At 38.0% G+C, this 288,358-nt stretch overlaps 1 protein-coding gene and 1 non-coding gene across 6 annotated transcripts; both read left to right on the top strand.

Moving 5' to 3' along the window:
* The first annotated feature begins 75,221 nt into the window (after window positions 1–75,221).
* Pak1 (p21 (RAC1) activated kinase 1) lies at window positions 75,222–224,089 on the top strand. 5 transcript variants are annotated; one of them, XM_058578564.1, is made up of 15 exons: window positions 75,222–75,682; window positions 158,276–158,486; window positions 172,255–172,355; window positions 172,822–172,969; window positions 177,839–177,876; window positions 195,762–195,878; window positions 198,611–198,785; window positions 200,941–201,004; window positions 205,107–205,155; window positions 210,453–210,565; window positions 212,908–213,025; window positions 215,958–216,057; window positions 217,293–217,489; window positions 219,142–219,279; window positions 222,758–224,089. In XM_058578564.1, exons 2-15 carry the CDS (start codon window positions 158,297–158,299, stop codon window positions 222,842–222,844), a joined length of 1,635 nt encoding a protein of 544 aa, XP_058434547.1. In that variant the 5' UTR covers window positions 75,222–75,682; window positions 158,276–158,296; the 3' UTR covers window positions 222,845–224,089. The 5 variants fall into 5 exon arrangements, with proteins under 5 accessions (XP_058434547.1, XP_046298003.1, XP_046298005.1 ...); XM_046442047.2 differs by having other exon boundaries at window positions 158,273–158,486; XM_046442049.2 differs by lacking the exon at window positions 75,222–75,682 and adding an exon at window positions 125,511–125,527 and having other exon boundaries at window positions 158,273–158,486.
* Trnaa-agc (transfer RNA alanine (anticodon AGC)) lies at window positions 91,229–91,301 on the top strand. Its single transcript has one exon. It is a non-coding gene; the product is annotated as a tRNA-Ala (tRNA).
* Window positions 224,090–288,358: the final 64,269 nt, after the last annotated feature.

The raw sequence follows: 288,358 nt of genomic DNA, 5'->3' as shown, positions 1-288,358 counted from the left end.
TTTGCAGTCCCACCAGCAATGTACAAGTGTACCCTTTTCCCCACGTCCTCGCCAGCACTTGTTGTTGTTTGACTTCATAATGGCTGCCAATCTTACTGGAGTGAGATGGTATCTTAGGGTGGTTTTGATTTGCATTTCTCTGACTGCTAGAGATGGTGAGCATTTTTTCATGTACTTGTTGATTGATTGTATGTCCTCCTCTGAGAAGTGTCTGTTCAGGTCTTTGGCCCATTTGTTGATTGGGTTATTTGTTTTCTTATTGTTTAATTTTTTGAGTTCTTTGTATACTCTGGATATTAGGGCTCTATCTGAAGTGTGACTCAAATTGGATCAAGGAGCTAGATATCAAATCAGAGACTCTGCGTCTGATAGAAGAAAAAGTTGGCTCCGATCTACATATTGTAGGGTCGGGCTCCAAATTCCTTAATAGGACACCCATAGCACAAAAGTTGATAACAAAAATCAACAAATGGGACTTACTTAAACTGAAAAGTTTTCTCTCAGCAAGAGAAACAATAAAAGAGGTAAATAGGGAGCCTACACCCTGGGAACAAATTTTTACTCCTCACACTTCAGATAGAGCCCTAAGTAACTTTGGAAATGGTTAGAGTCTATAAAACTGTGTCTACTGTGGTATAAATTAACCATTCTGAAATCACTGTTTGTATATAGGGAACAGAGCAATTAAGAAAACTAGTGGTTGATAATGGAAGCCAAGTTTCTTACTATGGCAGTAAGAAAGGAAAGAGGCTCGAATGAATCATGGTAATGGGTTAGAGTTGGGGATATCAGAATGAATGCATGTTTCACTAAACATAGTTACAGATGGTCACATACAGAAATTATAGCTGTGTGCATACACAGGGCTTGGTACACACGTATATTTTCTTTTATCTTTTTTTTTTTTTAAAGAGAGAGTGAGAGAGAGAGAGAGAGAGAGAGAGAATTTTAATATTTATTTTTTAGTATTTGGCGGACACAACATCTTTGTTTGTATGTGGTGCTAAGGATCGAACCCGGGCCGCAAGCATGCCAGGCGAGCGCGCTACCGCTTGAACCACATCCCCAGCCCTATATATTTTCCTTCTTATATTCATAAAGACAGACCAGAAGAAAGGACATATTGTTAGTAGCAAAGAGCACACTTAGTGTCACTTCACTTTTCCTTCCTTCCTGGCTTCCTTTCTTTCCTTTGTGTTGGTCAGCATTTTCATCTGCAGTGGCCAAAATACCTGACAAGAACAACTTCTGGGAAAAAACGTTTATTTTGGGCTCATGGTTTTAGAGGTTCAGTCTGTGGTCAACCAGCTCCCTTGCTCTGAACTTGAGGGATACAGTTCAAGGGCACACCCCCAGTGACCTACTTCCTCCAGCCATGCCTCAGTACCTACAGTTACCACCCAATAATACATTCAGATCATTAACCCATCAAATGGATGAATCCACTGATGAGTTCACAATGCTCATAATCTAATTATTTCACTTCTGAACATTCCTACATTGCCTAACACATGAGCTTCTGTGGGGGACACCTCATATTCAAACATTAATAGGATTGAACCCGGGGCTTACACATGCTAGGCAAGTGCTCCAGCCCTGAGGTACACCCTCCACCCTCAGATCTTAGTTTCTAATACCATGCTCCAATACAGAAAGTAGAAATGGCTGATTCAAGGACAGAATTCAGGAATTCTACAAGATGATCCTGGAGCACCTTGCAGTGTCAGGATGTAAGAAATTGTTAGGAAAAGATGGAGGTATATGAAGATGACATAATTTCTAACTGAAAGAGCTGCCCAAAGCTGGGCAATCTGAGCATCAAAATAAAGTACTGGATTATAAATCAGAGTACAAATTAAATATCTATAAGACCATACTGATACACATAAGTGATAGAGTAAGTAATTAAATGGAAAAGGAAAGAATAGAAAAGTCTGTGTCATACAAAGGAAACAACAGCATGAAGAGAGTGCCTACAGAATGATAGAAAAATTTTTGCCAGCTACTCCTCCGACAGGGTACTAAAATTCATAGTATATAAAGAACTGGAAAAAACACTAAAAAATCAATAGATGGGTAAAAGAACAAAACAGACATTTTTCAAAAGAAGAAATGAAAATGTCCAATAAATAGATGAAAAAATGTTCAACATCCCCAGCAATCAGGGAAATGCAAATCAAAACTACAATGAGACTTCATCTCACTCCAGTCAGAATGGTAGCCATCAAGAATACAAATAATAATAAATGCAGGAGAGGATGTGGTGGAAAACGTATACTCATACATTGTAGATGTGACTGAAAATTAGTACAACCACTCTGGAAAGCCATGTGGAGATTCTTCAAAAGACTAGGAATAGAACCACCATGTGACCCAGGTATCCCACTCCTTGGTATTTATCCTAAAGAACTAAAGTCAGTATACTATAGTGATATAGGCATATCAGTGTTTATAACAGCACAGTTCACAATAGCCAATTATGGAACCAGCCCAGGTACCTGTAAACAGACGAATAAACAAAAAAAAATATAGTATGTATACACAATGGAGGTTTACTCATCCATGAAGAAGAATGAAATTATGTCATTTGTAAATGGTTGTTACTGAAGATAATACTAAGTGAAATAAACCGAACTCAGAAAGTCAAGAGTTAAATGTTTTCTGTCATATGCAGAAGCTAGAACAAAATAAGGAGAAAAAAAAGATCCCACAAAAATAGAGGGGAGATGAGTGGAGTAGAGGAAGAAGATGGGTGAGGGAGGATGGTAGGCAAAGGGAGGTACTGTGAAATGAAATTGGCAAAGCTGCCGCAGTCTGACTGGGCACAATTCACGAGCCACTTGTTAAGCAGAAACGAACTTTATTTTTAGAAAACACACACACACACACACACACACACACACACACACACGGCACCACACAGCTCTTCAGGAATTCCCTCAGAGCCCAACTGCCACCACCGGCTTCCCACAAGTCTCTCAACCCCCACTCCTCCTGCTCTTGAGGCCAATCAAATTGGCTGGGTCGTGTGGGTGCAGCCAAAAGAGTCCTCCAATGAGCAGCTCCGTGGTCTGAAAGGGTGGGGAAACAGCCCAATGAGCATCACCACAGAGGAGCCAATCAGCTGGCAGATGGAAGTTTGCTGGGGCCCCTTCGGCTGTGGCTCTCAACACAAAGCATGCAATATATATATATATATATATATATATATATATATATATATATATATATATATGAATATACAACAGTGAATCCCATCCTTATGCATATCTATAAAGCACCAATTTAAAAAGATCAGTCAATAAATAGAAGAAAGACCAGTGGAGCAGAGGAAAGGGAACAGGGGGACAAGGACAGGAGGGAAAGAGGAAGCCCTGGGACTGAAATGCAGCCAATTGTATTCCATGCATGTATAATTATGTCAACATGAAGCCCACTATTATATATAACTAGAGTGCACCAAAAACATTAAAAAATAAAAATCTATACAGAAAAATTCCAAATAATTCATGTCTGCCTTCAAGGAAGCTGAGCATAACTCATTACTTATTAAGTATATGTTGACTTCCTTCCAAAGAGTTGAATATGAAAAGGTACAGAAATCTAACCAACATTTCCTCAGCCAGAATAGCAAAGTTAGCATCAACTGTTTTAAGTCAGCCAGTTGGAGATCCCATTCTCCTAATCTCCTGTTCACTGCTCCCTTTCTGAAACACCTGTAACCCCAGCTACTCGGGAGGCTGAGACAGGAGGATTACAAGTTGGAGGCCAGCCTGGGCAACTTAGGGAAGCCCTGTCTGAAAATAAAATTGAAAAAGGATTGGGGATGTACCAGTATAGAACAGCCCCGGGTTCAACTCCCAGTCCCCAAAACAAAACCAAAAAATAGTGATAAAATAGTGATCATGTGGACAGCATGCAGCCCTGATAGGATATGATGAACTGCAGTACCTCCGTGGGTCTTCCTGCCCTCTAGAGTGCATAGCCCCAATGTAACCACAGGGAAATCATCAGAAAACCCCCAAAGGACATTCTATAAAACACCTGACCAGTACTCCTCAAAACTGTCAAGATCATAAAAAGTAAAGAAAGAAACTGTCACAGCCAAGAGGAGCCTAAGGAGATGTGACTAAATGTAATATAGCATCTTTGATGCAATCTTGAATAAGTAAAGGGTATTAGGTGAAAATTAAGGAAACTTCCCAACAAAATATGGGCTTTAGTTAATAATAACATATTGACATTGGTTTATTAAAACTGACAAATATTCCATACTAATATGTTAATAATAGGGGAAATTGCGTGTGAGGTATATAGAAACATTCTGTACTGTATTTTATTTTTTTTCTGTAAATTTACAACTATTCTAAAAGTAAAGTATGTTTAAAATTATAACAAAATATCACACATACAAAATAGATGTTTCTCTTATTTTATTTTTCATCTTTTTTTTTTTAAGTAGAATTGGAACACCAGGATATTTCAGCAGAAACTGGAATTGGCAATGGTAATTTTGGCAATGACGAGATGGGCAAGACTTCAGCAATCCTTAGAAAAGGAAAGGACATCAGCATATGCCCTCAATGGCCTCAAGAGCAGGTGCCTGGGGGTACCAGCAAGTGCTTGGGCAGGTACTGGAGGCCATATGCCCCTTTAATCCTCAACAGAAACAAAGGGGTCTCTACAGAGAGCCAGAGCTAGGGCAGACTGGAGGAAAATGGTGGTGGAGCCATCTCATCTGTTTGGCAGGTGTACTCAGGGGGTTCACAAAACTATTGGAAGAAAATAAGGAAGTCTAGCATCCTTACAGAATGTACAAAAGCAGAGCCAAAAAGTGACTATTCTGTGATTGTGATTGCAAACCATTATATTAACGTGAAGGACGCTGTGGCCTGAGTAACAGGTGATCTACAAATGATGGGATTTACCTCTAAGGCATCTCTGCAAATCTCCTTATGGTCTGTTAAATGTAAAATATGAGATCTGTAGAATATGTACATACTTATAAATGTACTTGTGTCCATGTGCACACTTCAAATGCAACTAAATGGCCCCAGTGGTTTTTTGTTTTCATTTTTGTTTTGCTTTAAGTAGTCAACACATAAATATCAGAATTACTTTTCATTTTCTGAGATCAGTTAGAAATACAAATCTCAACCAATTTTTTTCTTTTTTTTAAATTAGTTTTTAGATGTTGATGGACCTTTATTATTTATTTATTTATATGCAGTGCTAAGAATCGAACCCAGTGCCTCACATATGCTAGGCAAGTGCTTTGCCACTGAGCCACAACCCCAGCCCTCAACCAATTCATTTTTAACTTCTTTTTGTGTCTAAAGATAAGACTGATGGTTTGAACAGATATCTATGTTCCTGGTTTTGTGTATAACTGGACAAGCTTGGATTCTTGCCCAATTATCAAGTCTTTGAAATTCTAGTTCTAGGAGGACTTCCCTCTCCTAACCTCCTGTTCACTGCTCCGTTCTGATGCTCAGCCAGCAACTTCTCTTCACTCAACTTTTCTGGAGGATGGAGGATGCCTGGCTCCTCTATGTTAAGAATGAGATCTGTGGGGTTTAGTAGGATTAATTCTTCTCCGATCTCCTGTTGGTTAACTGAATCATTTTTTTGGGGGGAGGAGTACCAGGGATTGAACTCAGGGGCACTCAACCATTAAGCCTCATCCCCAGCCCTATTTTGTATTTTATTTACAGACAGGGTCTCACTGAGTTGCTTAGTGCCTCACTTTTGCTGAGGCTGGCTTTGAACTCTGATCCTCCTGCCTCAGCCTCCCGAACTGTTGGGATTACAGGCATGTTCTACTGAGCCCCGCTAGTTAACTACCAGATATATTGAGACACACCCTAACCTCAGCAAAAGGCTTGTTCAATGAGGATTATGGACCACATAACTAATTAATAGGCCCTATCTGCACAGAATCTTCATTCATTCATTCAAGTATTTGTGAGCATCACAGGTGCCAGCCAGGAGGCACTACAATAGCCATGAATAAAAACTGTCCCTTTTTTCTTGATGTTTAGTCCAATGAGAAAGACTTGCTAATATTAAATAAGGGTTAAGTATCATACATGTTAGGATAGGGGAATATTGTGCCACTATCACTAAAACAATGTTTTCAAGGGTTTTGTTTTGTTTTTTTAATGGGGGTAGAAGTTATAGACTCCTTGAATTTGATCATACCATGAACTCTTGCCCCAGAAAACAAATATACCCCCCAAAGTAATAATTTTGAGTTTTTTATGGTTTCTTTGGAGCCCTTTCATGGATTCGAGTTTAGAATTTGGACCCTCTATGGTGAACACGAAAATTAGATGAAACCAGAAGCAGCAGAAATTCTAAGATACATGGGAGCGCTAAGGCAGAGCAGCAGCAGGAATGGAAAATAAGTTTCTACAGCTTTATCTCATATGTTTTATCACCAGCTAACGCAGTGGTAATTGGTTTCTAGGGATAATCCACCCCTGAGGACCAGTGCCCTGTGGAGTGAACCCAGCCTCCCAGGAGAGAATACTTTATCAGGTAGTCACCTTTGCTCTAGTGCAGTACTACCCTTGGACCTGTGCGGATAGGGCCCTGCACCCCTCCTTCTCGCAGTGGAGTATGTACCTTGAAATTTTCTGTGTCCCCCTTTGGACTAGAACAGTCTAGGACTGGCAGTGTTTTCCAGGTGGGGTACTCCAAACCCAGTTTCTTTCTTTTCTTTTTTTTAGTATTTGTTTTAGTTGTTGATGGATATAGTATCTTTATTTATTTGTCTGTGGTGCTGAGGATCGAACCCAGTGCCTCATACATGCGAGGCAGGCGCTCTACCACTGAGCTACAGCCCCAGCCCAAACCCAGTTTCTTTAATCTTCCTTCCTGTACACGGGGTCAGCCAGGTGCCCTGAGGAGCCCCAGAACTGGTATCTGTGGGGTTGTCCCAGTGGCCAGGCTGCAGTTCCAGAAATTCAGCCTGTGGGGAGGATCACTCCTGCTGACCAGCACAATATTTCTTTTATAGGATCATGTGAGATTGGGCTGTCAGGATGGGGCTGACACAGATTTTGGGTAACTTGCTGTCAATCAGACACAGCTCCTTAGCACTTAGAAGTCCCCTTCACATATCTTGGAATTCCTGCTACTTCTCTATCACTGACCCTGAGGCGGTTCGCATGTGTGGGCCTGTGCATTAACCCTTGACCATCTGCACTCTGACCACAAGAGCACCACCATCCACACAAGGCCGACAAGGCAGAGGCAGGCATCTTTTACCCTGGATGTTCCCTACTGCCACTCTAAAGGCAGTCACTTCACCTGCTCCGTGAGGTCCATAGTACATGTCAGGGGCAACCTCAGGGCATTGGGGGGCCTTTCTTAAAGATTGGTTTTTTTGTTTGTTTGTTTGTTTACTTAAGTACTAGGGATTTAACCCAGGATGCTTTATCACTGAACTACATCCTCAGCCCTTTTTTAAAAAGTTTATTTTTAATTTATTTTTAATTCTTTTTAGTTATGTATGGATTCAATGCCTTTGTTTTTATGTGGTGCTACGATCGAACCCAGTGCCTCACACTTTCGAGGCAAGTGCTCTGCCACTGAGCCACAACTCCAGCCCCTTTATTTTTAATTTTGAGACAGGGTTTCACTAGGTTGCTTAGAGCCTTGCTAAGTGGCTAAGGCTGGCTTTGAACTTGCAATTCTCCTTTCTCAGCCTCTGGAGCTGCTAGGATTATAGGCCCAGGCCACCACATCTGGCTCTTCTTAGAACTTTAAACTACTGCCCTGCAACACCAGTAGACCCTTCAGATTGATTGCCTCTTGCCTCTTCTAGGTAGGCTTAAACCATACCAGACAATAAACAGACTTCCTTCTACAGATGGGCCATCTGTTTATTCTACATAGCCCTGATGGAAAGCAGGGGTGCCAACACTAGCAAAGGTTGCATTCAAGGAATGCAATGATGGCAGCCTAGAGAGTAAAAAGAAAGCATGGTTGGGAAGTGTGTTTGTTATATGGTTATGCTATAAAATCTGAAATGGCAATTTCCCAGAAAAATGTTATCATTAACATTGTTATGCTCGAATTCGGGACCCCCAAAAGACCACCATAGACCAAGATTGATGTAAGTAGCAAAGAGGTGTTTATTGCAAGCTAGCTGGGTCCTCTGCATGCACAGAGGTGACGCTGAGAGGCGTCAGGGTTTGCAGCAGTTTTATACACTCTTTGGGGAAGGCAGGGACCCCACATACATCATAGCATCTCTTAGCAAATCATCACAAGGAAAATCAAACAACAACTCTAAATCATGATTAGCACATTCACAGGAGGGAACAAGTTGGGTAAGTATGATTGGTTAGTACGAGAGGGGGATTCCTTTAAACTGATTGGTTTAAGCCAAGAAGGGTGTTTCCCAACATGTTATCAACCACCATAAACTACTGGGAGGGTCATCTGGCATCCCAGGTATTTTTCCTGTCTCATGCTGATTGGTGGCTACTAGGGGGTTGCTAGCCTGACTGAGTCAGGGACACCTGGCACAGCAGATCTCTCCTGTTATTTGTAGATAAACAACTCAGCAGGGTGGGTATGTGCCTAGGAATGCTCTGTGGGTCTTTCCAAGGACAAAGGTCACGTCCTCTTCCTTGGACAGGCTTTGCTCTGAGGTCAGGGCTGGTTTTTCAACATTTCCACGCTGGCTAAGAACTGCATTTGTACTTATCATCATAGTGAAGCATAGTGAAGATCTTTATGATAGAATTACTGGAAGCCGTGTGTGCTACGATGCATGGTGCAGTGTCGTGAATTAATCGTTGTGAGGATCAGCAGTGACCAGGCCTATATTATTTCAATGCAAACAGGTTCCCAAGAGGCATAGCACTGTGATAGCTTTGCTGCCTTTTTCAGGAGTAGGAGATATGAACTTAACCAGGAATAGAGCATTTAAAAATAAAGAACATAGATAGTTCCTGGGCCTGAACTGGAGGAGATGGCACCTGAACACTACCAAAAAAAATCTCACCTCATGTGCATTATTTGTACAATAAACAAATACTGTGCCTAAGAATTTCTTATCTAACCATGATATTACATCTCTACCAATAAATTACCAGAACTTACATGAGCTCATTAATTTTTTCTTTTTGCAGTGCTGAGAATTGAATCAGGGCCTCCCACACACCTGGCAAGTGATCTGCTCTTGACCTGCAGCCCAGGCTCGTGAATTAAACCATACTGTTAGGATAGACAGCCCCACGTACCACACAGATTGGCCCGAGCCTTGAGCCTTAAGTATCCCAGGAAAATCTTTTCTTCTTCCCTCCCTTCCTCTTTTTTTTTTTTTTTTTTTTAATGTGGGGATTGAACCCAGGGCCTGCTCATACTAAGGCACTAAGGAAATGCTCTACCACTGACCCATACCCTCAACCTTCAGGGAAATAATTTCCTATGTGGAATGCTGGCAGTAACTTTGTCTCCATGGAACATTTAGCACTGTTTAGAGAGATTTTGGGTTGTCACAGCTGGAGTGGGGTAGGAAGTACTACTGGCATCATGCAGGCAGAGGTCAGGGATCCTGTTAAGCACCCCACAATCCACAGGACATCCCCATATCAAACAATTATCTGGCCCCAAATGCTATTGGTACTGAGGCTGAGAACCCCACCCTGGGACATCCAAGCTCTATTCAGTTCATTTCTAGGCTAATCTGTTGATCAGAGCCAGGTGGTGTAATGTTTTTTGAAAGGAGCCACAGACTCCCCGGGGGCGTCATTTAAAATGCTGTCTTATGGACACTACCTCAAGTCCTCTATGGATGGGGTCCTGGAATTTGTGTTTTCCAGAAACTCTCTGGTAACCCTTGAAACTGAAGACCAGTGTCCCACTTTGCCTTGGTCACCAATCTAAATAGATTCCCTTCCCCAGAGGGTTTGTTCATTCCCTCAACAAATATTGAATGCCAGGCATTATGCGAAGCACTAAGGACAAAAAACATCTCTATCTTCAGGGTACCTAAGCTGGGGAGGGAATCAGTCAGTAATAAGTAGATAATACGAGTGGTAGGATGTGATATAAATTAAAACTAAGCAGGGTAAAAAGGTGCTGTAATTTGGCTCTTGATTATCTTCCAAAGTCCCCTGTGTTAAGGGCTTGGTGGCCAGGCTGTGGTGCTACTGAGAGGGGGCAGAACCTGTAGGATTGCGGGGGGGGGGGGTGCTAGTGGGAGGATGTTGAGTTACTGGGAGTTTGCCCTCAAAGGGGATATTGTGATGCTATCCCCTTCCTCTCTCTCCTTCCCAGCCACCATAAGCTCCCCACCTTGTTGTTCTGCCTCACTACAGACCCAAAAGCAATGGAATCAACCAACCATGAACTGAAACCCTCCAAAACTGTGAGCTGAAATAAACCTTTCTTCCTTTTAAGTTGTTTATCTCAGCTACTTTGTTATAGTAACAAAAAGCTGACTAACACAAGGGGTTAGAAAGTGACTGGGGTTTTATATATTTTGTGCTATTTTATAGTTAATGAAGTAAAAAAAAACAGCCTCTACCTCAGAGCAAAGCCTGTCCAAGGAAGGGGGCATGACCCTTGTCCTTGGAAAGACCCACAGAGCACTCCAAGGCACATACCCACCCTGCTGAGTTGTTTATCTACAAATAACAAGAGAGATCTTCCAAGTGTCCCTGACTCAGTCAGGCTAGGTGGGGACCCATAGCAACCCCCTAGCAGCCACCAATCAGCATGAGATAGGAAAAATATCTGGGATGCCAGATGACCCTCCCAGTAGTTTATGGTGGTTGATAACATGTTGGGAAATCATGTAGTTTAGCACGTACACACCTCGTACCTAAACCAATCAGTTCAAAGGAATCCCCCTCTTGCACTAACCAATCACCCCTACCCAACTTGTTCCTGCCAGTGAATGTACTAATCATGTTTTAGAGTTGTTGTTTGATTTTCCCGTGGTGTGTGATGATTTGCTAAGAGATGCTATGATGTATGTGGGGTCCCTGCCTTCCCCAAAGAGTGTATAAAGCTGCTGCAAACCCTGGTCTCGGGCCTCTCAGCGTCACCTGTTGCTGTGTGCACATGGAGGACCGAGCTAACTCGCAATAAATACCTCTTTGCTGCTTACATCGATCTTGGTCTCTGGTGGTTTTTTGGGGGTCCTGAATTCAAGCATAACAGAAGAAGCAAAAGGAAGATTTTCTGTTAAGTGGTGTTTAAGCAGACATTGGTAGACATGATGGAGCCTTTCAGGCAGAGGGAACGGCAAAAGGGTAGAGCAGAGGGAGCGGGAGGGTGTAGGGATTGAAACCAGAGTGCAAGTCAAAGTGTGCATGTTGGTGACCCAGAGTGGGGCGAAAGGGTGAGGGGTAAGCAGGACCTGAGGAGAGTAGACATGGACAGGATCAGAGAGTGTTGTTATTCCTGGGAAAGCTGCTCAGTGAAACCCAGTGGGAGGGGTTTTGCGTTGCAGTACCCACAGCAGCACAGATGATGAGGGAAGGAAGGTTGGTCATATTTGCAAAATGCCAGGAATTGACATATGTTTTAATTTGATCCTAGAACAGTACTACAAGGGCTGGGGCTATAACTCAGTGGTAGAGTACTTGCCTAACATGCATAGGCCCTGGGTTGGATCCCCAGCACCACAGGAAAGGCAAACAAACAAACAATGCTCTGAGATAAGAGAGTATTCTTGTTCCCATTTTATAGATAATAAAATTTCAGACTCAGAAAAGTTAAGTAACTGGTTCTACACAACTAGCAAACAGAAGCAGAGGACAGCTTTATCACTTTGTCTTCAGTTCTTACCTGTTTCCTTTTCTTATTTTATTTGGAGACACCGTCTCACTAGGTTACCCAGGCGGGCCTTGAACTTGCCATCCTCCTGCCTCCACCTCCCAAGTAGCTGGGATTACAGGTGTGCCTAGGGATTCCTTCTTACTATTATATTTGGAGAAACAAAATGTTACCAGCAGGAAGGTCACAGAAACAAGTGTCAGGAGTGGCTAGGAGTGTGGATTACATACCTGATCTTACAAAACATGCCAAAAGATGGCAGCATCTCACATTCATTAGTTTGGTGGGCCATTCATGCTCTGTGGCCAACTCTTTCAGTATAGAAACACCTAACTATTAAAAAAAAAAAAAGTATCAGTTACAGCCCATACTTAGAAACTGACCCTTTTAACAAGAAAAACTTAACTGTAAATAGAGTAAAAGTCTCCAAGTTCACATAAATATTTTACTTGTTCAAAGGTATTAGGATCTTGACATTGAACTCCAAGCAAGTAGAATAAAAAAATTTTTTTAAAAAAATTCTATGTGAGAGTTAAGAAAAATAGTAGAATGCAGTGATAAAGTTTTCATTAGTGCATCAGAGAGACCTGTGTACAGGTAACTCTGATACTTAGCTACACAGTCCCTGGCAAAGGAAAATATTTATTTATTTTTTTTTTAAGAGAGAGAGAGAGAATTTTTATTATTTATTTTTTAGTTTTCGGCGGATACAACATCTTTATTTGTATGTGGTGCTGAGGATCGAACCCAGGTCGCACGCATGCCAGGCAAGCATGCTACCGCTTGAGCCACATCTCCAGCCCAAAGGAAAATATTTTAAAGCTGATTTCTTCTGTGAAATTCCTACTCTATAGGTTTACTTTGAATATTAAACATCACATGCAGAGATCTTGGTAAGTGCCTGACATTTATCACTCAAGAAATCATAGCTATTGTGTAATAATTTTTAATATAATCATTATTTATTGTTGTTTTTCTCTATCCTCCTAATGTTAGTGAACTGTAAGTGACATTACAGATCGTCCAGTCTACTGGTTCTCTTTTTTACCCATAGTTTTATTGAGGTAAAATTGAAGTACAATAAAATGCACATATTTGAAGTATGCAATTTGATCAGTTTTGACATGTACGTAACCAATACAATCAATATAAAAAGGATTCCTATTACTTTAATTTGAAATCCATGCAGACTGTGTTTCCTGCATGATTTGTTACATTAGAAATCTATCACCCCACAGATAGTTGACCAACTATTTCAAAATTAAATGGCACACTTATAAATCTCAGAGGTCAAGGAAGAAAGCACAGAAGAGTAAATAGAGGGCTGGGGTTGTAGCTCAGTGATAGAGCAATTGCCTCTCACATGTGAGACCCTGGGTTCAATCCCCAGCACCACATAAAAATAAATAAATAAAATTATTGTGTCCATTTTTAACTAAAAAAAATTTATATTTTTTAAAAAAGTGCATTGAATGAAGTGATAATAAAAGCTTAATCTACTGGTTCTCAACCTCTAGTACACTTTTGAGTCCCCTAGGATTCTTTAAAATGTCTGCTGTCTGTGGTCCCAGCCCCAGAGTTTCTGAATGAGTTTGTCTGGGGTACTGGATGGTCATTAGAATTGCAGGGGAAGGTGCTGGGGATTGAACTCAGGGACATTAGACCACTGAGCCACATCCCCAGCCCTATGTTGCATTTTATTTAGAGACAGGGCCTCACTGAGTTGCTCAGTGCCTCATCATTGCTGAGCCTGGCTTTGAACTCACAATCCTCCTGTTACAACCTTAGAATTTTTAAAAGCTCTTTGGATGATTCTATAAAACAGCCAGTGTAGGAAACTCTCTAGACCAATATTCTCACTGTAGAGATGAGGAGAGACCCAGAAAGAGAGGAAGTGAGTTATTTGGTGACAAATCAAGAACTCAAACTGAATGCTGCTGACTCCTGTCCTAGGCTCAACACACAGTGTGGCCCAGGGCCTGCCTCCTGTGCCTGAACACAGATCCCTGCCCCTACCAGGTCCAGTTCTCAGCAGCACAAGGTACAACTTGAGCGCTTATTAGGTGCCAAACACTGAGCAAGGCACAGGACATATGTGATCTCTGGTCCAAATGACAAGCTTTCAAGGAAGATGTGAGTGTCCCTATTGTAAGAGGAGGAAGTAGCTGTGAGACTGGAATAGACTAGCTGAAGTCCTGGGCCAGGGAGGAGAGTGCAGAATTGGATGCAGTCTGTTAGATTCCAAAGCCCAGGGTTTGCTGCACCTGCTGCCATCCCTTCCTACCCCATTTTTTGGCTTATCTGTCCATCAAGAACTAGCTCTAGCGGCTGGGGTGTAGCCAGTGATAGAGAATGTGCAGGCCCTCAGCTCAATCCCTAAGCACCAAAAACTAACAGAAAAGTTAGCTCAGACTTCACTCCCTCCCTCCCAGGCCTTCCACCTCAGACCTCAAGGATCTCCTCATTGACCTAACTTTGAAGACATTCATCACCCACATTACTATGGAGCAGGTCTACCTTCCATGGAAATTCATTTTGTCATGTACATGACCTGCTCCCCTCTCCATGAGGCTGGAAAGAAGGAGCATTCTCTGATTGTATTTCTGTCCTTGTCCTGGAACTGTGACAAGGAGTGGTGGTATTGAAAGATCCTAAAACTTAGTTCTTTTTGTTTGTTTCTTTCTTTTGTGAGACTTGACCCTTGAAACTACTCAGAGAGAAGGGGAACACCTCTAGGTACAGGTTGTGTTGAAAATGTGCTCTGAGAAGGAATGAAGTTATCCTTGGGCTCAGATTTGTGGTAATAGCCTCTTCTACTAGTAGGCCGCTAGGTGTCAGTCAAAACAGTCGTGAGGACGTGAGGCTCTCACATGCCTTCAGAAAATCTCAGGCTGAAGTTTTCCTTCTTTACCGACTCAGAGCTGGAGCTTCTTTTAGACAACTTTAGAAACATCCCCTCCAGCCCAAGAGCCAGTGATGAGGAGCCGAGGGTGTTTGAGACACCTCTCCCAGGTTCAAACAGCTTTATTAGGATGTCGTTCTTGATTTTAGGTGAAACTGTCTCTTTGTGCCTTCTGCCTACTCCGCAAGGAAATCAAGGGCACCTGGGCCTGAGGATGTGCCAGGCCTGTCCAGGCTTGGTGTTGCTGGCACAGGGGGAACCCCACTGCCCTGGGCTGCCCTCCCCACCAGCGCCTCCCTCCTGGTCCAAGCACCGTCCCTCCTCAGAGGATGGAGGAAGGAAGGAAATGAGAACACTCCGTACCTCTGTGAGAGTGCTATCTTCTCAAGCCCAGGTGACTTCTTCCAGCAGGGTCTAAAGACCCAAGTGGTATATATGAATGTGTATTGTCAGAGAAGTCTCCTTTTCACTTCTCCTTCCCAAGAACCTAGATTTTGTTTAGGAAAATCTGCTTTTTCTAACAAACAAACAACAATAACAACAAACGATGAGATTATTACCAATATCCTTCCTGGTCACAGTAGTATTCTTTAGAAATATATAGAACAAACCCAATGTCTCTTCCACTAGGGATCTGAAGATGGAGATTAGGCCATGCATTCACACATCCATCTCTTCAACAGACCTTTCCTGGGAGGCCACCTCGTGCCAGGCTCTGGTTCTTCTCATAGGGATCATAAATAACCTGACAATTAATTCAGTCACAGATAGGTCCACTAGCATTTACTGAATATGAACTACATATTAGGCGAGGTGCTCACTTTACACATCTGTTGTTTTTTGTCTTATGATCATCTTATGAGGTAGGGTACCTATATCTCCCATTCACGAATGAGGAACTTGAGGATCAGAGACTTTAAATAACTTGACCAATGGCCCACAGCTAGTGAGTGGTGAGGCAGAGTGTGGGTACACAGTTCTCCAACTGTAAAACCACCATAACTGTGGGCCTGGCATGGGGCTCCCTAAGGCAGCTGAGGGGCTGTGAACCTCTCATGTAATGTGTTGCAAAAATATTGCCCCCTTTCAAGTTTTCAAACTCAAATCCCTCACTTTCTGTTTTTTTTTTTTTTGGTTGTTTGTTTTTTGAAACCAGGAGTGCACTACCACTGAGCTACATCCCTGCCCTTTTAGTTTATTTTGAGACACGGTCTTGCTAAGTTGCCCAAGCTGGCCTCAAACTTGTAATCCTTTTGCCTCAGCCTCCCAAGTAGCTGGGATTATAGGCCTGCACCATCTCATCTGGCTTCTGTTTTGTTTTTTTATTTACATGTACAGAGTGATTTCCTTATTGTTGTTTTCCATAGAAGTACAATTTTCTCTCAGTACCTTAAGTTGGACACAGAATAGAGCACATGGAAACCAATAACAGTAACTTGGATATTTTTTCCCCTCTAGAATTAGTTTTCCATTTATATTTATTTTAATTGGTGTGATAAGAATATCAAAGAAAATTTTCAAGAAAACAAAAATGATTACTCTGAGTCTTATATCCTGATACAACTATTTCCATTATAATCCATCTAATTGTGCAGTATTTGTATTTTTCTGAATAGTTTATTTCACATGGCCTAATGTCCTATGGTTCCTTTGTGTTGTTACATGTGGCAGAATTTCCTCCTTTCTGAAGGCTTTGGAGTATTCCATTATGTGTATATAACATATTTTCTTTATCCATTGATCTGTCAATGGACATTTAGGCTGTTTCCATATCTTAGCTATTGTGAATAGAGCTGCAATGAACAGAGGAGTGCTAATGTTTCTTCAAGATGTTCATTTTTTTGGATAAATATGCAGATGTGGAATTACTGAATAATATGGTAGCTCTATTTTTAATTTTTTTGAGGAACCTCCACACTGGTTCCCATAGCAGCTGCACCATTTTGCATTTCCACCCGTTATGTGCAAGAGCTGCCTTTCTTCACATCCTCACCAACACTTGATGTCTTATTTTTGATATTAGCCATCCTAAAAGGTGTGAGATGACTTATCATGTTTTTTTTTAAATATATTTTTTAGTTGTAGTTGGACACAATACCTTTATTTTATTTTATTTATTTATTTTTATGTGGTGCTAAAGATCGAACCTAGTGCCTAGGTGAGCGCTCTACTACTAAGCCACAATCCCAGCCCCCCATCGTGGTTTTGATTTGTATTTCCATGTGCTTAGTGATGCTGAAATTTTTTTTTCTTATGCCTGTGGGCCATTTTTATGTCTTCTTTGGAGAAATGTCTGTTCAAGTTTTTTGCCCATTTTCAAATCAAGTCACTAGATTTTTTAAATTATTGAGTTGTGGGAGTTCTTTATATATTTTGGAGATTAACACCTTATCAGATACGTGGTTTGCACGTTTTCTCCCATTCCCTAGATTGCCTTTCCCTCTGTTGATGGTTTTCATTGCTACGTAGAAGCTTTATAGTGTGATGTTGTTCCACTTGCTTGTTTTTGGTACCTGTGTCATATCCATGAAATCTTTGTCAAGCCTAATGTCCTGATGTTTTCTCCTTTCCTCTGTTTTCCTCTAGGAGTTTTCTAGTTTCAGATCATATGTTTAAATCTATAGATCCATTTTTTTCTTTTTTCTTTCTTTTTTTTTTTTTTTTTTTTGGTGCTGGGGTTCAAACCAGGGCCCCACGTATGCCAGCTCTTCTGTACCGTTGAGCTTTAGCTTTGAGAGTCTTGTAGTTCCATATAAATGTTAGAATTGTCCTCTGTAAGAGATGGCATTGGATTTGATATGGACTGTGTTGAATCTGAAGACCACTTTATGTCGTATGGACATTTTAACAACATTGAGTCTTCCAATACATGAACACAGGGTGTCTTTCCATTTGTTTGTGTCTTGCTTAATTTGTTTCATCAATGCCTGGAGTTTTTAGTGTACAGCTCTCTCACCTCATTAGGTTATTTCCTAGGTATTTTGTTCTTTTTGGTGCTGTTGAAGTGAAATTGTTTTGTTTTTTTACTTTCTTTTTTGGAATACATATATAGGATTGCAACCGGTTTTTGTATTTCACATTCTGTGATTTTACTGAATTTGTTAGTTTATGTTGTGCGTGTGTATATGTGTGCGTGTTGTGTGTGTGCGTTGCTGGAGATTGAACCCAGGGCCTTGTGCATGTGAGGCAAGCCCTTTACCAACTCAGCTATATCCCCAGACTCTAAATTTGTTAGCTTAAATAGGTATTTTTTATGGTAATTTAGGGTTTTCTATATATAAGATCATGTCATCTACAAACAGAGACAAGTTTACTTCTGAGTTGAACACCTTTCATTTCCTGTTCTTGCCTAATTGTTCTGGCTAGGACTTCTAGTACTAAGCTACACAGAGGTGGTAAGGTAGGCATCCTCACCTTGTTCTTGATCTTAGAGGAAAAGCTTTCGGTTTTTCACCATTTGTTTGATGTTAGCTGTGGGATGTATAGAGAGGGGAGCGGGGAGAGAATTTCCTTCTATTCTTGGTTCGTTTTGGTTTTACTTTGAGTATTAAATTTTGTCAAATACTTTTTCTGCATCTATTGAGGTAATATTGTATTTTTTTAAAAAAATTTTTTTAGATGTTTATGAGTCTTTATTTTATTCATTTATTTATATGCAATGCTGAGAATTGAACCCAATGCCTCACACATGCTAGGCAAGTGCTCTACCACTGAGCCACAACACAGCCCCAATATTGTATTTTTTATCATGATTCTGTTGATGTTGTGTATCACATTATTTGATTTTTGTTTTGTTTTGTGGTGCTGGGGATTAAACCCATGGCCCTGTGCATGTGACAACTCTACCAACTGAGTTATATCCCAGCCCACATTAGTTGATTTTTGTATATTGAAATATCTTTACATCCCGGGGAAATAAAACCTACTTGATCATGGTGTACAATCCTTTTTTTTTTCTTTTTTTCTTTTTTTTTTTTTTTGAGAGAGAGAGAGAGAGAGAGAGAATTTTAATATTTATTTATTTTTTTTTTAGTTTTCGGCAGACATAACATCTTTGTTTGTATGTGGTGCTGAGGATGGAACCCGGGCCGCACGCATGCCAGGTGAGTGAGCTACCGCTTGAGCCACATCCCTAGCCCCTGTACAATCCTTTTAATGTGCTGTTGGATTTGGTTTGCTAGTGTTTTGGTGAGGATTTTTTTTTTTAACCTATATTCATCAGGGCTATTGGCCTATAGTTTTCTTTTTTGCCTTTGTCTGGCTTTGGTATCAGAATTATGCTGATCTGTGATGTAAATCTGGAAGTGTTTCTTCCTCTTTAAGTTTTGGAAGGTTTGTGAAGGACTGACAATCTTTAAATGCTTGGTAGATTTCAGAAATGAAGCTGTCTTATCCTAGGTTTTTCTTGGTTGGGAGGCCTTTGATTGCTGATTCAATCTCCAAATAGTTATAAATTTGTTTAGACTTTCATTTGTCTTGGTAGGTTGTATGCATCTAGGAATTTATACATTTCTTCTATTATCCAATTTGTTGGTATGTATTAGTTCATTGTAATCTCTTATGATCCTTTTTATTTATTTCTGGGACATCTGTTGCACAGTCTCTTTCTGATTTTGAGTCTTCTCCTTTTCTCTTAGTCTAGCTAAGAGATAATCGATTTTGTTTATCATTTCTCAAAAAGAACTCTTACTTTTGTTTATTTTTAAAATTGTCTTTCTGCCTTCTATTTCATTTATTTATACTGCGATTTTTATTATTTCCTTCCTTCCACTAACTTTGGCCTCAGTTTGTTCTTTTCTTACTTCCTTGGCATGTAAATTTTGGTTGTTTGAGATCTTTCTTTTTTTCAAGGTAGGCATGTAACATTTTCATTTTGGCTGCATCCCATACCTTTTGGTATTTTGTGTTTTCATTTTCATTTGTCACAAGGTATTTTCTCATTTCCTTTGATTTCTTCTTTGACACAGTGGTCTTTCAAAATTGTGTTGTTTAAGTGTGTTGATGTTGTTTATTACATTAGTTGATTTTTGCTTTTGTTTTGTTTTGTGGTGCTGGGATTAAACATTTTTAATTTTAATTAAACATTTTAATTAGAAGAATTAAAAATTTCAATGTAAGTAGAAGAAAATATAGGTGAATATTTACAAAATCTTGGTATAAGGAAGACTTTCTACAGATGAAACTAAAGCTGAAAACATACATGGTGTAGATCTGGTTTTTTAAAAAATGTAAAAAACTTTTATGTTGCGAAATTCACTATAAACTAAGAAGACAAAGGCTATTAGAAGAACATATCTTTTTTTTTTTTTTAATTCAGTGTTGAGAATTGAACACAGTCTTGCACAAAGTAGGCAAACCTGGAGAAAAGAATTCTTAACCAAAATTTATGTCTTTAACTTTCAAAGGCCTTCATCAGATCAGTAAATGAAAATATAAGCTAAGGGTGATGACACATGCCTGTGATCCCAGTGACTCTGGAGGTTGGGGCAGAAGGATCATGATTTTGAGGCCAGTCTCAGCAACTTAATAAGACCCTGTTTAAAAACAGGGGGGTCAGGGATGTAGATCAGCAGCAAAGCACCACTGGGTTCTATCCCCAGTACAAAAAGAAAATATATATTTTGGGCTGGGGATGTGGCTCAAGCGGTAGCGCGCTCACCTGGCATGCGTGCGGCCCGGGTTCGATCCTCAGCACCACATACAAACAAAGATGTTGTGTCCGCCGAGAACTGAAAAATAAATATTAAAAACTTCTCTCTCTCTCTTTAAAAAAAATTTAAAAAAAAGAAAATATATATTTGAGTGAGAATGGCATTTTATATAAGAAAACTTCTTAAATGTCCAATAAACGTGATAAAAGTTCAACTTTACTTTTCATCAAAGATAAGCAAATTATAACCACAAGGGGAGTAAAGAATAATACATGTATGTGATCTTGACACAAACTTCACAGATCAGCAAAAGCCTTTATTCAGGAACAGAGTCACGCCTCTGATGGACCCACTTTCCTGGTGGAAAATGAGCCACCAGCCAAAGGGGAAGTTTATGCTTATATAGGTTACACTGAGGGGTGACTTAATTAATGAGTTTGGGCACTCGGGAATTTGGGATCTGTTTTACTGGGCAAGATGGGTGTCTGGGATCAGCGGTCAGTATCTGGGCTTTGTCTTCACTGTGCCAGGGTCTAGGGAAGGATTTGATTTGGGAAGGATCAGTGCTTTGGCCTCTCCCCAAAGACTGTCATTCCAGACCTGATGGGTATGTCCTCCCTGGGGCCTGTCTTGTCACTGGGAAAGAATGTACTGGAAAAGGATCAATGTATTGCCTTCTCCCTCTTCCCCTTTCCCCAGGCACACTATTTTGGGGTTTGTCATTTTCCATATCCAATATTCCAGACTCTGAAAGGAAGAAATGAATTGGGAGTCAAGATCAATCTCTGGCTACTTACTGCTGAGAGGGGTGACATTGTGGGGACCTCCTTTCAGAGTCCTGGAAGTGAATTTGGGGAGATATGCAGAGGGGACTATGTGGAAGAAGTTTAGAGGCCATCATGAGGATGTCAGTTCTCTTTATGCGGCCCCAGAAGTTCAGGCAGTGAGTGATAGGAGAAGAGATGCTTTGAGATGTTTCCCAGTAGTTGTGGCTGAGCTGGTCACTTTATTAAGAAACTGTAAAACTAAAAATAGGTAGAAGAAAAGATATTATAACAATATATGCAGATTATGGTTTTTCAGGTTAGGGAAACAATTGTAGCATTTAAAATGAAGACTATTTAGCTTACTAGGGTGAGGAGAATAATTTTAGTGTAAAAGATAAAGATTAAGTAATTTATAAGTGTAAAGAAAATAAATTTGGCATGTAATATAGTTGAGGACCCTATCATTCTTAATTAAAACTAAATCAGATTTAGGGTGCTCTTCCCATGATTTCAGGGGTCTGGTTCCTTTGGAGCATAGCAAGCATGATTAACCTTGGAACCATACTTTCCTGATGGTTTCATTGTCTCCATCCTGCTTGACAGATTAAGCAAAACTAGAACAGAGATGCAATTAACAGCATAGTTACAACTAGGAACCCAGCTATATGTGTAGAAAAGTACTTAAAAGGGTTAACGGAAGAAATTCCTTTAGCTAAACTGCCCTAAATCTCTTCATTATCAAAAAGTAAGTGTTTTGGCATTAATCATGGCCAGGACCTGAGATTGAAATTTTAACACATCCAAAGAAGCAAAAAGGATCAATTCCCATTAGATTATTGTGACACTAAAGTGGCACCCCCTTTCTCCACAGAAAAGCCCTCTTCACCATGGCTGATTTTAGGACTGTCAGAAAAAGAGTCCATTGTAGATAAACTTCCTAGTTTCATGTCGCCCTGTTTACTTGGCCACTGGCCGAGAAGATACCAGCACTCCAGGTGCTGGACACCCCCTTACTAGTTTTTCACAAACATATCCAATATAGTATTTTGAAGAAATGTGCAAACAAGGCCTCTGCCTTGAGCTGGGCTTCACAGAGATGTCTACATTTTTAAGATAAGTTACAAATGGGCCCTTGGTAACAGCTGGCAGGGGGAGGGAAGGAAGGGGAAAAGAAACTCTCCCCTTCTCAGGTGTTGTCTTTGAAGAGTTAACTTGCCCAGAACAGTGAAAGAAAAAGCTGCTTTTATGTGAACTTTTGCAGACTGTGAACTTCTGAGCCCCTCCCCTTACATGCTGGGTATAAAACTCTGAAACTCCCTGAACTTGGGGTTCAGGGGATTGATTGACTACAGCAAAGGCTGTACCCTCTGAACCTGGCTGCAGCCAAATAAAACTGTTTCCTGCTATCTTCGGTGCCTTGCCTCGTTTGTCCCTACAACAACACTTTGCCATTGAATCTCAGTGTAATTGTATGGAAGCTAGTAACACAAAAGTGAGTAATATTATAATGGCACTGGAGTCTCTGAGCCCTATAAATCTTTTTTCCCTGCAACATAAATCTTATACTCATTCTCCTAACCATATAACAGAATCTTTTAGTTGCTGTACCTCGCTCAGAATTTCCTGATCAATAAGTACTTGAGTTTGCCAGGTTTCAGTGTAATTCTTATGAAATTGCTGAAGGTCATGTATTGTTTGGACCTCTTGGTGTGAGGCCAGGGCTGCTGTGGAGGCAGAAGCAATGATGCCAGCCAAAACAACTCCACCAGCTATTAACCATCAGATCAATCATTTAGCCCCAGTGTTTTAACTCTTGCATGAATGCTACTGAAGGTGTTTCCTGCCATGGTTCTTTTAATTTTACAGGGAGCCAGGTAGCTACTGGGCTTTTGAGAATCATAACAGTTTGTTCTGGGCTCTGCCATATGGTTTGATCAAAACAGTGATGCGACATACAGTTTTCACATTTAACATGATCCATATTTTGTGAGACATGATACTGTATTTGAATGGGCACAGATGATAAAACATAGGGATTTAATACATATGCTGGGAGGTGGAATTCTTTGTGAAGGGAAAAGTTAAGATGGATAACATTTTTTGATTTATTATATCGAGACTCACCATTCCAGACCTGAAAGTCTCCTGAGTTAAACTTGTTTTCCATATCCTGAATTGGCCCAAAATCCATTCTCATGGTGGGAGATAATACTTCCCCTTGTATCAGTACATAATGGAGCTGGAACCTGTTATTTCTTATAAACATGAGTTAAATTGTCCCCATGAGAGAATGTCCATCCCATATCTCTAGATTGAGTGTCTATCAGTTCCCCATGAGACCCCCCAATCTATAACCTGTTTTCCTGCAACAGAAATATTTTGGGGATAAGGTGTGACACATTTAGACCATCATAACAATTTATGTGGTGGATCCCTGTGACTATGGAAAGAACATAGGAGTCTGTTTAATGAATTGTTAACATTAACTTCCTGCCAGGCTGAAGAGCCTCTGCCAGTGAGAAAAGTAAGCCTGGTCTCTTGATCCTGCTCTTTAAGGAGGTGATGAAGCCAGGTTTGAGCGTTGGTGTGGTAACAGTATGAGTTATCGAGAGAAATGCAAAGTGGGGGTCAGGAGGAAAATCCTGAGTAATTAAACAAAAATTGCTGGGTGCACTCAGTAGTCAACAAAGGAGCAGACAAGAAAGAGTGGAATTAACATAGATAGAAGGGGGAATATCAAACCATATTACTGGGAGAGCACTAGCAGGCTGTGAAATATGGGACCAATAAATCTCTGTGCCATTAGCCATGCTCGTAATTGTGTATATTATGAGAATCAGCATGATAAACCTGTTACCAGGAATAGTAAATTGATCTATTTTCCCTGTTCCAGGTGGTCCTGGAGCCAGTTAACCTTGTCATTCCTGATTGGTTGACATAGAAACAGCATTCTTTCCCAACTGGTTTTGCAGGATGACAGATACCAGGAGTCTATTGGATTTCATAAACTCAAATTAGTGACCTGTTGGATATCTACAATAACCTGTGCTGATATTTTATAGTAAATAGAGGTTCCTAATCCCACTACTCCTGTGTTAATCCGGGTGGATGTTTCTAGCCCTATGAGTCAGGGAATAAATCAGGGAGTTCTCCTACATCTGTATGTGCTGTTACTGGAATGGGTAGGCTTCGGTTGTGGGGTTAAATGTAGTTTGAGAAATAAGTAAAATTAAGTTACAGAGGCCAGTTTAATTTTGGTAGGCAGGGATAAATGTAGGCCTCACAAATAAAAAACCTCAGAAGTTTGTGGGGGCATCAGGCCTGGGACAGACACAATTGTACATCTTAAATTCTATTTAAAAGAACTATTATTTTTCTTCTAAAATTCCCAGGTATGGCTGTATTTTGGTTATAACTGTTTTGCTAGGTGTTCAAGATCAAGTTGGTCAAATTGACCTTGTTCCTATTTGCTGTTAAGCGTGAGCTAAGTTCCCACAGGGGTTACCCTTGGGAACTCCAGAACAGCTTCTTAGCCCTTCAGGCTGATTCAGAGGGCAGGAGCCAAATATTGGTTTTCTTGGCCCTTTTATTTTAACCTTAATCTTTAAGACTTGGTCTTTTTTTAATATTTATTTTTTAGGTGTAGATGGACACAACACAATATCTTTATTTTTATGTGGTGCTGAGGATCGAACCCGGGTCCTAACTGTGCTAGGCGAGAACTCTACTGCTGAGCCACAATCCCAGCAAGACTTGGTCTTAAACATGCAGCAAGCCAGTCTCACCAGTCTCAAAATAAGAATACTGGGCTTTAATTTCAATGTCTATACCTTTGCAGTCATTTACCCTTTTTTATTTAATGGGGGTCTGTATTATCTGGAAGTTAGCCTTACATCCTATCTGTCCTAGAGGTGATGGCTTATTATCTCAATTTAACCCAGGTTGTGTGTTCTTGAAGAAGCACCTCTGCAAAACAGTAACAGGCAACAGTTATAGAGTTTCCAAGGAAAATACAAAAAGAAATTAATAAAAGTAAAAACATATTAGTTGTATAATAGCTACCTTGAATTTTGGCTGAGTTATATATTATATCCCTGTTTTGAGATCACAATAATCTTTACAACAAACATCAATCTTTTGAACATAACTTTAAATGAGCTGAAGTTCAGCCTATGTGCATTCAGGTGGGAGGCAGAGCTTTATCTCAGGTAAGGCGGGGCTCTTGATAAATCCTAGGTGAAGTGTTCTAGTCCTGAAGCTGATCTTTGCCTCTTTCTTAAATGTCATTTTGCGAAGTTTGCCTATATTGTTCTATATGAACGTTAGTATTTAATTTAAAACATAAGCCAAAGAAAGGCTGAAAGAGCTTTTAACTTTCCTTTTGTGTGAATTACTTCAATGTAAAAAGTAACATAAGATTTAGGTTCAGTTACAGAACACTTAATGATATGATTAAATCCCCAATTAAATTTGCTATTCTTATAAGTCAAAATTACCGTTATAGATAACTTTTGTTTGGAGAACAGCAGCTTGATAAAAATGTTCTTTTAAATCTCCTGCTTTGAAGACTTGTATACCCGGAAGATATGAACACATTTAGTATGCTATACTGATGTTTTTACATTAACTTTTAAGGGAAAATTTAGACTCTGTAATGTAGTGTAATACTTGAAAATAATGGTTGTTGCTGTGTAACCAGTGTTGTATAGATCCTAATTCCTTTAAGACTACTTGCTCTAAAGAATAAAACTTAACAGACACCATGTTAAGAGTAAATTAATGTTTTAAGAAATCTTGTCAGTTTAACATATAGATTAAACCTTGGTTTTATATCAGTACCTTAGTATTTGACCTTAGGGAAAAACCTTAAATAGCTTTAACTGATTGTTCCACATATATATAACCAACACATAAACTTGTTGAAATTTCCCTTTTCTTACACAGACCTTCTTATCACTTACTTAGACCCTCATGTTGTTTATTTCATCACACAAAGACTTTCTTACCCAGAAACATTTTCTTGTCCTTTCTACTAAATGTAGTTCTATACCTAGAACCTTCTAGTTTCTCTTTCCTATCTGTTGATCCCTCTTTTTGTTTACATTCTGAAAAAACCCTTATGAAATTTCTGAATTTAGACAAATGACTCCATTTTTTTTTTTTTTTTTTAGTTGTAGATGGACACAATATCCTTATCATTTATTTTTATGTGGTACTGAAGATCAAACCCAGGGCCTCACACCTGTGAAGCAAGTGCTCTATCACCAAGATATAGCCCCAGCCCCAAATTACTCCATTTTAATAAACAGAAATACTTTGTTATTTATAGTACTCTAATTGAAAACACAGTTGAAACTTTTTGGACCCCTTGCCCATAGAATCACATCTGTTTGTTTACTAATTCTGAAAACACAAACAATGGAATTTAAAAAGTTAAAGAGTACTTGATATTATATTTAACAGTTAGCATTTTAACTTTGCAAATTAATCAGATGCTTCTTACAAACACTTTTATGAAGACTAATCCTATATATGTCAAATCTAATTCACTTATTGACTATAAGAATCAAGGTATCAGCTGGGTGCAGTGGTGCATGCCTGTAATCCCAGCAGCTCAGGAGGCTGAGGCAGGAGGATAATGAGTTCAAAGCCAGCCTCAGCAAAATCTGAGGTGCTAAGCAACTCAGTGAGACCCTGTCTCTAAATAAAATTCAAAATAGGGCTGGGATGCGGCTTAGTGGCTGAGTGTCCCTGAGTTCAATCCCTGGTATCCTCCCGCCCCCCCCCCCCAAAAAAAAAAGAATCAAGGTATCAGAAAAGTGTATTGAACAGCGTTCACTTCTTCCTTGTTAAAGAAAAATCCTAGAAGCAATGGATTTATACATTAACATTTTACTAGTTGTTCAAATTTCTAGTAAAACCTGAGTTAGTAACTTTAAAGATACCTTTTATTCTCATTTGTTTACCAACTTTAAATTGAACCTTCTAAGTCACGTGAATTAAAGGTACTTGGATCCATATTTTTGAAATTTTAATTTATGAGCTCATTCATCTACATGACAATTTTGATACACAAACACATGCAGACAGGACAATACACGGAACAAACAAAGGCCTTACAGCTTTTTAAAACCTATTAGATTGAGAACTAACCCTTGCAAATTGGCCTCTGAACAAAGCAGAGTTTAAAAAAAAAACTTCTATAGTTGGATAAAATAGGTCTGATCAGAAATTTTAACTTAGGTACACAGAATTAAAATCATGAGCTCAAATATATATATATATATATATATATATATATATACATGTATGTATATATGATATATATATATACACATACAACTTTAAAAAAACAAACAAAAGTCCTAGAAAAAATGATGACACGGCCATTAATTATTTCAGTTAAGTGCCATATAGTTTACAATTGCCTCAAATTAGCATGAGTTCAGGTAGAGAGAGAGAGAGAGAGAGAGAGAGAGAGAGAGAGAGAGAGGGTGGGGACGTGCATGTGCAGGAGAGCCCTGAAATGATTTTTTCTGCGTTGTAGCCAGGGAGAAGTTAAAGGGATACCTTTTTTTCCCCTTCAGTTCCCCAAAAAGTCTCCTGCTGACTTCTCCATTTCCATTCCAATGCAAGCTTCAACTTGGTCTGGCCAGGGAAATTGCTGCCTAGGGCTTTTTAACCCTTTTTCTCAGGTTGGTAATCAGGCCAGGTTTGGATGCAGAAAATTATGAAACATTATCATGCTCCTTACTGAGACAAGCCTTTGGCTGTTGGGTGGGTCAAGGTTGTTTTTCCTCTAAGTGACAAACAGGTTAAATTCTTGCTCCATAGGTAAGTTGATGGTAAGAGCTTGAAATAAGCCTTCTTTTTACATGATTTTGGGCTGGGACTCCACTCAGAGTGGAGAATACTAATTAACCTTTTGATAATTATTTTTAAGTTAAGGGAGGACATTTACCAGCTAGTTGTGCCCTTAAAATTTCTTCAGAAGGAGAATATTTGCCTGCTGCGTGGCCATTCACCATCTCTGTAACCTGGGACTTGGGAAGCTGGCTGCACGGAGGGGAGGGGCACCTTCTCCAGGTACCTAGCTCATGGGTGGAGGGTGTGAGGTTTAAAGACCCTCAGGGGTGTCGCCCATCCACTATGGCATGTCAGGGGAGTGGGCCTGTGGGAGTCAGGGAAGGGACCAGCCAGATTTGACTGCCCCAGACTCCGCCTCCCTCCCACTTTGGGACACACGCTGAGTCTAGCCTGCTGGCAGCTGTCAAGAAGGTTTTAATTCCTGGGAATAGTTCACCTTCCGGGGTCCCGGTTGTCCATACCTGGGACAGGGCTTGGTGGGTGGCCTTGGGTTATGACATGCTTTTATCCAGTGTCCAGTCTGCCCACTTCAGAAACAGGGTCCAGGAGGTGTATTAGAAGGTCTGGTGGGGCGGCAGTGGGCTTTTTTATAGCTATGGATGGCTGAGGCTAGGAACTGATGTTTAGTTTTAAGATGCTTTTCCTTCTCCTGTTTGGCCTCATCTTCCCTACTGTTAAAGGTCTTGAAAGCAGTATCTAGAAATTGCTCCCAGGAAGCTTTGGTGCTCTTCTCTGTTTAAGTTTTCTTTTTTCTTTTTTTTTAATGGGTATCAGGTGCAGACCTGCTGATAAATTGAATAGGGAGAAAGAGTGTCAGCAGGAGTATAAAGGTCTAGGGTGATATATTTGACGATTGAGTGAAGGAAAAAGAAAAGTTGGAAGTAGGGAATCTCAGACAACTTTGCCAGTCTGTAATTTCAGACAATTTTGCCAATCTATAATGGGTAATTTTTAAATTTTGGAGAATTTCTTGATCAAAGGTCTCATACTTGGGCCATTGGTGCAGATTATCTAATTTGTATTGTGGCCAAATTTCAGTGCTGAGCTTAATGAAGCATTTGATTTTGAGGTCAGATTGGGAGAAGAGGGTCTTAAAATTGGTAAAGAGACAGCCCAAGGGGGTGTCTCTGGGAACTGAGACAATTCCCACATTTGGAGAGGCTTGATGGAAGTGACAGCTGAGAGCAAAGCATCCTTTGCCCTCTTAGGTCACCAGACTGGACTTTTCCCACTGGGGATTTGGGACACGTCTTTAACCCTATCTCAGAGATTGGGGACCCCCGGGTCCTGACTGGCTAAAGAGTGGGTTCCTATCTGTTGGAGACCAGACAGATAGAGAGATGAATCTTATCTCTCTGGAGAATTTAAAGGCAGGAACAAAATGACAAAGAGGTCTCTGATCTGTGAGGTTTGCCGAGTGTGTAAAAGAAAGAAGAGGGGGAGGGGGAAGAGAAACAGGACACCTTCGACACCAATAAAGGATTTGATACAAATCCTTGCACTGTCCACATGGCATAAGGCAAGAATTTAGCAGGTGGTCTATACTTGGTACCCCTGAGGGCTGTTAGGGCCATATTTGGGACATGAGACCTTTGTGCAACACCAGGGAGTGGCCCTGGCCAGTTGCCTTTAGTTGCCATAAGCCATTCTCTGTCCCACGCACCAAATTTCTTCCACTCAAAAGCTGTCAGTTGTTCAGCTAAAGTGGACTGCAGAGGGCGTGAAGGGCCTGCATTCTACAGGATGGGTTGGGCAGTGTCAGTTTGAGGATTCAGCTGTAATTCGCAGACTGTGGGCACCCCCAACTTTCAGAAAGCCATGGAAGTGCCAGATGTTCAACAGTCACTTTCCAAGCCTCATCAGTCATTAAACTGACTGTGGGGAGAGGAAATGGGTTTATAGGGAAGGACAAAATATTACCTTTCTCCTGTTTCCCAGTCAGGGAACCAAAATGTTAGCACAAAAGGACCAGGCCTGATGCAAACTAGGGATCAGCAAAAGCCTTTATTCAGGAACAGAGTCATGCCTCTGATGGACCCACTTTCCTGATGGAAAATGAGCCACCAGCCAAAGGGGAAGTTTATGCTTAAATAGGTTACACTGAGGGGTGACTTAATTAATGAGTTTGGGCACTCAGGAATTTGGGATCTGTTTTACTGGGCAAGATGGGTGTCTGGGATCAGCGGTCAGTATCTGGGCTTTGTCTTCACTGTGCCAGGGTCTAAGGAAGGATATGATTTGGGAAGGATCAATGCTTTGGCCTCTTCCCAGAGACTGTCATTCCAGACCTGATGGATATCTCCTCCCTGGGGCCTGTCTTGTCACTGGGAAAGAATGTACTGGAAAAGGATCAATGTATTGCCTTCTCCCTCATCACCTCTCCCTAGGCCACACTATTTTGGGGTTTGTCATTTTCCACATCCAATGGTATGTTCTTCTATTCTTCTTCTTCTTCCTCCTCCTCCTCCTTTCTTTCTTCTTCCTTCTTCTTCTTCCTCTTCCTTCTTCTTCTTCCTCTTCCTCCCTCCTCCTCCTCCCCCTCCCCCTCCTCCCCCTCCTCTTCTTCCTCCTCCTCCTCCTTCTCCTTCTCCTTCTTCTTTCCCGTTCAGTGCTGGGAATTGAACCCAGGGACCACTGAGCTACATCCAGACCAAAGATACATACTATCAACAAGGGTTTGGAGATTCAGGTTCAAATAATGTTGGATATGTAAACTTATAATGTCATTATAAAGAGTATTCTACTACTAGGAATATATGGCAAATAAATAATTAGGGATCTATATATTCCACTAATCCTCTAATCTCCTAATACTAATATTCTTAGTATATATCAAAGCACTGCCTGTAATAATTAGAAATAAACTAAATGTCCCCAAACTGCGGATATATGTTTAGGAACAAAAATAAATATTTAAAGAGAAATATTTAAAATAACAAGGCAATAATGATATTGAGGCTGAGAAAACAATCCCCCAAATTGAAGCCTTCAGAAGCAAACTTTCTCTCAGACCCTGCTTTTTCTTACCCCTTAACCTGCTCCAAGCAAGCAATAGAAACTAGGATTCTTCTTCCCTCAGAGAAACCAGAACCACTTTTCCCTAAAGCCCGCTGTAACACCTAAGAATCCATTTTAACTCCCCATCACCTTTCTAGGTAAGGTTTGGCCATGAAGCAATTCTCTGCCCCACCCTCTTTGATTCCAGGAAGGTTCTTGCCTCAAAACAGAAGGAAGAAATGCCACATAGAGAGATCAAGAAGAATCTGAACAGATAGGCCTTGCTGCCCACCCCATGGACACTGTTAAATCAGATCCTTTCGTCCAGTCATTTTGTACTTAGCTGTCCATGCTTCATCAGACTTAATGGAGGGCTGGGGCTGTAGCTCAGTGGCAGAGCGCCTGCCTTCCATGTGAAACACTGGGTTTGATCCACAGCACCACATAAAAATAAATAAAAGAGGGGCAGGGGTTGTGGCTCAGCGGTAGAGCGCTCACCTAGCATGTGCGAGGCCCTGGGTTCTATCCTTAGCATAAAATAAACAAATAAAGGTATTTTGTCCAACTACAACTAAAAAGTAAACATTAAAAATAATTAAGTAAATGAAGATATTGTGTCCATCTATAACTAAAAAAATATTTAAACAAAACAAAAACCTAATGGATAGTCTACCCAGGGTCCTTGGGCCTTCATTCTAAAGCTCCCCATGTAACACAGAATAAGAATCAAATAAATGTGTATGCTTTTCTCTTGTTATGTATGCTTTTCTCTTGTTAACCTGCCTTTTGTTGTTAAGGTGTTGGCCATGACCCTTTATGATGATCAGGAAATGGATCACCCCCTTTTCTGGCCCTATAATGGAAATGTAGCCAGTAGAGGGGAAAGGTTGCTAGCTTGATAAACTCACACTAGAGGTCTAGGGAGAGATTGTTTTGATTTCAGCAGAATAATTGAGAATCTCTGTCTCAAAACGAATGCAAAAGGAGTGCAGAAATGCCTTGTGCGAAAGGAAATGGAGATTGGAAATGAGTGCTTTGGTTTATAGCCAGAGGAGATTGGAAATTGAAAAATGGAGGGAGGGAGGGAAGAAGGGAGAGAGGCTGGGCAACAGGTGCAGGGATGGCCAGGAGATTCTTCCAGTGATAGGGAAGGCTGCTGGACTTAGAAGAACAGCTCTGGAATACTCAGTTTCCAGTGTTCTCTGAATTGTGCTTGGATATGAGCTTCCTCTGTGGACCAAAATCTCTGCTAAGAGTATGCTAACCATACAACCGTGTTAGGCCATATTTTGGGGAGAGAAGGAGTTGAGGAAGTGTCCAACAAGGTGATACAGTGTAGAAGGGACATGTGTCCAGGGGGTGAAATAAGGAGTGGGGATTAAGGCAGAAAACCAGAGCTAGAGGTGATCAAAAGAAACATGGCCCCACCTTCCAAAATATAAGACCCTTCAGAGACATTGGTAGGGGCTTAGGTTTTATAACGTTCCTAGCACAGGGGTTTGAGCTGAATTCTTTCATATCTCAAATGTTAGGGAGACTCCAGAGGGCTGGTGGACCTTCTGAAATATTTGTGGGTATAACGGGAGGGAATCACAGAATTGCTTAGGAGGTTTCAAAGGATAAAATCTACTCATGCTAAGGTAATAGCAATATTTATTTTCCTCTTTTTGTTTATCTGTATTTTGATTTTTCTATAATGGATCCCTTTTACTTGTATAATTTTTTAAAAGAAGGAAAATGGACCTAGAGAATAGGTAAATTCACACAGAGAGAAAGCTGGAAGAGAGGTGAATGGGGAGTAAGTGCTTAATGGGCATGGACTTTCCTTTTGGGGTGAAGTACGTATTTTAGGGCTCGATGGATGTGGAGGTTATCTAACACTATGAATGCAGTGAAAGCCACTGGTTAATTTTATGTATGTGAATTTCGCTTTAATAGGAAAAATATAGAAAAAAGTGTACTGAGAAAAAACACAAGATAAATGTCACTTTTCTGCTTAGATTCCCCTTAACTCTTCCTCTGCTTGGCAGGCAGGAGGCCTTCCTCCTGACCCGGCCCTGTCCCCCTCCAGCACATCTACCACCCCCTCCCATGAACCTTACAGCCACACAGAGCCTGAAAGGGCCTATTCTTTCCTGTCTCCGAGCCTTTGTATGGGTTTTCTCTTCTTCTGGAAGGCCCTCCCCTTTCCATTCACCCTTCAAAACTCAGCTAAACATCTCCTTTGAGAAGCTCTCCCCTGATTCCATAGTCTGAAATGCCTTTTTCTTGATCCCCAAGAGCCCTCGGGTCATTTTCCTTCCTTTCTCTCTCTCCCTCCCCCCTCTTTTTCTCTACACCTCTCTACTAGGGTTTGCACCAAAGGGCACTTTACCACAGGGCTACATTCCTAGACCTTTTTACTTAATTTAGAGACTGAATTGCCCAAACTGGCCTCAAACTCACAATACTCCTGCTTCAGCCTTCTGAGAGGCTGGGATCACAGGAGTACAGCACCTTTCTTTCTTTCTTTCTTTTTTGAGACGGGGGGTGGGGGGGGGTGGGGGGGGGTGGGGGGGTGGTCTTCAGATGTTGCCCAGGCTGGTCTTGAACTCCTGAACTCGGTGATCTTCTGGCTTCAGCCTCCTGAGTAGCTGGAACTACAAATGCATACTTCTACTCCTGGCCCTTCTGGCATCTCTGTTATTTTAGGGAAGGTGATTGTGAACCATTGGAGAAGAAGGCCTCAGATTTCCCTCTGTGTAGCTTGTGAGCCTGCCCAGGACAGAAGCCACAAGAATGTGGAATAATAAGAACACACTGATAATCATCAAAAGTAACACACTTGGGGTTGGAGTTGTGGCTCAATGGTAGAATGCTTGCCTAACATGTGTGAGGCCCTGGGTTCAGTCCTCAGCACCACATTAAAAACTAAATAAATAAGTAAAATAAAGTTATAAAAAATTGATAAAAAATATTTTAAAAAAAGTAACACACTTTCCTAATGTAAAAGTTAGTTGCCTGAGCATGAAACTAAAAGGGATTCAAAGATGTTTAAATGGCTTACTGTGTGGCATTTACTTTTTTTTTTTCCATTTTATGGATTATTTAAAAATTGTAGCATGAATAAAAATTCCAAGTAACAGATTAATAAAAACATCAATCTAAGTAGAAAATGATCCAATATGGGGCTTATAGGGCTGCAGAATTTTTTAAAAAACATTTTTTAGTTGTTGATGGACCTTTATTTAATTTATTTATTTATATATGGTGCTGAGCAAGCACTCTTCCACTGAGCTACAACCCCAGCCAGTGTTGCAGAATATTGATGGTTTAGGAAAATATGGCTAAAAACTTACTCTTATAAAAAGCCATGGTGGGGGGCTGGGGATGTGGCTCAAGCGGTAGCGCGCTCGCCTGGCATGCGTGCAGCCTGGGTTCGATCCTCAGCACCAACATCTTTGGATACAAACAAAGATGTTGTGTCCACCGAAAACTAAAAAATAAATATTAAAAAATTCTCTCTCTTTAAAAAAAAAAAAAGCCATGGTGGGTAATAGAATATTTTTGATACTTTACCTCCAAACTAAGATATAGTATTACTCTCTTAGGATGGTGCTGAAAAATAGCTAAATCTTGCAGGATTGAAGATGAACCTAGATACTGAGTGTGGTGGCATGCAACTATAATCCCAACTACTCAGGAGCTGAGGCAGGAGGATCACAAGCTTGAGCCAGTCTGGGCAATTTAGCAAAATCCTATCTCAAAAAGAAAAACAAAAAAAGCTGGGAATGTGCTCAGTGGTAGAGCTCTTGCCTAACAGGTAGGAGGCCCTGGTTTAAATCCCCACAACCACAAAAAGAAGAAGAGGAGGAAGAGGAGGAACATAGAACCTAATCCCTACTCATATAATGGATCTAGGCAAAAACCGTTAATGGCTGCTAAAATTATTAGGTGAATGGCTGATGAAAAAGGCTTTAATGGATGATCAGGCTGCCGACCCCTGAACCTTAGCGTTACTCAGAGTGGGACAGCCAGGCCTTACTTGCCTCTGATATGAGGTAGTAGGAAGTACACAACCCCAATTAGAAAATGGACCTGAGTTTAATAACTCCCTCATCACCAGTTTACAAGAATACTAAGGATAGAGAAGCCTGCTAAATGACAGTGTAACCCTATAAGAAAATTAAATAAAGAGAATGGGAAATATAAAAAGACAAATGACTTAAGTACCTCAATAAATAAAGAATGTAAAGGGGCTGGGGTTGTGGCTCAGCAGTAGAGTGCTCACCTAGCACCTGCTAGGCCCTGGGTTTGATCCTCAGCACTACATAAAAACAAATAAAGGCATTGTGTCCAACTACAACTAAAAATAAATAAATAAATAAATTTTAAAAAAGAATGTAAGGAAAGAGGGGACGGGAAAATGATAGATTCAAGGAGACCTTTTAAGGACTTAAGAGACATAATATGAACAAACAATGAAGGTTTTTTTTAAGACAATGGGGGAAAACATACATAGATTGTGTGTGCTAATTTACCTTAAGGAATTATTGCTAATTTTATTATGTGTGATTATGGAATTGTGATTGTTTCTTTTAAAGTTCTTACCTTTTAGAGATTGAAATATTTATGATGAAGTGATAGGATATCTTGAATTTGCTTTAAAATGCTTTCCTTAAATTATGTGGGAGGATAAAGTAAGGGCACGAAATATTAAAATAATTATTGATTCTAGGTAATTGCCGCAGTCTGGATGGGCACAAAATCACGAGCCACTCAAGCAGGAACAAACTTTATTTCTGAAACTCCCGCCAATGCCACGCACGCTCCCGGGAAATATGCCGAACCACACACGCGGCGTTCTCCCGGGTCACACTACACCAACAGGAAAATCCCTCCTCCAGAAATCCCTCCTACCGCATTTCCCCAACCAATGGGAACTCTCCGGGAGTCCCGCTAGAGCTCCAAAGTAGCAGGCAGAGGAGGACAACAGGGGTCTAATATCCAATTGAATGCAGATCTTAACATAATCATATCATCTCAATGGCTTGCTGGCATCACCTTTCAACCCAAAATGCCATGCGTCATTCCTACTTGGCTATGGCTCTCAGCAGGTAATAATGGGCACATGGGGTTCATTATTCCATTCCTTTTGTGTATGTTTGAAAACTTCCATAATACAAAGTTTTAAACAAACCTAAGGCTGAGGTTGTGGCTCAGTGGTAGAGTGCTCGCCTAGCACTAATGAGGTACTGGGTTCGATCCTTGGCACCACATTAAAAAAAAATGTTATTGCGTCCACCTACAACTAAAATAAATATTAAAACAAACAAAAACCCCTAAATTTCATCAGCAAAGTGTCAGAGTTAATAAGCTCGTCCGTGGAACCAGGACCATATTGGAGGAGGTGGCGCTGTCAGACCAAAGGAAAGGTCTGTGTTTGAGTTCCACCTCTGGTGCTTGCTCTCCCTGTTACACCTTGGACAAGTCGCAGACTTCGCTGAATCTGTTTTCCCATCTAAAAATGGGGATCATATTACCTACTTCAGTAGGCTGGAGGAACAAGTGAGATGATATACATAAAGTGCTTGCCACAAATCTGGCACAGAAGAGCTGCTACATGAATTCTTAATTACCTTATACCAATCTAGTTATTCTTTATTTCCTTTGGTTTTAAAAATAAACCTAAATAATATCAAAATATATGAAGTAAGCAGTGAAATTTCCCCTTACCACACTCCCCAGTCTACCTCTGCAGACAGGGGGCGGGGTGTGGCTCAGTGGCAGTGCGCTTGCCTAGCATGCATTAGGCCCTGGGTTTCACCCCCAGAACTGAGAGAGGTGGGGGGGGGAGAGAGAGCGAGAGAGAGAGAGAGAGAGAGAGAGAGAGAGAGAGGCAGACATGTTAGTATGTACTTTTTAGCTTTTTTTTTTTTTTAATATCTACTAATGTGTAGAAGCATATACATTCACATATGTGTGTTTTTTTTAAAAAAAAAGAAGAAAGAAATCTCATATATGGCTCTGAAATTTACTTTTCCACATCACAATATATGGTGTGTCTCTCTGTCAGGTCATGTGGTTCTATAGATGTGATCTAATAAATAATGTCATTCATCTGTCCTTGCTCCCTGCTGCAATTGTTTCTGTCAGCTAGAATCCTACAGCAGAATTGCTGGGGTCTGGGTAGCCCAGTGGTAGAGCGCTTGCCTTCCATGTGTGAAGCCTTGGATTTTCAATCCCTAGTACTAACCCCCTTCCCCACCAAAAAAAAAGAAAGAAAGAAAGAAAAAAAGGAAAGGAAGAATTGTTGGGGCAAAGTGTATGTGTAGTACATTTTCTAATAATACTGCAGAGTTATTTTTGCATTAAGACCTCGATATTCTGTATTTTCTGTATATGTCACATGAGAATCTACTCAAGGGCTAAGTTGCATAGAGAGATAGTGTCCTTTCTAGTACCATTTATTTCTCAACAGGCGCTGAAAGGGTGTCAGAGGATAAATGTGTTTGATTAGCAAAAATCAGCCTCATGGAAAATAGTCAGGCTCCATCCTGCTATTTGTCCCTGTTAGAGGACAATGCGCCGCATGCTGTGTTCAAGGCCCAATGTAGAAGTGCATTGGATAGAATAAATGGGAGTCCTAGTTCTCTTTGTGAAAAGCCAGTGAAGATTATGTGAGGCAAGATTCTGAAAGAGAGCAGGGGAATAAAACCTCTTCTCAAAAGAGGTCCCAGTGGTTGGTGAGAAGGTGAATAAGTAAAGAAAGGGAAACGAAATTTGGCCTCGGTTCCCTGGGGAGTTCAAGATCTCACTTTGCTTTCCTGTTGTTCCTGTGATTTTTAGAGAGAATGAGTCTAGAAAAAGATGGTTTCAAAAAGAAAAAAGAAAAAAATCAAAATCAAGTCCTGTCCTGCCTTACTTATTTATGTAAGAGCACCTGTCACGTGCTGTACAATCAGTCCCAGGCAGACTCCCGAGAAAGATCACTTTGTAAACCACCCTTGCACCAACCGGAGGCCAACAATTGCCCTTTGTCCCTGGAGCCCTCCCATCATCCCACTATGAAGTCGCTGGTTTGGGCAAGAAGAAATTATTCCATTGTTTGTTAGAAATTAGATCAGTAAGGTGATGTCATTCATGATGTAAGGAAGGCCTTCCTTGGGTCCGGGCTGTTCCAGATGTAGGAAATCATGTGCTGCTTTTTGCTGCATTTTTTTTTTCTTTAGGTCCCTAGGCAATATGGGCTCCTAGAAAATAACCTGCTCTACATAAGAATTTACTTGGGTGCTAAAACTCTTCTTTTCCTCTCCTTCCTCCTCTTGATGAAATACAATTAATATTTATTTAGTGATATATACAACCATGCATGAAAAAAGAAAAACGTTAATAAATGTCTTGATCATTCTTGGATTTCAAGGTCCACACTCTCTCCCCACCCCAATACTAGGGATTGAACCAGGGGTGCTCATACCAACTGAGTTATACCCCAAGCCTTTTTATCTTATTTTGAAACAGGGTCTCACTAAGTTGCTGAGGCTGGCCTCCTGCCTCAACCTGCTGAGTTGCTGGGATTATAGGCATGTGCCACCCTGCCTGCCTCTGGATTATGTTTTATTGTTATCTTAATAAAGCTATATTTTAAAGTTATACAAATAACATGTTTGTTTTAAAATATTTGTTAGGGCCTTTTTATGGAAGCAATTATTTCATTATACTATATTTATAACTGGGTCAATAAAGACTTGTTGATAATGTTTGCAGATGTTGGTGAGGTGCATCCAGATTAAGCCAGGCCCACAATATGGCTCAAATGTGGCCCTCTGAGAAAATGGACCTTAATCTGACTGGAATCATTCTTGGATTTAGATACATATTTTTTCTCTTGTTCTGGGGATTGAAACAGGATTGCTCTACCACTGAGCTACACCCCAAGCCCTTTTATTTTATTTTATTTTGAAACAGGATCTCCACTAAATTGCCGAGGCTGACCTCTTGCCTCATCCTCCCAAGTCACTGGATTACAGGCATGTACTACCTTTATCAGGGAATATCTAACAATTCCCACTGCCACTTCTCTATATATAATATATATTTATATAATACATATTCATTTCTTATAAAAAAATATATATATATGTGTATGTATGTGTGTACACACACACACACATATTCCTCTTCTTTTTTTCTTGATATACTTTCTTTCATATTGTCCAGGCTAACCTCAAACTTAGGAATTCAAGTAAATTTTCTTCTTCAGTCTCTCTTTTTTTTTTTTTAAAGAAAGAGAGATTTTTTTAATGTTTATTTTTTTTAGTTATTGGCGGACATAACATCCTTGTATGTGGTGCTGAGGATCGAACCGGGCCGCACGCATGCCAGGCCAGCGCGCTACTGCTGGAGCCACATCCCCAGCCCCTTCTTCAGTCTCTTTTAAGACCCTCCCTTGAGCTGCTGGGATTACACGCATACACTACAGCAGCCAACTCCATTATATATTTTAATTAATTAATTAATTTTTTGGTACCAGGGATTTAACCCAGGCATTTAACCACTGAGCCATACCCCCAGCCCTTTTTTTTTTTTTTTTTTAAATTTTGAAATAGGGCTTCATTAAGTTGCTTAGGGCCTCACTAAATTGCTGAGGCAGGCTTTGAACTTGCGATTCTCTTGCCTAAACGCACCTGGCTCCACTGTATATTTTAAATTCACATTTAAAAAAAAAAACTATTTAAATGTCTAGTAATAGGGGACTGATTGTATAAAAATCATAGAAGACCATTATACCCATGGAAGACAACACACTTGAAAATTCAAAATGGATGAAAAAAGAAAACTTCTCTGAATAAATCTGTTATATATTTTTTACATTGAATCATGTAAATGTGCCTTGTACATTTAAAAGGTTTGATTTAGTTAGATAAGGTTACACACACTGTAATCGCAACGCTCGACAGGCTGAAGCTGAAGGATTTCAAGTTTGAAGCCATCTTCAGCAGTGAGACGCTGTCTGAAAATAAACTCTTTAAAATAGAGCCCGGGAGGTACCTCAGGAGTTGAGTGATTGCACAATGTGTACAAAGCCCTGGATTCAAATCCCAGTACTGAAAAAAATAATCAAAGAAATTTCTAAGACTTTAACAGACTGAAAATGATGAACCTAATTACATGAAGTTAATAATGCAGCTACACAGAGGAGACCATTATATCAAGTGATTTACAATATATTTCTGTATACACCAAGTAGAATATAAGGGCAGAGTGCTGCAAAGAAATTTCATTTAATAGTTATATCACTAACAGAAATCTTTATACTTGTGAAACTACTTTCTATGTAGTGTAGGATAAAATAATATGTAATTATGTTAATATTAAGAACCAAGATTTTCAGTTCAAGAGGAGAGAAATATAAAATCAAAGTAATTAATATAAATAAATCTTAATATTCAATTTGAATTAGAAATATCAGTGTAAACTTGTGATTTTTTTCTTCCTTTTTTCCCTCCTATTTCTGTATTTTTTCAGAAAAGCCTGGAAAAACCCATGGGTAGTGAGCAGCCTCTAGTGCCCAGGTTGTGATCCCTAAATGACATTCTCCATGAAGAGGAATTGGGACTTCTTGAACAGCCAATTCAAAGGGCAATGCATGGACCAGATGAGGTTGGAACATCTTATTGAGGCCAAAGTCATAAAGTTATCAAAGATTTGTGACTTGTGTCAAGAACCAACAATAAGGGGTTCCAGTTGAACAAAGATAGGATAATTTAAGTATCAAAAAAAGTTGTGAATGAATTTGATTGAAATATTTAGAATATAAAAGAACTTAATAGGTTCATGAGGGTATCTATCACTCGTCATTTCTAATTTTCACCCTAAAAATTGGCAACTAAAGAGAAATAATTGGTGTGCTACTGTTTGACTTTCCGAGATTTGTGTGCTGGAGGCCTGGCCCTCATTCTAATGGTATTAAAAGGTGAGGAGAACTTTAAAAGGGGGCCACATGGGAAGTGATTGGGCCATGAATACCCTAATGAAGAGATTAATACTGGTCTCTTGGTGTGAGTTAGGTCTCACGGGGATGGATTAGGTTCTGAAAGAGCTGCCTGTTATAAAAGAGCAATTCTGGCCTCTCCCCATTCTCCTGCCTCCTCTCTAACCATGTGACACCCCCCTACTTCTTCCCTGCCCCCCTTTTTCCTTATATGTAGCACTCCTACCATGTGATGCCATCCATCAGCCATAAGGCTGTCACCAAAAGCTGATGCCAACACCATACTCTTGGTCCTCCAAAATCCTGAGTCAAATATACCTTTCTGCTTTATAAAATGTCCAGTCTCAGGTATTTTGTTATAACAATACAAAGAGATTAAGATGTGTTGCACCTCCAATATAATCTGAATTTCAGGGTGACTACATAGCCTTAGTTGATAAGGAGTAGTTTTTTTTTCCCCCCTTAGGGTACCAGGAATTGAACCCAGGAGCACTTGGCCACTGAGTCACATCCCCAGCCCAATTTTGTATTATTTTTTTTTTAATTTAGAGACAAGGTCTCACTGAGTTGTTTAGCGCCTCCCCGTTGCTGTGGCTGGCTCTGAACTCATGATCTTCCTGTCACCTCCACCCAACCCTATTCCCTAAGCTGCTGGCGTTACAAGTGTGCCCCCACCACTCCCAGCTGGAAAAGTTCTTCTTTACAGATAAATTCCAGCTAATAAGTGTGAAAGGAATGATGGAATTAGAAAATCACCATTTTACAAAGATCAGTAAAGGATGAAAACATTAGATAAAAGGCTTAGGTAGAACTTGTACAATGGAGAGCTCTGGTTGAAACTGCTGATCAATGTCAACTATACTCAATGTGGAACAGACAAATAGGATGTACTACTTGAGGTGCCCCCTTTATGGAAAAAGAAACTGAATCTAATAAGTCTTTACAACTAATTCCCAGTTTACATAAAATATGGGGGGGGGTGCAGAGAAAACGTTTAAGTGACATCACAAAGACATAATGGATAAATCCAGAATATGAGGTGTTCTATAGAACAACTGAACGAGTTGAATTAATAAGTCAATGGCTTGAGGGGGAAAAAGATATGGTGGAACAGGGAGAAACTGTTCTAGATTTTAAAAGACTAAGAAGGCATAACCATCAAATATAGTGTAAGGGCCTTTGTTTGGATCCTGATTCAAACAAACCGACCGTTTAAAAAAAACAAAACATTTCTTTAGTATCAGATAAGTAAAGAAAATTGCTTTAAGAATTAGATTACTAGGAAATTGTTATTTTCATGAGGTGCATTACTGCAGTGTAGTTATGTAAGGAAATATTTGTGTACGAAGTATCTAGGGAGAAAATAACACGAGGTCTAGGATTTGCTTTAAAATACTTGCATAGACAAAGAAGAAGACTAGATGGAGCAAGTGTGGAAAAATCCTGATAATTGTTGAAAATGGGTGACTGGTTTTGTTTATACTGTTCTTTCTAATTTTGCTGATTACATTTTTTTCATAATAAAATGATAGTTTGGAGACAGGCTAAACAGACAATTCAGCCTGATCTCTGTGTGTTGATGGAGCAAACAAATGGAACAAGTCACTGCAGATCAGACTAACCTTCCATTCTGGGCCTGTCAACTCCCACTATGCAGTAAAAGCACATCTGAGGGTGCTGATCACACCTTGGACGATGAGATCATGCTGACGGTGGAAGGGTTGTTGCTGGTGTTAAGATTCTCTCTCTCTCACTGTTGGTTTTGCTAACACCTGAGGTGGCACCTCAGCAAATCCAAGCAGAAAGCTGAGCAGTTTGCAATGTTCTTTTGCCTCAAAAAAAGGTTAATCACACTCCATATCTTTGCTGATTCACTGAGGAATAATTTTTGTCCTATAAGTAGATGAAACAACTTCTTTTTTAGATGGAAGATTACAAAAGTCGGAGATGGCGAACATTGCCAACTGTGGGACCAATCTCCTCTCCAGAACCTGAAGCAGGCAAACATCACTAATTAATCTTAGTTTTTCTCTCCCACTGAACTTGGCTCCTTGCCACGCTGCTCCGCCTAGCACCATGTTGATGAAATTTTCTTGTCTTTCCTACCCAAAATATCTTCAGGTTGATTTATAGAGTGAAGAACTCACTTAGCTGTGTTTTCATTTCTACAGTGGAACCAGGAAGAAGAAAATACCTTGAACAGAAATTCAAGGGGTCTGGGGAATGTGGCTCAGAGGCAAAACATATATGTTTTGCATATGTAAAGCTCTGGGTTCAATCCCCAGCACTTAAAGAAAGAAAAGGAAGGAAGATGGGAAGGAAATAGCTAAAGGAATTTAGTTAGACTAGATTTTTTTTTAGATTTAAAGAAGAACCTCATGTAAGGATTATTGAAATGTGGAATAATCACTTAGAAAGATGAAGATTTTTTTCTTTTTGTTTTAAATTTCTATTAGTTATTGATGGAATTTTATTCATTTATTTGTTTATATGCGGTGCTGAGACTCTTGAACCCACACATGCTCGGCAAGCATGGTACCACTGGGCTACAACCCCAGCCCCAAAGATTTTTTTTTCTTTTTTGTTACTGGGGATTGAACCCAGGGATGCTTTACCACTAAGTTACATCCCCAGCCCTCTTTACTTTTTATATGAGACAGGGCCTTGCTAAATTGCTGACTTGCAATCCTCCTGCCTCAGTTTCCCAAGTCTCTGGGATTATTGGTATGGAACTGTACCCAGTCAAGATATTTTTCTGAACAGACCTACTAAAACTGTTCAGAATCTTATTGTCTGGAATAATTTAGGACTAACAGGGTTGACAACCACTTTTTGGCCTGTGTCAGGACATCTGGTGCTTTTGCCTGCTCAGCATCGCTTTCCCTTATGACAGAATATTCCTTATAATAGAATATTATTTCCTTTGGGGGAATATGTGTTTACATAGGGCTGCTTCTTTCTTTCTGGACAGGCAGGCAAACCTAGCCAATCCGATTACCCTGTTTCCTTAACAACAGAAGTTAATAAAGGGACGGACACTTGACTCAAGTGGGTATGGGTAGCAACCCCTAGCCAGATCTTTTGGAGGAAAAGCTCTTTTTTTCCACTGAATCCCAGGAGACCTGGGTGACTACACTGCTCTCCATGTGGGGAGAGCCAAGGAAACACTGGAGATGCTGGGGGAAATGAGTCTTCCTTAAATTATTCGAACCCTTGGTTATAAACTGCCTGAAGCTCAAGATTCACAACTGAATTTTAAAAATGAGCACCAATAAATTGCCATATTTTTCTCTAGTTAGTTTACATTGGGTTAGCATCATTTCTGTGGGAAATCTTAACTAGCATGGCATGTAAGATGCTTCATTCAGTTAATTAAGGTTTATAAATCAGCTCTGGTCACTTTACCATCCTGGGGATTCAGAAGGGAAGGACAACTCTTGTCTCACAGTTCACAGTTAAAGAGACAGTTTCAATTCACCAATTTTACAACAAATGATGCTTACATGGTGGTTAATGTGTTGAGGGCACTAGTCTAAACATTTTACCTATTCAGAACATTTAGTTCTTTTTTTTAATATTTTAGTTTTTAGTTGTAGGGACATGATATCTTTTTTTTTTAATTTTTTATTGTTGGTTGTTCAAAACATTACATAGTTCGTGATATATCATATTTCACACTTTGATTCAAGTGGGTTATGAACTCCCATTTTTACCCCGTATACAAATTGCAGAATCACATCAGTTACACATCCATTGATTTACATATTGCCGTACTAGTGTCTGTTGTATTCTGCTGCCTTTCCTATCCTCTACTATCCCCCCTCCCCTCCCCTCCCCTCTTCTCTCTCTACCCCCTCTACTGTCATTCATTTCTCCCCCTTGTATTATTTTCCCCTTTCCCCTCACTTCCTCTTGTATGAAATTTTGTATAACCCTGAGGGTCTCCTTCCATTTCCATGCAATTTCCCTTCTCTCTCCCTTTCCCTCCCACCTCTCATCCCAGTTTAATGTTAATCTTGTTCTCATGCTCTTCGTCCCTACTCTGTTCTTAGTTACACTCCTTATATCAAAGAAGACATTTGGCATTTGTTTTTTAGGGATTGGCTAGCTTCACTTAGCATAATCTGCTCTAATGCCATCCATTTCCCTGCAAATTCTATGATTTTGTCATTTTTTAATGCAGAGTAATACTCCATTGTGTATAAATGCCACATTTTTTTTATCCATTCATCTATTGAAGGGCATCTAGGTTGGTTCCACAGTCTTGCTATTGTGAATTGTGCTGCTATGAACATCAATGTAGCAGTGTCCCTGTAGCATGCTCTTTTTAGGTCTTTAGGGAATAGACCTAGAAGGGGAATAGCTGGGTCAAATGGTGGTTCCATTCCCAGCTTTCCAAGAAATCTCCATACTGCTTTCCAAATTGGCTGCACCAATTTGCAGTCCCACCAGCAATGTACAAGTGTATCCTTTTCCCCACATCCTCGCCAGCACTTGTTGTTTGACTTCATAATGGCTGCCAATCTTACTGGAGTGAGATGGTATCTTAGGGTGGTTTTGATTTGCATTTCTCTGACTGCTAGAGATGGTGAGCATTTTTTCATGTACTTGTTGATTGATTGTATGTCCCCCTCTGAGAAGTGTCTGTTCAGGTCCTTGGCCCATTTGTTGATTGGGTTATTTGTTATCTTATTGTCTAATTTTTTGAGTTCTTTGTATACTCTAGATATTAGGGCTCTATCTGAAGTGTGAGGAGTAAATATTTGTTGCCAGGATGTAGGCTCCCTATTTACCTCTCTTATTGTTTCTTTTGCTGAGAAAAAACTTTTTAGTTTGAGTAAGTCCCATTTGTTGATTCTAGTTATTAACTTTTGTGCTATGGGTGTCCTATTGAGGAATTTGGAGCCCGACCCCACAGTATGTAGATCGTAGCCAACTTTTTCTTCTATCAGACGGTGTGTCTCTGATTTGATATCAAGCTCCTTGATCCATTTTGAATTAACTTTTGTGCATGGCGAGAGAAAGGGATTCAGTTTCATTTTGTTGCATATGGATTTCCAGTTTTCCCAGCACCATTTGTTGAAGATGCTATCCTTCCTCCATTGCATGCTTTTAGCCCCTTTATCAAATATAAGATAGTTGTAGTTTTGTGGATTGGTTTCTGTGTCCTCTATTCTGTACCATTGGTCCACCCGTCTGTTTTGGTACCAGTACCATGCTGTTTTTGTTACTATTGCTCTGTAGTATAGTTTGAAGTCTGGTATCGCTATACCGCCTGATTCACACTTCCTGCTTAGCGTTGTTTTTGCTATTCTGGGTCTTTTATTTTTCCATATGAAATTCATGATTGCTTTCTCTATTTCTACAAGAAATGCCATTGGGATTTTGATTGGGATTGCATTAAACCTATAGAGAACTTTTGGTAATATCACCATTTTGATGATGTTAGTTTTGCCTATCCATGAACAGGGTATATTTTTCCATCTTCTAAGATCTTCTTCTATTTCTCTCTTTAGGGTTCTGTAGTTTTCATTGTATAAGTCTTTCACCTCTTTTGTTAGGTTGATTCCCAAGTATTTTATTTTTTTTGAGGATATTGTGAATGGAGTGGTTGTCCTCATTTCCATTTCAGAGGATTTGTCACTGATATACAGGAATGCCTTTGATTTATGCGTGTTGATTTTATATCCTGCTACTTTGCTGAATTCATTTATTAGCTCTAATAGTTTCTTTGTAGACCCTTTTGGGTCGACATGATATCTTTATTTTTATTTTTATGTGGTGCTGAGGATTGAACCCAAGGCCTCTAACGTGCTAGGCCACCGATCTACCGCTGAGCCACAACCCCAGCCCGGAACATTTAGTTCTTACAACACTTTGAGATAGGTTCTGTTGATTTTTCCATTTTTGAGAGGGGAAACTAGGCAGAGAGAGGTTAAAGAACTTGTCCAAGCCTACCCAGTTTAGAGTAGAAGATTTGGGATTCAAACCCAGGTAGGCTGGTTTTTAATCATCATATTCCAGAGCTTCATTAAACCCAAGAACCATCATTGGAGTTATACTGAAGAAAATCAAGGACAACGGCTACATTCATCGGATTCGAGATCCTTGCCTATAGGGGCAGGTGCATTTCTGCCTTAATACAATTAATCTTCTCAAGGACTTAATGCAGCAAAGGTTATTCATTGTCCAGCTGAGGAAACTGAGCCTCACAGAGATTAAGTGACTTGCTTAGATCACACAGCTAACAACTGCCAAAGCCTGACCAGGTCCAGTTATATCTGCCTCTCAGCCTTTGCTCTTTCCATTGGATACCCTGGAGGGCCTTGCCTTCCAGCTTTTCCAGTAGGGCTGCAGCATGTCGGGGATGCCTACAACTGGCTGCCAGAGACTGGAAAATGGAGTCAACACTGGGAGTTCTCCTATGCCAGAGAATACGGTATATTCCAAGAGCAGTCTTTGCACTGCTCTTGGAATTCGTGCATATCTTGCAACTGATATTGGCTGACAATATATTGGCTGCCAGGGGGGAAGAGGTTCAGAAACTCCTAGTAAGCATTCTTTGGAGAGTATAAAAGGTTGCCATTATTTATTTTTATGGCAGCTGTTCCAAGGTTGACGGAGGAGACATTGCTTTTGTGCTGCTTCCTCCTTTCAGGCACCTATGAATGAGAGGGCTGTGGATAAGATATGAGTCAGGTATCCTGAGGACAAAGCACATATTCCATTAGAAAACAGGGGAATGAGAGGGGAACCTTCTCTGATCACACCAGGCATTCTTATCTAAGAAAACCTTCCCTGGGGGTTGGGGTTGTGGCTTAGTGGTAGAGTGTTGGCCTGGCACATGTGAGGCCCTGGGTTCAATCCTCAGAGCCACATAAAAATAAATACATAAAATAAATGTATTGTATCCATCTACAACTAAAAGAGAGAGAGAGAGACAGACAGACAGAAGAGAGAGAGAGACAACCACTCCTTGGTATTGAAGAAGCTCTTGAGGTAGCTTCATATAACCAGTTAGGGGACTTACGGGGCTCCCTATGCCTCAGGAAAACATTTCAACCAAGATACACTTTTGTGCTTCTGTGCCCAAACATGCACCGAGAGTTTACTGAGCCCTTTATATGAATTAATTCATTCATCCTTATAATAATGCCATTTTACAAATGAGGAAAACTAGGCATAAGGAAGTTAACTCAGCACTAACTGGGTTACATGCTCACCAGGAGTCCATGATGTTTGCTAACAAAGCAATTTTTTTTTCCAGGAACACGTGGTGTCATTCTATTAAAGACAATGTAAACCTGTAAAGTAGGAGTATAAAAAGAAGTTAAATTATTATTTCCATGAAAACTGAGTTGAATGTTTTGGAAAGATTTATTAATTTCTTTTTTTTTTTTTTAAATTGTTGACTTAGATAGAAGATCATGCTTTTCTACCTCCATGTCAGTTGCTACTAATTAGAAAGCCTTTCCTCTTGTTTTCCTCCTTCAAATGCATCTTCCAGAATCCAGTTCAACTGTGACCTTCTCTGAGAAACCCTTGATTACTCAAGTTTTATCAGTTCTGCCCCTCCTTTATCACATGCTACTTAATCTCTCTGAGCCTTGGAGACTATAAGTGTGAAACAGAAAATAATACCTACCAGGCAGGATTATTATGCAGATTGAGTGAGGTGAAGTTTGTAGGGCTACATGAGTCATAGCAGGTATTCAACAAATGGCAGTAGTTACAGTGAACCTGTCCCATGGTAGGTGAATGAGATGGCCTGTGCCCCAGAAGCCACAGACTATCACATGACTATGTACCTACTTTTGGCTGCACTTGCCCTGTAGTGAGCTGACACAGATTTTACAAATGTAAATGGAAACTTTTCTAGATCATTTTAGACATTGACACCATTATGTCATCCGGGTTCTCAGCATTTGATGAAGTCATCCAGGAGGCCTGAAGTGCAATAGCACACAGCCTTTTCAGAGACAGCTTTCTTACATTTAAGTCACCAGATTTGCCCTGAAGCCCAAAGGGGCCATAGGAGGAGCTTCAAGAGAAACAGATTTCAATTCATGGAGGCCACATGGACCTGGCTCTGGAATCTCTCCAAGTTGGGTTCAAACCATAGATGTGCCATTCACTGGCTATTTGACCTTGGGAAAGTTGTACAATGACAGATAATCACCTCATCAGAAAAATAGGGATCATAATTCTCATTTCATAAGATGTAATAAGGTGTAGATGAGATGAAGTTTCAAGTGTCCTGTACAGTACTTGGCACATAGTAAATACCTGCTAAACCCCGGCCTCCTGTTAGGGGAATACAGGAGGTAGGGATGAGGCAGGCACACTCCTAACCTCTGAGTAGGGTATTGCAAAGCTTCTTTTGTGCCATTGTCATGAAGGCTGGTCTGGATAGCTCTTTGATCTGACCTTGCATGTATTCTCTTCTCAGTCTTTTAGTAGAAATTATATAATAAAATTCATATTTCATTATTTACAGGCAGGGTTTTCTTGGGTGAGGTACCAGCCTCCGAGAACCTCATTTTCTTTACAATATACAGATACAAGTGCATCCATCTTGCAAGAATATGAAAGGAACAGAAATAGTGAAAAGCACCTAAGATGGTGCTGGCACTTAATAAGTACTCAGGTATCCAAGGAATCATGGCTAGTAAGAGAAAAGTAATAAAAAAAAATGAAGAGTATAGTAAATATTTTATATGACCTAGATGTTGGTCAATTAATTGAAAAAGTTGGTTAGAGCAAGGAATCTAAAAATAAATAAATAAATAAAAAGCTACCATTCCTGCCCCCCACCCATACCCTAACAGTTCTACTGAGCTCATCAAACCTGTTAATTCCACCCCTCCTGGCAGCTCCCACCCCCGCTGCTGGCCTGTACTGATAGACATGAGTCACCCACCTACAAAGGCTAGAAATACCGCTCCAAATAGAAAGTTTGGTCTGCAGAGTTGTAGGCTTTCTTGCTCACAGAGACCAGATAAATGACCATAGACTGACCATGGGCCACAGGAGAGGAAGGAATGGAGAAACCCCGAGTGGGGGAGGGCAGGGGAGTGTGGGTTGGAAGGAGGAGGAACCACAAAGTGGGAACTGCTTCAGTGACCAGCTATCCCTCAGGCTGCTGTCTGGAGTAGACCATCAACAGCCTGGAAAATTCCATTGCTTCTGAGCCTCTGGTTTGGAATCAGCTCTTAGGCTTTGGTCAACTTTCTTTCCCCATCTGAACCTTTATATGTTAGCACCACCTACTCTTATAAACCCCAGGACATAAGGTGGGGGATACTCCCTCACCAGAGACCGTGAAGAACACGTTGGCCCTTTCCCTCATATTGGGATGGTTGTGGAACACCCACCTTATCATGCACATTGCAAGTTGCAAACTCTAAAGGCTTGGGATTCTGTTTCTAAGTCAAGTTGGTGACTACTGTCTCCCTGCTCCCGACCTGGGATGGTACAGTCAATGCAAAACCCACCTGCCAAAGACAACATTCATATTTCAATCAAATGCACACTTCCGATTTAGTTGTTCTTGCAGCTTATAATTAGACCTTGTTGTCAGGAAGAAAAAAAAATTGCAAGCAGCTGTGTTTCAGTGCTATTCAGGTCTGTGACTGACCCAGTTTTAAAAAATTAAAAATGTGACACTGCTGTTTGTCACGTCTTTGCACCTTGCTCACACTCTTATGAGATGAGTGATGTGTTTTCGGGGCTGGAAGCATGATAGAGGAAGGGCTCTGAAGCTGAGGGTACTGGCCAGCCCTCAGGACTCCAGAGACAGCTTTCTCTGAGACTTACCTTTACGCACTGCAAGGATGATGTCAAAACAGAACCCCTAGAAAGGTAACCTTAAGCAGTGAGGGATCTTAGAGGCAGATAATTACAGAGGTTGTTTACCCTGGTGTTCTTGATGTTTTTGCCACCACCATCCTTGGGGCAGAGGTGAGCTACAGAGCGCTGACCTTCATAATCGCCTTCCTACCCTTCCATGTGTGCAGAGGGATCTGGCCTCCAGAATCCTCCCCTTGACTCTCGCAATACAAGAAGATGTTTATTCTAAAGAAATTGAAATGATTTAGGACTGTCTTCTCTATCTGGTTTTCAGGATTTCCAAACATAATCGTTGGCTCTCTGTTCATTAGGAGAAATGCTTTTAGTAACACAGGTCTCCTCCACTCTCCCATTCAGAGGTCACAGTGAGCTGTCCTTTCCCTTCATTCTCAAATGTGCACAAACAACTGAGGATGACCAGACACTTAAGTAAAACATAAAGGAAAAGATAAACTAGCAGAAAAAAATAATACTGGAGGAAGCAGAGATGACATGGGATTAAGTTAAAAAAAACAACAACCTAAATACAAATTTTCAAGAATCATCTCATGAATGTCCTCATGGAAGATGGTGCATTTAGTAAATGACAACAATTTGCCATGAAAAGGAAAAACAGTGTCAGAAAATTTCCCAAAGTTAACAACAATGCTAACAATTTATATGACATAACTAATAATGATGGAAAATTTTCTAGATTATGAACTACAAAGAATGAATTTTGATCAACCACTGACAAGACTGATTTCTTTCCTCACACTGTATAAAAATTTTCTGCCAGACATAACTTTATATTCACAATTTAATATTCTTTTTCTTAAAGAAATCCCCCAAATTGGATAAGTTCCTGGAACAAAGCTCCTAACATCTTGGAATCTCCTGAGTGATAAGAGGAGGGACTTTTGTTGTTTGTTAGGTGTCCCTTTTGACCACACCTCAGTTTGGGTTAGTGAGCTGACTCCATGTGGGGCCCCTAAATAGTAGAGACCGGTTACCAAAAAGGTCAAATACATGTTTAGAGGGTGGGAACTTTCAGCCTCACACCCAGCTTCCAAGGAAATGAGGGGGAATTGGAGATTAAGTTATAAAAACTCTGGACGAACAAGATTCAAGATTTGGAGCACTTCCAAGTTGGTGGGCAGATCCACATGCTAAAAGGTGGTGCCCCCTCAACTTTCTGGGGACAGAAGCTCCTGCACTTGGAACCCCTCCAGACCTCCCCCCGTGTACCTCTCGGATTGACTGTTCATCTGTATCCTTTATAATAAAACTGCAGTAGTGTGTACAGCACTTTTCTGAGTCTGTGGGTTGTTCCAGGGATTTATTGAACCTGGGGAGAGTGTCATGGGAACCCCTGAATTTGTAGTTGGCTGGGCAAAAGTGTGGGTTTTTTTTTTTGTTTGTTTGTTTGTTTGTTTTTATTTCTGGGAATTGAATCCAGGGCTTCATGCCTGCTAGACAAGTGCTCTACCACTGAGCTACATCCCCAGCCCTAAAAGTGTGTTTTTCAAAATTTTTGGTAGTTGTAGATGGACAGGATGCCTTTATTTTATTCATTTTTATGAAGTGCTAAGGATTGAACCCACTGCCTTACCCATGCTAGGCAAGCACTCTGCCCCTTAGCGACAGCCCCAGCCCTAAAAGTGTGGTTTTTATGGGCACCCCATTTGTAGTTGGCATCACTATGGAGGTCATTACTAACTCTGGGACTTAGTGTCAATATTGAATTGTTGTAACATCCAGTTGGTGTCAGAGAATTGTAGGATGACCATGGAAAAAGACACTTACTTAGTGTCATATACTTATTTGTGGGATGTGCTCTACAGAAATGTTGACAAATTCTATTTTATACAATTTCCATTAAAAAATGGGGTGGGGAGGAACAGGTGTGATGGTACATACCTGTGTTTCCAGAGACTCCAGAGGCTGAAGCAGGAATGTTACAAGTTCAAGGTTAGCCTGGGAAACTTAGTGAGAACCTATCTCAAAATAAAATAAAAAACACTGGGGATGTGGATCACTGGAAGAGCACTTATCTAGCAGGCATGAAGCCCTGGGTTCAATCCCCAGCACTGGGGGGTAGGGGGAAACTGCATTACCGAGTATACTCTTGACATACATATGAGAACCTATTTCCACTGACTGTCAATGACTACCAAAATCCTCTTACAACTTTACACATCTGACGACTGGAAGAATCTCCCACAGACTCACTTCAGTCTCCATTATTATCAACCTTTTTTTCTTCTCCTCCACCACCCACATCCTTATGGTGCTGGGCACCATAGGATGCATTCACATTGATCTAGATGAATATAGATAGATGGCTTTGAACCTTCATGTCACAATGCTGGTTCTGTTGGTAGAAAGGGCAAAAGGAATACTTCTGGAAGCCATTTTCATACTGGAATAGTTAGTAATAACTGTATGTGAAAGTGATTGTGAACCATGTGAATACGTCCAACTCAACCCATCTCAACTCAATTTCCCCTTAACAGGGCTCCCCAAATGTTCCCCATGTGGTGTGGGAAGTAAAGGCAATGGAAATAAAAAGTGGACTTCATTGATTGTGATGAAATGATTTCTACCTTTGTAAAAATTTGCAACCACGGCCATGCAACAACATGGCAACATTCCTCCTAGTCTGGGAAGGGGCCTGTGCCAGGGCTGAGAGCCTTTTGCCCCACAGGCTTCAGACAGCCAGAAGACAGGTGTAAGCTTCGGATTGCTCTGGTTCCAAGCCCAGCTCCAGCACTTAACAACCTCAGGACCTCAGGTAAAGTGCTGTAAAATGAAGGTTAAGAATTACTTCATTGGGTTTTTGTAAAGCTTACATAAAATAATATAGATGATCCCTGACTTCATGATGTTTTGACTTATGATTTTCAATTTTACGATGGTATGAAAGGAAAACTCATTTGTAGAAACTGTACTTTGAATTTTGATCTTCTCCCAGGCTAGCAACATGTGGTGTGACTGCAGCCAGGAAGGCTCAGCTCCCAGTCTGCCGTGCGATTAGGAGGGTAAACAATCAATCCTCCATGGTGTTCTGTGATGCCAGCGTTTTTTGGATACAGGTACTCAATACGTTACGGGAAATGTTCACTACTTTATTATAAAATAAGCTTTGAGTTGGATGATTTTGCCCAGTTGAAGACTTATGCAAGTGTTCTGAGCATTTTGAAGGTAGGCCAGATTGAGCTAGGGTGTTTGGGAGGTTAGATGTATTAAATTTGTTTCCAGATCTTTTCAACCTGTAATGGGTTTATTGGGATGCAACCTGGCCATAAGTCCAGGAGCATCTGCTCTTGCAGGCCCTTAGGAAGGAGAATACCTCACAGGATCCCTTCATTAACATTTTCTTCCTAGCAAGGTTTTTCCAGTCTCTTGGTTTTGAATATGTCTATATAGACTAATGCCTCCCAAACTAAATATACATCTAGGCCATCTACCTCTGAAGGATATTCAAGAAACTGATAATAATGTCTGACTATTTATCCTTTCTTACCTTTTGAAGTTGGTACTGCTTACTGTAACAGTTTTAAAAATCCATTAAAAATGAATAGTATTAGATCATTTATGTACTGCTGGTAGGAAAGTAAAGTGATGTGGCCACTGTGAAAAAAAGCATGGCAGTTCCTCAAAAAAATTGAAAATAGACTCACCATATGATCCAGCAGTTCCACTTCTGGGTATATACCCCAAAGAACTGAAAGACGAACCTGAAAACTTTAAGTTCTAGATTTGGGATAAAGCAACAACTTATCAGCCAACAAGGTTTTACAGTTGTTAAAATAAATTCTACTCAGGTTTTCTAGAAAAGGCAGATTTTGGATGCTTGGCAGATTGTACTATCAAATAACATTTGTGTGTCTGGTGAAGTCTTGGAGAAGGCATAGGGAAGACAAGTCTATGATTTTGCCTGATAGGTGACTACATTGGGAGAAACAGTAATAGACACTATTTGCTGTCTTCCAGGCATATCATTATGTTGTTGATTTTTTAAATATCTGTATGTGTCCTGGGCACAGAGGCACATGCCTGTAATCCCAGCAACTTGGGAGGCTGAGACAGGAGGCTCACAAGTTAGAGGCCTGCCAGGATAACTTAGTGAGACTCTCAGCAACTTGGTGAGACCTTGTCTCAAAAAATAAAAAGCAGGCTGGACATGTAGCTCAGTGAAAAAGCAGCCTGGGTTCAATGACAACCCCCTCGCCCCACAAATATCTGTATGTGGTAGTTGATATTTGTTATATTAAAACAAGAAACTGAAACAGAGAGAATTCCTAGGATGTAAATGAATCATTTTGATTCCACATCATGTGTCTTCATATCTGTCACTTTATCTCCTGGTGTAGTGTGCGGAGATTTGCTTGACCCCATTTGTTACCCCATATACTGATATGGTACATGTAATGTATATGTGATTGGATTTATTTATTTAGGTATGTATTTATTTATTTGGTACTGGGGATTGAACCCAGTGGTGTTTTACCACGAGTGCATCCCCAGCCCTTTTTATTTTTTATTTTGAGACAGGGTCTTGCTAAGTTACTGAGGGCCTCACTAAATTGCTGCAAAGCTGGTCTCAAACTTTTGATCCTCCTGCCTCAGCCTCTCAGGTCGCTGGGATTACAGGTATATGCCACCTCAGCCCACTGTGATTGGATTTAGGTACTTTCACACAAGTTTGAATTACAAACAATGTTTTAAGTTGTTTAACTAGAACTTCTTCACAAGCACATTCCCATCATCACAGAGTGTGCCTGAAAAACTAATTTAGAGAGATAATATTTACATTGGCTTCAGCAATGGGAGTATGACTGAGTCACAATGGAACCACAGTGTAGGCATGTCTTCAAGTCCAGCTATTAGAAAATCGCAGGACAAAAATGCTGCTGGTGAAAATCCGTGTCACGTCATGTTCTATGACACTTAACAACCTGGACCAAAAAGGGGAAGCCCGACTAACAGTAATTTAAAAATAAAGAGAAAGAATATCAGCAGTTGGAAAATCATAACAAACAAGGATTTGATGCTCTGATTCCCCAAATTCAGCCCATTTCATCTTTCTGCAGGAGGACAGGAGCAGTAAGGGGCAGATCAGGGTGACAGAGATTGGCCTGGCAGCCAGACTTCTTGGTGGAATCCTGAAAATTAACTTTTTTTTTTTAAAAAAAAAAGTCTGGTAACAGCCCAATTTTTGTTTATGAATATCACACCTTAATAATGGATAGTTCACTTAGTAGATTACAGGTGAAAACAAAAGTTTTATTGAATTATGAATTTTGGGGTCTGAGATAAGATATCTGCTAGTTCATTTAACCCTTTATATCAAAGGGAAACAGAAAGTTAGGATCAAGGGAGGCTGGTCTGAAATCCTCTCTTCCCTGTATGAAACATTGTGTAAGCTTCTCAGCTGCTCTGAGCTTTAGAGTCTGAGTCAATCATTCAGTGGTGCTGGAACTGGCTCATTTCAACACTGGAGTGCCCATTGCTAATTTTTCAGGCATTTTGCATACAGTTGTTAAATTACTGATAATTTGATCTCAATTATAGTGGGAGTATTCACTTCACAAAACCATAAGTTTTGACCAACACTACAAGTCAGGAACTATTTCCCCTAGAGAACACATTTATTAGCACATGATTGGTTCATTAGTCATTCTCCTCTAATGCATCAGCGAATCCTGTGAAAAGGCTATAATGATTCCCACATAAGGATTAAATTGTTTTGGTGTTGAGCCAAAGCTAGGTAATCAATACACATTCATTTTGTAGTCTGGTGAGTGGGCAGGATCACATTTAATCCCCATGGCAGCCTTTGGATATAGGTACTGTTCTCCCCAAGGATAATCACGGTTTTGCACATGTGCAGTGGTAGAATGATCACAAACGGCTTTCTGCCTAAGCCTGTGCAGTGGTCCTGCAACATAAAAGTCAAAATTCCTCAGCTTGTCCTCAGTTTTCATAGATAGTGGGAATAAGCTTAGCTTATTATCATAGCTCATGCTCATTCATAGCTTAGTGGGAATGAGCTATAAGCATGACCACAGGCAGGTTTTTATCCTCTCCATGTCTTACCTTCTTACCTATAAAGTGGTAATACCAGCCTCATGCTGTTGCTGAGATTAAATCCATTACTTCATGAAAAGCACTAATAGTGTCTTGTCATTGTTCCACACTTAAGAAGTGCTGGTTTCCTCTCCATAGGGTCGTTGTAATGTTTAAGTGAGTTTAAACGTGCAGGGGACCTAGCATAGTGCCAGGCCCATCATGAGTGTCCTGCAGTGTAGATCATCATCTCCTCTCTACCTTCCCTTGGTGCCCTTTCCCTACCTACAACTGACCTGGAGCACTCTAGGCTGGCTACACCTTTCCTTTACACCTTGGTACTAGGCTTCCTCCCTTGCTGCTTTTTCCTGGACAGCCCCAAAGTCCTTCAGTCTCAGCTTGGGCACTACTCCCTGACAGTCCTGCCCTGGATTCCTCCCCTTCTGCTCTTTCTTAGAACCTGCACTTATTTCTATCACTTCTCGCACTTCTTGTCTTTTTTTTTATTTAAAGTGTACTCAGAAGCCCCCATCAGCTGAATGGATAAATAAGATGCGGTATATTCATGTAACAGAAAGTTATTCCAACCTTGAAAGAAAATTCCAACACACGCTGCAACATGGATGAAATTTGAGGACATTACTTGGAATAAGCCAGTCACTAAAGGACAAATACTAGGATTCCATTATAAGGTAACTAGGACAGGCAAAGTCACAGAGACAAAAACTAGAATCATGGTTCCTGGGGACTGGGGAGGGCAAGGGAATGGACACTACTATTCCATGGTTACTGAGTTTCAATTTAGGGAAATGGAAAGAGTCCTAGATATGGATGGTAGCAATGATTGCACACATGGTGAATGTATTTAATACCACTGAATGGTACACTTGAAAGTGGCTAAGATGGTAAATTTTACATTATGTATGTTTTGCCACAATAAAAAACTGAATAGGGCACTATGGCACATACCTGTCATCCCAGTGACTGGGGAAGCTGAGGCAGGAGAATCACAAGTTCCAAGCTAACCTCAACAATTTAGTGAGACTCTGTTTCAAAACAAACAAACAAACAAACAACAAATTTTTTTTAGCTCAGTGATTAAGCACCACTGAGTTCAATCTTCAGTGCCATAAATGAATAAATAAACAGATAAATAAATTGATAAATTAAATAAATAATTAATAAGAAAAAACAATTTGCCTTGCAGTTAAGCCTACTGGTTCTAATCCTGGCTCCAGCAAGTTGTCAAGACAACTTGATCTGTGTAAAGCATGTGTCTTCTCTAAGTTTCCATTTCTTCATCTGTAAAATTTCCTCATATGATGGTGAAAACCGAATGAAGTAATGCATACAAAATACTTGATATGGAGCCTAGATAATGGAGTTGGGTGCAGTGGCGCACATCTCTAATCCCAGCTACTTGGGAGATGGAGGCAGGAGGGTCAAAAATGTGAGGCCAGGGCTGGGGATGTGGCTCAAGCGGTAGCAAGCTTGCCTGGCATGCGCGGGGCACTGGGTTTGATCCTCAGCACCACTTAAAATAAAATAAAGATGTTGTGTCCACCGAAAACTAAAAAATAAATATTAAAAAATTTTCTCTCTCTCTTTAAAAAAAAATGTGAGGCCAATCCCTGCAACTAAATGAGACCTTGTCTCAAAATAAAATAAGAAGGGATGGAGATGTAGCTCATTGGTAGAGCATCCCTGGGTTTGATCTCCAGTATTGAAGAGAGAGAGAGAGAGAGAGAGAGAGAGAGAGAGAGAGAGAGAGAGAGAGAGAGAGAGAAGGGAGGGGAAGCGAGCATGAGCATGCCTGGATAATGGTAAGCATTCATCTGTGTTTTCTCTCATTGTTAAGTTGTGATCTTTGGGGAGTAGGGAGTAGGGTCTTTATCTATCATAATTGTCTGCCAGGTGCTTAACCCATCAGGTGCTCTGTGCATGGGTATGGAATAAACGACAACTGAACAGTCTTCTATTTCAAGCCTTTACCTTGGCAACTCTTAAGTGAGGTCTGAGAATCCTTAGAGATTCCCAAACTTCTTTAGGGTGTCTGTAGAGTTAAACCTACTTTCATAATTATACTAAGATGTTATTTGCTTTGTTCTCTCATACACAGTGTAGAGTATGGAATATTCATTGATACAGTTTCAGGTTCCACATTGCAACCAACACTGAGGAAACTCCCACTCATCAAGTTTTAGTGATGTGTCAAGGAAGAATGTCCACACTTGGCTAAAAAAGCATCGCAATACTCCTCCCTTTTCCAGCTACACATATGAGGGTGAAGTTCTTCATTATACTTTAGTCCAAAGAATCTTGTGCAACAGACTGAATGTAGAAGCACATGGAAATATTACCTGGTCTCTATTAATCTAGATAGGGGAGAGATTACAAAATGTAAGCAATGCAACTCTTTTCACTAATTTTTTAAAGAAAATATAGCTACATTTTTTTAAAAAAAGTGATATTTTTATTTACTAACAAAGATCTTGTTAAGGTTATTTTAAAATATCAAATACTTAAAATTTTTCAGTTTTAAATTTTAATATGGTTAATATTGATAGGTACAATCCACATAAAAATTGACAGAAGTAATTACACAAAACAATGTTCTTTGGGGTTTGTAATAAATTTCCGTAGTGTAAAAGGAGTCCCAGGATCAAATAGCTTGAGAACTGCTCTCCTGTCTTGCATTTAAATTTCCGCCATCCTGTCCAGGGCAGCTGGGCTCCAGTGTGCACTTTCACACTTCATGGGATGGGGAGGTCACCACCTCCTGGAGCAGCTGATTTTATCTTTGGACCACTCTGCCTGCTGAGATGTTCTGGCAATGAGTCAAAAATCTCTCTCTTGGACAGTGGGCTCCCACTGATTGGTCTTAGATTCAGCCTTTGGTTTCACATGTTGCAGTTTGGAACCCTCCTCTAGGACAGGAAGGCAGACATCAGTTGTCCTCCATGGTGTCCTCAGCGAGAATCAGCATTTCCTTGGGTGACTGAAGTGTATACACATTTTTCTGAGTCAGCCAGTGATTTGTGGGAAGCATTGCTAAGCCAGATAACTCACAGTTGCTTTTCCAGGAACCAGAAAATTATCTCCAGCCTCACCAAATTAAAAAACTCATGTTATTGTTGTTTTTCCCAGTAAGTTAACTTTCTCCATCATAAATACAAGTTCATATAAGTTCATCAAGGAAAAGAAAACAAGTAAAAAGGAATGTGCTTTGAAAAGAAAATTTGGTCATGATCAGTCCTGACTTTTTTGTCTTGGCATCTGTCCTTTTCAAGCTTGTGCTGAATGCATTCTTTTCAAACAATCCCTACAAGTAGCTCTGCGCACGATGCCAGCCTCTCCTGGTCTCTTGAGGTTCACCAGCCACTGAGGGGTGGAGAGAGGCAGCTGTTGGTCAGTCTGCAGCCTGTTAAGAAGCATGATTCTTTTGCTGTCTGAAACCTTCCAACTAACTACGTGAGGTCAGTGGAACATTCTGCTACAGCAGTGTAGGGTAAATTTCTTTCTACATTCTTTGTGGTTAAATATGAAGTTCCTCTGGGAATTCTACTTCTGTGAATCTGTATTAAGGAAATGATGAAAGAATTAGACAGCTTTATGTGTCTATCATTATTCATAAAACTTGGAAACAAATTAAATGTTCAACAGTGAAGGGTTTTAAAACTGGTTAAAACAGACATTTATTTATTTATTTTTAAATTTCTTAAATTTATTTTTTAGTTTTAGGTGGACACAATATCTTTATTTTATTTTTATGTGGTGCTGAGGTTCGAACCCAGTGCTCCATGCATGCTAGGTGAGTACTCTACCACTGGGCCACAACCCAGCCCCCAAATAGACATTTATGAAATAGTTTTAATGACATGTGAAAATCCTCAACATAGAGTGTTAGTAGTCTCTTATTGCCTGGCATGTGGTTTCTAAATAAATATTTGTTGATTGGAAACTGAGCTGAGTGTGGTGGCACATGCCTGTAATCCCAGTGGCTCAGGAGGCTGAGGCAGGAAGATGGTGAGTTTGAAGCCAGCCTCAGCAAAAGCGAGGCACTGAGCAACTCAGTGAGACCCTGTCTCAAAATAAAATACAAAATAGGGCTGGGGATGTGGCTCAGTGGTCAACTGCGCCTGAGTGTAATCCCTGGTACCCACCTCTCCTGCAAAAAAAAAAAAAAAAAAAAAAAAAGCCAAAAACCTGAAGAAAGCAGAATGAGAAACTATATATAATATAATTTTAGCTATATATTTTTGTGACAAAATGTAAAAACATTTATCTTAATGGTTGGTGACAATATGTCATCAGAAGAAAACTGTCTTTGTGAAAACACTTTGAAATGACCAGAGGGCACAGCTGTCAGCAGATGCCCAGCTCAAAGGAGGAGAAGATGCTTTGCATGAAGCAAAGAGAGAAATTGGGTTTACTGCTTCTGAAAAGGAGGGAAAAGAAAGAAGGTATTTCTCAGGGGTCTCACAATTGTAAATAAGAGAAACTTAACCCAATCTGGCTGAAGGAAGAGAAAAACAAAACAGTTATCTAGTTAAACATGTTTGGATTCAGAGACTCAAACTTTGTCATCCTTATTTGAGTTCTTTCTTCATCTCTGTGTTGTTATTTATTTATTTATTTATTTATTTTGACATGGGGTCTCTCCATGTTGCCCAGGCTGGTCTTGAACTTCTGAACTTCAATGATCCTCCTGCCTTGGGCTCCTGAGTGCTGTGCCACTTTGCTAGCTTTCTCTGGATCTGTTTTCTTTTGTTGAGTGTGCAGGCTCAAGCAGGTTCAGTGCATCTGGGGGCAAAGATGGCTATTAGCTACAAGATCTTCCTACCAGCTCAGTGACCCCAGGGGCAAGAGCCCTTTACTCGCCAAGAGTTCCCACAAGCCTCCTATTTAACAGCAGAGTGGCCAGGATGTTGGAATTCTCTGATGGTCTGGGCTTGGTCACCCCTTTGGAACTCTGGAACAGGGCAGGGTCAGCCCTCTCAGGTCATTTAGAGAAGTGGGTAAGGGAAGTCCCCTGAAAGAAGACTGTTGCTAATTATGGGAGAATAGGGGCCCAAGTTCAATGAATGTTGGTCAGGCCTAGAGAAGAGATGCCAGCACAGGAAACAGAAAGTTGAAAGAAGGGAGTCAGCATGCTAGAGAGGGGTCCAGGTGGAGCAAAGGGCCAAAGGGGCTCCCCTGTGGTGATAGGTGGTCTTTCCTTTTGGAATTATTTGCTTTGCTGTGATGTGACTCATTTCTAAATTTCCCATTTGTCCTTACATTGTCAGCAAATTGTAACCTCTGTGGGGGTGGATATTTGCTGGAAATGGAAGAAGCAAATTTTGAATCTGCATAGTGGAAGTGGTAGGAGCCAGCAGCCGGAGGCCAGGTGGTTGTGGTATTAGAAAGCCATTGGGAAAGAAAAGATGTGGAACTGGAGAGGGGAAGAGTTTGAGTCAATTACAACTCATCTTTTTAAGGGTTAGGGGGGCTCCTAGCTGATTTTGACTCAGTTGGCTATATGAGCTCTATGTTCATGGCTTTTCACATTTGTAAACTGATGATAACTAACTTTTCCAAGTGAGCAAACTTCTTTCACTCACCAATGGTTTGAGTTTGCTTATCTCACACACGTGTGTTCAGAGGACTTCCAGCTATTTTCAGAGACAGGTGTAGAATCTGAGAATGGAAGTGTTGGCTGATGTGGGATGATAGATTTGCCAAGTGAGTGTGAGAGAAAGTCAAGGGGGTGAGACATTAAACCAAGGATACCCCTTCTGTTATGTAGAAGCCCCAAATACCAGAAAGTCCACTGCTGTGTGTATGTGAGAGAAAACACACATCAACTCAATTATTACTTTTTTGTTGGTGGTAGGGATTAAATCTGGGGCCTCACACATCCTGGGCAAGTATTCTACCACTGAGCTATATTTCCAGCCCTCCAACTTAATGTTTTAAGGAATAGTTTGGACCCAGGGCCCACATTGACTCATTGAAACTTGTTTCTAGGTTATATTTCTTATTGAAGTAGCAGTTTAAAAAGAAAGAGAAAGGAACAAATACAATCCTAGAAGGCACCTAATAAATAGGTAGTCTTGCCATTATGTAGATGACTACTCTGGTAAAAACCAAACAAATGCTTGCATACAACAATGTAAACACTAACGCAAAGTCAGAAAAACGTAACATAGGACAGTGGGACTAAGTAAAAATCAGAGGACAGAGCAAGGGAGAGTCCCTTTTGTTCTGCCTGTAGTGATATACTGAATAGTTTTGCCTTTTGCAATAGAACAGAACTAACTCCCTACACTTTGCTGACTTGGGTGGAATTCTTGGCTCAAGCAACTGAATGGAACACATCATAGGATAGAAATGCACCACACGCAGCCTCAGATCCCGGCATCACTTTCTCTGGGTCCTGTTCCTAGGCCCAGCTGTGCCCCTTGTAAATGAATTAATGACTGTGAAAGTCGTGGGTAAAATGCAGCTGGTCTGAGCACTCTGAGTGGGTCACTTTCTTTCTGGGTCTCAAGGTCCTCATCTGCAAAATGAGGACACAATTCTTGCCTGGCCACCTTATAGATCTTTTGAGAGAGCCAATAAGAAAGTGTTTTAATCAGCTATTAAGAGTTACATAGATGGGCTGGGGTTATGGCTCAGCGGTAGAGTGCCCGCCTTGCACGTGCAAGGCCCTGAGTTCGATCCTCAGCACCACATACAAGTAAATAAAATAAAGTTATAAAAAAAATTTAAAAAAAAGAGTTACATAGAGCTATGTAAAAATGATTCTTATCTGAATTGTTGTTGGTACTGTTCTCTGGACAGTAAACCTCTGAGACAAGGATTCTGTCTTACTCATCTCCATAATTCCAGCACCAGCCCATAGACTCACCTTCATAGAGAGTTAGGGACCTGGGCACACCTTCTTCTTGATGGACTTGCAGGTACTCACCCAGTTCCCAAGTCATCCCAAACCTCACCTTGCTCCTCCACACATGATGGAGGCAGGTTAAGTCTGCTCTGTTGACCCTGCAGATTTGGGTTTGAGCAAGGACCTTTCCACCATGCCTGGTGAAAAGTCTCCTCAGTGGCTACTGGACCTGTTTCTGGATTCAAACCACCAATTTCATTCTTATTTTTATTAAGAGTTTAAAAATAGATTAAGATTCAAATTAGATTTAAAACCACACACACACACACACACACACACACACAGTTGAAAATCAAAATCAGGAAAGCAAGTCTTAAAATTCCTGGCTTTAAAGTATTTTTTTTAAGTTGGGATGGGGATGTAGCTGAGTGGGAGAGTGCTTGCCTGGCATGTGCAAGGCCCTGAGTTTAATGCCCAGCACCATACACATGTATACATGTCTGTACATATGTAATACATATATGTGTGTGTATATAATATATAATATATATCGTATATATTAGTATATATTAAAATATTATATTTTAAATGTCTAAACGTTCCCTTAACTTATACTTAGAATCTCCAAGCACTATCAATAATTTTTCCTTTACTTATACTGACATATCTTTTTATTTTATTTATTTTTTATTTTAATTAATTTTGTTTGTGTATGTGCATGTGCGTGTGTGTGTTGCTGGAGTTTGACCCCAGAGCCTTGTAGACATCTTAAAAGAAAACAACAACTGTGTTAGGCTGAGGGTGTGGTTCCCTGGTGGAGCACTTACTTAGCATGCTTGAGGCCCTGTGTTTGAGCCCCAGCAACACACACAAAATCATAGTAGTGGCCTGGACCTACCCACCCTAGTCCCTGGGGCCTGCTCACAGCCTGTGGAGGCCCACGCAGGCTGGACTTGAAGGTGTTGCCATTCTTTGTCCACATGGCGTGTCTCCCCGCTTTCTTCTCCCCACCCTCCTTGGGTGGCTGTGTTGATCAGGAGCTCAGTGCCCTTCTGTGTGAGCACTTACCCTACTCTCTCGGAAAAAACCTGTTTTCGAGAAAAGATTTTATAAAATCATTCACTTTTAAAATAAAATTGTGGTAAAATACAAGTAAACATAAGATTTACCACCTTGACCATTTTTTTAAGTGCTCAGGTGAGTGGTATTAAGTACATTCACATTGTACATAATGTGATCACCATTACCACCCATCTACACAACTCTCTTTACCTTAAACAACTAAAACTCTATGCCCATTAAACAATGGCTCCCCATCTGTCCTCCCCATAGCCCGTGGCAACCACCATCCTAATTTCTGTCTCTATGCATTTGACTACTCTAGGTACCTCATTTATGTGGAATCATATAGTACTTATCTTTTTTGACTGGCTTATTACACTTAGAACAATATCATCAAAGTTCACTCATATTGCAGAATGTGTCAGAGTTTTCTCCCTCTTAAAGTGGAGTGATGTTCTGTTGGGTATCTGTGCTACATCATGCTTATCCATTCACCCTTCAGTGGGTTCTTGGGGTGCTTCTACTTTTTCATTATTGTGAGTAGTGCTGTGGTGAACAATACAGATGTGTCTTTGAGACTCTACTTTGAAGTCGCAGAAGCAGAATGGCTAGATCATATGGAGATTCTATTTTTTAAATTTTGAAGAATAATTTCCCACAGTTTTCCACAGTGGCTACACCATTTTACACTTCCACCAACAGTGCTTATGGGTTACAATAGCCATCCTAATGGGATGTGTGCTGACATATCTTCATACATATTAAAAAAACAAAAAAATGTTATCATGTTATAAAAATTACTTGAATTTGCTTTTCATTTCTTTCTTTCCCTCCTCCTCCTCCTCTTCCTTTTTCATCTTCTTTTTTGTGGTGCTGGGGATTGTACATGCTAGGCAAGTGCTCCGCCACTGAGCCACAACCACAGCCACCAGCTGTTTTTTTTTTTTACACTCAGCAAAATATCAAGGACACCTTTCAAGCTAATACAAAAAGATCTGGGTGACTCCTTTTATGTATTTATGCATGTATTTCAGTGCTAGGGATTAAACCTAGAGCCTTGCACATATTAGGCAAACACTATACCACTGAGCTACACCTCATTATTGCTATTCCTTTTTAGTGACTTACTCTGACTTTTATTTCTTTTAATGGATCAAAAAGATACTATTACGTTATGTTTTAATCAGCTGACTGGCTTTTCGAACCATGGGTTATGTTCTTTCCCACTTTCCCTCCTCTTTTGAACCACAGAGAATATTCTTGGCTATTTTACTAGGACAAGAGGCTTAAAATATAGAGCTATATTTTCGAGGAACAAAATGTATATTCTTCAAAGCTAAAATTTATATGATAAATGTATATAATATAAACTTAGATTTGCTAAAATCAAAGAGAGAAATAATAGTTGGAAGAAACTACTCAGACATTAATCTAGAATGTGCCATAGGAAAACAAAGATATCTGGTGTTTGAAAAAGCGGTGACTGGGCTTGGTGGGTGGGTTGAATAGTGGTGCTTAAAGGCAGAGACCAAGATTCTCTGAAATTGAAGAAAGACATGGTTTTCAAATTGAGAGTTCTGAGATTAAGAATTCATTCTTGGGGCTGGGATGTGGCTCAAGCAGTAGCGCGCTTGCCTGGCATGCGTGCGGCCTGGGTTTGATCCTCAGCACCACATACAAACAAAGATGTTGTGTCCGCCGAAAACTGAAAAATAAATATTAAAAAAAAATAATTCATTCTTGCTTAGACACATCATAGTAAACATGAAGAATAAAGAAAAACTCTACATTATACCTAATAGAAAACAGATTAACTATAAAGGAATAATAATTAGAGTTCCAGAATATTCTTCTTCAACAAAAATAGGGTCCAGGGGTAGGGAGTGTGGCTCAGTGGCAGAGCACTTGCCTAGTATGTGCAAGACCCTGGGTTCAATCCCCAGCAAGAAAAAAAAAAAAAGTCAAGTCCAGAAATGAATGAAGTAATAGAATCAAAGTGCAGAGGAAAAAAAAAAATCAGTATTTTTCTGTTCAGCCAAATATCATTCAAGAGTGATGGAAACATAAAGTCATTTCCAGACATGTACAAAGACTAATTAGAAGGAATTGAGGAGGGATAATAAGTGAGCGAGTACATTGAGGCCTTTGTCTCACTTTGGAGGAGGATAGAGTCACTGACAACTTAAGAAAATTTATAGCTCAATATTGAATATATATATGTATATTTTAAGGATAATCACTAAGAGAATAAAAAATAATTTATATCTATTCTAAAGCATCATGAAGCAAGAGGGTAGTAAAGAAAATGTTATCAATCCAACAGAAGACAGGAAAAACAATAAAGAAGCAAATTGGTAAAATGAAGACATATAAGATAGTAGAAATGAGTATGAACACAGCTGAAATCATCACTAAATAAGGAACAACTATTTATTTAATCCCCACTAAGTACAGTACTGTTTTAAGCTATAGAAACATAGTAGTGAAGCAAAGAAAGCCCCACACTCATGAAGGGAGAATGTTCTATGGCAAGAAGAAACGATATCTCTAAATTGATTAAATTTAACTATAAAATTTAGAAAAACATCATTAGAAAGAAATAGAATCTAGCATTGCACAAAAGATGCAATGTCCGAAGACATAATTCACCTAAATCATGGACCTAACAACACATATCAAGCAAAAAGGGAGAAATGGGCAGGTGTAGAATTTCATTTGGAGATTTTATAACACTTTTATATTAAGTTGATGGGTCAGATAAAAATCAAACAGAATAGAGACTGGATAATGTAGCTAATTTACTTGATTTAACAGAAATAGAATATGCATTAAAATAGAGAATATGCACTAAAAAATATAATAGAACATATATTAGGGCCAAAGGAAATCTCAAAAAAGTTTTTAAAAAGCTGTTATCATACAAAGCATGTCTTCTGACCACAATGAAGTTAAGTTAGAGACGAAATATGTACTAAGCACCTACTGTGTGCCAGGTAATCTTCTAGATGCTGGGGACATAGCAGTGAACAAAAGAGATGAAGTTCCATTGTCGCGAAGCTTAAATTCTGAGGGCTGGGGAAAGACAATAGATACAATTTTAAAACTATCTAACTATGTTTGGTAGTAATACATGTCATAACAAACAACTCTCACCCACATCCTGTGCAGGCCACAGAATTGGGGTCCCATTTCGTGAAGTGGGCTGGCTGTGGAATAAAAGCTAATGAAGAGGAGCTAGGGTTGTGGCTCAGTGGTAGAGAGATTGCCTAGCATGCATGAAGCACTGGGTTCCATCCCCAGCACCCCATAAAAATAAACAAATAAAATAAAGGTATTGTGTTCATCTACAACAACAACAAAAAGCTAATGAAGAGAAAACAGTGAAAAAGCCACAGTACTCAGAAGTAACTTTTTAAAGCAGGGGTAGGATGGCTCTCCCATCTTAGGGATCGAGTTTCCACGCTGGAAAGAGGGAGATGGAGCCTGCACTTGCATTATTTATATGGGGGAAACATCAAAGGTTTCCATGGAATGTTCTTTGCCAAATAAGGTAGGGGGTGGGCCATCCATTTCCAAATGGGTTACGCCCAACTGCAGAGCCCCGGGAGAGCTGTCTCACCAGTTGAGCAAAGACAGAGATCTCACGCCTCAGGCAGTCTGATAGTTCCCAAGGAAAAACCTAAGTCTTCATGGCTCAGCACCGAGTAAAGACCCCTCAGGAAGCTCATGGGTGGCTTCCCCAAACAACAACAAAAAACAATTCCAAAGATAAAGCAGGTTATAACTTATGATCCAAAAAGAGCTTCTCTGATGAGGTGACATTTGGGTGGAGAACAGAAAGGGGCAAGGGAGCAAGACTTGCAGCTACCTCGGGGAAGAAAATTCCAAGCAGAGTGAGTAGTGAGAGCAAAGAGTGGAAGGATGCTTGCCATGGACAAAGAACAACAGTGAAGATATCTGTTAAACAAGATGCAGCATACATTTGGAAACTTACAAAAACAAGCTGTGACGGGCGCCGTGGCACATGCCTGTAATCCCAGAAACTCGGGAGGCTAAGGCTGGAGGATCGTAGCTTCAAAGCCAGCCTCAGCAAAGGTGAGGCGTTAAGTAACCCAGTGAGACCCTGTCTCTAAATAAAATACAAAATAGGGCTGGGGATGTGGCTCAGTGGTCGGGTGCCTCTGAGTTCAAGCCCCAGTAACCCCCTCCCCACCCAAAAAGCAAAACAAAACAAACAAACAAACAACAACAACAAAAAAAAAAAAAACACTGTACCATTGATGAATAGACTAGCTTTGGCTACAAGTAAAAGTCCTGAGAAATAATAGCTTAAAAAAAAATTTACTTTTCTATCCCTTAACGAGAGTTCTGAAGGCAAGTGTGTCTTAGCATTGGGCTAATGACTCAAAGTAGTTGGTCAAGATTTAAAAACATTTTTTTTTGGTGGTGGTACTGGGGAATTAAGCCCAGGGTCTCATGCACGTCTGGCAAGTGTTCTACTACTGAGCTAGAATTCAAGACCTTGGTGATTTTCTTGGCCTTTTCCTCATGGTTTCAGGATGGCTGTTCCAGCTTTGGACACATGTCTACATGTGAGGCAGGAGGAAGGAGGAGGAAATAGAAGACAGAATTAGGAAGGAAAAAAATGTTTCCAGAGAGCTTCCTTTTTTCTTCCTCTTCCCCTTTTCTCCCACCCCTTCTGTAAAAATTTTCTGTTGCTTGGTTTCAGATGACCACAAACTTAGTAGCTTAGAACACATACATTTATTACCTTAGTTTCTGTGGGTCAAGAATCAGAAGGGGATTAGGTTTATGTCTTTTGCTCAGGGCGTCACGAGACTGCAGTCATGGTGTGGGTGAGCCACGGTCTCTTCAGAGGTTCCATGTTCCTCAGGTTGTTGGCAGAGTTCACTCCTTACAGCTTTATAACTGGCAGCATACTTCTTCCAGCCCAGAGAGTGAGAATACATCTTCTTGGAGTTCTGTACACTGAGAGGGCCTGGGAACACTGGTATGCATGATAATGAGATCACCTAGTGCTTAAAGTTCAATATTTAAATACCAATCCTTCCTTGAAAGAAATCAGAGCCTTGGAGAAAGAGCATATTTGAAGGCTGGCTCAAAAAAAAAAAAAAAAAGAGAGCCTTGAATATCTTGGATCAAAAGCAAAGAACTGTGCAAGGAATGATGGGAACATATCAAAAGAGCAGCAAATAACACAACTATTTAAAGAACACTCTGATAGTTTCTTATTAAGTTAAACATGAACCCATCCTACAACCCATTTATAACACTTCTGGGTATTTATCAGGAAAAATGAAAACATATGTCCACACAAGCACACATGCACATTATATAACAATCATTGTAGTCTTTTCTTTCCTTCCATTTTTTTTTGTTATGGTATTGGGAATTGAACCTAAGTGCAGTCTATGACTGAGCCATTCCCCAGTCCTTTTTTTTTATTTTTATTTTGAGTCAGGGCCTAATTAAGTTGCCCAGGCTGCCCTTGAACTTGTGAGCCTTCTGCCTCAGCCTCCCAAGTCACTGGGATTACCCATGTGCACCAGTGCAACTGGTTCATTGTAGCTTTTTCTTAGTGGGCTAAACACTTGAAACAGCTAAACAGATAAACAAATTGTGGAAAATATATACAGTGGAATATTATTCAGCAATAAAGGGAATACTGTCTAAAATATAAAACAATGTAGATGATCTGAAAAACATTATGAGACCTGGGAATGCAGCTCAGTGGTCCTATGCTCACCTAGAATGCAGGAGGCCTTGGATCCAGCGTGGGGAAAAAATTATGAAAAGAAACCAGACACAAAGAAGTACCTATAGTATGATTTTATTTATACAAAATTCTCGGACAAAGTTAATTTATAGTGACAGAGTAAGCAGATTGACTGAGGGGACTAACTGTAAAGAGGCTTAAGGGAACTTCCTAAACAGATGGGGTTTGCATTTACATGGTTACATACTTTTGTCATAACTCATGAAGCTGAATACTTAAAATGGATGTGTTTTATTAACTGCTGTTATATTTTAATAAGGTTGATATTTAAAACTTGAGCAAAAGACCTGATTAAATACTTCACAAAAGACCATATCCAAATGACCAATAAACTTATTCACAGGTTTTCAAGCTCATCAGTAATCAAAGGAATGCTAAGTAAAGAAAGAACACAATGTCACTGCATACTGCCCAGAATGAGTAAATTAATATTGATAATACCAAGTGAAAGTATAGAATAACCAAAACTTTCATACATTGCTGGTAGGAGTGTAAATGAGTTCAATGATTTTGAAAAAATAGGTTTGGCAGTATTACTAAAGTTGGTTTATAATGTGAACCTACAAATGAAACCTATCTAGTTTGTGGCAGATACTTCTGGCACTTCCACATTCCCTTAGCCCATCTTTGATTTCAGTTGCAGCTGTAGTAGATAGTTCCAGCTCTCATATCTCTCTTTACTCTGCTTGGGACCTTCTTTGGCATATGTGGTAACTTGCTAGATAGACCTGTAAGCAAAGCCACAAAGTCCAGGGGAATCAACTGCCCTGAGGACAACACTCACCCAATCAGGAATGGAAGCCAGCAGATAAAAGAGCTCTCATCTTTCAGGGAGTCTATTCTGGGAGGCATTCTGCGTACTTCTCTTGAGATTCTGGCAGAAGTGAGACCCTAAATACCATAATCTCCACTGACTTTGCCCTTTCCCCTCTCTAACTCCTATTTCTTGGGATCACCTCCTAAGTGAACATCATGCTCTTGAGTATTTATCTCAGGTTCTGCTTTCTGGGAAACCCAAAGTTAGGTAACTGCTACCAGGAGAGAAGTTGGACCTCAGGATGGGATTCTGGGACTGAATCAGTTGTGATCAAATGGCAACAAAGCCTCCCTTATTGATAGCAACTTGAGTACTTATTGTACAATCATAATAGCTAAAGCTCTTTACCTACTGGTAGACTGAAGTATAAGTGGGAGGAATACATTATATTATGTAATACCCTAGGCACAGGGGTTTCAACCTTATTCGTTATTACCCTCCTAAAAATATTAAAGTCTTCCTACTTAGAGATGAAATACTAAATGTAATTTTTGTCAAATAGTACTGAGAGTTGGAGGCCACAAACCACTATACTATCTAAGGTTTTCTGCCTGTAAACTACCAGTTTCTTTTCCCTTGGGCAAGATACCAGACCCATTGAGTAATCCTGCTCTAGCACTTGAATGGTATGGGGATAATGTTAATTAAAATTTCACAGACTTGACTGGATTTTCTTAACTATTTTAAAATTTTTGAAGAAAGAGAATTCTAGGCTCAGGTCATTCACCTATCAATTCACACAATAGTGTGCAATCTAGAAGACACCCTATGAAAGACTTTTGAAAAGTTCTCCTGTGGCCAAAGAGCAGACTACACTGAAAGTGAGGCCCAGAATGTAAAGGGGTGCCAGAGATATCATGACTGCTTTTTTTTTTTTTTTTTTTAATACTCAGGATTGAACCCAGGGGTGCTTATCCACTGAGCCACATCCCCAGCCCTTTTTATTTTTTATTGTGAGACAGTGTCTCACTAAGTTGCTTAGGGTCTTGCTAAATTGCTGAGGCTGGCTTTAAACTTGGATCCTCCTGTCTCAGCCTCTTGAGCTGCTGGGATTACAGATGAGCACCATCACACTGGCCATGACTGCTTTCTTATGCCAAAATTATGATCCCTGTTGGTAGGAGTGGGACTGTTAAGACATGGGATGGAGACATTTGGATGGATGCAGCCTCTAGCAAGTATGCTTTTTCCACTTATTAATATAGAGCAGCCCTACCCTTGACTAGAGATTGTATTAGTTTCCTACAGCCGTTGTAACAAATTATGACACATGTAGTGGTTTACAACAACATACATTTATTATTTATCTGAGTTTTGTAGCTTGGAAGTCTGAAATGGATGTCAGTTGGCTACAATTAATGTTTTGGCAGGGATGTTCCATTCTGGTCCCAAAGGTGGACTTATTTGCTTGCCTTTTCCATCTTCTGAAGTCTATTCCCAAGAGCTAGGGAATTCCTATCTCTAAATCCTTAATTTAATTACATCTACAGCCCTGTCATGGAAGACACCATACTCATAATTCCCAGGGATGAGGATGTTAACATTCTGGAGGAGCCATTATTCTGCCTACCATAGAGATGATACAAAGAGAAAATAGATTAGAATCAATTTACTGGGTTGAGATCTTGGGTTGTTACATTATCCCTTTTATGTCTCAGTTTCCTCCTCAATAAGATAGAAGGAAGAAGAGTGGTATTTATCTAGAAGTGTTGTTAGAAGTTAAGCAGTTGCAAAGTTCTCAGAACAGTATCCAGCACATGGAAAGCACCATATAAGCATTTATTAAATACATTTTAATAATGGTTTGGTTGCCATGTGTCAAGCACTGTTCTAGGTGCTGGAGACAGATCTAGAAATATGACTTGTTCTTAAGGCACTGATGGAGTCACATACATAAATGCAGTTATTATACCGTAAAGGCATAAGTACTATAGGATTACAGCATTGTTAAGGCTCAGGAAAAGTCCAGAAATATTAGTTGAATGAATACATCTGATATCTAATTGAGTTGAGCTTTGTAATGAATTGTGTTGGCAATGAGACATGAAGAAGTATGTTTGGGCTGGGGATGTGGCTCAAGCCGTAAGGCGCTCGCCTGGCATGCATGGGGCGCTGGGTTCGATCCTCAGCACCACATAAAAGTAAAGATGTTGCGTCCACCAAAAACTGAAAAATACTAAAAAAATTCTCTCTCTCTCTCTTTTTTAAAAAAGAAGTATCTGTTCAAAGAAATAAGTAGTATTTGGTATAGTTGGAGCAAAAGATATACAGTGTGAGAGGAAGCTAGTAAAGTTGGGCTGGGGATGTGGCTCAAGCGGTAGCGTGCTCGCCTGGCATGCCAGGCTTGAGGCCAGGGTTCCATCCTCAGCACCATGTACAAACAAAGATGTTGTGTCTGCTGAAAACTAAAAAATAAACATTAAAATTTTCTCTTTTTAAAAAAAAAAAGCTTGGACTTTATCCTGAAAGAAATATAAGGTTTTCAGATCGTTTAACAGGGGAGAACATCATCAGCTTTGTAGTTTTTAAAAGGCTACTATGGTGACAAGTGTGAAAAATAGATTGGATTTGGGGAGACTGAAGGTTGTTACAGTTGTCCAAGTGGTGGATGAACAGAAGGGCAAGGACTTGAAAAGTATTTCGGAGAATCCATAAACCTTGGCGACCAATTTCATTTGGACATTGAGAGAGGAAGAATGGGGATCTATGCCTAGATTTTTGGCGTAGGAGTTAGCTGGGTTCTTGGTCCATTTGCGGAGGCCAAAGAAAATAAGAGAGAGTAACAAGTTTGTGGGGGGAAATGGCAATAGAAATTGCCAACATTCTAAAGGACTTAATGCAGCTAATTTTAAGTTATCCTTATTATGGTAAAACTGAGGCTTAGGAGATAAGGATACACAGGTATTACTTATTACGATGTTAAAATTATGGCTTATAAATTTTAAGGTTTATCACTACCATCGGATTCCAGACTTTTAGTGGATAATGCTACCTCAGTTTTGGACTTGATGAAATGGTAGTACAGCAGGGTACGAAGTAACGCTGTTTGGGAGTTTTAGGAAATGCAGAGTATGAACTCAGGAGAAAGGTTTAGGTAGAAAACAGCTTCCTTGGCAAAAGAACAGGAAAGGGATCCCAGTTTTTTCCTCTGTCAGTTTAGGAAAGTTCAAACTTCTCCATTATCATTCCTTTTCCCCAACTTCCCGTACCCTTGCTCCTAAATCCTACCCGCCCCCCCCCTCCCCCCAAAAAAACCCAGAATAATATATTTCTGGCTCTGAGATCACAGGAGATCCGCCAGTTTTCAAATTCAGCTCTTGGCAATGAGCTAATGGATGTTGTGGTGCTTTGTAAGCTGAAGACTAGCGGGTTAGCGTCTTTTCCCATCGGGACTGTACCCATCTCGAAATCATCCAAAAAACCTCTCAGAAGAAACGCCGCTTCAAAAAAGACTGCAGCGGGACACAGCGCAGGCGAAGGACAGAGAGGTGGCGCAATGACGTCACGGACAGCCCGGTGATTCCCCGGCCTCTGGCGTCATGCGCCGATGACGTCATCCAGGGCGCCGGCATCCCTAGCGGAGTTGGCCTAGCTCACGTGGGTCGTCCAGCGCTCCCCGCCCCCCCCCACCTGCTGGAGGCGGGGCGGACAGGGCTCGGCCGGCGCTGCGGCTTCGCGGGGAGGGGGCGGGGGCTGGTGGGCGAGGCGGTCGGGCCCAGCGCGCAGCATACAATAGTGCGGCTGCGGCTGGAGCCGAAGGTGCAGACCACACAGTAGCCGCCCCTCGCGGTTTCCCCCACACGTCCCCGCCCCTCTACTCGCCCTCACGCCTCCTGGCGCCTGGGTCCCAGGCTCCACCATCCTGCTCCTCGGACGCTTTCCCCTCACGCTTTCTCCTCTTTTCACGGAGCCCCGCGCTCTCGAGATTCTCCCGAAAGAACCGAGTCTCCCTCGACTTCCCACCTCCTCCCTCGGAGTCCACTGCAGCCCCTCACGTCCCCGCCCTCGCAGATCCCAGGTCCTTCCCCAGCAACACTCCTCAGCGCGCCGCCCCGTCCCCTCCCGCGCCTCAGCGTCTCTTCCCTCGTCGATCCGTGGTCCTGAGGGGATCCCCGGCGCGAGCGGCCTGAGGGAGGCTCGGAGCGCGCAGCGGCGGCGGCGGCGGGAGGGAGAAAGTGAAGCGGCCGCTCGCGCACACTCGCGCGCTCCGGGCTCGGCCGCCGCCACCGTGGTGGAGGAGGAGGAGGAGCTGAGCGGAGCCGAGCGAGCGCGGAAGGTGAGCCGGCCTCCTGCCCGGTACCCCTGGTGTCGCTGCTGCCCGGGCCGGGGCCCCGGGGCTGGGACGGTGCAGTGGGCAAGCGGGGTGGGCTGGAGGCCTGGGCCCATTCATTCTCCCCCAGGGGCCTTCCGCTTCGGCGGGCGGGCGGGGACTCCAGGTAAGGTGAGGCAGGCGCCGCCCCGCAAGGCCGGCCGTTCGAGTCGGGCCAACAAAGGCCCCTTGTGCACGCACCGGTGCGACCGCAGGTCTCTGATGCTTGGGCACTCCTGGGACCGAGAGTGGGGCAGGGCGGAGGAGGGGTCGGGCTGGGCCGGGTGCACGACAGGACCCGGTCCCGGACCGACTCCCTTCCGAACTTCGCGGTCCTGCGACGTTCACCCTAGCCGGCTCCGGCAAAGCTTAGCAAAGCAGCGACCGATTCATTCTGCATAGAGATTGCCCTGTTCAGGCTGGGGGAATCACTTTTAGGGTTCGACGCCTTGAAAAAAATAAGCTCGGTAGTTTTTGACTTTGGTAGCCCCTCCCCCACCCCGGGAATACTCCGTAACTTGGAAAGTTAAAACCAGATGGGGAAAGGAGTATCAGAGTGTTTCACGTTCATTATTCCATTTCAAAGAGACATGATTATTACAACCTTCACTCTCTTGAATCTGGGAGTGTTTTGGAAGAATATTTGAGAAGTATTGGGTGTTTCTTTGGTGTTGTGAGCAAAGTCCTTGTTTGTTAAACCTCTTGGATAATTCATTGTCTTACCCTTTATTATATATCCAGCATTGTGAGATGTGAAGGGAAGAGTTATCATTGTGGTTACCAGTAAAAAGTTCATTAGTCTTGCCTTTATTATGAGTTGTTCCAGAGAGAGATCTTTCACTTTCACCTGGTAAAACTCTGGGCTCTCTCTCAATTGTCAGGAGAAAACAAGTCAACAATACAGAGATACCTCCTTTGTCTTACCGTGTGGCCTCACCTACTAACTTTGTGACCTTAAGTAGGTCACTTCCAGCCTCAAAGCTTAAAGAGTTTGCTTTTATGCTGCAGACACTGAGGCAGGTAGCAATCATCCACTCACCTTTCAAGATTCCTCTCCACTGTGAAGTCTATGCTGGCATCCCCTCCCTCTGGGAGAGAGCTGACTTCTTCCCATTGGGGCCTTCAGGCGTCTATTGGGATTTGTACCACTGCACTTGTAACATTTTTGTTTCAATTTGGAAATTATAAATCAGTTGCAACGAAACCCATGCCACCTCACCTAGAAGTGCGGCTTCTAAGGGCTGTGGAACGTGTACCTTGCAATATTCCCTGAAGGGAATGAACTGCATGAGCCTACGTGAACTCATGGGTCTACCCGGTCAATTTGCTTTTTCAGTCATTTTATCCAACATTACTGGAGTCTGGAGAGCTATTATGTTTCAAGCCTTCTGCTAAAGGCTGTGGGAATTCAGTCTCTGTCTTCTGAGAGCTCAAAGTCTAGTGGGTGAGGTAGACATATAAATAAACAATGAAGGCCCTCTGGGGGACTCCAGTTGTCCCGGGAGTAGTGTGCAATAATTGAGGTTGCTGGACCTGTTTTACAAGTCTTGTCCTGGCCAAAGTGAGCCCTGCAGAGAAGGTAACTGGCCCCTCATCCATAAGAGGGCACTTGATAAGTAAACTTGTTCAGCTCAACTTAATATGCATTTACTGAGCACATGTTTTGAGGTCCAGTGCTAGGCTTGGAGGACACAAAGGAAGGATCTTTGTACAACAAAACTTAATCACATCAGTGCCTCCTGCCGGACCCTTCATTGTTGAAAGATTAATTTCAGACTCCTTAACATGTAATAGGAAACTCTTAAGAGATTAGATTACTGCCTGCCTTTGCAGCCTCACTCTTTATTCTCCTCTCACATCCTCTTTTTCATCTTTGCTTTTGCATGCGCATGTGGAATGCCTGCCTTCTCTTACTTGACTGTGGATAAGACCTTGTTGGATCTCTGGAAAGGGGTCCCTTAGTCTCTCCTCCTTTCCCCCCATGACATGAGTTGCTTTTGTATATAGCATTTTTATAACCCTTTGTAGCACTTCTCAGCCTTAAAGTTTTAGGAGTTTGCTTTTATGCTCCAGAAACAGGCAGGTAGCAGTCACCCATGCGTAGGAGTTTGTACCTTTTTCCATTAGCCTGTGAATTTTTTGAGAGCAGAATCTGTTTCAGTTTAGTGCCTAGCTAAATTCCTGGAACTTTGCATAAGTGTTTGAATGAATGTGTATGAATGAAGAAGCAAATCAAGACCCATGAGATAGGTTACCTAATCCTTTGGGTTGAAACAATTAGTTTTCAAAGTATGGTCCTTGGACCAGGATTGTCGGCATAATCTGGGCATTTGTTGGCAAATTAATGGGTCTTATCCCACACCTACAAATGAAAAAACTGGGATTGGGCCTTAAAACCTCTGCTTCATCAAGTCCTCCAAGTGATTCTGATGCTTGTTAAAGTTTAGGAATCACTAGGTAAGGAGATTTGATCCTGAGAAAATCTGTATCCTACCAGTTAGCTTCCTCCTTTTTTTTCTTCCATAATGTTTACTGCCTAGTATGACATCTCATCCCACACTATATCAATCCATCTATCCATCCCCCATCATCTTTTACCATTAGAATGAAAGCTTTCTTTTATGTTCTTGGGGATTGTATTCAGGGGTGCTTAACCACTCAGCTACATCCCCAGCCCTTTTTAATTTGAGACAGGATCTCACTAAGTTGCTTAGGGCCTCTTCAGGTTTTTAAGGCTGACCTCAAACTTGCAATACTCCTGACTCAGCCTCCCAAGTTGCTAGGATTTCTGATGTAGGCCACCACATCTGGCTTGAATGAAACCTTCTTGAGAGCAATAAGTTTTAACTGATCAAGTTCATTGTTTTAAGCCCAGTGCCTAGGATAGTGACTACAAATAGCAAACATTCAAATATTTGTTGAATGAATAATATGATTGTCCTATTTACTGTCAGATGCTGCAGGGAGTTTTTAGTCAAGAATGATTCTCAGGAGGAACCACATTCCAGTGTATAGATCTAGGGGGATTCTAACATTTTTGGATTAATTAATTAGCTAACATTTAGCTTGAACTTTTCTTCCCTTTTAGTGTCTTTCTACAACTGAAGCCCGAAGGGTTTTTCTGTGTGTGCGTGTGTGCCTGCGTGTGTGTGCCTGTGCGTGTGTGCCTGCGCGTGTGTGCCACCTGCGCGTGCGCACAAAGGTCCTGGAAACTGTTGAAATATCCTAAGATAGGTTTGTTTTTTGCACCTTAACTTTTGAGTCTTTTAACTTGAAACTGTCTCTTCCTGGTCTCCTGTGGTTTTTGTCTTCCTTCAGTGATACTTAAAACCATACAAGGGCCTATTTGACTCCACACAAAGGTTTCTCTTCCTTATGAAGCTCTCAAAATGATTTGTTTCTTTCACTTTCTTATTAGCCCTAACATACCATGCCCAGTTTTTCCTTTCCTAACTTCCCCTTGAGAGAGTGTCTTCATTTGCTCATCCATTTCCTTATGAACAGTTATTGAGTCCTTTTCCAGTTATTTGAGTCCTGGTATATGACAGGTACCAGGTCCTATGCTGGAGTAGGACGGTCAGCTGTATATAGGGTGTAGCCCAAGTCCTAAAGGAGCTGAAGATAATGCAGCATGATTTGATAAGGGCTTAAATTATGAGATAAAAGAGAAGAATATGAGGGGCTGGGATTGTGGCTCAGTGGTAGAGCGCTCCCCTAGCATGGGTGGGACCTGGGTTCGATCCTCAGCACCACATAAAAATAAAGGCATTGTGTTGTGTATCTACTAAAAAAAAAAAAAAAAAAAGGTTCTCTCTCTCTCTTAAAAAAAAAAAGAATATGATTGTATAGGAGGGAGAAAGCTGTCTTTATTATTTTTTTCTTAATTTAGGGATAAGTTTTTCAAACAATTATTTTGGTAAGCAAATTAAAAAAAATAATTTTAAGCATTCACTGGCTTTGTTGGGGAAAACGAAAAAACCAAGGTAGAATCAGTAGTTGCCAATTTGGGACAATTCTGAATTCTACTATTTTGTTTTTAATGAATTTTCTCTTCTTTTTTAAATCTTTCTAAGTCATAATCAGAAAGTTTGATGTTTAAGGTGATCCAAAGAATATACCTCTTCATAGATATTTTAATTATTAAGGAGTAATGTTATAATTCATAGTGGGGTAAAGTTAGGGGACCTTAATTTAGTATCTGTCTTACTGCATGACCTTGTAGTTTTATGTCTTTTGTCCTAACTCTAAGATGGGAATAGTAACAGTTGCTGTGGCTAGCTTACAGGGTTATGAAGCAACTAAATAAAATATTGAGTATAAAGAAACCTTTGAAAACCATAATTTACTAGCTAGTTTTTAAGTGGTAATAACTATTTACAGTTGCTTACATTATTGAACACCTGTTCTGTTACAGACACTCTGTTAGCTGTTTAACAATTTTTTTTTCTAATTCTCTGAAATAACCACATAAGATGATTGCTGGTATCTTTTATAGATAAAGAAGCTAAGGCTCATACTGGAAAAGGAAACTTGTTCAGGCTTTTCTGCAAATAAGTGGCAGACCTCAACCCCAGCCTATGTCCATCTGACTTTGGCAGCTATGTGCTATTTTCAGTCCTCAGGTTGCTTTCATATTTCTATATGAGGATATAGGAATGTTTTACAAATAAATATGTTGCTGTGAGAGTTAAAATAAAATTTCTTTCCATTTAGTCTGGTCTCTTTTGTGCATTGCAAAGATTGGTGAAGACGGATTTGTATTTTTTACATTTATCATTCACACAGGAAAAATAATATCTTTCCTGGGTGTTACTTTGTTCAGTTTTCTTAGTAGCCCTGTGAGGTAGGTATTCCCATTTTATGTGTTAGGAGACTGAGGATCACATAAATGGTGGCTTATTCAAAAGCACATAATTAGCAAGTGCCTGAATATTGATTTACAAACACATTTTAAAATTCTAAATGTAGTACTTTACTTTTGCCACTATAGACTGACTTTTGAACTCTATCAAGCTAAACTTTGGGGCACTCAAAGCATCCTTTTATATTCCTTCTTTACTTTTTCTAAGAAAACCTTAACTAAAGTCCACAGTTTAAACCAGAAAAAAAATTTGCTGATTAAACTTTTTATCAGATGGTCATGACTGCATACTTTGAAGATAACATTTCTTTAAGGAAGCTGTAAGATTAGGTTTTATACAACATTCTGAGTCACCTGTGACTGAATGTTCATTTCCTTTTGCCATCATGAATTTATTAGCATAATGTATTGCATTTTTCTGCCTTTAAGCTCTTCCTCTCATGAATAATTTCTTTTCTTTTACTCTTCTATCTTTGAGATGGGGGATATCATTTATTCTTCAGGATTCTCCAGATTATCCCCTCTTGAAGAATCGTGTAGTAATAAGTCTAGAAAGAACCAGAGGTTTATTGATCTCTCTTTAATTAATTTTGTATGGTATTGATTAATTATCTAGAATTGATCTAAGTCTTAGTTATGTAAGTTCATTATGTCTTGGCTCTTATTCATGGAGTCAGGGTTAAGTAATTTGCATGTAGCATTCAGAAATCCATTCTTACTTATGGGGCTTTCTTCCTTGACCTTTCCACTTCCAGCCCTTTCCAGTGTCCTTTTTCCTTTCATACTGGGTAGGTACCAACTGAGGCTGACAAGAGCATTTTTCTCCTTTATAGAATCTGCCTTTTGAATCTCTGGGGATGATGAATGGCAATGCCAACATATACATGGTTTCTCCCTCATCTGTCTGCCTATACTAGATCTTCAGGCCCAGCCTCCTATTCCCTCCCTGATTCCCACAAAGCTGGGATTGATATATTTCTCATTTGAACCCTTGTCCTTATAGAACTTTGTGTATTACTGCAATATTACCTGCCATTTTCTAGAGAAGGAGATAGATGTAAACACAAAAGCACTAAATTTGAAGTGAGGCAAAGAGCAACTTTTATACTTATTTAACTCTCTATTTCTTCATTTGGAAAAAAGATAATAATACATAGAGTTGTGAAGATTAATAAAATATGTGAATCAATGTTGAACTATATAGATGTGTGATGGAATGGTTGTAATTTTATGACTTAAAATTATGTATAGCAGTTTTTTTTTTTTTTGGAGAATTTTAATATTTATTTTTTAGTTTTCGGCAGACACAACATCTTTGTTTGTATGTGATGTTGAGGATCAGACCCGGGCGGCGGGCATGCCAAGCGAGCGCGCTACTGCTTGAGCCACATCCCCAGCCGTTAGCAGTGTTTTTTTTTTTTTTAATATTTTTTTTTTAGTTGTAGGTGGACACAATACCTTTATTTTATTCATTCACATGTGGTGCTGAGGATCAAACCTACAGCCTCACATGTGCTAGGTGGGTGTTCTACCACTGAGCCACAACCCCAGTCCCTATAGCAATGGTTTTTATGTTGGCTGTACATTTGAACTACTTACAAAGGTTTTTTTGTTTTTGTTTTTTTTTTAGAGAGAGAAAGAGAAAACATTTTTTAATATTTATTTTTTAGTTTTCGTTGGACACAACATCTTTATTTTTGTATGTAGTGCTGAGGATAGAACCTGGGCCGCATGCATGCCAGGCGAGCGCGCTACCGCTTGAGCCACATCCCCAACCCTTACAAAGTTTTTTTTTAAAGTTCAGTAGCCTGGTCTCTATCTCAGATTTACTTTAAAAAAAGTTTACAGGGGATTCTAATATGCAAATAAAGTTGAAAAGCACTGTTTATAATATTCATGTCTATTGTATGAAAACAAGTGATTTCATTGCCATTTAAAGTTCATTTATTTGCTAAACGTATATTAAACATCCGGCATATTAGACATCCTGCATTGTCTCTCGCTCTGAAGAAATAGACAAATCATACCCATTTCCTACTCTTGAGTTTATCCTTTCCTGGAGAAGCAGACATGTATATAGACAATTATACTCTATTGAGTCAAAAATGACACAAGGTGATATGTGTGGGTGCAGTGTGAACACAAAGGAAGAGCGTCTACCCTACTTAAAATGGGGGTGGCCTAGAAAGCCTTGTTAAAGGAAGTGACACCTCAGAAGTGTTCTGAAACACGAACAGGGGTTAACCAGGAACACTGGAGGAGTGGTAGCAACAGGGGAGAGGAAGGGCCTCTAGAAGAGCAGTTAGGAGGGCCAGAAGATTCAAGAGCCTGTGTGGGGAACCCTGAGTAGTTTAGAATGCTTAGATGGTGGGACTCAAGGTGGGGAGTGGTGAAAGCAGAGACAGGATCCAGATGATGAAAGGCCTTTTGTATAGTGTCTAAGGTACTTTCACTAATAAGATCTCACATTGTTCTTCAAACAATCCCCTAGGTTATCTAGGACAGGTGTTCTTTTGCCTTCATTTTATAGAAGAGAAAACTGAGAGGTTAATTTAATTGCCTGAGGCTATACATCATATTTATGATTTGAAGCCAGATCTTTCTGACTTGAACTGATGTTTCTCATTATGCCATAGCTGTCTCACTCCTTTACAGGATTGTGAGGATCAAGCTAGCTCTGTGAATTTATGTATAGCAGTTGGTAAGCTGGAAAGTGTTTGGCTGATATTGGCTCTTAGCTGGGAGTTTGCAGTAAATGATCTCCAAAGGTGTTTTTAAGTTTGAGGTTCTTAGAATTCTTAATTGCTGGGATTTTTTCCCCCCAGGAGTTAGTAAGCAGGGTCCAGCAACCTAAAATATTTTCAGATACTTTCTCTTCCAAGTTGAGTGTCTACCTAAACCATCTTGTTTGTCTTAAAGATATGTTTATATTTCTTTTATTATGGAAGAGTAAATTTTTCTTACACAAATTTGGAGATTAGAGATTAAAATACCTCTAACAAATTCATCAGAATTTTATCATACCAATATTATAATTTCATCTATTTCCTTCTTATCTTTTTGAAAAATGAGTTTGGCATAGTGATCTCCCTGTTTCCCAGTAACCTTTGCTCCTTAACCTCATTGTATTTTGGGAATAAATGAGCTCAGGAACAAATCAACATCATCAGCTTCATTGCCATGGAACTTGGAACACTTGCCTAGCATGCTTGGTCCTACCACTGAGCTACACCCACATCCCTTCAAAAAATCTTTTATTTATTTATTTATTTTTCCTACCAGGGATTGAACCCAAGGGCGCTTAACCACTGGACCACATCCCCAGTCTTTTTTTTGCATTTTATTTAGAGACAGGGTCTCAATGAGTTGCTAAATGTCTTGCCAAGTTGCTGAGGATAACTTTGAATTCACAAATCCTCCTTCCACAGCTTCCAGAGTTGCTGGGATTGGGTGTGAACCACCACTCCCTGCTTCAAACAGTCTTTTACTGAATGAAGACTTACATAGTACCAAGCACTTTATATTTGATTTTTTATTGAATTCTAAAATGTGTGTGTGTGTGTGTATTTTTTTCATTCCTGTAAGAGATTCCTCTATGTTCTTGTACAAGTGAGGCAATTTGGAGATATCAAGTTGGAATTTGCAGATATTTTAATGATTATTTATTGTGTGATTATAGCAAGTCAAATAAGTCACCCTAAGCCTGTTTTCCTTAGGTGTCATATAGATCTGTTGAATTTGATATCAATTTCTCCAGCTCAAATATTTGTAACAGTGATTCTTAACCTTCTGCCATGACCCTTTCCCTATAATACAGTAGGACATAGTCCATCAGTAACAGCATTTCACTATGGAAAGAATTCCCAGTGGACTAGAGGAGCACAATTTATAAATTTCCAGGTTGGGTTATGGGTGGAATGGGACTTTATATAGTTGGATAGACTCTTAATCCTCTATCACCTGTTGGATAATTACTATTTCATACCATTCTCTTTTATTTAAAATTATTTCTCATCTGGAGTTGTCTAGCCCAGAGTATGAGGTTTTCAGGGTAGATTTTTTTTTTTTTTTTAAATTTGGCACTGGATGTTGAACCCAGCTCATCAATGTGTTCTACCACTAATCTACCCCCAGCCCCTCAGAATGGATTTTATTTGATAGTTAATTTCAAGAAGATATCTTTATAAATTTATAAAGCAACTTAAGAAGAATAAACAAAAACCAGATGATCAAACTGGAAAAATCCATGATATAATTTTGAAAATTTAAATTTCTTGAGTAGCCTAGAGATATTTGATGTGTGTGTGTGTGTGTATACAGTGACATATATACACACACTTTCACATACAGTCTCATAATTGAATTCTGCTCTAAGATATTATATTTTTACAGATGAAGAGATGTTAGGTGGCTTGTGCATGATAATATAGCTGAGAGGTTGGAAACTGGAATCTTTAATTCAAATCTTCTGTCTCCAAATCTGGTGTTTGCTCTTCTCCTAATCGTTCATTTGTGTACTCCCTTGACCAGTGGCGTTTCCTTTATTTTCCCTTGACTTCTGAATAATTCCAGGTTTAAAAAAAAAATCCAGGTTCCTGAGGCAATTAGTAATTGCCAAAACCTCCCTGCAGTCCCCCACCATAGAGAATCAAAATAAGAACATGAACCAGCAATTTTAAACATAGTGTCTTGAGAGCAGAATATTCTATTGTCAGTTAAAACAAACACACAGATAAATATTGAGGAACAAATTGATTATTTCAAGTTTGTAAGTGGTCTTGATCCTGCCTCTGGATATCCTTAATACAATAGATCTAAGGTTGAATTCCACAATTAAAAAAAATTCTCCTTTGAGTTAACTCATCTTGAAACTTCTGTTGTAAACTTCTTTCAACTTTTATGTATGTTTCAAAGTTCTTTTTTTTAATTTTTTATTTATATGTGACAGCGGAATGCATTACAATTCTTATTACACATATAGAGCACAATTTTTCATATCTCTGGTTGTATACACAGTATATTCACACCAATTCGTGTCTTCATACCTGTATTTTGGATAATAATGATCATCACATTCCACCATCATTAATAACCCCATGCCCCCTCCTTCCCCTCCAACCCCTCTTCCCTATCTGGAGTTTGTCTATTCCTCCCGTGCTCCCGCTCTGTATTCCACTATGAATCAGCCTCCCTATATCAGAGAAAACATTCGGCATTTGGTTTTTTGGGATTGGCTAACTTCACTTAGCATTATCTTCTCAAACTCCATCCATGTACCTGGAAATGCCATGATTTTATTCTCTTTTATTGCTGAGTAGTATTCCATTGTGTATATATGCCACATTTTTTAATCCATTCATCTATTGAAAGGCATCTAGGTTGGTTCCACAGTTTAGCTATTTTGAATTGTGCTGCTTTAAACATTAATGTGGTTGTGTCCCTGTAGTATGCTGTTTTTAAGTCTTCAGGTATAGAGCAAGGAGAGGGATAGCTGGGTCAAATGGTGGTTCCATTCTCAGTTTTCCAAGAAATCTCCATACTGCTTTCCATATTGACTGCACCAATTTGCAGTCCCACCAGCAGTGTATAAGTGTACGTTTTCCCCCACATCCTCACCAACACTTGTTGTTTTTCTTCATAATAGCTCCCATTCTGACTGGAGTGAGATGAAATCTTAGACTGGTTTTGATTTGCATTTCTCTAATTGCTAGTGATGATGATCATTTTTTCATGTATTTGTTGATTGATTGTACATCATCTTCTTAGAAGTGTCTGTTCAGGTCCTTGGCCCACTTGTTATTGGATTATTTGTTTTTTTCGTGCTTAGCTTTTTGAGTTCTTTATATGCCCTAGAGATTAGTGCTCTATCTGATGTGTGAGGGGTAAAGATTGCTCCCAAGATGTAGGCTCTCTATTCACCTCACAGATTGTTTCTTTTGCTGAGAAGAAACTTTTTAGTTTGAGTTCATCCCATTTATTGATTTTTGATTTTAATTCTTGGGCCACAGGAATCTTATTAAGGAAGTTGGGGCCTAATCCCACATGAGGGAGGTTAAAGCCTACTTTTTCTTTTATTAGATGCAGGTTCTCTGGTTTTATTCCTAAGTCCTTGATCCATTTTGAGTTGAGTTTTGTGCATGGTGAGAGATAGGGGTTTAATTTCATTTTGTTGCATATGGATTTCCAATTTTCCCAGCACCATTTGTTGAAGAGGCTATCTTTTCTCCAATGCATGTTCTTGGCACCTTTGTCTAATATAAGATAATTGTAGTTTTGTGAGTTAGTCTCTGTGTTCTCTGTTCTGTACCATTGGTCTACCAGTCTGTTTTGGTGCCAATACCATGCTGTTTTTGTTACTATTGCTCTGTAGTATTTTGAGGTCTGATATAGTGATGCCACCTGCTTCACTTTTCCTGCTAAGGACTGCTTTAGCTATTCTGGGTCTCTTATTTTCTAGATGAATTTCATGATTGCTTTTTCTATTTCTGTGAGGAATGTCATTGGAATTTTGGTCAGAATTGCATTAAATCTGTATAGTGCTTTCGGAAGTATGGTCCTTTTGATAATATTAATTCTGCCTATCCAAGAGCAAGGTAGACCTTTCCATCTTCTAAGATCTTCTTTAATTTCTTTCTTTAGGGTTCTGTAATTATCATTATATAGATCTTTCACCTCTTTCCTTAAGTTGATTCCCAAGTATTTTTTTTTTGTTTTGTTTTTTGAGCGTATTGAAAATGGGGTGGTTTTCTTTGTTTCCCTTTCTGTGGATTTGTCACTGATATAGAAATGCCTTTGATTTTTGGGTATTGATTAAAAAGTTCTTTTTAAATTATAAAATGCGAGGGTTGTGGGTATAGCTCAGTTGGTAGAGTGCTATCCTTGTGTGCACAAGGCCATGGGTTCAATACCCACCACCACAAATAAATAAATAAATAATAAAATACAGGGATGGGGAATATGTACACGAACATCTTTTATTTAGATTCTATCATATTTTGCTGTATTTGCTTTATTGCATGTCTGTTCATCCCTCAATGTGTTCATTAATCCGTATTATTTTGAATCATTTCAAAATAAGTTTCAGGTATCAGAATACTCTACTATTAAACATGTTAGCATATACATAGAGCCATACCTGCTTCTCTATGGCTTTATTTGATTAATGTTTATTTGCCCTACTAGATCCTAAACTTCAGAGAATCATTTATCTTTAAGACATGGCCCTTAAAGAGAAAAAGTTTTAATATAGTACCCTTTTCCTTAAAATAAAAGTATCTTTTTTTGCTTCACTGTTGTATTTCCAGTGCTTAGCATATAGTACGCACTCATTTTTTTTAATGAATGAATGAAAGCATACACACAAACTCTGATCCACGCCTTTTCTTTCTTTCTTTTTTTTTTTTTTTTTGGTCTCAGTGATTGAACGTAGGGCCTTGTGCATGCTAGGCCATGCTGCATATGACTTCTTTACTAAGAAAATTTGTTTTTTTCCAAGTGTAACAAATATAAAGGAATCCTTTTAGTATCTCTCTGAGAGGGTAGCAAAGAAGAAACCTCAATGTGCTAAATATATAGCTGCCTAGTGCAAGTATCTCTAACCTGAATAAAAGTTGAAGGCATGCCCTGATGCTTTCTAGGAGTGTGGATTTTTTTTCTTTTCTTTTTTCTTTTTTTGTCTCTCTAAGTTGCTTAGGGCCTAGCTAAATTGCTGAAGTTGGTTTTGAACTTGCAATCTTCCTGCCTCAGCCTCCCATGCACTGGGATTACAGGTGTGTGCCACTATGCCTGGCCGGAAAATTCTTAAGATCACCAACCATTCTGGGTATTTTTTTTTTTTTATTTGAATTGAGGAATTTCACATTACTAACAAATGACATTAGATTGAGGTCCTTTGCCTTCTACAGGGTCAGTTCTTTATACTACAATTCAAGTCAGTTGAAAAACAGTGGCAGTTTTCTTTTATATTAGTATTATTTTCTTTAAAGTGCCTCACATTTCTAAGGGTTAACAGACATAATATTCTTCCATTAAAATAACAGAACTCTATCTACACACTTGCTTTGTAGCACTTTTAATTCATTTAAAATTCAGTTATGATACTATCATTCTAACAAGCTCTGTTTCTCTTTTTTGGTTTATATAAACATACATCTTTGCATAGCTATAATATAGAGCAGAGTTTGCCATTTTTTCTTGTTCTATAATTATTCTTGTCACGTTACTCCTTCATTTTTACTATAAAATTTAGTATTACATTTCATAATTATCCTCAAACTATTTTGTCTGTTGGGGTTCTCCCAGAAAAGTGAAACCAATAGGGGAATTCTTTTTCAGGGAAACCTTAGTTTTGTTCTTAAGGTCAACAGGGTTAAATCCACACAATTACAGAGGTCAATTGATTCTACACATTAATTGTATCTATATTACTTTATAGCAACACCAGGATTAGTGTTGTTTTTAGTTAATGGTTAGTTTATTTATTTATTTTTGGATTGAACCTAGGGATGCTCAACCACTGATATACATTCCTGGCCCTTTTTATTTTTTATTTTGAGGCAGGGCCTTGCTAAATTGCTGAGGCTGGCTTTGAACTTGCGACCCTCCTGTCTCAGCCTCCTTTGGATTAGCATTTAATTGAATAAGTGGAAACTATAGTCTAACCAAGGTGACACATAAAACTATCACAACCACTTATGCCTTTTTTTTAATTATAAATTACATTGATATACACATATCAATGTGTACAGTGTTTTTCCTATAATCTTGCTTATAGCTTTCTCCTTTCAGAAATTCCTTTAGAATACATTTCCATAGGTAGGATTACTGGATCAAGGGGTACGAAACCTAATGGGCTCTTTGAGAGGATTTAATATTTGCAAACTGAAAATAACTCTGCAGCCTTTTTTTTTAAAAATGATTTCCTCAGAAGTTGTTCTATTTAATTGATTCATTTCCCTTTTCCACAAGCTATGTATCTCCTTGTTTTCTAGCCCTGAAAATTGCACACTTTTCTTCAGTTTTTCCCTGATTCTTCACCTTCTCTCTCTTCTTCTCACTTTCCGACCCCATGCCCTGCCTTGTCCTCACATATTATAGATGAGATAGTGCCCTGCATTCCCACTGTTTAAAATCTAAAGATCTACTTGTATTTGTATCCATTCTTGCCTCTGCCCCTTTGCTATGGTTTGAATATTGTCTGTCCTCTACAAAACTCATATTGAAATTTGATGGCTGTTGTGATGTTGGGAATTGGGCCTTTAAGGGATGATTAGGTCATTGAGAGGGACTAATGGGACTGGATTAGTTATCAGAAGAATAAGTTGTTTTAAAGGGAGAGTCCCTTGTGTTTTGCCTCTTCTACACTTCCCTCCTTGCCCTTCTGCCTTCTGCCATGAGTTGAAGCAGCATGGAGCACTCACCAGGACCCTGCTTTTGAACTTACTAGTCTCTAAAACTGTGAGCCAGTTAATCTCTGTTTTTTAAAAATTACCGAGTCTTAGCTGTTTTGTTATCAGCAACAGAAAACAGACTAAGACACCCTTCTTTGATGACAAAAGAAGTGATCCCTTTTCTAGGAAAGGGCTGTTCCTCCACATGCTTTTGGATTCCTTCCCATGGTCCCTTCTTGGGAATCTCTTTGTCTTCTTTAAATTTTGTTTTCTACAGAAAACAAAAAAAGCAATATTCAGACATTCTATTTAAAGGAAAACAACTTTTTTCTTCTCCACGAAACACAAGTGTTCCTGAGATCCCATGTCAGACACTAGCTAAACCCTCTCTGCTCTCCTTCAAAGCTAGTCGTCTTAAGTAGCTGTTTACAACTGCTGCTTCTAGTTCCTTACCCCTATTTACTACGCAGCCTGTTTCACTCTACTTCTACCCCCACTACCTCATTACAAGTGCTCTTGCTAAGGCCACTGATGACCCCATTGTCTACTTAAAAAAAAAAAAAAAGCAAACAACAACAACAAAAAACATAGCTCCTCTCCTCCATACTCAGTCATTCCATAATATCATCAAAATATTCAGGTGTGCTGGGCATGATGGTGCACACCTATAATCCCAGTGATTTGGGAGGCTGAGGCAGAAGGATCATAAGCTCAAAGCCAGCCTTTGCAATTTAGTGAGGCCCTAAGCAACTCAGTAAGACCTTGTCTCAAAAAAATAAAAAAAACCCAAAAAACCAACCAAAGAACAACAACAACAAAAAAAAAAAACAAAGGGCTGGGGATATCGGTGGTAAAGCACCTTGGGTTTACATACTTGGTACAAAAAAGAAATTAAGTTGTGATTCAGATGTCTTGCTGATTTTTATTTATTTTCTTAATCAGTTTGGAACAAAACCAAGTAAGGCCTGCACCTTACACATCTTTTGTGTCTTTAGGTATCTCTAAATTCCCTCTCAATCTCTTTTTCCCCCTCCTTTCAATTTATTTGTTGAGGAAACCACACTGTTCTGTAGGTTACTCCCTGTGGATTTTGTATCCCACAATTTAACAAGTTCCTTGGTCCTACATATTTCTTGTAAATTAATAGCTATATTTATAAGTTTGATTGCTGGGTTGCACGTGACTAAAACACTCAGGGATCACTTGAGGGGAACTGGGCTAACTGGGCTGTGTGAAATAACCATACAAGAGACAGAAATAGCTGGGGGCATAGCTCAGTTGGTAGAGTGTTTGCCTAGCATGCACAAGGCCCTGGGTTCAATCCCCAGTACCACCAGCATGCACAAGGCCCTGGGTTCAATCTCCAGTACCACCAAAAAGAAAAAAAAATAATAAAGATATTGGGCTGGGGATGTGGCTCAAGTGGTAGCGCGCTTGCCTGGCATGCGTGCGGCCCGGGTTGGATCCTCAGCACCACATACAAACAAAGATGTTGTGTCCGCCGAAAACTAAAAAATAAATATTAAAATTCGCTCTCTCTCTAAAAAAAAAAAAAGAGACAGAAATACCTTTTTCTTTGAGGGTGCTGTGACGGCTCTTCTGACCTTAAGGGCAGACCCCTTTTATTGAGGAGAAGTTATTCAAATGAGGCAGGGGGTCAGGTTTCAGGGGGTTGAGTCTAGCTTCATAATGTCTGCTGTCAGCAAGTTGACTGCCATCTAGGTAGGCCACACCCAAGGGCAGAGTAAGAGAAGGGGACACACAAAAGGCATTTCCATGGAACATTCTATCCCAAACAGGGCAGGGGTAATATTACAAAGGAATAGGTGAGCATAGCTCCACCCATGGGGATGTAGGAAGGCATGCCCATGCAGGAGACACAGTCACTCGCTGGAACCCTAGAAGACCGTGGCTATCCAGCAGCATGACTTCACGATGCCACACCCCTCAGTATGGGAGACTGATACGGTCACGTGCTAGTTGGCCTCCCACACTTGATCAGATTTAGGTTTTTTGTTTTATTTCATTTTGGTTTGCATGGCCACTTCATAGGCACTGATGTATTTTTTTCGTCTAGAGGCTCATGGTTCTGGGAGTGTTGGCACACACTGTAATCCCAGTGGCTCAGGACTGTGAGGCAGGAGGATCACAGGTTTAAGGGCAGCCTCAGCCACTTATCAAGGCCTTAAGCAACTCAATGAGACCTTATCTCAAAATGTAAAGTAAAAAGGGCTGGGGATGTGGCTCAGTGGTTGAATGACCCTGAGTTTAATCCCCAGTTCCAAAAGGAAAAAAAAAAAAAAAAAGGTTCATGGTGCCTGGGTGTCCCATAGAATTCCCTTTTCATTATCATCTCACTGGACCTCTCATCAGTTTTTTGTTTTGGCAGTTAGTGGGGTGTGTTTTGACCACTGAGCCACACCCCCAGCCCTATTTTTTATTTTATTTAGAGACAGGGTCTTACTGAGTTGCTTAGCACCTTGCTTTTGCTGAGGCTGGCTTTGAACTCTTGATCCTCCTGCCTCAATGTCCTGAGCTGCTGGAATTATAGTCACATGCCACCTCGCTGGACCTCTCATCAGTTGCCATTCTTAATTACTTCCTCTTTATAGTGGTGTTCTCTGCTGGGCGTGGTGGTGACTACTTTGAAGGATGAGGCAGAAGAGCCCAGGAGTTCAAGGCCAGCTTAGGCAACACAGCAAGATATCACTTACCTTGTTGTTTCCTACCTCTGTCATTCCTCTTTATTGTATTGCCTTTTTCTACCTTGAATTTAAATGTTAGAATGCCCCAAGAGAGAATTCTCTTCTAGTCTTCCAGGGTGTTCTTCCTTCTTGATTTTCCTTGTTCTCCTACCTTTGGATGTTTGTAGATAATGACTCCTTTATTTTCTTGGATGTTTCTAGCCTGAATCTTTCTTCTTACCTCTAGACCCCTATGTTCAGTTGCCTGCTCTATAGTTTCACCCAGAGATCAATGTCTTTTACTTACTGTACTTTAAAATCACATTCTTCATCTTGTCCTATTAACCTGTTCTGGCCTCGTTATCCTGGTTTAGTAAGTGGCATCTTTATTTCCTTAGCTGCTCAAACCAGAAGTTTATCATCACTGACACCTCCATCTTCCTTTTCTTCTACATGTACTACATTTCTAGTCTTGTTAGTTGTATTTATTATGCATTTTCTTATTCCATCTGCCTCTCCTGTCATCACCTCTCTGATTCAGATTATCTCAATGTTTACCCCTGGACTAGTGCACTAACCTTTTAACTGAGTTTTTCTCCTTAAAACTTATTTAAGGTTTTTTCCCCCTTTCATTTAGAAGAAAATAGAACATCCTATACATGATTATAAGATTCTGAATGACCTGGCCCTTTCTTTTGTTTTTCTAACTTCTTTTTGTGCTACTCTCCACCTCAGTGGCTGTGCTTCAGAGTGACTAACATTTTTTTTTTTTCTCTCTGTTCTACAAAGTTTGAGAAGGTCTTTCTTCCGGACCCTCATACTGCTGCTCCCTGGTAATGCTCTTCATAGAGTCTGACTTCTGCCTCCTTCCGTTTCTTCCTTTCGTGAATAAATATTCAGTATCTACTTTGAGCTAGGACCTTACTCATCTAAAGAAGATCCCCTTTGTTTTCCTCTTGTAGCATTTTGTTATTCTCTGTAATGGCATTTGTAATGATTTGTATATTGTAATTGTAATTTATAATTGTATATTTACTTGACTGTTATACATCAGGACTTTCAGCTTAATGGAGTTAAGAGTCATGTCTCTTTTGTTTACCCTTGTACCCCATCACTTAGTGTAATGCCTGGAACATACCAGTATTGGAAACATTTGCTGAATTAAACCCATAATATCAGTAAAATTGATTATTAAGCCTTGTCAGTTTTATCCCTGAAGTGTTGTTTTTTGGAACTTGTTTCTCTTTCTTTGCTTCTTCTGCTCAGGTATAGGCTATAATCATCTGTTCAGTAGCTTTTAGTAACTTTTTTTTTTTTTTTGGTATCAGGGATTGAACTCAGGGGCACTTAACCACTGAGATATCCCCAGACCTTTTTTTATTTTTTAATATTTATTTTTTAGTGTTTTAGGTGGACACATTATCTTTATTTCACATTTATGTGGTGCTGAGGATCGAACCCAGTGCCTCGTGCATACTAGGTGAGCACTCTACCACTGAGCCACAACCCCAGGCTCCATTCCCAGACCTTTTTTGTATTTTATTTAGAGATAGGGTCTCACTGCATTGCTGGCCTTGCTAAGTTGCTGAGGCTGGCTTTGAACTTGTGATCCTCCTGTCTCAACCTCTGGAGCTGCTGGGATTACAGGCATGTGCCACCATGCCCAGCTTTTTAGTAATTTTTGAACTAGTAGTTAGAAGGCCAGTCTTTCTGCCCTCTTATTCAACGTCATTCTGCCTGGAATAATTTTTCTAATCCTGTAGCTGTTGGCTCCAAAGCCATCATTGTTGGTAGGAGAATATGCAAGTTAATTTGTTATTTAGTGAACTTAACAATTGGAACTTGTTACCCAGCTACTTCTTCAGCCTCATCTTTGCTGATCGTACTCCATCATCTAAAAGGATTTTCTGTTTTTTTCAATTTCACATAATATCATCCTATTCCCTTAGCTTGGAATTCCTTTTCTTCTTTGTTAAAACTCTTAATTCTTCAAGATCCAACTTGTATATCATTTTTTCCATGTGCGCATTCCCAGTCTTCATCACCATTCGTGATTATAAGTTCATAGAAGAGAGTATTTTGTTTCTTTATTTCTCAGTATCTTGAACCGTGCCTGACATGTAGTAGGCTCTCAATAAATATTTGTTGAGTTATTGAATAGAATAATTGTTAAACAAATATTTTAAAAGTTTTCTTGAATTTCCATAGCACTTTCCTCATCTTTTGCACTATAATTAGATGTATAGACATTTGCTCGATATCCATTGGGACTGACCATTTATATAATTAGGTACCACTCTAACATTCCTCTGTGCTCACTGTTAGGTTCTGTCCTCCTCACTCCTTTCATTAGTAAGTGCCTTTCTAATGGCAGGATGATGAACATCTAACAATATGGTACTAATAGATTCTTTTTTTAAAAATATTTATTTTATTTATTTTTTTTTTAGTTCTCGGCAGACACAACATCTTTGTTTGTATGTGGTGCTGAGGATAGAACCCGGGCCGCACGCATGCCAGGCGAGTGTGCTACCGTTTGAGCCACATCCCCAACCCCTACTAATAGATTCTAAAATGAAAATTGAAGAGTTTTATGAAGTTGAAATAGAGTGATATTGGAGAATGGCTTGAACTACATACAAACTATTTTAAAATTAGACCACTTTAAAACTGAAGGAAATCCCATAAATGTGTGCAATTTTTATATTTTATTCATCAGTTAAAAACTAAATTTAAAAAACCGAAAGGGAAATTAATGTGGGTAATGACATAATAGGAGGGTCAGAAGATAATGATTTAAGTAACAGAGGATTTAAGAAAGACCCTTGGGAAAACTAGTAAAGCTCTTAAATGTTTTTACATAATTGATCTTATCAACATGTTTTGAAAGCCAATGTGAAGTGACAGATGTTCTTTAAGAATTACCTTAGTGGCAATTATAACTTAAATTTTGTTAAATAATTATCAAAATTGCTTTAGATTTACCTTATAAATCACCCTCCCCCCCATTAAAGATGCACTCAATTTTGGGGGATGGTTTATTAGAAATTTTGGTACCTTGAATTTGTAGGTGCAGTCCTTAGTGGCAAGTGACACCTTACTTACTGCCTTTATGAAGGTTGTCCTTTACACTTAAAATAACTCTCTTCTTCTTGCCTGTCCCTCCTCTGCCAGATGACACATTGTTCATTTTCTCTTAATAACATCTAGGCTTATATATTTCAACAACTTAAATCCTTTTTCTTTACAGTTGTTTATATGAATTTGCACTCTTTAAAAAATGTTTTTAGTTATAGATGGACACCTTTATTTATTTTTAATGTGGTGCTGAGGATCGAACCCAGTGCCTCATATGTGAGAGGCAAGCGCTCTACCACTGAGCTACAATCCAACCCAGAATTTGCACTTTTTTTTAAAACAATTTTAATATTTAATATTTTAATATTTTAATTTTAATATTTATTTTTTAGTTTTCGGCGGACACAACATCTTTGTTTGTATGTGGTGCTGAGGATAGAACCCGAGCCTCATGCATGCCAGGCGAGCGCGCTACGGCTTGAGCCACATCCCCAGCCCAAGAATTTGCACTTTTGAAGAATAGTTGAAGTAGTGTTTTGGGGTACTAGTTATCCTTGGATTACAAGATCCCCTGTGTTTGCTGGTTCCCCCATTAGATTTAGCTCACTGAGGTTGGGATGGTGCCTTATTCATTATATTCCTGTGATTCCTGTAATGTACTTACATAGAGATAAGGGAAGAAGTGAAGAACAATTGAGGGGATTTGGAAAAGCTCCTCAAAAGAGACTGTATGAGGGGCTATCCTCAGTGCCACATAATGATAAATAAAGGCATTGTGTCCATCTACAACTAAAAAATATTTAAAAGAGAGAGAGAGAGAGAGAGAGAGAGAGAGAGAGAGAGAGAGAGAGAGAGAGATTGTATGATCCAGAGCTTGTATGGCAGGTGTATGGTAACTGTTACACTTTGTTAGGTTGAAAAGGAAAATGTGTCTTGTTCTTTGTTTTGCCAGTTTCTGCCTAGTGTGCACTTTAATATTCAGAATCTGTTCTCTGCCTCAGTAGCTCTTGTTCTTATTGTAATTCTTCCTGGAGATTGAGATGGAAATGAGAGAAGCTTTGGGCTGCTGCCTGGGTATCCACATTCATGAGAATTTAGAAATGCAGAGGGACCAAATGCCAGGCCTGACCTAGCCAGCACCAGGTCAGCCAATCATTGCTTTCCTGGTCTCCCTTTGTTCTCTGTGCCTCGAGCCTTCTATCTGCTGGAGGTTTGTGCTACAGCTGTTTCTACCAATTAATGTGATGCTAATGTGCCCCTTAATGAAGCCAGAGAAGCACAGCTAGTGGCTAAGAACTCCACAGTGGCAGCCTTCAGAGTACCTTTCCATGAATAATTGGTCTAGGTACCTGAATATTTTTTTGTATTCTTGAAATCATAGAAACAGAAACTGAACATGACATTAGCCTAGGGTGTCTAACCCCTTCTTATATATGGAAGAGGTAAGAAAAGCCAAAAACAAAAAAGGCTTTTACCAAATTAATTCCATACCTCATATTTCACCAAAACTCTGTGTCATTTGATTTTATCCTTTCTATATTGTGTAATAGTTAAACCTCTGCCTCTGACCTAACTTTGAATCCTGTGACCCTCCCATTTACTAACTGTGTGAATTAACCTCTGTAGTTTTAGTCTCTTTATTCTTAACTGGTACTACTAACACCTACTTCATAGGTTTACTGTAAGGGTACATGAGGTAATAATTGTATAATACTTAGCAGATTTTGACATATAACAAGAGCTCAACAAATTTTGGCTATCATTATTCCATGGGTAAAGAAGCTAAAATGATCCTCAGCAACATGTGTTTTTAATTTACAGTCCTATCCTTGAAACTTCTGTTCTAATTCTCCTTCAATTAGAATACAAGCCTTGTGAAAGCCAGGACCTTTCTGTATCCTCAGCACCTAGAATTTTAGTGCGTATTAGATGCATAATATTTTGTGAATCAATGAATTTTTAGGGGGAAATTTTCTCTTACTAACATCTAGGTTTAGATATTTCAACAACTTAAATCCTTTTTCTTTACAGTTATTTATATGAATTTGCACTCTTTAAAAATATTTTTAGTTATAGATGGACACCTTTATTTATTTTTAATGTGGTCCTGAGGATCGAACCCAGTGCCTCATATGTGAGACGCAAGTGCTCTACCACTGAGCTACAATCCAACCCAGAATTTGCACTTTTGAAGAATAGTTTTTGTGTTGTGCCTTTGATCTTTTCAGATATCTTTCTTTCAGATATTTCCTTCTGCATTGTAAGCATTGAGGTGTTTTGATCTCTGCTCTAGGAATCTTCCACGTAGCTCTTAGTGGAGATTTTTTGTACACAATTATTATTTTTTAGTAAATTCTGACTACTGGTTGTAAAAATAACTTGGATTCACCATTATTGAGCAAAAACTAATGTATGCTGTGGTTCCAATTCTAAGAAATTGTGAATTTGTAGGTACAGTCCTTAGTGGCAAGTGACACCTTACTTACTGCTTTTATGAAGGTTGTCCTTTACACTTAAAATAACTCTCTTCTTCTTGCCTGTCCCTCCTCTACCAGATGACACATTGTTCATTTCTTCAGGGCTGTCACCTCTGTCAAGTCTCTTTTCTTTCTTTCATCTGTGATCAACTCCTCTTTATCATAGAGGAAGTTCATAACTTTTGCAAATTGGATGATTTTGAGATAGGTACTCCACACTGAAGGAAGAGTTGATGCAAAGACACGGAAAGAAAGGGCCATGTGTTATGGGACAATGATAGTAAATATTGTGTTATCTTTAATGTTGGACTGTTTATTGGTTAGAGCCCAACCCCTGCCTTTGGTACTGGGAATTGAACCTAGGGGCACTCTATCACTGAGCTGTATTCCCAGCCCTTTTTTATTTTTTATTTTGATAAAGGGTCTCACTAGGTTTCCCAGGCTGGTCTCAGACTTGAGATCCTCCTGCTTCAGCCTCCTGAGTTGGTGGGATCACAGGTGTGTACCATGATGCCTGACTTAGTTGGGGTTCTTACTATTGGGGCAAACTGAATTCATTCTATCAGAGAGATTAAGAATCTTGTTAAGGGGCGGTGGTATAACTCGGTGGTAGCGTTTCTATCTGGCATGCATAAGGCTGGGTCTAGTTTCCAACAAGGGGAAAAAAAGAATCTTTGTGGGAGTTGAAGAAATGGACCCAGACTGACCTTCTAGGAACAGATTCTCCAAACTATATTAAAAAAAACAGCTCCTAAGGATGCTGCTGTTTTTGCTAGAATCAGGAAACTATTGCTTCAACTGCTAGAACTAGGACTGTGCTGCCTCTGCTACAGTTTGTGTAAAAATCACTTGCCACTGAGGACTGTACCTACAAATTCACACTTCTTAGAGTTGGGAATAACACCACAACATATACTAGCTTTTGCTCAATAAATTAATGTGATATCCAAATGATTTTTATATTCAGCAAAAGGGTTGTCCTGTGTTCAGTCTTACCCTATTTTGGCACTTTAGCCCCCAAGCTAGCTTTCATCATGGTAGTAAATTGGCTGATAAGAACAGTTAAGAAGATAAGCTTTGATGGACAAGAGGGGGTCAGTGAAGAGAATGTCAGCCAGCCACTGTCTTCATCCCCCAAAATGGACAAAAAATTCTTCTCTTCAAATTGAATTTGCCCATTCCTGAGCTAGAAGAGTTTCCAGGGACATGCCAGGTGCTGATTGGTAAATAATAATTACTATTTAAGAACTCAGCATTGGCAAAAAGAATGAGATTGTCATGTTTGGTTTGGATGTAGAATCAGGATTTATCCCTGGAGCTAGGGATGGGGTTATCTTTTCCACAGACAGTGCTTTTCAAAATGTGGTCACTTAGGAACTTTATAAAAATGCAAATTCTCACCAGGTGCCATGGTACAAATCTGTAATCCCAGCTACTTGGGAGGCTGAGGCAGGAGGTTGAGGCTAGTGTGGGCAAGTTAGTGAGACCCTTACCTCAAAATAAAAATAAATGAAGGACTATAACTTGGTGGTAGAGCACTTATCTAGCATGCTTAAGGCTCTAGATTTGATCTCTAGTACCTGGGATGGTGGAGGAGAACATCTTAACTCACATCCTAGACCTGTGGGTCAAAAACTGTGTTTGTGCATCCTAGGAATCTGGGTATTTATAAACCATCTAGGTGATTTGGATTGCTCGGCAAAATTTGAAAACCACCTTAATTACATAGGCTGATGAGGGATGAATACCTGATGAAAATCAGGGCTGTGTTAGGAAGGAGGAAGAGAGGAATGGATGTGGGGTAGGCAGCCAACAGCATCTATTTCAAAACTGTAATTGTAGATAAGGACCAGTTCATGAGGAATCTTGAATGTCTATTTCATGTTCTTGTGAGGTATAAAACTGGTTAATGTATGTCTGAGGGTCTTGTACAGTGAAGGAGATAGATTATAATAGGAATAAGAGAGAAAAGCCTATTGAATTTGGAGTTAAGAGTTTGGATTTTCATCCTGGTCTTTTTATCTCATTGAATTTCACGCTCCATTCTATTAAATAGGGAATATAACCAATAGGATGTTGGGAGAATTAAATGAACAAATGTAGGTGGAAATTCCTAGCTCATTAAGCATATTTATAAGTACATATTTGCAGAATCTGAATGATGATGCTTGGCTAAAGTGCATGAACTTTATTCTGGGGACTTCATTAGGAGTATCTTTTCTTTTAAGACAATTTCCTGGTTCTCAGTGATTATTTCGGGTCTTGAGATCTTGATCATATTCCACTTAGCTCTGGTTTAGCTGCCTGAATACAGGTTTTGCCTCTGGGGTCTTATCCTGCAGCTTTACATGAATTATTTACTTCAGCTGTCAAAGGGATATAGAGGTTTCTTTTTGCTTATGTCTAATATGTATTCAGGGTGTTGTGGCCATACATATTTTATATTTTGTCTTGGCAGCATAACTCATTTCTTTATATTTTATTCTGTGATATTGTTTTAAATTTGTACCACAATACCCTTTCCCCCAAATTTTGTTTTTTTATACATTTCATATTTTCTAAATATAGAATACTTATTAGGGTCTAGTGAGAAAGATGTTTAGAATCAGTTTGGGCTCTCTCTTACTTATATTTAAAGAAACTAGGACACACAGGGAATTTGCCCAAAGTTGTGTGTATTCCAATTTTACCCTTTTCCAATTTCTTGGAAGGGAAAAACTTATGTCTTGGGTTAAATGTCATTGTTTTTGGTTCTGTAACATTATTTAGTCAAAAAAAATCATTTCTACATTGTTTAGATCTGATGGTATTTATACTCTGCTATAAGTGAAGCAGAGCTGATGTCCCAACCTAGGAAGAGAGATTACTGAATAAAAATATAAATCTAGCAGAGGGAGAAAGGGCCTCACCATGAACACATCTTTCACTCCTTAGTGTGCTTGGAATGTTATTAGATTTGCCAACATTATGTTATTAGGTGACTGTGGCCTTTTCTTTGTTTACATCTTGGGCATTTGAGGAAGGGAGGCATGAAATTCAGTGGATAATTTCTACTCTGCAGTGCTGAGCACTTCCTACCTTATCTATACCATAAATACAGTCATATTATTTTCTTTTAGAAAGTTACTATTGGGTGTCAAGGAAATTAAAGAAATAGCTTCTCATAAACTTGGTACAAGTTAGATTTCCAGCTGAAAGGAACATTAGGAATGATCTAATCCAACATCCTAATTTTATGGATGAGAAAATGGAGGTCAAGATAGGAAAAATAATTCATTTAAATTATATAATAAGTTAAAAGAGTCAGGGCCACAGCTCAGACTTTTGACTTAACTCTGTTAAGTGTATTTCTGCCACACCACCCCCTGCAAGGCACAGTATAAGATGAAATGTGGATTAGGATATAGAGTACAGATTTGAGGGCAAGAGATTTATGTACAAACCATTGTTCTGCCACTTAGTGACTTGTTCTTGAGAAAGTAATATTACTTCTTTAAGCATTGTTTTTCTCCTTTGTAAGATGGGATTATTATGATATCTCTTACCTGCCTCATAGGGTTATTATGAAAATAAAATGTGAGATGCAATGCAAAAAACAAAATGATGACTTTAAAGTGGAGATGCCCAGTTTGCTTACAAATCAGCTTCATGTCTATTAGGTATGTGATTTGGGGGAAGTCATTTCATTTCTGTGCACATACTTTGTAAAATTGGGATAATAATAGCTCCCTTGTTGTTTTGAGGATATTTAAGTATTAAGGAAAAGAAATATCTTCTCTTCCCATTGTTTGTCTAATAGCAGAGGTCACTATAACAAAAGACAGATTAACCAGCAAAAACTACACAGGTTTATTTAAGATGTTTAAAATTTTTTTTTTAGTTGTACATAACACAATACCTTTATTTTATTTATTTATGTGGTGCTGAGGATCAAACCCAGTGCCTCACACATGCAAGGCAAGCGCTCTACTGCTGAGCCATAACCCCACTCCCTATTTAATGTAGTTTTTATGTGGCATGGGAACCTTAAGAAGGAAATGAAGACTCAAAGAAACAGGTTAACGTGTATATTTATGCTTAGGTTTGATGTATTATTTTTATATGGTGCTGAGGATCGAACCCAGTGCCTCACATGTTCTAGGCAAGCGTCTACCACTAAGTCACAGCCTCAACCCTCCTATAAAGTCTTAAAGATAGCCGAACTTGTTCTTCTGTGGTTTTATTTATTTATTCATTTATTTATTTTTGCAGCAGTGGGGATTGAACCAAGGGCCTTGTCCTTGCTAGTCAAATACTCCACTACGGAGTTACATCCCCAGCCCTTTACTATTGATTTGTTTTTTCCACCCCTGGTACTGGGAATTGACTCCACGGATACTTTACCACTGAACTGCATCCTTAGCCCTTTTTATATTTATATTTATATGTATCTTTATTTTGAGAGAGGATCTTGCTAACTTGCTGTGGCTGACCTTGAACTTGTGTTCCTCCTGCCTCAGTCTTCCAAGCGTCTGGGATTACAGATGTGTGCCACTACAACCTGACTCTTCTTTAATTTTAAAAATGAATTTGGGGAGTTTAGTTCTGGAGCTGTAGATGAGGTAAGGACGGGCTTTGCTGTTAGTCAGGTTTCTAGTCTAAACTCCAGTGGCCCTTAGTCAGGCAAACTCTTCCACCCAGGGAATGCCCACTAGAGACAATAAGTTTTATTGTAAGTGGATTGAAAAGAGGAGGAGGAAATTTGGTAACTGGGGAACTTTGGAGGGAGAATGGAAATAGGAAAAATGGTTCTACTTTTGGTCACCCCTGTGTGTAGACCCCAAATACCAATATATCAGGATCTTAGTGGTAATATTTTTTTTATTATGATCTCAGTGTCTGAGAATATAAATGCCTTCCAAGTTGGAACCATGCCTGTCTATGTTCTTTACTGCTCCATACACTATGACATATGTACACGTGTGTGTGTGTGTGTGTGTGTAGACATTACGTGTGTATATATATACATACACACACTTTTTTTTTTCTTTTTCTTTTTTTTTGGTGATACTGGGTATGAAATCTAGGGCCTTACACGTACTGGACGAGCACTATACCACTGAGTTACACCTAGCTGTTTATTTTAATTATTTTATTTTGAGAGAGGATCTTACTAAGTTGCCCAGGCTGGCCTGGAACTTGTCATTCTCCTGCTTGAGTCTGAGTAGCTGGATTCTAGGTGTGTGCCACTACACCTAGCCATTGTTATATATTTTTATTGAAAGAATGTCTATCTGAAGTAGAGAACTTTGTGGCTCATAGAATTCCATTAATCCCTAGGGGTTTCTGATCTCTCACTTTGCCTCTGCCTTGCAGAGATAGTTGTATTTAATCATGCTTTTCTAGTTTTTAACATTATTGAACCAGGCTTTTCTACTTTTTCATGTTATAGATTTGGAGGGTTTTAGGTCTTGGATTTTTAAGTTTTATTCCACTGCTGGTTTTCCTTTGCAAACTTGGTTGGGCCAGACAGTTATTTCCTATAGCCATAGTCATTGTGTGGGACCTGCCAGTTTCCTCTTTCTGGTTTTTAACACTAGGGTGGGGTTTGTGGTGCTAATGCACAAGAGCCTGAGAACATGAACATTGTTTCCTTAAGGGGTCCAAGATTATGGGAAAACATAATGCTGAGATATTCTTTGCTTCCCATTACCCATTAATGTGGTAAATAAACAGAGTATAAATTATGAATTACACATTCTGCTGGGTGCTTTAAATATATCATCTTAACAACTACTCATAAGTAACACTTTAACTTAGACTGATGATATTGCCCTCAGTTTTACAGATAAGGAGTCTAGAGTTTAATTAAAGGAAATGACTTACCTTAGCTACTAATGGGTAGATCCAGAATTTAAACCCAGGCCTTTATGACTAACAGACAATCACTGATTGCAATGCCTGAGCAGAATGGAGCTCCTGGAAGGCAGGGATTTTGACTGGTTCAAATCTGTGTTCCCTCTCAGCATAGAGGGTGAAATAGTATATCTTTTCTTTTATTTTAAAAAAATTATACTCATTCAATTATATTAAAATCATATAATGGGTCTCATTGTGGCATTTCCATACAAGCACATATCATTCTTTGAATATATCCACCTGCCCCACTGTTCTTTTTTCCCCCTCCCTTCTCTCCTCCTGTCCCCTTCCCTAATAGTCTTGCCTTCTATTTCCTAGTCATCTTTTTTTTTTTTCTTTTCTTTTTAAGTTTCCACATATGAGAAAAAACATGCAATGCTTATCTTTCTGTGTCTGGCTAATTTTGCTTAGCACGATCGTCTGTTGCATCCATTTTTCAGTAAATGATGTGATTTCATTCTTTATGAATAAAACTCCCTTGTGTATATATACCATATTTTAAAATTCATTTATGTGTTGATAGGTGCTTAGGCTGATTCCATATCTTGGCTATTGTGAATAATGTTGCAATAAACATGGACATGCACGTATCTCTTTTGTATTCTTCATTTCCTTCTGGTAAATATGCAGGAGTGGTATAGTGATGTTATGTGATAGATCTATTTTCAGTTTTCTGAGGACCCTTCATTCTGTTTTCCATAGTGGCTTTACTAATTTAATTTACATTCCCCAAAATAGTATATAAAGGTGCCTTTCCCTCCACATCCTCTCTAGCATTTGAAATATATATATATATATATATATATATATATATATATATATATATACACACACACACACATGTATATATATGAATATATGGAGATATATATATATATATAAATATATGGAGATACATATATATATATATATATATGGATATATATATATATATAAAAATATCTGGATATATATATATATATATATATATATATATATATATATATCTGAAACAGAATACTTATTATTGGATGTTTACTACATTGGAGAGTCATAGACAGACTCAAAGAGTAAAATGCATTTGGAATGTAGGTATTGAGAAACTTTCTTAGTCCACATTATTTGCCTAGGGAAGCCCTAATCATCTAGTGAATTTTTTGGGGGGAGGGTACCAGGGATTGAACTCAGAGGCACTCAACCACTGAGTCACATCCTCAGCCCTGTTTTGAATTTTTTTAGAGACAGGGTCTCACTGAGTTGTTTAGTGCCTCAGGTTTGCTAAGGCTGGCTTTGAACTCACCATCCTTCCTTAGCCTCCTGAGCTGCTGGGATTATGGGCATTGCGCCACTGTTCCTGGTGTCTAGTGAATTTTTAAATTAATTCCAGAAACCAATAAGGGTAACTAACAAAACCATTATAAGCTTTAAGATCTAAGCTGAATGCAGTGGCACATACCTGTGCACATACTTTACAGTTACTGTGGAAGCTGAGGCAGGAGGATTGCTGGACCTGGGGAGTTCTAGGCTAGCCTGAGCAACATATTGAGGTCTTGATTCTCAAAACAAAACAAAACTAAACAAATAAGCAAAAACTTGGGGTGGTGGTGGTGGGGAGTTAGCCCAGTTATAAAGTGCTTTCCGGAGACCCTGTGTTCCATCTCCACTATCACTAAAAAACACAAAACAACAAAAAGATCTTGGTGTTGCATTGGGAAAACTAACACTTTCACTGTGTTTTCTTGAGAAAATGCAACACGATACAACACTGAACTATACAGTGTTGTTTTAGGTCTAGTTCTACCTGCTGGGTTCCCTCTTTGAGCTTCAGTTTCTCTTTATGGATGAAGACTTGTTGAATTGAATGACCTCTTTGGTCCCTGATAACTCAAGACATTTAGATGATGGTCTTGTAACTGTTCCATTTCTTCCTCCATTAATATGGTAACAGAGTTGATGCCTCTGATGTTCTGTAGCCCCTCTGTTCCCTTTAAGCCCACTGCCTAGTTGCCTTTAAAGTCCATTGCCTGCTTTATTTATTTATTTATTTATTTTTAAAGCTGTTTCTGTGAGGGCTAGTGTTCCCTTTTGAGGTTGAATTGAGTTGTGCAAGGCCTCAGGAAGTGGCGGAAGCACCTTCCTCAAACCTGGTTACACCAAAAGCCCATCAGGTCAAGTCTTGTCCTCAAAGAGGAAGAGAAAGCCTAGGTTCCTTAGCCAGTAGATAAGAGTTTCTCTCTTGTGTTCTTCTGGGTTAATTTTACCACCTACAGAGAGGACATTTCCTTTTAAATTAATTTAATGACAGCATTTATTGTAATGTATATTTTGTATTATACTGCATTATAATTGCTTATTCATATATCCTGTCTCCTTAAACATTTCCTCAAAATAATCAGCCTTTCTAATGTTAGAAGTACCCAGAATGTATCAGGTGATTGATAAAAGAGGAAACTAACATATATTGAGCAGTTGCCTCACTGCTGAGCAACTTGCCTAGGAGAGATTTTCACTTAATCTTCACAACAGGTCTCTGACATAGGCATTATGTCCCTTTTACATATGAGGTCATTGAAGCCCAGAGAGATAAAGAAATTTAACCTGACATTCCAACCCAGGTTTGCTGACTCTAAAGTGCCGCAGTCTGGCTGGGCACAAAATCACGAGCCACTCAAGCAGGAACAAAGTTTATTTTTTGAAACTGCCGCCAATGTCCGGTACCGCCTGGGAAGATTTTTTCCAAGGTACTAAGAAAACAATATTTAGAACAATTTACATTATCCTGAACAGAATTATTAAATATAATGAAAAGAAAAGGTGAAAGTAAACAAACAGATCTGTTAACCTTCTATTTGTTCATATATTAAAACAATCCTCAACAGCTGTTTAACCAAATTAAATTAAACTATTAAAATCACGTGAATAAAAAAAAAATTTTTTTTTGGATCCATGTGCATGAGTGCTCCTCATATGTGATATATGGACATACGCACATACAGACATACAACACAAAACAGAAGTGTGCACACGTAACATATAACACATAAGACAATAGTAAAGGCCTTGTAGCTTTACCTAGGTGAAATCTCCATTGCAATGTTCAAAAACTCCACAGTCAAAAAATAAAACTGATCAGAAAAAACATTAACCTAGGTCTGTATGAGCTCAAAAATAAAATAGAACTTTATGATGTGGGAAAAAGCAATAATAAAATAGATATTGAAAAAAACATCCTGGTTAATCACTGTCGCAGATGTAAGAATAGCCAAGCTGGAGATCTGGATATCAGCTGTTATGGATTTGAGTCGAATCATCTTCCTTTTGGTCTGTAGAAATTGTTTTGGTTAATCTCTCTGGAATCCAAATCGGCTGCTGTTCTTCCTGTGGAAAAACACAAACAGAGCCCCGACTCCAGACTATCACTGGGTCAGGACCTTTCCATTGTCCTGTTAGAATATCTTTCCAAAGTACCTTAGGCTTATGAACATTTTTTGGATACAAATGTCTTTCCGCAGCACTAAGCCCTGATGAATCCAAATTTAAAAAGTTTAGAGTAAAAAGGGTTATTTTAAGTTTATCTTTGGGGGATATATACCCCTTTCCAATTCCCTCCTTTTGTTTTAATAAGTACATTTTAATAGTTTGATGAGCTCTTTCAACTATGCCTTGTCCTTGTGGATTGTATGGAATTCCTGTTATGTGAGTAATGCCAAATGATGAGCAAAATTGTTTAAAAGAGGTGGACATATGACCAGGACCATTATCGGTTTTTAACTGTTTTGGAACGCCCACAGTGGCAAAATTTTGTAAGCAATGAGCTATAACATCTTTAGTTTTTTCTCTGGCATGAAGGGAGCCCATCAGAAATCCGGAAGAAGTATCAACTGTAACATGTAAATATTTTAATTTTCCAAATTCTGGCAAGTGTGTGACGTCCATCTGCCAAATATGGTTAGGTATCAGTCCTCTAGGATTGACTCCAAGATTAACTTGTGGTAAAAATGTCACACAATTTTGACATTGTTTTATTATATGTCGGGCTTGTTCTTTAGTTATTTTAAAACGCTTTTGTAAAGTATTAGCATTGACATGGAACCTTTTATGAAAATTTATAGCTTCTTCTATTGTGGAGAAAATATGTATGTCATGTGTAGATTTATCTGCTAACTCATTGCCCAAACTAAGGGCTCCAGGCAATCCTGTATGTGCCCTGATATGTCCTATAAAGAATGGATCTTTTCTGTCCCAGATTAGACTTTGTATAGTGGAAAACAAAGAGAAAACAGTAGAAGAAGGGGAAATCCTACCAGCATCTTCAAGGGATACTATAGCATTAACTACATACTGACTATCAGAAAATAAATTAAATACAGAATCTTTAAACATCATAAAAGCTTGTAATACTGCATTAAGCTCTACCTTTTGAGCTGATTGTTTGGGTACTAAAAATGTAAAAGTTTGATCAGGGGTAACTACTGCTGCTGTACCATTATTTGACCCATCAGTGAATATATTTGGAGCATTCATGATAGGGTTTTTTTTTGTCATCTTTGGAAAAACTACAGGATGTTTAGACCAAAAAGACAACAAAGGATTAGACGATAAGTGATTATCAAATGAAACATTAGATTTACACATGATTATTGCCCAAGTATTTAACTCATTAGCTAACTCATCAATTTGATCTGTAGTATATGGAGTAATAATTTTATTGGGAGAAATCCCAAACACTCCCTTGGCTGCTTTTATTCCTTTGAGTATTAATTGTCCTACAGCCTCAGGATACCTAGTAAGAGTGTTAGGAGAATAAGATAAATGTATCCACAATAATGGACCTTCTTGCCAGAATACTCCTGTAGGAATATTTTTTGTTGGCAGTACAATAAATAATAAAGGCAAACTTATATCAATTCTATCCAAATGCATATTTTCCATATATGTTTCAATGATTTTTAATGCCTTTCTTGCTTCAGGCGTCAACGTGCGGGGTGAATTTGGATCTGATGGACCTTTTAGAATATCAAATAAAGGTCCCAACTCTCCTGTTGGTATGCCTAGATAAGGCCTTATCCAATTTATGTCTCCTAATAACTTTTGAAAGTCGTTAAGTGATTTGAGTTGATCTACTCGTATTTGAATTTTGGGTGGACGGACCATGGTTGAGGATAATAAAACCCCTAAATAATTAATTGGAAGATTTAATTGTACTTTATCTATTGCTATCTCTAGATTATAATTTTTTAATAAATTTGTAAGTGTGGCATAACATTCTAGCAATGTGTTTTTATCTTTATGTGCCAATAACACATCATCCATATAGTGAAATATTTGTAGTTCAGGATTTTGATTTCTAAGTGGCTGGATTGCTTTGTTAACATAAATTTGACACATAGTTGGACTATTAGCCATCCCTTGAGGGAGTGCTTTCCATTCATATCTCTGATCAGGACCTTCATGATTTAGTGCAGGGATAGTAAATGCAAAATGTGGACTATCCTCAGGATGAATTGGAATTGAAAAAAAACAATCTTTACTATCTATAGCTAAAACATACCAGGTTTTTGGTAAAGCAGACAATTGGGGAATCCCTGATTGAGCAGGTCCCATAATAACCATCTCATTATTAATGGCTCTTAAATCTTGCAATAATCTCCATTTACCAGATTTCTTTTTAATGACAAAAATGGGAGTATTATGGGGAGATACGGAAGGTTGTATATGTCCCTCCGCTAATTGTTGTTTGACCAGGTCATGGGCTATTTGTATCTTTTCTTTAGTCAGGGGCCACTGAGGAACCCACACTGGTCTTTCTGATTTCCAAGTAATTTTGATTGTCTCAGTGGCCCTTTCTGAAAACCCAATCCATGTCTATTTGTTTTTTGATCTATTTGAATTGGTGCTGTCATACCTTGTTCTTGTTCTCTTAATCTTTCTTCTTTCCTAAAGCCTTGTCTAGCCCTAGTAGTGGGCGCATTAGGATTGATGTTATTTGTTAATGTCAAACCTAATTGATCTAGGACATCTCGTCCCCATAAATTTATAGGAAGATGATCCAATACATAGGGCTGTATAGTTCCTTCACATCCTTCAGGATCCTTCCAATCTAATACCATTGCACTTCTATGGGGATTAGTTGCCACTCCTAGGCCTCGAAGCGTTTGAGTGGCTTGTTGTAATGGCCAATGTTTCTGCCATTCTTGATGAGATATGATGCTAAGGTCTGCACCTGTATCCAGTAGCCCATTAAAGTCATGTCCTTGAATATTTAGTTTTAGCATTGGGCGAGAATCTAGATTTAAAGACAGCATAGCCCAATCTACACCTGTGGAGCCTTATCCCCTGGAACCTCTTTCTACAGTACGACTGGAAAATTTATCATGTAGGCTGGGTATTATTAATAACTGTGCTATTCTATCTCCTGGTGAAATTACTGATATACCTCTTGGAGAACTAGCTATAATTTTTATTTCACCTTCATAATCGGGATCAATTACCCCAGGACTTATCATAAGTCCTTTTAGTGTTGAAGAACTGCATCCCAATAATAAGCCTACTGTTCCTTGGGGAAGAGGTCCTTTTACTCCTGTGGGAATGATTTGAACTCCCATCTCTGGAGTTAGTACTGCTCTGGCAGAGGCGCAGATGTCCAACCCTGCGCTCCCTCTAGTTTGTCTGATGAGGGATTTAATGGATAATGCGTCCTGGGCACTACCTTGATGGTGTTGCTGGGTTCCTCCACTGCCCCGTGTATTTGTGGTTTTGGGCCCCGGAGCATTGGGCCCTCCAGTCCGTTTTTTGGCAATGGAGCCTGATGTCTTTCTCCACGATATCGTGGGTAAACACTTGGTCCTTGTCTGTTTTTTGATAACGGAATACCTTCTATGGTGGTTTGAGAACGGCATTCATTAGCCCAATGTTTCCCTCTACAGCATCGTGGGCAAATACCCGGTATTCTATTCCTTTGATACCTAGCCTTGTTAAACCCTCCTCCTATGGGGCAACTCCTTTTAAAATGTCCTGTTTGATCACAATTATAGCATGTTTTTGGCCTGGCATCTAAAGCCTGTTGTACTGCTGCTAAGACTTGCCCTTGTTCATTAATGTCTCTACATAATTTAATATATGTGTTTAAATCTTCATGTTTCCATGGTCTGATGACCTCTCTGCAGCAACGATTTGCTTGGTCATAAGCCAGTTGTTTTATAAATGGCATTGCCTGTTCTGTATCTCCAAATACTCTAGATGCTGTCTGAATAAGCCTATCTACAAATTCAGCGTAAGGTTCATTAGCTCCTTGTATTACCTTAGATAATTGTCCTTGTAAATCTCCATGCCCCTGTAAAGTTTTCCATGCCCTAACTGCGTCTGTAGCAATTTGTGCGTATACGCCAGGATCATATTCAATTTGTTGCCGTTGACCCTCATAAGGTCCTTTTCCTAATAACATCTCTAGATTTCTTTGAGGGTAACCGGCTGTTGCATTTCGCCTAGCTGTCTCCATGCAAAATTCCTCATTGGCAACCTTCCATAACAAATATTGTCCTCCATTTAGCACAGATCGACACATGTTAGCCCAATCTGCTGGCGTCATGTCTAAGTTGGTAATGGATTCGACCATGCTCACAGTGAAGGGTGCTTGTGGCCCGTAGGTTGTTACAGCCTCCTTTAATTGCTTCACTGTTTTGAAATCTAAAGCACGGTGAATTCGTTGCCCTCCTGCCTGCTCAAGTACAGGGCATGCTAATCTTTGGGGTCCTGCCTCAGGATTCCGTCCATCAACTAAGGGACTTGAGGGCCGCTCAGCTGTAGATGGAGGTGTTGGTTGAATTACGCCCTCTGGTGATAGAACGGGGTTAGTAGCAGCCTCCTGTTGTAATTCCCCGCCTGATGGTTGTTTTTCCTCTAAGCTTTCTTTCTTCAAATCTTCCTCTGTCTGACTAGCTTGAGAGACCTTCTCTTTCGCTTGACCTAACATGTTTTCTACCATAGTCTGGACCTCTAACAATTTACTTAACAGTCTTTCGGTTTGTTTTTTACTAGTTTCTAATCTACTATAAAGGTAACGCAACCCAATAAGATAGCATAAAACAAAACCGAAACAGAATGAAACAAAAACCGAACAAAGAATAGTTGTATCAATTTTCTCTTTCTCAGGGCCGAACAACTTCAAACCTTGAGCCAACCAATTTTCCCAGTTTGCCTGAGAAAATTCTAGGGATAGGCAGCTTGAAACAAAAACAAGATAAATCAAAACGAGAACACATTGTTTTTTGAAATGGTCACCCATTTTGTTGCCTTCCCTCAGGGGCGAGCAATTTTACTCACCTCCAAACTTCAGGCGTTCCCCGTGCGGGCCGCCAGTTGCCGCAGTCTGGCTGGGCACAAAATCACGAGCCACTCAAGCAGGAACAAAGTTTATTTTTTGAAACTGCCGCCAATGTCCGGTACCGCCCGGGAAGATTTTTTCCACCCACGCGGCCTCCTCCCGGACCTGCAGAGAGAGCCCCTCCCCCGGAACTCCCTCCTACTGTACTTCCCCAACCAATGGGAACTCTCCAGGAATCCCGTAGCCGGCCTAGGTGAACAGCAGGAGTCCAATATCCATATGAATGCAAATCTTAACATAATAATATCATCTCAATGGCTAGCTGGCATCACCTTTAGACCAAAAATGCCATGCATCACATACTTGGCTCTTAGCACTAAAGCTTGAGCTGTATTTCGGAATATTCTTCTGACTCCTAGTTCAATATTCTTTCTGTACACATATCACAGACACACAAATTGAGTATATAGTTGTGTTTAATTCCGTGATGGACAAGAATTCAGTTGGGCGCAAGGTGGAATGATTAGCAAATAGCTGTGGCACTTGTATAATTGCTGTGTATTAAGAAATTGCTCTAGAATCTTTAATGCCTTAATTGGAATTGTAGGCAATCCTATAATTTTGGCATTTTAAAAATGAATTCATTTCATCTGGTTAGCAGATGTAACAACACCTACCTCTTGGCATGTTCTGTTCTAAAAAGGGATGAAAAGCTGCTTCTTTCACGCTATCCTGGGCAAGGTATATGAGCTAAGCTTTGACCTGAAACAGTGTTAATGCTTCTGAAGAGTTTTGCCTCCTAGCTTTGTCAATTAGAATCAGACACTTGGATTATGGTGTTCTTATCCCAACTGCTTGAGCTCTTACCAGGGAAAGTCCAACACAAAGGACTTTTTATTTTCTTCTTTCTTTTTAGGGTACCTAGGATTGGACTCAAGGGCATTCAACCACTGAGCCACATCCCCAGCACTATTTGTATTGTATTTAGAGATAGGGTCTCACTGAGTTGTATAGGGCCTTGGTAAATTGCTGAGGCTGGCTTTGAACTCAGGATCTTCCTGCCTTAGCCTCCAGAGCTGCTGGGATTACAGGTGTGCACCACTGCACCTGGTACTTTTTCTTTTCTTTTTGTACTTGGGATTAAACTCGGGCATTTTGCCACTGAGCTACATCCCCAGTTCTGTTTTATTTTTGAGACAGGATCTTGCTAAGTTGCTGAGGGTCTTGCTAAATTGTTGAGGCTGGCCTTGAGTTTGGGATCCCCCTGCCTCAGCCTCTCTAGTCACTAACATTACTGGAATGTACTACCATACCAGCACAAAGGACTTTTAAGAAATTGGTAAAAGGAGGCCCAAAATTAGGCCTTTGGAGTCATCTCTGCATCCTTGTTTTGTGGCATGAGCTGTTGTTTTGTCATATATTAAGTGGACCCAGTAGCAGACATGGTATAAAAAGGTAACAAAAATAAGACCCGAGTTCAAACTCTTATTAATTGTGTGATTTTTAGCAAGTTATTTATACATGTTGGGCCCATTTCTTTATGTGTTTTAATCTGGTAATTTTTTTTTTACTTTTGATAAGTCATTTTTTTTGGTTTGTCTTAATTTTTTATTTATATATGACAGCAGAATGTATTACAATTCATATTACACATGCAGAGCACAATTTTTCATATCTCTGGTTGCATACAAAGTATATTCATACCAATTTGTGTCTTCACACATACATTTTGGATAATGATGTCCATCACATTCCACCATCATTTCTAACCCCGTGCCCCCTCCCTTACCCTCCCACCCCTCTGCCCTATCTAGAGTTCATTTATTCCTCCCATGCTCCCCCTCTATACCCCACTATGAATCAGCCTCCTTATATCAGAGAAAGCATTTGGCATTTGGGTTTTTGGGATTGACTAACTTTACTTAGCATTATCTTCTCCAACTCCATCCATTTTAATCTGGTGATTCTTTCCAGATGAAATAATCCTGTCATCCAGGAAGCACATATCTCTGCTCCTAAATTGTTGACCTTGAATTTGTGATCCTCTTGCCTTGGCCTCCCCAGTAGCTGGGATCCAGGTGTATACTACTGTGCTGGCCTGGAAAATTTTTTGTTTGTTTGTTTGTTTTAATCTGCCAAATTACATTGGAACAAACTGTAAATGAAGTTAAAGGAATAGAAAAGTTGCATTTATGCCTGAAGTGCAAAAACTTCACCTTGAGAGTAAATGAGATGATAATAAATGTAGCTGGTTTCCCCAAAGAAGTATCTGAGAGAGGAGAGAACAACCCAAACAGAAGCTACAGTGTCTGTTATAATCCTGTTTCAGAGGTGAAATACCATCCTTCCACTGTATTCTTTTAGTTACATAGACCCACCCTTTTACCAAATGGGATAGGGCCACACAGAGATGCAGTTTCCAGGAGGTAGGAATCATTGGATGCCATCTGGAATCTGGCTATCAAAATGGTAGAGAAACTTTGAGACCTCAGCTACCCACATCATTTATTAAGAAGGTAACCTAACTAAGCAAATTCTGATTTTGTTCTATGTTCCAGGCTTAGTAGATATGGGGAGAATTCTTCTATGTCTTTAAGTGATGGTTTCTGGGGATGCAGGGAACAGGAAATACTTCAGAAGCCTCTTGGGTCTCATTTATCTATTAGCAATATTTCTAAGTTAGTAACATCATCGTTCCTGTTTCTACAAACAACCAGATGCTTTAATGAAGGATGGAAGCACCAGGGGGTTTCTTTGCCATTGGTACTACCTGGTGAAATTGTCCTAGCAAGTCTGAGTATTTTGACTTTTACATATAGAGAAAATTAGAGAACTGCCTCCAGCATTTAATATTTTAAAAATCTCTTTAACATTCATTTCCAAGTAATTCATCTCAAAGGAGTAGTGTGATGAGGTGGGAAATTGACTAGCTTTGAAATCAGTACATCTGGATTTGGGTTCCAGTTTTGCATTGACTGGGTGATTCTGGATCATAGTCTCTCTTTGGACTCTAGTTTCCTTAAGCAAAACATGGGAGTGTTACACTAGAGTCTCAGGGTTTTGAAGTAGAACATCACAGGCTACTGGAGTAAGTTTGGGAAGTGGGAAGAGGCTGAGGAAGTGAACTTACCCACCTCAATTTTAACCAGAGCAACTCTACTTTTTATCTGTTTAAATATTAGTGTTATTTTAAGATTTTTTTGGAAATAGATTTTGAGGCTCTACAAAAATCTTGGAAATGGCTTGATTGATCTAGTGATTTAAAGTCTTAAAGGATTTCTCAGTAGAAATAAAGGGGTCATTTTTTTTCTGATGCCACTGGACCAGGTTAATGGGGGTAACCTACGTAGTGTGGGAATACTTCTTTTTTACATTTCTACAGCTGGAGTAGCAGAGTGGTGGACCTAGATGTCTCCTAAGAAATCTAGGCTTTTCCCACTCATCCCCTAAAAAAATTATAAAAAATTATACATTTATATAGGTGTATATATATTATATGTCTCTATGTGTATATATATATAATTTAAACAGTGTTGGCTGAGGTGGGCTTTAGTCACTAATGGCTGTATCTCCTGTCCCTAAAGTAGTATAACATCTTCAGGAACCAAGATCTAGGTCCAATAGGTCCAGAAAGACCTTCCTTGGAAAGACTAAAATCATAGAACAAGCCTGCTGGAGAAGAGTGGGCTGAATGGGTCCTCAGTGGGTAAGAAGGGCTGGTCTTCTAAGTTGGCATCTGCTTCCTTGGATTATTTAGATGTGAACATACTTTTTTTTTTTTTTTTTTGACCTTTATGTACCCAGGTCTGTCTGTCTTTTGGAGAATAAACTAGTAAAGCTGGTAGAGGTGGGAGAAATTTAGATGAATTTTTCTTTTAGGAGATTAGAAGATCTCGTTTTTCAGTGAATCCAGTGCTTACTGTATTTTGAAATGAGGCATAGAAGGAACTTACTTCAACACCGTAAAGACTATTTACAACAAATCCAAAGCTAACATCATAGTGAATGAAGAAATCTGAAAGCATTTCCTTTAAAATCTGGAATGTCAGAGAAGCCAAGAATGTTTACTCTTATCATTTCTATTCAGTGTAATACCAAAAATTCTAGCCAGAAAATTAGGCAAGAGAAGGAAATAAAAGGGATAAACATAGGAAAGCAAGAAGTCAAATTATTACTGTTTGTGGATGATATGATTCTATACTTAGAAAATCAAAAAAGTTCCACCAAATGACTGCTAGAACTAATAAATTCAGCAAAGTAGCAAGTTACAAAATCAATACACAAAAAAGTCAACAGTTTCCCCTTATACCAATAATGAATGTGCTAAGAAAGAAATTAGGAAAACAATTCCATTCATAATAACTTCAAATAAAATGAAATACTTAGAAATAAATTGAACCAAGGAGGGAAAAAACCTGTATAGTGAACACTGAAAAAGACACAAGAAGATGGAAAGAAAAACCTCCCATGTTCATGGATAGGCAGAATTAATATTCTTAAAATGGCCATATTACCAAAAGTGATATACAGTTTCAGTACAATCCCCATCAAAATACAAATGATATTTTTCACAGAACTAGAAAAAACAGTTCTAAAAGTTATCTGAAAGACTAAAAGACCCAGAATAACAAAAGAAATTATTATAAGTCGTCCTTGCTTAGCATCTGGGTGGCCATCCTAATTAACAGCCTTAACAGCGCCATTTTTCTTCCCAAGGGTGTATTACCACTTCTTCAAAACAGCCCCACTGTTAACCGCATTCTTTCCACTCAAGGGAGTACCAACCTCACCCTTAATCACCCATATTTGGACCAACCTGGCTCTACCCTGAGCCTCCCCCATAAAAGCCCCAGAATTCCAGCCTGAGTTGCCTCTCTCCACTATGGAGGGATGTGCCTTTATTTGTCAGCTCTGACAAATAAACTGTCTTGTGTATCTCTGCCTAGTCTCTTTCATTTCTCGCTCGCCTGTTTCCGTTTTCTCACTTTCCTTTCAATTATAAGTCAAAAAAGCAATGCTGGAGGCATCTCAATACCTGACTTCAAATTATACTATAGAACTCTAGTAACAAACACTGCATGTATTGGAGTAAAAACATACACATAGACCAAAGGTACATAATAGAAAACAAAGAGACAAACCCACACAGATACAGTTATCTGATCATTGACAAAGATGCTAAAAACATAAATTGGAGAAAAAAAATTTTAAACAAATGATGCTGAGAAAACTGATTACCCATGTGCAGAACAATGAGTCTAGACCCTTATCTCTCACCTTTCACAAAAGTCAACTCAAAATGGATTAAAAACCTAGGAAATAGACCAGAAACTATACAACTTCTAGAAGAAAATGTAGGCTCAGTTCTCTAATATAGATACAGGCAGCATCTTCCTCAATAGGACTCCTAAATCTCAGGAAATAGTACCAAAAATTAATAAATGCGATGACATGAAATTTAAAAACTTCTGCATGGTAAAAGAAAGAAGAATGTGAATAAAGAGCCTACAGAATGAGAGAGAAATCTTTGCTACTCTTCTGACATAGGATTAATATTCCCAATACATAAAGAACTAAAAACATGCATTACCAAAAAAAATAAAAAAACAACTAACCCAATCAATAAATGAGCATATGAATTAAACAGACACTTTTCAAAAGAAGAAATATAAATAGCCAACAAATATATGAAAAAATGTTCAAATCTTTTGTTGTTAGGGAAATGCATATCAAAACTACACTGAGATTTTATCTCCCCCCAGTTAGAATGACATTCATCAAAAATACAAATAATAATAAATGCTCGTGAGATATGGGGAAAATGGAATATTCATGCACTGTAAAGGAACATGCATGCACATTGTAAATTAATACAACCACTATGGAAATCAGTCTGGAGTTTCTTCAAAAATCTAGGAATGGAATGTACCACTTCTCAGTATTTATCCAAAAGACTTAAAGTCAGCATACTACATATAACAATATATTCATACTCATGTTTATTAGCACAATTCACAATAGCCAAATTATGAAACCAACCTAGGTGTCTGTCAGTGGTTGAATAAATAGAGAAAATGTGGTACATATACACCATGAAGTTTTATTTTGCCATAATGAAGGATGAAATTATGTTGTTTACAGGAAAGTGGATGGATTTTGACAATATTATGTTTGTGAAATATGCTAGACTCAGAAAGTTGAGCCTCATATGTTTTCTCTCCTTTATGTAAGCTAGAGAGAAAAAAGGAAAAGAAAGATGGGGGGTGGATCTTATAAAAATTGAAGGGAGATCAATAGAGTAGAGGAAAGGGACCAGAGGGAGGTAGAATGAGAGGAAAAGGGGAAATATTGGGGAGTGATATTGGCCAAATTATATTATTATATATTGTACATATTATGAATGGATAACAGTTAACCCCTCACCATTATGTACAATTATAATGCACCAATAAAAATATGGAAAAAAGCAAACAGGTATTTGCCAGTTGATTGAAGTTCATCTTTATTTTCTGTTTTCTTACTTTCCAGGCAAATATTCTATTTTTAATTAAAAGCCTAGAAATTTATGGTTTTCTCAAAAGAGGATTGGATTTAGAATCAGTTGATCTAAGTCAGGTTCCAGGTCCTCAACTGCCTGACCTTGGGCAAGCTTCTTAACCTTTCTGAGTTTGTTTTCTCATATGTAAAATAGGATTGCTCTGAAAGTTAAAGGAATAAGCATGTTAAATACTGCACTTAGTAAATGCTTACTAGGTTTCAGGTATTTATTATTTCTTTGTGTATCTTTGAGAATTTAGGGTTGATGCTAATTAAAATTTAAAAAATACCATTTTATATTAGAGTAATTCAATCAGAACTAGAAGAAATTTTGCAAATTTTGTCTGATATATTCATTTCACACTTTGAATTGGGACATTTTATAATTGGGTTCTTCAGCTTCAAAAAAAGCAGTGACTGGCTCATGGTCATTCAGTTTATAATACCTGATTCTCCAATGACAGAGGTGGCTTATACTAGTCTGGGTGCCTGGGAATGGATTAAATATCCATACTGGATTCCTAACTTTATGTTTTGGTAGCCATTAATCTGTGTGGTTACCTTGAGTTTAGATACTGTTGGGTAGAGCATTATCTTATACCTTCCATCTCTCCTTAGATGTTTTCCCTATATGGACCTGGGCACGTACTGTCAGGTATACCTAAAGATTCTTCCCATGACAATTTAACTTTTCCTTTCCTCTCCATAAATTAGAAAAAATCATGAAAAGAGAAGGCAGGTATAACATGATATCTCTGGGAGTGCATATCTTTATATTAAGGTGGAAATAGAAAGGAGGACGACAGCAGAATGGAAAGGACCAGAAAACTCCTTGAGTATTTTTTTTTCCCTCTCCAGAGCCTTCTTAGGGTTATTCTTTCTATTATTGTGTACCGAGAGAATTATAATTTCCCTTTAAGAGCTTTCAACATAGCCTTTACCCAATGTTTGAATTCCCTCTGTGAAGTTCCTACCAAATAGCTTACAACATCTGCTTGTATCCTTATATGATGGAAAACTTTTTACTACTAGAGGCAATTATTTTCATGGTTGAAAATTTTTTGGTTCTTTAAACTGAAAATGGCTACTCTGTGGCTTCCAGTTACATGAGGAAACCAAGGCTTAGACAGATGAAATTATGGATGTCAGGCCATTTGGTGTGTTATGGTTTGAATATGAGATATGCCCCTAAAGCTCCTGTGTTAATGTAGGAATCTTTAGAGGCAAAGTTGTTAGATTATGAAAACTGTAACTCCATTCTACTTTACATGCACTAACTGGGTGATAACTGTAGGCAGGTGGAGCGTTGCTGGAGGAGGTAGGTCACTGGGAGTGTACCCTGGATGGGTTCATTTTCCCCATGGCCTCTTATTCCCTTTCCCTCTCTCTCTCTCTGCTTCCTGTCTACCATGAACGGAGCAAAAGTCCTCCACTATGCCCTTCTACCATGATGTTCTACCTCACCTTGGACCCAGAGCAATGGAGTTGACCCACCATAGACTAAACCTCTGAAACTGTGAGCCAGCCTTTCCTCCTTTAAGGTATTTTGGTATTTCTTGTCAAGTATTTTGGTCACAGTGTTGAAAAGCTGACTAATACAGGGAGTAACTCTTCCATTTTGCCTCTAGCTAAGAGTCAGGCAAGATAGAGATCCGAAACTTAGTTCTAGAACCTTAAATTCATCTTTTGTGTCTTTGTGGGCAAATGGCTTTTTAAAAGATTATCTTTTTTCATGGACTTGCTAAATTTATCAGTAAAGAAATGTACTGGTCACCTTATTTGTTCTGGCCACTATTTAATGGATTAGTAACTGAATCTCAGAGAGATAACGCCATCTGATCAAGGTTACACATGGAGATTCTGTGATAGAACTGGATAGGACTCTGGTTTTCTGGTAGCAAGTCCTGGATGTTTTTGTATAGACGATTCTTCTAGAGTTACCAGGTTCTGAAACTGTGCATTTTAAGTGTCATGTAGCCTATGTGCCCTGAGATTTCAGTTGGAAGTGGCAGATTCTCTTAAAAATACATATGTTTCAGCCAAGTGTGGTGGGTACATGCCTGTAATCCCAGTGATTCAGGAGGGTGAGGCAGGAGAATTGCAAGTTCCAGGCTAGCTTCAGCAACTTAGCAAGGCCATAAGCAACTTGGTGAGACCCTGTCTCAAAATAAAAATTGTAAAGGGCTGGGGATATAGCACAGTGGTAAAGTGTCCCTGGATTCAATCCCCAGTACCAAAAAAAAAAAAAAAAAAAAAAAAAAGAAAGAAAGAAAAAAACCTCATAAATTTCAGTCTAAAATTGTCAAGCTGTAAGGTAAAGGGTTTCATCCACACACATTTATAGAGCACCTATAGAAGCTTAAAGACTTATTTTGGAGGTAGGTAAGTAAGTAAGATGCTGCATTCCGAATCCCTTCTTCCCACTGCCAAAATATGGAAAATCCCTACTTCAAGACATAACTCATAAATCTTCACTTTTATAAAGTTTCTTCATATCCCTCTTCATCTCCTTATCCTTTACTCCTTGTTATAATTTAGATATGAGGTGCCTCCCCAAACCTTGTGTGAGAGAATGCAAGAACATTCAGAGGTGCAATGATTGGGTATGGGAGCCTTAACCCAATCACTGAATTAATCCCCTAATGGGGATTTAATGAAAGCAGGTAAGGTATGGCTGGAGGAGGTAGACTTTGGGGGCATGTCTTTGGGGTATGTATTTTGTATCTGGCCAGTGAAGTCTCTTTCTGCTTTCTAATTATCATGACTTGAGCCGCTTTCCTCTACCACATTCTTCTGCCATGATATTCTGCCTCACATTGAGCCCCTAGGAATGGAGCCGGCTGCCTGTGCAGTGAGACTTCTGAAACTGTGAACCCCCAAATAAACTTTTCCTTATCTAATTGCTCTTGTCAGGTCTTTTGATAAAGCAGTGAAAAAGCTGACTAAAATACTCCTTATGGAAGTGTTCCTCAGTTTAGAAATTCCCATACTGCATTAGCAGTATGGTATGGTGAAAAAAATTTAGATAGTTGATTTAGACAGCAGACCTGGGCTGGTTCTTGGGTTAGATCAGACTGTTCAGTACCTAAAATTTTAGCTAGTGTTATTGTAATTATTATTATTTTAAAAAATATTTTGTAGTTGTAAATGGACAGAATGCTTTTATTTTGTTTGTTTATTTTTATGTGGTGCTGAGGATCGAACCCAGTGCCTCATGCATGCCAGGCAAGTGCTCTACAACTGAGCCACAGCCTCAGCCCTATTGTAATTATTTTTGTTACTCATGCCTTATCTTCCCTTTTGACCTGGGAGTTTCTCAAGTTGTTTTCAAACTGTAAGTCATACCCTTGAGTTGTGGATTTAAATTGTAGGTTGGACTGGCATTTTAAAAAAGTCAGATATAGGGCTTGGGGCTGGGGCTCAGAGGTAGCGCACTTGCCTGGCATGTGTGAGGTACTGGGTTCAATTCTCAGCACCATGTATAAATAAATAAAGGTCTATCAACAACTTAAAAAAATTAAAAGAAAAAGTCAATAGAATCCCCCAGAGAAAATGTCAGAATATATTGTATGTGGAAAGAGCAAGGATTATTTTGTGAAACTTTTGTTGTAGTTTTATGTTTATTGATTTTTCTGTGTGTGTGCCAGCACTTGGACACCTGTGTGTGCTAATTACCAATATAAAAATGCATTCTTATTGTAAGTTGGAGTCACAACAGTTTAAAAAACTATTTTAAGGAATAGACTGCCTGAGGGGCTGGGGATGTGGCTCAAGCGGTAACGCGCTCGCCTGGCAAGCGCGGGGTGCGGGGTTTGATCCTCAGCACCACATAAAATAAAATAAAGATGTTGTGTCCACCGAAAACTGAAAAATAAATATTAAAAAATATTCATTAAAAAAAATAGACTGCCTGATATTTACATCTTTTATTCTTAGTACCTAGTACAGGATCTAGAACAAATTTTCTGATGCTTGTGCAGCTAAGACTTGGTTATAAGACTGAAAGACAAGGCTGAATTTAATTGCTTAATATTAACATATGATACAGATAACAGGTATAAAATGTGTTAAAAGAAGGGAAAAATTATCTTTAAAAAAGTTGAGTATTGGGCTGGGGATGTGGCTCAAGCGGTAGCGTGCTCGGCTGGCATGCGTGGGGCGCTGGGTTGGATCCTCAGCACTACACAAAAATAAAATAAAGATGTTGTGTCCACCGAAAACTAAAAAAATAAATATTAAAAAATTCTCTCTCTCTCTCTGTCAAAAAAAAAAAAAAAGTTGAGTATTCAAGTACCTAAGTAATCTTTAGAAGGCCTTCCCAGTTCTAATTTAAACTGCTTATCACTAGCTTGATTTTGGTAAAATACTAATTTACCATTATTTGCTGAACATCCACATCTTTGGTCTGGCCTTTATTTCCATAATCTGGTCTCAATATATCCTTTTAGTATCATCTACCATAACTATAGAGACTCCATATCAGTTAAACTTATCTGCTTTCTAACTTTAACCACAACATTTCTTCCTTGATGTCCTTTGTTTTTGTTTTTTAAGATAGTCTTGTTATGTTACCCAGGCTGGTCTTGAACTCTTGGGCTCAGAAGTTCCTCCTGTCTTGGCCTGTGGAATAGCTGGGGCTTCAGATGTGTGCCATGATGCCTGTCTCCTTGAAGTCCTTGATTAGTCTATTATTTACTTTGTCTGGTGTCCTGTACCTAGCCACCACAAAGATAAGAAATGAGCAATATTGGGCTGGAGATGTGGCTCAAGTGGTAGTGCGCTCGCCTGGCGTGCGCGGGGTGCTGGGTTCGATCCTCAGCACCACATAAAAATAAAAAAAAAGATGTTGTGTCCACCGAAAACCAAAAAAAAAAAAAAAAAAAGATTCTCTCTCTCTCTCTTAAAAAAAAAAAAATGAGCAATATTGAAATCCTACCACCTGAGAGACTCACTTAACATTCCCACATCAAATGTGGCCTGATAATCCCCAGTAGAAAGTTCTATTTCCCTTTCCTGCAAGATGTTCGAGCTTCTCACCATAGGCAGAAAGAGCCAGGGCCAGTGACCTTCATATCTCTGTAACTTTGTTCACAGGGAAGACATATGATAAATTAATCAATATACAAATAAGGTTAAGATTTTGGATAACATTAAACTTTAGGAACTTGGGAGATGAGAAAAAACAAGTATATAAGAATCATGTGTTAGATGATATGTTATACATGAGGAAATGAGGAAATGTTGTAATGAGACTTCAATATTTAATTTAATATTTGAAATATTCCAGACCCTCAGTTCATGGGTTTTAGAAGCAGAGAGATTCTGACTGTATTACCATATAACAACTCTTGAAAGTCCATGCAGTATAAAAGGCTAAACTGTGGCTAAATACCTATACTTAAAAACAAACCTGTTTCCAATAAAATTAAAAACTTTTATTTGAAACAATAACAGAGGGCTGGGATTGTGGCTTAGCAGTAGAGTGCTCACATGGCATGTGTGAGGCACTGGGTTTGATCTTCAGCACCACATAAAAATAAATAAATAAAATAAAGGTATTATGTGTGCCTACAATCAAAAAATATTAAAACAACAACAACAGTTTAAGTAGTTAAGAGCTATATTCGTCCAGAAAAATAACCAGTATGATACCCCTTACCCTGTTTTTATCATGAATATTTGGTTCATACAATTATGAAGACTGAGCAGTTCCATGGTTTGCCATTTGCTAGCTGGAAAATCAGGAGAGCCAGTGATGTATTTTAGTCCAAGTCTGAAGACCTGGAGAAGAGCTGAGATGTCTCAGATCAAGCATACAGGCAGGAGCAAATTCAGTTCCTAAGCAGATGCCCACCTACACACAGTCTTCTGATTCAAATACTAATCTCATCCTGAAACACCCTCACAGACATACCCAGGAAAAAAAAAAGCAAAACAGTTTAATCTGGACAGCCTGTGGCCAGTCAGGCTGACACATGAAATTAACTATCACAGGAGTTTAGTTTCCTGATGTCTAAAAAATATGGGAATAAATTTTCAGCTCTGCTACTTGCGGTCTGAGTGACTTAAGGCAAGTTACCTAACTTCTCCAATCTCAACTTTTTCATCTCTAAAAAGGGAATAATAATTGCTTCAGAAGCTGTGAAGATTAAATGAGGTAAGATTACTACACTGACTGGCACTTAATGAATATTTGCTTAATAATTTCCTTTTCCAAGAAGTGGGCATTTGTCCTTGAAATACTGGTAAGAATTAAATGAGGGAAATATTTGAGATGTCCAATATGTGACTGGGAGCTCTATAAAGCCCATAGCGTCTTTTCTCTTATATATCCTTTCTCCAGTGTTTTTCTCACCAAGATACAGACATTTTTTTCTCTTTAAAGCCACTTCCTGGGGAGAAAGTCCAATGTAAGCTGTTACAACTTGCCTTTGGCCCCTCCCTGAGCTCGGTTCATTCCTGTAGGCTGGGAAAAGGAAGTTAATTCACATTGTCCAACTCAAGTTAAACTTCTCTGGCAGAACGCCTGCCTGCCTAACCTTGGGAGAGATTAGTAGCCGGGTAAGAAAGGGGACCCCTGGGCAAGGTAAGTAGGAAGGGCTTTCTGCCCAGACTGGAGCCCAGGAGGGCAGATCCTTGGGAAAGTAGGCAACTGGAAGTGTGGGGAAAGAAGTCAGCCCTGTATCTGACTTCTGATTTTGTTAGAAAGGAAATAGATATTGATTTTTTTAAACCTGAGGAGTGGTAGTGAGGAGGAGGAAAGGGAGAGAGGAGAGGAAATGCTTGCAAGGTAACTGAGATGTATCTTTGGGTAAACTAATGGAAGGAGCACCAGCCTAAAACTTGGCTTCCAGTCCTGGCTTTCCCACAAATAATTTAAATTATTTGTGCATTTGGAGTCTTGGTAAAGTAAGGGGAGAGCTAAAATGTTTATACCTGTTGAATAAAGTATAGAAAGAAACCCATATACTCTTAAGAGTTCAGAGGGATTCAGAAGATAGAAGTTCTGTTTGTTTAGTCTGTATTAGAGTTTCTCAGACTTTATAACTGTTGATATTTGGGTCTGTATAATTCTTTGTTGGGAGAATGTTGGGGATGTGAGACTGTCCTGTGCATTATAGAACTTTCAGTAGCATCCGTCTCCTATCCAATAGATGCCAATAGAATTCCCCATCCTCCCACAGTTGTGACAATCAAAAATGACTCTAGAAATTGCCAAATGTCTCCTGAGGACCAAAATTGATCTAGTTGAGAACCAGTGGCCTATATGCATATAAATTGTGGGGACAGTTAAAATATAAAACTAATGATAATATAATCTCATACTTACATAGCATATATTATAACATTGTTCTAAATCTTTAATTATAATAAGTCATTTAATCCCCATAATAATCCTATGAGTTAAATACTATTATTATCACTATTTACATAGGTGAGGAAATTGAGGGAAAGTTAGTTGAGTGAATTAATAGCAGCTAATGTCAGGGACTGTGCTAAGTACCTTACTTGCAAGTTGTCTGATTTAATACTTGTAGTCACTCTGTAAGATAGGTTCTAATGTTATCATGGTTTATAGGTAGGGAAACTGTTATGTACTTAACTGGCCCCTGAGAGTTTTTTTGTCTTCCTGATAAAACACTTTAGTTTTCAGAGCACTTTTTTCTATTTTATCCTCAGAACAATACTGTGAAGTAGGTAGTATTATTCCCATTTTATAGTTGAAGAAACTGAGACTCAGAGAGAAGGGAACTTGTGCTATAGATTGCATGGTAACTGATGGTATACATTCTGTGTTTATTTGTGGTTGACAATGATGTTTTCAGCTGTACCAAGTAGCAGGTAGTCAGGTGACATAATGAAAAGGAAACACTGACTCCTGATTGTGATGGAGGGAGAGGTGAGAGAAGCTACTTCTGCTTTGTATCCTGGGATTTGTTGGTAAGGGTTTCTTCTGCATATGTACTCTCCTGCCCACGTCTTACTTCCTGATGTGGAAGTCCTTTGCACTGATGGTGTAAAAAGTTCAAATTATGTTATGGGCTTGTTCATTTACTTAATATCTGAGTTCTGCAGTATTCTGTCCTGTAAGCTCCATAAGCATAGGGACTCTGTTTTGTTCATCACAGTATTCCTGCACAGTGCCTGTATCCAGTAGTTACTTTATTTGTAGATATTCTGAATTAATAGGCAATGTTGTTTTGTCTCTGAATTAAGTGAGAAGAGACTGATGTATTCAAGATTATACAGCAATTTGGTTGTAGTTTTGGGACTAGTTTTGATCTACATCCCTATCCCTTTTGATTTTTTATTTTGAGACAGGGTCTCACCAAGTTGCTAAGTTTCTGAGGCTGGCCTTGAACTTGCAGTCCTCCTGTCTCAGTTTCCCAAGTCCCTGGGATTACACCACATTCAGCTTTACTTTTTATTTCTATAGATTTAATTTGCCTACCTTGGACATTTCCTAAAAATGAAATCATGTGATATGTAATCTTTTCCATATTGTTCTTTTCCCTTAGCATAATATGTTTAAGACATACCCATATTTTAACATGTATTTTTTGTTACTAAACAATATTTGGCTTTTTTTTGCTGATTAATATTCCATTGTATGGAATCCTGCTTATTTGTATCTATGCAATTTTCTTTATTGCCAGATAATATATTAGATCACACTTTATTCATTGGTTAGTTGATGGCTATTGAGGTTGTTTCTACTTTTTGGCTATTATAAGTAATGCTAATACAAACACATTTAATTTTATGTGGATGCATATTTTTATTTACTTTAGTTATATCTCTAGGATTGTAATAGCTGGATCACATGTTAATGCTTTGTCTAGTCTTTTGAGGCACTTCCAGAATGTTTTCCAAAGGGGTTGCACCATTTTACAACCCCACCACACTGTATGAAAGTTTTAATTTCTCCACATTCTCCTAAACACTGGTGAGTTATTACTTCTGCAGGTATCAGTGACACCATTTATACACAGGAAATTTGATATTATGATGTTTAGGATCCTTTCTAGTTATAGCATATTGTGAAATTACTTGGCTTTTGAGGGACTTTCTTTACTTGGTCCTTCTAAAGAGTTCCATTTTGTTGCAGCTACATAGATGACTATTCCTGTTCTAGTCCAGAGTGGGGAAAAGATTCTTTATTTATTTCTTAGTTGGCCTTCCTTGCATTCCCATCTCAGAGAGATTATTTGCCTTCTTCATTCCATATTCTGGTGAAAAGGGATAACTCGGGAGAAGGTCCATTTACTTTGGCATGGCATAAGCCCTGTAAAGGGGAAGGACCCTTGGAGAGGGAGTTGAGAAGACATATTTTGGCATTTAGTTGTTTATTTACTCACGGTTAAGATTGGTCAAGTCGGTTTTTTCTTTTTATGCTTCCTATCAAATTGAAAAGAGAATAATATTTCTATTACATAATTTCTCAAGGTTTATATGAGGTATAAATGATATCGTAGATGCACGCAAACCATATACATGTGAATTATTTGCAAAAATTAAGAGTTGCAAATATTATAGCAAAAATAATGTAAATAATGTAATAAATAATGCAAATACAAGGAATAGTGCAAATTATTAATATATGTTATAAAAGAATGTAAATAATATAGCAAATAATAGCAAATTGTGGTAAATAATATAGCAACAATGTAGCTAAATAACTGCATTTTAGGCACTTTTGGTAGGTACTTTTAACATTTTCAGCACTTCAAAATAGTTATTTAACATCATTTGATAGATAAGAACTTCTAGTTCAGAGCATTTAAAAAACCAGCCTAAGAGGCAGAGTCAGGAATAAAAAACTAGGTCTAACTCTAGAGTCTTTCTCTTATATTTTGCTGCCTATTAGTAAAGAGATCTTTTCCTCTATTTCTCTCCCTTGTTTTGAAAAGGTCTTGATAATGTGGGTCACATTGGTCCACTTTAAGAAAGGATAAAATTTGCTCTTGTTGACAGTTAAGCTTGTCCCCATAGCCTAAACAGTTCTGAACACTGGAGGAGACAGTAGGTCTGAGACTAATTTAGCCAACTGGTTATTCAGACACTCATAGGTCTGGCCCAAAATCAGAACAAGGGCTTTTAGAAAAACAGAGTTATTATCTCAGTGTTGAAGGAACAGTTGAGATCATTAAGCTTCATACCCATCAATAGGGGAGTCTCTGGATATATTCTTCACTGGAAAGACTGGTGTCTTTGAAATCTCAGTTTGACTCAGTTCAAGACTTGCCATCTTCTTTTTCTTCTACCACAACCCCTGACGTCTAATCATTACCAGATGCGTAAGTTTTAGAAAATGATTTTCCTTGGCATTCCATGAGCTCTATATAGTAGTAAGGAAATATGAGGTTCAGAGTCTAGTCACAGCCTTTCCTCTAACTTCATTGTGTTGCCATGTGACCCTGGAATAACATCTCCTTTCACTACTTCAACTGTTACTGCTCTATTTCAGATCTTTGTCATTTGTTTTCTTTTCCATTAAAATTTTTTTTTTTTTTGTAAATAATCAAAAACTTTTATATTCTGGATTATTTGAGAATGAGCTGCTGTCATAATGCTCCATCAGCCCCAAAGTATTTCATGTATAATAAGAACAGTCTTATGTAAGCACAGTGCAACCATCTAAATCAGGAAATTAACATTGATCCATTACTACCATCTAATTTTTTTGGGGGGGGGTACCTGGGATTGAACCCTGGGGTGCTTAACCACAGAGCCATATTCCCATCTCTTTCTCTCTTTCTCTCTCTTTTTTTTTTTCAGTATTTTTTAGTTGTCAATGGACCTTTATTTTGTTTATTTTTATGTGGTGCTGAGGATCGAACCCAGTGCCTCACACATACTAGGCAAGCACTCTGCCACTGAGCCACAACCCCAACCCCCATCCCTTTTTAAAAAAATATTTTATCTAGGGGCTGGGATTGTGGCTCAGCAGTGGAGTGCTCACCTAGCACAGGCGGGACCCGGGTTCGATCCTCAGCACCACATTGTGTTGTGTCCATCTACACCTAACGAATAAATATTAAAAAAAATTTATCTAGAGACAGGGTCTTGCTGAGTTGCTGAGGTTGGCTTTGAACTCACAATCCTCCTGCCTCAGCTTTCCAAACTGCTGTGATTATAGGCATGTGCCACTGCGCCTGGCCCATTGCTACCATTTAATTATTCCTTAGATCCACTCAAGGGTTTTGCCACTTGGTCCCAATGGCTTTTATAACAAAAGAATACAGTTTAGAATCATGTTACATTTAAATTTCAGCTTTCCCTTGACTTTGATACCTTAACATTCTTGAAGATTACAGGCCAATTGGTTCATAGAATACTGGATATTTCAGGTATTTTAAGTGTCATAAGTAGTTTCAGGTAATACAGGTTTGGCAGGAAGTATTACAGAATCGATGCTATGTTCTTCTCAAAGCATCTTTTCAGATGGTGATGGTTTCAATTTGTGTCATTACTGTTGCTATTCATTTTGGCAACTTGCTTAAATTGGTGTCTGACAGGCTTTTCCACTCTGAAGTTACTCTTTTCTTCCGTATAATTAATATGTAGTTTGTAGGGCAATACTACAAAATTATGTCAATCATTTTCCTTGCCAAACTTTCAAGAATTTAGTTATTTCCATCTATATGGACTTACGTTATTCAATGAGTAATAATCTTGTGCTGTTATTAGTAATTATTATTATTATTTTTTGATGCTCAAATTTCAGTTTGGCTAGTAGAATACCTATAAAGTTGGTCTCTATCTGTTTTTGACATGTCCCTATCAGTTTTTGAATACTTACTTCCTGTTATGGTTAGGATCTAGAGATGTCCCCTCAAAAGCTCATGTTTTGGGGGCTGGGGATGTGGCTCAAGCGGTAGCGCGCTCGCCTGGCATGAGTGCGGCCCGGGTTTGATCCTCAGCACCACATACAAACAAAGATGTTGTGTCCGCTGAAAACTAAAAACTAAATATTAAAAAATTAAAAAAAAAAAGCTCATGTTTTGGGAGCATAGACCCCAATACAGCAAGATTCAGGTGGAACATTTAGGCAATGATAAGAGCTGTAACCTCATCAGTCTATTAAGCTGTTTGATGGGTTAATAATTTGGATGGACTACAAGGTGGTAACTATAGGCAGGAAGGGTGTAGTTGGAGAAAGTAGTGTCACTTGGTGTGTGTCCTTGGGGATGGCATTATATTTTCTCTGGCTCTTAGTGTGCTTGTGTTCTCTCTCTCTGTCTCTCTCCCCCCTCCCTCTCCCTCTCTCTTCCCCCCCTCCTTCCTGGATATCATGAGCTGAGTAGTGTTCTTCTATCTTGTCCTGTTGCTTTCATGTTCTGCTTTACTCAGGCCCAGAGTGTAGTGGGCTGACCATTGACTAAGACCTCTGAAACTGGGAGTCCAAAATAAACTTTTCTGCCTCTAAGTTATTGTTAGGCATCTTGGTCATGGTAACAAAAAGCTGACTAATACAGTTGCTATTGTGGTTTGGATCTGGAATGCCTCCCAACAAAAGCTCATGTGTTGGAGAGTATGGTCCCCAATATAGCAAGGTTTTAGGTATTGATTGGATCATGAGGGTTCTGAACTCTTCAGGGGATTATTGATTATCTCATTGCTTTCCTGGACAAAATTGGGGTTTATTTGGATGAATGGTTAAACATTTGAAAATAATTTGACTTTAATGCCTTTTAAGTATATTTGTAAAAGTGTATTTGAATTCTGTGTCATTCTGTAGAAATGTGTGGTAGTGCCTGTTTTATTGAAACACAGCCTTATTCCGGGCTTAGAATATAGAATATAAGGAGTGACTGATTCTGTTTGAGGAGTTCTTGGAAGACTTGGTAGAGGTTTGACATTTGAGCTGAGTCCTAATAGATAGGCAGAGGGGAAATTGATGGGAGAGTAATTTGCTGCTTCATCTTTCCTGATGGAGATGATAATATCTCAAAGATTGTCTATTTCATTACCAGACACTTCTGATTATTGTAATGTTCTTATAGAATTCTTCACTCCTTTCCTCCCTAATTTCTCTTCTTGGTTCAGAGGACACAGGTAGTTGATATGGCATAATGAGAGTAGAGCCACTTTTTAGGCCATTCCTTGCATATATTCTTTTCAGGTCTTCAGCATTTTCTGTTTTTTTTTTTTTTTTCCTCCCCATGCTGGTCTTTCCAGCTCCACTCATTCTTTCCTTCATTCATCCATTATTTATCCATCACTTCTCGCAGGCAAGGAATAGTTCTGAGGTCTGGAGATGAAGACAGTCTTTGCCTTTTTGGAGGCTATGTTTTATTGGAGAGAATCAGCCAATTGGAAGGAAATATGTCAGAGGATGATATGTACTAGGCACTAAATAAAGCAGGTGGTTGGGAATAAAGTATGCTGATAAAAGCCAGGCACAGTGGTACATGCCTGTAATCCCAGAAACTTGGAGGATTGTAAGTTCAAGGCCAGCCTAGGCATAACCCTGTCGCAAAATACAAAATAAAAAAGACTGGGCTTGTAGCTCAGTAATGGAGGAGCACCCTGGTTTCAATCCCTAGTACCAACAACAACAACAACAAAAAGAGCTGATAAAGAGTGGAGAGAGATTTTTATCATTTTATAAAGAATGGGCAGGGAGGACTGGGATTGTGGCTCAGTGGTAGAGCGCTTGCCTCCCATGTATGAGGCCCTGGGTTTGATCCTCAGCACCACATAAAAATAAATAAACAGAAAATAAAAGTTATTAAAAAAAAGAATGGGCAGGGAACACTTCTGATAAAGTAATATTTGAGCAGACACCTAAAAGAAAGGTGGGAATAAGCCACGTGGCTATCTGAGAGAAATGTGTTTTCAGGCAGAATGACCTGCCTGAAAGGCCCAGAGGTGAGAGTCTACATAGCCTTTTTGGAAAGCCAGGGTTCCAGGAGCAGAGTGAGTAAAGGAAGGAGAAGTAGGAGACAAGGTCAGAAAAGTGCTAGGGTGGGATGGGGGAAGGAAGTGGGGGGGATGAGGTCAGATCATATAAGACCTTCTAAATTAAAATAAGGACTTTAGCTTTTACACTCAGTGATTTGGGAAACTATTGGAAGATTTTGAGAAGAGAGTGTTGTTTTAAAACTTCCATTTTATTTTATTTATTTATTTATTTGAGAGAGAGAGAGAGAGAGAGAGAATCTGTTAATATTTTTTTTTTTTTTTTTAGTTTTCGGGGGACACAACATCTTTGTTTGTATGTGGTACTGAGGATCGAATCCGCGCCGCACGCATGCCAGGCGAGCACGTTACCTCTTGAGCCACATCCCCAGCCCAAAAACTTACATTTTAAACGAATCATTCTTGGGGGCTGGGGTTGTAGCTCAGTGGTAGAGCACTTGCCTTGCACTTGTAAGGTACTGGGTTTGATCTCAGCACTACATAAAAGTAAATTTAAAAAAGAATTACTGTTGGAGGCAAGAGTAAATTTAGTTAAGGCTAGTAATAGCAATATTGTAGGTTAGAATTTTTCAGTAGTGGTACTATTAACATTTTGGGCTGGATAATCTTTGTTTGTGTTTGTGCATTATAGGATGCTTAACAACATCCTTAACTTCTAACTGCAAGATGCCATTTGCATCTACCTAATTGTATCAACCCAGATTCCCATTGCATTGCCAAATATCCCCTGGGGAGCAAATTCCACCCCTATCTCACCACCCTTAGGAACCAATATTTAGACAAAAGTTGCTGGTGATTGGACCAAGGTTTAGATATTAAAAGTGATAAGAAGTGATTGGAATATAGCTATATTAAAAAAAAAAATTATAGTTGTACAATATCTTTAATTAATTAATTAATTTATTTTTATATGGTGCTGATGATTGAACCTAGTGCCTCACACGTGCTAGGTGAGTGCTCTACTACTGGAGCTACAGCCCCAGCCACAATATAGCTAAATTTTTGAAGGTAGAGTTGATAGGATTTGTTGTTGAGTTTGATGTGCAGCTCCTAGAAAAATTAGAGTCAAAGATGAATCAGGTTTTTTCAGCATACTACAAGTGATATAGCCACATCAATATTTATAGCAGCACAATTCACAATAGCTAAGCTATGGAGCCAACATAGATGCCCACCAACAGATGAATGGGTAAAGAAATTGTGGCATATATACCCAATGGAATATTACTCAGCCATAAAGAAGAATAACTATAACATTTGCTGAGAAATGGATGGATCTAGAGACCATCATGGTCAGTCAAATAAGCCAAAAAACCAAAGGTCAAATGTTTTCTCTGATATGTAGATGCTAACCCACAATAAGGTCGGGGGTTGTGGGGGAATAGAAGTTCAGTGGCTTAGACAAAGGGGAATGAAGGGAAGGGAGGGGGGATAGGAATAGGAATAGGAAAGACAATAGAATGAATCTGATGTAACTTTCCTATGTACACATATGAATACATCACAGTGAATCTCAACATCTTGTGTATCCACAAGACTGGGATCCTAATTAGAATAAGATATATTTCTTTTTTTTTTTTTAAGAAATATTTATTTATTTTTTAGGTATAGATGGACACAACACAATGCCTTTATTTTTATGTGGTGCTGAGGATCGAACCCGGGTCCCACCTGTACAAGGCGAGTGCTCTACCGCTGAGCCACAATCCCAGCCCAATAAGATATATTTCATGCTAGTATAAATATATCAAAATAGATTCTACTGTCATGTATAACTTAAAAAAAAAGAAAATTAAGCCAAAAAACTGATGAATCAGATTTTTGGTTTAGTAACTGAGAGTAGAATTGCACCTCTTGAATTAGAGAAATAACTGAAGGAGGAACAGATTTTAGACCTGTTAAATCTGACAGTCAGTGACATAGCATGGTTTCCTATTGTCCTTAACAATGATGTGCTCCTTGAGGATAAGAACTAGGTCTTATCATCTTTGTATACATGATGACTAGCACTATGTCTGGTGTGTAGAATATGTTCATAAATGGTGAATAGATGATGAGATTATTTATGTAATGTGGCTAACAGGTTTGGAGGGTTTAGTCCATGGATCAAATTTGCCATCCTCTTGCCCCATCCTCCCAGGTAGCTGGAAGTACAGACCTGTGTCACCGTGCCCGGCTTGATTACTGTAGTTTTGTAATATGTTTAAAAATCTGGTAGCATTATGTCTCCAACTTTGTTCTTTTTGGTCATGATTGCTTTGGCTGTTTGAATTTTTTTGTGGTTTGTTACTGCCTAGAGTATTTTTGAAATTTATTTATTTTTTGTTATTTTATACTCCATTTCAGAGAGTGTCCTTAAGAGGTTAGCGGCCCTTCCATCTAATTACTACAAGAAATATGGCATATTTAAATGGTTGTTTTAAACCCCAAATCATCATGGGTTGACTGACTTCTTTTATCTGCTGGTATAAGTTTTAAATTTTTATTCAATAAATATATTGTTCTACAAATTTTTTTGTGGTTGCAAAAGAATCAAATAAAGCAATCATTTTCAAATCTATAGGCATTTCAGTCAAAGTAGTTGTCAAAGATATAAGCTATTAGGTTGAAAGCTGTACTCTATAAATAAAATTATGGTAAGTGAAATAAGTGGTGGAGCACTTGTCTAGCACGTGTGAGGCACTGGGTTTGCTCCTTTCTAATTAATATTATTGATTATTAGCTTTTATAATAGTTAACAGGTTTTGCAAACTTATAAGTCTACAGAGGTCATATATGTTACCTAAAAGGGCCTACTTAGGCCTCAGAAGACTCCACAAACAAAAGACTACTGGCCAGAGTCCATGGCTAGTAAGAGTAATATGTGAATTATTTACTTTGTAAGCCAAAGTATTATAAATGCAAGGAATTGTTGCACTTAAGACAAATTAACTTGTAAAATTTTTAGCGAGTCAATTGTTAACTCTAAAATTTAATTTCTTTGTATAATTTCTAGCAAGTCAATTGTTATCTCTAAAATTTAATTTCTTGGAATGTGTGGCTTCATCTCTAAAGTCCCTTCTACTACCTCATTTGATTATGCTTTTTCATTTCTTTAGCTAGTAGTTCCTTCCTTGATTATAAGCTGTTAGCCTTCAGTAATAAATAAAATTGCTGGCATCTTACCAATATGTCTCAATTTCATAAGTCTTGTGTTTCATCAGAGGGAGCCAAATTTAGCCAAGTTTCCTATAGCAGCACCCAGGATTGGGGGAGAAAGTATGAGAATGTGAGGGGGGGTGGGCGGGGGGAAGCCTTTTATAACTAAAAACCAGCATTTGGATTTTCAGAACTAAAATCTAAAATAGAATATGTCTCAATTTGATCTTTCCTGCTGAAGGTATTTGTGGTCCTGCCTAACACTGTGTGATAGGTTTTTTTTTTTTTTTTTTTTGAGGGTGAGGTCTTTTTTTCTTTCTAGTTATAGTTATACGTCATAGTTGGGTTTATTTTGACAAAAGCATGCATGCATGGTATTTGATTTCAATCCCTGTTTCCCACATTTCCCTCCCCTCTTCCTATCCCCTATTCTCCTTCCTCTACTCTACTGCTCATTTATTTATTTTTGGTTGGTATTTTCTACATATACACAAAGGTAAAATCCCCTGTGTTATATTTATATATGCATATAATGTGATTTTGTTAAATTCATCCCATATTTCCTCCCCTTTCCTGCTCCCCCCATCTCTTCCTTCTGTTCCATTGATCTTCCCTTCTTTATGGCATCAGATCTCCTCACCCCACATCTGCCTTCTTTCCCTTATTTTGTTCTTGGTTCTACATATGAAAGAAAACAATCCGAATTTTCTGAGTCTGGCTTACTAGCTTGGCATAATGTTCTCCATTTTCTTCGATTTACTGGAAATGCAATAATTTATTAAAAAAAATCTTTAGTTGTAGATGGACACAATACCTTGATTTTATTGATTTATTTTTATATGGTGCTGAGGATTAAACCCAGTACCTCTCGTGCTAGGCAAGTACTCTACCACTGAGCTAGAACCCCAGCCTGCCATAATTTCATTCTTCTTTATGACCCAATAAAACTCCATTGTGCATATATACCATATTTTCTTAATCCATTCATTTATTGAAAGGCATTTGGGCTGATTCCATAATTTGTCTATTGTGAACTGTGCTGCTATAAACATTGAAGTGCTTGTATCCCTATAGTATGCTGATTTTAGTTCTTTTGGATAAATATCAAGGAATGGAATAGCTGGGTCATATGATAGTTGCATTCCCAGCTTTTTTGAGGAATCTCCATATTGCCTACCAGAATGGTTGTACTGATTTGCAGTCCCACCAACAGTGTATGCATATACCTTTTCTCCTGCATCCTCCTCAGCATTTACTATTATTTGGTTTCATAATAATTGCCATTCTGACTGGAATGAGATTAAAATTTTAGAGTAGTTTTTATTTGCATTTCCCCAATTACTAGAGATATTTTTTTCATATATTTGTTGGCAACAATGTTTTTCCTTTTTCTTTTTGTTACTCAGCATTGAACCCAGAGATACTTAACCACTGAGCCCTATCCCTAGCCCTTTTTATTTGTTTATTTAATTTTGGTGTTAAGTTTTTTGAAAACTTAACATTGAGGCAGGTCCTCCTGCCTCAGCCTTCATAATTGCTGAAGTTTTTTTTATATTCTGGATACTAATCCTCTGTCAGAGGAGCAGCTGGCAAAGATTTTTTTTCCCACTCTGTAGGCTGCCTTTACATTCTTGTTTCCTTTGCTGTGTAGAAGCTTTTTAATTTAATGTTTCCCCTCTTATTGATTCGAGTTTTTTATTTCTTGAGCATCAGGGGTCTTGTTAAGGAAGTTGATACCTGCACCTGTATGTTGGAGTATTGATCATATGATTTCTTTGAGTAGTTGCAAAATCTCTGGTCTAATTCCTAAATCTTTGATCCATTTTGATTTGATTTTCTGTGCAGTGTGAAAGATAGGGATCTAGTTTCATTCTTTTACGTAGGGATATCCAGTTTTTCCAGAACCATTTGTTAAAAAGGCTATCTTTACTCGCAACATATTTTTGGCACGTTTGTCAAATATCAGATGATTATAAATATGTGTTTTTTTTTTTTTCTCTGTGTCCTCTCTTCTGTTCCACTGGTCTTCATGTCTATTTTGATGCCAATACCATGTCGTTTTTGTTACTATAACTCTGTGGTATAATTTGAGATCAAATATGGTTATCATGCTCAGGATTGCTTTGGCTATTTTGGATCTCTTATTCTTCCAAATATTTTTTTTTTATTCTGATGATTTTATTTTGAATTAGCTTGAGTAACATATTATTTTTAAAATGTCCATTTCATGAGAATTTTTAGATTAATTTCAATACAGTTGTTCATTATATTTATTTATTTAATTAAAAAAATTCTTTCTTTCTTCCTTCCTTCCTGCCTTCCTTTCTTTCTTTCTTTATACAGGAAATGGAAACCAGGAGTGCTTTTACCATAGAGCTACATCCCCAGGGGTATATAAGAAAGCAAATATTTAGAAAAGTAAATAAGTTTTTACTTACTTATTGAGAGTCTTGTTAAGTTGCTGAGGGGCTAACTCAGTTGCTGAGGAACTTGGGGTCCTCTTGCCTCAGCCTTCATAGTTGCTGAAATTACAGCTGTAAACCAACATGCCCAGAAACTTACATTTCTAATTTTCCATAACTATTATACTACTTCCCTCTTTTACTCCTGAATATTAAGGACATCTATCCTTTCTGCTAGAGTTTATTAATTTTCAAAATATTTTAAAAAATTAGTTGTAGATTTTAATTTTCCTTGTTTATTATCAATTTTATGAATTTATGATTTTATATGATTATTTATTTTATTGTACTTATTTTGGCTTTAATTGTTCTTTTTTATTTGTTTTCTTTTTTTAGCTTTGTGAAGTAGTTTAAATAATTGCCCTATATGTATATTCCCCCCTTCTTATGTAGACATTATTAAAACTATAATTTTTCCTTCAAGCAGTACTTTGCCTGCACTTAGACACTATATATTTTATATCTACATTATCCTTCAGTTCAAAATTTTCTTTCATTATATCTTTTAGTCAGTAGTTTTTAATAATCTGACATTGATCTTCCAAATAATTTAAAGATTGTTTTTTCCAGTTCTTTGAAGAATGTCATTAGTATTTGATGGAGATTCCATTGAATCTTTATATTACTTTTGGTAGTATGGTCATTTTGACAATATTAATTTTGCCTCCATAGATATATTATTGCTTCTTTTACCTCATCCTATTTATTTTATTCAGTTTTCTAGGGTAGCACTTTGTAGTTTAATGTATACCAACCTCCCCTATTAGTGGTGATTTCCTGGAGGTATAGGTCATTTTTTGGTGATCTTTAATTCCCAAAACTTAGGACAGATAAGAGCATATGATAAATGTTTAATAAATACTTGAAGAATGCTTACTAGATTTGCAGGTGACAGAGTTTAGAAAGGAGAACTAATATGCTAGTTGGCAGAGGGAGAGAGTAAGAGCTTGAATAGATGGGCTAACGCCAGCAAGGTGAAATTTAAGAGGATGAGAGTAAAGCTCTGCATTTTATGGGTCAAAGAAATGGCAACATATGAGCGGACTAAGGAAACTTAGCATGATGCTATTCTTATGAAAATGGTGGTTTTGGCTGCCTAAGCTCAATGTCAGACAAAGGCACTGCAGTGGTTAAAAATCCAGTGCAGTTGCAGACTGAATTATTGGAAATACTACGTATAATTAAAGGAGGTGATTGTCCTACTATATTATGCTGGGGTCAGAACAATCTCAGAGTTTTATGTTCCTCTTAGGGGTACCAGACATTGAGAATCATTAAAAGAGGACTCTGTTTAGTGGAGGTGGCCCTAAAACACTAACTTCCCAGTCTGCAGTGCGATAAGCATAGAAATTGTGAGGTATTTAGAAATGTTTATAGCAATTTGGCAGAGTAGCTTTATGTCTAATGAATCTAATAAAAGAAAGTAACCTTCATCTTATCCTTTTTTTCACTTGATATTTTCCCTTTATTTATTTTATTTTAATTGACTGTTTTTCAGAGGAGTTCTGGTTTTATAAAACAATTGAGCAGAACATACAGAGACCTCTGTGCATCTTCTGATTTCCTTTAATCAACATGTTGCAATAGTATAGTATTAATGAACCAATATTGATGTGTTATTATTGATCAGAGTCTGTAGTTTATATTATAGTTTATTCCCTGTGTTGTATAGTCCTGTGCATTTTGACAAATGCATAATGTCACGTATCCACCATTATAGTATAATACAGAATATTTTCATCATTCTAAAATGTCCTGTGCTTTATCTTTTCATTCCTAATCCATTTTTCAGATTGGCTTCTTTCACATAACATTCTACATTTAAGAATTTTCCATGCCTTTTTGTGTGGCGATAGTTTCTTTTTATTGCATATTCCATTGTATGGACTTACCACAGTTTATTCACTCACTTATTGAAGAACATCTTGGTTGCCTCTAGTTTTTGGCAATTATGAATAAAGGTGCCATAAACATTCATGGGCCACTTTTTATATAAACATATTTTCTATCTTATTTGGGTTAAATATCTAGAAGTGCAATTGCTGGATTATTTAGTTAAGTATATTTTGTTATGTAAGAAACTGCCAAATCATCTTTCAAATTGGAGTCCATTTCCATTTCTATTAGCAGTGAATGAGAATTCTTGCTGTTCCATGTCACATAATCATTTGGTGTTGTCAATATTTTGGATTTTAGTCATTCTAATAGGTATGTGGTGATATCACATTGTTGTTCTAATTTGCAGCTCCCTAATGACTTACTTACTATGTTGAGTATCTTTTTACATGCTTATTTGTCATGTGTATATATTCTTTGGTGAGGTATTTGTCCAGATCTTTATATAGACCATTTTTTTTTATTGGGTATTTGTTTTCTTATTGTTCAGTTTTAGGAATTCTTTGTATAGTTTGGGGGCTGGGGCTGTAGCCTGTAGCAGAATGCTTGCCTAGCATGGGTTCAATTATTTTTAGCACTGCATAAAAATATATATGCAATTACTTAAAAAAACAATAAAAAAATCTTAAAATAATTCTTTTTATAATATGGATACATGTTCTTTATTAGATGTGTTTTGCAAATATTTTCTCCTGATTTGTGCCTTGTCTTTTCATTCTCTTAACCTTATTTTTTTGCAAAACAGAAGTTGTAAATTGTTATCAAATCCAACTTGTCAATGTTTTCTTCCAAGGATCATATTTTTGGTATTATATCTAAAACGTTATTGCTAAATTTGAGGTTATCCAGATTTTCTCCTGTGTTATCTTTGAGACATTTTGTAGTGTTGCATTTTATATGTAGTCCTATGATCCATTTTGAGTTAATTTTTCTGAAAAAAAATCTGTGTTTAGATGATTTGTTTATTTATTTTTATAATGCTAGTGGAAAGTGATCTCTCTGTTTCTGTGTATATTCCAGCAAAGCCTGGATGACCATCTATAAGAGGATGCCACATGGGGTGGAAAGTTGAATAAGATGAAATGGTGTGATTATTGATAGTTTAGTTTGAAAAACTGTGTCCAAGTCAGAGAACTTTTTCTGTTATTTATTCTGTAAATTGGTATGAAAGATAGTGTAAAGTCAAGGTCTTATACTATCATTCATTCCAATTATAGAGTGAATAACAGAAAAAGCACTTTGACACTGAGTTCTCAGAATGTAGTTGATCTCCTCATCTTTATTATTGTGTCAATCTAGGTGTCTTCAAGAAATTTCCTCTACTAAATTTGAGATCTCTGTTGGTTGGAACAGCACATGTCCTCAGGGCCTAAGAAGGGTGAATAAATACTTTTAAAAGTTCCTTCTTTATTCATGGAGTTCTTCCCTAACATCCTCTTCAGTTAGACTAATTTGGGCATACTGAATGAAACTGTAGATGTCTGTCAAGAAGATTGATTCATACCATAAAAATCAGGCTTAGTGCTGGTTACCTGCTCTTTGCCAGGCAGTAAAGAGAGAGATATTGCTGTTAATAGAGGTCTCATGTAACACAGTGATCTCATGTAAAACAGCATGGCAGACATAAATAAATAAGCAAGAGAAATAAATTAAGCATAGGTTTAGGAGTCAGACCAGGGCATGGATACTTTAATCATTTACCAGATGTTTGATCTTGGTTAAGTCACTGCTCTCTCTTATTTCATTCTGTCTTATACCCATTCTGCTGCTGTTTCTACTAAGCTATATCTTTAGAATGAGGTTATGTTTTCATCTTATTTTACATTAGTCTAAATTATTTTCTGTCACCTGAGCTCTATAGGAATATACTAAGTTGTTTTCATGTCTCCTTCTCCATGGATCAGTCAGTGATCTTTTTAAAATATTAGATCTTGTCATTCTGCTTAAAAACCTTCCAAAGTCTTCCTGTTGAAAAGGGGAATGAAATCTGAACTCCCAATTATGACCTGGAAGAGATAATCTGTGTAACCTGACTCCTGCCTTGTCTTTCAAGAGCAAGGGTGGGTTGGGTAAGAGGGGTGAATAATTAAGTAATACTGCCTCCTAAGGAGCATTTGACAAAGTGTGAACGTGTGTGTGTGTGTGTGTGTGTGTGTGTGTGTTTTCTTCCAGTTTTTGGGAGACATCCACTAGGGGTGTCTGATCTGTAGTGTGTTGGTGAATAATCTGTAGTGTTATTCAGCTCAGGTTCCATCTGCATGCCTGATACACAATTAGGTGCTATAGAAATGTTGTATGAGACTACATTTTCCTTGACCTCATTTTGACATACGTGATTTAATATAGTGCCTCCTTTATAAGGTAGATGTGAGTTTTATAAAGCATATGGTACACAATATAGCTCTTAATGACTAGGTAGCTATTGTTTTTTTTTGCCTACAAGCATTTATGAGAGCCCACCCAGCCTTTTCCTGGGACAGCATTTTTAGAAGAGTAGAGTAGGGGGATAAGGTGAATCTGCATCTCTTTCCGGAGGCTTACTGTGATAAAGAGTTCTGAATCTGATTTGAGGTCTAGAAGACTCCTCTGTGCCAGCTGCAGAAACTAAGGCACCAAGGAGCTCTGGTTCTTTTTCCTTGACTTTGGGGCTCACCCAGGACTCTAGCAGGCCTTGGAAAGCTTGGCCCTAGAGAGAAATTACCTCCTACCAGAGAAGGCGGGGAGAAGAGGCAAGACGTGGGAAGGGAGCCGTCACCACCCTCAGCACTTTGCAGAAAGGAGAAGCGGCGGCCTCCTCCCGCCTCCTCCCTCCCTCCTTCCCCGCCCCTTGTCCCTTCCTTCGTCAAACCGCCGGGGCGCCTCTTCTGCTGCTGCCTGCGAGGGCGCGAGCGTGCTGCACCTCGGGAGCTGGGCTGCTGCGTTGCCAGAGCCCGGCCCAGACAAATCAAGCGAGCTGGTGGAGCCCGGGCTTTGTGCGCACCGCTGGGCGGCTAGAGGGAGAGGTGCGGCTCTGCGACAGAAACAATCGCCAGAGATGCCGGGGCCGGCTCTCCGCTCCAGGTAATGCCGGCCCTGCCTGCGGTTTGCCCAGCGGGGCTGTGCTCTGATCGGGTCTCTGCTGGCTTCCTGGAGTGGAGATGTTGGGGGAGTATTACATTCCCCTTTCTTAAGGGACCCTTAATGAAAGAAAGGGCGGAGGGTGGAACCTACACTTGAGCCCACCCAGGGTTAGGCCTTCACTGGAATCAGAGCTCTGGCCAGGGAAGGGTGTGAAGGGGAAGCTGGGCTTTTGGGGAACTGTTCCGCTTTAGGGGGCCCACTCCTTTGTAAGGACTCCTCTGCTTAGTGGCCAGGCTGATGCTTTCCTTGCCTTGGCTGACAGCCTGCTTGCTGGGACCCTGGCCTGTGGGCATTGTTTTCTGATAAGAAGTGGAGGGAGCTGGGAGATTGGGAGACCTGGGTGCTGGTCCTGTTCTGGCGGCCTCTGTGAACCTCAGTTTCTTTATCTGCAACGAAGGGCGTGACATTCTGTTTGGAACTCTGGCTTTCCCAGGCTGTCAGTCTTTTGGAAAGGTGATTTAGTTAAAGGGTTTGAATAGGTTGTACAGATGTCCCCCAACACTGTGGGAGACCTAGGTGAACTTGGTATACGCAGACACTGGTATCCTGTCTTTCAGCCAGCCTTTTGTATGACATCTTGATGGTCTGTTTAGAACCCAGTGAGTTCAGGGGCAAGACAGAGGCTGAGAATGCCAATGCTTATATTAGGGTTGACTGTGGGTATGTTATGGGTAGGGAGGTGGCGTTGAGAAAAAACAGGTCAAAGTATGTTAATGTTTTTTCTCTGACCTGGCCAATTCTTCAATAATTAGATATAAAGCTGCTTTAGACTAGGCTGCCTTCTCTTGAGCACTCTATTCTGCTAAGTAAATGACAGACCTTGAGACTGGGTAATGTCTTGATCACTATAATTCTCCCTTTCTTTATTATTTGGCACCAGGAAACTCATGTCAGGCCTGATACTAACCTGCCTTGATAATTTTGAACCTCCTTTCTTTTCCCAGTTTTTCTGTGACTCTTCTATCTCTCCTTCCTTTTCTTTCTTTCTTTCTCCTCCTGGTCATTTTTCCTGTCCCTGCCCCCACCTATCCACCTCTCTTGTTCCCTTCTTTCTGCTGTCCTCTTGTTTTCCTTTTCTCATCTCTCCACCTTCATAAGCTTTTTTTCTCTTGGGTCCTCTGCCTCTTGTTTAGACTTTCTTCTCTTTTCCTCTTAGAATTTTTGGTTATAGTTTCTCATTATATAGGTTGCTTATTTATAGGGTCCTTAGCTGTAGTTTTTGTGAGGTCCAAACATTCCTTGTTTTCTACCCAACCCCCTGCTTTTAGCTTTCACCTAAATTTTATCTTCCCCAAATGTCTGTCTCTCTTTACTGCCCCCATGCTTTGCCTTGTGCATGACAATAAGCATTCCATCTTTATGGATTTGTTCCCCACCTTCTTCCCTTGGAGTGTGGAGGACAGCAGGTGGACAATGGGGAAGAAGCAAGATTGGAAGTGGGCAGCTTTTCAAGGCTGGAGTTGGAGGTGAGCAAGAGTGTCAGGTAGGGCTGGGCAGAGGCTAAAATTCCCTTTGAGATAACTGACTGGGAAATGACCATTGATTCTTTGGCAGTTCAGAAGAACTGTGACTTGGAGGAAAGGACCTGTGAGTCAAGGGAGAAAAAGGGAGGTAGCAGGGGTGGGTGGAGAGAGAAGAGAAGGAGCAGTCCTGGAGGAGAAGACAGTGGTTTTTTGATGAAGACGGTGACACGGGCACCTGGGTGGATGGGGTGGGCATATAAGGAAAGATTATAGGCTTGGAAAGGGGACCATATAAGTTCATTCTCTCTACTCTTAAGACTGGCTATTTGGGCTTGTTTATATTTTTATTCAGCAAATTTTTCTTAAGCAGTGGCCCCAAAGTGAGGGGTGAGAGGGGAAGCAGATAAGAATGATAAGACTGCTGTTTTATTGGCACTCACTGTGTGGAATGTGGAATGTGTATGTTTCAATGTGGCACCCATTCATTCTATGAATCATCATCTTTATACTAGTTATACTAGTATTGGGGATACAAAAGTGGAAATTGATCTCAGTTACTACTTTCAAATTCAGGTCAAGGATTATGGAAGCTCATGTGATAAGTTTTGTAGAGGGAATCTCAAGGGGGCTGTGATAATGTAGAGGAGGGAACTTTAAATTCAGCAAGTCAGTGGCAAAGCTGGGATCCAAACTCAAGTCTACTCTAATGGTGATATCAATGCACTTACATCATGTTATCAACCATGTATGTGCATAGAGTGTGCAAAGAGTAAAGTGCTATACAGATGTTTTTATGGATGTTCCTGAATGCATTCTCAAGTAATGAAAAAAATGTTCAGAGGCTATAGCCTGAAAGCCTAGTGATGCCACTGACTAGTCTAAAACTGAGCCTCAGTTTTCAATGAATAAGGGAAAAAGGACTACAAAAGGTTTTAGGGCTTGATAATTGAGCCCATGTTTAAAAAAGGAGTCCAAGAGGTATATAAGAGTGCTTTTTTTATGAGTAGCAAATATAAAAGATATTATTTTTAATGACAGTGATATCGCAAACATAAAAAAAGAGATAGGGAAGAGATTAAAGTAGATTTGAGTTCAATTCAAATCCTAATTTTACTGTTTACTAGTTACCTGAATGTTAGTTTCTCTAAGCTTCATATATAAAATGGAGGATATATATATCTTGAAAGGTTATTATCAAACTTAAAAGTAATTATATAAAAAAGAAATAATAATTGTATATATTTTTAATTGTTATTCTTATCTTATAAAAATAAACTCTCAAGTCACCTCTGAAGACTCCTAGACTTTTAAGGGCCCCTTGTCTGGATTCATTTAGCACCTTTGTGCTTTTTCTCAACACTCATTAGTGACACTTTTAAAAAAATACCTTTATTTTATTTATTTATTTTTTATGTGGTGCTGAGGATTGAATCCAGTGTGTCTCACATGTGTTAGGCAAGTGCTCTACCACTGAGCCATAAACCCAGCACTTGTGACACTTATATTTGGTGTAGTTATTGTGATTTATGTGTCTGCTTCTCCTTGCCTGTGAGTTTTTTGAGGGAAGAGACAGGGTCTAGTAAATCTTAGGGTCTACTGAGTGCCTACTTTTACAAACTTTTATTTAGTTGCTAGGTATATTTGGTAAATACAAGAGATTTAATTGTTACTTTGTAAAGCTTATTGTCTATTGAGGGAGATGTGTCATAACAAAGCAAATATAATTAAAACTCATGACAGATAATGTGAAAACCAGGAGTTCCATTTGGTCATCTTAGTTTTAACCATCTACTGGACAACTGCACCTGCATTTCTCACCAGTACTTCAATGTGGGTGGAGTTGTCTAATAGATAGTTATTAGTATGAAAGAGCTGTTTGGCAAGAGAACATGGGCATCATCACTATACCTATGGAATGTAAAGCTATGGGAATGGGTGAGGGCATCTTGGGAGTGTAGTGTAAGAGTAAAGGGGATTCTGAGCCTTAAATGTGTGAGGATAACTGGAAGAGAGTCTACAAAGGAAAGAAGAGTAGACAGAAAAGTGGAAGCAAAACCAGGAGAATGTGCTTCCCCAGAAGTCAAGAAAGTATTTGAAAGAGAAGGGAAGGCAATTATGTTGAATGTCAGATCTCTGCTCAAAATCCTGTAGTGTCTTTTGGTGGAATTGTAAATTAGTACAACCACTATGGAAATCAGTATGGAGGTTCCTCAAAAGACTAGGAATGGAATCATCATACAACCCAGTTATACTACTCCTTGGTATTTATCCTAAAGAATTAAAGTCAGCATACTATAGGTGATATATGCATAACCATGTTTATAGCAGCACAATTCACAGCCAGCCTAGGTGTCCATCAGCAAATAAATGCATAAAGAAAATGTGGTATATATACACAATAGACTTTTATTCAGCCATAAAGAAAAATGAAATTATGTCATTTTCAGGAAAGTGGATGACACCTGAGACCATTATGTTGAGTGAAATAAGCCAAACTCAAATGTTTGTTGTATGTTTTCTCTCACATGTGTAAGCTAGAGAGGAAAAGAGGAAAATAAAGGTGGGTGGGCAGGGATCTCATGAAAATCAAAGGGAGATCTGTAGAGTTAAGGGACCAAGGGATGAGAAGAGGGGATAGAGAGGGGAAGTGCCAAGGAGTGATATTGGCCAAATTATATTGTTATATTGTGTGCATGTATGAATACGTAACAACAAATCCCATCATTATGTACAGTTATAATGTACCAATAAAAAATGTGGAAAGAGAAAAATACCTCAGTGTCTTCCTATACTTGCTACTTATTGTCTAGTCTTATCTAGACTTCTTATTGTTGCCTATGAGGCCCTGCATTATCTGAGCTCTGACTGTATCGCTAATCTCAGTCTCTTACAACATTTCTCTTTGTTCATTCAACTTTAGTCTTGCTGGCTTTTTGCTATTCTAGGTGCCCAGTATATTCTCATGTCTTCTTCTAGATATTATTATGATTTGTTGTTTCATTTAATTTAGGTCTTACATGTCACTTCCTCAAAGGTTTATTTATATACACAATAAAAGTCTATTGTATATATATACCACATACAAGTCACACATACATATAGACTTGACATCATGTATTTATTTGTTCATTTCTTTGTTTACTTCTCTTACTAGACCATAAACCTAGTGAGCAGAGAAATTTTTTCTTGTTCAACTAGATTAGTAATGATAAGTTGTGTATTTATAATAAATACTTGTTGAGTGACAAAATTTATCAAATGACTGAATATATCTAACAGAGAGAGAAAGCATGATATAACTGAAAGAGATCATTCCAGGTGAGAAGGAGTGCAAATGAAGGAACACAGGGAGAAAAGAGAATTTTTTTTTTTTGGTGGTGCAAGCACTCTACCAACTGAGCTATTCCCCAGCCCAAGAGAATGGTTTTTGATGGGAGGAAGGACACCTTTGTTACAATTAGAGGGAAGAAGGAGAACAGAGGTACAGAGAGGCATAAAGATTTGGATCTGTAAGATGCAGTTTCCCTGCAAAAATTTCTGTTTTTTCCTTGAAAGTAAGGTCATCAGCTAAGGGGAAGGGTGAGTGGGAAGTCATAGGAAGTAATGTAGGAAGTCAACTTTCAAGGGAAAGCAGGAAACCAGGTTTTGTTATATTCTCTAAGACACTGGCTGCTTCAGTATAGAGACAGTTTAAAGAGCACCGAGTTCAGCTATCCTAAAGCTGGAATTTTACCAATTTAATTTTGGAAAGGGAGAGAAGGGCAAGTATTTGTTTTTGTTTTTTTTTATGTTTGAATAATTTTGAGAGACTATGATGAGGTAAAGAGAGAAATGATGGCGGGGCAACTGATGGATAATTTATTAAAACTCAAAATGAAATCTAGGAATTGTAATAGTTCTTAGCAAGTGAGCTGCTGTATTTGGAATATATATAATTCATTTGTGATATTGGAGTTGATGCACATGTTGGTGATCAGGTCCAGGATGTGATCATGGGACTATTGGCTAAGTTGGGCCTAGGGTCAGAAAATGAAGTGGTATTGATAGAATTGTCATTGTGGCTGTTAAAGTCAGCTAGAGTGATAACTAGACTGGTACAGAAAGACTGAGCCAGGAACTTAAAGCCTTTGAGTGGGAGTGACAAGGAAATATAAGCAGCAAAGAAGTATGATAGCAGTCAGTAGGTTACTCAAAGGAAAATAGAAGTTTTTATAAGAGGAAGGTAAAGACATCATTTGCAAATGGCACCTAAAATTAAGTACAAAACTTGTGGCATGACTAAGAGAGAGAAGACAGCCTGCAGTTGAGAGGGCTACTAGAGAAGTCTTTTCAAGTGATAGCCAGGTTCTTTTAAGGCAAGAAGTCAAAAGGGAGTTAGCCAGTGACAAATAGAAAGTTCCAAAGGAAATAGTGAAAAGGGTTCCAGGGTCAGGGAAGAGTTAGCGAATTTTGTCTGAATAGAGGCTCTACAGAGAAGGCTGGGGATGAGAGTTTGAGTGATCATGGATGACTGACATAAACAGTCACAGGAGGATTGATTGGCTTAGTCCTGATTATTTTTAAAAGAAGGAAGGGTGGCCCATTTTCATGCTGTGGTTATCAACACTTCAAGAGAAATTATTCCTTTGAGGCAACATGTAGCAGTGTGGGAATTATAGGACATGTTCAGGCAGAGATTGGCTGGAAGTTCAAACATCTAGGAGACAGCAGAATAAGAGTCCCCTGTTTCCTGGGAGGGACTACAGAGTCATGCCACCACACCTAGCTTAAATTTGAATTTTTTGCCTTAACTGTTGGGAACAACTCAACTGGAGCTACTGGTCATGAATTTCCCAAGATAGTATGGAGAGGATTATAAGACATGTAAGCACTGTTTTCTGCAAGTACTCTAGTTACTATCTACAGGGATGTTAAAAGTGAGAAAGTAGTGTTTGTGGGAGGGGTGGGTATATAGGATTGGGCCAACCTATGTGAATTTAAATCTCTCACTCCAAATCTCTCAGCCCTTTCCATCCCACTTTGTTCTCTCTCACATTTCTCTAATTCTGTAAGCCTCCCAGGTATGGCACTTTGCTCACTCTATCTACAGTTAATGTGGAAAGAATGTTTCTAAGAGACTCAGAATAATCAGAGACTAGTTATGTCTTTATCAATATTTCTTTTAGTGATCTTAGATAAATTGTATACCCCTATGGGTTTCAGATTCTCATAAAATAAAGGTTTGGAACTGGCTGATTCTTTAGGATCCTTCCAGCTCCTTTGTTTTTTCCATGAAAAAACAGGCTGCCTTAGAAGATAAACTGTTGTTAATTACCTGTTGTGTGCCATATCTGTGCTGGGTGGACCCTGGGGACATAGAGATTAAATAAACTCAACTTCATCCCTTGAGTTATTCATAGTCTGGTGAGGTCATGAATTATGGTCAATAAGATGAAATTTGAGATTGCTCCATAGAAATATAAAGTGCTCTTAAATTTTGAGGAAATGAGGAAGGGGCTTCTGCAGAGGTTTCTTGGAGAAAGTGAGTCAAGTTGGGGGGCCTTGAAGGATGAGTAGGAGCTTGCTTGGCACACAAGTTGGGACAATTATGCAGATAGAGCAGTAAGGGAAAGACAGGAGCATGAAAGCATGACCACATACTGATGGCCACCTCCTATTCTAGGGAATAGTACAGATGAACCTAGAATAGGTGGGGAAGGGAACAGATATTTATTGGATATCTATTTTGTGCCAAGCAGCATGCTGGTGCTGTGTGTGTGTGTGTGTGTGTGTGTGTGTGTGTGTGTGTGTGTAGGCTTTTGAATTCTCATAACTCTATAAAATAGTTTAGCCTGGTTTGTATTTTACATAAGAGGCAATGGAGGAGGAGAAATTAAAGTAGCTTTTCTGAAAGCTCAGAAACAATCTACGATTTTCTTCTCTGCTGCCCCAGCAGTTATTTTCTTGTTGCTAAAGCAGAGCAAGTGGTTGGAGGCTGCATAGTGGGGATGTCTTTGACGTGTTAGAAGGACATCCCTCAGCAAATTCAAGGCTGCGGCATCCCAGTCTCCTGCCAAAGAAAACCTCTTGGCACAGATTAATTAAAGATCAGATTCTCATAACCAGGCGTCAAGGGCGTATAATACTTCCTAGTTCTGGGAGGAGTGTTGGTCGTGCCCGTTGTAGCTGCCCTGGGTTGTTCAAAGTAAGAAATGTGATTAGTATGTGCAGTAGGTCTCATTTCTTCTTTTTCCTTTCCCTCTTTCATTTTAAATAATGGCTTGAGAAATTACCTAGTGATATTAGAAGTGATCTAGTCTACTTCTTTGCCTCTCGATGCAGCAGTGGTGTATGGTGTAGTGTTCTGTTGCCATGTAGACATCATTTCAGGTCCCTGCCTCTGATGCCCACTTGGTGTGTGGCCCTGGGTGACTGGCAGCATCTCTGAAACTTTGCTTCTTCATATTTGCTCACTGTTTTATTCCATGCACCTAGTCTAGCCTGGCAAACAGTAGATGATAAATATTTGTTTTAATGAATGAGAAAAATGATACCAGCTAAATAGATTTCTAAGTTTTCTGTAAACTTCAAAGTGGATCTGATGTTAGTGATTATTAAAATATGAGCTCCAAATGATGACTGAAATCTTAGTTGTAAAGGTAATTAATCAAGGAGATTCTTTAGGAAAACAGTTTCTTAGAATTTTAGCAACTCTGTTAGGAAGTTTTGAGGACTGTCCTAACTCCCTGTCCCATGCTGTGAGCTCAAGGCTCAGAGTCCTCAGTACAGATGGATAGCAACTGGTGTCTTTCTCCAGGCTCACCTCTTTTCTCTTATTGTTGTCTCTCCACAGCCTTGCTTTTTAATCAACAATATCATCTATTATTTTTAAGATTGGGCATTTATTGCCCAGCTCTAGAATATCTTAGAAAAGATCATTTTTTCTGACCCATGCTATGTGTGGTACAGTACATAAAAGGCCCGTGGTGATATGCTGTGTCCCACTTTTTCAGTTTTTCACTGTAGTTAGCCATTATGTTGCATTCTACCATACTGTACTCTCACATTCATGTTCTTCTATTCTGTAGGATGCATTTGCCATCTTCTTTCTGCATCAATATTATTTATGTATTTATTACCTGTTTTCTTTCTTTGGGCTAGGCTAGGTATGATACTAATGACTGGATCTATCTCAGACCAATTAAATCAGACACTTAAGATCCGGATCCAGCCCAAGCATTAGTGTCTTTCCTACCAACATTATATTAGGAAAAATTTTGAACATTGAAAGGGGTTTATAGTGAATATTTGTGTACCCACCACTTAGATTCTGCTACCATTCACATTTTAATACATACTCATGTATTGCATAATGAATGACATTTTGGTCAACAAAGTGATTATGTGTAGTACATTATATTTGTTAATGATAATAAACAACTATAGTTTATGTATTTGCTGTACATTTTTTCCCTATTATTTTAGAGTGTACTTATAAAAATAAGTTTACTGTAAAATAATATGTTAGGTTGTGCTGGCAGCAGCCTTATACATCTTGAGTTTATCACATGTGTCACTCTCTCTCTTTTTGTGGTGCTGGGAATCTAAACCAGCTTTACACATGCTAGACAAGCACTCTACTGCTAAGCACATCCCAGTCCTACCATGTCTCTCAGTTACGGTCAGAAGCCATGAGTGATTGACCCATACCATCTAGGTTTGTGTAAATATACCCTGTGATATTCACACAGGGACACATTTCTAGCACATATCCCTATTGTTAAGCAATGCATGACTGCACTTTATCGCATCAATTATATCTTAAACATTAACTCATGTATTACATTATATCACATCCTTGTACTCATCTATTAATCTTTTTAAAAAAAATGCATTTCAAAGTAAATTGCAGGTATTGGTACAGTTTCTTCTAAGTACTTCAGCATTGGTGTTTTAAAAGCTCACAGGGAATAATAGTCCAAACCTGATAGTCAAGAGTTGGAGACCTCTAGGCTGACCTATTTATTTGTTAAGTTGCTGTATTTAAATACCACTTTTTGTGAAACTTCATGATTATCCCAGTTCAATTTAGTCTTTCATTTCTGTGCTTGGACATTTTACTGTTCTACAGCATTGTTCATAATTGGCCTGGCATTGTGGTTTTCCAGGTCCTGCTTCTTGGCTTACTAGACTGTGAAAGCCTCCAGGGTTGGGTCATATCTTATTCATTTATTTATTTGTTCATTCATTTATTCATTGTCTATTTATTTATTCCTGGTTTCCAACATAGCACCTTAAATGTAAATATTCAGTAAAAGTTTATTGATTTGAGGATCTGGGGCTATAGCTCAGTGGTAAAACCCTTGCCTAGCAGGTGTGGGGCACTGGGTTCGATCCTCAGCACCACATAAAAATAAATAAATAAAGGTATTGTGTCTCTACAACTTAAAAAAAATTATTTTTTTTAATGTTTATTGATTTGAACAGTACTCGAATGCAAAATCTGGAAATGCATCAAAGGTGTACATAACTTTCACATGTCTTTAGTCACAATACCCACATTTATGGTATTTTTTTTTTTTTTTAGTTTGAGAAGCACAAGTTCATTTACCTTTTATGGAATTTAGCTCATGTTAAACATTTGGTAAATATTAATCAAGTTCAACCCACACATGCTTATTATATTTTTATATCTCCCATTGCCTATATTTGACTGACCCAAACGTAAATCAGAAGTAGCAGAATTCATATCAGAAAAAGTATGCACATATGGGCTAAAATTACCTCAAGAACAGTATAGTTGGAAAATACTTTGGGAGAGAGTTTAAAGATGAGGTTTGAAGGGATAGGGGTGTAGCTTAATAGAAAAATGCTTGCCTAGCATGCATGGGGTCCTGAATTTCTAATACTGAAAAAAAAATTGAGTTTTTCTATAAAGAATGAGTAAAAGATGAGTAACATTTTTATTTGTTTAGAGATGGTTCTATCTATCTTTAAATTGCTGTGTGACCTTAATGAATTTCTTCCTATTCTTTGGACCTTAATAATTCTACCTTGAATATGAAGTGTTTTCACTAGATGATCTATCTCTAAGGTTGCTTCTGACTTTGATGTTAGGTACATCTTAAAATCTTTGATTTCCTTGTTCTGTTTAATAACAGTGGCTGTGGAATCCAGAGTTATAAAATGCAAAGAGGTAGTTGTCAGTGAACACACTCCTTCCCTAAATTCCTACCCACTTTTATTCAGTATGTAAAGTTGCTTACATATGGTGGCTACCTGAAAAGTGTATTCTTCCTTGTCTTTATGTTTTAACATTGTACCTAGGCTTTTTATAGTATGCTCAAAAGAGACACAAGTTACTATCCCTCCTTAGTTGCCCCTTGACCAGTGTAAGTCTAGAGATAGCATAGTGGGAAATCAAATAGCATCTTGTAGGTGTTGAGACTTCTGTAATAAATAACAGAGCCAGGACTTAAACCCAGATCTTCTGCTTTAAGTCATCTTTTTATACGTCACCCTACTGGTGGCCCTTTTGAAATTTCACAATGATCCTACATTTATTAGTCATTCAATGATTAATAATTAATTACTTCAGTATAATATTTTTCTCATAAATTATTAGGTTCCCTGAGTCTCTGGGGCACTGGTTAAATGTGGTCCAGTCTGTCTTTCTCTCTGTTGTCTGTTCATTGTTTGGAATGGATAGAAGACTTCCATCTATACTTTCATTATAAATGTTGTTGGGTCTAGCTTCATACTGCATCTTATCAGAAGGCATTGGTTTCTCATCCTCCCAAGCCTGTTGCTTACAAGGATTGTTAGAAGACTTAAGATGTGTTTGCTATCCTCATTCAAGAGTTGAGTGTTTTTTCTTCTCCTTTCAGTTCCTGTTTTCCTGCAAACAAGTTTTAAAATGTGCTAATCATTGTGCTGAGCATAGATGAACAAAATGACCAGTGAGGAGATCCGTGAGTGTAGACAGGAAAGACTGTGGAGCAATTATAGGAAAGGGCTACTTGGTCAGCTGCAGGGAAACTGGAAAGTAATGTACAAACCCTGAGTTCAAATAAATTCAAAGGACAGTGATCAAGAAAGTACAGAATTGTGTTCTGTGGGTGTAGTTTGAAGGTACTAGAAAAGTTTAGCATTCAGAATAGATTTTGGAGATCTTGAAAGCTTATTTCAAGTATCTAAAGTTCTATCTGGGGGAGAGGTAATAGACTTTTGTGAATAGCTCTGAGAAATGGGATTTTTGGACTAACAGATGGAAGTGATTATTTTACTTTGTTTATTCACTTGTTCTTCTATTTCACCAAGTTTGTTCAACAAATCTTTATTGGTTGCCTGTTCTGTGCCAGGCCTGGAATTGGGGATTGAGAAATACATAAAATATGAACTTTATCCTTAAGGAGCATAGTCTGTCTGCCAAGGAGGAGAGTGAAAGTAGGGGCAAATAGAAAATTGAGATGCAGTATGAGATAGATAGAACTTAATGTATGTGAGAATTCTTTAAATGAGCAGACAAGATAGACAAAGCTATCTTTTGAAATTGTAAATTTCCTGTCATTGAATTTTTTTTTTTTTAAGTACAGTAGGATAACTTAGGCTGGAATGTGATAAAAGTTTAAAACATTAGATTTCAACAGATTTTAGATTATTAGTAAGTTGGAATCCTTTTGAAAATGAAGCTATAGCCCCGAGAATTCTCCAAACATATTGAAAGACTAAGACGTGGAGAAAAGCCTGTAAGGTTGGTAAAGCCTTTCTGGCATACTCCTGAGCTGTGGGCCTGAAAGGAGTTACATTCAACAAAGCCATTGACTGAAGGACCTGGAAATCTAGGGAGGGCTTGATTAGGGTATGAGGTGGCTGCAGGGGTATAATTTTTAAACTGGCAGTTGGAGTGGGAAGGTATACTTAAGAAGTGAGATAGTAGATGCTCTCTTTGGGTCGGGGCTGGGAGGAAAAGCAAAGGCAAATTTAGGAAGTGAAACTGGAAGAAATTGATAAAAACCACACTACCCAGAGAGTCAATCTAGATTAACAAAACTGTCCTTGCTTAATTGATTTCTTTTGCTCAAAAACAAAAGTAAGGAACAGTTGGTTTGCTAATGGTGGGTTTAGATGAACTATGCAAATAAATGCATCTGAGTCTGACTTTAAAAGATGAGTAAGATTTTTTTTTTTTTTTTGGTGGTGGTACTGAGCATTGAATCCAGGGCCTGCTGCAAAAGATGAGTAATATTTTTTTAGTCAGAAGAGAGAAATCATTGACAGGAATCATGATGGTGTATGTGTGTGTGTGTGTGTGTGTGTAAATGTATGTAACTAAGACTATTTGATGGCCTGGATTGTGTATTTCAGTGGTATGGCACATGTGTGAGACCCAGGTTCAATCCCTAACATCACAAATACACACACACACACACACAACTTGGAAAGTCCAGGAGAACAGATTTCTGAGTTATAATTTGAATGTAGGTTGTATCTAGGTATGGTGGCTTAGTTTGTAAGGCAAGTGGATGTCGATTGTGAAGGACCTTGAATTTCATCTGTATTATTAAACTCCTTAAAGGCAATGTATGTGTGTATATACACACACATACACCTGTACAAGCTTTATTAATGAAAATATTCAGTATATTATAAATTAGATACTATATAGGGCACTGCTGGATTGTAGAGATGGAAAATTGGGTCCAATATTTGAGGGACATTCTGGCTTCTGGGGAAGACATACCAGTAAACAATTATAACATAGTAAAAAGAAATTTGATAACCTGGAAATGTATCCATTGTCTTGGAGCATGGAGAAGAGGACACCTTACTTCTTTTATTGGGGGTTACACAGGGACACTCGACCACTGAGCCACATCCCCAGCCCTGTTTTGTATTTTATTTAGAGACAGTCTTGCTGAGTTGCTTAGTGCCTTGCTTTTGCTGAGGCTGTCGTTGAACTCACTATCCTCCTACCTCAGTCTCTTGAGCTGCTGGATTTTAGGCATGTACCAGGTATAAATTTTGACCTTAATCCAGCCATACTACATCAAACTTTATGGGGCCAGGCCATAGCATCTACATTTCTAAAATATCTTGTATGATTATTATGGTTTTTATTTTGGAAGACTTTTATCTTTAAAGTACTGTTTGTTTGAATCCAAGGAGCTTATATTCTAAATAGTCATAATTAAAGATATAATTTCTACTGTAACACGAATAATGAGAAACTATGAACTCTGGATACATGTATGTTTCTCCACTGTCAAGGACAATTTTGCTTACTTGAAGGTAATAGTATTTGTCTTCCTTAAAACTATTGGTAGCGTGTAATAGAGATTTTTTTCCTTTAATTTAGATTTTATTTCATTTCTCAGAAGCATTAGAGATTGCCAATATATTCAGCAGGATGGTTACTACATTAACAATCATATATATATATATATATATATGTGTGTGTGTGTATATATATATATATATATATGTATATATATAAAATAAGATAGAATTTTAGAGGAGGGAGATACAGTCCAGGGAAGCAACCTTTTCCTGTAAAGGGCCAAAGAGTAAATATTGTAGGTTTATGAGTATATAGTTTCTGTTGTAAGTATTCAGCTTTGCTAGTGTAACCTAAATAAGCAAGAGACAATATGTAAATGAATATGAATGATGTGATTGAGTTCCAATAAAACCATTTACAAAAACAGCAGTTTTGCTGATCCTTGATGCAGTCAGTTCCAAAGAGGGAAAGTGTAACTTGCCTGAGGGTACAAAGTTAGAGGCAGTCAGAGAATTTACTATGTGAAATTCTGTTAGCAATTGTATTTAACCTTCTTATAGATGAATAAATGGAACCCAACAGTTTAAGACATTTCTCTAAAGCTAGTAAGTATTACTGGGTTTCCCACTTGTTGTTGTTGTTGTTGTTTTTTTCCCCCAAGAATTTAACCTTTATTTATTTGTTTGTTGTTCTTTCTTTTTTTCTTTCTTTTTTTATGTGGTACTGAGGATCGAACCCAGACCCTCATCCATCCTAGGCAAGCGCTCTACCACTGAGCCCTTGCACTTGGTTTTTGCTAGGACAAATTTCTTCTTTTCAGCTACATCACAATGGTTATCTGTGTTCTCTAGTGTTTTAGATATGAGGCTGCAGAGAAAAGCAGGATACTAGTGAGTTTTTAGCCATGGTTAGCACACAGTAGGCATTTATATATATGAATATTATTGACTGGATAGGCTGGAAATATTCGTGGTGAACAGTATAATTTGGATTCTTGAACATTTTTAACATGCATTTCCTTTTGCTCAAAAATAATAAAAGAGTTATGTTCTTTCTTTTGATTCCAGTAGCTGCTGCTGGTGGTGGTGACAATGTCAAATAACGGCCTAGACATTCAAGACAAACCCCCAGCCCCTCCGATGAGAAACACCAGCACTATGATTGGAGCTGGCAGCAAAGACACTGGAACCCTAAATCATGGTTCCAAACCTCTGCCTCCAAACCCAGAGGAGAAGAAAAAGAAAGACCGATTTTACAGATCCATCTTACCTGGAGATAAAAGTACGGTATTTTCTTTCTTTCTTTTCATTTGTATGCTTTTTTAAAAAATAACTTTTTGTAACTTGGATAAAAGATCTGTCCTTCCTTGACTGAATTTTCCTTTAATACCTTTTATTTTCTTGTTAATATTTCCCTTGTCTTTCCTTCCTTAAATGGCAAAAAATGGAAAATAGTCCCATTTTGTACTGTTTAATTTTATTTGAGCAAAATTCTAAGAGAATAATTATGCTTTTGCCAGAGTTTGTACATTCTGAAGCCATTTGTGTTTATAAACAATTTTCACAAATATAAGGAATTTTGAAATGTCTATGTTTTTCCAAAATTAGTTTCATTTGGAATGCCTTCTTTCCAAATTCTTGATTGCATCTTCTTTATTCAGATCTCCTGGTCTTACACCCAGATTTGGGGATTAAATATCAGTAAGAATAGCAAGGAATGGCTGAGAAAAGGAAGCAGAGATAAGTAAGACTCATTGTGAGTTCACTATGAATCAGTCATACTAAGCAGCCTCATTTCTTTCTTATGAGTAAAACTTTTAGAAGAGTGATCAGGATTTTAACAATACATGTGAAAAAATTGTTGACATCCTTATGGAAGAGGTGGTGAAAAACAGAGTTTTGGATGTCCACATAGATAGCTTTTTGTTTCACCCTAAAAATGTTAACTGAGGTTTTGGTTGATCTGAAGTGAAGTTCTCAGTTATGCTTGCAGGTCTTTGTTCTTGTGGCATACTGAAGAAATTGGCTTTCTACCTGTAAATAGTTATCATGAACTTCAGATTTAGATAGACCTGTTTCACCACTTAACCAGCCTTGTGACCTTAGGCAGTTGGTTAACCCCTTTGACCTTTAGTTTCCAATCTTTAAAACTGACATAATATCTCACAGAGTTGTTCTGAAGATTACATGCAAATTTTCTGATATAGTACCTTCTATGTGGAAAGTACTCAAATGCTAGTTCTCTCTTTACTCCTTTATTGATGAATAGAAGCTGGGAGACACAGCTATGGATTACATGACAAATCAGAACTGGGATTCCGAAACAGTGGGGCAAATATAAAAAGCACAATGATAAGATGGAGAAAGTATCCCATGTTTTAGACAAATATAACTGCATAACTGCTGACCAAGGGAGATGGTAGTTGTTAGAATCATTAATCAAATGAGGAACATAGGGAAGAGGAACAAATTAGGATTGGTGGTTAAAGAGCAGAAAAGATGTCTTTTATTGACATGTCTAATAGGCAGATTTTGCATATGGTAAATGTTTGTCGATTAACTTAAATGAACTGAAATGAATAACTAAACTTTTGAGGACTTTTAATGAGTTACTGTGGGATTATATCTATGTGTAGGTATCCTTTCCTCTACTTCACCTTCATTGTGGGATTTTTGGAGGTCTAAACAGAAGAGAAGGTATTTTGATTTCTTGACTACTTCACTTATGAAGTGGCTGTCCATGTCTTTAGTACAAGTGCTAGGTAATTTTCCCAAATTATATATTTTATAAGAGATTTATATCTAGGTAGTGTTACCCTTCCCTGAAACCTTCTCCCATATATTTAGACAATTTTTTAAATCTCTCAATGTAGGTATGTGTTAATTTTAATATTGTACTTTATCAACCAATATTCTTGACTTCTGTAAATAATTAGGCTTTCAGCCCAAGTTTCCACAGTAGTGAAATAGGACTTTTTAAATTAAAAAGTTTAAATTTTTCTGACTCAAACTGAGAACTAAAATTTCTGCCATCATCAAAATCAAAAGTATTTGTGTTTCAGAGGACACCATCAAGAAAGAAAAAAAGGTAACCCATAAAAGGGATACAGTTTTCCCAAATTATGCATTTTAAAGAGACTTGTATTTAGAAATACATAAAGAATTTTCATACCTCAACAATACGAAGACAAATAACCTAATATAAAATTAGACAAAGGATCTGAAATATCTCTCTAAATATGTAAATATCTCTCTAAAGAAGATATGCAAATGGCAAAGAAGCACATGAAAAGATGCTTAATGTCATTGGTCATCAGAGAAATATAAATCAAAACCACAATGACATATTCTTTCACACCTACTACAATGGATGTCATGAAAAAGACAGATTATATCAAATGTTGGTGAAGGTGTATAGATATTATGACTCACATAATTGCTGGTGGGAATATTAAATGATACAGTCACTATGAAAAGCAGTATGGCAGTTCCATAAAAGGTTAAATGTTGAGAGATCATATAATCCAACAGTTCTGCCAAAGAGAAATGATACACAGCCACATAAAAATTTTTACTTAAATGTTTGCAGCAGCATTAGTCATAATAAGCCAGAAATATAAACAACTTCCATATTCATCAACTAATGCATAGATAAATATTATTTGAGAACAAAAAATAAAATAAAATCCATGGTGTAACATGGTGAAACTTAAAAATATTGGGTTAAATGAAATAAACCAGTCATAACGGATCATGGTATATGATTCCATTTATGTGAAATGTCCACAAAAGGCAAATTCATAGTCAAAAAACATATTAGTGCTTGTCTAGAACTGCAGAGGCCAAGAGGCAGATGGGATTATGGGGTGATAGCTAAGAAATGTGGCTTTCTTTCTGCCTTCCTTCCTTTTCTTATGGTACTGGGGACTGAACCCAGGAGTGTTCTGTCTCTGAACTGTATCTCTAGATACTCTGCCCCCTTTAAAAAAAATCTTATTTTGAGTCAGGCTGCCTTTGAACTTCTGATCTTCCTGCTTCAGCCTCCTGAGTTGCTAGAAGTACAAGTGGGCACCATTTTGCCTGGCTCTTGGGTTTCTTTCTTTTTTAAATTTTTTTAGTTGTAGATAAACACAATACCTTTATTTTATTTGTTTATTTTTATGTGGTATCTGGGATCGAACCCAGAGCCTCACACATGCTAGGCGAGTGCTCTACCACTGAGCCACAACTCTGGTCCCTTGGGTTTCTTTTTGAAATGATGAAAATGCCTTAAAATTGATTGTGGTGATGATGTTTTCCCAGGTCTGTGAATATACTAAAAACCATTGAATTGGGGCCTGAGATCATGGCTCAGTGGTAGAGCACTCACCTAGCATGTGTGAGGGGCACTGGGTTCGATTCTCAGCACCATAAATAAATATATAAATAAGTTAATTAAATAAAGGCCCATTGACAACTAAAAAATATTTTTTAAAAAATTGAATTGTGAACTATATATGGGTGAATTGTATAGTGTGTGAATTATATCTCAATAAAGCTGTATATACATTTTTTAAAAAAGAAGATTACTATCTGAAACAACAGATAGGAACCAAATCTTCACTGGAATTGAAGGGACAATGTTGTATGTTGAATGGGGAAGTGAAGGTCTACATATCTGGGCTGTAGACTCTCATACATTGGAGACCTGATTTGGGTCAGTTACTTCTCTGTATACTTCAGTACCTTCATCTAAAAAATGAGTCAGAATAGCAGATATGCACAGTTTCTTTTAGCTTTGAAATCTTTTAATTATATAAATGTGGAATTGCAAAGATCATTGGATCAGGATTGTCTGTAAAGGTGAAAAGAAGCTAGACCATTGTAAACTACCTTAATCAGTGATAGAGTTGTAGATCCAGAGTTCTTCTGGAAATTGTAGTTGAGTAACCCTGTGCCAAATCTAGTCTGAAAATAAATCTCATTATCTTAAGATCAAAGCTGCATCTCTGTAAGTTGAAAGCATAGAGTAGAAAACACAGTTATAAGAATTCTTGCAAAATGATCTATCTAGCAACCTTTCTTTCATTTCCTAGTCATGAATTTTCTGTAAATTGAGCACATCGTTTCACTCCTTTGTTTTAAGACCTTTAATGGCTATTATTAATGCATACATGGAAAATAAATAATTTTTTTTCTCTTTGTTTGGAGCCTTTGCTTAACCAACAAGCTATTCAGCTTAGTCCTAGCAGGATACATAGCAGTGTTGGCAGTGTTGTAAGTGGTATGCCCTCCATATAGTGTTTGAGAATTTATACCAGCTTAAAAAGAAATGGTCTAGAACAGGACTTAGAGAATCTAGATTGAATTCTGCCCCTGGTATTTAATTCTATGATTTACTTTTAAAAAATATCCTTTAATTCCAATATCATCCTCTGTAAAGTAGGAATAATCCTAATTCCTATGTACTCTATGTCATTAGTAGGCTTTTGTCTGTCACTTGACATAGTGAACATAAAAACATTCTAAATTGTAAAACAATACAAATATGAAGTTTATTTTAATGAAATATTTATTGCTTATCTGATATCTACAACAGCTTTTTTGCTCTTGGGAAGGCTGAAGCTTAGAGAACAGTAAATTCCTCAAGGTCTTACATGTCGAAAGTGGTAGAGATGAGTGTGGAACCTATTTCATCATACTCTACTACTTATATCTCTGTTAATTGTTTTTTAACCCTTGTTATACATTGGACTCACTATGGTACTTCAAAATACAGATGTGTGGTCCCACCCAGACTTTTAGAGTTAGAATTTCTACAGGGATAGTGTTATGTCTCTAGGGAGACGAAAAAAGAAGAGTTCTCTGCAGGCATAGTTGAGATTTGAGCTGGCAGTGGATAGAAGTCTGTAGGCATTACCTAATGCTGACCTCCAGTATGGCCTCGATGTGTGCCTGGGGGGGTGCATAAATGATTGGAAGGAGAAACTGTAATTGAAGGCCTGTAATAGTGGCGTTGAGTTGCAGAATTCCATGTGGGAAAGCCTGGTTTCTGTGGTTAGGATCTGGAGCCTTTGGTTTATTCTAAGAAGTCTTGCAGCATTTAGTTTGGATCTTTTTCTGGCTGCATTTTCACAACCAAAGTAGAATTCTCTGAACTTGGGAAGAGTTTAGCAAAGTTAATTTTAACACTAAGTACGTCAGTGTTTATCTCTCCAAGTTTGGAATGTTTTACTGTCTTGTGCTCAGATTAGCTCAGCTAAGCCAATGAGAGGTATGGCTTAAAAATAATTTTAAAAAAAATAAGGCCAGTGATTTGTGCAGAAACTTTAATGGCTGTACTGAAACACAGGATTTTCCAGGCTCAATTTATTTTCCCAAACTATGAGAAATCCAAATGGACTAGGCTACAGATAGGGCTAAAGTTGGGATGGGTGAGGTTGCAAGCCTCTTTTCACTCTTTATTTCTGTAAGCTTAAAACCTTTAGTTGCGTGAAATCAGGATGAGGATGATTCTTCCTTCTTTCTATCTTCATCCACATTTCCTTTGTCTTGATGAGTGGATTGAGAAATCTACTGACAGTTTCTTTATTATTATTATTTTAGTTGTAGGTGGACACAATACCTCTATTTTTATTATTTATTTTTATGTGGTGTTGAGGATCGAACTTAGTGCCTCACATGTGCTAGGCAGGTGCTCTACTGCTGAGCCACCACCCCAGCCCCCTACTCTGACAGTTTCTAATAGTAATGATAACTCATTTTTGTGAGGTTTAGTTTGCAAAGCCATACATTTTTTTTAAACTTTTTTAATAACAATAACAAAAAATAGTCATGGTAATAACAAATAATAATAAAATAGTAATAACAATAATAGAGTAAAATAACCAGTTACTATTTATTGAATGCCTATTACGTGCTACAAGTTAAATTAAGAGCTTTAATATTTGTAAAGTACACCAGTTGTTTCAGGTAGATAAATATTTCACTTTACAGACAGGTTCACAGTGATTAAATAACTTGCCCATTTAGTTAGGAAATGGCAGAGCTGGAATTAGACCTCTATCTGTCTGATTCCAAGGTCTTTTCCTCTATATGACACTTACACTCTTGGGCTTCAAGTATCAGTGACTTGTCAAAGGTCACATGCTGTGTAGTTGCAGTTCATGAATTCTGAATTTGAACCAATGTCTTTTGACTTCTGAACTGTAGTCTTTCATTCTTTGAAGCATTTGGATACCACATTGGATTTGAATTTAACTTGCCTTGGGTTGTTCAGACTAGTGCTTTCAGTAGAACTTATTTGGCTTGTTCTTTGAACTTTAAAAAAAAAACAATTTGTATTTAATAGCATTCATTTTGTCACTTATTGGCATATTCAATTAGTCTGTTCTATGGGGAGGGCACAGTACATATAGAAACTGTGAAACTAGGCATAGTGGTATGTGCCCAGCCACTTGGGAGGTTGAGGTAGGAGGATTACTTGAGCCAAGGAGTTTGAAACCAGCCTGGGGGGCTGGGGATGTGGCTCAAGCGGTAGCGCGCTCGCCTGGCATGCGTGCAGCCCGGGTTCGATCCTCAGCACCACATACAAACAAAGATGTTGTGTCTGCTGAAAACTAAAAAATAAATATTAAAAAAAAATTCTCTAAAAAAAAAAAAAAAGAAAGAAACCAGCCTGGGCAACACAGACCCCATCTCTAATAAAAGTGAAGCTATGCCAGGAGTTTGAGTGTTTGAGGTTGTCACCAGTCCTATTACTGATTGGGTGAACTTTGGTAAGTTGTTCTACCTTTAGCCTCAGTTATTTTACCTGTAATATGTGTAGATAATAATATTTATTTCATGGAGTTGATTCAAGGCTTATAAGACTACAAATGTGAAAAGTGTTGTATAAACAGGTGTTTTTAAGAGTTGGTAGTGGTTTTGGTAGTATGGTCATGCATTATTGTTTCTTATTATTGCTTGCAGTCATTATGTTCTTTTGGAATCTGTTATTAACACTTTAGAATTGTTATATGATTTATAGAATAACAAGTCTTAACAGGATTCTTCCAAGATGAAATTAAAAATGGTCTTTTTTCACTGGATGCCGTGGTGCATGCCTGTAATCCCAGTGGTTTGGTAGGTTGAGGCAAGGAAAATCACAAAGTCAAAGCCAGCCTCAGCAATTTAGTGAGACCCTATCTCAAAATAAAAATAAATAAATAAAAGGGCTGGGGATGTGGCTCACTGATTAAGCACCCCTGGGTTCAATCTCTGGTACCAAAAAAAGAATGGTCTTTTTTTCCCTTCCCCAATATAGGTTGTATTTCCTGTTGGTTTAGACAGAGCTAATGGGAAAGACAGATTAAATAATTTTGGGCACTAAGACTAAGCAGACCCAGAAGCACATTTGCCAAGAAGTTATTCAGAGTTCTCTCCAGTGTCAGAAGCAGGATTGTAGCTCTGGATGAGCCTGGAGCTCTGGGATAAAGTGAATCTGAGGCCCCCAAAATAATCACATCCTCTTAAAACTCAGATCTCAAATACTGTTCATTTACTTAACCATTTCCCATTTCCCTTTCCCTTCCTTTCTTCCTCTGTACCTTCTGTGTTCTCATAATTCATTTATTTGTTATCAGTAAGGATTGAAAACACTGATATACATATGCTGTACTCGGAATTAGATTTAGTGACCAGCTTTGTGTTGAACATTTTCCAAGGAAATACTCAGTGAATCTCTCTGGGCTTCGGTTTCTTTCTCAACCTCATAATTAATGGACTAACTGCTCTGTAAGATGTAAGTTGAACTAAATGCTCTGTAGTATCACATTGAGCATGATTCTTATGTCTTCCACTAAATTTTTAAATCTTTGTATAGAAAATTACATATCTCGAAAGTATACAATTCAATGAATTATCACCACACCTATGTAGCTACTACCCTGATCAAGAAATAGATCATTACGATTCCTTGAAAGACTCTGCATTTTCCCTTCCAGGCACTAACATCTCTCTCCTTTCCAAAGATAAATATCATAATGAGTTTTTTTGACTTTGTCCTTGACTTACATAGAACCATATAATGTATATTCTTTTGTTTGCTTTCATTTGATCAACATTATTTATGTGATTATTCAAATATTCTGTCTCTCTCTCTCTCTTTTTTTTTTGGTACTGGGGATTAAACCCAAAGGTGGCTTTACCACTGAGCCCCATTTCCCAACCTTTTTTATTTTGAATTTTGAGAAAAATTCTCACTAAGTTATTTAGGGCCTTGCTAAGTTGCTGAAGCTGGCCTTGAACTTGCAATCCTCATGTCTCAGCCTCCTAAGTCGCTGGGATTACAGGTATGTGCCACTGCATCTGGTCCAAATATTTTCTTATAGAACTATTTCCCATTGTACTGTTGATAAACATTGGATTAATTTTAGTCATCAACTCTTATGAATGTTTTCTGATCATTTTTTTTTTACATTTAAAAAAATTGTTGATAGACCTTTATTTTATTTATTTATATACGGTGCTGAGAATTAAACCCAGTGCCTCACACATGCCGGGCAAGTGCACTACCATTGAACCATAGCCATAGCCCTTTCTGATCATTCTTGTATATATCTTGTTACATATATTTACAAATTTCTATTGGTTATATGTACATAGTAAAACTGCTGGGTAATGGACATGCTCATGTTATACTTTGCAGATAATACTAGAAGTTTGAATGGTTGTTTCAATTTATATTACCAGCATCTACCAATGGTCCTTCAGAATTTCAGTTATTCTACTACTCTGTCACCACTTAGTACAACCAATCTTTAATTTTAGTGATTCTGTTGTGTATGTAGCCTGGTTTCTGATTACAGATGAGCTTGAGCAACTTCTCATGTGTTAATTGGCCATTTGGATATTCTTTCGTTGTGAAGTTCCTTTTCTCAAGTCTTGCCCATTTAAAAGTATTTTTTTTTTTTATTGATTTGTAGGAGTTTTATCTAGACATAGGGTTTTTGTCCATTATATGTTACAAGTACCTTCTGTTACTCTCTTCATGGTATCTTTGCTAGATGGTTGGCACAATGTTTATAAACTTTTAGTATGGTCAAATTTATTAATTACTTTCTAATGTTTGCTGTTTTATTTTTGAAATATTTGCCCACACTAAGGCATGAAAATATTTCTCATTTGAATTTTTTTGCATTCATGTACTTGAACACATTACCTACAAATTATAATAGTTTTCTTTTTTTTAACTTCTCATCTTTTTCTTGTCTAATTGTACTGGCTGATACCTTCAGTACTATGATGAATACAAGGACCTACAGTACTATGATGAATACAATTAACTTACTTTTTTTTAATTGTGGAGGAAAAACTTCTAATTTTTTAAAAATATTTAGTTGTTGATGGTCCTTTATTTTATTTGCTTATTTATATGTGGTGCTGGGAATCGAGTGCAGTGCCTTATGTGTGCACTACCGATGAGCTACAAAACTTCTAATATTTTATAGTTAATATGATGTTTGCTTTAGAGGTTTTTTTTTTTTAGTTGTATATGGACTCAATGCCTTTATTTGTTTTTTGTGCTAGGATGGAACCCAGTGCCTCACACTTACAAGGCAAGGGCTCTACCACTGAGCTATAACTCTAGCCCCTGCTTTGGAGGTTTTGATAATTAACTTTTGTTAAATAAAATTCTTTGTAATCTTGGTTTGCTAAAGGTTTTTAATCATGAATTGTATCACATTTCAGCAAAGTGTTTTCTACATTAATTTAATTCATTATATATATACATAGAAAGTCCTTTTTTATTAATATGGTCAATTACATTTACTTTTTTAAAAAATTGAAATACAATTTATATACTATATAGTTTATCATCTTAAAATGCATAATTCAATGGTCTTAGTAAATTCACAAAATTGCACAATCAAGGGCTAGGGGTGTAGCTTGGGTATATGTCTAGCATGTATGAGGCCCTGGCTTGGAGCCCCAGCCCTGCAAAAAAAACAACAACAACAACAACAAAAAAAAAACAAAGTATGACTGTTACAACTAATATCAGTACATGTTTATCACTCCCAAAAGAAACCCTGTATTTGTTAGCAGACACTTCATTTTTCCCTCTTCTCAGTCCCTTAACAGCCTCTAATCTACTTTCTGTGTATGGATTTGCCTGTTCTGGATATTTTATATAAATGGAATTATGCAATATGTGATCTTTTTTGACTTATTTCTTTTCACTTAGCATAATGTTTTCAAAGTTCATTTTGTAGCATAGATGAGGACATTTTTGTCTGAATTTCATTATAGAGATATACCACATTTTATCTGCTCATCAGTTGAGGGACATTTGTGTTATTTTCACCTTTGAATACTTTAAAGTTTTTGTGTAGATACATATTTTCATTGGGTTTCTCTCTAGTCATCATACAGGCACACACAAAAAAATTGTTACGGCAACCTTCACCCCGCAGGGAGACTAAAGTTTGTGGGATATGGGACCATCAGGATCCTGGGTTTGCTTTATTTTTTCCACTGTATCCTTAATCCCAAATTCAGAGAATATGCCTAATAAGAGATTTTGGAATTGGGATGGGCAGGGCAGGTGGAAAGCCAGAAGAAAGATCACACTCTTTACTCCTATGGCCCTTTGCACATTCTGTTTCTTTCTGGAATGATCTTCCCCATTTTTGCCTAATTAACTCCTATTTATCCTTCATGACTTTTTAAAAATATTATCTTCTCCAGAAAGTAACTTGTTGCCTACCTTCATCTCTATTCTAAGCATGGGTCATTGTCCTGTTTTGCAGATTGAGGACTTGAAACTCAGAGACTTTCTCCCAGGGTTACACAGTGAGTTAATAAAAATGAAATACTGAGTCTCTCTTCCCCTGACTCCTACTTCAAAATTATTCCTTCTAACAGTCTTTGGATTCCCTCACCTTAGGCTTTTCAGCTATAAAATGTTAATCCATATTGTCTGGCTCCTTGGGTTTGTTGTGAAGAATCAGGGAGACAGTGAAAGGGCTTTATAAAGAGTTATGCACATATGAGGGTGGTGGTTGTTACTTCTAAAAAGCAATTAACTGAGTTCCAAGTGGCTATGGGACTACATAGCTTTTTCTTTAGTTCTGTCTTGCCTTCCTGACTCAGGAACCTTGTTTCCAGCTGGTGGTCCCCAGCTAGTGAGTATTTGGCCAAAATCACACAGCACCCAGCCTCCATCTGCCAGCTATATTTCCCTTTTCTCCTTATTTTCCCCTTCTCCTATTTCAGCCAGGGTCTTCCTCTTCTCAAGTCTGGTTTATATTAAACCATTATTCAGTTAGTAGTTGCTTTCATTCAAATCAATCAGAAGGGATCAGGGGTATAATGAAGGGTAAAAGACTTGATCAGGTAGACTGAGTCTTACCACCATGTGCTCTGTGACTCAGGGCAAGTCAGTTTACTTTTTAGGGCCTTTTCCTTCAGGGAGTGGAATTAGATGGTCTCTAAAGTAATTTCCTAGTATTTTATGGGGTTTTCACGAACTAAGTAAACTCTGTGCTGGGTTTTGTTTGAGAATCAGAAATATAATGGTCATAATGAGAAACCATGATTTTTTTTCCACAGCTTACTATATTTTGCTTTTTAAAAATTCATCAGTTATAGTTCATACAAGGGATCATACAAGATAGGAAATGACTAGATGGATGGTGGTGTAACAGACTCAGTGCCTTGGGAATTCACAGGGAGAGGAAAGGTCAGGAAATCCTTCCTGAGAGAAGTCTTTGAAAACAGCTGAGACAGAGAGAAGGAACATTCCAAGCAAGGAAATTAAAAAAAAAAAAATGAGCACAAACGTGGAAGTAGGAATATGTGAGGTATATTTAAAGGTCACGGGCTACCTTATTTCCGTTTCACAGACTTGGAAAATGTAGGAGCTGGAAGGTCCTTAAGTCCATCCTCCTATGATTTAATTTCCCCTGGCTTTTTCCAATTAGCTAGTCATCCTCTGAGCCATTCTCTGAATCTTCATTACCAATTTCTTCTGGACTTTACTGTCCATGGTTATGATATTATATTGTGTAGTCTTTTAATAATATGCAATAGAAATAATGCATAAAATATAATAAACTATATAAGCATAAAAAAACAAAATAAATAAAACATTAATGTAGTTTTACTTCCCTAAAATCTTTTAAGTGATTTAAGTGATCAGAACAGAGGGAATTTAGAAACAGAAAGCAGTTTAGAACAGAAAGCAGTTCTAAAGCCCTGCCACATGTCCTACATATTCTAGATGTGAGTGAGACAGATGGAATTATGTCTTAAATGACTGCTTGACTTGGGCCCTGGTATAACCCTTAGCCTTCTCTTTCTCAAAGCAGCTGCTTCTGGAAGAGAAATTGCCAACTACATAAATAGCTTAAACCCTAGCAATTGGCATGTGGGCAAATGGTTCTTATAATGACACTAAAGAAAGACCTTTGGAATCAGACCTGGATTCAAATCACAGCCTCATTAGAGGCTAAGAGTAAATTATTTAGTAGTAATATTTATTATTAAGATAGTAAGAATGAAGGAAAATAATGTATGTCATGGTACATATACATGGAAATTTCTTAATGTTATTTCTTCTCATTATATCAAAGTATATTTTCTTAATTCAACTTGAAATTCTTTAGGGGAGACAAAGTAGTAGAATGTAAAGGACCTTGCTTTGATTTCATTTACTTAAGATGCTAGGCAAATCTGTATCACAGTTTCCTAATCTACAGGTAAAAATTGTTTCTCAGAATTATGGTGATTACGTGAGATAGTATATGTAAAATGTCTATTAAAAACTGTGGGAGGGCTGGGGATATAGCTTGGTGGCATAGTCCTTACCTAGCATACATGAGGCCCTGGGTTTGATCTCTAGCACCACCTCCCCCCATTCCCCTGCAAGCAAACTGTAGGATGCCATCTAAGGAATAAATATAGAGTTTTGAGAGTACTTATTTTTCTGGTTTCATAGACTCACCAAATATGGGAGCTAGAAAGGCCCTTAAGATCACCTACTACATTGTAGCTGGGCCCAATGGTGCATGCCTGTAATCCCAGCTATTAGGGAGGCTGAGGCAACTGGATAGCAAATTTAGGGATAGCCTTAGCAACTTAGCAAGACTCTATTTCAAAATAAAAACCAAAAAGGGCTGGGGATGAAGCTCTGGATTCAATCCCTAGAACCAGGAGATGGAGATCATTTAATTCATCTTCCCCATAGTCCACTTGGGAAAGCAGAGATACTGGACTGTATACTATGATGAGGTAGAAGTAAAACTGACTTGTACTCTAGATCTTGTTTGTTTTTCTTCCCATTTTATTGCCTTTAATCAGGTTATGCTGGTTAGTGGGAGCATGAGGACTTCAGAATTTCTTTTGGCTGGTGTGCTGGGCTGCCAGCTGCTTTAAAATAAGGTTAATGAGGGCTGGGTAATCAGTTTCATAGAAGTTTGGCCAAGCTGGTGAAATGAAACTTTTATTCCTGTCCTGAAGAGAATTTGCATATCTTAGTCAGGTTCCTTAGACTGCTTGACCAGTTGAGGTAGGTGTCTGATCATTTGTTCCTTTCTTCACTCACTATCTTGGCACCTATTTTGTGCCAGGTATGTGGTAGCCCCTGAGAATTGGTGATGAATTGGACATGGCCCCTGCACCTGGAATTTAGTCAGGTAGAGAAAATAAGCACTTAAAATAGTCAATCACTCTATGGGTGCTGTGGGAACAGAGGAGAAGGTGAAGAACTGTCCAACCTGGAGATCAAGGAAAACTTCCAGAAGAGGACTTGCTCTATATCAGCTGGCTAGTTAGTGGTAAAATCAGAACTAGTAACTATGACAAATGTTCCTTCTGCTCCTTCCTTGCTTTAATTCAGGAAGAATTCAGTTTTTAGACATGTATCTACTCTAAGTCAGGTTGTAGTTAGGCTCTGTAAATACAAACGTAAGTTGGGACAAATCTTGTTCTCTAGGGGAGCCTACAGCTCAGGAAAGAGCTGAAATAAGCATTAAAAACCTAGTAATACCCCTTTTCTAAAAATTTCCTCTTCCCTATTTCTCTCACAGCAAATAAAAAGAAGGAGAAGGAGCGGCCAGAAATTTCTCTTCCTTCAGATTTTGAGCACACAATTCATGTTGGTTTTGATGCTGTCACAGGGGAGTTTACGGTGAGTCTTGGTTTACACAAAGTCCTTTGGACCTTTAGAGTTCTGGCTGTGTGCTGTTAGATTCAATTCTTTCTCACCTTGCTGATCCCTTTTTCTTTGCCTGAGACCCTTATTACTGTCTTCTTAACGTTCACAAGAGGAGCACTTTCCTATCTCCAAAATTGTATATTCAGAGAATCCTTTTGATTTTCATTCCTTATATAAACCTTTACTGAGGGACCCCATGCAGGCTCTGTGTATGACACAGAGGATGTAGGAGCAAATCAGACATGGTCCTTGCTTAGAAGGAGGTATAAAATGGTAAAGGAGCAAACATATTAAAAAATAACTGTTAAGAGAGGTGTTACAGAAGAGGCTTGTGTAAACTTTAAGGGCACAGAGATAAAGGGATGACTAAGAAGCCCATCTTTATTCAGGGTCCCTTGTAACTATTTCTTTCTGAAACCCTTGCATGTCTGTCTTACAGGGAATGCCAGAGCAGTGGGCCCGCTTGCTTCAGACATCAAACATCACTAAGTCAGAGCAGAAGAAAAATCCGCAGGCTGTTCTGGATGTGTTGGAATTTTACAACTCAAAGAAGACCTCTAACAGCCAGAAGTATATGAGCTTTACAGGTAGGAGGATTATGTCCACAGCAGTTGTTGTAAAAGAAGGTTTTAATCTGGGTGGAAAAACTCCACATATTTATTGGTCTGGAGTGAAATAAGAAAGTGGAAAGAGCAAAAGGTGGTATTCTCACTAAGATGGGATTTGGGAATTTGACAACCAAGATGAAGTTTTTTTCCCATCAAACTTGTCTTATTCCAAAACTGAATGTTTTTAAAAAATAGCATGGTGTTATGTAAAAGGAATACTGGCTTTGTGCCAGAGGTCTCGATTTTGACATTCACAAGATTCTATAGTCATTTCATTTATTTGCGCCTCAAAATGGGAATAATCACTCTGTTTTATTTAGGTTTTTGTTCCTGTGACCAAAATACCTGACAAAAAATAACTTAGAGGAGGGAAAGTTTAGTTTGTTTCATAGGTTCACAGGTTTAGTTCATGGTCAACCAATTCCATTGCTCTGGGCCCCAGGTGAGGCAGAAGCTTATGCAAAAGGATGCAATGGAGAGGCACTGCTCACTTCATGGTGGCTGGGAAGAAGACAGATGGCACAGGAAGGTGTCGGAGGAAGATGAATCCCCAGTGACTCACCTCCTCTAGCCACGCCCTTCCTGCCTACATTTACTACCCATTCAGTTCATTCAAACTAGGATGGACTTACTGGGTTTCAGATCTCACAGTCTAATCATTTCACCTTCAAACATGCCTGCTTTAACACAATTGCTTTAAGGGGGACACCTTATATTCTAAACCATAACAAATTCCTATCTCAAGAGGTGGTAGTGAGAAGTAAATGAGCTCATTGATGTAAAAGTTTTTTATAAGTTATAAAAGCACCATAGAAATGTAGCTATCATTGTCATGATTATTGTTAATATCATTAATTATTTAATAACATTAATCTGTATCTTTTAAGTTGGCAAAGCCAGTTTCTTCTTCAAGGGACTAATTTTTATCTGTCAAATGAAATAAAGCCAATAATTTTAAATGATCCTTAGATGTACACTCTTTATAAGGGATTATGTTTTTTATAGCAGAATTGGGATTAGAATCCAATTCCTACACCAGCATCTTTTGAATAACTAGTTTTCTTTAGTAATTTTATTTGGAGCCCCTCCTTCCACAGCAGAGAAATTTTTCTTTTCCTAGGATAACTTACGAGAGGTCTATATTTTTGGAAACTTGTTTTTTATAGCATCTTAGAATGTTAGAGCAAGAAGTACCTTTGTACATACCAGCTCCCCCTTGTTTTTTAGTCACATCAGGAAGACATAGGCCTTCCTAATGTGGCTAAAATAGTAGCAGTGCTAGTCTCTTAGTTCCAATCCTGGTGTTCTTTGTTCATGCTACCTTCTTCAAAGGGCAGTATTGTTGGAAAAGGTGAGAATCAGGATGAACTTGCTGATTTTGAAGGATGCTTCCCCTGCAAGTATCTGTATCAAAGGGCACAGATGGTGGAGATGACAGACTGCAGCTTCTCTCATTCTGCCATAGTGGTACCCAGGAGAGGGCCATGCATCTACCCAGCAGTATTTCCTTCCTCGCGTCTGTCACTGCCGGGTCTGTCTCACTTCCTCACTGGGTCATTCCAAGGAGGAATTGGGGTAAGGGGATTCTGAATGGGAAGGTTTTCTGGTAGTCAGGAAATTAAGGAGTTTATCAGAGACATCAAATTATAAACTATCTTTGAAATCCTCAGTAGTAAAGTCTTTGGAAGAATCTGTTTCCTGCATGCATGTATGTTTGTGTGTGCAAGTTATAGGTATGCATATGGAGACATTGCCCAGTGGGTTTGCACATGTTTGAAATTATAGTCTATGTAAGTAATCATGGATGGATATGTATATGGACATGCAAATTCAGATAATTATGTAACTTTCATCTGTACATGCATATATGAACAGTATTTAATATATATGTATAAATATGTGTGCATCTATTTTTGTGTTCGAACTAATATACACATTATTTACATGTATGTGCAAGATTTTAATTTAGTTGTAGTTGGACATAATACCTTTATTTCATTTATTTTTATGTGGTACTGAGGATCGAACCCAGGGCCTCGCATGTACTAGGCGAGCGCTCTACTGCTGAGCCACAACCTCAGCCCTGCAGGATTTTAATTTTCTAGAAGTTGAAGATGAGGGCCAAGTCTAGGCAAGACTGTATATTTGGTATAGTTTAATTTTAATGTCATATCTCTCCTTTCCCTGTTTCTCCTTCTCATACAGTTAGTTATAGTAACACTACTTCAATTTGTGTATTATCTTATGTGAATCTCATAATGCCTTTGGGAATTGGCAGGGCAAGGACTATTATCCCCATTTTACAGACTCAAAGAAGTTTATTAGACTTAGAGAAATTAAATGTCTTATCCAAGGTAACTCAGCTGATAGATGATGGAAGTGTGTTTTAAACTTGGGCCTTTAAACTCAGTGCTGTCCCTAACCCAAGCACAACTCTCCATTGCCATTTGGGGGGCATTAAATTTCCTATTTTTCAACACTAGATTTTCTGTTCCAATTAGTAGCTGATGTGTTAGAGAAAAAGTAGGTTAGATTTACAACTTAGTTGAGTATTAGCCCTACTTTGCCACTTATTTATGTGATCTTGAACCAGTCTCTTTCTTACTCTCAACTTCAGTTTCCTCACTTGTAAAATGAAGAGAATGGAATACTTTCATCCTGTCATTCTGTACTTTGGAATTTGATTTTGAAATATAGAAATTATATCCATGATCTTGAACAAAAGCAATGTTTACTTGTTTTTTATGGCAATAAGAAGTATGTTATAACCAGAATTCCCAATCCTCAAAAATACTAGCAGCATGTAAGATTAGGGGTAGTGCACTGAAGGCATGGTGTTGCATTCCACCTAAACTGATACTCATTTAGATAAGAAAAACAAATGAATTATGTTTAAATTATATCATGAATTGATTTCTTTAAGCCATAGCAGATGATTCAGGGCTTGTTTTAAGAACATATTGCTAGGACTGGTGTTGTAGCTCAGTGGTAGACTGCTTGCCTGGCATGTGTGAGGCACTGGGTTTGATTCTCAGCACTACGTATAAATAAATAAAACAAAGGTCCATCAACAACAACAACAAATTTTTAATTAATTTTTTTATTTATATATGACAGCGGAATGCATTACAATTCTTACTATATATAGAGAGCACAATTTTTCATATCTCTGGTTGTATACAAAGTATATTCACACCAATCTGTGTCTTCATACATGCACTTTGGATAATAATGTCCATCATATTCCACCATCATTTCTAACCCCATGCTCCTTCCCTTCCCCTCCCATCCCTCTTCCCTATCTAGAGTTCGTCTATTCCTCCCATGCTCCTTCTCCCTACCCCACAGGGAGTCAGCCTCCTTATATCAGAGAAAACATTCAGCATTTGGTTTTTTGGGATTGGCTAACTTCACTTAGCGTTATCTTCTCCAACTCCATCCATTTACCTGCAAATGCCATGATTTTATTCTCTTTTATTGCTGAGTAATATTCCATTGTGTATATATGCCACATTTTTTTATCCACTCATCTGCTGAAGGACATCTAGGTTGGTTTCACAGTTTAGCTATTGTGAATTGTGTGGTATACCTGTAGTATGCTGTTTTTAAGTCCTTTGGGTATAGACCGAGGAAAGAGATAGCTGGGTCAAATGGCAGTTCCATTGCCAATTTTCCAAGAAATTTTCCATACTGCTTTCAATACTGTCTACACCAATTTGCAGTCCCACCAGCAGTGTATGAATGTACCTTTTTCCCCACATCCTCGCCAACATTTATTGTTGTTTATATTCATAATAGCTGTTATTCTGACTGGAGTGAGGTGAAATCTTAGAGTAGTTTGGATTTGCATTTCTCTAATTATTAGAGTGATGAACATTTTTTCATATATTTGTTGACAGATTGTATATCCTCTTCTGAGAAGTGTCTGTTCAGGTCTCTGGCCCATTTATTGATTGGGTTATTTTTTTTTTTTTTTTTTTTTTGTGTTTTGCTTTTTGAGTTCTTTATATACCCTAGAGATTAGTGCTCTATCAAAGATAATACCTTGTCTTTAAACTTATTTTCTTACTGAAATTTCCATTGGGTTTGTGTTTTATATTTTGGCAAGTCCAAGATATCATTGATTGAAGGAGGCACCATTCTTTTATTTACCAGTATGGCAGGGGAAGGGACCTGCCAACCAAACCATGAAATGCCTTTAATTGTAGGAAACCTCTCCATTTTAGAGCTCTTAATGTGAAAAATGTATGAATTAGAATCAGTGAAATCTGATAATTACTTCATTGGAGGCACTTGATTTTATTCTTAGGAAATAAATTTTTGCTTTTAATTAGACTTCACATGATTAATCTCTCTTTTCTTAGTCTTTCTGTCCCTGTGGGGAATGGGCATGGATGTACAAGGATCCTTCGTGAAAGCTGAAGCTGAGGGTTGACCATGATTTTGCATAATGGCTCAGGACTGTGCCTTGGATTCCTTTCCTTTGGAACTTCTCTCTACCATTAAAGCCTGCTGATGATATAGCTGATGATATGGATACAGTTCTAGCATAGATTTAGAATTAAATCATAATTCGGATCTTGAATCCTCTATTTAACCTATATAAACCCCAGGACAAATCACCTCCCTGAACTATAAAATTGATAAAAGTGGATATAATGATAATACTCAGAGCCATAGTGAGGATATATGTATAAGGTGCTTAGCATGTTATGTGGCCCATACTATCATTCATATTATTATTATTCTGTGAACCTGGGAAGTGCTTGATCAGGTAGACTTCCTTAGCTCTCAAGAAAGGATTAACCACAATTGTTTACTAAGTCTTTTGTCTTTGTTCCTTTGCAGATAAATCAGCTGAAGATTATAATTCTTCTAACACTTTGGTAAGTCTTTTTTTTCTCTCTCTCTTCTGAAATGGGCAGGTTTAGAAGTAAGGGTCAAAAGATATGATAAGGATAAAGCCCGGGCTAGGAGGCACTCATCTTGGTCACTCTCCTACATTCAGCTTCAGAATGTCTGTCTATATAATAAAGGAATTGAACTAACAAAAATTGTGTATCCCTTCCAGCTTTAATGCTCTAGAAATTGAAACCTGGGAACCAGAAGATGTGATTTCTAGGCTGTTTTTCATAGGTAGCTTTGAACATTGGGAAAGCCAGTTTGTCTTTCTGTGCTTTAGATTCCTCATTAATAAGATGAGATACATCTGCCTTGCCTGGATGTGTTTTTAGACACTTGAATTTAGAAGAGTTCCCTCTTTTCAGTAAGGTCTGCAAAACTAGGATTAGAAATTAATTGTTGAAGGGAGCAGATACTTTTCACTTAAGGTCATTTATTCTGCCTTCTAAAATTGTAGTGATGTCCTGTAATTTGAGGTGATATTATAGGAATCATTGACAAATTGACTGGGAAGTAAGACTAGCTTAACTCAACTTTCAGATTGTATTTTCCAGGGCAATTATGAGTATGAAATGAGATGTTGATGTTTGAAAGGGTCTTATAGTTAATTGTGACACATATAAGAGAATGTCACTATTCTTTATATCTAATATTTTCTCTTATAGAAAGGTGGTTGTGCCATGTTGATTTACTAAATATTTACAAGAGCCCCTACTTTGTGCCAAGTCCTGTGTAGAGTAGTGGTGATACAGAAATGATACATTGTCTCAATGCCTAAGAACCTTTCAGTTTTATGGAAGACATGAAAGTACAGACAGTTATAGTTTAGCATGATAAACTTCATAAGGCCAGAGGCTACGCCTGTCTTGTTAATTGCTGTATCTTTGGCATCTGACAGGTTCCACGTTCAGTAAACATTTATTGAATGAAAGATTGGATGTGTCAGAGAAAGCTTATTGATGGTAAATTCTGCACTGAATGAGTTAAAATTAATTCTAGGGCAGAAATCAAGGAGGATGAGAATATTCCAGACAGAAAGAGAATTGTATGTGCATGAACTGGAAGTTTATAAGGGAATTGCAAGTGGTTTAATACTGGAATGTGAAGTGTGCAGGGAGTACCCGTGGGTGGTGAGTAGGAGTGGTAAGTAGGCCACATCCTGTAGGAGTTTGACTTCATCTTAAAGGTAATGAGAACTTAAAGACTTTTAAGCAGGAGAGTAGTAAGGTCTAATGCAATACTGAGTCACCACCAAAATACTTTGAACCATGTTGCTAGCACTGAGAATTGATTGATTCTGAGTCATTTATACTCTTATCAGTTATACTAAAAAAATTGACAAGCTGCCTTGTAACATGACAGATCCCTTCTTATTCAGTATCTCTTCATATTTGCTGAAGCTTGATGAGGTGGGTTATTACTTGTTTTATAGGTTATAAAACTGAAATAGAAAAGGTTTAAGGCAATAGACATCTGATTTTCAGTCTGCACTGCTTTCCCTTGATTCATGCTGCCTTTCATCAAATGGAAGAAATGTGAATAAAAGATGGGAGAAGAATTTGCAAATGTAGGTGTTTGAACAGTGAATCATTGAAGAAAGGGCCTAACAAAGTTGAGTTGTACCTTGTGATTCAAATATCTTTATACTTATATAGGAAGAGTGGTAGCTATCGTTTATTAAGTGTCTATTCTGTGATGACACTGTGTAAATAACTTTCTATATGTTAGCATAATTAGTCCTCACAGTTTACCTCTTGAAGGAAGTATTATCCATCCCCATTTCACAGGTACAAAAACTTTTCTGAAGATTCCTAATTAGTGGGACTGGGGTTGTGGCTCAGTGGTAGAGTGCTCGCCTAACACACACAAGGCCCTGGGTTCAATCGTCAGCACCACATAAAAATAAATAAATAAAATAAAGGTATTGTGTCCAACTATAAATAAAAAATAAATATTAAAAAAACGATTCCTAATTAGTACCAAATTATAATTGGAGTCTTCTGAATCTAGTCTAGGGTTCTTTTCATTGTGGCAAGGAACAGAGAAAGATGTCAGAGAGGTCTTATAAAGGAGAATGCAGTGTGTTGTTTGCTAGTGTGGAGGAAGTGCCCTGGGGCTCATGCCATATGGCAGAGAGGATAACACCTGCTTGGTTAAAAACCTGTACTGGTTTAGTATCTACAAATAAAACCAGTCAGGCTCTCAAGGACATTTTTCTCCCCCAATTCATAACATTTGTCCCTCTAGTCCGTTGTTCTATCTTTATTTCCTAGTTTTATAGAGAAATAGGATTTTTATTGTGGTAGCATGTTATTGTTCTCCATTTTGGATTCACTTAATTTGTGAAATAATCAAACAAAATTGTTATCTATATAATAAAGATTTTAAAAATTGTAACTCAGAAACATTGACTCTGTCCCCACTGTTGATGAGTTAGTAGTAGAAATCAGTTCAAAATTCTCTTCTCCTGAGTATTCATCTATTCATTTATACTATAAATATTTCCTTAATATCTTTTTTTGTGCCAAAGTATAGGTGACACAAAAATGAATGTGTGCTACCTTGAGAAAAATATTAATGACAGACTAGGAAGATAAAAGCTCCAAGATATGGCTGCATGAATAATGTGCAATGAGGTCATATTTGATGGAATGGTTTATTCTGCCTGATAGTACAAGGAAAGTTGCACAGGGTACTGGGTCCTGAAGGATTATTCATTTAACAAACATGATCTTTAAGGTTCTTTTCTGCCTAAAATTCTGTTAAAAATCTGAGACTTGACTAAGATTTTATGCTATTTTAATGCCTTATTCTCATTCATAAAAAGAACATCTACCATATGGTAGATTCTTTGGGTGCTAATGAGTCAAGGGCTAGTAGGGTCTTTGCTCTTGATCTCACAAGTTAGTGATGAATTAGAACATGTAAGCAAATATTTATAAGATAGTTGTCAGATAAACACAAATAATTAGAAAGGGGTAATACTTTTCTGTCTAGGGATAGGGTGAACAAAGCTGTGCTGTTAAGTATATCGGGCAAGAAAATTTGAACTTTGTTGTTAGAGTTGAAGAAGTATTGTAAATAAAAGACTGAAATAGTTGGATGTGCATTTTAGTCTAAACTAACGTCTTAGAAATATTACTCTGGTAGAGGATAGGAAAGGTAGCAGAATACAACAGTTACTAATAGGGCATTATGTAAAAATGTGGATGTGTAACCGATGTGATTCTGCAATCTGTATTTGGGGTAAAATTGGGAGTTCATAACCAACTTGAATCTAATGTATGAAATATGATATGTCAAGAGCTTTATAATGTTTTGAACAACCAATAAAAAAAATAAAAAAAAAATAAAAAATAAAAAGACTGCCCATGTGACTCAGTGATTAAGCACCCCTGGTTCAATCCCCAGTACCAAAATAAATAGTAAAAAAAAAAAAAAAAAGAAATATTACTCTGGAAATTTATTCATGCTCGTGGACTAAATTCATGTGCCTATCTCTCTTACTAGCCTAAATTTCTTAATTTCAGAAAGATATATTAAAAAATAAAAGCAGCTCTTTAGAACTAAACACGACATAAATCAACCATTGTGAGGAATTTGTGGAAGATAAAAAGTAGGTAAGGTCAGATTGATCAGAGCAGAAACAGTCATAGCTTAAAAGTAAGTGGAAGAGAAAAAAGTAACTTCACAGAAAATGAACTAAAAGAATCTATACATGAAGCAGAAAGTAGTCTTCGATCATCTTCAAGAGTATTAATTAAATTCTACATTTGAAACATCAGGGGTAGTATCCTCTTTACAGTGAGCAAAAGCCAGCAGATGCATTTGTTTCTAAGCTAAAATCAGGTAATTTTCTAAAGAAACTGCTTCCTTGAGGAAAGCTGCTACTATGGGCACAGGGGCCTGAGAGAGAAGCAGAAAAAAACCCAAGTCAATTGCAGATTTCTACCATAGATACAGAGGAGAAAAAAAGTAGCTTTTGCAGCAGAAAAATACATTAAAATTCTCTATACCAAGAATTTCTCATACTTTGATACTTGTGAGGGAGGACTCTCTACACATATCCTTTTCCATACCTACGTACCCTACAGTAACACTTGCTGGTACCCGCCTATTCGTAACCACAGACTGACTCAGACCTGACATTCAGAGAGTACAATGGAGAAGCATACTTACATAGTGTCAGGAAAAACTCATGTTGATTACTTACATTGATCAGTCTAGTCCTTCACTTGTAAATATGACCTCTAGATACTTGAGGGAAACAAAACTTTAGAGAGGGACCAAGATAAAGAAATAAAACTAGCCTCAGAGGAAGTAGATAATTCAGGAAAGATAATTGTTCAAAAAAGTTCTATAGATGTTACATCCCCCAAAACACCTGCATTGGAGCTATCAGGGGATAGAAGAGAGTTCTTAGAAATTAAAAAATGTAGTGAGGCTCAGAAGCCCACACCTGTAATCCCAGTGACTCCCAGTGACTTGGGAGGCTAAGGCAGGGGGATCACAAGTTTGAGGCTACCCTGGGCAATTTAGCAGGATCCTGTGTCAAATTAAAAAATAAAATAAAATAAAAAAAGAGCTGGGGATATAGTATGAGGCCCTGCATTCAATTCCCAGTACCGCATGCACACAGAAAAAAAGTGTTAAGAAATAAATTCACAGGGCTGGGGTTGTGGCTCAGGGTTCGATCCTCAGCACCACATAAAAATAAATAAATAAAATAAAAGTATTGTGTCCAACTACAATTAAAAAATAAAAATTTAAAAAGAAACAAATTCACAAAGATTAAATCCATATAAGAGAGAATTAATATATAAAGTAGAAAAACAGGTGGAAATTTGAAAATAAGGGATAATACAGGGTTAGTTAAGGAGATTTAAGATGACAAATTAGAGAACAGAGGCAGTGGAGTGGGAAAAAAAATAATTAAAAGAGTAAGAAAAGAAAAGTTCCTCAGCTAAAAGAAAGTCTTGGGTAAAAGGTCTATCAATCACCAAGTCAGACAATTGAAAGAGACCCAAAGATAAAGAGAAAAATCTTAAGAGTTTCCAAAGAAAATATACAGCCACTGTCCAGAGGAACAGTAGCATCAGATGTCTCATTAGCAATAGCAGATAGAGGAGCAATATTTTCAGAAATATGAGGAAAATTATTTAGTATCAGGAATTCAATACACAATCAAACTAGCATTCAAGCACCAAGTCAAAATATAGACATGTTTGGACATGTGAAGATCAATGTTTACCATCCATAGATCATCTTTGAAAGATACCAAATGGTAACAATAATTACCTCTGGGGTTGATGGTGATTAATAATATTCACTTAAAATTATATTTTTCAAATTCAGATTAAAAATCAAATAGAACTAGAAGTCTTATAACATAGATGTCATTCTGAGTTCCTCCTTTGCCATTGTCTTGGCAGTCTCTTTGTTTTTCTGTGTTGGTATTTCTATTTTCTCTACCCCAGGCCTGCCTTTTGCATTTTGGTAGTACATGTCCTCTAGCAGTTTTGAGAAAATAAGTGGGAAATAAATATTAAATATCTTTCAGGTCTTAATATGGGAGTTTCTCCATTTTGCTCTCAAATTTGATTAATACTTTGGCTGATTATAGAATTCTAGACTGGGAATAATTTCCCATCAGATATAGAAAACATTGCACTTCCTTTGTTTAGCTTTCAATATTGTTAAGTCCAAAGTTATTTCTGCTTTTTTATATATGACCTACTTTTTGCCACATGGAAAGCTCGTAGGATCTTCTTTGTCATTGTTTGGAAATTTCATAATTATATTCCTGTCTTCATCTATTTATTGTTCAAGGAGCTTTGTGAACTCTTTCAACCTGGAAACTCAAGGCTTCAGTTCTAGGAAATTTGCTTGAATTATTTCATTGTTTTCTTCTCCTGCTTTCTTTATTCTGTCTTTCTAGAGCTCCTATTTATTTATATTTTGGACCTTTTAGACTTATTCTTAATTTTTCTTACATATTCTCTGTTGTCCTGTTCTTGATTTTTGGGAGACTCCCTCATCTCCATCTTTCAATTTATCTATTGACCTTTCACTTCAGTACTCATGTTTAATTTCCAAGTGCTCTTTCATTTTAAAAAATTACAGCATTGTATTCTTGTTTCCAGAATTAGTATCTTCTCTTATCTCTGTGGACATTTTGCGGGTTGAGTCAAATCATTTTCTTGAGGGGATTGGAGGTTAAGGAGTAAGTACTGAAGTGCTGAAAAAAGACAATAAAACCTGATGTCCTCTGCAGGGCCAGAGAGGACATTAATGATAGGCTTTCTTTTGATGTTTTCTTCTCCTTACTTATTCTGTCCTCACCGCCACCCTTCCACCACCATCTTTTCCCTAGTTATTTTGATTTTTTTCCATGTTTGTGGGAGCTCTTCATCATATATTTAGCAATCTTTGGAGGTCTACTCATACTTATGACTGGATTATATAAGAAGCTTGCTAGAATTTCTAGCTCAGTAGTGTGGTATTCAGTTAAGTGATTTTAAAAAATTTATAGAATTGTTCAGCCATCACCATAATAAAGCTTTTTTGTTTGTATCACCATAGGATAATCCAGCTGGATTATTTGGAGAAAACTCATATTTTTGACTTTAGAACTTTCCTGTTAGGCGGGTCAGATCTACAGAAGAATCTTCTAATCTGCTTTGATAATGAAGATCTGACTACAAGTATTCTAGGAGCCTAGTAAGAGAAAAGGTCTAGAAGTCCCAGCATTCACTATGTTTTTTGCTGTGGTACTTTTATGTTTGTGCTTGGCATCCCTAATCCAGAAATCCTTTTTTACCATCTCCAGAGACTAAACCTCTAATCTTCAACTAGGAAAGGGAAGGCAGTCACCTACTGGTTGTAGAGCAGGGAGAAGAGATTTAGAGCCTAACTGCTGCTTAAATAGCTTTCAAGGACTTGGCCTTTAGTATTCTTCCCTCTTTTCCACTTTATCTGTAGTTCTGGAAGTATATTGTGTTAGAATTTTACTTTAATTTTGAGAATTCTGCAGGCTAGACATATAGATTGGTTTTCAAGCTTTGCCCACTTGCAGCCTCATACACAGCCTCCTTGAGTCCTTTCAGCTCATGCCATCTGCTTTGCTTCCTTTTTTGCAGTTCTTGCCTTCTTTTCCTGTTGCCCCCATCCTTGTGAATATAATGTGTTTAAAGGACCATTCCTGATGTTAGTTTTAGTGAGATTTCAGGAATTAGATTACATATATCAATTCCTGGAATGTTCACTTTTTGCTCCATGTATTTCTGTATTTTATTACCTAGAATTTATAAAGAGAACCTATTGGTTTTACATATAATTTTTTAAGTTTACCTTTTATTCTTGTTTTTAATTTTATTTATTTATTTTAATTAGGCATATGTGACAGCAGAATGCATTTTGATTCATTGTACACAATTGCAGCACAACTTTTCATTTCTATGGTTGTATACGATATAGCGTCACTCCATATGTGCAGTCATACATGTACCTAGGGTAATGTTGTCATCTCATTCCACCATCTTTCCTGCCCCCATGTACCCTCCCTACCCTCACCCTCCCTTGCCCAATAAAAGTTCCTCCATTTTGCCCAGCCTCCCTGTTCCCCATTATGGGTCAGTATCCGCTTATCAGAGAGAACATTTGGCCTTTGTTTTTTAGCATGATATTCTCCAGCTCCATCCGTTTACCTGCAAATACCAAAATTTTATTCTCTTTTTTAAAATATTTATTTTTTATTTTTTGTATGGACACATACCTTTAATTTTTTAAATTGATTTATTTGTGGTGCTGAGGATCGAACCCAGGGTCCCTCATGTACTAGGCAAGCACTCTACCGCTGAGCCCCAACTCCAGCCCCTTTATTCTCTTTTAATGCAGCATAATATTCCATTGTGTATATATACCACAGTTTCTTTATCCATTCATCTATTGAAGGGCATGTAGATTACTTCCACAGTTTAGCTATTGTGAATTGAGCTGCTATGAAAATTGATATGGCTGCGTTACTATAGTATGCTAATTTTAAGTCCTTTGGGTGTAGATCGAGAAGTAGGATAGCTGGGTCATATGGTGGCTCCATTCCAAGTTTTCTAAGCAATCTCCATACTGCTTTCCAGATTGGTTGCACCAATTTGCAGTCCCACCAGCAATGTATGCGTGTGCCTGTTCTCCTACATCCTCACCAACATTTATTGTTGTCTGTATTCCTGATAGCTGCCATTCTGACAGGCATGAGACGAAATCTAAGAGTAGTTTTGATTTGCATTTCTCTAGTTACTAGAGATGGTGAACATTTTTTCATATATTTATTGATCAAGTGTATATCTTCTTCTGAGAAGTGTCTGTTAAGCTCCTAAGCCCATTTATTGATTGCATTGTTTGGTTTTTTTGATGTTAAGTTTTTTGAGTTCTTTATATATACTGGAGCTAGTGCTCTAACTGACATTTGTGTGGCAAAAATTTGCTTCCAAAATGTAGACTCTCCATTCACCTCATTGATTGTTTCTTTTGCTGAGAAGAAGCTTTTTAGTTTGAGTCCATCTCATTTATTAATTCTTTTTTATTTTTATTTTTTAGTTGTGGGACACAATACCTTTATTTTATTTATTTATTTATTATTTTATTCATTATTTATGTGGTGCTGAGGATCAAACCCAGTGCCCCATGCATTCAAGGCAAGTGGTCTATCTCTGAGCCACAACCCTAGCCCCCCCACATATTTATTTTTTATGTAATTTTTAAATTTATATATGACAGCAGAATGTATTACAATTCTTATTATATAGAGAGTACAATTTTTCATATCTCTGGTTGTATACATAGTATATTCACACCAATTCATGTCTTCATACCTGTACTTTGGATAGTAATGATCATCACATTCCACCATCATTAATTACCCCATGCCCCCTCCCTTCCCCTCACACCCCTCTGCCCTATCTAGAGTTCCTCCCATTTTCCTGCTTCCTATCCCACTATGAATCAGCCTCCTTATATCAAAGAAAACATTCGGCATTTGGGTTTTTTGGGATTGGCTAACTTCACTTAGCATTATCTTTTCCAACTCTATCCATTTACCTGCAAATGCCATGATTTTATTCTCTTTTATTGCTGAGTAATATACCATTGTGTATATATACCACATTTTTTTTATCCTTCATCTATTAAAAGACATCTAGGTTGGTTCCACGGTTTAGCTGTTGTGAATTATGCTGCTATAAACATTGATGTGGCTGTGTCTCTGTAGTATGCTGTTTTTCAGTCCTTTGGGTATAGACCGAGGAGAGCTAGCTTCCGCTCCCATTTATTACTGATTTTATTTCTTGCACTTTAGGAGTCTTGTTAAGGAAGTCAGGGCCTAATCCAACATGATGAAGATTTGGGCCTCCTTTTTCCTCCTTTTCCTTTGGACTAATTTCTAGGTCCTTTATCCACTTTAAGTTAAATTTTGTGCATGTTGAGAGATAGAGGTTTATTTTCATTTTGCTGCATATGGATTTCCAGTTCTCCAAGGACCATTTGTTGAACAGGCTATCTTTTTTTTTTCCATTGTATATTTTTGTCTAGTATGAGATAACCGTATTTATGTGGGTTTGTCTCTGTGTCTTCTATTCGGTACCATTGGTCTACATGTCTATTTTGGTGCAAATACCATGCTGTTTTTGTTACTATAGCTTTGTCGTATAGTTTAAGGTCTGGTATTGTGATGCCTCTTGCTTCACTCTTCTTGCTAAGGATTGCTTTGGCTATTCTGCGTCTCTTATTTTTCCAAATGAATTTCATGATCGCTTTTTCTATTTCTATAAGGAATGATGGGATTTTAATTGGAATTGCATTGAATCTGTATAGCACTTTGGGTAGTATGGCCATTTTGACAATATTGTTTACTTTTTAAAGCTGTTCTATTGAGGTATGATTTACAATTTAATTTTAAATGTACAATTCAGTGATTTTAATAAATGTATAGAGTTGTATAGCCATCACCCCCCCAAATTTTCCTTGTGCCCTTTTACCAAACTCCCATGCTCAGCTATCAGTTGCTTTCTGTCTATAAATTTGCCTTTAGACAGTTTATATAAATTCATATATTGTGTAGTCTTTGTGTACAGCTTTTTTTTTTACTTAACATAATGTTTTTGAGGTCCATCCATGTATCAGTACTTCATTCCTTTTTATATTTAAACAGTATATCATTGTAAGGATATCTTACATTTTATGTATCCCTCATCAGATGATATCCACTTTGACCCGTTTCCACATTTTGCCTATAACGCATAATGTTGTTGTGAACATTTATGTTCAGGCTTTGTGTGGATAAATGTTTTTGCTTCTCTTGGTTATATACCTAAGAAGTAGAATTGCTGTGTCATAGGGTAACTTTATGTTTAACTTTTTGTGGAATAGCCAGACTGTTTTTTATAACGTTGGTATCATTTTACATTCCCACCAGCAATTAAGAAGGTTCTAATTTCTCTACATCTTTGCCCATACTTGTTATTTTCTGTTTTTTGATTATAGTCATCTTAGTGGGTGTGAAGTAGTATCTCATTGTGGTTTTATTTACATTTCCTAGTGAATAATGATGTCAAGCATCTTTTCGTGTGCTTATTGGCCATTTGTGTTCTTTTTTGGAGAAATGTCTTTCCCATTGTTGATCTCTAGTTTAATTCCATTGTGTCAAGTAATATATTTGGAGTGATTTCATTTCTTTTAAGTTTATTGAGACATGTTTATGGCCTAGCATATAATATAGTTTATCTTGGAGAATGATCCATATGTGGTTAAAAGGAATGCTTTGTTTATGTCAGTTATATGTAGAGATCAGATTGATTGACGGTGTTCAAGTCTTATATATCCTTGCTAATTTTCATTCTTGTTCTATTAATTATTGAGTATAGAGAACTGAAATCTCTAACTGCAATTGAAATATCTATAATGAAATTGTTTCTTCCTTCAATTACATCATCTCTTGCTTTATACTGTTTTATATGTCTAACTATTGTGAGGTTTTTTTTTTGTTTGTTTGTTTTTGTGGGTGTGTATGTGTGTGTGTGATTGAACCCAGGGCACTTAACCACTGCGGTACATTCCCAGCCCTTTTTTTATTTTGAGATGGTCTTGCTGAGTTGCTTAGGGCCTTGTTAGATTGCTATTGTTGCCTCAGCCTCCCTAATGGGATTACAGGTATGAACCACCGCCTGGCTTGTTTTGACTTTTTTTAAAAAAAATATTTATTCTTAAGCTTTAGGTGGACACAATATCTTTATTTTACATTTATGTGGTGCTGAGGATGGAACCCAGTGCCTCATGCATGCTAAGCAAGCACTCTACCACTCTAGCCACAACCCCCACCCCCCCCCCTTTGACTTTTTAATTGTTGCTAAATATCCCTCTTTGTCTCTAAAAATATTTCTCTTAACTTTTTTTTTTAACTTAATGTAGCCATTTAGTTCTCTTATGACTATTGTTTTCATGGTACATATTTTCCCATTGTTCTTTGAACTTATTCATGACTTTGAAAATGTAGTGTCTCTTGTAGATAGCATATGGGTAGATCTTGTTTGTCTTTTATTTTCCTTCCAGTCTGACATTTTCTGCCTTTTGTTGGAGATGTTTTGATCACTGATATTTAACATAATTATTGTTGTGTCTCAGTTTATTTTTGCCATTTGCTAGTTGTTTTATTTATGGATCTTGATTATTTTATTGGAATTCATAGTAGTATTAAATGAATTCAATAAAATATAGAAACTTTGCCCAGTATACCTCATTCCATGCACCTTTTTTTTGTGCTATTACTATCATTCATAAATGTGTTGTTTATATAAATATGTATACCCTATAGATACATTAAAAGCCCAACAGTACAGTGTTATAATTATTGCTTTATACAATCTTATTTTTTTTAAAGAGATGAACAGAACATATCTAAAAAGGTATATTTATAGAGTCATGTCAATCCATATGCTTACTATTTCCTCTGTTTTTCATTTTTACTTGTGGATTTGCTATTTTGGTATTATTTCCTTTCAGTTTTATGGACCTCTTTTAATATTTTGTTTTGCTAGTAATAAATTCTCCTTTTCTTTTTTTATTTTTATTTTTTATTTTTGTAGAACTGGGAGTTGAATCTAAGTGTGTTCTACTACTAAGCCACATCCCCAGACCTTTTTATTTTTATTTTAAGACAAGATCTCCCTAAGTTGCTGAGGCTGGTCTTGAATTTACAGCCCTCCTACCTTAGCTTCCCAAGAAGTTGGGATCACAAGCCTGCCCATCATGCCAGCCTCCCTGTCTTTTTCAACCTGGAATGTTTTCATCATCATCTTCACTTATAAAGGATATTTTTGTTGGGTATGGATTTTTATGATGGCAATTTTTAGAAGCGTTAGCTCTTTGACTATGTCATCACAGTGCCTTCTGACCTCCTTTATTTCTAATAAGAAGTTTTAACTGATTTTTAAAGTATACTCAGCCCTTTATATCCAAGGATTTCACATCTATGATTCAACCAACTATGGGTCAAAAATATTCCGGTGAAAAACTGCTTCTATTTTGAACATGTATAGACCCTATATAATACAGTATAACACATTTACATAGTGTTTGCATCATATTAGGTATTATAAGTAACCTAGAGATGATTTAAAGCAAAGTATATCAGCCATAGGAATTAAGGCACATGGGGCGTGGTTTATTTGCAAGGCCTTGCATTACAAAGAGTAAAGAAAGTATGCTGAAAAGGTATTTAGGTTATATGCGAGTTCTGTGCTATTTTATATAAGGCATTTGAACATCCACAGGTTTTCATATCCACTGTGGCTCCTGGAACCAATTCCCAACTGTTACTTTGAGAGAGAACTATATTCTGATCAGAAGTCAGCTATTAATCATATTGATTTTGTGCATGATGTCATTTTTCTCTTGCTGTTTGGAGATCTTCATTGTGTCTTTGGCTTTTAGCAGTATTATCATGTGTCTAGGTTTGGATCTTTCTGTGGTTATTCTAGTTGGGATTTATTGAGGTTCTTAGAACTGTACCTTACATTTTTTTTTTTTTTTAATACCAGAGATTGAGCCCAGGGATGCTTAAACACTGAGCCACATCCACAGCCTGTTTATTTTAATTTAAAATTTTTAATTTTGAGACTGTGTCTTGCTAAGTTGCTTAGGACCTTGCTGTGTTGCTGAGGCTGGCTTTAAACCTGTAATCCTCCTGTCCCAGCCTCCCAAGCCACTGGGATTACAAGCTTGCGCCAATGTGCCTGTTATTTCTTTTTCTTTTCTTTTTTTTTAAAGAGACAGAGAGAGACAGAGAGAGAGAAATTTTTTTTGATATCTATTTTTTAGTTTTCGGTGGACACAACATCTTTATTTATTTATTTTTTAATGTGGTGCTGAGGATCAAACCCAGCATCCTGTGCATGCCAGGCGAGCACGCTACTGCTTGAGCCACATCCCCAGCCCTGCCTATTATTTCTTTAGATATATTTTTCTGCTCCATTTTCTTCTTTACCAGGGATTCCTGTTTTATGTGTATTGGTATGTTTTATGTTGTTCCAAAGTTCTTTGATGAACTCTTAGGTTTTCTTCAATCTTCTTTTTTTTCCCTCTGTTCTTAAAATTGGATAATTTCTATGGGCTCATTTTCAAATACACTTATTCTTTCTTCTGCCATATAGAGTCTGTTGTTTATCTTCTCTAGTGAGTTTTTAATTTATTACTTTATTCTTAACTCTAGTATTTCCATTTAGTTCTTCTAAAAGAATTTCAGCTGAGAGTCTGTTAATACATTGTTGTTATATTTTCTTTTTAATTCTTAAAACATGGTTCCTTTTAGTTCTTTGAATGTATTATTATATCTGATTTGAAATATTTATTTCTAAATGTAACATCTGGAGAGTCAGAAAATTTTTGTTAACTGCTTTTTTCCCTCTGAGTGTATTCTGCATGTGTCTTGTAATTTCTTGCTGTAAACTCAGCATTTTTGATAATATTCTGTACCAGTTCCAGATACTGGTTTTTTATTCCCTGGAGGTTGTTGGCTTTATATTAATTTTCTAGGAATGAATCTGTAAAATATGTCTCTATTGGTGTATGTATATTGATTTTTCTGCTCAGTTTTTTGGTTGGGTTTTTAATATTATTTTAATTTTATAGCCTGGTTTTCCAGAGTCTCCTTGCTGTGTTTGCTTAGCTTAATGGCTAATTATTGGACAGTTGTGCTCAAAAACTTAAAGTAAATAAAGTTTCTTTGCTCTGCTGATGGATTTCTGTGTAGGTAGTAGAGTATTCATTATTCAGACATGTCATTTCTGTCCAGTTTTTATTTTATGTTGGACCCCTTTGAATCTTTTATTTGCATGTATACAGCCAGGCTTGTGTGACTGTTGTGGGACCTTTCTACTGTCTGCTGTGTCTGTGAGCAACCTCAGCCAGAAATTTGTTTGTCCTACTCAGGATTGCAGCTTCAGGCTAACAGAGCTGAGCAGTTGGCCCTCCTCTCATGCTTTCACATTTGGAAGTTGCCTCTGCTGATAGTGGCACAGGGCACAGCTCAAAATGAAAGTAAGCAATTTCGTACCATGCCAAGATAGCCTACAGTGCCCTTGTGGAACACCTACATTGCTGGAGCTGGAGGTGTGGTGGATGGGAGAAGCCTAAACCAGAATTTCAGAGATTCTCACCATTTCTACCAGAAACACAGCAGTTTTTAATCATTGGCACTTCTCAATATTTTGTATTCTTTTGTTGGATTTCTAGTATGTTGAAATGTTTTTGTAAATTTTGACCAGATTTATAGTTGCCTTTTGGGGAGAAGAATTGCTATCTCTCTGTCATATCTGGCAGTACTTTTATAATCTTTTAAAAATAACAAAACCAAAAAGCTGGGCACATTGGTATTTGCTTGTAATCACAGCTACTAGGGAGGCTGAGACAGGAGGATCACAAATTAATAGCCAGCCTGAGCAACTTAGTGAAACTCTTCTTAAAGAGAGAGAGAGAGAGAGAGAGAGAGAGAGAGAGAGAGAGAGAGAGAGAGATATTGATTGGCTGGGGGACTAGGGATTTAGCTCAATGGTAGAGCATACTGGGCTTAATCCCCACTATAGATGATAGATAGATAGATAGATAGATAGATAGATAGATAGATAGATGAGTAAATAAAAGAACCATGAACTAGGATCCCAGAGTTATAGTTGTAAATTTTCTTTGGTGCTTTTTTACTGTTTTGTTATAAAATAGGAATTTGGATTTTATTACCTATGATTAAGAATCTTTCCTCTTTATTTGTGATAAATTAATAAAGTACTTTAAAAAGCAAAAATAGGGTTGGGGCTGTAGCTTAGTGGTAGAGTGCTTGCCTCACATGTGTGAGGCACTGGGTTCAATCCTCAGCACCACATAAAAATAAGTAAATAAAGATATTGTGTCCATTTACAACTAAAAGAAATATTTTAAAAAGCAAAATATATATAGATTTCATCACTATTCTGCTTGTTGTCCTCCAGTGGCTTCTTATTCTAGGCATACTTTCCAAAGTTTTTATCATGGTTCCAGTGACTTTATGTAATCTGGTTCCTAGCTTACTTTCTGGTCTTGTTCCTTTCCTTGATTCCTCTTGCTTATTGTTACAGCCACTTAGGTAGAACTCCTAGAGGTTGTGGGAACATAGGCAAGCATGTTTTCATCTCAGGTTGTGTTTTCCCCCATCTCCTAGGAATCTCTTTTTCCCACAGAGCTTATGGCTTGCCTTCTCAATTCATTCAGATCACTGCTTACCATGGCATCTCATTACAGAGGACTTTCTATGACTGTGCTTTCTAAAGTAGTGTTTTCCCCATCCCTCAATCTCTACTGCCATACATTTATCTTATTACCACCTCATACTATAGTGGCTGTTTTGACTGTATTCTCTTCTAGAATGTAAGCCATAGAACCAGGGACCTTGTTTATTTTTTTCTTCGGTAGAGATCCAAAACCTAGAATAGAACCTGGCACACAGCTAATGGATGCATGGATGGATAAAGGTGGGTGGATGCATGATGAATTGGACTTTCTGATTTTGTTTAAAATAGAAGTTCATGGTTATTGGATATAGTAAGTTTTAGAAAGCCAGCAAACCTAGTGTTTATAGTATACACAGGTGGAGTCCCAGGCTTACCAGATGATGAAGATGCTGCTGAGTTAATTTTATTCCCACTTTATGTTCTTCATTAATTTTTTTTTTTTTTTGAGTACTGGAGATTGAACTCAGAGGCAGTTGACCACTGAGCCACATCTCCAGCGCTATTCTTTGATTTATTTAGAGACAAAGTCTCACTGAGTTGCTTAGTGCCTTGCTTTTGCTGAGGCTGGCTTTGAACTTATGATCCTCCTGCTTGACCTTCTGAGCTGCTGGGATTATAGGCATGCACGACCACACCCAGCTTCTTCATTAAATTTTGCTTGGTGAAATAGTAAGGAGAAAAGGAATTAGAATAGAAAAATACCAGAATATATGCTTTGACAGGGATGAATTTTAGAACTGAAAGTGACTTATATTCACTTTCAAAATTACACCACCTTCAATTTATATCACTCTTCTTCCTTCACATTGCTCAAGTGATGAAACTTCAGACTAAGAAGATAGACCACATTGCCTGTGGTCACCACAGTTAATTGGTTATGTGTCCTGCAACTGTCAAATTTTAAGTTATGCCCCATATTGGAGGTCTTATGAGAATCTATGAGATTTCCCATTTCCCTTAGTATAGCAGATATAGCTCTAGTCCAGTATTCCTTATTTCTTCCATTTGTCCCATGTCTTCCTGACTCTTGGGTTTCCTTTCTCAGAAACCCATGTGGTTTCTGTCTCTTATACCAGATGGACATGGACCATCTTTTTTATCTTTGTACTTTTATGTCAACGGTGTCCATAACAGTATCTTACTGAGTACAAAGTATGTGCTCTGAAAATATGTGAAACTTTTGAATTATATTAGTATATATTAAAGGGTTCCTATTGCCTAAATGGTTCTAATGCTAGAAAATTGTTATCACAAATCTAGTTTTGGAATCACTTTTTCTCTTGAGACTGTGTGATAAACAGTAATAGTATATTACTTTTGCCTGTATCTGACCTAAAATCTTCTAGTTCTGTTATGGTTTGTATAGAAAAATCAAGTTACTACATATTTAAAGCATCTAGACCTCTTTGAATCCAAAGGTGCTTAACCACTGAGCCACATCCTCAGCCTTTTTTGTATTTATAGACAGGGTCTTGCTGAGTTGCTTAAGGCCTCACTAAGTTGCTGAGACTGGTCTTGAACTTGTGATTCTCCTGTAACAGCCTCCTGAACTGCTGGGATTACAGGTGTGCGCCACCCCACCTGGCTCTAGAACCTCTTAAAAATTTTCTTTCCAGTGCTGGGGATTGAACTCAGAGCCTTGAACTTGCTAGACAAGTGCTGTACCACTGAGTTACACCTTTCAGTCCCCAAAACTGATCTAATTATGGTACTGGTAAAGTTCATCTCAGGGCAGGTGAAAGGCTTAGTGAAGTAGATAGAATCCAGTTTGTGGATTTGATCCTGATGTTCTGTATCTTGAGACTGAGGCAAGGGCTTCTTATGACATAATGGGTCCAGGAGGTTGGTAAAAAGGAGAGGACAAAAGTCTGTTCAGAGAAGTGATGGCTTAAGAAAGAAAAGCTGACTGAGTACCTGAGACTGGCTACGCAAATGTGGAAAGTTTAGAGGCCAATATACATTTCACAAGTGGTATCAGATGAGGTTTCTTCTGGGGAACTGGCAATCCTGATATCTATATAAACGGAACCAGATAAATTTGGCTTTTTTTCTCTACATAGAATGTGAAGACTGTGTCCGAGACCCCTGCAGTGCCACCAGTTTCAGAAGATGAAGATGATGATGATGATGCTACTCCACCCCCAGTGATTGCTCCACGCCCAGAGCATACAAAATCTGTGAGTCTGTGGGGACCTGAACAACTTTCTGATTTATTAGAATGAAAAGGGGAAGAGTGGATTAGTATTGAGACCTAGAAGTTTAATACCCTTGTAGGGATTCTTAAATTTTGGAGATAGTGAAATCATTAAAACACCTTTTCTGACAGTATTTTTTATGTGATTAAAGACAAGAAGGTATATTTATTTTTGGTTTGCAGATAGTCCCACCATATCCTATTTAATTGGTGTTTATGTCAACCCAGCTGTGGTATACTCTGTTTGTTCTCCATGGATAGCACAGGAAGATACATAGAATTGGTGTAACTTAGTTCAGAGCTAAAATAAATTATTCCAGTCTCCTGGGAAGCAACAAATTGTCTTGCTACAGATCTTTTTCTTCTCTGTTAAATGTGTAGCGTTCAGCCTCTTACATCAACATTGATGATACTGACAGACCCAAGAGAATTTATAAATACATTAGCGCTATTAATATATTGTACATCAGGAGTGCATTTTGATGCCGGATGTTGGCAATGATTTCTTTTAACTTCCTTTGAGGTTCTTGCAGCTCAGAATAGTCAAAGTCCCTGTGTCCTCACTTTGCAGTCTAGTCCCTGTGGATTTTACTTGATTTAGCATCATTGAGCACTGACCTGCCATCAGATGATAGTCTACAAATGTTTCTTTGTTTGGGCTTTTTATTATGAGAATTCCATCTAGGACTTAAGCTCTCTGGTAATGCAAAAACAAAAGGCTCTCTGAAAGAGAGCATTCAGAAAGTGTTCAGGCAGAAGTTGGTTGAATGAATATAGGAAATATAGTGGAAGAAATTTGAGGGGGTTAGATGACCACTTAGAGTGAGAATTTGTGAACAGAATCTACAGAATCACCTTGTCTATAGGTCACAAAATCACCTTAAGGAAAAATGGGCTTTAAAATTAATGTTGGAGAATCACACCCTTTGGGACAGGAGTCCCCTGTGTTTCTCTTTTGCTAGCAAAACAGTAAACCATCTTTTTCTGTTTTTTCAAGGGAAAAAAAAGTAAAAATTGTCAGAATATCTCACATTGAGCTAATTGGTTTACAAGCATGTTCATTTAAAACATTTTTTCCCCTCTATACCTTGAACTCTTCTGAAATAGAGGCAATCTGTATATATGTACTTTTAGTGCTTAACATAGTTTTTGACAGATTTCAAAGTGCAGTAAATATTGAATAAAGGAGTGGATTGATAAATTTGATTTCATGGCATTCCTTTCTGAATAGGTATTGTTGACTACTAATTTATAGAAGAAGCAACTGAGATTTGGGGAGATAAATTGATATATCCACAGCTACTTAGTAAGCAAAAGAGCCAGGATTTGAAAGCAGATAATTAACCCTAAATCCCAGTTGTTTTCTACCATAACACAGTGGCATTTTTGTGTGTGCAGACCTGTGCTGAAAGCCAGATAAGGAGAATATTAGAAAAGGAAAAGACAGGGTTTTTATTTGTTGTTGTTATTGTTTTGTTGTTTTCTTTTTCCTCTCAAGGAGCCATATCAGGAGAAGCAGAGATATAGGACAAGGAGTATGGTTGTAGATGCCTGGAATAGAGTTTGTCTACATATACGAGAATAGGAAATTGAGAAATCATTATGCTAGAGTAGTCAGGAAGTCAGACCAGCTGAAGGATCTCATTTGTTTATTCATCAATTCCATCAAACATTATCTTCATGCTTAATTAGGTAGGTAAGTGGTTAGATAGAAGAACTCAGAATGAGTAACATACATTCTGTGTCCTCATAGGATAAACTATCTAAAAGAAAATTATGATATTTTTCATGACAAAATCTGATAAATACCTTGAAGCAACTCCTTGGGAAAGGAAGTGTAATTTAGGATTGTTTCTTTTGAAATAGTGTACAGTTCTCATTTCATGTAACTTTTATCCATTTCTCCTGTCACTTTCTTACCTCCTTTACCAGAATGAGAGTATATGGGCAGTGTTTTATATGGGATTAGGCTTAGAGTAGATTTGCAGTAAATGTTTGTTAAGTAATGAATGAATAAGAAATAGTATCTTCAGAAGCTAAATTTTAAGCGCTTAATTTCTACTGGGCATAATTCTAATCATTTCACTCATCAATGTATTTTTATAACAAAGGTGTAAGATAGGCATCATATCACCATTTTATAGATGAGGGAACTCAAGTACAAAGAAAAGTAGCCTGCCCAAAGTCATGCATATGATAAGAATAAGAGTTGGGATTTAAGCCCAGGTAGTCAAGTTTGTGAGTCTGTGTTCTAAATCACCTAAATCAACAAGAGTAGTTCTTCTCTGTAAGGGTTCAGTCTAATGAGGGAGTAACACAGTGGCAGAAAATGTTAAGTGTTATTAGCAGTACAGAGTGCTATGGGAATAGAGGATTTCATTTCATCTTGGGAAAACATATTACAGCTAAGAAAGATTCCCATCTAATGATGGAATCTCCTCTAGATAATTTCTACTGAGAGTTGCGTAGCCCTTTCAAGTATCATCAGTGCTGAAACTCTCACTAATCCCTGTTATATACATTGAGAACAAGGAAGGCTATTTCACCCCAAGCAGATGGGCCTAGGCACAGAGGAAGAATAATACAGATTTTGAAATATGAGAAAGAATGAATTTGGGGCAATTTGTTCTGTGGATATTCTAACTGCTCATGTGGAAGATGTTTCCCTATGCTAACAAAGGCTGGTTTTGCCCAAATTTTGCACCAATAATGCAGGTATACACACGGTCCGTGATTGAACCACTTCCAACTACTCCAACTCGGGATGTGGCTACATCTCCCATTTCACCTACTGAGAATAACACCACTTTGCCAGATGCTTTGACCCGGAATACTGAGAAGCAGAAGAAGAAGCCTAAAATGTCTGATGAGGAAATCTTGGAGAAATTACGTAAGGACTTTGTAGTTTTCTGAACCTCCCTTTTGTCTGTGACTGGTCAAACATAGAGATGTCATTCTATTACTATAAAAGATCTTGATCCTAGGTTAGGACAGTGTACCTGGCTGGCTATACTTGGTGCCATAGCCTTGCAGATTGTGCTTGTCTTCACCCTGCCCTTCCACCTCACTTTCCTGTCTCATTAGCTCTGATTGGATACCATGTCAGGATGGAGATGTGATAGGAGAGAATGTGGATAGCTCATTTTGAGGGCAAGGCAACTCTTATCCCTAGGCATGTAATGGAGATAAGTAGCTTTTATCCAGTAATAATGTAGGAAAGTATGTTGAGAAAGATGGATGCCTTGCCTATACCTGATGGAAAGAGTGCTATTAATTACAGATGTTTATCATTGACTTAGAAGAAGACAGATCTGCCATCATGGTTGCAGGAGAGAAAGGAAGAGAAGCCCAACATTTGTGAACTGTACTATGGAATCAAATGACTAGCAGGATGTTTTCTTGATTTTTTTTTCATTTAATTCTCATATTAACCCTGTGAAGACAGGCATTATGGTCCTTGTTTTTACAGTTAAGGTTTTTTTAGTCCCAAAGAGGCTAAATATCCTGACCCAAATCACAACTAGGAAATGGCAAGGCTGAGATTAGAACACAAACACGTAAGACTGGGCATGGTGGCATATCTAATCCCAGCAACTTGGGAGGAGGCAGGAGGATAGCAAGTTTGAGGCCAGCCTGAGAAATATAGCAAGATCCTGTCTCAAAATAAAAAATAAAAAGGGGTAGGGCTGGGGATATAGCTCAATTGGTAGAGTGCTTGCCTTGCATGCATAAGGCCTTGGGTTCAATCCCCAGCACCACAGGAAAAAAAAGTGGAGTGGGCTGGGAATGTGGATCAGTTGTAAAGTGCCCCTGGATTCAGTCCTCAGTACCAAACAAACAAACAACAACAACAAAAATTGAACACAAGCTTATATTCTTATGAATAGAGCTCCTTGCCTCTTTCTGTGAGTGGACACTTCCATTTCACTTTATTTTAGCAGCCAGAAATGAGGGTAATCTGTTTCTGTGTTTTCATAAAAGGCAGAACTATACTAAGGGAAGGACTAGGTTAATCTATTGACTTGGAAAAATCGTTTGACAAGGGCCTTGGATTTATTCACTGTACCTACTTATGTCCAAAGAGGCTTTTGTATGACTTATTTGGCCAAGTTTGCAAACTGGCATTGCTTTCTAATGCTCTAGTTAAGCAGCTCTTTACTTCTTCCTGATAATTGTTTGACTTTTTAACAAATTTTGCTCTTAAAAATTGCCCTCGCCTGGGGCCATCATCAAATGATTAAGTAAAAGCCACTTACCTAGTCATTATTTTACTCCTATATAGATCTTCTTCCCTAAACCAACCAACCAACCACACACACACACACACACGGAAAAGCATACTGTGGACAGAGACTAAAAACCAAACTCCTAATCTTATCTCTGACACCAGTTTGCTATGTGATCCTGGGGAAGGAGATTCCCTTCCATGGGTCTCAGTTCCCCACTAGAATTCAAGTTGTGAAACCCACTGAGTTCTTTCATACCATTGTGTCTTTGCACTTGAAGTATCCTGTTTTAAACTTCTCAGCTTTCTCTCCCTGGCTGGCCTTCTACTTATCCTATAAAAGGTAGCCCAGATGGCACCTTTCTGGAGTCTTTCCAGTCTCTTTTTCTGTGTCTCTTTCTATATCCCATTGGCATTTATCACAGCAATTATTATGTTTTATGGCATTTTATGCTTACTTGTCTATCTTTTCCATAAGATTGAGCTCCTTGAGAGACTTTCTTAACTGTGCCTTATCTGTTTATTCCTAAGACTTGGTACATATCATGAATAAACATTTATTAAATAAATTAAAAAATTAATATGAATGGCTCTTAGGAGTTTAGAAATGGAATAGATTACTCTGAATAAAAGCAGTCAAAGAGATGAAACCTTGGGTTGGGCTTCATTGAGGAAAAGCTATGAGCCTGCTTAGTATGCTTTTCGGGAATTAGAGACACTTCTTTAATCCTTGTCAACTCCAGGGGTTGAGGGGCACATGGGGTCTGTTTTGTGTCTTGATCTGGAAAAAAATGATTCATGGTCTCTGTTTCTTTCAAAGGGAGCATAGTGAGTGTGGGCGATCCTAAGAAGAAGTATACACGGTTTGAGAAGATTGGACAAGGGTTAGTAGGGGCATTTTCTTTTCCTGGAGAAATGACTTAAAACTGTGTATGTTAGCATATAAGATTCTGCTGTGTTTTGCCTCTCATGAACTTTGTTCTTCTTTCTTCACCTCCCCCTCTGGAGGTGTTATTTCAGGCTGACATCAGGTTTGGTACTGAGAATTATGCTTAAGATGAGAGATGTGCTATTCATTGACCATATTGCAAAAAATTCCCCTGCAGTGAGAGTAAGAGAACCATTTTTATTTAACACAAAACTAGTTTCCTAAATTATACTTGGTGCCAAGACCTATTAGCACTAATATGAAATGAAAAACCCAGAACTACAGATCTTTCTGCTAGTGTAGTAGCCCTGTTTTTCTAGGTGGCTGTCAGAATCCATGACTCTTCATCTGGGTTCCTTTTCTGCAACTTCTATGCTGCCCTTAGTGCCCTGAACTCAGCACATTTTAACTGAGTTCTTTTCATGTGCTAGGCTTTATGAGTACAGCTCATCATCAGTGCTGAAATCTCTGCCTTTAAGGAACTCAGGTCAATAGAAGGAGATAGACAAAGAATTATAATATATTGTGCTAAGTCCTTTAAAAGTATTTGGCCATTGGGGCTAGGGTTGTGACTCAGTGGAAGAGCACTTGCCTAGCATGTGTGAGGCACTGGGTTCAATTTTCAGCACCACAAATAAATAAAATAAAGGTCCATCAAAAACTAAAAAAAAATTTTAAAAAAAGTATTTGGCTATTATTTTGAGCCCAAAAAGTAATACATAAAAGGTCAGATCTGGTATGATTTTATTTATATGAAATCCAAGAACAGGTAAAACTACTATATAGCAGTGGAAGTCACAATAGTGATTACTTCTGAGGGAGGGATAGTGGGAAAGAAGTATGAAGGAACCTTAGGGGAAACTCTTGGCAGTGAACAAAAATCATCAAGTGTTACACTTAAGATTTGTGCAAATTACTCTAGGAAAATTACATCTCTGCATGAAAATAATGAGATTTCTGCATATTACCAAAAGAGCTGAAATTTAAGGAAAAAACCCCATAAACCTGACTTATTATAGGCTCTGAATGTTAGTGGAACAGAAGCATTGTTGCTAATGAAGTCATTGATAATTTTCTGTTTTAAATTCTTTCTTATTATTTTCCTTCTGAAAATAGGAGAAGAATTGCATAATGTAGGAATGTTATGATTATGTATCATTTCTATAATGTACGTATGTTATTTACGTATAATGTTTGGTTTAATCCTCAAGACAACTTAGGGTTGAGTGGATCTCACATTTTTTTTTCCTGATCCCATTGTTTTTCCTACTAGATATGCTTTTGTGAGTCTGAACTGGTATAAGTTGAGAAGAAATCATTTTGCTTGCTTCAGAGTAATATAGAAGGCATTTCCTTTAGGTAGTTAAACGGAGACCTTAAGAGTGTAGGCAAAAAGGTACATGGACAAATCAGATCCCTTCTCTGAATTTGAATTTCTTTGTCTGTAAAGGAAGAAGGAATTGAAGGATTGTGGTTTAATGGATTTTCACTTTCACATCTGTGAAAAGTTTTTCTTTTTAATAGCTGTATGAGATCTATTCAAAACTTTCTTTCCTGCTTACTTGACAGATCTGTTATAGCTAAGGCAAAAAGAAAATATTTATTAAGCACCTATGCTAGTGTTTCTGCATACCATAATTTAAAAAAATATAAATGCCACCCCAGTATGTTGAATTTGTACTATAATAATTTTTGCTTGCTTTTTCCCCCCCAGTAAGACCTGAAGTTTATTATGCTTCAAACCTGGTGTTCATATGCCTTGACATATGAGAAATAATATATGACTCAATATGATTTCAAGGTAGAAATAATTATGAACTAACCAGTGAGCTTAGTAGCTTTCTAGAACTTTGTAAACATGGCAACCTAGTCCAATCTCCTGAAACTTGAGCATGTTTGTCCTTTAAGAATGGTGCATCTGGGGCTGGGGTTGTGGCTCAGTGGTTGAGCACCCCCCCCTAGCATGGTTGAGGCACCGGGTTCGATCCTCAACCCCACATAAAAATAAATAAAATTGTGTCCATCTACAACTAAAACAAAAAATCAAAAAAACAAAAGAAGTGGTGGATCTGGTCAGGTGCAGTGGTATATGCCTGTAATCCTAGCAAGTTAGGGGGCTGATGCAGGAGGATTGCGAGTTCAAGGCCAGCTTCAGCAACTTAGTGAGACCCTCAGAAACTTAGCAAGATCCTGTCTTAAAATAAAAAGGACTGGGAATAGTTCAATGGTAAAGCACCCCTGGGTTTAATTCTCCATACGAAAAAAAAGAAAGTACATCTGATAGGATCAGGATGGGTATGGGAAGAAGATAGATACCCGCTTTGTGGCAGAGGATGGCCAGGGGTTGGATGATAAAGCAGTGAAGAAATAACTGCCAGTGCAAATAAGCCATTCCTCATTTGATAATCAATATCTTATGATCACAGTTTCCAGTTATATAGCTGGACTCCCAACTAAAGAATGGTGGTTAGGGAGCTGGTGATCATAATTTCTAGCTGGAAGGCATACTTAAAAGTGACCACTGAGGTGTCCTGATTTCTCTGGGAAGTATAACCTCAGGGCTTCAGTGAATGCATTCTTGTAAAAGATCAGAATTCAGAATATCTTCAAATTACATCGTGTATATCTGACATGGCATGCGGAGCTACAAATATATGTTGTAATTACTCACGTACAGATACGCAGGATTTGTGTTTATAGGCATAGAATGAGGGTTTTAGTTCTTTCAAATGAACACAGTTACTTTCCTAGCATTATTTCTAGCATTTCTTTCTCTTACCCAACCTGTTTGTGTGTGTGTGTATGTATATATATATATATATATATATATATATACATGCATGTACATATGTGTGTCTAGTGGGGTTATTCTTATCTTGGGGTTTGGTAGAAATATCAAATTTTCTGTGAATATGTATATTTGAATAAGTATATTTAATATCATTTTATGGTGAAAAATGAAAACTAAAAATTGATGTTCTCTTGGCAGGAAAAAATGATTGAAAAGCACAGTTTCAAAGGGTCATAATATCATAAAACATCAGTGGAAAGGGTACTTCAAGATTATTTTAGAATATTCAGTGTAGTTTTGCAAGTTTTATAGTTTTTTGGTGTAAATTTTAACTGAAGATAACATGCATAAGCAAACAAATCAATGAATTTTCAAAAAATGAACATATCCATGTAACCAACATCCAGATTAAGAAAGAGAACATTACTAGCTGGGCATGGTGGTATATGCCTATAATCCCAGCTATTGGGGAGGCTGAGGCAGGAGGACTGCACATTTGAGGGCAGCCTCAACAACTTGGTAAGATCTGTCTCAAAATTAAAGGGCTGGGGATATAACTCAGTGGTAAAGTACCTCCCTAGCATGTGTGAGCCCTGGGTTCAATCAGTAGTAGAGAGGGAGAAGGAGACAGCTGGGGGGGACCCAGGAAAGAAAGAGAACATTATTGACACCTCACAAGTCCATATACTTTTTTGATAAATATAAATAAGCCACCTACCCTGCCTCATTCTGAAATTCTCCCTAGGAGGCTTTCCTGTCCCACCTCACTCCCAGTTGAAAATCACAGATTTAATTCTGTCCTTGTTTACAGATGAAGAGTTTAAAGCCACAAGAGGTAGCAACTTGCCAAGGGTGGTAAAGAAGAGGAAGGCAAACAGGAGCAAGAAACTTATGTACTTGACACCTATCATATTTTATTTTAGTCACGTGAACTAATTGATTTAAATTCTTATATTCATATTATGAAAGAGAAAAATGAAGCTCAGAGAAGTTACATAACTTGCTCAAGATCAGATAGCTAGTAAATATTAGGTAGAAGTTCTAGATTGAAACTCAGGTCAGTTGACCAGTAGAGCCTCTGTTCTCTTTACAATCACATATTGCCTGTCAACTATGAGAATTGGGAGGGCTGTGAACGGGGCGGGGGGGATTATTTTTGCTGTAATTATTATTAACTTAAACTGCCAGATTGTGTATAGAGCTACATTTAACAAATGGTACTTTATTAGAAAATCTGTATTTTTCTCTCTCCCCCCCACCCCTTCAGTGCTTCTGGCACTGTGTACACTGCAATGGATGTTGCCACAGGACAGGAGGTAAGTAGACACCACCAGCTCTTTCGTTTCTACTTTTTTTTAATGGGGGGGGTTAATTTTTAGCCTTTCTTAGCTCAATAAGGACATTTCTAGTTTCTATCTATACCATACTAGAACCAAATAACATGAGGAGACAAATATTTTGGAAGTTTTCTGCAGTTACAATATGGAGAACAGGTTGGAAAAGGTAAGAGAGGACCAGGTGAGTCAGGAGGTACTTCCAGGTGAGAGATGATTGTTTAGAGTAAGTTAATAGCATAGTATAGAATGATAGAAGTAGGTGGATTTGAGAATAATTTGCAGGTAGATTTGATAGGATTTGGTGATGGACTGAATGAGAGAATGTCTTACAAGTGTGGTATTATTCAAGGACAAAGAAAAGGGGTGTAAGTGTAGTTAGGAGGTTGGATCCTGCCTGAGAGGCTTTCTTGTAGCACTGCCTAGTGGATAATTGCTTATACAAACTTGGTGCTTGACGGAGAAATCTATTAAAGGAGATTTAAGTCCATGTCTGTTGCCTCCTCATCTAGTGGTTCTGCTGTTACTCTGTGCCCAGGATATGACTGGATACTAGAGTCCTCATTTATCTAGAGGCACCTCTTTGTCCTCATTTCATTAAGACAGGAGAACCCGGACCTTATTGCTTAAAACTTACTGATCCAAGATATAATCTATAGCAGAAGAACAATATGAAGGGAATATAGAGCTCTTGGGATTTCTTCATAGTTTAGTCTTTGGCTGAAGATCAGGAATGTTGGCAGGTGGGCTGGGAGAATTTCTTAGTCCAAAGAGTGCTGGAACCCAGAAATTGAGAGAGGCACCTTCTCTTCCAGTGAAAGTAGAGTTGGCCTCCTCAGAGTGAGGCTTCTAGAAACACACGTGTATATTTTTTTCCATTAATCAAATGTTTTCTTTTTAGATATACATGACAGCAGAGTGTATGTATTTTGACATACTATATGTACATGGCCACTTGTATATTTTTGATGATTGAAACATTCTGGTATCCTGGAAAAGCAGTGTCTAATAGGGGAGCACTTAGTTCACTAAGCTCTTGTTAGGTTTTTGCAAGCGTTAAAGCTCCATCTAGGGTAAGTCAACTTTAAAAATCACCATTAGAGATAAAGATATATTCATTGTTCTTTGAGGTGAAAATCCAAAGACATAGATGCTTATCTTAAACTATTTATATTACTTTTGGTAAATTCATTTGATCTCTCTGAGCCTGAATTTTACTTATTTATAAAAAGTGTATAATAACATATACCTGACAGAAGTGTTGAAAGAATTCAGTAAAGGAGTGTTTGTGAAAATACATCATAAATTTAAGAACCACCATCTTTATTCATTCATTCATATATATATATATATATATATATATATATATATATATATATATGTATTCTACAAAGTATTTACTGAGCTTTTGCTTTATGCTGTACCTTGTGCTCATAACTATATGAAAGATTCAGTCTTGTGCAAGCACTGCAACATTAAGATCATAAGTAAATGTAAAACACCATAATTTCCATGGTATAAATATATAAGTCTTATGGAGTTGACAGAATCTGCCTTAAAGTAAAAATAGTGGTGAGGAAAGGAAGTATTAGCATGCCAGTTTTAAAGACAGTGAATTTGATGCCAAGATGGAAAAAAATTAAAAAGATTATACCAATCCTAAAAAGAACCCTATGAGATAGGTGATGTTATCACCTTTTTATTGGTGAGGAGTGTTCCAGAAGTGTAAATAACTTTTTTTTTTAACAGGTTGTGCTAACAGCAATTAGCAAGGACTGGATTATAATCTTTTAACTCTTAGTTCTATGCATTTTGGGCTGCAAAGCCACCACAGAATTGAGGTTAGATGCTAGGGTCTCTTCATGTCATGTTTCTTAGGCATTACAGCCCTTGATATGGGAGACAGGCAAGTGATGGGGCTGGGGAGGCAGGGAGAACTCCTTGAAGCTCTGGAAGCTGCCTGTGTGAGGAGCTGGCTATAGGAAAAAGAAACTGGACTTCATTGTGTGCTTGCCTTGTGGTTACAAAACTATGAATGGAACAAATCCATTAGGTTGGCTAATGCAGTGTGATGAGGAAGGCCTTATTTCCTGCCACAGGGAGTATAGATCTTTAGTGGAGCTAGAGGGATGCTCTTAGTCTTTTTGAGTGAGTGGTTATTGGAGGTTATCCAGCTGGGAAAAGCAGAGCTACTCTGTCACATATAGGAAGATTAGCATGTTAGTGCTGGGAAGTCTTCCAATTACAGATCAAACAATTATATTTCAAACCTGTTTTTAAAGTGAATGCATATAATAGAAAGATCAGACTGGAAAAGCCTTTAGAGTCTCATAGAGCTGAGAGCATTGATTATGATTTAGGCAATTTTCTTGTAAGTCTCAGGCATAATTTCTTTCCTGAAAAAGGAAATCATGGTTTTTACTTTGTAGGGTAGTTAGGTATTACTAAAATAATATAAATAGAGTACCTAGCACAGAGCCTGCACATGGTAACCATTCAATGAACAGTAGCAGTGAGAGGAGGTTGGTTGGTTGTTGCTTTGGTTACTACTGCTGCTGTTTCATTCTTGCTATGCCAGGTACTTATCAAGTGCTGCCATTATTACTATGACTACTATTTTCATTGTTATCTTCCTTTATTACTTAAATCCTTTACTTAAATGAGTAACATGTTGGCCATTTTCTTACCTAGAACTCAAAACAATTCTTAGAGGAAGGGAATCAGAGTTGAGGTGATTATCCTCAATGTATTGATGAGGAGACTAAAAGAGAACTTGTGATTGGTCAAAGTCAGTAAATGACAATTAAGCCTAAAGCTTTGGTTCTTGGAATTCAAGTCAAATTATGCTAGCCTGAATAGGTAGTGTTTGACTAGGTAATGGCATTTAGCCTGGACCATAGTCAGTCAGTAGCAAATGGAAAGAACTCTTGGTGTCCTGCTACAGCGTCCATATTAGCCTCTCCCTCTCTCCCCCCTCACTTTCTGCTGTCTGCAGTGATCACTGTGAGGTCCATAAGCACCATCCCATCCTCTAGGATGGCCTGAAGAACTCACCTTTCTGATACCAGTCCTAATTATAAGGATTTACTAAATGTTTTTAGGTTAACATGTTGCTTTTCAGACAAGAAAACCCAATCCTTAGCTGTTACAGAAAGCTGCAGCAAAACCAGATACCTTACCTATTTGGAAACCCGCTCCAAAGTGATTTTTTCTAACTTGGGATAGGGAATGAAAGTGGCCAAAATGTTTTAAAGGATCATTTTTTTTCTTTTTAATGATTGACTGGATCCTTTTATTGGATCTTTTTTTTTTTTTTTTAAGGATTAACTGCAGCAAACTGTTTGTCTTGAAAAAGTAATAGGGTTTGTTTCCATAAAAATTTGAATCATTCTTTCTTTAGATTTCTTGCTTCTCTGGAAAGACAATTTAGTTCTATTAGATGCTCATTTTCTTGTCCACTAAGCAGGAAAAAGGGAAAACATCTCTGGGGAATGAATATTTAGCAAACAACTTAAAGCATATATATGGGATGTAGTAACCTATTGCTGACTTTTATGGTTTGAAGACAAAGTACTTTTCTACCCACTGGATTCTCTTTCCCTCTTTTCACATTCATTGAGCACCAAGTCTGTGTGTCAAGCACTATGCTTGGCACTGGGGATTCTGGACTTTCAATCAAGTTCACAAACTTCTAGATACACACAGGTACATGTGTGCATGTGCACTCACATGCATAAACACACATACACAATTTTAACATCTTCATACAAGGTAGCATGTCATAAGTTCCAAAAGACAGGTATAATTATGATCATATGGGACTTTAAAAAAGGGAAAAGTATAATTTGGTTTGAAAATGAGGTTTTTTTCAGCCTGATAAAGAGCATAAGTGTTTTTCAAATGTATGGAATTGATGCAGGATATTCTAGATGGAGAGGAGATCCTGAACAAAGGCAGGGGGAACATGGAGAGTATGCAGGAATACAGTGGGAGTAAGATGGGGGTCAGAGAATGAAAATTCTCAGTGTTGGGCTAAGGAATAGTTCTAGGCAATAAGGAGCCATTTATGTTTTTGAACAGGGAAGTTATCCAATGTGTAATAGGTAAAATTAATCTGGTTATATGTACAGAATAAATTAAGATAAAATATGGAGGGCTGGGATTGTAGCTCAGTGGTAGAGCACTTGCCTAGCACGTGTGAGGCACTGGGTTCGATTCTCAGCACCACATATAAATAAATAAAATAAAGGTCGATCAACAACTAAAAAAAAAATTTGTTTTTAAAAGATAAAATGTGGAGTTATATAATCTCGACTTTGCTATTGAATAACTGTGCATGCAAGTCACATATCCTGTGTGATCACAATTTCTTCATCTTTTAAAGAGCTAGTGATACTTAACATACATATGCCTCTGAGGATTAAATAAAATAACAAATTTCAGAATACCTTATATAGTATCAGACACAGAAAAATGGATGCAAAGTGCCTGGGAAACTGAAGTATACCTTATATTTGTATTACGTGGAAATTTGTTTTACTTATACAAATACACTGTCAAGATCATACATAAACATTAGGGATCTCATTCCTCTTTTCTTTCTGCCCTACACTTCAGTACTAGGAATTGAACCCAGGGACACTCAATCACTGAACTATATCCTTAGTTTTTAAAAAAATTTATTCTGAAACAGGATCTCCCTAAGTTACTGAACCTAGCCTTGTACTTGTAATCCCCCTGCCTTAGCCTCCCAAGTTGCTGAGATTGTCAACATGCACCACAGTGCACAGCATCTTTCCTTTTTTTCTTAATTTGGTCAACTCTCATTTATTTTTACATATTACATTTAAAAAAATAACCTCCCCACTATGTGAAATTTCTGTACATCACCAGATTTGGTGTTCCTGTAGCTCTTTGCTTGAACTTCTTTTCTAGCATCTTTTTTATTTTGTGATTTTAAAGTATTTTGTTTACATTTATCATTAAACTTTGATGTATAACAAAATGGCATCTATGGCTTAGTTTCTGATTCAGTAGGTTTGGGGTGGAGCTTGAAAATATTTATTTCCAATGAGTTTCCTGAAAATGTTGATGCTTCTTGCTTGGGGACTTCAGTTTGAAAACCATTTGTCTAACTGATAAATTATGAATTACTTGAGGGCCCAGACTGTATCTGAATCTTATTCATCTTTGTTTCCTTAGTATTTAAGTTTTGATACTGAGTAAGTGCTCAGTAAATGCTGAATGACTAATTGCACATCAAATATATTGGATTTCAGGTCGCCATAAAACAGATGAATCTTCAGCAGCAACCGAAGAAAGAACTGATTATCAATGAGATCCTGGTTATGAGGGAAAACAAGAATCCAAATATTGTGAACTACTTGGACAGGTATGGAGTGGTGGGTCCTGTCAAAAGAATGGGAACTTTGGAACCAATGGGTTAGAGGAGGGGGCAACAAAGCACTCTGAACTGCTTCCATTTAAGTATTTATTGTGGTGCTGAGCTCTCTGAATCCCATTTCACATAATGCTTGATATCTCTGATTGCTGGAACATCCTTCTGGGTGAAGCTGAACCCTGCCATCCTGTATCTTCTAACAGTTGATCCTACTACTTCTTGTTCTGCATCAGGGAAACCCTACAGCTCATCTGCCTCTGTCAAACATCTGTCCTTCATTCTATATCCCAGACCTTTCCTCCCTTATCCTGCTCACCCTTCTGACTAACTCCTGGTTTTTCTTTATTCTTTTAAAATGTGATGCTCAGTATTGGATGTTTCATTTGAGATCTGACCACTATAGAGAGAGTGGGACTCTTTCTAAACTTAATACAATTAGATTTTGTAAAGAAAAAAAAAAATCTCTGTGTAAGCACAGAAGAGCATGTTCCATAAAATAAGTGGGACAAAATATGTGATATTTTTCCCAAAATGTATGTGTTACCTTTGAAATGGGATTTTTGAAGGCACGTTGACATAGCATGTAGCCACAAAGTGTTTGAGATAACCTGAATGTGGTTTGCATTGTCTTAGCTTTAACAGTGATATGTCAGAGCCAGGAAGATTGGCTGTGTTTGTCAGTGCCCAAATATAGTCACTTAGACCTTCATATTCTTCTCCTAATTAGTCTAAGCTGACAGTTGTCTTTTCATTATGGGTGAGAGGCCATAAATGTGTGTTCTTCATCAGGGAATGAATAGGCTCAGGCAGTGGAGGGCTTTTTACACAGTCTTGATTTTTTGGTTCATGTCTTAATTCATTTGGGATACCATTACAAAATTCCAGAGACTAGGTAACTTATAAACTACACAGATTTATTCCTTAAAGCTCTGTAAACTGGAAAGTCCAAGATCAATGTGTCAGCAGATTCACTGTCTGGTGAAGGCCTAAGGCTGGTTCATAGATGATGCCATCTTGTTGTGTCCTTACATGGTGGAAAATGTGAGGCAACCCTCTGAGGCCTTTTATAAAGGTGTTAATTCTTTATGGGCCTTAATAATTTACAAGACTTGGGCTGGGGATGTAACTCAGTGGCAGAGTCTTCGCCTAGCAAGGGTGAGGCCCTAGGTTTAATCCCCAGCACTGCCAAAAAAAAAAAAAAAAGGAAGACAGGAAAAGATTTTAAGACTTAATAGTTAAAAGATCAAGAGATTAGGATTTTAGGATTCAATCATACCTTTTGCTTGAGACGAATTTATCAAACTTGAAAAACAGTTTCTCCTTCTGCCTGGCAGTAATCCTGTTATCAGGAAGAAAAAAAGATGACATACTTCACAGCTCAAGCCAACCCAAGAAATGTTTTTCCAGCCTAGTTTCTTTGTCCAAGACTAACAGAAGAGTTTGTAGGGCTCTGAGCTAGCCTTGTTTTTATTTGTCCTATTCTACAGGTGAGAAAATATTAATTAGATAGGTTAAGTGACTATCGCATAGAAGGGCTGAGTGACCCAATCCCCGAGAACTGTCAGTTCTAACTCATGTCAGCCCATAATTTCTCCAGAGAGATGTTAATAAACTGTAGCCTGGTTAATCAGACTGGAATTTTTTCTTTACAGATAACTTTTTTTTTTTTTTTGGACACTCAAAGTAGAAGTCATTGGCAGCATAATAATGACTATGTGTACAACACTATAGCTTTTAAAATAATTATTACCATTATTTCATTTAATATTTACAATTACTTTATTGTACTCATGGATTTTTTCAGAAAATATGGGTATCTGCTGTGTTAGACTCTGGGGATAGAGTCTTAGACAAGACCTAGTACTTAATCTCATGGACCTCAGATCTGGTAGAATTCTTAGGAAGGTTTAGTGGTTCTCCCTTATGTTGGTAACATGGACTCCAGGTTTCATCTTTTTTGAATAGTTGCATACTCCCTACTTGGATGCTTCTAGAGATGTAGAAATCATGCCAGTCCTTTTAATTTTAGTAGGTATTTGTGTTGTGCTCAAATGTAATTTTATTGTCTCTTCAACCTGGTTTCCTTAGTTCTGCCTTTTGGGGCTTCCTAGAACATGTATACTTTTTTCCCCCCCTCCATGAGCATTCTTAAGAGATTTAAAGTTAATGATTCTGACTCCCAGATTCCTCTTTTCCCCAAAGTAAAGAACCCTAAACTTTTCCAGAACTGAGTGAGGTAGCATCATTGTCCATGTGCTTAGCCTTTGAAACCCAATGCAGTGGCTCTTTGTACTCTGACTATTCCTTCTCATGCTTTTTCTGTATTCCTACAGTTACCTTGTGGGAGATGAACTGTGGGTCGTCATGGAATACTTGGCTGGAGGCTCCTTAACAGATGTAGTAACAGAAACCTGTATGGATGAAGGTCAGATTGCAGCTGTGTGCCGTGAGGTAAGGCCAAGATCCAGCCTTGAGCAGGAAATAACTTCCACGTTTCTGTCCATGAAAGTTCCTGGCTATGTGGAAGCAGAAGAAATTAATGTTGACATGATTTATCATATTCATATAATATCTGTATAGTATCTATCATCATGATTTTTTCTTTACAGATAACTTTATTCAGCCCATTGTAGAAAAATGAGAAAATACCAGGAAGTATATATTCAACCACTCATAATTTCAGTCTTTAAAGATAACTATTATAAACATATCATAATAGTTTCTTTATTTCTTCTCTATGGACAGATATTTTAATCATAATTTTATTCTGCTTTTCTGCTTTATATGTGTGCCATGAAGAATATAAAGCAGGATAAGAAGGTAGTGGTAGGGAAAATACTATTTTATTTTTTCCATATCTTATTGGTTTATTATAATTAGACATAATGATGGGATGTATTGTTACATATTTGTATATACACACAATATAAAAATATAATTTGGCCAATATCGTTCCCCAGCAGGAAAAGTACTATTTTAGACAGAGCAGTCAGAGAAGGTTTCACCACAGATGTGAGTAAGCATCTGAATGATTTGTAGAAGCAAGCCCGCAAAAATCTAGAATAAAATACTTTGGAACAAAACAAATCAAAAACAAAGCTTAAATATTCTCCTTTCTCCTTATTGCTATTAAATGTCTAGGGTTTGTAATATGCTGGTGTAGGAGGAAAAACAAAAAGCACTCCACAAGGCTTCCAAGAGAAACAGTGTTCTCAGAGGATAGCCAAATCTTTACATTTCCATTAGAGAAAGAAGATGAAGGAGATATTCAGAGATGTTGAGGATATTGGGTGTTTTGTTGTTGAGAGACTGGAACTTTCCAATGTGCAATAATAGAAAAGTTAGGAAATTGGGGAAAGAGTAAAGGATTAACTGAGTTCCAAAATTTTAGGAGTCTGAGTATAATGGGTATGATAGATCTGATATTGTAAGACATGGAGGCACACAGATGAACTTGCATATTGTATATTTAGTTAATGTTAAAAAAAATATGTGAAATCAATACTACCCTAGAAAATATGATCACTTTTGCATTAATAACTTTAGGATATGGAATGCACATAAGTAAATTAGTGGAATTCATATCAGGCTGGAATTCTTTTTTTTTAATTTTTTTAATTTTTTAGTTATAGTTGGACACAACACCTTTATTTTATTTATTTATTTTTATGTGATGCTGAGGATCGAACCCAGGGCCTCACATGTGCTAGATGAGCATGCTGCTGCTGAGCCACAACCCCAGCCCCCAGGCTGGAATTCTTGAGAGTTCTTTCTTTGCTCTACCACCTAATGCATTGTTTCCCAACCTTCCTATCTCCTCCTTCAGGAGCCTTTTCAGATGTTTTACCCCCCCACAGTTATACCCTCCTCTCATGAAAATTTAATATCATAGATGTACTGTATAATTGTGTACATACGATGACCCTCTGGAGGGTCACAAGACATTATAATATCCCAGAAACCAACTTTCACTGGTTGAAAATGCATGCACGTGTGTACTTAGAGAAGTTATTTTGCTTCAAATTATTTTATCTGTAAAGTGGAAATTGCAAAACTAACATTGTATATGAATCAGAAAACATTTTGAAAAAAGTTTAAATGTTTAACATAAGTAGGTGGTATTACTTTCCTTAAAATCTAATACACATTATTATCCCCCTTTTTAAACTGCTTATTGAGTTTTAATTCATATCTTATATTACTCAACCGTTTAAAGTATATAATTCACTAGTTTTTAGTATATTCATAGTTACACAACTATCACCATAATGAATTTTAGATCATTTATCTCAATCCAAAACAAAAAACAAAAAAAAAACTTCAGGGGCTGGGGTTGTAACTCAGTGGTAGAGTGCTTACCTAGCACATGTGAGGCACTGGGTTAGATCTTTAGCACTACATACAAATAAATTAATAAAATAAAGGTATTGTGTCCATCTACAACTAAAAAAAAATAAATAAAAGAAACTTCATACCCAATAATAGTGTCTTCCCATATCCTGCACCACAACTAACCCTTTGCAACCACCAATCTGTTTTCTATCTCTGTTGTTTCCCTGTTCTGAAAATTTCATATAAATGGAATTCTATAATATGTGCTCTTTTGTGACAAGTTTCTTTCACTCAGCATGTTGAGAAGATTCAGCCATGTTGTATCATGTATCAGTACTTCATCCCCAGCCCCAGGAACCAACTGCTAAATAATATTCCATTTTATATATCCATGCATAGATATTTAGATTATTTTCTCTCTTTTCTTCTTCTTCTTTTTCGCTGATGGGGAAAATGCTGCTATGAATATTCATATACCAGTTTTTGTTTAGACATATGTTCTCATTCTCTTGGGTATTTATAAGTAGAATTGTTGGTCATATGGCAACTGTATATACTTAACATTTTGAGGAACTGCCAAAATGTTTTCTAAATTGGCTGTACCATTTTATATTTCCACCAACAATGTATGAAGGTTCCAATTTCACAAGATCATCCTTTTGCTCCTTAATTTTTTGGTACTAGGGATAGAATCCAGGGGACTTTACCACTGAGCTAAGTTTCTGAGGTTGTCCTTAGATTTGCGATTCTCCTGCCTCAGCTTTCCAAGTCACTGGGATTTTTATGTGCACCACTGCACCCAGCCTTGAAGCCTTGCTTAAGGAAATATCATAAGGTAAAAGACAGCATGGAATGTAAAAAGTATGCTTAGCTGGGAGATAGAAGAGTTGGTTCTAGATTTGGCTGTGCCTCTGATTTGGGGCAAGTCCTTTTATTCATGGGCGCTTATTTCCTATATTTTAAAATGAGGAGGATGGATTAGTTGATTTTTCTCTCAAGTTTTCTGTATTATATATTCTTCTTTTTCTCTTTCTTTACACTACTTAAATAGTGTCTGCAGGCTCTGGAGTTTTTACATTCAAATCAAGTCATTCACAGAGACATCAAGAGTGACAATATTCTGTTGGGAATGGACGGCTCTGTCAAGCTAAGTAAGTAGGACTCTGAGGAATAATACTTCTCTCCCTCTGTGGCCCTGACTCCTATAGGATGGCATCATATAATAAAGAGAGTCTATTATTTCATGGGAACTATGGCTTTTTTTATTATTCAGTATTATCATAGAACATCTTTTCATTATTTTTCCATCCTTTTATATCTTTAGAAAGGAAAAACAAATTGCTGAATATCTACTGTGTGTTGGGTCCTGTGTCAGCACCAAAGGAGCATTTTCCAACCTTCAAGAATTCTCAGATTACTACAAGAGACTTGTAATGAATAATTAGAAAAAAGTTTTGTATAATTTCATCATTCATTTATTTACTCAGCAAACTTTTTCTGAATGTCTATTATCTGCCAGCCCCTTTGTGGGTACAGATGAATAAGAATACAATCTTTTTTTTTTTTTTTTTTGGTACCGGAGATTGAACTTGGGGGCACTTGACCACTGAGCCACATCCCCAGCCTTATTTTGTATTTTATTTTGAAATAGGGTCCCATTGAGTTGCTTAGTGCCTCACCATTGCTGAGGCTGGCTTTGAACTTTCAATCCTCCTGCCTCAGCCTCCCAGGCTGCTGGCATTACAGGCACACTGCTGCACCCAGCAAGAATATATAGTTTTTACTATCAAAGGCCTCCTGATCTAAATGAATTTATAATTTCAATATAATGTGAAAAGAACACCAGGCAGAACAGTTTTTTCAAATATATAAAGAGAGTTGTCTAGACAAAGAGGTTGTGTCACAGGTAGATGAGAAGTTTATGAAAGGATTGTCAGCAGCCTCTGGCCTAATAAGGAACTGATGTTTTAAAAGCCAGGCCATAACTAGTTGTAGGTGATTGGGGCTCCTTTCAGGGACTTACGTTCAGAGAGTAAGGCAAGATTCTGGAGTATGGGAATGGTTTTCAAGAATAAAACAGAATTGGGCTAAGCAGGTAGGGCCAAAATGGGCTATTTTGATTTTAATGCCTAGTCCTTCTGGGTTGAGGAAAATGTAGGAAACTGATATGATGTTCCTTATATTCTTCCTGCTTCTCTTCAGGGGTGATCAGGAAATAGTCTAGGTATTGAGCATGAAGGTGGCAGTAAAGTAATTCTGATTTGGTGAGATAAGGGGTTGCAGAGCTGGGTGGCAGAATGACCCTGACACCTGTGGGTAGGCACACTATCAGCCCTTATTGAAGGAGTACCTAAATGCGTGACTTTCTTTAATTTTCCTTTTCTAGCTGATTTTGGATTCTGTGCACAGATAACCCCAGAGCAAAGCAAACGAAGCACTATGGTGGGAACTCCATATTGGATGGCACCAGAGGTTGTGACACGGAAAGCCTATGGGCCCAAGGTTGACATCTGGTCCCTGGGCATTATGGCCATTGAAATGATTGAAGGGGAGCCTCCATACCTCAATGAAAACCCTCTGAGAGTAAGTGTTACCAATCCTATTTCAAGGTATTTGCGCTATTGTCTCTAGTGCCTGGAAATGGGACTCGGGCTCTTCTTTCTCTATTACTTTAAACTTGAATATATCTTTTTTGAATAAAAGTAGGCCCTGTTGAACTTAAAATATAAATGCTGGGGCTGGGTATGTACCTCAGTGGTAGAGCACTTGCCTACCATATGCAGGGCTCTGAGTTGATCCCCAGTACTGCAAATAAAAATAACTATATACGTTTATATGCTGAAGAAAAAAATACTAAAAGCAATTCATTAATTTATTCAATGATTGAGTTTGTGTCGCATGCAAGAAATTGTTGTAATGATAGAAAGACAAATTAATGCATAGTAATTGATGATAAGTATGTGAAAAAAAGCAGAGTGAGAGGTAAGAAAGCAATGAGGAAGAAGGCAGAGTATGCTGTTGTATTTAGAGTAGAGAGAGAAATTCTCTCTTGTAGGTTATTTTAGCAGAAACCTAAAGGAAGTAAAGGAGTAAGTCATGAGATTAATCTTAGGCCAGGACTTGATTTGAAAGTGTGCTTGTGGTATTCTGAGGATAACCAGTGAGTGAGAAGGATGTAAAATGGTAGCCAAAGTCAGGGAACTAGTAGAGGAACCAGCAGGTATCACCTTGTAGGCCCTTATGAGAACTTGACTTTTATTCTACAGAGTTCAGAAATCATTGTAAAGTTTTAGCACTTTTATAGAAAATAGACTGTGAAAGACTATTGTTGTAGATCAGACAGAGTGGTGGCTTAGACATACTCAGGAAATGTCTTGAAGGAATAACTGACAAGATAGATTCTATATTAGAGAAAGTGGAATCCATAATGGCTCTGAGGTGTTAGGCCTGTATTGCTGAAAAATTCAGTTGCCATATGTTGAGATGGGGAAGAACATAGTAGTAAAGAGTGGCTTTTTTTTGTGGTAGCGCACACCTGTAATCTCAGCGACTTGAGAGGCTGAGGCAGGAGGATCACAGGTTCAAGTTCACCCTTAGCAACTTAGTGAGGCTCTGTTTCAAAAAATAAAAAGGGTTATTATAGCTCAGTGACAAAATGTCCCTAAGTTCCCATTACAGAGAGAGAAAGAGATGGCATCGAATATCTTGATTAAAAATGTTCATTCAGGGACTGGGATTGTGGCTCAGTAGTAGAGCGTGCGCCTTGCACTTGTGAGGCACTGGGTTTGATCCTCAGCACCACATAAAAATAAATAAAGGTACTATGTCCATCTACAACTAAAAAAAAAATTTAAAAAATTATTCATTCAATGAAATCATGGCTTTGCTGATAAATGGATGGAACTGGAGAATATTATGCTAAGTGAAAAAGTCAATCCCAAAGAACTAAAGGCTGAATGTTTTCTTTGATATGCAGATGCTAATTCACAATGGCGAGGTCAAAGAATAGAGATATTTTGGACTAGACAGAGGGAAGTGAAGGGAAGGGAAGGGGGATGGGGGTAGCATACATGGTCACATGGGTTTGAGTGATCCTTAAGTCATATTCTTTCCAGAACACCACAGCTGCTGCTTTGTATCCTAGATCATAGGATAGCAGTTAACCATATTTTTAGAGGGGGTTTCTGGGAGAACTTCATTTGGAGCTCAAAGTGATTCTTCACTTTTGTTGCTAGGCCTTGTACCTCATTGCCACTAATGGGACTCCAGAGCTTCAGAACCCAGAGAAGCTGTCATCTATTTTCCGGGACTTTTTGAACCGCTGTCTTGAGATGGATGTGGAAAAGAGAGGTTCGGCTAAAGAGCTATTGCAGGTAACTAGCCCCTCTGCAAGTAATCACCTAATTTGAGGAATTATTGACCAAACCTTTGAACTTTTTGAACTTCATTTTTGTCTGTAAGGTTTTATTTATTATAGAAGTAGGTTTTTCTCCTGCTAATTCCTATGCTCACCCTAGCCTTATTCTTGGGTCTTTGCTTATGATATTCCCTTAACCTCCTCCTCAGCCTATTAAAATTGTAGATATTCTCCTAGCTTAACTTTAGATCTACTTTATGATCGCCTATTGATCTTTGCCTGTATCTTTCTTTAGCACTTCCTTCGTTTTGTTTGAATTTTGAATTTGTCTTGCAGAGTTTGGGTCTGTGAGAGAAGCAGCTCTCTGACTTAAGTCTTAAACAAGTTAGACTTTATTGGAATAAATTCAAAAGTACATATGAGATCTGGGTTCTGCCAAGTGTAAACCATTAGTCTCTAGGATCCTTTGGGACTACATGACTCCTTATAGCAAATAGTACAATATAGAGTCCCTTTTGCCTTTCGTATGACTTGTGTTCTGGAAACCCTGGATATTGGGAGTACAAATACTATGCTAAGCCTGTGATTCGTGAATATATTTTTAATTAAGTAAAAAATTATAGTTATTGAAAGGTTAGTGCCCTCTAGAGTTTTCTTCCTGATATAATAATATAGCTAATAATAAATGCGTTATTAGATCTTTACCACTAGTAGTGTTTTATATTTATTTATAGTGTTTTATATATATATAGTAACATATTATACATATGTGTGTATATATGTCTCCCCCTGACCAGTGAGAGAAGTGGGGAAAGCACGCCCTGACTAGGACGAGCCAAGAGAGGTAAAGGTCGACTGGTGGCCTGCACCTAGCCCTCCCTCCCTCGCTGGAGGACAATCAGATGCACCAGGGAGACGAGTGGAAGCAGGATCTTGTTTATTGAGGAAGTACACACAACTTATATACTGCACAGGAGCCAATAAGGATAAAGGTCAGAGGAGTGGAGTGAGTTCACATCACCCATCCCCATAGTCAGCAAGGGAAGGCACGAGCTGTCCATGAGGGAGGAAGAGTCCTGGACATATCCTGGACATATCACCACCCACCCACAGCACCGCATCCTGGCTGATTGCCAGGAGCCATCCCAGCCACATGTGCGGCCCCAAGACCTGGAAGCAGGCAGCCATGCCATATATATATATATATTATAGTTATAGGTCCTGCTGTTCCCATTTTTTACAGGTGAAGAATGGAGATTTAGTAACTTTTCCATGATTATATACTTGACAAGTGATAGATCGAGGATTTCAGTCTATATCTGTTTGGCTTAAGTGTACATCCCCTTGGCCACTGTTCTTGCAGATTCAAAAAGTGTCAGAACTGGAAGGTCTCACATAGGGCTTATCTAATTTACTTTATTCAGAAGAGAAAAACTGAGTTTTCCCAGTTGGGTTTGGACCACATTGCTCTCTTACCTCAGAGAAGAGCTGTAGAAAATGTGATCTGAGAACACTGGTTCTTTAACTTGCTAGTATAGATTGTAAGTACTCAAAAACAAAACTTTTAGACTCTTAAATCGTGAATTTTTTACATTTATTTCTTCTGTGAGAACACATGTATGAAAAGAAATACATAGGATGATATATTTTCATGATTTAACCAATGTCTTCTATTCCTTTCATAGTTATAATAATGTCTTCTCAGTACTTCTTTATACCTTATCTTTGTCCCTGTAGAATTTGAATCAATTTTCAGCAAAGAATGTTTGTATATGTTCATATAAAGTCTGACTTAGCAAGGGAATTAAGTATAAGTGTGGCAATTAGATGTTATAATTGAGTTAAACATCATATTAGGTTCTCAGTTTCCTTTGCAGCTAGGACAGAAATGAAATCTGGGGCTGGGGTTGTAGCTTAGTGGTAGAGTGCTCACAAAATAAAGGTATTGTGTTCATCTACAACTAAAAAAAAATTTAAAAACAAAGAATTGAAATTCTGATAGTTCCTTGTATTTCTTATAATAAAGAAACATTCTACATCCTTAAGACACAAAACTTTTTCCCTACTAAATATAAAATTTAAAAATAATTAGATAAGAGTCTCTGAGTTACATTAAAAAAAACTGTTTTGCATTAATAGTTTTACTGAAAATGTAGATGCAGTTTTTATATGATGTTCCTCCTAAATGGTCCTATTTAAAAGCTGAGGGCATGACCCAAAACACAGCACAGTAAAAATGATTTGAGAAAAGACTAAGATGTTGAAATCTTCACTGAATTAGTTAGCCTTACTGGATTCAAGGATAGAACATTTTGAGCCAGGCATGATGGACAATGCCTATAGTCCTATCCACTTGGAAGACTGAACAGGAGGATCCCTTGAGCCCAGGAGTTCAGGGCCAGCCTAGCAACATAATGATACCTTATCTCTTTAAAACAAAGAAACAAAACCCTGCTAGGCATGGTGTTGCAAGCCTATAATCCCAATATTCAGGAGACTAAGGCAGGAGGGTCACAAGTTCAAGGTCAGTCTTTGAAACTAGACCCTGTCTTAAAATTTAAATAAATAAATAAAATGGGGCTGGGATGTACCCTAGTCATAGAATGCTCCTGGTTTCAATCCCCAACATAGGGGGCAGGGTGGGAAGAGAAAGTATTGCTTTTAAAATGAAATATTACATTGTACCACTAGGTCATAATCAGTCAATACCTTTCCCAAAGATAATTATTATTCTCATTATGACTATTGTTTAGTCTTATCTAATAAGAAACAAAATCATTTAATATGAGTTATCTTGTTGGGATGGTGCTGTGTGCCTGTAACCCCAGCCACTCAGGAGGCTGAGGCAGGAGGATCACAAACTTGAGGTCAGCCTCAGCAACTTGGTGAGATCCTTAACAACTTAGCAAGACCCCATCTCAAAATAAAAAATAAAGAAGGCTAGGTATGTAGCACAGAGGTAAAATGCCTCTGAGTTCAATCCCTGGCACCAAAAAGAAAAAAAAAAAGATAAAAACTGTTTGTATCTGACCTTTTTTATTCAACATGTCTGTGGGATTCTTTTTGTGGTCAGTTCATAAATTATTTATTCATTTTATTGCTGTATGATTTTTTTGTATAGCATCATATAAATGTAGCACTCTTCATTCTTCCATTCTTTTGAACATTTTGGTTCTTTCTAGTTATTGGCTTTTGTAAGTAAAACTTCTTTAAACATGCTTGAATGTGCCTTTTGGTGGTTACATAAATTCATTTCTCTTAGGAATATGCCTAGGATTGGAATTGCTTGAGTATAGGGTAGATGTATGTTTACGTGTAGGTAGTTACTGCCAGTTTTCCACAGTGGTTATCTCATAAAGATAACCTTCATTTGGGGATGATCTGAAGCTCTCCAGGCAGCACCTTGCATAAACATGGGTGCCTCTATGTCTTGTAATATGCTAAGGAAGAACAGTTAATAGTAATGTGGTTTTTGCTCTTTATCTCCTTTCTAGCATCAGTTCCTGAAGATTGCCAAGCCCCTCTCCAGCCTCACTCCACTGATTGCTGCAGCAAAGGAGGCAACCAAGAACAATCACTAAATCGCGTTCACCCCAGCCTCATTGTGCCAAGCCTTCTGTGAAATAAATGCTCATTTCAGAAATTCCAACCCCTGATGCCCTCTTCTCCTTGCCTTGCTTCTCCCATTTCCTGATCTAGTGCTCTCAAGATTTTGATCCTGGAAACCATGTGTACAGCACTGAAGAGAACTAAATTAGGTGACTTCTGATGGATGACCATTTCTAAATTGGATTTTCTTCTGATTTCTGGACATGAGGGTGGTTTATGATAAAGAGTTTACATGAATAAACCTTAGACCCCTATTTCTAAATAGCAAAATCTCAACCACCCCCACTTCTTGCCCCCCACAATCAGTTCTTGACTATATAAATTTAAGGTTTGATAACATTATTAATTTGCAACCTTGAGATTTCTTTAGTGCTTGCTTTTCTGTGACTGAATTGCTCAAACACCTCATTGAATTTGAAAACCAGAACAGCTTGGGAATGCCATGGGGTTTGATAATCTGCCAGGGACATGAAGTGGCTCAGCTTCCTGGACCATGACTTTGTTGCAGCTGATCCTGACATGGGAGAACTACTATGTTTTTCTTTGTGTGTGCTTCTAGCAGCTGTTTGGGAGGACCTTGACTTAGTAGTGCTCCCCATGCTGTTTCTTGTGAAATGGCCTTGGCTATGTAGCAGCTTTTGATTCCCTGCATCCCCTAGGCTGCTGCCCCCAATCTGTCCTTGTTTATAACACTGAGAGGTTTCCATGCTGAATGAGGGCAATGAGAAGTCAGGAGGAAAAAAATGCAGCTACTTTTAGAGCAAGGCTGGGCATGAGCACCTGTCCTGCTATATTTATGTGATGTTTCAAGAACTCAGCTTCTTTTTCTGTCTGGGATAAAGCACTGAAAGGAACTCAGATCTTCTGGTGGCCTAAATATTTAGGTCAAAGGAAAGGGTCTGCAAATCTGAGACTAAACATTAGTTTGGGATGGATTTGGTGACCTAAGATGATATCCTACCAGCTATAAAGGGACCCTGTTTTTAAGATGCATGGCCAATCTCTCTGCAAACAGAAATGCTTACACTGGGTGTTGGGGATGTATGCTACCTCCTGCAATCATTGTGGTTTTGGTCCTCCCACTATGGTAGGATGCCTGGCCAGCTTTGTGGCTTGTCATGTCAGCCCCACTGACTACCTTGTCATGCTCTGAGGTACCACTGCCTCAGTAGCACAAATTTCTATTTCCTTCAATAAAAGAAGATGAAAATATTCTACTTGGACTATGCCTTCCTTTCTTCCTGCTTTTCCTTTTTTTCTTTTCTGAATTTTTACACGAAATAATGAATATTTATTCTTCCTGAACCATTTGAGAGTAAGGTGCAGATAGGATGCCCTTTTACCCATGTATACTTCAATGTATATTCTTTCTTCTTGGTACTTATAAATTAAGGAAAATGGACCAAAAACATTTGTACTTTTTAAAGAATAATTATAAACACATACGTATCCACCACCCAAATAAAGAAATGGAACATCATCAGTGCCCCAGAACCGTCTGCATCTTGCTATTTCTTTTCTCATTACAGTCCCCACTCCAAGGGAGAATAACTAACCTGGTTTTTTAGTGAAATCACATTCTTAATATCTTTAAACTGTTAACATATCCATATGTATTAGTTCTGCCAGTGTTTGAACTTTAAACAAACATCATTTTTCCATTCAAATTTAAGAGAGATGTAGTTGTATATAGCAATGTTCATTTATTATTGTTGCTGTAAACATGTGAGATGAACATTTTAACTTGTCTGAGGCTAGTTCTCTGAGGACTGGCTCCCAAGGCTCTGAAGAACCTTGCAGAAATTGACTGGGGCCAAATGCTTAAGGCTGACAGCCTGGCAGAGTTCTCAAGTGGCTAATCAAGCCATAGGTTGTCCACAACTACAACAGTGAAGCTTGAGCCCCAGCCCTGATCACACTAGAAAAGTACTTCTTTCTCCAAGGTGGCTCAGCCAGTGTTCTGTTCATGTGGTACTATAACTGGATCCCAGCTCCTAATCATACTGAAGAGGCTAGTCCTTCCTAGGTATGCAAATTACAATCACTACAGCTCAAGGCTTGGAGTCCTCGTCCCAGAATATGACATCTGGGGCCTTCTAGATCACTGCGTCTACCCTAGAAGGCAGAGTTTCTACACACTGGCTACTATTCCTATCACCATAATTTTCCTGTCACCATAAATTTGCACCATTAGTGAACCTGATGTTTCCAGAAGTCCTGGAATATATGTTGCTCGATCAGCTGCCCTAATCTATTTAATAATTGGTACAGTAACTGGGGTACTGTGGAAATAAACCAATGAATTAGAGAACCAAGACTTGGTGGAAAAATTCCCTCTTGAGACAGGACAGCTGGCCAGTCATCTTTAAGGATTGGGATTGTGCATCACTAATTGGTTGTAGGAAACCTGCCAAGCCAAGGACCTTAAGAGTTATGTTCCTGAGAACACAGACCAGGGGGTGAGGGAGGTCACCCAGGATTGTATTCCAGGATAGTGGTTTTTAAGTCTTGGAGTTGCCTGGGAGACTTTCACCATAAAGAAGTCTGAAGCACTAGCTCCACTAAGTTTCTGAGAATCTTCAGAATAGATTTAGGTGGGGGTTAGCAGCCGGCTCTTCTGGCATAGAATTCTGTGATGGATACTAATGACCTTGGAAAAAGGATCTCATGAGGGGGTAGTATATATTAAGGGGGAGGCTGACCAGTTCCGAATGAATTAAAAACCCTGATGTGTGGAATGTGTCTTCTGATGATCAGCCCCTTGTGTGAACAATGGTATATGACCTTACCTGAACAGAGCCAATCAAATGGGACCCTGACCTGACTTTCTTCACCTGGATGGCACAGTGTTATTAAGATGTTGCTTGCTCCGGGTAAACAGGAACAAAGATTTGGAAGGCCTAAAGTGGTAGTCCATGTGAAATTCATATTTATAAAGAGCTTTAGTAGAAAGTATCATGGAGATGAAGTCCCACAATCTTCTCCCTGCAAGCTGGAGGGAGACCTAGACAGTTGGGGCACGTAGTTTGGAGGCCTGAAAGACAGAGAGCTGATGGAATGAGTTCCAGGCAGACTCAGAAGGCCTGAGAACCATTAGCACTGAATGCATATGAATGTTCCAACTCAAGCAGCCTGGCAGAAAGCAAATCAATCTTCCTTTGCCTTTTTGTTCTATCCAGGACTTTAACGGAATGGATGCTGCACACCCACATTTGGAGGGCCATGTACTTTATTGAGCCCACGAATTCAAATGCTAATCTTTTCTGGAAACACTCAGAAATAATTTGTGTTACATGCCTTACATGGGCTATCTGGGCAGCCCATGGTCCAGTCAAGTTGACATATAAAATTAATCATCACCTTCTTATCTTTACCTCCTGGTGAAGGAGATAACCTTAATTGTGACCAAGTGGCTAACAGCTCTTACATATTAGGCAAACGCTCTACCACTGAGCCACAACCCCAGATCCTATATTCATTCTTTTTATTTATTTGTTTATTTTTATTTTTTAGTTGCAGTTGGACACAATACCATTATTTATTTATTTATTTATTTATTTATTTATTTATTTATTTATTTATATGTGGTGCTGAGGATTGAACCCAGGGCCTCGAATGAGGTAGGCGAACACTCTACTGCTTAGCCACAACCCCAGCCCCTATATTCATTCTTTAGTCTAAGCAGTGAGTAATTAGATTGCTCTTATGGTAACAAGAAAGCTACAAATGGTAGGGATAGCTATTTTCTTGACTTCAGGCTGCAGGGAAGTTAGGAATTGGTTATGTTTTATGACATTACTGAAATATTTTGCTGAGACACCTGTACACAAAGGCCTATACACAAAGGCCTAGGTGAACATGTGCCACTCTAAATGTTTAAATAACAATGGCTGTGTGTTTCTGTGAATATGTGTGTTAAATATTTGAAACAAGCCTTAGAGATTGCAAACTCTTTTGTGTTGTTTGTAGAATTATCCATAAGGGGCTAGGATTGCAGCTCAGTGCTGGAGTGCTTGCCTCACATGCATGAGACACTAGGTTTGATCCTTGGCACCACTTAAAAATAAATAAATAAATAAACAAATAAATAAAGGTATGTGTCCATCTACAACTAAAAAAAATGTATAAGAAAAGAATTATCAATAAGATAATAGTGCAACAACAATCACTAGGAAAAAATAAAAAACTTTATCTGAAGTTTGTTTGCCTCTTGTGGAAACTATTTGACTAAGGAGAGGATATATTCTAAGAAGAATGGTGGACTTTTAAAGAAATGACTCCTAAACATTCAGTTTGTAGCTTCAAAAGTTTTTAAAGTTTTCTCTAACACAGTTTTATTTGAGTTAATTTCTCTCTCTCTCTCTCCCTCTCTCTCTCTCTCTCTCTCTCTCTCTCGCCTAGGATTAGACAGGGCCAACCAGACTTTGAATATTCACTGCAAAAGGGCAGTTTAATTAGATAAATGAAAAATCTATAAATTGAGTCAGTTCTTTCAGGGGGGAAAAAAATCCCTCCCAGTTATCAATAGGAATCTGTGGTTCTAAGAAACCACATACAGTCCCCAACTCTATTTTCATTACTGATTTTTTAAAAAATATTTTATTGGTTGTTGATGGACCTTTATTTACTTATATGTGGTGCTGAGACTCGAACCCAGTGCCTCACACATGCTAAGCAAGTGCTCTATCACTGAGCCACAACCCCAGCCCTCATTATTGATTTTTAACCATCAAATTTTAATCCTCCCACAGAAATGTATTAAATACTTATATTCATTGAAATAAGAATGTTATAATTAAAGTTATTTAGTAAGATCTTTTTACTATTCTGTTCAAATGCTTTGGGTTTGTTTTGCTTGTTGGTGAACCTTTAACACCAGGAGTAATAGGACCAGACCTGTGTTGCTCAAACCTGGGAACAACCACTTCAGTTTATTTTATTCACTGTTGATAAAATATGAGGGAAAATGTCTCTCAAGAAGTAGTCACAGCCAGGTGCTCTGGCACACACCTGTAATCCCAGTGGCTCAGAAACTAAGGCAGAAGAATCGCAAAATCTAGAGCCTGGGCAATGTAGAGAGACTCTGTTTCAAAAGAAAAACAAAAGAACTGGGGGTATAGCTCAGTGGTAGAGCAACATGGGGTTCAAGTCCCAGTACAAAATAATAATAATAATAATAATAATAGAATTGGAATTTTAGAAAATCTACACATAGCAAAAGATTATGTAACCCTGAGATTGCTGCCTAATTTCACGGGGTTCCAACTGCTGTGTGAAGGGGAAAGCAATAATTCCAGATGGGAGTTAGGAAGAAGAGGGTAAATACCTCAAGGCTCAATCTGTTTTTCTCCCTCTAAACTCTCATCATCCCACCCAAGTCATCTTCCCAGCTGGTTACTGGAAAGCACACTCCAGAGAATTCAGCGAGGTCAGAAAAGACGCAGCCCAACCACCTTATTCAAGTTAAGGATTGATGGGTTTGTAGCTTCTGGGCACTTATTTAACCAACCAATTAACTGATATATGTCAAGTATTTTACTAAGCATCAGTAATAAAGAGATGAGTTAGATGTGGTCTGGCCAGCAGCAAATAGATTATAAAACCTCAGCAAGACAAAATAGGTAATTGTCATCAATGTGGCTATTACAGTAATAGGAGGTTTATTTGGAGGGAAATATGGGAAACACAGCAGGAGATATACAACTGAGTCTGCTGGTGAGGAACAGGGATGCCCAAAGGCTTCTTGAGCTCTCAAACCGATAAAAGAGTTTGGGGAGAGCAGGTTATGACCTGCTTTGAGTTATTCCATTTTATAAAGCAGTTTGCCATTAGTTACTCCATTTTGTATATAAGTGCTGGGATACAGTGACTCCACACCTTATTTGCACAAGTAAACAACCACCATCTGCCTAGTACAACCATGAAGCAGAGACTGATAAATTAATTGTGGTACCTGTGAATGTACTAAATTAATCAGAAAGACACAGATGCATGGTGCATCAATCCCATATCAGAAACACCAAGCCCGTGAGTTTATCAAACACACCAAGATCACCAAATGAAGCAAACCCCTCACATAAGATCCATAAAAGGAGGAATACCTTGGGACCAGACTTGGTGGCACACTGATCCTTTCATTTGGTTACTCCTCATGAAACTTGCCCAGGAAATCTCCATAGCAATGAACCTTCATTTCTGTCCCAGGGCTTCAGCTCAGCATCGTTTCTCCTGCCTGTGATGAGGATTCATGGCTTACTCCAAAGTGATATCTCAAGCTGACACTCTGAAACTGCTGTCCATCTGGACACTGGCCTAGAATAAGTTCCACTCTTTTGACAGCTCTGTGCCCTGAACAAGTTCTTTAGCTGGTTCATATTCTTTTCTGATCACCTATGGCGACTCTTTGCGTTCATATCTGTTCTTTCTTTGCTCTCTCAATTCAACCTCCTAAAACCCTTTCTTAGCCCCTCTCTCTCTCTCTCTCTCTCACACACACACACACACACACACACACATACATATTTTAATATAATAGGTTTATGTTTATATGTATTTATATTATATACATGTTTATATTTATATAAAAATATGTATCATATATATAATTGTGAAGGTGTGATATGTGACTTGAGTGTTATAGACATTAGTAGTTTAAATTGGATGGAATGAAAGAACTTGTAATTGCCCAGCTTATGACTGTTAGGTGCAGGACAGGCTGAACTAAGTTGTCTGCAGGGCAGGTTGAACGAATGCTAGCTGCAGGGTAACCCATGCACTCAAACCCCCTCTGTCTAGTCCTTTATCACCTGTTTGCATCAAGTCTGAACACTCAACCCCACTCAAGGCTGAACACTCAATCCCTACTGGTCTGGTGCAACAGAAACCCACATCTGACCCCTGCCTCATCTGCCTGAAGACAGAAGATGACACCCTTAGAAACTACTGTATGATCAAATCACTGTACACCAACAAGGCAGCTTGCAGACCCAGAGACCCCATTAGATTTGGGCTAAGAAAACTCCCTCCTGCCAGGCCCCTCTCTTGCTCTTGGTCTCTTCTCTTGATCTCTCTTCTCTTGCTTTTGCTCTCTCTTGCTCTCTTTTACTTCTCTCTCTCTCTCTCTCTCTCTCTCTCTCTCTCTCTCTGTCCTCTGTTGCACTGCTGCAATAAAGATCTTTTGGTCGCTCCGAGTGTTGTGGTCACTTTCCTTTCAATGACTATCTGCGGACTCACAAGTATTTGGTGAACTGCAGTCTCTAAAAGATGTATAGCTTGTGAATTTATTATTATTAAATAAATTCTAACATTGTGGGAAGACACCAGCGTGTTTGGTCTATGTTAATGGCATAGCTCGCTCACAACCAGTTAGCCAGGTAAAAATTGTGAGTGGGAAGTGGGTAAGTCTGCTAGTCGGGACAGCATGAATAAAGATGTATATAGCGTAGGGAAGTAGTACAAGAGGTTTGGTTTTGCTGGAGTTTTAGTATTAGTGGGAGGGGGCGGGCAAGAAGCTTAAACATTTTAAAAACTTTTTAAACTGTGGTATGGAGTTTAAGCACAGTCAGATCTGCATTTTTAAAAGACTGACAGTGGCTCTTTCAAAGAGTTTGGGAGAGGTAAACCGGAAGTAGTGAGATTCTTTGGAAGTTTGCTGGAGTAACTACCACAATATAGCAGTACCTAACTGACTGGTATGCACGGAGATGTTTAGGGGCCTAGAGGGCATTGAAATGCAATAAGAGAATGATGGAATGATTAGGAGAAATGGATAGGAAGTATTACAATAGGCAAAATTCCGTCAGGATCTCAGAGAGAGAGAAGAGATTAAAACAGAAAGGGAAAGGTCAAGAAGATGACACTTATTTCCGACCTTGTCACTTAGTGATTTGGAGCCACAGGAGATAGAACAGGTTTGAAAGGAAAGATAATGAATTTAAGCTAAAGTTCCTTGAGTTCGAGGTGTCCATAGCTGGACATGAAGATGGAGACAACTAACCGGAAGTCGGATATAGTGATCTAGAGCTCAGGAATGAGGTCAGAGTTAAAAGAAACATCGTAGTCAAAGATTAAACAAACATAATCTAAAACTGGCCTATTTGTGACCCTTCAAATATTTGAAACAGGCTTAAAAAAAAAAAAGCCAAGATAAAATAGTTTTTTAAAAGAGGTAATTTGGGGCTGAGGCTGTGGCTCAGCGGTAGAGCTCTCGCCTAGCACGTGTGAGGCGCTGGGTTCGATCCTCAGCACCACATATAAATAAATAAAATAAAGGTATAAATAAATCACATCAATCTTTAAAAAAAAGGTAATTTATGAATAAGTGGGTTACAAAAAAATAGTTACTTCAAGAATGAATTAAAGTAGTAACAAGAACAAAACCTTGCACTTAAGTTATATTTATGCAAACCAAAGGCTCTGGCTTCCATTCCCAGAACCACAGGACTTAGACAACCTTGCTCTAGGAAGCAACATCCCTGACCCCGCCCCGCGTGGCCACGCCCCTCACCGGCCACGCCCCCCGCACGGCAGTCTGGAGGCCGCCTGCTGCTGCTGGGCCTCCATCTTGGGAGACCCTGGTCCGCTCAGGCGTGAAACTTAGATTTGCGTTTGGGACTGCGAAGGCACCGTGAGTAGTTTGGCTAGCTTTGCTTTCCCTCCTGAGCGTCCCCATCAGTAACTACATTACATGAGGAAGTTACATTGGGAGTTATCAGTCGGCAGCCAAACCCGAGGCCCTGGGTCACAGTTCGCCCACGACGTCGGCTGAGCCTGGCCACCACCATCCCCACCGCCCGAGGGAGGGGCTTCCTCCTCACACCCGCACCAGCGGCCCAGGAGGGCAGGCGCCTTTCCCCAGAGACCTGCGGGCGTGAAGGCTCAGCACCTTTGCTTCTCTTGTCGTGTCTGCCCTGCCTTCTAGTTGATCTAGTCGAGGGATCGGCCCACGGATATGCTTAGTGCGCTGCCACCCCTGGCTTTTGAGCTCCCATTATGCACCATTGTCCTGTGCACTATGAAATGGCTCGATATAAGTTTTCATAGGTGTCCTAGAAATAGGACGATGGGGCATAGTGGGTTCAATCCAGCGAATGGCAGTGTCCTTTAATGAGATAGGACAAATTTCTTGAGGAATGTAGGTTTTGGAGGGAAAATCAGTGGTTTAGTTTTGGACACACTAGTTTTGAGGTGTTGGTAAAATCCAAATGGAGGCTTGAGATGTATTCAATGTATGAGTGTGAAAATCCGAAGTCTGGAAGGGAAACCTCGTTTATTGATCCCTTTCTTAAATAGTACAGAATTATGTGAACTTGGCTACCCTGGCTAGTTCAGCTAGTTCATTGACACCAAGTGAAGGTCTGTAGGTATGTGGAAAATTGTGGTAGTAATGACTGTGGTTAAAGAGCTGCCTTTTGCCTGCCAGACACGTTGGCTTATGCCTCTAACTCAGCTATTTGGAAGGGCAGGAGAACTCAAGTTGGAGGCCAACCTCAGCAATTTAGCAAGATCTGTAAAGAATAATAATAAGAAGTAGGCAGACAAGGTACAGAGGCAGGGAAGGTGGCAGAGTGGCTCTTTGGCCAAGCGGCCAAGTGTATTTGTAACTATAGGTAATTAGTACCATAACCACATTATTGTTCAGAGTATCAGTAAGGTTGCTTATTCTGCAGTTATATTTCATAGTTACAATATTGCAATGTTAGGAGCTTTGTGCAGCCTCAAGAAGGTCCATTGTCTGAAGTTACTGTTAGGCAGACAGCTCCAGGAGCACCAGAGCTTGGTGAAACATTGTAGTTATCAAGCAAGCAAATTCCTTTATTCCCAGGAGTTATGTGCCTAAGATTAAGGTAGAAGCTGATAAGACTCTAGCATGGAGGGCATTACCATAGCAACTGGGCATCCTATGCCTTTACACAGAAACTTTCCCAGGCACCAAGCATGTCACAGCCATGAAGTCATCAGGGACCCCCCCCCCCCAATCCCAAATACAGAACCCATACAAAGACCCTCTTTCAAAATAGAAAATAAAAAGGACTGGGGATGTACCTTAGTGATAAAGTGCTCTCAGGTTCTGTTTCTAGTACAAAACAAAACCAAACAAAATCCTGCCTTTTCAGTATCCCAGAATTTTATCCACCTTCCAGTCATAGAGCCTTTCTTTCTTTCCTTTTTTTTAAAATTTAAATTGAATGTATATTTTAATACATCATACAAAATTTATATACTAACAATATATTTTGTAATGTTTAAATCAGGTTAAGTATGCCTATCTCCTCAAACATTTATTATTTCTTTATAGTAAAAATATTCAAAGTTCTTTTTCTACCTTTTTGACATAATCACATTATTGTTATCTGTAGTCACCCTATTGTACAATATAGTATACCAGAACTTCTTACTCCTATCTGACTTAGTACCCACTGATAACTTTTCTCTATCTCCCCCATCCCCCACTCTCCCATGTTTCTGGTAATCATCAATTCATTCTCAATTTCTATGATATCACACTTTTTTTTAGATTCCACATATGTATGAAATCCTGCTTGTCTTTTTGTGCCTGGCTTATTTCACTTTGCATCATGACCTCCAGCTCTGTCCATGTTGCCACAAATGACAGTAGTTCATCCTTTTTATGGTCAAATACTATTCCATTGTGTATGTGTACCACATTTTAAAAATCCATTCATTAGTTGATTATCACTTAGGGTTTTTTTTTTTTTTTCCTATTTGGGGGCTATTGTGAATAGTGCTGCAATAAACATGGGAGCATAAATGTCTCTTTGACAGACTGATTTCATTTCCTTTGGATATATACCGAGTAGTGGGATTGATGGATTATGTGGTACTTCTATTTTTAATTTTTTTGAGGAACCTCCATTCTATTTTTCCATAATGGCTATAGTAATTTACATTCCTACCAATAGTGTACAAGGGTTTTCTTTTTCTCTATATCCTTGCCAGCACTTGTTACCTTTAGTTTCTTTTTTTTTATTGGTGCACTGTAATTATACATAATAGTGAGAATCATTATGCCATATTCTTACGTGCACATAACATACTTTGATCAGTCTCATTCTCTGGTACCTTCACCTTAGCTTTCTCTCCCTTCCTCTCCCCCTCTGCTTTTTCTACTCTACTGACCTCTCTCTTATGGTCATTATTACTGTTATTATTTAAATTAGTGAATTGTGGTATATGGACATAGTATAATTTGGTAGATTTCATTCTCCAGTAACTCCCCATTCCTCCCTCTTCTGATTTCCCTTCAATCCCCTTTCTCCGCTCTATTGGTCTTGCTTCTGTTTTCATAAGATCCCTTTTATAGTCCCTTTTTTTTTTTCTCTCTTTAGCTTCCACATATGAGAGAAAACATTGAATCCTTGAATTTCTAGGTTTGGCTTGTTTCACCAGCAAATGATCATGATTTCATTCTTCTTTATGGCTGAGTACAACTTCATTGGTTATATTTACTACATTTCCTTTATCTGTTCATCTGTTGATAATTACCTGGTCTGGTTCCACAAGTTGGCTATCCTGAATTGTCCTGCTGTAAATTTTGGTATGCATTTATCACTATAGTATGTTGATTTTAATTCTTTTTTTTTTTTTTTTTAAACTTTTTTATTTTTATTTTTTAGAGAGAGAGAGAGAGAGAGAGAGAGAGAGAATTTCAATATTTATTTTTCAGTTTTTGGCGTACACAACATCTTTGTTTGTATGTGGTGCTGAGGATCGAACCCGGGTCACACGCATGCCAGGCGAGCACGCTACCGCTTGAGCCACATCCCCAGCCCCGATTTTAATTCTTTTGGGTAAATACCAAGGTGTGGAAGAGTTGGCTCCTATGATGGTTCCATTCCTAGTCTTTTTTTTTAATTTTAAGAGAGAGAGAGAGAGAGAGAGAGAGAGAGAATTTTTTTTAATATTTATTTTTTAGTTTTCGGCGGACACAAATCTTTGTTTGTAAGTGGTGCTGAGGATCGAACCCAGGCCGCACGTATGCCAGGCGAGCGCGCTACCGCTTGAGCCACATCCCCAGCCCCCATTCCTAGTCTTTTGAGGAATCTTCGTACTGCTTTCCAAATTAGTTGTACTGATTTGTACAGTCCTGCGAACAATGTATAACTTTTTCTTTTCCCCACATCTTACTTAGCATTCATTGTTATTTGTATCCTCGATAATTGCCATTCTGACTGGAGTGAGATGAAATCTTATTGTAGTTTTTATTTGAATTTCCTGATTGCTAAAAGTGTTGGACATTTTAAAATATGTTTCTTGGCCATTTGTATTTTTTCCTTTTGAAAAATATCAGTTTGAGATCATTTGCTCATTGATCGGGTTATTTGTAAAGGATCACCTGTGGAGGAATACCTGTGGAGGAGGTGCACAAAGAACAGACACAGACACAAAAGTACAAGCAGACAGACAGGATGAGTGGAGAGGAGTGATGTGAAGTGGTGAAGAAGAAATGCAGAATTGAAGTGTCTGCTCCTCCCTGTCTGGGAGTTTATTAACTCAAAGAACACATACCTCGTGTTACCAAGACTATATTCTAATTAGTATTTCTTTAACCCGAGTGCTAGCTAACTGAGCTAAGTTCCAGGTTAATACAAACACAAAGCCCCTTCTCTCCAAGGACATTGCTAAGGATAACAGATAGTGTCTGCATAAACTTATAAAGGACAATGCTGTGGCAGTCAGGCATCCCGTGCTTTTGCACAGGAGTTTCCCAGTCACCAGGTATTACCTAGCAGCCAGGCATTCTGTATCTTTGCACAGAAACTTCCTAGTCACCAAGCATGTCACAATCACGAAGTTTGTAGACCCCAGTTCCAAACACAGAATTCCTACAGTTATTTTTTTTTTTTTTGTGGTGTTAAGTTTTTTGAATTCTTTGTTATTCTGGATATTAAACCACTGTCAAAAGAGTTGCTAGCAGACTTCCTCTTATTCTGTAGGCTCTCTCTTCTTCTTCTTCTTCTTCTTATTATTATTATTTTGATGGTGCTGGCAATTGAATCCATAGCTTAAAGCATGCTAGGCAAGCACTGTGCTATTGAGTTACACACCCAGCCCCTCTCTTCACTCATAATTATTTCTTTTGCTCTGCAAAAACTTTTTATTTAATTTGATGCCATTCCACATATTGATTCTTGGTTTTATTTCCTGAGCTCTAGGAGTCTTAGTAAGGAAGTAAGTACCTGTGCTAATACATAGGAGTGTTGACCCTGTGTTCTTTTCTAGCAGTTGCAAAGTTTCTGGTCTAATTTCTAGGTCTTCTATCTACTTTGAGTTGACTTCTGTTCAGGGTGAGAGAAAAGAATCTTGTTTCTTTCTTCTAGTATGGATATCCAATTTTCTCAGCCATCTGTTATAAAAGGCTCTCTTTTCTCTAATGTATGTTCTTGGCACCTTTGTCAAAGATTAGATTATTAGAGCTATGTGAATTTGTCTTTGTGACTTCATGTCTTATTTTATGCCAAAACTATTTGTTTTAGTATTGCTCTGTAGTATAACTTGAGATCAGGTATTGTGATACCTCAACCATCTTTTATTGCTTGGATTGCTTTGACTATTCTGGGTCTTTTATTCTTTCATGTGAATTTTAGGATTTTTTCCCCTAATTCTTTGAAGAATGACTTTGGTCTTTTGATGAGGATTGCATTGAATCTGTAGGTTGCTTTTGGTAGTATGGCCATTTTGATGATAGAGAATCTGTCCATGATCATGAGATGTTTTTCCATTTTCTAAGGTCTTTTTCAAGTTCTTCATTCAGAGTTCTGTAGTTTTTATTGAAGAGATCTTTCACCTGCTTGCTTATACTTTTGAGGCTATTGTAAATGCAATTGTTTTTTTAGGAGATATGTTATTGGAGTATAGGAAAACTATTAATTTTTGTTTATTGATTTTATATACATTTTGTTACTTTGATGAAAATTATTTTATTATTCCAGAGTCTTCTGGTGAAATTTTTTTGGATCCTTTATGTGTAGGATCAAACAGATAATTTGACTTCTTTTTTTCCTACTTGTATCCCTTTAATTTCCTTCTTTTTCCAAATTGCTTTGGCTAGAGTTTCAGGAATTATATTGAACAAGAGCAGTGAGTGTGGACATCTTGTTTTTTCTTTTTTCTTGATTTTAGAGGAAATGCTTTGTTTTTCTCTCTTCAGTATGATGTTGTCTTTGTATTTGTCATATATAGCCTTTATGATGTTCAGGTAAGTTCTTTCCATCCCTAGATTCTTCAGTGTTTTTATCATGAATGGGTGCTGAATTTTGTTAGAGACTGTGTCTGCAACTGTTCAGGTGATCACGTGATTTTTGTCATTAATTGTCTATGTGGTGAACTGTATGTATTGATTTATGTATGTTGAACCAAGCTTGCTACTACTACTACTGCTGCTGCTTCTTCTTCTTCTTCTTCTTCTTCTTCTTCTCTCTCTCTCTCTTTTTTTTTTTTTTTTTTTTTTGTGTGTGTGTGTGTGGTGCTGATTGTTGAACCCAGGGCCTTGTGTATCCGAGGCAAGCACTCTGACAACTGATCTATATCCCCAGCCCCAAACTTGCTTCTTAATGTGTTTTTGAATATGTATTGCTAATATTTTATTAAGAATTTTTGCATCTTGTGTTCATGATGGATATTGGTCTATAGTTTTCTTTCCTTGATGTGTCTATCTGGTTGTGGTGTGAGTGTGATACTGGCTTCATAGAGTGAATTTGTGAGCATTTCCTCCATTCCAGTTTCTCATCTGTTGTATCCATCTAGTCTGGGCTTTTCTCGGTTTGTAGGCTTGTGATGGTGTCTTCTATTTCATTGCTTGAAATTGATCTGTTTAAATTGTGTATATCGTCCTGATTCAGTTTGGGTAAATCATATAAATCTAGAAAATTGTCAATATCTTCAATATTTTCTATTTTATTGGAATACAAATTTTCGAAATAATTTCTGATTATCTTGTGTATTTCTGTAGTATCTGTCATGATATTTCCTTTTTCACCATGGATTTTAGTAATCTGAGTTTTCTCTCTCCTTCTCTTTGTTACCATGGATAAGGGTTTATTGATTTTATTTAGTGTTCCAAAGAACCAACTTTTTGTTTTGTCAATTTTTTTCAACTGTTTTTTTTTATTTGTTTCAATTTCATTTATTTCAGCTCTGATTTTAATTATTTTCTGTCTTCTGCTTTTGATGTTGATTTGTTATTTTTCTGGGCCTTTGAGATGTAATGTTAGATCATTTATTTGTTGAGTTTTTCTTCTTTGAAGGAGTGAACTCAATGCAATGAACTTTCCTCTTAGTGTCCCAGAAATTTTGATATGTTGTATCAGTGTTCTCATTTACCTCTAAGAATTTTTAATCTCCTTTTTGATGTCTTCTGCAATATTTTATTCATTCAGTAGCATATTATTTAGTCTCCAGGTGTTGGAGTAGCTTTTATTTTTTATTTTATCATTGATTTCTAATTTCATTTCATTATGATCTGATAGAATGTAGGGTACTATCTCTACTTTTTTGTATTTGCTAAGAGTTGGTTTGTGGCATAATATATGGTCTATTTTATAGAAGGATCCACGTGCTGCTGAGAAAAAAGTGTATTCACTCATTGATGGCTGGAATATTCTGTATATGTCAGTTAAGAATAAGTTATTGATTGTATTATTGAGTTTTGTATTATTGAGTTATTAGTTTCGTTTTTCACCTTTGTTTGGAAGATCTATCTAGTGGTGAAAGAGGTGTGTTAAAGTCACCCAGAATTATTGTGTTGTGGTCTGTTTGACTCTTGAACTTGAGAAGAGTTTGTTTGATGAATGTAGCGGCTTCATTGTTTGGGGCATATATATTTATAATTGTTATGTCTTGTTAATGTATGGTTCCCTTAAGTAGTATGAAATGTCCATCTTTATCCCTTTTGATTAACTTTGGCCTGAAGTCTACTTTATTTGATCTGAGGATGGAAACCCCTGCTTGTTTCCAACAGTCCATATGAGTGGTAAATTTTTTCCCAACACTTCACCTTCAGTCTGTGGATGTCTTTTTCTATGAGATGAGTCTCTTAGAAACAGCATGTTGTTGGGTCTCCCTTCCTATTTTGTGGAATAATTTTAAGAGAATTGGGATTAGTACTTTAAAGGTATGAGAATACACCTGGACCTGATTTTTTTTTTGGGGGGTAGGGGTACTTTTATTACTGTTTTAATCTCTTTTTATTACTGTTTAATCTCATTGCTTAATACTGATCTCTATATCTTATCTTAAAATTGATTTCTCTTAGTTAAATTTGACTTGGTCATATATATCTAGAAATTTTGTCAGTATCTTCTAGATTTTCCAGTTTATTGGAATGTAAGTTTTCAAAATAGTTCTTAATGATTCTCTGGATTTCAGTGATGTCTATGGTGACATCTCCTCTTTCATGTCGATTTTTGTTGAATTGGGTCTTCTCTATCTTTTGGTTAATTTGGGTAAGAGTTTGTCAATTTGTTTATCTTTTCAAAGAACCAAATCTTTGTTGCATCATTTGTTGAGGCTTTATTATTTTTTATTCTTCAATTCATTAATTTTGGCCTTGCGATCTTAATTATTTTTTATCTTCTTTTGGTTTGGGGATTAGTTTGTTACTGCTTTTCTAGGGCCTTGAGATGTAACATTAGATTGTTTATTTGGGATCTTTGTTTTTTAAATGTAGGCATTTAATGCTATAAGCTTTCCTTTTAGAATTGCCTCATAATGTTCCAGAGTTTTAGATACATTGAATCAGGATTCTTGTTTGATTCTAGGAACTTTTCGATTTCTCCTCTTATTTCTTCTACAATTTATTCGTCTTTCAAAAGAGTTCAATCTCCATGTGTTTATGTGGTTTCAATAATTCTTCTTGCTGTTCAAAGGAAACAGTTAAGAACGTGAACAGAGAACCTATAGAATTCGAGAAAATCTGTGCCACCTGCACTTCAGATAGAGCATTAATCTCCAGGATATACAAAGAACTCAAAAAACTTAACATCAAAAAAAAACAAATAACCCAAAGGAAATGAACTTCACAGAAGAAGAAATATTATTAGTCAAAAAAAATCTTCAACATCTCTTGCAATTAGAGAAATGCAGATCAAAACTATACTGAGATTCCATCTCACTCCAGCTTGAATGGCAATTATTAAGAATACAAGTAACAATAAATATTGGCAAGAATGTGGGGAAAAGGTACACTCATACATTATTGGTGGAACTGCAAGTTGGTGCAACCATTCTGGAAAACAATATGGGGATTCCTCAGAAAACTTAGAATGGAGAGCCGTGGGCGCTTTGCTCCCATCTGCTTCCTCTTTCGCTTCGCTCCGGGCAGAGAAGCTGAATGTGTAATCAGCAGTGGATTGTAAGTACCCGAGGCAAAGAAAGCTCAGTGCGCCCCGCCTTTTTTTCTTTTTTTTTGAATATTTTTTATACAGGGAGAGTTTGTGGATTGGGATTGTTGGCGGGGCTGTGGTTTCTGTGCCGAAAATCCACTCCGCGGGAGCCGCCATTTGCTTTCTGCTTGCTGTCTTGATGGCTCTGTATACATTGTCCGGCAGAAGCATCTAGAGGTTGGAGCTGGGCTGCGTGCCGAGCCCTGTCCTCCGAAGGCTGGACTGCAGCCTCGAGCGCCTCGGTGGCCTGTTTGCCGCTGCACCTTCGGGCAGAGCCTGCTCTGGGGTCGTTCTGCACCCCCCTGCCAGGGGACCCGTGCTCTGGAGGAGGGGGACGGAGAGCCGCGGCGGCAGCCGCTTGGGCCCCAGGGGCCGGGCACTGGGCTGAGGAGCTGCGGAGGCCAGGGCGGCTCTGCTACGGTCGCAGATGAGCGCGGCGCCCGGGAGCGGAGGCGACAGGGGCAGGGTTTAATTTCTAGAAATCTGGACAGGAAACAGAAGCAGAAGTTTGTATAATCCCAAGAACTTGCTTATGCCAGGAAGCTCTAAGGGCAATATGAATATCATTGAGGAGATCTAACATGGTGGCAGGCACAGAGAGATCAAGTCTCTGACATCTTCAACTGCGCGGGCATAGGGAGCCGTAAACTGTCTAAATGCTGTTTGCTCAGGATCACTAGGCAATGCTGAGCTGACGTGGATCTGGGGTGTACAGGCTGGGCCCCTCAGAACACACACACAGAGCCCGAATTGGAGGCAATTAAGCTCCGGTTCGCCTGCTTCGTGTGACTCAGCACTAACGATCCCGCTGAAATAATTGGTCGGCCCTTAGGAACTTACAGAGGTAAAAGCCAACCGAGCCTTCATAGGCAGTGGCCACAGGACTGAAACAGGGATTGGCAGAGACAGTCAGGACCCACCCGTTGCATTGGTCACCTGGCAAAGGGAACGAACGGTCACCATTTGCATGGGATACCACCATGGCAGAGAAATGGCGTCACGGGCGGAGGAGATAAATGCATTGAAACCAGCGCGACAGGTGTGTAATCCCCGAGCCATCTCTCTCCACACAGCGGGGAAACCTTAAGGGCCACTCCCAGCTCTCCTGTGAACGCAATAACCAGACCGAGGGAATCAGGAGTGGCGCGGGACTTGCGGCGCGGAACTCCCGGCTACCGCTCCCACCAGTGCTGACAACTGAGGTCTCTTGCACCAGCTACCGGGGGCGTGGCTACAGGAGGGCAAGCAAATTCACTGGGGGATCTCAGCCCCAAGCTCTACAAACTTAGGGTCTGAGGGAGGCAAACGGGGAGAGTGAGCCCAGGTGTTCATGAAAACAGGGCTCCCAGGAGCATCAGACCTGGCGTGTAGCCAGTATTGTGGTGAGCGCCACAGGTGAGCACTGCCTGGCTTGAGGAAACACAAGACAAGGCCCTAGACACTCAGGATTGGAGACCCGCCCAGTCTAGGAGAAAGAGCTGCTGCACAGTGAATGGTTCCCACCTATTGAGAGGAGAAGCTTGGCCCAGTGGGCACAGCTCCACCTACTGGAAGAGAAGTTAATAGAACTCTAGGACTGCATTTATTATTATTATTATTATTATTATTTTCTTTTTCTTTTTTTTCTTCTTTTTCTTTCATTTTCAATTTTTATTTGTAGTTGTTCTTTAACTTTTTTTCAATGTTTCTATTTTTTTTTAAATTTTTTATTTTATTATTATTATTTTTTAAATTTTAATTTTCATTTTTTTATTATCATTATTATTTTTGTTAAAAAATTTTTTTTCTTGTCATCTATTCTTTCTTTCTTTATTATCTAATCTTTGTTATTTTTGTTTCCTTTGTCTTTTCATTTCTTTTCAATTTTCTTATTCCCCCTTCCTTGAATTCTACCTGCCTACTCTCATTCTCTTTAGTGACTTCTTCCCTTCCCTTCTAATATCTTTCCTCCCAAGCATCAAATAAATTTATAAGAGTAAACAGTAACTCAGCAGTCAAACAGAACAAGAAGTAACATGAGCAGCATAAAAAAGCAAGGAAGAAAAGGAGTACAAACAATGAAGGACAGCCTAAATATTCAGGAGGACCTAGAGTCAGCAGAAAAATGGTCATATAAAGAACTCAAGGAATACCTTAGACAGATGGAATGGAACCTTAAAGAAGATATGAGACAGCAAATCCAAACAGTGAAAGAACACTTTGAAAATGAATTACATAAACAGATAAAAGAAGAAGTTAAGCATCTTTATCAGGAGATAGAGATTATTAAAAAAAACCAAACACTAATTCTAGAAATGAAGGAAAGGATAAACCAAATTAAAAACTCAATTGAGAGTATCACTAACAGAGTGGAGCAAGTAGAAGCCAAAACATCAGATAATGAAGACAAAATATATTATCGTGAAAAGAGCCTAGCCAACTCAGAAAGGCTGGTTAAAAACCACGAGAAAAACATCCAAGAGATATGGGATAACATAAAAAAACCAAACCTACAAGTCATCGGGCTAGAAGAAGGTACAGAGATTCAAACCAAGGGAATGAGTAACCTGCTGAATGAAATAATTACAGAAAACTTTCCAGAAATAAAAAAGGAAACGGATATACAAATTGTAGATGCATACAGGACACCGAGCACACAAAATCACAGTAGACCAACGCCAAGACAAATTGTTATGAAGATATCCAATATACAGAACAAAGAGAAAATATTAAAAGGTACAAGAGAAAGGAGGCAGATTACATTCAGGGGTAAACCAATAAGGTTAAAAACGGATTTTTCATCACAGACGCTGAAAGCAAGAAGATCCTGGAACAGCGTATTTCAAACACTGAAAGACAATGGATGCCAACCAAGAATTCTGTATCCAGCAAAACTAAGCTTCAGGTACGACAACGAAATAAAAATCTTTCATGATAAACAAAAGCTAAAAGAATTTGCAGCCAGAAAACCAGCATTGCAAAGCATCTTGAGCAAAACACTACACGAGGAAGAAATGAAAAACAATAACCAAAACCATCAGTGGGAAGTGCCTCTGTAAAGACAGAGGGCGGGGGGAAAGCTAATCATGGAGAAACAAACTAAATTAAAAAAAAAAGAAGAAGAAGAAGAAGAAGATAAATAATCAAACATGGCTGGAAGTACAAACCATATATCAATAGTAACTCAAAACGTTAATGGCTTAAACTCTCCAATAAAGCGACATAGGCTGGTAACATGGATTAAAAAAACAAATCCAACCATATGCTGCCTCCAGGAGACACATCTGATTGGAAAAGACATACACAGGCTGAAGGTGAGAGGTTGGGAAAAAATATACCACGCACACGGTCCTCGTAAGCAAGCAGGGGTGGCCATCCTCATATCGAATAAAATCGACTTCAAGACTAAGTTAATCAAAAGGGATAAGGAAGGACATTATATACTGTTAAAAGGAACCATTCACTAACAAGACATAACAATTATCAATATTTATGCACCAAATAATGGTGCTGCGATGTTCATAAAACAAATTCTCCTCAAGTTCAAGAATCAAATAGACCACAACACAATAATTATGGGTGACTTCAACATGCCTCTCTCACCATTGGACAGATCCTCCAAACAAAAGTTGAATAAAGAAACTATAGAACTCAATATCACAATCAATAACCTAGACTTAACTGACATATATAGAATATATCAACCATCATCAAGTGGATATACTTTTTTCTCAGCAGCACATGGATCCTTCTCAAAAATAGACCATATATTATGCCATAGGGCAACCCTCATAAATATAAAGGGGTGGAGATAATACCATGCATTTTATCTGATCATAATGGAATGAAACTGGAAATCAATGATAAAAGAAGGAAGGAAAAATCCTATATCACATGGAAAATGAACAATATGTTACTGAATGATCAATGGGTTACAGAAGACATAAAGGAGGAAATCAAAAAATTCTTAGAGATAAATGACAATACAGACACAACATATCGGAATCTATGGGACACAATGAAAGCAGTTTTAAGAGGGAAATTCATTGCCTGGAGGTCATTCCTCAAAAAAAGGAAAAACCAACAAATAAATGAGCTCACACTTCATCTCAAAGCCCTAGAAAAGGAAGAGCAAAACAACAGCAAATGTAGCAGAAGGCAAGAAATAATTAAAATCAGAGCAGAAATCAACGAAATTGAAACAAAAGAAACTATTGAAAAAATTAACAAAACTAAAAGTTGGTTATTTGAAAAAATAAATAAGATCGACAGACCCTTAGCCATGCTAACGAAGAGAAGAAGAGAGAGAACTCAAATTACTAACATACGGGATGAAAAAGGCAATATCACAACAGATCCTACAGAAATACAGAAGACAATTAGAAATTATTTTGAAAACCTATATTCCAATAAAATAGAAGATAGTGAAGACATCGATAAATTTCTTAAGTCATATGATTTGCCCAGACTGAGTCAGGAGGATACTCACAACTTAAACAGACCTATATCAATGGATGAAATAGAAGAAGCAATCAAAAGACTACCAACCAAGAAAAGCCCAGGACCGGATGGGTATACAGCGGAGTTTTACAAAACCTTTAAAGAAGAATTAATACCAATACTTTTCAAGTTATTTCAGGAAATAGAAAAAGAGGGAGCTCTGCCAAATTCATTCTATGAGGCCAACATCACCCTGATTCCGAAACCAGACAAAGACACCTCAAAGAAAGAAAACTACAGACCAATATCTCTGATGAACCTAGATGCAAAAATCCTCAATAAAATTCTGGCAAATCGGATACAAAGGCACATCAAAAAAATTGTGCACCATGATCAAGTAGGATTCACACCTGGGATGCAAGGATGGTTCAATATACGGAAATCAATAAATGTTATTCACCACATCAATAGACTTAAAGATAAGAACCATATGATCATCTCGATAGACACAGAAAAAGCAATCGACAAAGTACAGCATCCCGTTATGTTCAAAACATTAGAAAAACTAGGGATAACAGGAACGTACCTCGACATAGTAAAAGCTATCTATGCTAAGCTGTAGGCTAGCATCATTCTGAGTGGAGAAAAATTGAAGGCATTCCCCCTAAAATCTGGAACAAGACAGGGATGGAACAATATGGTTCTCGAAACACTGGCCAGAGCAATTAGACAGACGAAAGAAATTAAAGGCATAAAAATAGGAAAGGAAGAACTTAAATTATCACTATTTGCAGATGACATGATTCTATACCTAGAAGACCCAAAAGGGTCTACAAAACTACTAGAACTAATAAATGAATTCAGTAAAGTGGCAGGATATAAAATCAACACGCATAAATCAAAGGCATTTCTGTATATCAGCGACAAAACTTCTGAAACGGAAATGAGGAAAAACACTCCATTCACAATATCCTCAAAAAAATTAAAATACTTGGGAATCAACCTAACAGAAGAGGTGAAAGATTTATACAATGAAAACTACAAAACCCTAAAAAGAGAAGTAGAAGAAGATTTTAGAAGATGGAAAAATATACCCTGTTCATGGATAGGCAGAACTAACATCATCAAAATGGCGATATTACCAAAAGTTCTCTATAGGTTTAATGCAATGCCAATCAAAATCCCAACGGCATTTCTTGTAGAAATGGATAAAGCAATCATGAAATTCATATGGAAAAATAAAAGACCCAGAATAGCAAAAGCAATTCTAAGCAGGAAGTGCGAATCAGGCAGTATAGCGATACCAGACTTAAAACTATATTACAGAGCAATAGTAACAAAAACAGCATGGTAATGGTACCAAAACAGGCGGGTGGACCAATGGTACAGAATAGAGGACACAGAGACTAATCCACAAAGCTACAACTATCTTATATTTGATAAAGGGGCTAAAAGCATGCCATGGAGGGAGGATAGCATCTTCAACAAATGGTGCTGGGAAAACTGGAAATCCATATGCTACAAAATGAAACTGAATCCCCTCCTCTCGCCATGCACAAAAGTTACTCAAAGTGGATCAAGGAGCTAGATATCAAATCAGAGACTCTGCGTCTGATAGAAGAAAAAGTTGGCTCCGATCTACATATTGTAGGGTCGGCTCCAAATTCCTTAATAGGACACCCATAGCACAAAAGCTGATAACAAGAATCAACAAATGGGACTTACTTAAACTGAAAAGTTTTTTCTCAGCAAGAGAAACAATAAAAGAGGTAAATAGGGAGCCTACATCATGGGAACAAATTTTTACTCCTCACACTTCAGATAGAGCCCTAATATCCAGAGTATACAAAGAACTCAAAAAATTAAACAATAAGAAAACAAATAACCCAATGAACAAATGGACCAAAGACCTGAACAGACACTTCTCAGAGGAGGACATACAATCAATCAACAAGTACATGAAAAAATGCTTATCATCTCTAGCAGTCAGAGAAATGCAAATCAAAACCACCCTAAGATACCATCTCACTCCAGTAAGATTGGCAGCCATTATGAAGTCAAACAACAACAAGTGCTGGAGAGGATGTGGGGAAAAGGGTACTCTTGTACATTGCTGGTGGGACTGCAAACTGGTGCAGCCAATCTGGAAAGCAGTATGGAGATTCCTGGGAAAGCTGGGAATGGAACCACCATTTGACCCAGCTATTGCCCTTCTTGGACTATTCCCTGAAGACCTTAAAAGAGCGTACTACAGGGATATTGCTACATCGATGTTCATAGCAGCACAATTCACAATTGCTAGACTGTGGAACCAACCCAGATGCCCTTCAATAGATGAATGGATAAAAAAAATGTGGCATTTATACACCATGGAGTATTATGCAGCACTATAAAATGACAAAATCATAGAATTTGCAGGGAAATGGATGGCACTAGAGCAGATTATGCTTAGTGAAGCTAGCCAATCCCTAAAAATCAAATACCAAATGTCTTCGTTGATATAATGAGAGCAACTAAGAACAGAGCAGGGAGGAAGAGCAGGAAGAAAAGATTAACATTAAACAGATACATGCGCCGGCAAGGTAGACGGAACTGTGACCACCCACAGAACAGGCCCAGCGGCCTGCTGAGGGGCAGAGCCCCCGCCCACCCCCCGCGCCTGCCAGGTAGGCAGAACTGTGACCACTGACAGAAAAGGCCCAGTGGCCCGCAGAGGGGCAGAGCTTCCAATCACTCCTGCAAGGTAGGCGGGCCTGCGACCCACCGGCAGAAGAGGAGCAGCGGCCTGCTGAGAGGCAGAGCCGCCCCCTCCCCCTGCGCCAGCAAGGTAGACGGAACTGTGACCACCCACAGAACAGGCCAGACCTGCAACCGACAGACAGAACAGGCCCAGTGGCCTGAGGAAGGGTAGAGCCGCCCCCCCCCGCGCCTGCAAGGTAGGCGGACCTGCGACCCACCGGCAGAACAGCCCCAGAGGCCTGCAGAGTAGCAGTGCCGCTGCCTGCGCCTGCAAAGTAGGCAGAACTGCGACCACCGACAGAACAAGCTTAGCGGCCCGCAGAGGGACAGAGCCGCCGCCCGCGCCTGCAAGGTAGGCGGACCTGCTACTGACCGGCAGAGCAGGCCCAGCGGCCTGCTGGCATGGTAGGCACATTGCCCCAATTGGAGGAGGGGCAGAGCCGCCGCCCGTGCCTGCGAGGGAGACTTTGCAACTATACAAGACCAATATAAATATATAGGGGGAAAATTCAATAGCACAACAGTTTCACCAAGTAGAATGGAACACAAACAGTATGAAGAGACAAGGAAAGAAAGGACCACAAGCAATGCAGGTCATGAACTTTAGAAGAGGTAATAGCTGCAGCAGATGGAATGTCAGATAAAGAATTCAGGATATACATGCTTCAGATGATCTGGAGTCTCAAGGAAGACATCAGACAGCAAAATCAGACAATGAAAGATCACTTCAACAATGAATTACATAAACAAATCCCTATACAGGGAGATAGAGGTTATAAAAAACAAACAAACAGAAATCCTAGAAATGCAGGAAGCAATAAACCAACTTAAAAACTCAATTGAGAATACTACCAGCAGAGTAGAACACTTAGAAGATAGAACATCAGACAATGAAGATAAAGTATTTCAACTTGAAAAGAACATAGACAGCTCAGCAAGACTGTTAAGAAACCATGAGCAGAACATCCAAGAAATATGGGATAACATCAAGAGACCAAATTTAAGAGTCATTGGGATACAGGAAGGGACAGAGTTTCAAACCAAAGGAGTGAGCAATCTATTCAATGAAGTAATACGAGAAAACTTCCCAGACTTGAAGAATGAGACAGAATCCCAAATCCTAGAAGCCTACAGGACGCCGAATGTGCAAAATCATAAGAGACCCACACCTAGACACATTATAATGAAGATGCCCAACATACAGAATAAGGAGAGAATTTTAAAAGCTACAAGAGAAAGGAAGCAGATTACATTTAGGGGTAAGCCAATCAGGGTAACAGCTGATCTTTCAACACAGACTCTGAAAGCTAGAAGATCCTGGAATAACATATTTCAAACACTGAAAGAAAATGGGTTCCAACCAAGAATTGTGTTTCCAGCGAAATTAAGCTTCAGGATGGAAGATGAAATTAAAACCTTCCACGATAAACAAAAGTTAAAAGAATTTGCAGCTAGAAAACCATCTCTTCAAAACATCCTCGGCAAAACATTACAGGAAGAGGAAATGGAAAATAACAATGAAAACCAACAGTGGGAGGTAGGACAGTAAAGAGAGGGGGGAAAATAATCAAAGAGGAAAACAAACCATGTTTAGTAACATAAATAAACAAATATGGCTGGAAGAACAACCCATATCTCATTAATAACCCTAAATGTTAATGGCTTAAACTCACCAATCAAGAGACACAGGCTAGTAGAATGGATCACAAAACAAGACCCAACAATATGCTGCCTTCAGGAGACGCATTTGATAGGAAAAGACATACATAGGCTGAAGGTGAAAGGTTGGGAAAAATCATATCACTCATATGGACTTCGGAAACAAGCAGGTGTGTCCATACTCATATCAAATAAAATAGATTTCAAGCCCAAGTTTATCAAAAGGGATAAAGAGGGACACTACATACTGCTCAAGGGAACCATACACCAACAAGACATAACAATCATAAATATATATGCCCCTAACAATGGTGCAGCTATGTTCATCAAACAAACTCTTCTCAAGTTCAAGAGTCTAATAGACCACCATACAATAATCATGGGAGACTTCAACACACCTCTCTCACCAATGGACAGATCTTCCAAACAAAAGTTGAATAAGGAAACTATAGAACTCAATAACACAATTAATAACCTAGACTTAATTGACATATATAGAATATACTACCCAACATCAAGCAGTTACACTTTTTTCTCAGCAGCACATGGATCCTTCTCAAAAATAGATCACATATTATGTTACAGGGCAACTCTTAGACAATATAAAGGAGTAGAGATAATACCATGCATCTTATCTGATCATAATGGAATGAAACTGAAAATCAACGATAAAAGAAGGAAGGAAAAAGCATACATCACTTGGAGAATGAACAATAGGTTACTGAATGATCAATGGGTTATAGAAGACATCAAGGAGGAAATTAAAAAATTCTTAGAGATAAATGAAAACACAGACACAACATATCGGAATCTATGGGACACATTGAAAGCAGTTCTAAGAGGAAAATTCATTGCGTGGAGTTCATTCCTTAAAAAAAAAAAACCAACAAATAAATGATCTCATACTTCATCTGAAAATCCTAGAAAAAGAAGAGCAAAACAACAGCAAAAGAAGTAGAAGGCAAGAAATAATGAAAATCAGAGCTGAAATTAATGAAATTGAAACAAAAGAAACAATTGAAAAAATTGACAAAACTGAAAGTTGGTTCTTTGAAAAAATAAACAAAATCGACAGACCCTTAGCCATGCTAGCAAAGAGAACAAGAGAGAGAACTCAAATGACTAACATACGGGATGAAAAAGGCAATATCACAACAGACACTTCAGAAATACAGAAGATAATCAAAAATTATTTTGAATCCTTATACTCCAATACATTAGAAGATAGTGAAGGCATCGATAAATTTCTTAAGTCATATGATCTGCCCAGATTGAGTCAGGAGGATATAGACAACCTAAACAGACCAATATCAATTGAGGAAATAGAAGAAACCATCAAAAGACTACCAACTAAGAAAAGCCCAGGACCGGATGGGTATACAGCAGAGTTTTACAAAACCTTTAAAGAGGAACTAATACCAATACTTTTCAAGCTACTTCAGGAAATAGAAAAAGAGGGAGAACTTCCAAATTCATTCTATGAGGCCAACATCACCCTGATACCTAAACCAGACAAAGACACTTCAAAGAAAGAAAACTACAGACCAATATCTCTAATGAACCTAGATGCAAAAATCCTCAATAAAATTCTGGCGAATCGGATACAAAAACATATCAAAAAAATTGTGCACCATGATCAAGTAGGATTCATCCCTGGGATGCAAGGCTGGTTCAATATACGGAAATCAATAAATGTTATTCACCACATCAATAGACTTAAAAATAAGAACCATATGATCATCTCGATAGATGCGGAAAAAGCATTCGACAAAGTACAGCATCCCTTTATGTTCAAAACTCTAGAAAAACTAGGGATAACAGGAACATACCTCAATATTGTAAAAGCCATCTATGCAAAGCCTCAGGCTAGCATCATTCTGAATGGAGAAAAATTGAAGGCATTCCCTCTAAAATCTGGAACAAGACAGGGATGCCCTCTCTCACCACTTCTGTTCAACATAGTTCTCGAAACACTGGCCAGAGCAATTAGACAGATGAAAGAAATTAAAGGCATCAAAATAGGAAAAGAAGAACTTAAATTATCACTATTTGCAGATGACATGATTCTATACCTAGCAGACCCAAAAGGGTCTACAAAGAAACTATTAGAGCTAGTAAATGAATTCAGCAAAGTGGCAGGATATAAAATCAACATGCATAAATCAAAGGCATTCCTGTATATCAGCGACAAATCCTCTGAAATGGAAATGAGGACAACCACTCCATTCACAATATCTTCAAAAAAAAATAAAATACTTGGGAATCAACCTAACAAAAGAGGTGAAAGACTTATACAATGAAAACTACAGAACCCTAAAGAGAGAAATAGAAGAAGATCTTAGAAGATGGAAAAATATACCCTGTTCATGGATAGGCAGAACTAACATCATCAAAATGGCGATATTACCAAAAGTTCTCTATAGGTTTAATGCAATGCCAATCAAAATCCCAACGGCATTTCTTGTAGAAATAGAGAAAGCAATCATGAAATTCATATGGAAAAATAAAAGACCCAGAATAGCAAAAACAATGCTAAGCAGGAAGTGTGAATCAGGCGGTATAGCGATACCAGACTTCAAACTATACTACAGAGCAATAGTAACAAAAACAGCATGGTACTGGTACCAAAACAGGCTGGTGGACCAATGGTACAGAATAGAGGACACAGAAACCGATCCAGAAAACTACAACTATCTTATATTTGATAAAGGGGCTAAAAGCATGCAATGGAGGAAGGATAGCATCTTCAACAAATGGTGCTGGGAAAACTGGAAATCCATATGCAACAAAATGAAACTGAATCCCTTTCTCTCGCCATGCACAAAAGTGAATTCAAAATGGATCAAGGAGCTTGATATCAAATCAGAGACACGCCGTCTGATAGAAGAAAAAGTTGGCTACGATCTACAGTCGGTGGGGTCGGACTCCAAATTCCTCAATAGGACACCCATAGCACAAAAGTTAATAACTAGAATCAACAAATGGGACTTACTCAAACTAAAAAGTTTTTTCTCAGCAAAAGAAACAATAAGAGAGGTAAATAGAGAGCCTACATCCTTGGAACAAATCTTTACTCCTCACACTTCAGATAGAGCCCTAATATCCAGAGTATACAAAGAACTCAAAAAATTAGACAATAAGAGAACAAACAACCCAATCAACAAATGGGCCAAGGACCTGAACAGACACTTCTCAGAGGAGGACATACAGTCAATCAACAAGTACATGAAAAAATGCTCACCATCTCTAGCAGTCAGAGAAATGCAAATCAAAACCACCCTAAGATACCATCTCACTCCAGTAAGATTGGCAGCCATTATGAAGTCAAACAATAACAAGTGCTGGCAAGGATGTGGGGAAAAGGGTACACTTGTACATTGCTGGTGGGACTGCAGATTGGTGCAGCCAATTTGGAAAGCAGTATGGAGATTTCTTGGAAAGCTGGGAATGGAGCCACCATTTGACCCAGCTATTCCCCTTCGCAGTCTATTCCCTAAAGACCTAAAAAGAGCATGCTACAGGGACACTGCTACATCGATGATCATAGCAGCACAATTCACAATAGCAAGACTGTGGAACCAACCTAGATGCCCTTCAATAGATGAATGGATAAGAAAAATGTGGCTTTTATACACAATGGAGTATTACTCTGCATTAAAAAATGACAAAATCATAGAATTTACAGGGAAATGGATGGCATTAGAGCAGATTATGCTAAGTGAAGCTAGCCAATCCCTAAAAAACAAATGCCAAATGTCTTCTTTGATATAAGGAGAGTAACTAAGAACAGAGTAGGGTCGAAGAGCATGAGAAGAAGATTAACATTAAACAGGGATGAGAGGTGGGAGGGAAAGGGAGAGAGAAGGGAAATTGCATGGAAATGGAAGGAGACCCTCAGAGTTATACAAAAGTACATACAAGAGGAAGTGAGGGGAAAGGGAAAAATAATACAAGGGGGACAAATGAATGTCAGTAGAGGGGGCAGAAAGAGAAGAGGGGAGGGGAGGGGAGGGGGGATAGTAGAGGATAGGAAAGGCAGCAGAACACAACAGACACTATTATGGCAATATGTAAATCAATGGATGTGTAACTGATGTGATTCTGCAATCTGTATATGGGGTAAAAATGGGAGCTCATAACCCACTTGAATCAAAGTGTGAAATATGATATATCAAGAACTATGTAATGTTTTGAACTACCAAAAATAAAAAAATTAAAAAAAAACAGATACATGAGGTGGGATGGAAAGGGAGAGAAAAGGGAAATTGCATGGTAATGGAGGGAGACCCTCATTGTTATACAAAATTACATATAAGAGGTTGTGAGGGGAATGGGAAAATAAACAAGGAGAGAAATGAATTACAGTGGATGGGGTAGAGAGAGAAGATGGGAGGGGAGGGAGGGGGGATAGTAGAGGATAGGAAAGGTAGCAGAATACAACAGTTACTAATAGGGCATTATGTATAAATGTGGATGTGTAACCGATGTGATTCTGCAATCTGTATTTGGGGTAAAATTGGGAGTTCATAACCAACTTGAATCTAATGTATGAAATATGATATGTCAAGAGCTTTATAATGTTCTGAACAACCAATAAAAAAAATAAATTTTAAAAAAAGAATTTAGGAATAGAAAAATCACATAAAATAATTGAGGATATGGGGCTGAGGTTGTAGCTCAGTGGTGGAGCACTCACCTTGCATGTGTGAGGCACTGGGTTTGGTTCTCAACACCACATAAATATAAAATAAAGGTATTGTGTCCATCTACAAATAAAAAAAATTTTTTTTAAAAAAAGGAAAACTTAGAATGGAGCCATCATTTGATCCAGTTATCTTGCTCCTCAGTTTATACCCAAAGGACTAAAATCAGCATACCACAGTGATGAGATCACATCAGTGTTTTTATAGCAGCTCAATTCACAATAGCCAAGCTATGGAACCAATCCTAGGTACCCTTCAACAGATGAATGGATAAAGAAAATGTGGTATATATACACAATGGACTATTACTCAGCAACAAAAGAAGAATGAAATTATGGCATGTGCTGTTAAATGGGTGGCATTGGTACTATCATGCTAAGTTAAATAAGCCAGTCCCAAAACATAAAGGCTAAGTATTGTCTCTGATAGGTGGATGCTAACCCACAACAAGGGAGGTAGGGAGGAGAAGAATAGATCCCTTTAAATAGCAAAGGGGAATGAAGGGAAGGGGAAGGGGAGGGGACTAGGAAAGACAGTAGAATAAATTGGATATAACTTCCCTTTGATCGTAAATGAATACATGACCAGTGTAACTCCACATATGTACAACCACAAGAATGGGATCCTAATTGAAATGGGTTGTATGTACTCCATATATGTATAATATGTCAAAATATACTCTATTGTCATATATATCTAAAAACAAAAACAAAAAATATTTTTGTTGTGGATTTCTATTTGCAGATTCTAATTATCAGATCACTCCATATGATCTAATAAGATACAGGAGATATTTTTTGTTTGTGACTCTGTGAACTAAAATATTGTGTTTTCTTGGAAAAGTTTCCATGAGCTGCTGAGAAGACAGTAAATTCATCTTTTGTTCAATGAAATATTCTATATATGTGTGTTAGATCAATTTGATTTATAGTATTATTTAGTTCAGAAAAATTTGTATTGATTTTATTGTCTGGATGATTTGTTTGATGAAGAGACTGATAATGTTGAAAGCATCTAATATTATTGTATTGGGTTCTATCTGAGACTTAGTGTTTTATAAACATGGTGGTGCACATTTGTAATCCTGAAGACTTGGGAGGCTGATGCAAGAGGATCACAAGATTGAGGATAGCCCTAGTGAGGCCCTAAGCAACTTAACCAGACCCTATCTAAAAATCAAAACAAAAGTTCTGGGGATTTGCTCAGTGGTAAAGCACCCTGGTTCATTCCTCAGTACAGGGAGAAAAAAGTTAGCATCTTTGTTTTATGTAATTGTATTTACTGACATTTGGGGCATAAATATTTACTATCATATCTTCTTGTTGAATTGTTTCCTTTACTGATATGTAATGACCTTGGTTGCCTTTTCTGATTAATTTTGGCTTGAAATCTGCCTTGTCAAATATGAGAAAAGTTACTCCTGTGTATGTTGGACTCCAAGTACATGGATTTTTTTTCATCCTTTTACTTTCAGCCTGTAGATGTGGTTGCCTATGAGCTGAATCTCTTGCCAACAGCATATTTAGGTCTTTTTTAAAAAAAATCCATTCTGCCAATTTATGCTTTTTAATTGTTGAGTCAAGACCATTTATATTCAGAGTTACTATAGTGATGTTTATTTTCTACTATTTTGGTTTGAATTTTTAATTTGGTCTTAATTTTCTTAACTGCTTTTCTGGTGAGTTTCATTCTTTCAGGAGCTCTGGAGTTTGATTCTAAATTCTTCTGTATGTAGTACTGAAGTATTTTCTGTAAGACTGTATAGTGTAGACTTAGGATCATGAATTCTTTTAGTTTATCCTTATCTTAGAAAGTTTTTATTATTTATTTATTTATATTTTTTAATATTTATTTTTTAGTTTTTGGCGGACACAACATCTTTGTTTGTATGTGGTGCTGAGGATCGAACCCGGCCGCACGCATGCCAGGCGAGCGCGCTACTGCTTGAGCCACATCCCCAGCCCAAAAAGTTTTTAATTCTACAATTCTGAATGGTAGCTTTACTGGATTTATCAGATATAGAAATCTTTATTGGCATTTTTTTTAGAGCTTGGATTCTCTTATTCTAAGCCCTCCTGGACTTTAGAGTCTGAGCTGAGAAGTTAGAATTAAACCTTACTGATTTACTTTTAAATATGACCTCATGTTTTCTCTTGTGGCTTTTAATATTATATCCTTATTCTCTGTATTAGGTATTTTTAAAAAATATTTTTTTGGTTATAGACGGATGCAATATCTGTATTTTGTTTATGCATTTTTATGTGGTGCTGAGGATAGAACCCAGTGCCATGAGGTGCTGAGGAATGAACCCAGTGCCTCACATGTGCGAGGCAAGCACTCTGCCACTGAGCCACAACCCCAGCCCTGTGTTAGGTATTTTGATTATGATGTGTTTTGGAAAGGTTTTTTTCTGTTAGGGTTCTATATGCCTCCTTTATGTGAATATCCAGCTTATTCCTGTGGTTTGGAAATTTTTCTGCTATGATTTCACTGAAAAGGTTCTGAATGTCATTAGCCTTTATCTCCATGCTTTCCCCCCAAACCCTCTTCAGTTCCAGGCAGTGACAATCTTTAAGTTTGGCCTCTATGTTTTTCTGGAGTTCTTGTGTATTCTGATCATGGTCAGAGTGTGTGTGTGTGTGTGTGTGTGTGTGTGTGTGTGTGTATTCTTTATTGCTTACTAAGTGTTCAAGTTCATATGCCATATATTCAAGGCTTGAAGTTCTGTTTTCTACATACTCTAATCTGTTGGCAATACTTTCAACTTAATTTTTTGGTTTATCATGTCTTTCATTTCCAGGAGTTCTGATTGTTTTCTTTTCAGAATCTCTCCTATTTCTTCACTGAAATTGTCTTTTGTCTCCTGTGTTTTCTCTCCTAATTTGTTCCTTTGATCTTATTTTAGCTCATTAATTATTCTAAATATCAATTTTGTGTAGTCTTTTTCTGGAGTTTTATCCCCTTCAATATGTGGATTCCTTTGGGGATTGTAAGTTTAGGGGGCAGACTTGTTTGCCTGTTTCCTCATGTTTTCAGAGATCTTAGACTTTTAGTCTGACACTTACACATTGTTGCTGAGACTGCAGATGACTACAACCATTTTGAAAAGCAGCATTGAGATTTCTTGTAAGACAAGGAATGGAACGAACCACCATATGACCCAGCTATCACAATCCTTTGTATTAATGCAAAAGAACTAAAATCAGCATGCTATAGTGATATAGGTGTATTGATGTTTATAGCCGTGCAATTAACAATAGTCATATATATATATATATATATATATATATATATATATATATATATATATATATATATATCTCACTCTCTCTCTCTCCCTGAGTTTTACTTGGCCATAAAGAATAATGAAATTACATCATTTGCTGGTAAATGGATGGAACTGGAGACCATCATGGTAAGGGAAATAAGCCAGACTCAGAAAATCAAGGGTCAAATGTTTTCTCTCGTTTGTTGAAACTAGAAAGAAAAAAATAAATAAAAAAGGGAATCATGTGAAAATTGAAGAGAGATAGTAGAATAAAAGTGGGGGATCTCAGAGGAGGGAGGAGGAGTGGGAAAGGGGAAGAATTGGGGAATGAAGTTGACTAAATTATGCTATTTGCATATATATCATAATGAATTCCAATTTTGTGTATAATCATAATGTACCAGGAAATAAGTAAGTACATAAGTAAATAGAAGGTCAACAGGTAGAGGATAGGAATTAGGGGGAGGGAGGAAGGGAGGGAAAGGAATAGTAGTACTGGGATTGAAATGTAGAAAACTACATTTTATGCATTTATGAATATGTCAAAATGATTCCCACTATTACGTATAACTATAATGTACTGAAAAAAAGTCGTGTATCTATTGAAATGTATTCCTCTTTGACTTATATGAGGGGGTTCTTTTGTGAGTAGGTATGTACTTACTGTCAGTTTATTTTATCTTCAGCACATAGGTTCAGTATAATCCACCTGTTTATTTCAACCTCCAATGCCTTTGAAAGGAGAGAGTGCACAGTTTGCTGTGTCAGAACTTCTAATTCACTCTTAGAGAGCTGCTGCACCATTGTGGATTTCTCTGAGTTACTATCTTTTTTCTTCTTTCTTTCTTACTAATGGGATTTACTGCAGTCTTTTTTAATTATAGATATGCATAATCTTGGGGTTCTTTTGACATAATTATACAAACATGGAATATTGTTTATTCGATTCAGTCTTCAGTACTTTCCCTTTCCCTCCCCACCTCCCTCTACCTGTTCCTTTTCCTCTACTGATCTTTCTTCTGTTTATTTATAGTGTTTTTTAAGGTGCATTATGGATTATACATAAAAATGAAATTCACTATGGTATATTTACATATGTATGTAGGAAAATTAGATCAGATTCATTGCATTGTTCCTCCCTTTTCCTCATCCCATCTCCCTCCCTCTCAATCCCCTTTACTCCACTGATCTCTTCTGTTTTCATGAGGTGCCCCTCGCCTTTATCTTTCTTTTTTCTTTTCCTAATTGTGATCTAGCTTCCACATATGAGAGAAACATTCAACCCTGACTTTCTGGGTCTGGATTATTTCACTTGGCATGATGTTCTCTGGTTCCATCCACTTACCAGAAAATGCCACAATTTCATTCTTCTTTATGGCTGAGTAAACTCCATTGTGTATATATAGCACATTTAAAAAAATTCCTTTATCTGTTGATGAGCATCTAGACTATCTATAACTTGTGAGCTGCCATCTTGGATCTCCCATCTTTAGTATAGGATGATAGCTATTCTTTTTCTTATTTTTTATTTGTTTTAATTAGTTACACATGACAGTACAATGACCATGACATATCATACATTTGAATCAGATGGGTTATAATTTCTCAATTTTCTGAGTGTACAGTTTGCAGAATCACATTGGTCATGCAGTCATGTATATACACACAGCAATAATAATGTCTATTTTATTCTACTGTCCTTCCTTTCCCCCCCTTCCCCTCCCCTCCCCTCCCGTCTCTTCTTTCTACCCAATCTAAGGTGACGCAATTCTTTTTTTTTCCCTCACATCATCATACATGTATTTTGTATAATGATGAGGGTCTCCTTCCATCTACGATGATAGCTATTCTTACTGGAGTGAGGTGATATATCTCATTGTGGTTGTTTTATTTATTTATTTAGTGGTATCAAGGATTGAACCTGGAGTGAGCTACATCCCCAGTCCTTTTCTATTTTTTTTTTAATTTTGAAACAGTCTCACTTAGTTGCTAAGGTTGGCCTCAAACTTTTACTTTTCATGCCTCAACCTCTTGAGTCTCTGGAATAATAGGTATATACTTCCATACCTGGCTTTCATTGTGGGTTTAATTTGCATTTCCCTGATCATTTTAGCCTATCCCGCTTACCCATTGTATGCCTTCTTTGAGGAATGTTTACTTATTTAGATCTATTTTAAAATAGCATGAAAATAATAATATAAAATTATAAAAAATAATATAAAAATGATATTTTACAATGTGGTTTATTTTTACTATTGAATTTTTCGAGTTCCATATATAGTCCACATAAAAGGAATATTTTTATTTTTTAAATTATAGTCATTTTATATAAAGAACTCAAAAAACTTAACACCAAAACAAATAACCCAGACAATATATGGGCAAAGGAACTAAACAGACACTTCACAGAAAAAGAAATATGATCAGTCAAAAAAATATGAAAAAATGTTCAACACCTCTAGCAATTAGAGAAATGCAAATTAGAACTACATTGAGGGGCTAAAGTTGTGACTCAGTGGTAGAGCACTTGCCTAGCATGTGTGAGGCACTGGGTTTGATCCTTAGCACCCCATAAAAATAAATAAATAAAGATATTGTGTTCATCTACAACTAAAGAATTTAAAAATTTTTTTAAAAATGAGATTTCATTTCACTCTAGTCAGAATGGCAATTATCAAGAATACCAGTAACAGTAAATGTTGGTGTGGATGTGGGGAAAAAGGACTCATACATTGCTAGTAGGACTGTAAGTTGGTATGACAGTTCTGGAAAACAGTATGGAGATTCCTCAGAAAACTTGGAATGGAATCACCATTTGATCCAGTTGTCCCACTCCTCAGTTTATACACAAAGGACTTAAAATCAGGATACCACAATGATGAGATCATATCAATGTTTATAGCTGCTCAATTTATAAGATCCAAGCTATGGAACCAACCCAGGTGTCCTTCAATAGATGAATGGATAAAGAAAATGTATATTCACAATGGAATATTAGCCACAAAGAAGAATGAAATTATGGCATTTGCTGGTAAATGGATAGAAGTGGAGACTATTATGCTAAGTGAAATAAGCTAATCCCCCCAAACTAAAGGCTGAACATTCTCTTCAATGTGCAGATGGTAACTCACAATAAGCCAGGGTGGGAGGGATTGGGGGTGGGGGGGCAGATAGATTAATTAGATTAGACAAAGAGGAATGAAGGGAAAGAAGAGGGAATGGGAATAGGAAAGAAAGTAGAAAGCATCAGGCGTAACTTTCCTTTGCTGGTAAGTGAATATATGACCAGTGTAACTTTACATCATGAACAACCACAAAATGGGAGGTTATACTCCATGTATGTATCATATTGTCATGTATAACTAAAAAGAACAAATAAATAATTTTTTAAAAGTTATAGTCATCCTATTGTGTGTGAAGTACTATATCACCATGGGTTTTTGGGGGGTGGGGTACCAGGGATTGAACCCAAGGGTGTTTAACCACTGGGTCATATCCCCAGCCCTTTTTATTTTTTATTTTGAGACAGAGTCTTACTAGGTTGCTTACAGCCTTGCTAAGTTGCTGAGGCTGGATTTGAACCTGCAATCTTCCTGCCTCGCCTTCTGAGTTGCTGGGATTACAGATATGTGTCGCCATGTCTGGCATCTCACCATGGTTTTGAGTTGCATTTCCTAATAACTAGCAATGTTAAACATTTACATAGATACGTATAGATATCTATATAGATCTGTATCTGTATATTTGGTCATTTGTATATCTCCATTGAAGAAATGTCGATACTTTGCTTTTTTTTGGTGGTGATGGGGAATGCAGTAGGGATTGAACTTGGGTGCTGAGAGCCACGGCCGAGTCTGTATGGCCCCTGGCATTTTGCCAACAGTATTGATTGACAGTCAAGGCATTACTATCCGCCTCTGCCGCAACTTTTGAGTTCTCGCACTATTTTGTAGTTCTCGTGGGGATTTCCGGGGATTCCCCGAGAGTTCCCATTGGTTGGGGAAGTGCAGGAGGAGGGATTTCCGGGAGAGATATTTCCGGCTGGGGGTTCCTGGACAAGCCTCGTGGAGTTCGGGAGGATTCCCCGGGAGCTGTGTGAAGTGTTTTCCTGCAGTTTAAAAATAAAGTTTGTTCCTGCTTCAGTGGCTCGTGATTTGTGCCCAGCCAGACTGCGGCATTTGGCGGCCCGTACAGGGAACGTCTGAAGCTTAGGGGTAAGTGAAATTGCTTGCCCCTAAGGGAAGGCGAGAGAATGGGTGACCATTTTAAAAAACAATGTGTTCTTGTTTTTATTTGTTTTGTGTTTGTTTCAAGCTGCCTATCCCTAGAATTTTCTCAGGCAGATTGGGAAAAATGGTTGGCTCAAGGTTTGAAGTTGTTCGCCCCTGAGGAAGAGATAGAAATAGACCACAAATGCACATGTCAAGAAAATAGGAAAATTGATACAACGATTTTTTGTTCCGTTTTTGTTTCATTCTGTTTCAGTTTTGTTTTGTGTTATCTTATTGGGTTGCGTTATCTTTATAACAGATTAGAAATTAGTAAAAAAACAAACTGAAAGAGTGTTAAGTAAATTGTTAGAGGTTCAGACCATGGAGAAAGACATTTTAGATCAAGCAAAAGAGAAGGTCTCTCAAGCTAGTCAGACAGAGGAAGAAAATTTAAAGGAAGAAAGCTTAGAGGAGAAACAGCTATTAGGGAAAAAGCTACAACAGGAGGCTGCTACTAACACCGTTCTATCACCAGAGGGCGTAATTCAACCAACAGCTCCCCCTATGGAGATAGCTGAGTGGCCCTCAAACCCCGTAGTTGATAGATGGGATCCTGAGACAGGACCTCAAAGATTAGCATGCCCTGTACTTGAGCAGGCAGGAGGGCAGCGAATTCACCGTGCTTTAGATTTCAAAACAGTGAAGCAGTTAAAGGAGGCTGTAACAACCTATGGTCCTCAAGCACCGTTCATTGTAAGCATGGTCAAATCCATTACGAACTTGGACATGACGCCAGCAGATTGGGCTAGTATGTGTAAATCTGTGCTAAATGGAGGACAATATTTGTTATGGAAAGTTGCCAATGAGGAATTTTGCAGGGAGACAGCTAGACGAAATGCAGCAGCCGGTTACCCTCAAAGAAATCTAGATATGTTGTTAGGAAAAGGACCTTATGAGGGTCAACGGCAACAAATTGAATATGATCCTGGCGTATACACACAAATTGCTGTAGATGCGGTTAGGGCATGGAAAACTTTACAGGGGCATGGAGGTTTACAAGGTCAATTATCTAAGGTAATACAAGGAACTAATGAACCTTATGCTGAATTTGTAGATAGGCTTATTCAAGCAGCTTCCAGAATTTTTGGGGATACAGAACAGGCAATGCCATTTATAAAACAACTGGCTTATGACCAAGCAAATCGTTGTTGCAGAGAGGTCATTAGACAATGGAGACATGAAGATTTAAACACATATATTAAATTATGTAGAGACATTAATGAACAAGGGCAAGTCTTAGCAGCAGTACAACAGGCTTTAGATGGCAGGCCAAAAACATGCTATAATTGTGATCAAACAGGACATTTTAAAAGGAGTTGCCCCATAGGAGGAGGGTTTAACAAAGCTAGATATCAAACGAATAGAATACCGGGTATTTGCCCACGATGCTGTAGAGGGAAACATTGGGCTAATGAATGCCGTTCTCAAACCACCATAGAGGGTATTCCGTTATCAAAAAACAGACAAGGACCAAGTGTTTACCCACGATATCGTGGAGAAAGGTATCGGGCTCCATTGCCAAAAAACGGACAGGGGGGCCCAATGCTCTGGGGCCCACGACCACAAATGTACGGGGCACTGGAGGAACCCAGAAACACCATGGAGGAACCCAGCAACACCATCAGGGTAGTGCCCAGGACACATTATCCATCAGATCTCTCATCAGACGAACCAGAGGGAGCGCAGGGTTGGACATCTGCACCTCCGCCAGAGCAGTACTAACTCCAGAGATGGGAGTTCAAATCATTCCCACAGGAGTAAAAGGACCTCTTCCCCAAGGAACAGTAGGCTTATTGTTAGGATGCAGTTCTTCTACGCTAAAAGGACTTATGATAAGTCCTGGGGTAATTGATCCTGATTATGAAGGTGAAATAAAAATTATAGCTTGTTCTCCAAAGGGTATATCAGTAATTTCACCAGGAGATAGAATAGCACAGTTATTAATAATACCCAGCCTACATGATAAATTTTCCAGTCATACTATAGAAAGAGGTTCCAGGGGATTAGGCTCCACAGGTGTAGATTGGGCTATGCTGTCTTTAAATTTAGATTCTCGCCCCATGCTAAAACTAAATATTCAAGGACATGAATTTAATGGACTACTGGATACGGGTGCAGACCTTAGCATCATATCTCGTCAAGAATGGCCAAAACATTGGCCGTTACAACAAGCCACTCAAATGCTTTGAGGCCTAGGAGTGGCAACTAATCCCCATAGAAGTGCAATGGTATTAGATTGGAAGGATCCTGAAGGATGTGAAGGAACTATACAGCCATATGTATTGGATCATCTTCCTATAAATTTATGGGGACGAGATGTCCTAGATCAATTAGGTTTGACATTAACAAATAACATCAATCCAAATGCGCCCACTATTAAGGCTAGACAAGGTTTCAGGAAAGAAAAAAGATTAGGAGAACAAGGTATGACAGCACCAATTCAAATAGATCAAAAAACAAATAGACATGGACTGGGTTTTCAGAAGGGGTCACTGAGGCAATAAAAATTACTTGGAAATCAGATAGACCAGTATGGGTTCCTCAGTGGCCCCTGACTAAAGAAAAGATACAAGCAGCCCATGACCTGGTCAAACAACAATTAGCAGAGGGACATATACAACCTTCCGTATCTCCTTACAATACTCCCATTTTTGTCATTAAAAAGAAATCTGGTAAATGGAGATTATTGCAAGATTTAAGAGCCATTAATAATGAGATGGTTATTATGGGACCTGCTCAATCGGGGATTCCTCAATTGTCTGCTTTGCCAAAAACCTGGTACGTTTTAGCTATAGATATTAAAGATTGTTTTTTTTTCAATTCCAATTCATCCTGAGGATAGTCCACATTTTGCATTTACTATCCCTGCACTGAATCATGAAGGTCCTGATCAGAGATATGAATGGAAAGTACTCCCTCAAGGGATTGCTAACAGCCCAACTATGTGTCAAATTTATGTTAACAAAGCAATCCAGCCACTTAGAAATCAAAATCCTAAACTACAAATATTTCACTATATGGATGATGTATTGTTAGCACACAAAGATAAAAACACATTGCTAGAATGTTATGCCACACTTACAAATTTATTAAAAAATTATAATCTAGAGATAGCAATAGATAAAGTACAATTAAATTTTCCAATTAATTATTTAGGAGTTCTATTATCCTCAACCATGGTCCGTCCACCAAAAATTCAAATACGAGTAGATCAACTCAAATCACTTAACGACTTTCAAAAGTTATTAGGAGACATAAATTGGATAAGGCCTTATCTAGGCATACCAACAGGAGAGTTGGGACCTTTATTTGATATTCTAAAAGGTCTATCAGATCCAAATTCACCCCACATGTTGACGCGTGAAGCAAGAAAGGCATTAAAAATTATTGAAACATATATGGAAAATATGCATTTGGATAGAATTGATATAACTTTGCCTTTATTATTTATTGTAATACCAACAAAAAATATTCCTACAGGAGTATTTTGGCAAGAAGGTCCATTATTGTGGATACATTTATCTTATTCTCCTAACACTATTCTTACTAGGTATCCTGAGGCTGTAGGACAATTAATACTCAAAGGAATAAAAGCAGCAAAGGGAGTGTTTGGAATTTCTCCCAATAAAATTATTACTCCATATACTATGGATCAAATTGATGAGTTAGCTAATGAGTTAAATACTTGGGCAATAATCATGTGTAAATCTAATGTTTCATTTGATAATCAGTTACCATCTAATCCTTTGTTGTCTTTTTGGTCTTCGCATCCTGTAGTTTTTCCAAAAATGACAAGAAAAACCCCTATCATGAATGCTCCAAATGTATTCATTGATGGGTCAAATAATGGTATAGCAGCAGTAGTTACCCCTGATCAAACTTTTACATTTTTAGTACCCAAACAATCAGCTCAAAATGTAGAGCTTAATGCAGTTTTACAAGCTTTTGTGATGTTTAAAGATTCTGTATTTAATTTATTCTCTGATAGTCAGTATGTAGTTAATGCTATAGTATCCCTTGAAGATGCTGGCAGGATTTCCCCTTCCTCTACTGTTTTCTCTTTGTTTTCTGCTATACAAAGTCTAATCTGGGACAGAAAAGATCCATTCTTTATGGGACATATCAGAGCACATACAGGATTGCCTGGAGCCCTTAGTTTGGGCAACGATTTAGCAGATAAAACTACACATGACATACATATTTTCTCTACACTAGAAGAAGCTACACATTTTCATAAAAGGTTCCATGTCAATGCTAATACTTTACAAAAGCATTTTAAAATAACTAAGGAACAAGCTAGACAAATAATAAAACAATGTCAAAATTGTGTGACCTTTTTACCACAAGTTAATCTTGGAGTCAATCCTAGAGAACTGATACCTAACCATATTTGGCAGATGGACGTCACACACTTGCCACAATTTGGAAAATTAAAATATTTGCATGTCACAGTTGATACTTCTTCCGGATTTTTGATGGGCTCCCTTCATTCCAGAGAAAAAACTAAAGATGTTATAGCTCATTGCTTACAAAATTTTGCCACTGTGGGCGTTCCAAAACAGTTAAAAACCGATAATGGTCCTGGTTATACTTCTACCTCTTTTAAACAATTTTGCTCATCATTTGGCATTACTCATATAACAGGAATTCCATACAATCCACAGGGACAAGGCATAGTTGAAAGAGCTCATCAAACTATTAAAATGTACTTACTAAAGCAAAAAGAGGGAATTGGAAAGGGGTATATGTCACCCAAAGATAAACTTAAAATAACCCTTTTTACTCTAAACTTTTTAAATTTGGATTCCTCAGGGCTTAGTGCTGCGGAAAGGCATATGTGTCCAAAAAATGTACATAAGCCTAAGGTACTTTGGAAAGATATTCTAACAGGACAATGGAAAGGTCCTGACCCAGTGATTGTCTGGAGTCGGGGTTCTGTTTGTGTGTTTCCACAGGGAGAACAGCAGCCGATTTGGATTCCAGAGAGATTAACTAAAACAATTTCTACAGGCCAAAAGGAAGATGATTTGACTCAAATCCATAACAGCTGATATCCAGAACTCCAGTTTGGCTATTCTTACATCTGTGACAGTGATTAACCAGGATACTTTTTTCAATATTTATTTTATTATTTGCCTTTTCCCACATCATAAAGTTCTATTTTATTTTTGAGCTCATATAAACCTAGGTTAATGTTTTTCTGATCAGTTTTATTTTTTGACTGTGGAGTTTTTAAGCATTGCAGTGGAGATTTCACCTAGGTAAAGCTACAAGGCCTTTACTATTGTCTTATGTGTTGTATGTTATGTGTGCACACTTCTGTTTTGTGTTGTATGTCTGTATGTGCATATGTCCATATATCATATATGAGGAGCGCTCATGAATAAATGGATCCAAATTTTTTTATTCACGTGATTTTAATGGTTTAATTTAGATTGGGTAAACAGCTGTTGAAAATTGTTTTAATATGTGAACAAATAAGGAGGTTAACAGATCTGTTTGTTTACTTTCACCTTTCCTTTTCATTATATTTAATAATTCTGTTCAGGATAATGTAAATTGTTCAAAAAATTGTTTTCTTAGTGCCTGTTGGAATGTTACATAATTTTTTCCTTAGCATCATTGCCAGAATTCCTATCTTCATCCCAGTGCCGGTGAAGACAAAGATAAAACCAAACTACAGCTTCTTCGATAGTTATCACAACAAACTGTAAAAACTGATGCATCAATGAATAATAACTCAACAAGTAATGCTCAATTAAGGAGTCGATTTACTTTGGGAGGAAATGGACATATTGACAGATTCCTCTGCTTTGAATTGCTTGCAGACCTTGCCTGGACTATGTATCACTTGTATGCATTGTGAACTATCTGTTGGTACAGCGAATTGTGGTAGTGCTGGAGTATTTTTGCTGATGGTGTCACTGGTGGTACAATTTTTCAAAGGAGCCCTCAATTGGCTTAGTGTCATGGCATTTTGCATCCTCCTCCCTTCTACTAGTGATGGTCTAAAATTTGGGGGCCAACAGAGGTGAGGCAAAGAACCTCACCCCCCCACTGGTGCAAAGGCCTATCCACAAGTATGGCTGTATGCTGGACCGGTAGTCAGTGACGGGTATGATCCAATTGCAGTGGTACCAACCTAAGACAGGAGGCTGACGCCTAGAGGTCAGTTCATCCGATGACGGGTAAGGACCATATGTTGAATTGGACTGCCTAATAGGCACGGTCCCTAAGCCACATTGCTTGTTGTTTAATTAAACAAAAAGGGGGAGATGCTGAGAGCCACGGCCGAGTCTGTATGGCCCCTGGCATTTTGCCAACAGTATTGATCGACAGGCAAGGCATTACTATCCGCCTCTGCGCAACTTTTGAGTTCTCGCACTATTTTGTAGTTCTCGTGGGGATTTCCGGGGATTCCCCGAGAGTTCCCATTGGTTGGGGAAGTGCAGGAGGAGGGATTTCCGGGAGAGATATTTCCGGCTGGGGGTTCCTGGACAAGCCTCGTGGAGTTCGGGAGGATTCCCCGGGAGCTGTGTGAAGTGTTTTCCTGCAGTTTAAAAATAAAGTTTGTTCCTGCTTCAGTGGCTCGTGATTTGTGCCCAGCCAGACTGCGGCACTTGGGGTCTTGTGTTCTAAGCACATGCTCTCCAAATTACATTCCTATGCCCTTTTTAGTCAGTCCATCCCTCCCATTCCCAGCACCTGACAACCACTGATCTGTTTCTATTCATATAGTCTTGCCTTTCCCAGCAACTGCTACATATATAATATAATCATACACTATACCCTTTGATTGTGTCTTCTTTCATTTGACTTCATGCATTCGAGGACTCATATTGTGTGTTCAAGCAGTTTGTTCATTTTGTGCTGAGTTTTTTGGTTATACTATAGTTAGTATATCCATTGACCTATTGAAGGGCATTTGGGTTGTGTGTAATTTATGGGGATTACAAGTAAAGTTTCTGTGAACACAAACATGGATTTTTGTGTGAACCTAAGTTTTCATTTCACTTGAGTCAGTACTAGGAGTGGCATTACTGCATCATACCATGTGTATTTATTTAATTTTATAGGAAAATGCTAAACTGTTTTCTAAAATGACTGTATTCTAATTAGTGGGAGGTGGTATTCATTATGGTGTTAATTGGTAATTTTCTAATAATGGAGATGTTTAACATCGTTTCATGTGTTTGACCTCTGTAAATGTTCTCTAGTGAAATTTCGTTTCAAATTTTTTTTTTGCCCTTAAACTTTGGGGTTGTTTGTTTTATTATTATTAAGTTTTTAAGTTCTTTTTATATTCTGGATACAATCATTTTCAGATACTCATTTTGCAAATTTTTTCTCCCATCTTTGGCTTGCCTTTTGATTTCATAGGACATCTTTTGAAGAGCAGACATTAATTTATAAGTTTTTTTTTTTTCATGGATCATGCTTTTGGTGTATACCTAATAAATCTTTGCCTAAACAATGGATACAGATTTCTTCTCTTTCATTCTAAAAGTTTTATATATTTGGGTTTTATACTTGTGTTTATGATCCACTACCTAATTTAATTTTTGTATAGACTACAAAGTTGTTTTCATTCTTTACAGAATGCATATCCAGTTGTTTCAGAACCATTGTAAAACAAAACAAAATGATCATTTTTCCATTGAATTACCTTCCTACCTTTTTTGAAAATCAACTAATCTCTGTGTTTGGCATTTTGCCAGTTTGATATTATTATTAGGTTTTGAAGTTGGGTAGTTTGAGCCCTTCAAAAATACATTAGTTTTTAAATAATTGTTTTGGACATTCTATTTCCTTTGCATTTCAGTATAAATCTTACAGTCAGTATATTGATTTCTAAAAAAGACATCCACAGAGAATTTTGTTTGAAATTGTATTGAAGTTTTGGATTTGTTTGGGGAAAATTGAGATTTTTGACAGGGGGAAGTTGATCAATGGGTACTAAATTATAGTTAGATAGAAGTAAGAGGAGTGTACTATTGCACAGTAGGGTAATAAAAGATAACAAGAAGCTACTATATATTTCAAAAAGCTGGAAGGAAGAATTTTTGGATGTTTTTATAAACATATGATAAATGTTTGAGGAGAGAGATTTAATCTGATATAAACACTACACAATGTAGTGTGTCAAAACATCACATGCTAACCCTATAAATATATATAATTTTTATGTTCTTAGGTATCAGCTAAAATAAGTTTAATTTAAATTTTTAAAAAATAACCAAATTCAACCCATTGTTCTGCTCTTTGTAAATTTAATACTTAAAAAAAAATTTGTTGTAAACTTACCATTCTTGAAGGCACTTCTATCAATGAGAAAGACCAGTGGACAATTTTGGAAGCAGATACATTTTTGTCAACTACTGGTCACTTAAAAAAATATTTTTGCAAGCCTTTTATGTATTCCAGGCAATTGAAAACAAAGAATTCTTAATCCTTTCAAATTATCACAACTAAACTATTTTATACACTCATTTTAAATGACCTTTGAATCCTGGGAAAATCGATGCTTGTCAAAGACATATTTTTGCAGGTGTTAAAGTGCAGGTATGCCCAAAATCCAATATTCATGATTAGTGAAATGGTGAGTTTGGAGACTGAAATAAAAATATCTGAGTTGTTTTTCCTTGAATACGTGGCTGAAACACATAAAGAAAAGGACTTTAACAAGTACATTTTACAAAAAGAATTGTTGGGGGCTGGGATTGTGGCTCAGCGGTAGAGCGCTTGTCTAGCATGTGTGTTGTGTCAATCTACACCTAAAAAAACAAATATTTTAAAAAAAACAGAATTGTTGGATGACTCTAAACTAGAAATTCTTGGTGCAATGGCCATATGCTTTTAGTGGCTGATTAGATTCAGAAATCAGGATGCATGATAATTACAACTTTATTTATGGTTAAATGAAGTAACATATTTGAAAATGGGATTATTCCCCCAAAGTCAAACTCAAGATTTATATATATAACATCTTCCTTGACAAAAAGTTTAATGGAATATGTTCACCTGGGTTAATTAACCTCATTTTACCTTGTCTTTCAATTAAGGTGAAATTCTGTAGTAGAAATCAAATTTTTAATTTATGCTTATCACTACTTTTTATCACTACATTCTCAAAAATATTTTTATTTTCTTTAGATATAATGACAGTAGAATGTATTTTGACCTATCATACATACATGGAGTACAACTTCCCATTCTGTGGTCCTACACACTGTGGAATTACACTGGTCATGTAATCATATATGAATGTAGGAAATTTATGTCATATTCATTCTATATCCTGCTATTTTGCTGAATTTATTTATTAGTTCTAGAAGTTCTCTGGGGAAATTTTTGGATGTTCTAAATATAGAATCATGTCTTGGCAAATAGGAGTAGTTTGAGTTCTTCATTTCCTATTCATATCCCTTTAATTTCTTTTGTCTGTCTGATAGCTCTGGCTAGAGTTTATAGGTCTATGTTGAATAGAAGTGATAGAAGAAGGCATCCTTGTCTTATTCCAGTTTTTAGAGGGAATACTTTCAATTTTTTTCCATTTAGAATGATGTTGGCCTTGGGCTTACTTAGCAATAGATATTACAATGTTGAGGCATGCATGTTCCTATTATCCCTAGTTTTTCTAGTATTTTGAACATGAAGAGGTACTGCATTTTGTCAAATGCTTTTTCTGCATCTATTGAGATGAACATCTAATTCTTGTCTTTAAGTCTATTGATGTGATGTGTTATGTTTATTGATTTCCATATGTTGAACCAACTTTGCATCACGGGGATAAACCCCGCTTGATTGAGGTGCACTGTATTTTTGATATATTTTGGTATGCAATTTGCCAGAATGTCATTGAGAATTTTCACAACTCTGTTCATCAGGGATGTTAGCCTGAGATTTTCTTTCCTTGATGTGTCTTTGTCTGGTTTTGGTATCAGAGTAATATTAGCCTCATATAATGAATTTGGAAGTATTCCCTCCTCGTGGAATAATTTGAGGAGTATTGGCGTTAATTCTTCTTTGAAGGTCTTGTAGAACTCTGCTGAGAGTCCATTTGGTCCTAGGCTTTTCTTGGTTGGTAGGCTTTTGATGGCGTCTTCTTTTTCATTGCTTGAAATTGATTTGTTTAAATTGTGTATGTCCTCCTAATTCAGTTTTGGTATATCATAGGTCTCTAGAAATTTGTTGAGATTTTCTAGTACATTTAAGTATAAATTTTCAAATAATTTCTAGTATCTTATGTATTTCATTAGTATCCATCGTGATATTTCTTTTCATCACAAATTTTAGTAATTTGAGTTTTCTCTCTCTGTTAATGTAGCTAAAATTTATCAATTTTATTTATCTTTTCAAAGAATCAACTTTTTATTTTGTCAATTTTTTGAATTGCTTCTTTTGTTTCAATTTCATTGATTTCAACTCTGATTTTAATTATTTTCTGTCTTCTGCTTTTAGTGTTGATTTGTTCTTTTTTCCCTAGGACTTTGAATTATAATGTTAGGTCATTTATTTGTTGACTTTTTATTATTTTAATGAATGAGTTCAATGCAATGAACTTTCCTCTTACCACTCTGCATTCATAGTATCCCAGAAATTTTTTTTAATATTTTATTTTTTAGGTGTAGATGGACACAACACAATGCCTTTTTTTAAATGTGGTGCTGAGGATCAAACCCAGGTCCCGCCCATGCTAGGTGAGTGCTCTACTGCTGAGCCACAATCCCAGCCCTATCCCAGAGATTTTTAAAAATTGTTTTTAATTTGTTTTAATTATTTATACATGACAGTAGAATGCACTTATGCACTTTGATATATCATGCATAGATGGGATATAATTTCTCATTTTTCTGAGTGTACATGTTATAGAATCACATTGGTCATGAAGTCACGTTTATACACAAAGTAATAATGTCTGTTTTTTTCTACTATTCTTCCTATCTCCACATCCCCGCTGCTTCCCTTCACTTTCCTTTACCTAATCTAACATAACTCTATTCTTCTCTAGTACCCAACCCACTTTATTGTGAATTAGCATCTGCATATTAGAGAAAATATTCAGCCTTTTGTGTTTTGGGATTGGCTTATATCCAAAGGACTTAAAATCAGCATACTACAGTAATGCAGCCACGTTTATAGCAGCTCAATTCACAAAAGCTAAACTATGGAACCAATCTAGGTGTCCTTCAATAGATGAGTGGATAAAGAAAATGTTCCAGATATTTTGTTATGTTGTATTAGTGTTTTCATTTACCTCTAAGTATTGTTTTCTTCTTGATTTCTTCTGCTATCCATTCAATAGCATGCTATTTAGTCTCCATTTATTGGAGTAGCTTCTTTATTTTATTTTATCATTGATTTCCAGTTTTATCCCATTATGATCTGATAGAATGCAGGGTAGTATTTCTATTTTTTTATATGTTAAGGGTTGCTTTGTGGCCTAAGATTTGGTCTACTTTAAAGAAGGACCTGTGGGCTTCTGAGAAGAAAGTGTATTCAGTCATTGATGGATGAAATATTCTATATATGTCTGTTAAGTCTAAATTATTAATTGTATTATTTAGATCTATGGCTTCTTAATTTAGTTTTAGTTTGGTGTATCTATACAGTGGTGAGAGAGGTATGTTAAAGTCACCCAGTATTATTGTGTTGTGGTCTATTTGATTCTTGAAATTGAGAAGGATTTGTTTGATGTACATAGATGCCTTATTGTTTGGGGCATAAATTTTACGATTCATATATCTTGATCTATAATTCCCTTAAGCAATATAAAATGTCCTTCTTTATCCCTTCTCTTTAAATTTGGCTTTAAGTCCACTTAATCTAATATGAGGATAAAAACTGCCGCTTGTTTATGACATCCATGTAAATAATATGTATTTTGTCTGTGAATGTCTTTGCCTACACGGTGAGTCTCTTGGAGACACCATGTTGTTGGGTGTTGTTTTTTTTAATCCAATTTGCCAGTCTATATATTTTGATTGATGAGTTTAGGCCATTTACATTTAGTGTTATTACTTAGAAATGTCATTTTGATATATTTCTGGGTTTTAATTTGAATTAGTTTCTCCTTTGTTGACTATTCTTCTAGTAGAGTTCCTTCCTTTACTGATTTTCATTTCTTCTTCATGAAATATTTGATTATGTTTTGTAGTGCAAGCTTTCTAGTTGTGAATTCTTTTAACTTTTGTTTATCGTGGAAGATTTTTATTTCATCATCAATTTTCAAGCTTAATTTTGTTGGGTATAGTATTCTTGGCTGGCATCCATTGTCATTTAGAGCTTGGTATATATTATTCCAAGGCCTCCTAGTGTTGAGGGTCTGGGTTGAGAAATCAGCTGAGATCTGGATGGTTTCCCTCTAACTGTGATCTATTGTTTTTCTTTGGCAGCCTTAAAAATTCTATCCCTGTTCTGTATGTTAGGCATTTTCATAATAATGTGCCTTGGTTTGGATATGTTGTAATTTTGTATATTTGGAGTCCTGAAAGCCTCCTGTATTGATTTTCCATTTTATTCTTTAGTTTTGGGAAATTTTCTGATATCATTTCATTGAACAGTTTGTTTATTCCTTTGATTTATATCTCCAAGCCTTCCTTTATCCCGATAAGTCTTAAACTTGGTGTTTTCATGTTATCCCACATTTCTTTTTTTTTCCAGTGTGACTTTTATTTATTTTTTATTTATTTTTTTAAAAATTTTTTATTGTGGGTTGTTCAAAACATTACAAATTTCTTGACATATCATATTCCACACTTTGATTCAAGTGGGTTATGAACTCCCACCTTCACCCCATACACAGAATGCAGAATCACATCAGTTACACATCCATTGATTTACATATTGCCATACTAGTGTCTGTTGTGCTCCGCTACCTTTCCCATCCTCCCCCCTCCCCACCTCTCCCCTCCCCTCCCCTCCTCTCTCTCTACCCCCTCCACTGTATAACCCTGAGGGTCTCCTTCCATTACCATGCAATTTCCCTTCTCTCTCCCTTTCCCTCCCACCTCTCATCCCTGTTAAATGTTAATCTTCTTCTCCTGCTCTTCGTCCCTACTCTGATCTTAGTTACTCTCCTTATATCAAAGAAGACATTTGGCATTTGTTTTTTAGGGATTGGCTAGCTTCACTTAGCATAATCTGCTCTAATGCCATCCATTTCTCTGTAAATTCTATGATTTTGTCATTTTTTAATGCAGAGTAATACTCCATTGTGTATAAATGCCACATTTTTTTTATCCATTCGTCTATTGAAGGGCATCTAGGTTGGTTCCACAGTCTTGCTATTGTGAACTGTGCTGCTATGAACATCGATGTAGCAGTGTCCCTGTAGCATGCTCTTTTTAGGTCTTTAGGGAATAGACCAAGAAAGGGAATAGCTGTGTCAAATGGTGGTTCCATTCCCAGCTTTCCAAGAAATCTCCATACTGCTTTCCAAATTGGCTGCACCAATCTGCAGTCCCACCAGCAATGTACAAGTGTACCCTTTTCCCCACATCCTCGCCAGCACTTGTTGTTGTTTGACTTCATAATGGCTGCCAATCTTACTGGAGTGAGATGGTATCTTAGGGTGGTTTTGATTTGCATTTCTCTGACTGCTAGAGATGTTGAGCATTTTTTCATGTACTTGTTGATTGTATGTCCTCCTCTGAGAAGTGTCTGTTCAGGTCCTTGGCCCATTTGTTGATTGGGTTGTTTGTTCTCTTATTGTCTAATTTTTTGAGTTCTTTGTATACTCTGGATATTAGGGCTCTATCTGAAGTGTGAGGAGTAAAGATTTGTTCCCAGAGTGTAGGCTCCCTATTTACCTCTCTTACTGTTTCTTTTGCTGAGAAAAAAACTTTTTAGTTTGAGTAAGTCCCATTTGTTGATTCTAGTTATTAACTTTTGTGCTATGGGTGTCCTATTGAGGAATTTGGAGCCCGACCCCACCGACTGTAGATCGTAGCCAACTTTTTCTTCTATCAGATGGCGTGTCTCTGATTTGATATCAAGCTCCTTGATCCATTTTGAATTCACTTTTGTGCATGGCGAGAGAAAGGGATTCAGTTTCATTTTGTTGCATATGGATTTCCAGTTTTCCCAGCACCATTTGTTGAAGATGCTATCCTTCCTCCATTGCATGCTTTTAGCCCCTTTATCAAATATAAGATAGTTGTAGTTTTGTATCCCACATTTCTTGGAAGTTCTTTTCATGGCCTCTTAACATCTTTTCTCCATGTTCAGCATTATTTTCAAGATTATATATTTTGTCTTTATTTCCTGAAACTCTGTCTTCCAAGTCATCAAGTCTGTTGGTGATACTTTCCATTGAATTTTTAATTTGGTTTATTGACTCCTTCATTTTGAGGATTTCTGCTTGATTTTTTTTTTCAGAATCTCTAATTCTTCATTAAAGTGTTCTTTCACTTCCTGTATTATCTTTCTGATTTCTCTTCTTATACTATCCTTTGTCTTGGAGATCAGTTTAACTATGTACATTCTAAACTCCTTCTCTGACATTTCTTCCACTCTGTGGTGTCTATAGATTGTGTTATTGAAGTATCTTGGTTTGTTCAGTGTGGTTTGTGCTCTTGCTTTTTCCAGTTATTTGTGTGTCTACCCATCTTACCAAATGGATCTGAGGCAGTAGAGTTTCTACCTTGTGAACTGATAGTGTCCCTCAACATTTCCAGTACCTCACTGCTTAGGGATAGCCAAATTATAATAACAACCAATGCAAACAATTTATAGTGTTAAACCAAATAATTCCTGCTATGATGTATACCATATTAATTGTCACAATAAACAGAAATGATATGGTCAGTTATTGCCTACAATAAAAACAGTAAGTTTGCAAAAGTATTTAAAATTTTGAGTGGAGGACAGGGAGAGAAGAGAAATGATGTAGGATGTGATGTTTATGAGAGAGGAGGAAAGAAGATGGAAGAAAGAAAATAAAGGAAGAGTGAAAGAGAACAATAGAGATTGGCTGTGAGCAGAAGTAAAGAGAGAATCAAGGGAAACAGGTAAGTGATGTGTATATATATATATATATATATATATATATATATATATATATATATGTGTGTGTGTGTGTGTGTATATATATATGTATTTATTTTATATATTTATATATACACATGTTTATATGTGTATATGTATATATACATATACACACACAATTTTTAAAAATAATTTTTAGTTGTCAATGAACTTTTATTTATTTACATGTGGGTCTGAGAATTAAACCCAGTGCCTCGCACATGATAGGCATGTGCTTTGCCACTGAGCCACCACTCCAGCCCCCACACACAATTTTTAAAAAATTATAAATATAAATAAAAGAATACAAAACAAAACTGAAAAGTACTAATGAAGCTTCCTAGTCTCCAAAATAGTGATCCATGAAAAATAACTGGTTTCAAAAGTGCTAAAAATGAGAAGAAAAAATATGAATAAGTATAAATGTCCATGAACCACTAAGGTCACAAACAGAGAAAAGAAAAAAGGCAAAAAAAAAAAAAAAAAAAGAAAAGAAAAAAAGAAAAATGTCAATGAAAAGTTAAAGAATTGTTTCCAGTGGAGTACAAAAGATTCTCTGCTTCCCTTCTTAGCAGTTAGGCGGTGCTATCTTGAGTGAGTCTTGCCCCACCTTCACGGTGGGGTTGCTGGAGTGATAGAGGTAATCCTCTTAGGCAGAACTCCTGGAGGCAGGGTTTAGGTTTTGATATGTTCCATATTCTTTGATGAATGCAAGTTGTTCTGGAGCTTTTAAATCAGTCCACCTCCAGGGCCCAGCAATTGCTAGTTCACACTGGAAGACTATACCCCAGGGATCTCCCCTGGGTTCTACTTGTGTGGTGGAGGAGCCTATTCTTAGTCCATTACATCACCTGTGGACCCCACATTTCCTGCTCTGGTGACTCTGGCCACAGCAGCAGCTGTGGTGCTTGGAATTTCTTCCTTATTTTATTATATCCAACCTCCTGTGTCTCTGATCTGCTTTGAATGTCCAGTATTAAATTCCAGTAAAGCCCTGCCCGCCTTTATTGTTCACCCACCTTGCTGAGAAGCTGCCTATCTGCTTTCTTGGTTTCACACCATGTAGCAACCAGGAAAGCAACCTTCTTTCTTCTGCCATTTTAAAACCCCAAAATTGAGATCTTAACAATTTCGAATGTTCTACCCCAAGAATATGGTGTAGTTTTCTATGTATTTGACTTCTTTGATTTCTTTCATCAGATCTTTATAGTTTTCAGCATACAAATTCTGTATGTATTTTGTTAAAATTTACCATAAAATTTTGTTAAATTTACCATAAGCTTAAATTGTTACCTAATAGTTATTATAAATTATCATTTTAATTTAATTGACTAAAATTTTCATTTAATTTTTTAAAGTAAACTTTTTATCTTGAAATAATTTTAGATTTACAGAAAAGTTGAAAAGTTAGTACAGATAGTTCTCATATACATCTTTCTCAATTTCAATTTCCCTTTATGTTTTTGTTTTATATGAGCCTCGTTCATTTGTCAAAACTAAGAAACCATAATGAGTATAATACTATTGACTGAACTCCAGATGTAATTAAGATTTCATTAATTTTCCCATTAATGTTTTTTTCTGTTCCATGGTATAAAGGGTGATTTAAGGATTCTTTTTTTTTTTTTTTTTTTTAGGGGCTGTGGTTGTGGCTCATCAATAGAACACTTGCCTCTCATGTGTGAGGTACTGGGTTTAATCCTCAGCACCACATAAGTAAATAAATAAAATAAAGGTATTGTGTAACATACAACTAAAAATATTTTTTTAATATTTATACTTTTTAGATGTTGATAAAACTTTATTTTATTTACTTATATATGTGGTGCTGAGAATCGAACCCACTGCCTCACACATGCCAGGCAAGTGCGCTACTGCTGAGCCCCAGTCCCAGCCCATGATTTAACAATTTTAACTTCTTGTTCATTTCTAGTATATAAAAATTCATTTGTTCATTCGTTCTTTATGTATTTTGGTAATGAGGATTGAACCCAAGGAGTTTAACCACTAAGCCATATCCCCAACCCTTTTTATTTTTTGAAACAGGGTCTCTCTAAGTTGCTTAGGACATCACTAAATTACTGAGAATGACTTGAGATCCTCCTGCCTCACCCTCCCTTGTTTCTGGGATTACAGATATGCACTACCAGTCCTGTCTAAAATTCTTTACTTTTACATAGGTCTTTGTATCCTACAAACTTGCTTAACTCACTTACTAGTTCTAATAAATTTTTATAGGTTCTTTGGATTTACTGCATAAATAATGGTGGCTGCAAATATACTTTTGCTTCTCCCTTTAAATTCTGCATGCTTTTATTTCCTTTTCTAGCCTTATTGCACTGACAAGGGCTGCTAATTTAATTTTGAATAGGACTGGAAATAACAGATATCCTTGCCTTATTTCTGATATTAGGAGAGCAATTAGTCTTTCACCATTAAGTAGTATATTAGGTGTTGGTTTTTAATATAGTCTCCATTTAAAGACATAATAATTGTCTTTGTAGTCCTTGTTTGCTAAGTTTTTTAAAAATAATAATTGTGTTGAAATTTTTTTCAAAGTGTTTCATGCATTTATTTATATGGCCATGTTGTATCTTCTTCAGTTGATAATATGTTGAATTACATTAATTGATTTTTTCAAAATGTTGGATAAGCCTTTCAGTCCTTAGGAAAAATACCACACTTGTTAGGTTGTATTGTTTGGGTTACAAAGTTTTGCATCTGTGTTCATGAGGAACATTGGCTTGTACTTTTATTTTCTCATAATGTCTTTGGTTTGGTATTAAGGTAATTTGGTTACATAAAATGATTTTAGAAAGTCTTCACTTCTCTTCTGATATAAGAGTTTTTGTAGAATTGGTGTTAGTTCTTCCTTAGATATTTTGTAGAATTTATCAGTGAAATCCCAGTATTCTTTTGGTGGGAACTATTTTAAAGTATAAGTCAATTTAGTAGATATGTGGCGATTCAAGTTGTCTGTGTCTTCTTGAATGGATTTTGATAGTTTTAAGGAATTTGTCCATTTTGTGTATCTAGAATTTATAGGCATTTATAGGCATGTTCAAAATACTCCATTGTTATCCTTTTGATGTCTCTGGAGTTTGTGGTGATGCCCCTCTTATTCCTGATATTGATAATTTGTGTACTTTTTTTCCCCTTTAGAGTCTGATTGGAAATTTATCAGTTTTGCTGATACTCTTCCAAGAACTACTCCCCCCCTTTGGTGGTACTAGGCATTGAACCAAAGGCCTTTATCATGCTAGGCAGATGCTTTGCCACTGAGCTACTTCAAGTTATTAGATTCTGCCTTCACTTATTAGATTGTACCTTTAAATAATAGGTTACCGCTTCACATATACTTTAAGAACTTTCAACAGCATACTTTAATTTCCTTGCTCCTGATCTTTGGGCTATTCTTGCATATTTTACTTCTACAGTTGTTATAAATTGATATTCTTTGTTATTCTTTTTGTTGCAAATATTCAATTATCTTTTGAAATAATTTTATAAATAGGAAGAGCATTATTTTATTATATCTACTACATATTTACTATTTCCAATGAACTTCATTCTTTTATGTTGATGCATATTTCTACCTGATATCTTTTTGTTTCATACTGAATGACTTACTTTAATATTATTGTTTAGGTCACCTGGTAATTAATTTTTCCAATTTGAATATCTATAAAGATCTTTTTTTCACTTTGTAAATTTTAACTTTTTTCTAAATGTTGAATTCTGGTAGTTAACAAGTTTTGGTTTTCTTTCTTCAGTTCAAGTTTGTTACTCAGTAGTTTTCTAGTTTTTAATTGTTTTCAACAAGATGTCATTTTTCTTGAAAGGAAGTGAAAAGGTCATTTTATTTGTCTCCATGTACTGTGTTTTATTTTCCTGTCTGGCTGTGAGATTTTTCTCTTAACCTGTGTTTTTAAGCAACAAGTATATCATGTGTCTTTTAGTTTCCATATCTGTCTTTTCCTCAGGGTTTGTTGTGCTTCTCTAGGTCTGTGGGTTTATAGTTTTCATCAGAATTGTAAAATTTTTTAGCTGTAAACTCTTTGAATATTATTTTTAATCCTTTATTGTTTCTCTTTTCTGTTTCAGGGGGTCTAGTCATATTTATATTATATTAGCTGCTCTCTTATTTAAATTTTCTTCTTCAGTATCTAATATGCTCTTAGTACATATTGTTGACCTCTGATATTGTTTTTTCATTTCTAGAAGATAAATTTTAAAGATATCTTCCTTCTCTCAACATACTTATTTTCATTTTCCTGTTCCTTTTTTTTTTTTGGTACTGGGGATTGAACCCAGGGGTGCTTATCCACTGAGCCACATCCCTAGCCCTTTTTTAAAAAATTATTTTATTTATTTATTATAATTTGTTATATATGAACAGCAGAATGTGAGTCAATTTATATTACACATATAGAGCATGATTTTTCATGTTTCTGGCTATATACAAAGTAGAGTCACACCATTTGTGTCTTCCCTACGTGTACTTACAGTAATGATGTCCTTCTCATTCCACCATCTTTCCTACCCCCATACCTGCTTCCTTCCCCTTCTTCTCCTTTGCCCTATCTAAAGTTTGTCTATTCCTCCTATGCCCTCCCCCCAATCCTCATTAAGAATCAGCATCCTGATGTCAGAGAAAACATTCGGCATTTGATTTTTTGTGATTGGCTTACTTCATTTAGCATTATATTCTCCAACTCCATCCATTTACCTGTGAATGCCATGATTTTTAAAATAACTTTATTTATTTATTTATTTATTTATTTATTTATGCTAGGTGAGTGCTCTACCACTGAGTCACAACCCCAGCCCCAAATGCCATGATTTTGTATTCTTATAATGCTGAGTAATATTTCATTGTGTATATATACCACGTTTTCTTTATCCATACATATACTGAAGGGCATCTAAGTTGGTTCCACAGTTAGCTATTGTGAATTGTACTGCTATAAACATTGATGTGGCTGTGTCCCTGTAATATGCTGTTTTTAAGTCCTCTGGGTATAAACCCAGGAATAGGATAGCTGGGTCAAATGGTAGGTTTCATTCCCGGCTTTCCAAGGCATCTCCATACTATTTTCCATATTGGCTGCACCAATTTATAGTCCCACCAGCAATGTATGAGTGTGCCTGTTTCCCTACATCTTTGCTGAATTCATTTATTAGTTTTAGGAGATTTCTGGTGGAATGTTTTGGTCTTCTAGGTATAGAATCATATTGTCTGCAAATAGTGATAATTTGAGTTCTTTTTTTCCTATCTGTTTCCCTTTAATTTCTTTCGTCTGTCTGATTGCTCTGGCTAGAGTTTCAAGAACTATGTTAAATAGAAGTGGTGATAGAGGGCTTCCCTGTCTTTTTCCAGTTTTTAGAGGGAATGCCTTCAGTTTTTCTCTATTTAGAATGATGTTGGCCTTGGGCTTAGCATAGATAGCCTTTACAATGTTGAGGTATGTTTCTGTTAACCCTAGTTTTTTTTAGTGTTTTGAACATGAAGGGATGCTGAATTTTATCAAATGCTTTTTTAGCATCTATTGAGATGATCATATGATTTTTATCTTTGAGTCTATTGATGTTATGAATTACATTTATTGATTTCTGTATGTTGAATCAATTTTGCATCCCTGGATAAACCCCACTTGATCCTGATGTACTATCTTTTTGATATGTTTTTGTATTTGATTTTCAGAATTTTATTGAGAATTTTTGTATCTATATTTATTAGAGATATTGGCCTGAAGTTTTCTTTCTCTGATGTGTCTTTGTCTGGCTTTGGAATCAGGATGATATTGGCCTCCTAGAATGAGTTTGGAAGTGTTCCCTCTTTTTCTATTTCATGAAATAATTTGAGGAGTATTGGTATTAGTTCTTCTTTGAAGGTCTTGTAGAACTCAGCTGTGTATCCATCTGGTCCTGGGATTTTCTTGGTTTGTAAGCTTGTATGGTGTCTTCTATTTCATTTCTTGAAATTGATCTGTTTAAGTTGTGTATCATCATCCTGATTTAGTTTGGGTACATCATATGATTCTAGAAATTTGTCGATGTCTTTGATATTTTCTATTTTATTGGAGTACAAATTTTCAAAATAATTTCTAATTATCTTCTATATTTCTGTAGTGTCTGTTGTGATATTTCCTTTTTCATCACGGATGTTAGTAATTTGACTTTTCTCTCTCCTTCTCTTTGTTAGCATGGCTAATTATTTATCAATTTTATTTATTTTTTCAAAGAACCAATTTTTTGTTTTGTCAGTTTTTTTTAATTGTTTCAATTTTATTGATTTCAGCTCTGATTTTTTAATCTTTATTTTGTTTATTTATTTTTATGTGGTGCTGAGGATCGAACTCAGTGCCTCACATGTTGGAGGCAAGCATTCTGCCACTGAGCCACAACTCCAGCCCCATTTCAGCTCTGATTTATATTATTTCCTGTCAGCTACCACTTTGGGGGTTGATTTGTTCTTGTTCTTCTAGGGCTTTGAGATGTAATGTTAGATCATTCATTTGTTGAGTTTTTCTCCTTTTAGAACTGCCTTCATAGTGTTCCAGGGCTTTTGATATGTTGTATCAGTGTTCCTATTTACCTCTGAGAATTTTTAAATCTCCTCCTTGATATCTTTTGCAACCCATTGTACATTCAGTAGCATATTATTTCATCTCCAGGTATTGGAATAGCTTTTATTTTTTATTTTATCATTGATTTCTAATTTTATTCCCTTGTGGTCTGATAGAATGCAGGGTAGTATCTCAACTTTTTAATATTTACTATGATTTGCTTTGTGGCATAACATATGGTCTGTTTTAGAGAAAGATTCATGTGCTGCTGAGAAGAAAGTGTATTTGCTTGTTGGTGTATAATATACTCTATAGTCAGTTAAGTATAAGTTACTGATTTTATTGTTGAGTTCTATAGTTTCTTTGTTTAGCTTTTGTTTGGAAGATCTGTGTAGTGGTGAAAGAGGTGTGTAAAGTCACCCAGAATTATTGTGTTTTGATCTATTTGACTCTTAAACTTGAGAAGAGTTTGACTGATGAACATTGATGCTCTATTGTTTGGGGCATATATATTTATAACTGTTATGTCTTGTTGGTGTATGGTTCCCTTAAGCAGTATGAAATGTCCATCTTTATCCCTTATGATTTGTTGAGAGCCACAGCCGAAGGGGCCCCAGCAAACTTCCAGCTGCCAGCAAACTTCCAGCTGCCGGCTGATGATTGGCTCACAGCGGCCCCAGCAACATCTAGCTGATTGGCTCCTCGGCCCCAGCAACATCTAGCTGATTGGCTCCTCTGCGGTGATGCTCATTGGGCTGTTTCCCTGCCCTTTCAGACCACGGAGCTGCTCATTGGGGGACTTTTTTGGCTCCGCCCATGTGACCCAGCCAATCGGCCTCAAGAGCAGGAGGATTGTGGGAGGTGGAGAGAAGCTGGTGTGGGAGAGAGAGGCTTGTGGAAAGCCGGTGGTGGCAGTTGAGGCTCTGAGGGTTTTTCCTGAGAGGCTGTTTTGTTTGGCGTGTGTGGTTCTAAAAATAAAGTTAGTTTCTTTTGACAAGTGGCTCCTGATTGTGCCCAGCCAGACTGCGGCAATGATTAACTTTGGCTTGAAGTCTACTTTATTTGATATGAGGATGGAAACCCCTGCTTGCTTACGTAGACCATATGAATAGTATATTTTATCCCAACCTTTCACTTTCAGTCTATGAATGTCTTTTTCTATGAGATGAGTCTCTTGAAGGCAGCATATTGTTGGGTCTTTTTTTTAATCCAGTCTACCAGCCTATGTATTTTGATTGTTGAATTTGAGCCATTAACATTTAGTGTTATTATTGTGATATGATTTGTATTACCGGTCATTTTTTATAGCTTGTCTTGGCTTCTCCTTTGGTTGTCTTTTCTTTTATTATAGTTTTTCCCTTTGCAGATTTGCATTGTTGTTTTTCATTTCCTCCTCATGGAATATTTTGCCAAGAATGTTCTGTAGTGCAGGCTTTCTTGCTATAAATTCTTTTAGCTTTTGTTTATCATGGAATGTTTTTATCTCATCATCAAATGTGAAGCTCAGTTTTTCTGGATATAAGATTCTTGGTCAGCATCCATTATATTTTAGAGCTTGGTATATGTTGTTCCAGGTTTCCTGGCTTTGAGAGTCTGGGTTAAAAAAATCTACTGAGATTCCAATTGGTCTTCCCTTATAGATAATCTGAATTTTCTCTTTTTGTGGCCTTTAAAAGTCTATCCTTATTCTGTATGCTAGGCATTTCCATTATAATGTATCTTGGTGTAGATGTTGTAATTTTGTACACTTGTATGTCCTATAGGCCTCTTGTATTTGATTTTCCAATTAATTCTTCATGCTTGGGAAATTTTCTGATATTTTTTTCATTGAAGAGATTGTGCTTTTCTTTGGTTTGAATCTGAACCTTCCTCTATCCCAATAAATCTTAAATTTGGTCTTTTGATGGTATCCCATAATTCTTAGATGTCCTGTTTATAGTTTTTTATCATCTTCACTGTGATGTCAACTTTATTTTCAGGATTGCATATTTTGTCTTCATTGTCTGAGGGTCTGTCTTCCAAGTGGTCTCATCTGTTGGTGATACTATCTATTGAGTTTCTTAATTGGCTTATTGTTTCTTTCATTTTGAGGATTTCTGTTTTTTTTTCAGTATCTGTCTTTCTTGAAGTAATCTCTTGCAACCTATATTTGCTTTCTTATCTCTTTGTTGGTGTGATCAATAGTTGCCTGAATTTGTTCTCTTGTCTCTTTGTTGGAGTGATTAATTTTTGCCTGTATCTGCTCACTTAGGTCATTCTTTAATTCCCAAATCATTTTAGTTATGTATGTTATGAAGTCCTTTTCTGACATTTCACCTACTGCACCATTTATGGATTCTATTGTTGTAGTGTCTTGGTTTGTTTGGGGCACTTTCCTTCCTTGTTTTTTTTTTTTTTATGATGTCTATGTGTCTTCTTCTCTTGCAGTGTAGATCTGAGGTATTATAGTTTATGCCCTATTGTCTTATAGTGTGCCTACAGGTTACCAATACCTCACTTTTTAGGGAGAGATCAGTATTACAGCACTGAATGTACCCACGTGCAGCCATAGATCAGTTACCTTCTATTTTTACATTTACAGTTTTGTCACTATAATTAGAAATGATGAGTTTGGTTATTTTCAGCCATATTGTCAATAGTTTTGCATATTTACAGTTTCTGATGGTTGGAGGGGTGACTGGAGGGTTGGCTGAGATGTTTATGTTTATGAATATGGAGGTATTTATATGAGTAGTGAGAGGATAATCATAAGAATTTGGCTCTTAGTAGGAGAAACAAGAGATAGGCATCCCATGCAAGACTCCCTGTTACCTCAGCAACAGGATAACTGTTAGTACCTCTAGTAGAGAAACTTCTGGTGCAGCTAGGCCACAGGGACCTTGGTGATATCTTACCAGGTCCTTATTGTTGTTCCTTGATAGAAGCGGTGCTATCCCAGTTTCATGGTGGTGGCAGCGCCAGCCTATATGTACCCTGGTGTTGGGCTGTAGAGCCATGCTTTGTGGAATAAGGAATCCTAGCATGGGGTGGCTCTCCGCACGGGGTGGCTCCCTGCACGGGCACAGGGTGGGCGGGCTTTCCCTCTGGTACTCTGGGCTGTGGTGGCGTTTTATTATTGAGTTCTCTAGTTTCTTTGTTCAGCTTTTGTTTGGAAATTATATCCAATGGTGAAAGAGGTATGTCACCCAGTATTATTGTGTTGTGGTCTATTTGCCTCTTGAACTTAAGAAAAGTTTGTTTAATGAACAGAGATGTTCCATTGTTTGGGGCATATATATTTATAATTGTTATGTCTTATTGATGTATGGTTCCCTTGAGCAGTATGAAATGTTCTTCTTTATCCCTTTTGATTAACTTAGGCTTGAAGTCTACTTTATTTGATATGAGGATGGAGACCCCTGCTTGTTTCTAAAGTCCATGTGAGGGGTATGTTTTTTCCCAACCTTTCACTTTTAGTCTGTGGATGTCTTTTCTTCTGAGGTGAGTCTCTTGGAGGCAGCATATTGTTGGGCCTTTTTTAAAAAATCCAATCTGGTAGCCTATGTCTTTTGATTGGCATACATTAACATTCAGGGTTATTATAGAGACATGATTTGTATTCCCAGCCATTTTTGTTTATGTTTGGTATTTAACTTGACTTGATTTCTCCTTTGATTAGTTTTTCCTTTAATATATTATCTCCCTCTGCTGATTTTCATTGTTGTTTCTTATTTCCTCATGGAATATTTTGCTGAGGATGTTCTGTAGTGCTGGCTTTTGAACTGTAAATTCTTGTAACTTTTGTGTATCATGGAAGGTTTTATTTTATCATCAATCTAAAGCTTAATTTTACTGGATATAAGATTCTCGGTTGGTATCCATTTTCTTTCAGAGCTTGGTATATGTTGTTCCAGGATTTTGTAGCTTTTAGGGTCTGGGTTGAAAAGTCCGTACAGGCTTCCCCCTGTACGTAATCTGATTCCTTCTCCTGTGGCTTTTAAAATTCTCTCCTTATTCTGTATGTTAGACATTTTAATTATAATGTGCCTTGGTGTGGAGCTGTTGTGATTTTGTACATTTGGCATCATGTAAGCCTCGTGTATTTAGTTTTCTAATTCATTCTTCATGTTTGGAAAATTTTCTGCTATTATTTCATTGAACAGATTGTTCATTCTTTTAGTTAGGAACTCTATATCTTCCTCTAGCCCAATAACTTAAATTTGGTCTTTTTTTAAATTTTATTTTATTTTTTTTTTTTTATTGGTTGTTCAAAACATTACAAAGCTCTTGACATATCATATTTCATACATTAGATTCAAGTTGGTTATGAACTCCCAATTTTACCCCAAATACAGATTGCAGAATCACATTGGTTACACATCCACATTTTTACATAATGCCATATTAGTAACTGTTGTATTCTGCTACCTTTCCTATCCTCTACTATCCCCGCTCCCCTCCCCTCCCATCTTCTTTTTCTACCCCATCTACTGTAATTCATTTCTCTCCTTGTTTATTTTCCCATTCCCCTCACAACCTCTTATATGTAATTTTGTATATGAATGAGGGTCTCCCTCCATTACCATGCAATTTCCCTTTTCTCTCCCTTTCCCTCCCACCTCATGTCTCTGTTTAATGTTAATCTTTTCTTCCTGCTCTTCCTCCCTGCTCTGTTCTTAGTTGCTCTCATTATATCAACGAAGACATTTGGTATTTGTTTTTTAGGAATTGGCTAGCTTCACTAAGCATAATCTGCTCTAGTGCCATTCATTTCCCTGCAAATTCCATGATTTTGTCATTTTTTAGTGCTGCGTAATACTCCATGGTGTACAAATGCCACATTTTTTTATCCATTCATCTATTGAAGGGCATCTGGGTTGGTTCCACAGTCTAGCAATTGTGAATTGTGCTGCTGTGAACATCGATGTGGCAGTATCCCTGTAGTACGCTCTTTTAAGGTCTTTAGGGAATAGACCGAGAAGGGCAATAGCTGGGTCAAATGGTGGTTCCATTCCCAGCTTTCCCAGGAATCTCCATACTGCTTTCCAAATTGGCCGCACCAGTTTGCAGTCCCACCAGCAATGTACAAGAGTACCCTTTTCCCCACATCCTCTCCAGCACTTGTTGTTGTTTGACTTCATAATGGCTGCCAATCTTACTGGAGTGAGATGGTATCTTAGGGTGGTTTTGATTTGCATTTCTCTGACTGCTAGAGATGATGAGCATTTTTTCATGTACTTGTTGATTGATTGTATGTCCTCCTCTGAGAAGTGTCTGTTCAGGTCCTTGGCCCATTTGTTGATTGGGTTATTTGTTATCTTATTGTCTAATTTTTTGAGTTCTTTGTATACTCTGGATATTAGGGCTCTATCTGAAGTGTGAGGAGTAAAGATTTGTTCCCATGATGTAGGCTCCCTATTTACCTCTCTTATTGTTTCTCTTGCTGAGAA

The sequence above is a fragment of the Marmota monax genome, unplaced genomic scaffold (assembly GCF_021218885.2).
Source record: "Marmota monax isolate L192 unplaced genomic scaffold, Marmota_monax_Labrador192_F-V1.1 WCK01_AAM20220418_F8-fsc00068, whole genome shotgun sequence".
Taxonomy (NCBI): Eukaryota; Metazoa; Chordata; class Mammalia; order Rodentia; family Sciuridae; genus Marmota; species Marmota monax.
Note: the sequence above shows the minus strand (reverse complement) of the source record. Positions and strands in the feature narration are given on the sequence as shown.

Excerpts from the sequence above, each read along its gene's own strand:
- Pak1 (XM_058578564.1), top strand. The coding sequence starts at position 158,297 with ATGTCAAATAACGGCCTAGACATTCAAGACAAACCCCCAGCCCCTCCG. Across the intron at positions 172,356-172,821 it reads CTGTCACAGGGGAGTTTACG|GGAATGCCAGAGCAGTGGGC; the intron begins GTGAGTCTTGGT and ends TCTGTCTTACAG. Across the intron at positions 217,490-219,141 it reads TCAATGAAAACCCTCTGAGA|GCCTTGTACCTCATTGCCAC; the intron begins GTAAGTGTTACC and ends TTTTGTTGCTAG.